Source organism: Polypterus senegalus, chromosome 3, assembly GCF_016835505.1.
Source record: "Polypterus senegalus isolate Bchr_013 chromosome 3, ASM1683550v1, whole genome shotgun sequence".
Lineage (NCBI taxonomy): Eukaryota > Metazoa > Chordata > Cladistia > Polypteriformes > Polypteridae > Polypterus > Polypterus senegalus.
In genome coordinates, this window is record NC_053156.1 from 284,977,133 (window position 1) to 285,265,490 (window position 288,358).

At 40.4% G+C, this 288,358-nt stretch overlaps 2 protein-coding genes across 2 annotated transcripts; one reads left to right on the forward strand and one right to left on the reverse strand.

The window, feature by feature from the left end:
* Positions 1-17,470: 17,470 nt before the first annotated feature.
* tspan2a (tetraspanin 2a) lies at positions 17,471-210,981 on the forward strand. The gene is made up of 8 exons (XM_039749344.1): positions 17,471-17,734; positions 110,990-111,092; positions 179,074-179,171; positions 195,803-195,877; positions 198,155-198,250; positions 202,529-202,597; positions 208,565-208,660; positions 210,402-210,981. The coding sequence occupies exons 1-8, from the start codon at positions 17,666-17,668 to the stop codon at positions 210,465-210,467; spliced, it is 672 nt and encodes a 223-aa protein (XP_039605278.1). The 5' UTR covers positions 17,471-17,665; the 3' UTR covers positions 210,468-210,981.
* Positions 210,982-244,402: 33,421 nt separating this feature from the next.
* Positions 244,403-256,874, reverse strand: slc25a55a (solute carrier family 25 member 55a). Its single transcript, XM_039749346.1, has 10 exons — positions 256,767-256,874; positions 254,190-254,395; positions 252,542-252,667; positions 251,747-251,802; positions 249,463-249,553; positions 249,206-249,324; positions 248,804-248,999; positions 248,504-248,658; positions 247,647-247,722; positions 244,403-247,143 (listed from the first exon to the last, which is right to left on the reverse strand). Exons 2-10 carry the CDS (start codon positions 254,207-254,209, stop codon positions 246,984-246,986), a joined length of 999 nt encoding a protein of 332 aa, XP_039605280.1. The 5' UTR covers positions 254,210-254,395; positions 256,767-256,874; the 3' UTR covers positions 244,403-246,983.
* Positions 256,875-288,358: the final 31,484 nt, after the last annotated feature.

Consider the following 288,358-nt stretch of genomic DNA (forward strand, 5'->3'; position numbering starts at 1 on the left):
TATAGATATTCTTCTGGATATTGTAAGTTGATATTTTTATCTTCCGCACCATCACCACCAACTTTTTCAGCATAGTCTATTATTACGCATTTAACTAATTTGTCCTGTAACCAATCAACAATTTTCACGTTAATTCATTTGACTTCATCCTTTCTCTATGCTAATATTGCCCATGAACCGATTTCTTCTGTTGATAACCCTTCTGGATAAAATTCTTTAATAAGATTTGAACATAATAAGTTTTCTTTTATTGGGAACTTAAAGATAGATAGATAGATAGATAGATAGATAGATAGATAGATAGATAGATAGATAGATAGATAGATAGATAGATAGATAGATAGATAGATAGATAGATAGATAGATACTTTATTAATCCCAAGTGGAAATTGTGAGGAAAACGTACAAATTTATTAGAGCTGAGAGCGCAGGAACTGTGTCTGACAAAAGAATTGACAGGAATGAGACGTGAGAGGACCATGGTTGTGGGCCGTTATTCTAAAATGGTTGAGAGGAGGGCAGGACCCCCTCTACCAACTTGGAAAAATCTCTTGGCAATAGTCTTGTCTTGTTTCAAGATTTTCTTTTATAATAGAGAGATATAGAGATGCCCAAGGATCTTTTATGACCACAGAGAGTCAGGACCTCTGATTTACATCTCATTTAAAGGTGTCTTCATCACTGCAGTGGGGCATTGGGATCCACACACAGACCACAGGGTAAGCGCCCCCTGCTGGCCTCACCAGTACCTCTACAGCAGCAGCCCAAGCTTTTTCCTAGTTGGCCTTCCATCCAAGCACTGGCTGGGCCCAAACATGCTTAGTTAGCATCAGGTGGATGATCTTTTTTGAAGTGCATTTGATATGGCTGCTGGTAGTATGATGTGTACACATGTGTTGTGATTGTCTGAAGAATTACAGGTCAATACAATTCACAGCTCTTTGAGGTGTCAAGCAGGGTTTGCCCATTTACTTGTCAAAATAAGACAACGCTCAATGGCATTTAATACTTGTATAAACAAAATAAGGTTGTCCCACAATGATTGGGTAATTAAGGCTTCTCTCAAGGCTCTTATCAGTCAGCTGCTGAAGCTCCTTTCCTTGGTTGCTTACTCCATAAGTGACACCTCTCTCAGGATGTTCTTGAATTTATAGTCCATGGGGCAGTTGGGACACAGTTAGTTGCCTTCACTGAGTAGTCTTTCCGTGCTGAGGAATAAAAAGAAAACAAGGTAATTAATGGAAGTAGCACCCCCACTCGGCTTGAGGAGATATAACCTACCTGCAAGAAACTTGGAAGTCGACCTTCTGATGTGCATACATAACAGTATACAAAAACACAAAGACATGATCAATGTAGTGCCAAAGCTACTAAACTGATTTTGCACCAAATTAACAGGCATCTAGCATTTTAAAATTCTAATAACTGTGCCAAGTTTCATTTGGATTGAGACATTTGTTTGTTTCCCTTAGTCTCACATCTTGCCATACAGACAGACAGACCATGTGGGGGAGACCGCCCTGGTTCCTTTGGGGGCCACGGGTACAGAGCTTTGAAGCTGTACCCTGTAGGGGCCCGTGGTCACTGCCAGGGGGCATCCCTGTGCCTTTGGAGCCCTGGACCTCAGCACTTCTGCCACACCCGGAAGTGCTGTGGGGAAGAGGAGCAAGGACACCCGGAGTGCTTCCGGGGCTGCAGTCAGCACTTCCGCCACACTGGGGCATGTTGGTGGGAGATTGCTAGAAAACACCTGGAGCACATCCGGGTACATATAAAAGGGGCCGCCTCCCTTCATGTGATGGCTGGAGTCAGGAGTGTAGAGGACAAGGTCTTAGGAGGAGGAAATGAGGCGACCTGAAGAAAGGAAGGCAGTGTGTTGTGGCCAGGACTTTGGGGGACTTTTGGGGTTGCTGCACTGTAAATAATGGACTTAAATAAACGTGTGTCGGGTGACATTGACGTGTTCGCCTGTCTGTGTCCGGGCCGGCTACCACAATATATATATATATATATATATATATATATCCATCCATTGTCTAACCCGCTGAATCCGAATACAGGGTCACGGGGGTCTGCTGGAGCCAATCCCAGCCAACACAGGGCACAAGGCAGGAACCAATCCTGGGCAGGGTGCCAACTATATATATATATATATATATATATATATATATATATATATATATATATATATATATATATAAACTGCTCAAAAAAATTAAAGGAACACTTTGATATGGCGTTATTTCAGTGCCACTATTCCGGAAACAGTCCGAAATGTAGCTAAATCCAGCTAAACTTAATTAAACCCCAATTTGCGGATAATATCTTTAATTATTTTATTTTAAAATATATTATTTGTTAAGACTATCGTTGGTGTAGTATAATGTAGTTGCATTATACAACCATGCCAACTGACTGTTTCCGAATGCAGCAGCTAGCGAGCTGATTGGAGACCGTAAGAGCCCATCAGAATTTTTGAAACCAAGTCTGTGATTGGTTGGTTTTGTGGCACACTTATAACGGTGTACAGAGAGTTGAGCGCAGCAGCAGAGAATGTTGTGCGCTAGCAACACATTGCGAGCAAGCGCAAATGAAAAACTGAGCGAGAGGGTGCTATTGTGTGTGTGTATATGGATAAGCGCAAACACTGAAATACATTTTTTGCACGCAGCAATGAATTTTGTTCACTCAAATTCAGCTTTTGTACGCTCAAAATAAATTTCTCTTCAAAATGCAACACTTGCACTTGCAATCTTTTTACGTGCGCTCAATATTTTTTTACGTGTGCTCAGAATAGTGGCACTGAAATAACGCCATACTTTGAAAACACATCAGATCTCAATGGGAAAAAGAAATCCTCCTGGATATCTATACTGATATACTGTAGACTGGGTAATGTGTTAGGAACGAAAGGATGCCACATCGTTTGATGGAAATTAAAATGATCAACCTACAGAGCCCTGAATTCAAAGACGCCCCAAAAATCAGAGTGAAAAATGATGTGGCAGGCTAGTCCATTTTGCCAAAATTTAATTGCAGCAACTCAAAATTGTACGCAGCACTTTGTATGGCCCCTGTGTTCTTGTATACATGCCTGACAACATCAGTGCATGCTTCTAATGAGATGACAGATGGTGTTGTGGGGATCTCCTCCCAGATCTCGACCAGGGCATCACTGAGCTCCTGGACAGTCTGAGGTGCAACCTGGTGGCATTGGATGGACCAAAACATAATGTCCCAGAGGTGTTCTATTGGATTTAGGTCAGGAAAGTGTGGTGGCCAGTCAATGGTATCAATTCCTTCATCCTCCAGGAACTGCCTGCATACTCTCACCACATGAGGCCAGGAATTGTCGTGCACCAGGAGCCACTGTACCAGCATAGGGTCTGACAATGGGTCCAAGGATTTCATCCTGATACCTAATGGCAGCCAAGGTGCCTTTGTCAAGCCTGTAGCGGTCTGTGTGACCCTCCATGGATATGCCTCCCCAGACAATCATTAACCCACCACCAAACTGCTCATGCTGAATGATGTTACAGGCAGCATAATGTTCTCCATGGCTTCTCCAGACCCTTTCACTTCTGTCACGTGCTCAGGGTGAACCTGCTCTCATCTGTAAAAGCACAGGGCACCAGTGGTGCATCTGCCAATTCTGGTATTCTATGGCGAATGCCAATCGAGCTGCATGCTGCTGGGCAGTGAGCTCAGGGCCCATTAGAGGACATGGGGCCCTTGGGTCACCCTCATGAAGTCTTTCTGGTTGTTTGGTCAGAGACATTCACACCAGTGGCCTGCTGGAGGTCATTTTGTAGGGCTCTGGCAGTGCTCATCCTGTTCCTCCTTGCCCAAAGGAGCAGATACTGGTCCTGCTGATGGGTTATGGACCTTCTATGGCCCTCTCCAGCTCTCCTAGAGTAACTGCTTGTCTCCTAGAATCTCCTCCATGCCCTTGAGACTGTGCAGGAGACACAGCAAACCTTCTGGCAATGACACGTATTGATGTGCCATCCTGGAGAAGTTGGACTACCTGTGCAACCTCTGTAGGGTCCAGGTATCGCCTCATGCTACCAGTAGTGACACTGACTGTAGCCAAATGCAAAACTAGTGAAGAAACAGTCAGAAAAGATGAGGAGGGAAAAATGTCAGTGGCCTCCACCTGTTAAACCATTCCTGTTTTGGGGGTCATCTCATTGTTGCCCCTCTAGTGCATCTGTTGTTAATTTCATTAACACCACAGCAGCTGAAACTGATTAACAACCCCTCTGCTACTTAACTGACCAGATTAATATCCCATAAGTTTCATTGACTTTATGCTATACTCTGATTAAAAGTGTTCCTTTAATTCTTTTGAGCAGTATATATATATATATATATATATATATATATATATATATATATATATATATATATATATATATATATATATATATATATATATATATATATATATATATATATATTTTTATGTGCTATAAAAAGCCCGGGCTCCTAGAAACTATTGAAAACAAAAAATTGAAATGCAGAGTCAGTGGTTTCGTTTTGCAGACGTGCTCACCCCTCTTGTCTATCAGTGGCTAAGCAAGTTTCACTTTGCTTTCTTTCATCTTCATGCTGTAGCCTCAAACTTCATTCTTCTTCCTACTCGTTAACTTGGGGCTGCTTTGTCGGATCTTTGTGCTTCATGCTGTAGCCTCGCACTTCCAGGCCGGACAGACAAACACACACACTTCCACACATAGACGTTTATATGTCTACGTGTGGAAGTGTGTGTGTCTGTCTGTCTGGCTCGGAAGTGCGAGGCTACAGCATGAAGCACAAAGATCTGACAAAGCAGCCCCAAGTTAACAAGTCGGAAGAAAAAAGTAGTACGAGGCTAAAGCATGAAGATGAAAGAAAGCGACTCTGTCACCAAAGTGAAACTGCCGACGAAAGACAAACTCGCTTAGCTGGTAATACACAAGTGAGGCGAACACATTGGCAAAAGGAAACCTCCGAGGAGAGAGAAACTCGCTTAGCCGCTGATAGACAAGGGGGGCAAGCATGTCGGCAAAACGAAACCCACCGACTGCATTTCAATTTTTTTTTCTGACGTCTTCAATAGTTTCTAGGAGCCCGGGCTTTTTACAGCATGGGCTTACACAGCTAGTTTTATATATAAATACAGTATATATGCAGTACAGTATATTGCATCAGGGAAGCACCTTGGTGCTCAACATGTAAACATATGATGTGGAAGAAAATGGTGTGAAACTGAAGTTTATGTCATTTGAATTTGTACCCCTTGATCAGAAGAAGAAAGTTGGTAGGAACTGTGACATCACTTTTTCTACCTTGCCATAACTCCCCACTCCTTCACTCCAACTGATTTTTAGGATCATCATGGTCAAGATCAGGTCAGCATTAACAAACAAATCAACACCCAAGCACAACACTTCTGTTTCCTTCAAAGCACTTTTGCCACGATGAGAAACCCACCATTGCAACCAATCTTTCTTCAGCTATACTATTAAACTAGACTCCATCTTGGACAATGCCAGTAAAAACCCTTTTGGAGTCAGAGGCTTGGTTGATGGATGCCACCCCTCGTTGTCTATAATGGGTAGCCATTAGTATTAGACTTTAATGATCTGTTGGGGCAGGCCCCCCTCAGTGTTCGAAACATGCACCACTTCAATAGCACAAACTGTGCACATATAATGCAGACTTTGAGAAGCGTCTCTTGGTGAACAGAGCGTGCCCACGTTTACTTTCATTAACAGTGCCCAGTGGGTGACACCACCCATGCATTATCACCATAGTTTAGTGACCTCCCCCTTGGGAAACTGACACCATTTTATATTAAGATACCATTAAATTGATTTAAAACCACAGCCAAGATATAATTAGTGTTTCTAATGGCTGCTACTGCTTGAAATAGCTGATTTTCAATTTATTATTTACATATGACTGCAAAGCCACACTTTCAGCAGCCATTCCTTGAGTGTCCTACTATTCAACATCCTTAGTTTATCCTTAATTAGCCCTCTTTACATGCTAAATGGTTATTAGAGGAAACCTTTGTAAAAACATTATCACCCCTGACGCCTGTTATTCGGTTCACTTGGGTTCTGACTTTCCTAAAGTTAAATTCTGGATACAGAAATGGCTGAAATGAACCTGCTTTCTCAAGAAACACTTCATTGTATTGTTTTGCAGAATGAAGGCTTTTCCGTGCAACATCAAAAGAACCCGATCACTCCAAAGCAGGGATGACATCATTTTTGGATGCATTGGTAAAAGGGCTTTTTTTGGTGAATTATTTTTTTTCTTTACCATAAAGTATTGCATAAATCTGGGCAATAAAATTCAACAATTGACTGTATTTAAGTATTTTGGAAAGTCAATCCACTTTCAGTCTCTTTTTATCCAACTACAGAGGTCTCAGTTGTATTGGGTGTAAGTTAGAAATCATCTTTGGACAGATATAAACTTGTCCAGGGATGATTTATGAACTTTAATATGTTTTCTGCCTTGTCGCCCAAGGCTTATATTAATCAACTAACCTGAACTTCACCAGTCACATCTAGCAATTCTGTATTTGTTTAATTGTCCTGAGGAGATGAACCATGATGGCCAAGTTAGCATATTTTAACACAAGTACATTACGCCTTTTTCTTTTGTTTATTTCTTCTTCCAGCACCGGACTACTCCCTTTTCTTTATCAAATTATTTCCTCACATGCAGTGTCTACATACAAGTGTTCAGCCCCTTGAAAGTTTTCACATTTTATTGTTATACACCATTGAATCACAGTATAGCATATTTAATCTGGCTCTTTTGACAAGCGGATCAGAAGAAAAAGTCTTCTTAATGTCAAAGTAAAAATGAATCTATGCAAAGTGACTTAATTCCATTAAAAATATAAAGCACAAAATAATTGATTGCATAAGAATGACACACCTAAATCATCGCTGGTGCAGCCAGTTGGTTTAGAAGTCACAGAGCTTGTTCAGTGGAGATCACCTGCCTGTTATACGTACATCATCTATATGTATGAGTTAGTACGGTGGGCTAACCTACACAATAAAGAAAAAGGAACACACCAAACAACTCCTAGAAAAGGGGGAATGAAAGGTAAATTTCCAAGTCACAAAATGTGCCATGATTTCAGGTCAGGTCAGGTTGGGTTGCATGCACTGTGGTACAGCTTGTTGCTGCACCCACCACATGATGAAAGATCTCAGAATCCCAGTTGGCAACCCCCCAGGCTGACATGCGGTCCAGTGCCACCTTTCGGAAATGACCATCTACTGTATCTGCTGCAGTCAAGTGTGGCATGGGCGTCTTTGAAGCTGCATTACTACAAATGTCTATGAAGTGTCGTCTGTTGGAATAACAAATGCAATACAAATGTCTCTGCTATATGCCAATTGACACAATATAATCCAAATGTATTTTGTAATACATGAAGTTTTAAGATCCAATGCATTTATCATTTATCATTTCAACATCACAAATATTTGTAGTAATAAAATGCATTACTAAAATTGTTTGTGATGTGCCATCTGTTAGAATGTAAAATGCAATGCATATGTCCCTGCTATATGCCAAATGGCACAATATCATCCAGTTGCAGAGTCACAGCACCATACAACACCGCAGATCTATGCCAGCAGTTCCTGACCAGCAGTTCTGGGACCAAACTTAAGGTAAGAACCGACTATACTTTCTGAGAAGGTTGGCATCCTTCAACATCTGCAATAAGATGCTGCAGATGTTCTACCAGACGGTTGTGGCGAGTGCCCTCTTCTACGCGGTGGTGTGCTGGGATGGCAGCATAAAGATGAAAGACGCCTCACGCCTGGACAAACTTGTTAAGAAGGCAGGCTCTATTGTAGGAGTAAAGTTGGACAGTTTAACATCTGTGGCAGAGTGACGGGCATTAAGCAAACTCCTGTCAATCATGAAGAATCCACTGCATCCACTGAACAGTGTCATCTCCAGGCAGAGGAGTAGCTTCAGTGACAGACTGCGGTCACCATCCTGCTCCACTGACAGACTGAGGAGATCATTTCCCCACCACACCATGCGACTCTTCAATTCCACCTGCTTTCTTATTTTTATTTTTTTCATTTTTATTACTATTTAATTTAGTATTGTTTCTTTGTATCAGTATACTGCTGCTGGATTATGTAAATTTCCCCTTGGGATTAATAAAGTATCTATCTATCTACTATATCTGTTAGGGGTTAGAGTGGTTAGCATGTACTATAAATGGTTAAGATTAGGGGATACTTAATGTTAGGTATTAGTGGTGTTAAGGCTAAGGTTTGGCATTGTTAGCACATCAATCAATTTGATTTGTGCTGACTTATAAACTTCTATCAACACACTACTGGTCTAGACCTCTGGTCAAAACCACTTCCGTTGGTCTACAAATGCTGGTGTACACCTGTGGCAATGTACGGTGTTGTAGCTCTGCAGGTGGATGCATCGCATTTGATATGAGATTTGTAAAAGAACTGTAAATGTTCCCATTCGGTTGTGATATAATGAGAAATGCAATGTATTTTATTACTTCAAATGTTTGCAATTCGGTATCTGTTGGAATGACAAAAGCAATGCATTTTACTTCATATATATTTATATAGTACCCTTAATTTCTATCTATCTATCTATCTATCTATCTATCTAGAGAATGCAAACATTGAAATTGGAATAGTAAGATAGACAAGCGCAGACCAGTGAAGTTGTGGTTTGGCCGTAAACAATAGCCTGGGTATGGTGAATGTAGCAGTGCTACTTAATTGGACTGCAATCCCCAGCAGCCCTGCACCATTGGGCAGCTTTATATTTGCCATGGGAGGTTGTTTGGCGGAACAAGATAGGACGCTATCTTTAAAATGGAGCTGTAAGTTGCCGGGATGGGATCTGATCTTGTGTCCTTTTCATTCATTGCTTTCACTTCACAATTGGATTATAAGTACAGCCACCTGAGGATTACAACTAACTCTGGATTTTTTGTTTGTGTCCTATATAGTGCCTTTCATAATTGTCTCTCTATCTACCAATCTATTCAACAGGGACATCTATAAAACAGGGACAGAGTTGTTAGTTGTGATGTGCCATCTTTTGCAATGACAAATGAAATGCATTTTATTACTGAAATTGTTGGAATGACAAAAGCAATGCATTTTATTACATCAAATGTATATTATATAGTACCTTTCACTGCAGTGGACTGGCGCCCTGCCCGGGATTTGATCCTGCCTTACGCCCTGTGCGGGCTGGGTTTGGCACCAGCAGACCCCCGTGACCCTGTGTTAGGATATAGCAGGTTGGAAAATGGATGGATGGATAGTACCTTTCATATTTACCTATCTATTATATAGTGTCTTTAATAAAAATCTATCTATCTTCCTATCTATTCAATAAAACAGGGACAGTGTTATTGGTTGAGGTGTGCCATGTGTTGAAATGAAAAATGCAATGCATTTTATTACTAAAAATCCATCCATCCATTATCCAACCCGCTATATCCTAACTACAGGGTCATGGGGGTCTGGTGGAGCCAATCCCACCCAACACAGGGTGCAAGGCAGGAAACAAATCCCGGGCAGGGTGCTAGCCCACTGCATGGTACACACACAAACACACACACACCAAGCACACTCTAGGGACAATTTAGGATCGCCAATGCACCTAACCTGCATTTCTTTGGACTGTGAGAGGAAACCCACACAGACACGGGGAGAACATGCAAACTCCACGAAGAGAGGACCTGGGAAGCGAGCCCAGGTCTCCTTACTGCGAGGCAGCAGCGCTACCACCGTGCCACCCTCAATTGTAATTCAATGTCATATAATAATAAAACGTGAAAACTTCCAAGAGGGTAAATACTTTTAATAGGCACTGTAGCAGAACCATTTGACACCATGTGAAATGAACCAAAGTTATTAATTCTCAACTCTGTAAAATAATGAACCTTTCTCAATTTTCCATTTCAGGCAGGCACATGTCCAGTATATGTGTGTATACACGTTCAGTGAAGATTGCTTCCTACGCATGCCCAAAATAAACATAACATTCTCTTGACGTATACCGTGTTACTATAGTCTACAAAATGTGTAAGGTTCTTTCAGCATAGAATGCTTATCTGTGCCATGCAAAATGAATGTTTGGTTTTTGAAATAGCGAGCTTGGCAGTGTTTATTTACCGGAGATTTCTACATAAATAAACTAACAATATAAGAACCGCATGCATAAATGTAACACCGAAATATTAGTTCATTTTGAGAATAAACATGTTTACTTTAAAATTGTTTTCTTGTTTTTTGCTCTGATCCAAGGGTCACTTCACTCTTCTAGTAGACCCGAGAGAAGAAAAGAGCTAGAGATTTGTGGTAGGTCGCTACTAGTACTTTACTGCTCTTAGCACAAGTGCACCTTTGTTTATTAGCCCGACGAAAGGTCACTACTGGCAGGAGGGGGGCTTCTAAGGGGGACCAGCTTTACTGTAGTTAAGATTTTTTTTAGATTTGAAAAACAAGTAGTAATGATGACTGGGTGACGCAAATGAGAAAAATCTGCAACCATTCACTTCAAAGCTGGTTGATCCATTTTATTCATACCAGAATGAAGCAGTAGCAGGTGACGTCCCCTCCAATGGCCAACGATGTTGTTCTGCATGTTTTAGTTTCTGAGTATATTTTCAGTTCCGGCTACTGCTTTAATGAAAAGTTTATCAGCTGGTCAGCTCAGACAAATGACTTACATATCCTAATTACTTAAGTGGTCCTCAAAGGACCCAGCAGCACTTTTTCAAATGGAGACCTAATTAGCAACAGAAGTCCTGCACTACATGCGTGTCACTTTAAGAGTCATTTATGCATTTCTTTCATCATAAATGTTATCAGCATGCGTCCTCGGGATGCTGTGTGTTGTCTGGGGCAGAATTATGCAGTTTATTGCTATAAAAATGTAATCAAAAGAAATGCAAAATGAAAGATGAGTTTTACTATTAGCTTTGTACATGTGACTAAAATTAAAATGATTGTTTTATGCTATTTGATGTGTAATGGATTACATGGGAGGGTGTTGTTGTGACCCATAAAGGCCTAGAAATCCTGGCTGCCAGCTGAGGTGACTCATTCACTTCACACCAACTCTCCTGCCACCTACAGATTTAATGTTTGCCTCGCCTTGGAGTGACATTAACACCAACCCCTAGATCACCACCAGGGAGAAGTGTCGCCCTGATTATGCTGCGCTCACGTGCTACCAGACACATAGTAAATACGAGTTTCCGAGTCAGAAATTCCATGTGAATGCCCTACTGTTGTGATCCACGCACTCGAAATAGCCAAAGTGGTGTGTGGCCTTCAAAAATAACCAGGGAAAAGACTCTGTGCCTGTAATTGTCAAGCGTCTCACAATTATTCCTTGGAGCTGCAGTAAAAGTCTGATTGAGATGAGAATTTGTTCCTACTTAGATTAGGACATGAGCAAAGAGTAGGAGTTCCTGTTGGAGAGTGAATGATGGCACCATATTATAGCACCACGAGCTTCAAAATGGCACCAATGAAGGCATTATGTAGCTTTCTGACACTAATGCTAAGGCTTCACCACAAAGATAATAATAATAATAATAATAATTATAATAATAATAATTATAATTATAATAATAATAACAAAAACTACTGAATCAAAAACAAGTCCTGATATGATATGACATGACATAAGCACTTGTGTGGTTTAAAGTGCTAAAGGTTAATCAGTGTGTGTGTGTATGTGTGCCATTCATGGGGGACTGTTGTGGTTAGGGTCTATGTGTATGTGTATAGCTATGTATGCGTGTGTTCATCTTAAAATGCAACAGTAGACCAACCCGATAACGAATTTGACGAGAACACTTACCCTTGAGAAAACAGGTAAAGGGTAAGTAGAGGGAAATACTACGATAATACAGGAAGATATTTGCGGTTTCCGTTAACAACTATTAGTTTGGTTCTAAGGAAAAATCTGTGAACGACTGAGGCCGTGGGTCTACTGTACTAACAATGACGCATACTATTTAACAGAGAGAAACCTCCATCCATCCATTATCCAATCCGCTATATCCTACAGGGTCACGGAGGTCTGCTGGAGCCAATCCCAGCCAACACAGGGAGCAAGGCAGGAAACAAACCCCGGGCAGGGCGCGCACACACACAAACACACAAACACCCATACACTAGGGACAATTTAGAATCGCTCCAGCAGACCCCCGTGGCCAATGCACCTAACCTGCATGTCTTTGGACTGTGGGAGGAAACTGGAGTGCCCAGAGGAAACCCACACAGACACGGGGAGAACATGCAAACTCCACGCAGGGAGACCCAGGAAGCGAGCCTGGGTCTCCTAACTGTGAGGCAGCAGCGCTACCCACTGCGCCACCGTGCCGCCCACATAAGAGAACATGAGATCACAAAATACGACATGGCATAATATGAGGAGAGGTTGGGAACATGCACTGATATAACGTAAGATGATACATAAGATGATATAACGTGTTAACAGTCAGTCAGTCATTTTCCAGCTTGCTATATCCTAACACAGGGTCATGGGGGTCTGCTGGAGCCAATCCCAGCCAGCAAAGGGCACAAGGCAGAAACAAATCGCGGGCAGGGCACCAGCCCACCGCAGTGTGTTAACATATTATAACATAACATTTCATAGCATGTCATGACATTACATAATGCTAGATAACATATAGAATAACAAGTCAAGAAAGACGAAACAATTTATTTCTATAGCACATTTTCATCCAAAGAATATATCTCAAAGTGCTTTACAGGATACCATACCATACCATATCATATTTATTTGTTGAGTGCTTAAAAACACAGCATTACAACTGACTTAAAGAATTAAAACAGATATACTAAAAACAGGTCAGTGGACCAAATAAAATAGAGAAAATAGCAAAAGGCAAGTGGAAAATGAAACAGGTTAAGAATTAAAAGCCAATGTGAAGAAGAGCGTTTTTAGGCGAGATTTGAATGTGGCGACTGAGGCGGCTTGCCTAACCACTAAGGGCAGGGAGTTCCAGAACCTGGGTGCACAGACGGAGAAAGCCCTTTCACCACGAGCTTTAAAACGTGCCTTGGGAACGGTTAGGAGCAGCTGATCTGCGGATCTAAGAACACGAGGGGGATTGTGACGATGGAGCAAGACACTCAAATAGGCGGGGGCTAGACCATTTAATGCCTTATAGGTTAGGAGGAGAATCTTAAAATTGATTCTGAATCAAACCGGCAGCCAGTGTAGGGTTTTTAAAATCGGTGAAATGTGTTGGATTCTGCTACTTCCAGTTAGAAGCCTTGCAGCTGCATTTTGAGCCAGTTGGAGTCTAGAAAGCGTGGCTTTACTGATACCAAAAAGGCAGGAATTAGAGTAGTCAAGCCGGGACGTAATGAATGCATGGATTACTGATTCCAGGAGGTGGTTAGACAGAATAGGCTTGAGTTTGGCGATTCGCCTTAGATGGAAAAAGCAGGATTTTACTGTGCTGTTGACTTGAGCATCCATTTTCAGGATGTCAAAGAGAAAGTTATAGGAACAAAAATACAAATAAGATAAGGTAAGAATATTAATGAATAAGTAACAAAGAAAAAAACTCACTAAATCCATAAGATCTTAAAAAACATCGATATATAATAGTAGAAGAGCAGTGTTCTTATATAAAATATTATAATGTGAGTTTCTAATAAAAGAGTCTAGTGATAAGGTCAGATGACTAGTAGGAGAAAACAACAACAAAAACATTTGCAGGGAGTCAAGGGCAAAAGACCACCCAGCCACCCCCATGACCCCCCAAGTCATAATGCCTAACCTGAATGGGTGTAAATCCTTCCTCATTGTTTCCAGGTTCTGTCAGAGAGGATTTATCGCAGTCGGTCTCATGGACAGCTGGGCGTATGGGCATCACAGGCAACTGCCCAGTGTCTCGGTCAGGGGCTGGTGATGCAGATCACCTCCACAGAAGAACTAGAAAATCAAGCAGAGAGAAGTAGAGATGAGTAAAGATTGCAAATCCCTGAAGAATATGATAATTTGATGCCTATATGATCTATAAAGAGTACAACTAGGGTGGAGTGGTGGCTCCAAAGTTAGTGATCTGTGCTGGCAATCGGAAGGTTCCCGGTTCGAATCCCGTAAACACCAAAAGTGACTCTATTCCATTGGGCCCTTAACCTGTAATTGCTCCGTTCTGGTTATGACGTTAATCTGCATCCAGCCCTGGACGTAGGATCACCATCTTGCAGGGAAAACCTTGGGGGTTGGTGGCAGAAATGGCACTCCAGCCACCATAAAAAAAAAAAAAAACTTCACACTGTTCCATTCCATCTGAACTAGTGTGGTGCTGAGGTGTCACCTGTTGCATGGCTGCAATCAGGACCTAATCTGGGATCCTGAGTCAGTTTGTCATGAGGTGGGTGCGGCAATGCTCTGTATCAGTGTGTGCTCCTAACCTCTCTAAAATGTAGCTATGAAATGATTCAACTTTATTGTCATCGTACAGTTACAACGAAATGTAGTTATCACATACCCCTTGTGGTCAGAGCACAGGGTCAGCTATTGTACAGGGGGCCCTCCCTGGAGCAATTCCAGGTTAAGGGGTCAAGGGCCTGATGGAGTAGAGTCCCTTCTGGCAGTAACGGGGTTTAAACTGGCAACCTTCTGGACACCAGTGAAGATTGTTAACCTAAGAACCAGTGGGATTTTAGCCATTTTTTTTAAATGTTCCACAGTATTAGCCTGGCATATCTCTCTTAGTAAAGTATTCCAGATATTTGATGCATATCAGCAAAAGGCCACCACATCACTTTTAAGTCTATCTATCTATCTATCTATCTATCTATCTATCTATCTATCTATCTATCTATCTATCTATCTATCTATCTATCATATAGTGCCTTTCATATCTATCTATCTATTGTGGCGGACGGCCGGCTGCGCAACCCGGCCTAGACGCCTGAACAGAAGAAAGATGCAGCGTAGAGGTGCCCCAGATTCCTGCGGCCCATCATGGAATTCGTAGTTTGGCTTCACAGCCCTGCTGGGTGCCGTGGGTGCCGCCAGGGGATGCTGCCAGGAGACACGAGGCTTTATATTTTCCATATACCCCGGAAGTACTCCCAAGTAATGGGAATGGAAGGACAGAAGTACTTCCGGGCTGAAGAAAAATGTAATTCTCCATCTGACCTGGAAGTGTTGACAAACCTCGTGAACAGACCTTCTTAGTGATTTTATTCCATGGCTTGCGTACTGTCTATTGGGGAAAAGGTGAGCAACAGCGCCACCAAGCGTCCATTTTGTGACACTATCTATCTATCTATCTATCTATCTATCTATCTATCTATCTATCTATCTATCTTATAGTGCCTTTCATATCTATCTATCTATCTATCTATCTATCTATCTATCTATCTATCTATCTATCTATCTATTATATAGTGCCTTTCACATATCTATCTATCTATCTATCTATCTTTATTAAGGAGGATAAGAATAGTTGCACCAAATATTTGAAATATGTCCTAAATATTTAAATTCTTAATATTTTTGATTATAATTGAAATTTGTCATTTTTCACCCTCTGATAGAGTCACATTGAAGGCTAGGTTCTGAGTTAAAAATCAAAAATACATTACATTCATATTCATTGACCTTGGAACAGTCTATAATGATACCCTGCTTGATTATGTTGGACATTTGTCAGTTTTAATCTTCTGGGAGTGGCTCTTAGAGGCCTAGGACCACCGGTAAGGAATCGCATATAAAAATATTTTATTTGTGATTAGCAGCCTTGAAACAGAATAAAACAACACTCCACATACCTGTGCTACCAATCCCCATTTTTCCAAAGTTTTGTGAAAAGGAGTAACTTTGACCCCTTGTTTCCCATTAGTAGATGAACCCCTGAGGTCAGTTGCTGTGGTTTGTACAACTTCAAGTCTTCTTGATCATTTTTCCTGATCATTTTGGTTTACTTTTTAGCACAAAGGTATAATTTCCTGCGCAAAATATAGTTCAAAACAAATTAGTTTTTTGGGCCCAGAGAACCAAAATAGAGGTTAAATACAAAAAGCTTGATATCTTGCATAACTAGACATCAAGACGACTCGAATGGTATATCATATTATGGGATTTTTCTCATATCGGTGACTCAGGAGGTGCTGGACAAAACTAATTCTTATGAACACAATAATAAGCTACATATCTTAGGGGATGTGGGTGGAAAACTGGAGCACTTAGAGGTAAACCCACACATACACAGGGAGAACACGCAAACGTCAAATAAACATCACCAGGCATGGGATTCTTACAACTGTGAGATAGTAACACTTGAAATAATGAACTGGAAAAGTGTGTGTATGAATTCAATTTATTCTAAATGTTCTGGCATGCTGTCCAGGGATTGTTCATGCCTTTAGCCCTATGCATTATGGGATAGACTCTGGCTCTTCCATGACCCTGCTCAGGATAACACAGTTTTTGAAAATGGATGGATGGGCTGTCCTGGTTAGAAAATTGATGGGTGGCATGCTAGAGCTCAGAATTCACTCTTACAAATTGTGGTGGGGTAGCGTGGCTCCTTGAAGAACCTTTGCTTGACAAAGAACCTTGTGGGGTTCTTATCACACAAATTTGTTTCTTTGGGCTTTGAAAACGTTTCTAATATCTGGGCAAAAAAGACATTTTTAATGTCTAGTAGGCAACATGGCAGGGTACAACAGATCAAGAAAACCCGCACCTATCCATGCACCTCTCTCCTTTTAAAAACTTAGGGCACTTTTTAATTTTACAAATCTATTATCATCTAATTCATGATTATTTATAGTCTCCGTTATGGATTTGAAGGTTCTTTCTGGATCACTTAGGTGGATGATTCTTTTGGGAACCAAAAAGGGTGCCCCTATGGCATAGCTCTGAAGAACCACTCGGAAACTTTTAGTTTTTGGAGGTTTTTTTTTTCCAGTTCATTTTCGATGTAGCTGCCATTGTTATGAAAAAGTGTGTTATTGTGGTTACGGCTTTGGATCTCAAACCCTGAGGCTGTCAGTTCAAATTCCACTACTGTCACTGTGTGACCATGAGTAGGTCACCTAATCTGTATGTGCTTCAACTGGAAATGGAACCAACTGTATCTCTCAAGTGTTAGTTGCCTTCTGTGAAGGCGCCAACCAAGTAATAATAATACTAATAATAATCTGTCCTACCAAGTAATAATAATACTAATAATAATCTGTCCCCGACGCAAATCACTTGATCAATTGATCAGAGATTAGCCGCCCGCAGCCGATCGTCTTCCCAATGGATTCTGATTTGCGACCCCCACCGGCTAAAATGGGTTCATGCAGCCTGAGCGTTGGCCTGTCGGAAAGAACCTAGCGGGCCCCCTCCCTTTCCTTTACCCCGCCCTCAATATGATATTAAAAAATGGGCGGTCTGGAAACTATATGTGAAAATAAGAAACCTCAGGTCTTCACTCTGTGACAAAGGTTCACGGTGCTTACCTTTACGTTTTGTCTCGCAGTCACCTTTTTTTTTTGGAAAAAGTCGCTGAGAGCATTTGCCGGGAATCGCCCTTCTTTCCGAATTGTCCTCCTAAAATTACTGCGGATCTCTACCGAAATCAGACATGGGGAAAGTAAAAGGAGGAATGAAATGTGTGAAATACCTTCTGTTTTTCTTCAATTTCATGTTTTGGGTAAGTACGGGTTACCTTTCGGCTCGCACTTTGATAAATGAAAATAATAATAATAACACGTAGCGAAGGTGTTTACTTCTTGGATGTGAGCATTTTGGTGGAGAGCATCTTTGTATGAGGAAGCTGCGGGTTAGCAACAAGGCATTGCTTTATTTGCAGTTGTTTCTTTTTCTTTTTTAATGTAAAGGTGCAAAGTGAAAGCGAAATAAGAGACAGTAACGCCACTTGCATGGATTGCGTTTCGCCAACCTCGTTTGCTTGACATAGTCCGGGGTTACGTGCGTGTGTTTTAATCCTAGTGAGCCTGAATGCGGAGGCTGAGTTTGGCAAAGCGGACTTAAATCAAATTTTCCATAGAGGAAAAATTCATCCCCGGCTGCTGCTTGTGTTTGCTTAGTGTGTGTGCGCACTGCTCTGTTTTCTTTTGCGGCGACGTTCCGCTAAATCTAATAGAAAGCTGAAGTCCTAATCGCTCCTTTAAGGGGTATTTAAAATAAAAGAAGAACAAAATAAAAACAACAACACGTGAGCGGCGCTCTTTACAAGAGGGTGAAAGCAAGAAAAAAATTGTTACTTTATTGCCACCGGGAAGTCCACGTGATACTCCCTTTTTAACTTTGGATCTGTCGCCGAAATGTCTTAAACGCTTGTATAATGTGCTACTTGGTTACACGTGACTTTTTAAACCTCGATCTCAGAATTGTGCGAGCTCAAGGTGCGTGGGAAGACAATAATAAACATGCAAAAACAAAAAGAGGCAACTGACGAAAACGGATGAACAGGTTGGGCGTAGTGTGCTGCAGGTCGTTGGCTAGCGATTATGCAAATCAAATGAATACATGGAAATTTGATGTTTCAGAAACTCGATTAGGGCAAATTTACATAATGCACGTATGCATCCTGTATTTCAGCTCGCTGGTTTCCTGTCTTGCGCTTGGTTCCCTTAGTCGGAATAACCACAAAAACACACAAACATACCAACCGGGTGTTGCAGCATCATGTATGCATACTGCGCACAAAAGTTTGGAATCCCCCCAGAAAAGTTGCTGCTTTTTATAGAAATGAATGCTTTTTTTCATCAAGATACAATTAAACTGATATAAAAATGCAGCCTAGATATTACTGCTGTTGCTAGAGGCTCTTACTTCTTGAAATGACTGACCTAGTAGTATTAACATATGACTGCAATGCTCCATTTTCAGCAGCCATTCCTTCAGCTTAGGCTTAATTGGCCCAGTTTAAATGCTGATTGGTTATTAGAGAAACCTTTGGAATTGTGTTCGCACCCCCAATTATCATCTTCTGTTCAATAAAGCTAGTAAATTGTCTTGCAAGATACGGTCATTGCTCAGATTCACACATCTGGTTTCAAAAATGGCCAAAATGAAAGAGCTTTATGACAGTGCTTATAGAAATGATCACACCTATTTGAAGTAGTCGCTTGTTTTATCTTACAGCCTGACATCAAAATCCATTACAAATACTAATTCCAGCTTTATTAACACATTCAAGGGATGAAAAACAAGCAATAGGTCAAAAAAAAAAATAAATAGAATAATAGGGTTTGGAAAATTGATCAGTCCCCTGATTTAATACTTTGTAGATCCTCCGTTTGCTTTAATGACGGCCATCAGGATGTTTGGAATTTGTCTCTAGCAGCTTTAAGCACCTAGACTGGAAATTCTGAGGCCATTGTCCAAGTCAAGTCCAGCAGCTTTACTCTCACACCATCAATACACCATATTGCAGCACACAGTGGAACAAAATAACGTTCTCCAGGGCCACAGTGCAACACGTACATTAGCACAGGACAAGTGTAAGACAATTAAAGAACTACACCTTACTATAAATAGATGAATAAATAAAAAATATGTAAATGAGTAAATAGTAATACATTGAAAGTGATAGTAAAAAATAAATGAAAAGTGATAACGTTAGACAATGTATGCATGACGCAGCATTCAGATGCATTCAGTGACTAAGTTAACTGATATGAAAGTTGAAGCATTTTACATTTTTTATTTCAAGAGTTAGTTATTACACTTTTGTTTATTAAATAGTTTTGTAACAGTGAGTCATATTCAAAAGCAATAGAGATAATGGAATGCAATCGCATGTGTTTAGTTGACGACATTAAATGTGACACCTCACAATGGAGATAAGAAACGGAGCACAAAGAGGCTTGTGGGGGCTCAATAGCTTTCATACACAGCTATTAATATTCGTTTAAACACAGTCTTTTTTTGAAATTATATAAATAAGGGCTTGAAAAGTGAATATGAGTGGCACACAAATGAACAAGAAGGTCAGGGGCTGGGCACCAGAGATCAGGGGCTTGATCCACTGAAGCTCCCCACCTCCTAATGCCACTATCCATTTTGAAATCTGTCTTCTGTTTTTATCAGTTAGGGCAGCTGCACCTTTCCTGTGTTATTAATGAGTTCAAACACCATTTAGTTGCAGGTTGATAATGTCAGTTCTTCACAGTAATAATTTGCAGATAATATTGTTTAGTCTTAGACTTGCATAATTGCTTTCCTCTTCCATTTATGTCAAGAGAATTGACCTTTTTGTACTCTTAAGTCAGTAAGTCAATTGGCAAAAGAAATAATTAGCAGCAACTACTGGTTACTAATTAAGAATGGGGTTGGAATGAAAACTTGCAGGCATAGTAGGACCCCTGCACTAATCTATAGGAATTTTATTTATAACTGCTGGGTTTGAGTGTTACTCCTATCTGTCTGTCTATATATCTATCTATCTTATTTCAATGCATAAAGAACAGTATTATATATATTTACACACACACACACATAGAGGGGGACAAAAAATGTAAACACACTTTCATAATTGTTATCTCCGGACTTTTCTGAAGTTGTATTGAATTACGTCAACAACGTGTGGTGTGATGTTATTTCAGAAGATGTCATTACTCGCATGAATGAAACCTGCTACACTGGCTGTGCTTTGAGAAGAAACTGAATTTGCATGCACGTAAGTCTCATTGGACACTTTGGCCAACGTCATTCAAGGAGTAGTTTGCCGTAATCAGAAGTGTCTGGATGCTCATGGTAACCATTTTGAGCACCTGTTGTAAACGTAGAAGTCAAAAGTGACTTAAATTCATCCCTTGATATCTGTCTAAATTTAATATCGCAACTTTAATGTGGGTTTTTCTTTTGTTGAAGTGTGTATACATTTTTGGTCCCCTCTGTGTGTATGTATGTGTGTATAAATATACATACTGTAACAAGACCACTAGGGGGCGTGCCAGCCACCCATCCCGACACAGACAGATACTACAGCAGGGGTCCTCAACGTCGGTCCTGGGGACCCCCTGCAGCTGCGGGTTTTTGTTCCAACCAGCTTCTGTTTTAATTGGTATTTTGGGCTAATTAAGTAAACTGTTATTTCCCAGATTATGTGTGGAACACTATAAAAAAGAGAAAACTAAGTTTATACATACACACACACACACACACACACATACACATATATGTATATATATATGTATATGTGTGCATGTGTGTGTGTGTGTGTGTGTATATATATAATACATATATAATACATACACATACACACATACATACATACATACACACATATACATATATATATGTGTGTGTGTATGTATGTATGTATGTATGTGTGTGTGTATGTGTATGTATTATATAATTGTAAAAGAGAGATCAAAAACACACATAAAGGTTTGGGGTTTCCGGCCCTGTATACTGAAAAATTATCCTCAATAAACAAAATATTCCAGTCAAAAAAATACATGAACAAACAGTATATTGTTGACAGTCAAAGATGGCGTTGGAGGAGTATTTATGTAGGAGGGGCCGGAAGTGGAGGAATGCTGGGTAGGAGCCGTGGTGGATGATGGGATTGCTGACGTCATGGGTAATGGACAGAGGAAGGACGGAAGTAGTGCACTGCGGGAAGCTGTAGGAGGTAGAATCATGGCGGTGGTGCGTCTTTTTTTCTGTAAGAGACAAAGAGAAAGGTTAGTACCCGCCACTCCCTCCTGGCGTATGACTTCCCCGATCGTATTAAGGTCCGTCCGCGGCCCCCTACTCGCTCGTGTGTGACTATATATATATATATATATATATATATATATATATATATATATATATAATGTATATGCTAGACATTAAGCCCGTTACAATAACGGGCGCTAGAACAGTAGTGTATAATCATTAGTAGGGACAGTCTATATTAAATGGCAAGGGACCCTGTATGTGGCTGTAATATGCGTCACTGTATTGTGTGCCTTTAATTTTCTCTCTCAGTAATACTGGTTTGTATTTCCGTGAAATGCCTGTAATTTTGTCTGACAGTAATACAGTGGAACCTCGGTTCACGACCATAATTCGTTCCAAAACTCTGGTCGTAAACCGATTTGGTCGTGAACTGAAGTAATTTCCCCCATAGGATTGTATGTAAATACAATTAATCCGTTCCAGACCATACGAACTGTATGTAAATATATATTTTTTTAAGTTTTTAAGCACAAATATAGTTAACTATACCATTGAATGCACAGCGTAATAGAAAACTAAATGTAAAAACATTGAATAACACTAAGAAAACCTTGAACAACAGAGAAAACTAACACTGCAAGAGTTCACGCTATTGCCTTATGACCCGCTCCCTAAAAACACTTTTTTCTTAATGAGTTTTAAGTACAGGGAAAAAAATGAACATTTGAAAAATCCATAATTTAATAAACAACCAAGAAAGGTAACATTGCAACAATGCACGTGCACGCCTGTGTGCACTTTGAGCTACTTTTTGTATGAAAATGTGCTATATAAATAAATGTTGTTGTGGTGTTGTGTGTGTGGTTCACCAGAAGACACACACACACGGACACCTGGACGTACACAGGGGTTTTATTAAAGAGGATATATATAGATAGATATATAGATAGATAATTAAAATATACTAGTCAGTTACTGTATATAGGAATAATGTTGTTTTCTTTTCTTTTTAGCAATATATCCATCTTGATTTTCATTCTACTTTTCCAGGTGTTCTAATTGTTTAATTAATACATCATTTACTACCATATTTAGTTAGTCTGATGCTAAAGTAGTTGCAGCCTTTCATGATTCAGTGTCGTTTGCCTGGGTGTCTGCTCTGCTCATTTTTAATTGCCATTAATAAGATACACTGAAGGAAGCAAACTGCACAGAGAAAGGGTGAAATATAATGAAAGCAACAAAAGGAAGTTAAGCATTTAAATCTATAGCAAAAGCAGAAATAATTCTAAATGTAAAAATCACACCTCTGTGCTTTGTTAAATTAGAATATGAGAAGAGAAAATTTATACCAGTTAATTAATTTAAATCATTTGTCACTGATTATAAATCTGGTTGGAACAAAAACCTGAAGCCACAGTGGCTCCCCAGGACTGACTTTGAGAACCCCTGCACTAGAGGAACACTTATAAAAATGCATGTTTTTTTATTCTCTTTTCTTCGGGGGGAGGGCATTGCCCACAGGCACAACACAGTCCCAATAAGCACAATAGCACACACTACTTATAGTAAATCTCTTCTCCTCCACCCCTCTCTGGCAAGCACTGTCAGTGGTGGCTGTTAGCTCCATTTATATCCCACCCAGAAGTGCTCCAGGTGTTTGATACCCCATTTCCGTCTGTACATGGGCTCAGGAACCACTGTAGGGCCCAATCCCAACAGGGTTGTAGAGAACTCCACCTCCCATGGAGCCCTGCGGGAATCCAAGGCACTACTGCCACCCAGGGGGCTGCCATCCAGTGTCCTGGGTGAGGTATTGTTCAGTCCATGCTTGTTTCCCTGGACCATATAAAGTATATATATATATATATATATATATATATATATATATATATATATATATATATATATATATATATAATAAAATTTCAGAAAGCATCATTTTTCCCTACTTGTATCTACCTGAATGTCCATTTTGGAACATGTGCAGAAGCAAAGCACAACTGGCACATTAATAACCCTGATTTAAGAATAAAGCTTTTTAACATCAGTTACACAATACACGGTAATGTGCAATGAACTTGTTTTAAAAAAAAAAAACAAACAAAAAAAATGGGTGTCAAGGGGTGTTTGAAATTTGCACATAGTGTTTCTACAAATATATAATGGGTACTTAATTGATCCCATTGGAAACTGAGTTGAAACAACAGTAAAAAGAAATCAAAATGCACTCAACATGAAAGATTAGAATGATATAGAACATTGTCTTGCTAAAGGTTACACCGTTAAAGGATGTTTCATAATTAAGACCTCTAATGGTGCATCATGGAGCACTATGAAGAATACTGCATGCACTTTTCAGGCTGTGCGGAGGTGTCCTGCAGTGACGGTGAGGAATTTATTGGTCATGACCAGCAGATAATCCAACATCTTTCTCTCTGATTCTTCCGCCACAGTGTCCAGGGTAGTGCTCAGCTAAACAAGTGGTTCCTTTTAAATAGGGGTGGCACAGTGGTTAGTGCTGCGGCCGCCTCACACATCTTACCTGCTAGTCTGAATCCTACGTCCGGTCCCTGTCTGTATGGTGTTTGCAGGTTCAGTGGTTGATTGGTGACTTCAGACTGGCCCGGTTGAGTAGAACCTGTGATGGACTTGTGCTCTGTCTTAGGTTGGCTCCTGTCTGGTGCCCTGTGCTGCTGTGGTAGGCTCCAACTGCTTGTGACTCTTTAATTAAATTAACTGTGTTTGAGAAAACAGTTATTTTTTCTAATAATTCTATCAAGTTTTAGTTTGGAAAACAGATCTTTTATAATTAGCAATTCAATGTGACGGCTAAAATGAAATGAAGCAAGTGAGATTATTCTGTATTAGTCATATGCAGTTTGTACAGCATTAAAATAAACTCTCCTTGGAGAATAATTATACTGTTCAGCTTTATCGAGTGATAGAATTGTTTAATCTGTTTTGTAAGTATCATTAGTCAACACTGTCACAATATTATTTAAACAAAAGGCAGTGTGTTAACTTATTTAATCAGATATGCTCTACTGTCTTGTAAAGCTCATGTCACATTAGGGCCGGTTTATACTTCACGCTCAGAACGCGTACGCGCCCGCATCATGGCTGCCACGCGTTCTCAGCGTTCATTTCATGCATCCTCTGAGCAGGTCCTCAGAAATCCACGCGGCGCGTTCACGAGTTGCAGTACCACCAAAAAGTCGGGGGTGCAGTGTGATCAAGTCTTAATGTGACATCAGAGTCTCTGTTTACTATCTACATGTGACAGAAAGCCTCTTTGCGGATCCTACGAGACTGGTGTGCGCTCTTCAATGTTTGATGAATTGTTCGATGTGGTGAAGCAAAATGCCAACATACAGATGTATTTGTGGTGCTTTTATATTCAAGCATCGCCTATTCTTGATCGTAATGACACAATACATTTTAAAAGTCTCACATACCATCTTTTGTGCCGTCCTTTTTTTGTTTTGCAACTTCACAATAGCAACATAATGTACAGCGCTGTATTTGAGCCACTAAGAAAAAAAATTAAGGGCCTAGTGAAAACGTGTATTTTTTTGATTAAAGTGGAAATTTCAACTTTAATCTCAAAATGTCCACTTTAACCTCGTGGTTTACTTTATCATTAAAGCAGACCGTCGTAAACGTCATCCCAGTTTTTAATCGCTACAGCAAGCAGCAATAAATCACCACACAGAACACATTAAATGTATGATATTCCAACTCTCTGCAAATTTAGAATCTTTAGATTTATACTTGATATAACTTTCATCCATCCATCCATTATCCAACCCGCTACATCCTAACTACAAGGTCACGGGGGTCTTGATGAAATGCATTAAAGGGTGTGTGTTACATTTTACAGATACATTGTTAATTTCGTTTAAATAATGAATACTGTTAATGATCACACACATGGGGGTGACACGGTGGCAGAGCGGTAGCACTGCTGTCTCGCACGGAGTCACGTCACTGGTATTCCCTGCTTGGATTCCACACTGTGCTCCAGTTTCCTTCCAATGATTTGCAGATTTTGGGACTTGGTGCCGTTAAAATGACGCTAGTGTATGTGAGTGCTTGTATTCAACTTGCGATGAGCTGAGGCCTCGTCCAGGGACTGTTTCTCACTCGTGCGCAATGCTTGCTGGAATGGACACATCCCTGGATTGATGGATTTAATCACTAAACATTCTTTTCAGAGATATTGCGGTAAGGTGTCATCCGAATTTAATGGGTGTTCTAGGCAATTTACAATACAGAGAAGCTGAACCTGTTCTCACTGTGATAATATCTCCCACTGCTACCTGCTGGATTCCTCCAGATTTACGTACACGCAAGTACATACAGTAAAACGCTTGTGTAGCAGGAGCGTCCACTGCAGCACGTGTCACGTCGCGTGAAGTATAACCCTGGCCTTAGACCTTTTCCAGCGGTTTTCAGTCGTAGCCTTCATTTTACATAATTTTAGCCAGTTGGATGCAGCTTGCTGCGTGCTGCCGTGATGTGACATACCTAACGACTGACACCAACTAGTCTGCGACTGGCTAGGGCACATTCAGACCTCTGATTTTTCAGAGGGGCGGGCTTTATGTGGGAGAGCTGACAACCAAATGAACCAATGAATGCTCATCAGTAAGTACAGGGTTGCCATTTGATGCTCAATCTTTTCCCAAAGAATTGCTTTAGAAACGATCAAAGGCCTGGCATAACAGCACTGACACAGATATTTATACCATTTTTAAAATTCTGAAGGAAGAGCTGATAATGATCTAGTTTTTTATAAAGTTGGACTATGGAGGATAAATATACCTCCCAACAAATAGCAATTAAGATATGGAGAAAGTGTGGGTGTTTGTGTGTGCATGTGTATTCAGTAATTGCTTACATCTACCAGATAAGCTTCCCCTAAATCACTGTGGGAAGAATAAACATGTAGGTTGTTTAGATAGTAAAAATAAATGAAGAGAAAGCTGAATTATTACCAAGTGTCTCATGCTGCCACAGAGACTCATTACCTCTGTATCAATCAATCAATCTCTATATGGCGCTGCTGACTTAGAGGATCCCCACAAAGTGCACTAGAAAGCTATAAAGAACAGAAGCTCAAGATAAGAAGATGCAATACAGCAAAATCCAAATAAAATATCAGTCACAGAGTAATTTGTTATTCAGTACCCAGGTTAGAGCATTCAAAATGTTACAAAAGAATGAACTGAATGTACAAAGAAGCTGCCTTACAGTAAGAATTTAATGGCGGCGTTGTCATATTTATAGCAGTTTTAAATGTTTTCACAGAACAGGCAGGTACACAAGGATTCTAACATAGAAAGACAAAAAAAAAACCAAAAAAAACGGCAACTAATAGATAAACCCAAAACAAATATTGGAAATGGGCATCCCAAGCTTTATGTAAAGCATTCTGTATTTTGTGAGCCATGGAGATACACTTCTGTTACACACTTCTGTTATACTATTACTGTATAAGCTGCACTAAAGGAACACTTTGAAAATGCATCAGATCTCAATCCTGCTGGATATATCTGCTGATATGGACTGATATGGTAATGTGCTAGGAACAAAAGGATGCCACATCGCTTGATGGAAATGAAAATGATCAACCTACAGAGGGCTGAATTCAAAGACACCCTGAAAATCAAAGTGAAACAAATGATGCGGCAGGCAGGCAGGCAGGCGAGTCCATTTTGCTGAAATTTCTTTGCAGCAACTCTAAATCATACTCAGTATTTTGTATGGACCCCATGTGCTTGTATGCATGCCTGACAACGTCCTAATGAAATGACGGATGGTGTGCTGGGGGATCTTCTCCCAGATCTGGACCTGGGCATCACCAAGCTCCTGGTCAGTCTGAGGTGTTACCTGGTGGCGTAGTATGGACTGAAACATAATGTCCCACCTAGAGGTGTTCTATTGAATTGTGGTCAGGCGAGTGAGCATGGGGGCCAGTCAACGTTATCGATTCCTTCATCGTCTAGGAACTGCCTGCATACTCTCATCACATGAGGCCGGGAATTGCTGTGCAGCAGGAGGAGCCCAGGACCCACTGCACCAGCACAGGGTCTGACAATGAGTCCAAGGATTTCATCCCGATTTACTTAATGGCAGTCAAGGTGCCATTGTCCAGTCTGTGCATCCCTCCATGGATATGCCTCCCCAGACCATCACTGACCCACCACCAAACTGCTCATGCTGAACGATGTTACAGACAGCACAACGTTCTCCATGGCTTCTCCAGACCCTTTCAGGTCTGTCACAATTGCTCAGGGTGAACCTGCTCTCATCTGTGAAAAGCGCAGGGCACCAGTGGTGGACCTGTCAATTCTGATATTCTATGGTAATTGCCAATTGAGCTCACTAGAGAATGTCAGGCCCACAGGCCACCCTCATGGTCTGTTTCTGATTGTTTGGTCAGAGACATTCACACCAGTGGCCTGCCTGCTGGAGGTCATTTTGTAGGCTCTGCCAGTGCTCATCCTGTTCCTACTTGCCCAAAGGTGCAGATACCAGTGGGTCCTGCTGATGGGTTAAGGACCTTCTATGATGGACCCTGTCCAGCACTCCTAGAGTAACTCCCTGTCTCCTGGAATCTCCTCCATGCCCATGAGACTGTGCTGGGAGACATAGCAAACCTTCTGGCAATGGCATGTATTGATGTGCCATCCTGGAGAAGTTGGACTACCTGTGCCACCTCTGTAGGGTCCAGGTATTGCCTCATGCTACCAGTAGTGACACTGACTGTAGCCAAATGAAAAACGAATGAAAAAACAGATGAGGAGGGAAAAATGTCAGTGGCCTCCACCTGTTAAGCCATTCATTCCTGTTTTGGGGGTCATCTCATTGTTGCCCCTCTAGTGCACCTCTTGTTCATTTCATTAACACCAAAGCAGGTGAAACTGATTAACAAGCCCCTCTGCTACTTAACTGATCCAATCAACAGCCCACTAGTTTCATTGACTTGATGCTGTACTCTCATTAAAAAGTGCTCCTTTAATTTTTTTGAGCAGTATATTTTATTATCGTTTCTTCTCCATTGCCCTTAAAATATAAATCGGGGGTTCCCAACCTGTGAACCAGAGAGTGTGAGATGGCATTTCATGGGGTTCGACAAAGAGGAAGGCTGTGTTGCGAGTTGTTGAGTGAGATGCGTTGTTCGATTTTATTGTGGTACAGTTGTTGTCTTGAGGTGTGCCATCATTTGTAAGTCATTTATTAGTTGCTACTCCTGTTCAATGATATGAAAAGAATCGTCATTGTGCATAATTGTCACTTGTGAATGAGCCGTAGAAATGCATGTTCTCAGAGGTTTCTTTCTGCAGGAGTTGCGTTCTTGAAAGCACATAACATTTTTTTGAAAGAATGGAATTTGGACTTCATAATGATCTGTAGAGAAGGGCGCAATCTTGTATTTTCTGTGCAAGTGCTGATCATGAAACGTCACTGATTTCGAAGTTTGGTTGACATTTTTTGCCTTTTGGAGATAAAGGGGACTGAATTGGATGCGATGCCTGCTGCTTACACTCAACCCATCACTGCTACTGGCAGGTCCTGAAAGTAGCAAAGCAATTTTAACAGTGCAGCGCATCTGTTTTTGAACTGCATTGCAGGTGTTATGTGGGGGACAAAGCTTGTGTTTCATTGCTTAGCGGTGCGCTGATACCTGTTGCTTTATGGGAGGCTCCAATCCCCTAAACCGATCGATCGTTGATTATTTCTCATTTCCTTGCGGGAAACGCCAACCACTGGATTGTCAATCTAAACTTCACGGGGGGCACATTTGCAATGAGATTTATAAAGGTAAATTGCTCAATTTGTATTTAAATTTTATGCACAGAGTTAAAAGCTTATTGTTTTTCTTAGTTCAATTTATTCACCTGCAGTACTGTTTGTGTTTCAATTTGTAGTTCAAAAATTAGAAATTTGACTTCTTCATCTTCAAATGTGGTAATACCTTTGTAGGGTGTGTCAACATAAAATCAAACATTTTCTAGACGCATGGGGTATACAAAAGGTTGGGGAGGACTGATGTAAATCGATCAAAATGATTCGGATATTTGCCATCTTCCAGGGCAGTAAATTCAAGCAATTGACCGACCTCCAGAATTTGAGGGTTTGTCACACTTGAACATTTTCCTACATGTCTTTTCTTTTTCTCTTGGTGGTTCCATGTTATTTTACCATAGCCAGTGTTGCAGTTTATTACTGGGTTTGTAGAATTTGTGGTGTGAGTAGGTACAGTAATCATATTGTTACATCACGCCATTGCTGTGCACATTGGCGCCGAGTGCCAACAGACTGTTGTTTTTTTAAATTGCTGTTTTAGGTAGCTCACCATCCTTACAAGGACCACTCAAGTTGAATTTTTTATGTGATTTTGGCAGGCTGACCTTTTCTTATGGACTCCTCTGTGGCTGGCTCTGAAGCTTCTTGTTTGTATGATGAAATGCCAGATCATGTTGTTGTTGACTCATTCCCAGGCTGATACAAGTTGTCAGAGTCATTACGATATTTGTTTTTTCACAGCTTGTACAAATTAGTTGTGCTGACCTTTCTTTTAGGCCTCTACAGTAGATCCAGCCATACACGTTTCTTTATCTTCTATATTGTTCATCTTCTGAGTATGAGACTGCAGTTATAATCAATTACGTAGGTAGCTTGGAGTAGTCTGTATACGCTTTGTCAGCCGTGTGTCACGTGATCATAACTGAACCGATGGTTCTTCTCTCTATCTCAGTTCGGGATTGTGGGTAATCGTTTCCCATTCTCATTCTCAGTTGGCATGCCTCACTCATATAGTCAACATCCGTACGAGCGTATACTGTTTACTATAGCACAGTGACCAGGCGCGCGTGCGTTGTAACATGCGAGTCCCTGTCTTACACCCCAAAACACGAGGCTGAGTCTCAGTACTTTAGCACCACCAGCTTTATTCAGAGTGAAACAGGAACAGCACGGTTGTTTATTGTAGTGGGATCTGCCACTCTCCTATACACAGACACAGCTGTCCGACAGGGTAGTGACCAGGTTAGTGGCCTAGTAATACTGTGCCCTTGCATTTATAATGTTCCTTGCCTCAAACATCGATGGCGGGCACATTGATAAAGCGACCACGATCGTTTTGGATTCGCTTTTACAGCAAACTGCTACAGCGCTGGGAGCCTGTGGTTGCTTCGGGATGCTCTTCTGCGTGTCATCCTGTTGGGGGGAATCCCAAAAAAGTTTAGAAACCTTACAGTGCCTAAAGCATTTTTTTATTTTGTGTCCAAGTGAATAACTCTCCTCCTCCTCCTCCTCATCTCCATCACACCAGCCATGATTCTTTTCAAAGGTAAAGTGCAGGTTAACTTGTTTTATGTATTTTTACTTTATATTTTGTATTAATCCATTTTTATATGAATATTTTTGAGTTGTAGAATGAAACATCTGAGTTTCCATTTTTTCTTATGGAGAAATTCACTTTGATATATGAGCGCTTTGGATTACAAGCATGTTTACGGAACGAATTATGCTCGCAAACTGAGGCACCACTGTATATGAATGAATCTATGCAAAATTTATCTTAATTTTTCTGTATACGTCATTTTAACTTTCTATTTAAGTAGGTTAACAAATTCCGATATGTTGGAGGGCGGCAGACTGAAGCATGGTCCCGCCCAGAGTGGCACGAACTCTAGCTATGCTACTGTGTCCGTACTAGTTGGTGGACAGTATCAGGACAGTATCACAGTTGAAGTTTTATTTAAAGTTGACTACTTGTTGATAGCGATGAGAACTCATTACCATCTCATGGTGAGTTCAATAAATAGATGGATTGTTTTACAAAACACCATAACTTGCATGGAGACAAAGAGCAGGTTAAAGCATAAGCTTGGCATTTCCCAAGTCCAAGTTGTTAAAGTTAGGTGTTTTCTATACATTTAAAAAAAAACCTTTCCTGCACTACCTACGTTACCATGGAGGCTATGGGATACGGAGGAAAAACTTAAAAACTTACCAAATGCATCCATTTTTCATGCCCAGACAGTTGTCGAGTATTGATCCACATGTTGCAATTACACACACATTGTAAAGTAGGTTATAAATGTCTTTTTCGAACCAAAAAAACACAAATATGATGAGATTCTGTCATTTTGAAAGAGGACCAGCCGTGTGTGTTTGGTCAGCGTTTAGTCTACCTGTGCGACAGCCTTTCACCCCTCCCCAGGGGCCTGGTTTCCTCTCGAAAGACCAAATCACAGTAAACTTTTCCTGTCACGTGGTTGGTTTAGTTTCGATTCACTTTTCTAATTATGTGAGAACTCGTACATGCAAATAGATAACATACCCTGACCCCGAGAAAAACAATACTAGGAATATGCGATTTAAAATGATTATTTATAGATTCCTTTTGTTGTTACAAATGTGTCAGAAACACGGAAGGCTTTATTTTGAATTTTGAAACCTGTTAATTTTCCTGTGATGCATGTTAAGCTTACTGGCCTATAGTTGCTTGGATCTGCCCGGTCACCCTTTTCATATAATGCGATGATATTTGCTATTTTCCAGTCCTTCAGAATCTCTCTAGTATGCAGTGACTTCCTAAAAATATGTGTCAAGGGTTTATATCTGTACTCACTAGGCTCCTTAAGAACTCAAGGGTAAATATTATCAGGTCCTGGTGATTTGTTTGATTTCATCTTATTTAATCTGAGCAGCACTTCTCTACAATTTCCAAATTCCTCAGTACCTCCTTAGTTGTCGCGTTCAGACCAAAGTGTGTGTGTAAATTTATTTATTTGTTTTGTTTTGTTTGTCTACCTATATATGTATTTTATTTATTTAAAGAGCTTCTGTAAAAAGACAGATTTCCCTTGGGGAGGGTGGAATAAAGCTCTGTCAGGATCACCCAGAGGAATTGATGGTATGGCAGCACAGTAAAGACACACAGGCTGCTGTTATAGCCCTGCTGTTTATGTTGTGGGCTGGGTAGCACAGGAGGCACAACTACATTCCTCTCCCCATACATAACATTAAGAAAGGACTTGCTTCACTCTGTGCCAAAAAAGGGTCTAAAAGAGAAACAACACCTCTGATCCATGTACCCCTTCCACAGTTTAACTCTATAATCAGCAGAGATTATCCCGAGGTTTAGTGGTGACAGAGTGGCAGCTCAGATAGCCTAAGCTATGATTTGTAGGTAGAGATCAGCAGTCTTCTAGCTGGGATGAATGGTTTCAAAACAGATGAGAGGTTAAAAGTGAGAGGGAGTGGTAGGTGGCCTGAAATTAGTTGAATTAGACATCTCAATGCTGGATTTTGTTTTTTTTTTTTTTTGTTTTTTGAGTAGCTGCTATAACGTTTGACCCACGCAGGTCACATGGGGTTTTGATTTGTGTTATACAGAATTGATGCCTATATGAAACATTTTCCGTTTCTGTTTTTCTGTCTGAGCATGAGCTGTGTCGACAGGCTAAGAAACTGAAAGACAAGGAATAGAATTCCACATGATTTAAACCGTTTTTGGCTGTCTGCCCAAGTCAGATATCTCATTTTACTTCTATATTTGTGAAGCTGCAACATACTGTGCATGTACAGGAGATCCTCTATTACATAAGGGTGCCATTCTTGAAGGTGTCACAGAAGTGAATTTGGAATTACTTATTATAATTATTAATCACAAATTTCATGTCATTCTCAAATCAATATTAGAGATGGCCAGAGCCAAAGCTGACTGCACTGGGTGCAGCCCAGGACGGGGCAGTGGTCCAGCAGTGCAGGGTCTACAGACACATTGACTCTCACACAGGGGCCTGTCTAGAATCAGCAATCAACCTGACCTTAAGTTTGTTGTTGTAGTAGGAGAATGTTCAGAATCCAGTGCTTCTCCATTGTGAAAGGGCATATATATATATATATATATATATATATATATATATATATATATATATATATATATATATATATATATATATATATATATATATATATATATATATATATATATATATATATATATATATATATATATATATATATATATAGAGATATATATATATATATATATATATAGAGAGAGATATATATATATATATATATATATAGAGATATATATATATATATATATATATATATATATATATATATATATATAGAGATATATATATATATATATATATATATATATAGAGATATATATATATATATATATATAGAGATATATATATATATATAGATAGATACTGTATATATGTATGTGTATACAGTAATCCCTCCTCGATCGCGGGGGTTGCGTTCCAGACCCCCCCGCAATAGGTGAAAATCCGCGAAGTAGAAACCATATGTTTGTGTGTTTATTTTTATATACTCTTTTAGGGCTAATTTTTTTTTTTTTCTTATCTCCCAGGGCTGAATATTTTTCCAAAAACTAACATTTTTTAAAAAAGAACACAAAGCAATTGTTTAACATATCAAATCAACAAAAAATATTTACTTTTGACAAATATTACTGTCTTGCATGTTGTATGAGCCTGCATACTCTATGATTTCACATACATATCACATACATTTTACACAGCAAAGTCCTGCAAAGTCTGATCTCGTCCAAGCAGCCAATTTCAGTCATTGCCACATTGCACTGCTTACAATACGTGTTGCTTTGGTGCCTACTTTTCAATTGTCTACTGCTGCACTTTCTCACATATATTGTTAGTGTGTGCTGTAGAGAGACAAGTCACCCTTTTACCATTGTGCCATTCCACTGCCACCAAGTTTTCTGCCCGCATGAAAACGTATTGTCACCTCTTTTCATCTTCTGAAACTTTATGAACTTTATGCATTGCATTATAGCCCGGCTCACCCCATGGGATTTGCTTCTGTTTATTACAGAAGTGAATAAAACTTTGCAGCAGCACGTACCTATCACCATGCTACATAACCTGTCCAAAGCCACCAGGGGACAAAGCACGTTTGGACCAATGCTCCCTGAAGTTATATCACCAGTTCTGTCCCATCTCTATTTGTAATACCACAGCACGCTTCATCTCGTCTTTTGTTGTGTGTTTACACTTTGAAAAATGAGAATGCGATGCAAACGCAGCCCGCGATTGAAAAAATTTCTCTGCCTACCTGTTTATCTCGTCTGACGGTAGCTGAAAAGCAGCATCAGGAGAGAGCAGCCTGAAGTACAGCAGCTGGTGATCTGTCGTGTCCAATAGCAAGCCATGCCGTCTTGTGAAGTCCAGTAGCCAGCTCGGCTCTCAACTGATCAATGTCTGTGTATTTATCCCACGCGAACCTTGCTGTAGATGCATCGCTGCGCGGCGCCAGCTGGCAGCAGATCTGCTGGCGCGGCATCGGCTGGTGTTTGATCAGCTGATGCCGGCTTCTCACTCTCTTGCTCAATCTCCTGATCACTGTCAATAAAATCCGATTCTGAAAAATCAGAGTCCGACTCCGCGATAATGCGCAAAACATTGTCATTGTCTGCCGAGTGTTTTCTTTTCTGCACTCGCCTCGCTCCATTGTCACATGTCGATACCATCTTGCCATTGTTTACATTTCGCAACTCACGCACACGCTAGGATTAGTTGCCGAGTCAACGAGTCTATCATTCTTCCAAGCACAGAGGGAATGCCTGTGACGTGACAGTGAGATTTGTCGCCATTAACAGCTGATTATCGCCCTCTATCCCTGGATGTCGACTTTAGTCGACATTCGCCCTCAACCCCTCCTGTCGACAAAAGTCGACATCCGCCCTAAAAGAGTTAAGCCCTTATAAACTCTCCCACCCTGTTAACATTATTAGAGCCCTCTAGACATGAAATAACACCCTTTAGTCAAACGTTTAAACTGTGCTCCATGACAAGACAGAGATGACAGTTCTTTCTCACAATTAAAAGAAAGCAAACATATCTTATCTTCAAAGGAGCGCCATCATAAAGGAGCGCGTCAGGAGCAGAGAATGTCAGAGAGAGCGCTCGCAAAGAAAACCAAACAATCAAAAACTCAATACGTGCTTTTAAGTATACAGAAGCACCGCGATAAAGCGGCATTTTGTAGAGGAGCGTCCGTGTCGTCTGTGCAAACAGCCCCTCTGCTCACACCCCCTCCGTCAGGCAGAGAGAGCGAGAAAGATAGAGAGAAGCAAACAATCAAGCACCGTGCAGGAAGCATATCTTATAGCATTGAGGAGTTTTAGTTAATATGTAATACTTGCTCTGATTGGGTAGCTTCTAAGCCATCCGCCAATAGCGTCCCTTGTATGAAATCAACTGGGCAATCAAACTGAGGAAGCATGTAACCTAAATTAAAAGACCCATTGTCCACAGAAAGCGGCGAACCACCGAAAAATCTGTGATATATATTTAGATGTGCTTACATTTAAAATCCGCGATAGAGTGAAACCGCGAAAGTAAAAGCGCGATATAGCGAGGGATTACTGTATACACTCACCTAAAGGATTATTAGAAACACCTGTTCAATTTTTCATTAATGCAATTATCTAATCAACCAATTACATGGCAGTTGCTTCAATGCATTTAGGGGTGTGGTCCTGGTCAAGGCAATCTCCTGAACTCCAAACTGAATGTCAGAATGGGAAAGAAAGGTGATTTAAGCAATTCTGAGCGTGGCATGGTTGTTGGTGCCAGACGGGCCGGTTTGAGTATTTCACAATCTGCTCAGTTACTGGGATTTTCACGCACAACCATTTCTAGTATCCAGTATGCGGCAGTCCTGTGGGCGAAAATGCCTTGTTGATGCTAGAGGTCAGAGGAGAATGGGCCGACTGATTCAAGCTGATAGAAGAGGAACTTTGACTGAAATAACCACTCGTTACAACCGAGGTATGCAGCAAAGCATTTGTGAAACCACAACACGCACAACCTTGAGGCGGATGGGCTACAACAGCAGAAGACCCCACCAGGTACCACTCATCTCCACTACAAATAGGAAAAAGAGGCTACAATTTGCACGAGCTCACCAAAATTGGACAGATGAAGACTGGAAAAATGTTGCCTGGTCTGATGAGTCTCGATTTCTGTTGAGACATTCAAATGGTAGAGTCAGAATTTGGCGTAAACAGAATGAGAACATGGATCCATCATGCCTTGTTACCACTGTGCAGGCTGGTGGTGGTGGTGTAATGGTGTGGGGGATGTTTTCTTGGCACACTTTAGGCCCCTTAGTGCCAATTGGGCATCGTTTAAATGCCACGGGCTACCTGAGCATTGTTTCTGACCATGTCCATCCCTTCATGACCACCATGTACCCATCCTCTGATGGCTACTTCCAGCAGCATAATGCACCATGTCACAAAGCTCAAATCATTTCAAATTGGTTTCTTGAACATGACAATGAGTTCACTGTACTAAAATGGCCCCCACAGTCACCAGATCTCAACCCAATAGAGCATCTTTGGGATGTGGTGGAACGGGAGCTTCATGCCCTGGATGTGCATCCCACAAATATCCATCAACTGCAAGATGCTATCCTATCAATATGGGCCAACATTTCTAAAGAATGCTTTCAGCACCTTGTTGAATCAATGCCACGTAGAATTAAGGCAGTTCTGAAGGCGAAAGGGGGTCAAACACCGTATTAGTATGGTGTTCCTAATAATCCTTTAGGTGAGTGTGTGTGTGTGCATATATATATATTTTTTTTTTTTCCTCCAACGTCTGTCTGTCTGTCTGATAAGCCTTGGCTCCATCATGCCTGCTGTGCTGATGAGGGGACTCTTCGAGTTTCGGTGTGGGTGTACAGGCCAAAATAAAAGCTTCGTTTGCCACATTGTTTGCTTTTATTTCCTAATGTAATTGTGACAATTGACAGCACTCGTATTACATTAAGGGCACCTAACAAAAATGATGATGCTGCTTTTGTTTACCGTAAGCAGTCACAACTTACAATCGCCAATTAACCTTCGAAACATTGTCTTGCATGTTACATATGATAAGGAGCTACTTAGAATTACATTAATAGCCAAAAGCCAAACAATGGAAGAAAATGGTCCGAAGTTTTTGTTCAAAGCCAATGTCTACAAGTATAGTTGGAGGGGGAAAAAAATGGATAGTATAGTATGGCACCATTTTCTATTCTGATATTTTATCAGTTGATGTCCACCCTGGCCATCGGACCTTACTAATTTTATGTTAATTAATGTTGACTTATTTTTATTATTTATTGTGTCTTCTATTTTTCTATTCTTCATTTTTTAAAGCACTTTGAGCTACATTTTTTTTTTGTATGAAAATGTGCTATATAAATAAATTTTGTTGTTGTTGTTGATGGTTGGGCTCCCTGGTATCTGCTGGGTTGCCTGCCTCGCATGCTTCTGTGTGAGCTGTACCCCTTCTCCCACTTGTGTTGGTGCCACCTACCTATTGCACTTCCAGGTCGCCCAGCATGCATACAGAGTATACTGCCAGTAGGAGCTGCTACACTTCACTTCACTTCACTTGGACCCATTGCCAGACCCTATGCTGGTGCAGTGGCTCCTGGTTTCCTCCTGGTGCACGATAATGCCTAGCCTCATACGGCGAGAGTATGCAGGCAGTTCCTGGAGGATGACGGAACTGATACCATTGACTAGCCCCCATGCTCACTCACCTGACTTCAATCCAATAGACTCTGGGTGGGACATTATGTTTCAGTTCATCTGACGCCTCAGCTAGTCCAGGAGCTCAGTAATACCCTGGTCCAGATCTGGGAGGAGATCCCCCAGGACACCATCCGTTATCTCATTAGGACGTTGCCAGGCGTGCATACAAGCACATGGGGGCCACACAAACTACTGAGTACTATTTGAAGTTGCTGCAATGAAATTTCGGCAAAATGGACTCGCCTGTCTCATCATTTATATCACTTTGATTTAAGCTCTCTGTAGGTTGATCATCTTCATTTCCATGAAACGATGTGGCTGTTATCCTTTCGTTCCTAACACATTACCATATCAGCAGAGATAGCCAGCAGGATTTTCTTTTCCCATTGAGATGTGATGTGCTTTCAAAGTGCTCCTTGAATTTTTTTGAGCAGTTTATTTATACACGACACCTATGATAATGCCTATGTTACTATTTTTACCTGTTACTGTCAGAATTGACTTTTTCTTCATGTGATTCTGAATTAACAAAGTTTGACAAAATGGAAAAGTACATTTGTGTGTTCTTGTGTAAAATTTAAAAGAATATATATAACTTGGGGAAATCCATAGTTTCCAAAAGCACTGTCCAGTTTACATGTGTGTCTTGCTGCTTTGTTTTTGTCCGGTGAAAATGAACAATAAAGTGTTCAACTTTCCGCTTAGTGTACTTCCTAATTACTTTTTTCCAGCCTTTAATTACTTTGTTCCCAAACATTTGTGCTAAAGTGGCAGAGTAACCTACAATTTTCTTTCAACAGACTTGAAGGTAATCACACGACACCAGTTTCACATGAAAATAAAGAGCTGTTAGCATTTAACGTAACAATGGAATCTTTATTTCATTTTATCAGCTAACCTAAGAGATTTATTTTAAGTTTTACATCCTAATCTACAGATTGCATATAATGCCAGGCTGACTCACTCATCATTAAAACACTATTTCCTGTTGCGTTAAAAAGCTGAAATTTGTCAGGAGGGTATATCTAGACCAGTAGGTATCTGCTAAGAAAGAACATTTAAGATATATCAGTATTTAATGGTAAATCTCCTAACAATTGCAAAACTAAATACCCCAAATTGATTGAAATTATTGATTCTGTAATGGGTGGTATGCAGGGACTGGCATCCCAGCCAGGTAAGGAGGCCAGTAAAAATAGAGGGACAGGGGAAGACAATTTATTCGTTATTTTCTTCCCCAAAATGGTCAGTGGCAGCGTCCCTGGGATATGAGGAGTAGGCAGTGAGATAACCGCTGTGTGGCAGTTCACAAGTGCTGCGAGGAACCCAGGAAAGGGTACACAGCCAGAGCTTTAAAGGGAACATAATTGATTACCCGTTTCACTTCAAAAGAATATACAATATACACTTGAGCGCTGTGAGTCACGAATGATGGGGTGGCGCCATGAATCACCAACACATAAATGACATTGGTGTTGATGGGTATCGAGTGCTGCGAAGCACCAACATATAATTGACCACCTACTGTAGACCCGTGGAGTTCCATGAGTAGCGGGTGCATTATCAAATGATGAAAGGCGAGAAAACCTCTAAAAAAATGCTGCGAGGCAGGGGTAGAGAGCAATGCAATAACAGCTACACTGCAGTTGAAAAGTGCTATAAGGCACAGAGAAAAAAGGAGCATGCCTGCTGCTTATCTGATAATCCGAATCACTTTAAAACTATACACTTGAAGACCATGAAGCACTATCACATGAATGATGGAGCAGAGCATTGAATCATCAACAAATAAACAAGCCAAGGGGGTTTGTATGAATATCGAGTGCTACGAAGCACCAACCATAATCGACAAGATGGAGTTTCATGAATAAGGGGTGCATTACCAAAGGGTGAAAGGCAAGGTAACAACGGCATGGCTCTTCAGAAATGCAGCACGGGTTGGGGAGTGAGTGATGTGATAACCGCTGCACGGCAGTTCAAAAGTACTGCGAGGTACAGAGAGAAAAGCTGCACAGGAACATCACTGATTACCCATTTCTATTCAAAAATGACACTTTCCTATAAAATTGTGTTTTGAAGTGACCATCAATAAAAGCCAAGTCACGATGAAGAGGCAGGAATTGATCACTTATGGGGTAAGCACGTCCAGTGACCTAATGATATTATTACTTATTATTTAACTGATGTCTTTTATCCAAGGTGACTTACAACATTTGGGATAGAACTGGTTAAATTTCTTTTGTTTTTCCAGTTTGGAGTACAGGCAAGTGAAGTGAAGTGACTTCGTCATGGTCACACAGTGTCAGTAGTGGGATCTGAACCCACAATCTCAGTGTTGAGAGCCATTATCACTACAACACACAGCCTGACAATCTCTCTATTATATAAAAAAATTCTGGGACGAGACGTGACTTTTTCAGGGAGATACTTTCAAGTACTGTGAGATGAGACTTTGTGCCAAAAGATTTAACCATGCCCGGGGCCGGAAATAAAAGACAAAGTAGATGACAAAGTAGAACGTCATAAAGAATTCAAAAATGTTGGAGCAATACACATGTAGAGCAGGTTAGAGATAATGAAAGTAATAAAATTTGAAAGTCTCAAAAAAATGATAGTAAAGATCGCATTAGCACAAACAAACAGAAAATTATTTCTCGGTGAAATAACGGAATAACGAAAAGAGATTGACTATATTGTTCGGATTTAAACTTTAAGTCCTTGACTTGTAGATCGTCTCATTTGTGTAGCTATCAGGGAAAAGTAGTGTTGCCTCCCAATGAAGAGGTGTATCAGCGAGAATTAAAAGATTTGTTGGTTGGTGAAAGTGAAATCCACATATGCGAGCGGCAGAGACGAGAAGTGACTGTATTAGAAAGAAAAAAAAAATAAAAATATTGTACACAGAGAAAGCACACAGTACTTCTGATACACCCAATTAACTGACAGCGCTATACAGTAGCTGATGCCCATTGTCTTATGAAATGTCCAGATTGAAGCTGGGTATCACAGTTAGTATAGGGTGGTCCAGATCTAATTATGCAATTTTCATCACGCTATAACTTGTTAAGTTTATTACATAGAAGATCACCCGAAAAATCCCAGACCATCGAGAAGTGTGCGAACTGATGACATGAAGAATTGTCTTTGCGCCGAACTGGAATCGTCCCCGCATATATCAAAGTCATCCCGACGATCTGGATCTGCATAATTAGATCAGGACCACCCTGTAGATATTATCAGGTAATAATCAATTATTGTACATTGCTAAATTCTCTAACTGGGGATTCAAGTAAAGAACAATAAGGAACTAGGACGGTAATTAAACAGCAAATGGCAACTTGGAGCTCTGGTCTGGAGTGAAGGATTTTGTACATTTGTAACACTTTCCTGGCATCGTGTTTTTTTCCGTGGTACAAAGGGCTGCAGCCCACGCACGCCAACTTGATGATGTCAGTAGCTGTTAAACACTGTTTACGCACACTGAAGGCTTTGGGATGCACTGACACTCCATCCAGTACTTCATCATATAAACAGATTGTTACAGCATAGACAGGCTAGGGTTGACAAGACTTTTCTTGCTCTATAGACAAGATGGTCATGTTTGTGAACATCTGGGTTTAATACTTAAAAATCAGTGGTTTTGCTTTGTCTTTAAATAAAATATACAGTATCAATTTATGCCTCCTCAATAAATACCCCTAAATGCATAAATTAATATCTTCCAGCTGCCTTATGAAGAAGAGGTTTATTTTTTGGTACATTGCATAAACCCAATTAATGAATTTTAATCCATTTGTCTTTTACATAGCTTGTTACTATAGTGCACAGAGCCCTCTCCCCCTCCTTTTTCCCACGAATAACAGAGGTGCCAGCAAGTGAAGTGATTTCCACAGTTATTGAGCTGGCAATCATTTAATTTACAGCCCAACATCCCAGCCATTAGGCCACACAACCTGTCATGGCAAAGATATTTCTCCATGTCATGCTGGATAAAGGGCACTTTTTGCTTTGTGCCTCCCCTCCATCAGAAGTTATCGTCTATGGACGAGGAGCGAAAGCTTTAGGTGCATCAAAAAAATTCCATCTCCATTTTAAGGTCCCCTGCTACCAATACTGATATTTGGATGATGGTTGTGTGTGTGTGTGTGTGTGTGTGTGTCTGGGTGTTACGGTTTCTTGAGGACGGTCGGGAGCTAAAATGGCTGAAAGAAAAAATACCAAACTCGAAACATAAGCCTGTTATGAGATGACGGACGATGTGCTGATTAATTTTTGAGCCAAATCGTGCAAGACAAAAAGGCACCCTAGAGTAACCCTCAAATAACATAATATTGCAATTAATTATGAATTGATTTTGTCAATTGCTATCGTAATGACCCATTTTATGATCCGAAAGATCAGAATCAGAGCTGTAAATAACTATTGAAATGTAGAATAGTTTGAGTAACTTCCTACTGAAGAGCCTACTGAAGCTCACGACTGAATTTTTTTTTGGTTAAATAATGCTGAGCGGATGAAAATACAAATGTGTTATTTAGCTAAATTCATATTTACATTTGAACATAGACAGTTTAAATGATTGGCTCAAAGTAATACAGTGAGTTAAAGCCATGTCACATTATTATTCTTTTTTTGATATATCTTTTTTTTTAATCCCTAAAGGGAAATTGTATTTTCTCATGACCCATTTTTGGAGGTCAGAGCACAGGTTCAGCCATTGTACACCACCCTGGAGTAATTTTCAGGTTAAGGGCCTTGCTCAAGGGCCAAGGATCCCTTCTGGCAGTAATGGGATTTGTACCGGTGACCTTCTAGTTGCCAGTGCAGATCCTTCGCCTCAGAGCCACCACTCCACCTTTTATATTATGTGACTTTTCCAGTGATTTTCAGTTGTAGCCTTCATTTTAAATATTTTGGAGAGTCAGAAGCAGTCAGCGATGTGCTCCCGCGAAGTTAGCTATGTAATGGGATGTGCCCTGCTACACCATCTGATTAGTCCATGATCTTCCCTGTCATAATCAGAAAGATCTGATTGCTCTCTTTAGTCCTAATGGTGGGCCCTGTGTGTGCATCTGATGGCTGATAAGCAATAAATACTAATCTGGAAGTACAATGCAGAGATGAGGAACCGGTGCCGGTAGAAGCCCATTTTGAGCTCTAGGCGGGGTTGATGGAAATTTACCTCTTAGAGGGTAGTTGGCATTATTAGACTTCAATGATCTTTGGGGGTTGTCGGTGGTGGGGGTCCAGCTTGGTGTCTATGTGTCAGCGTGAATGGTTATTCTTTAATGGAATGGTGCCCAGTCCAGAGTAGTTTTCTGCTTTGGTCCTATGGATAGGCTCTAGCCCCTAGTGACTATCAGTTGGACTATGTAGTGTAGATTTAAGTATGAGAGATTTATTTTATTTGGACAAAATATAAGGCCTTTGAGCATGGGAAAAGTGCTATATAAATAAAATGTATTATTATTGCTGTAGGATACACATCACTTGCAACAGACACACTAAATAAATACTACTTCACCCTGCATTTTCAGAGTTAACAGTTTTCCTAAGAAAGCATGAAGTGTGAAAAAAGTAAATAATGTGAACATCTCTTCTGAAAAAGGTGCAAATAAATGCAGTTTTTCAAATATTTTCTATAATAAACCTGTAGTCATATCGAGAACTGGCATTCCCAGCTGCTGTCAGCTCTGCTCTAAACACAAATGATAGCGAGAGGGAGGGAGGCCCACCTACCACAAGTACTTGCTGTGCAATGTCTTCTGTTACTGTGTGGTCAGCGGTTTAGTTAATGGTGATATTTATTTTTTTCCAGCTCCATGCAGAAGGCAAATGAACATGGAAAATTAAATTATCAATTTCAGCCTTGCTGCCCTAGCAGGGGATCATTTTTCTCATTAGATGTTTAAATCTGATGACAAAAATAGATTTGTAAATTAGATCATTTTTTTTTCTTTTTAATTACATTATAGCTAAAATCCATTCATCGCTTTTTCTATGCCCTGAGAGAGTTGGGTTGGGGCGGGTGGGTAAATAAAAAGGGAGAACATAGGTTGGGTGCAGCCGTTTAATGCCAGTCTAACACGCAGTAAATTCACATGTATATTTGTCTTCTTTAGGATTCTTTATTGTGAAAGGTAAGCTGGAAAGGCAGAACACCGGGGTCTTCATGCAAGCAGATGGAAAATGTGCGGTGTATTCAGAAAATGTTCCGGTTCCTTCACTTTTTCACATTTTGTTATAGGGCAGCTTTGTGCTGAAACCATTTCTGTTTATTTTTTCCCTCATCAAGACACACTCACTATCCCAGAATGAAAAGATGAAAACAAGATTTTAGAAATTTTTGCAAATGTATTAAAAGTAAAAAACTGAAATTTCCATTGACACAAGTATTCAGACCCCCAATTCAGCACTTCGTTGAATCACCTTTGGCAGCGATGACAGCCTGAAATCTTCTTGGGTTTGACACAATAAGCTTCATACACTAGGATTTGGGAAAATTACATATGTTGTTTGTGTCAGAATTATAGTTTCTTCATGTACAATATACATATATCAAGATTAATTTACTTATTAGTTCTTACTAATACATATTCTTACTTATTAAGATTAATTTACTTATTTTAGTAGATTAAATACTTAATTAGTTTTACATTTCAGTGATTTTCCCCAGTGTTGGTTATCCTGACTGTAGTGCATGACCTAGTAGGTATGATAAAGCTGTCTGTTAATAACTATTACTGACGGCCCTCTAAATATGCGTGGGTTACGTCCCAAGAGCACCCGTGAATTGTGAAAAACTGCGAATTTTGGATGTGGTCAAAAAAATGCTTATAAATGCCTATTTTTATAGTTTAAACCCTAAATATGCCCCCAAAACACTTTCATTTAATTTCAAACTCGGCTTAATACATTACCCTAAAAACAAAAGAATGTAAAGGTAAACCCGTATACTGTAAGTATTGTACTGCTATGTCTTCCGCAGTGCTAGAATGTAAAATACCGATGTTACCCCTATATGTGCTGTAATTCATGCAAGTGCATTTTTGTTGGTATGCCCTGTCGTTTTCTTTGGTATAAGTAGGGTAAATACGTAATAATTTAATTTAATTGAATAAAAATACAGTAAAATGTACGGGTACTCAAAAATAATGAATGATATTGATTGAAGGTGATGGTGATATTGAATTAGCTGTGCAGTACGATGAAGGTATGTAATGAAGATAATGACTGCACAGCAAAGTAGAGGATTTACAACTCCTCGGGTGGCTACTGCGGCATAACTTTTTTAGTTGCCGGAGAAAATCCAGTAGTTCAACCTTCTCCTGTAGTTTCTTAAACTTCTTCTGGTGCTTTGGTTCATTGTCGGAAGCCTTAGAAGGTGCACGGCGTTTGGGCAGCATCTTAGGGCTTCAAGAAGAACAAAACGATAAACACAAGAACACTCAAGATAGCTACATGTGGTAAACTGTTATGATGCGGGAATGCTGGGCTGCATCTGCTGGAAATGCGTCACAGGGTAGCAGCCAATCGGCAGAAAGGAGAAATGAATAACGCTCTCGGATTGGCTACTTTCACCATCTCAAGCTGCGTTTTCCTTTACGGTTGCTTTGTGTTCTCTACAATACAGTACAGTATTGCCACGAAAAAAGCCATAAAAAATTGTGGAGGTGTTGTGGGGTAGTACAAAATCTGTACATTTTGGTTTAATTTTCCATTATATTTTGTTCAACACAAGACAACAGATGAACTACATTAAGGACAAATCAAAGCATTTCATATTCCCTTACACCTCACTTTTATAACAGTTGTTCACAGCATAGTGTTAAAATGGTATTACAGCTTGGGAAAGGAAGACTGAGCCATGCCTCAGGCTAATGATTACTTTATGGATGGACATCTGGGACAACAATTTGGTTTACAGCCTGGGAAAGGAGGACATGAGGCAATATCAAAAAACTTTATTATCTGGGAAAAGATAGGTTAAAGAGTTTGAGCAAAATTCATCCATCATATTGACAGCCAGCCAATCGGGTGCATGCAACATTCATGTGTTGTGAAACCATATCATGAAACTTTTTATAATAAATATGCCTCATTTTGAAAGCAATGTCAGAAGAGGAACGGACGAAGATGTCGCTGGTCGTCAGAAAAGCATCATGAACACCGATTGCTAAATCAAACACCCCCCTGGGACATTCATCCTTGTCATCTGTAACTTTTTCGTAAGCTTTTTCTAAAGACTATATATATTTAGACTTTGCTATCAGTACCTATTTTCTATTATTCTTTGTTCCAGTGCTATTATTATTATTCTTGTAATAAATACCATGCTGCTTTTAACTTTCTATGCTTTGTCTTAATGTCTATAGAGTGACTGAAGTAATAAGTTAGATTTCATTGAGCACCTGGTGCAGCAAGAGATTTGCCATTACCTCTGCGCTGCAAGGTTTATAAGGCTGCGAGTGAGAGCTCCACTCAATAGTAGGGAACAGTATGTAAAGAAGGTATTCCTGGCTAATAAATGGCCTATAGTCAAGAGTGCCGAGTCTTTGTATGTTTAAATTTATTCTTGTAGACCAAAAGTAATATTTAGGTCAGAGATAGCATTAGAACATCGTATGTTGTTAAGTAAGTCTCTTGAGTGACAGGCTGCGTTATTCCTAAAGCACTTGTGTGGTTTAAAGTGCTAAAGGTTAATCAGTGTGTGTGTGTATGTGTGTGCCATTCATGGGGGACTGTTGTGGTTAGGGTCTATGTGTATGTGTATAGCTATGTATGCGTGTGTTCATCTTAAAATGCAACAGTAGACCAACCCGATAACGAATTTGACGAGAACACTTACCCTTGAGAAAACAGGTAAAGAGTAAGTAGAGGGAAATACTACGATAATACAGGAGGATATTTGCGGTTTCCGCTAACAACTATTAGTTTGGTTCTAAGGAAAAATCTGTGAACGACTGAGGCCGTGGGTCTACTGTACTAACAATGACGCATACTATTTAACAGAGAGAAACCTCCATCCATCCATTATCCAACCTGCTATATCCTAACTACAGGGTCACGGGGTCTGCTGGAGCCAATCCCAGCCAACCCAGGGTGCAAGTGAGGAAACAAACACCGGGCAGGGTGCCAGCCCACTGCAGGACGCACACACCCATACACCCATACACTAGGGACAGTTTAGAATCGCCAGTGCACCTAACCTTTATGTCTTTGGACTAAGGGAGGAAACCGCAGTACCCGGAGGAAACCCACGCAGACACGGGGAAAACATGCAAACTTCACACAGGGAGAACCCGGGAAGCGAACCCCAGAGAGAAACAGTTATAACTAATTTATGTTTATTGCTTATTTTATACCCTACTTTCACATTTACAGTATGTAACTTTGTAAGGAATTACTAAACAGATTTTGGACATCTTCATCCATCTCTGGCCGGATGTTAATAGTGGTTGTAATTCAATTCCGAACTAAACTGCAACGTTCAAAGTGGAGGACTCTGATTGGCTTAGTTTCAATTTGCTACAGACCAATCACAATGACTTAATAAATTCAAGGTGTACTACTACTTGATTAAAGGAAAAAGAACACTTAAAAAAGTACTATATTGCATTTTCAACAGTTTTAATTCATCAATTCTGTTATTCACTCCTGGAAAAATTAAATGGAAAAAAAAATAGCTGTTCTACAGTATTTATTTATTGTTAAATAATTTATTTTCCATTTTGGACAATTTATGCTGATGCAGTGCTCAAATACTGACAATCCAATTGCATTGTGCTGCAGTAAATCTTGAGTTTTGTGCTTCAGTAATTGTCTTTTTAAATTTTTAAACATTTACTGTTTAATAGAACATGTAAATGTGGAGGTGTCATTACAGCCCTGAGAGCTTAACAGTTAAAGGGTGAGCTTCCATATGTGGCTTAGTGGGTGTCTGTATGAAGAGTTCAAGGTTTACAGGATCTTGAATGAATGAAGACCATCAATCCCAACTCCCAGTAATTCTCTGCATGATGCACAAACACAACAGACTTGGTACATAAATGGCACTGTCTGCTGTTTTTTCAGGTCATGGTAAGCTTCAGGTTCAGCAATAATGAGTATAACAAGGGGTTAACATAAGTAATAATAATAATGTTTACATTAAAGTCATATACCATATATACTCGCGGATAAGTTGGGACTTGATTTTACTGTATAATTTCTGGTATTTTGTAATGTTGCTCGTATACGAGTCTAATGCAGAAAACTCATGCCACTGGTCCAAGAGATTATGATATGCTAACATCCACCTGAGAGAGTAAACACGGAGCACACAGCCTTTTTTTTTTTTTTCTATGTTGGTGTGGCAGTTCACTGTATCCGCGCATACTCCTAACCTCTCCCTATCTCTCTATCTCTGTTGTGCCTACGTGATCACATGGTAATACCCGAACTATTCAGAAACAACATTTGCACTGATTTGTGTTTTTTGTATCTCACCGCCTCATACACCTTTATCGTAAGAGCATCCCTTATCTGTGATGAAGCGTTAGATCAGAAGAAAATATGAAACTGGTTTTAAAATAAATGTCGTTGAAGTAGCGAATGAAATTGGTAACTGCACTGCTGCAACAAAATTCGATGCGTCTGAGAAACTGATGTGAGATTGGAGGAGGCAAGAAAATGTTACGAAAATTAAGTGTCGTATTTTTGAACTGCTGCGGGTGGGCTGGCACCCTGCCTGGGGTTTGTTCCTGCCTTGTGCCCTGTGTTGGCTGGGATTGGCTCCACCAGACCCCCGTGACCCTGTATTAGAATATAGCGGTCTGGATAATGGATGGATGGATGTATGGATTTTTAAATGGGTGTATAAGTTGGGGTCTGATTTTATGATTGATTTGTTCGGGTTTCAAGACCTGACTTCTACATGAGTATATATGGTAATTAAAGTGGACAGATAGCTAAAAGTTTATTTGTCTTCAGTGGGAAGTTTTGACTTTTAACAGAAGCTCTAAAAATAAATAATTAGATAAATATATGTATGATATCATGATGAGGATATGTAATATCATCTACTATTGAATTCTGCTCTGTACTTGTAATATTTCTATTCCATTATTATATTGTATTGAGGATTACTGGTGTTCTGTTCAGTGTATTGTGTTATATTTACCCTCTTTTTTGACACTCGCTGCATGCCCAACCTACCTGGAAAGGTGTCTCTCCATTTGTTTTTCCCTAAAAGAGTGTTTTTTTGAGAGTTTTTCCTTCTTTTCTTAAAGAGTCAAGACTGGAGGGCTGACAGAAGCCTGTTAACGCCCATTGCCGCACTCCTTGTGTGATTTTTGGGCTATACAAAAATAAATTGTACTAGCCAACCCGCGGCGTACCATACGCTGCATAATCAGGCCGGTTTTTTAATGATTTTTAAGCACAGGGAGAAAATTAACATTTGAAAAATCGGTAATGTAATAAATCAGCAAGAAAAGCAACATTGTAACAATGCACGGAACGAACCAACACACAATCGTCTGTGATTAAAAACTGGCGGACCACCATCGCTCATGTGCCCACCTCCAACTCGTCACTTGAGTCGTTGTCGTCTTTGCACAGTCCAGATGCACCTGTGATTCACCTAGACTTTCCGTGTTCCTGCAGGAGCATCTAAGAAGACGCACGTTTTGTCGCAGATGCGAATTGCTGTATGTAGCGTGTAAAACTGTTTGCTATGGTGCACGCAGTTGTGCGTCGTAACCGAAAACTCGGTTTTTAAAGACTGTTCAAGTCTCAAGTTGACACAAAGAGGATACAATGAGCTACACCCCTGATTGACACTAGTGACACTGAAACTGTGAAGAAAAAGAGGACACTGGTTAGAGGTCGTGTTCCACCAGTTAGACTTGAGATTCCCGTTTAGTGTTTAGCTGAGCAGACCAGTTTTATGTTGTTTTTAAACCCTGAAATGCATGACGTGTCAGCTAACAAAAATTAAAAACACAGAAGTGAAAGGAACATACATCAGAGATAACATCTTGTCCCTTATTTTGTTCTGGGTGTTTGTACTGCTCAGAGTCTGCTCCTTGACCAAGTTGTTAAAAAAACAAAAAAGACGGAAAAATCTATTAAACCTGATCCAGAATTCTGAGGAAGGAAACAATGAGAGAAGAAATCTCCTGTAGTGAAAGAGAGATTCTTTCCCAGGCCAAACATAACAGTACAGAACATTTAGAATGTATTTTGGGGGTAATGTGTCACAGCAGACATGGAAAGGAAATTATCATTGGCCGTAAAGTATATGGCATGTTGACTGAAAATGATTTAATCAGGTTAATAATTCAAGAAGTCCAAGCGATGATTCAGACAGGAACATCAATTTTCAAGTAACCCAAGTTGGTACCTGTACAGATGACTTGGTGTATGAGGAATAATTAATGTATTTCTGCTTTGCTATCTTCCTTTTTTAGAGCTTAGCTACTGCAAAAATGCATCTGTTACTCATTTTATTATTGGTGAATTGGCGATCCTAAATTGGTTTGGGGGTGTGTGTGCTCTGTGATGGAGTGGTGTCCTGTCCAGGGTTTATTCCTGCCTCAAGATAGGCTCCAGCACAGTCTCCCACAACGCTGCTGTTATGTAACAAGACCGTGACATACACGTCTTTGGATCTTCATAACCCTTGCAAAGCCTCAGTGAAGTGTTTATTCATCTCTGCAATGTGACCTACTAACAAAACATCACTATGGAGGGTCTGAGGTGGCTTAACTGAAACGCATTTCTCTTGATATTACGTGTTTAGTATGTGACCTGTCAATCCTTGATATTAACAAATAAGTCTGCCATCATGTTGATATTCCTCACTGCACTGAGATGAATAACAAATCTACAGATGTTTTAGAAGTGAAGATCAGAAGAGGCCTCTGTTAAGGCCTTCTTATATAAGAGGACATGAGCAGTGTAGGTACTGCAAAAATCCATCTTTTAAAGTGTTACCCACCTCCTAGATCAGTTGGTCGTTTAATACGAGAGGCTGAGACACATTCACAGTATTATGAAAGTGAAACCATTATGATTTCTGGCTCATTGCCAAGTCTGGTAGCCTAAATAATTCAGACTGAAACTGCAAAGTCCAATTTCCTCTAATATGATAAGGGAGTGACAACATTTTGTATGGTGTTTTTAATTGTAAAACAGTATAGGAATTAATATATATAATTATACTAATATACAGTTAGGTCCATAAATATTTGGACAGAGACAACTTTTTTCTAATTTTGGTTCTGTACATCACCACAGTGAATTTTAAATGAAAAAACTCGGATGCAGTTGAAGTACAGACTTTCTGCTTTAATTCAGTGGGCTGAACAAAAAGATTGCATAAAAATGTGAGGGAACTAAAGTATTTTTTTAACACAATCTCTTTATTTCAGGGGCTCAAAAGTAATTGGACAAATTAAATAACTGGAAATAAAATGTTCATTTCTAATACTTGGTTGAAAACCCTTTGCTGGCAATGACAGCCTGAAGTCTTGACCTCATGGACATCACCAGATGCTGGGTTTCCTCCTTTTTAATGCTCTGCCAGGCCTTTACTTTCAGTTGCTGTTTGTTTGTGGGCCTTTCTGTCTGAAGTTTAGTCTTCAACAAGTGAAATGCCTGCTCAATTGGGTTAAGATCAGGTGACTGACTTGGCCATTCAAGAATTTTCCACTTCTTTGCTTTAATAAACTCCTGGGTTGCTTTGGCTGTATGTTTTGGGTCATTGTCCATCTGTATCATGAATCACCGCCCAATCAATTTGACATTATTTAGCTGGATTTGAGCAGACAGTATGTCTCTGAACACCTCAGAATTCATTCGGCTGCTTCTGTCCTGTGTCACATCATCAATAAACACTAGTGTCCCAGTGCCACTGGCAGCCATGCACGCCCAAGCCATCACACTGCCTGCCTCCACCGTGTTTTACAGATGATGTGTTATGCTTTGGATAATGAGCTGTTCCACGCCTTCTCCATACTTTTTCTTGCCATCATTCTAGTAGAGGTTCATCTTGGTTTCATCTGTCCAAAGAATGTTTTTCCAGAACTGTGCTGACTTTTTTTAGATGTTCTTTAGCAAAGTCCAATCTAGCCTTTCTATTCTTGAGACTTATGAGTGGCTTGCACCTTGCAGTGCACCCTCTGTATTTACCTTCATGCAGTCTTCTCTTTATGGTGGACTTGGATATCGATACGCCAACCCCCTGGAGAGTGTTGTTCACTTGGCTGGCTGTTGTGAAGGGGTTTCTCTTTACCATGGAAATGATTCTGCGATCATCCACCACTGTTGTGTTCCGTGGACGTCCATGTCCTTTTGTGTTGCTGAGTTCTCCAGTGCTTGCTTTCTTTCTCAGGATGTACCAAACTGCAGATTTTGCCACTCGTAATATTGTAGCAATTTCTTGGATGGTGTTTTTCTGTTTTCGCAGCTTAAGGATGGCTTCTTTCACCTGCATGGAGAGCTCCTTTGACCGCATGTTGTCTGTTCACAGCAAAATCTTCCACATGCAAGCACCACACCTCAAATCAACTCTATGCCTTTTATCTGATTAATTGATAATGACAGAACAACGGACTTACCCACACCTGCCCATGAAATAGCCTTTGAGTCAATTGTCCAATTACTTTTGAGTCCCTGAAATGAAGGGATTGTGTTCAAAAAATGATTTAGTTGTCTCACATTTTTATGCAATCAATTTGTTCAACCCACTGAATTAAAGCTGAAAGTCTGCACTTCAACTGCATCTGAGTTGTTTCATTTAAAATTCACTGTGGTGATGTACAGAACCAAAATTAGAAAAAAGTTGTATCTGTCCAAATATTTATGGACCTAACTGTATGTATAATATATCTAAGAATGCTGAATCGCCTGTGGCATATGTCAGTGCAAATGGCAAAGCAGTCACAGTTTTCTAAGTAGTTTAAGATCGCACACTTGTTGAATTCTTTATAGAAAACAAGGGAAACTGTTTGTCTTAATAGCCTGTAAACATTTTACTGTAATATACTATTTAAAGCATCTAAGTCATTCAGGGGTGTTCCTTCACTTAAATGGTGCTATATAAAGTAAACATCAATTAACTGCTTTCTGTAATAAAAATCTGCTGTGGAGATTTTAAAATCTTTAGATTTCAAAAGAGTGGGTGACCTTTTGGTATTGTGTGTTATTTTGTAAAATGTTGAGAGACAAAAGGAAATGCTTTGTATTGTCCTGAATCAGACAGTATCAAGATATTTAGCTCTGTTTCTTCCATGACTTGTTTCCCTTTTTTTTTCCCTACTCTGTACTTTGTGGCCTATAGATGACGTCACCAAGCCCTAAACACCAGACACAACTACACAACACATTCACGGGTTCAAATAAAATTGTTTATTGTTCAGAAACCCCTTTTATAGGCTTCTTTGCAAATATTCCCAACACAAGTTAAGAAAACTGACGTTCACTATTTCTTTAAAATCTTTCCACACCTCCCAGCAAGTGTTGTTCACCTCTACCCAACTCCAACTCCTGAGGTATGAAAACTGGACTCTTTTATGACGCAGACATGGGGGTACTTCTGGTGCCACATGTTGGAAGCACTTTAAGGTCAGGAGGAAGCCCCTCAAAGAAGAGGTAGTGCTCCCCTGCAGCTCTACCTCTGTTGGCACCCAAGGACCCTGACTGGGCTCTCCCAAGGGACTATGATTCCTATCCTATCATGTGGGTATCTTTTACGGAGGGTTCAACCAGTGTGCTGAGGGAGACATTGACCGCAGGAAGCAGCCACCATCTGTGCTTATGAACAGGTACAATCACCCATTCTGGCCAGTTCGCCCATCCACCTTTGTCCATCCATTCAGCATCAAGCATGGCATTCACAACACTCATAGGTCTTGATTTGTTAGATATATATGGGGTCCAACACACACACACAAAAAAATATATAATATTAGGCTAACCCTATAGCTTGGGAATCCAAGAGTGGGGGGAAGGGGGGGTTGGGGGCAAAGAGATGGTTGTAGAACACCTTGTCACAGTGAGAAAAGTCTCATCCTAATTGTTTCAGTCTGTATGAGTGATCGCGTGCTCAGATACGGATGTTTTCTCACCCTCATTCGGAAAATGTCAGAGTGCAAGAGTTGAACAGTGAGTTAACATCATGGTTCTTTCGTAGCTACATTTTGGTTGTATCCTTATTACACTATATAGGCATTGAAATATAATTTTCCTCTGGGTGCTGCAATTCTCTACTAATCTGTACTATTCTCTGCTGTCTTTTCCGGTTCTTCTGTGGTGCCGATCTGTGCCACCACCACCTGTTCAAGGTACCAAGCTGCCCCTTTTATTTATGGATTGAATGGTGGGTGTCCCAGATGTCCACATGACCATTGTCATCAAATTTGACAATGTGAAGCCTGTAAACCAGGAGGACTGATTTAGAATATTCATGTCAGGTAGAATGCCCAGTGGGGGCTAGGTGGTCTTTTGGCCTTGGAACCCCTGCAGATTTTGTATTTTTCTCCAGTCTAACTTTTTTTAGTTTTTTTTCTTTCCTTCTGGCCATTCAACCTTACCTTTTTCTTTGTTACATACTGTATAATATTATTGCCTAATCTTCTTTGTTTATGTTTTATATTAAATTCCTTTTATTCCATTTTGTAAAACTCTTTGAGCTGCATTGTTTGTATGAAAATGTGCTACATAAATAAACATTGGTGTTGTTGAGAAAGTGAAGAAACCTATGACGGAAACTTTTCAATTGTTGACCAAACCTTATAGTGGAAGAATGCATGTCTCCTGCATGCGTTTTTTGAATGACACAACTTGGTGCTCCATTTTTGGTCAGTAGAAAATGTAAAAGCAAAAGTGACAGGGATCCTCAACATCTTTTCAGAAAAAGATCTGCAGAATTGTTTTGAATGTTGGCAGCACCAGACGCAGTTGTGTGTCATCTCATAAGGGAACAATTTGAACATCATAGTTAATTTGTTAATTTGTTAAATATAAAGAGTTACAGGCACCATTTTTTTTTTTTTTTTTTTGTCGGAACCTTGTCTGTGTGTGTGTGTGTGTACATATATATTACTAGCCATCCCCTGTGGCTTTGCCCGAGTAGTAGTGAAACGGGAAAATGAGGAGGGCCCTACCCGGCTCCCTACTACTGACGTCACTCTTCCCCCTCCCCTTGGCCTGGAGCCTGTGTCTTGGATTAACGCGAATATATTGCTCCTGCAAGCAAACTATGAGGGAAGTCGAAAAATCAACCGGAAAGTTCAACAAAATTATAAAAAAAAGCCTGATCTAAATCCATTAAGTAGTTCTCTTGTTCACTAGCTAAGCTGAGGTAAGGAACGCCCTGAGGCTGGCGCGTGAGTGACGAGCGACCCGCCCCGCTCTCCTTGGCCCGCTGCGTGTCTCTTGGATTTGCGCAAATAAATCAGTACCACAAGAGACATATGGTACTTAGCGCGATGAAAGAAGTCGCAAAATCAACCTGAAACTTCAAGCAAATTAGAGGAAAAAACCCGATCTAAATCCATTAAGTAGTTCTTTCTTGAAAAGCGGACAGACAGACAGACAGACTGACTTTGGATTTTATTTATATATATATACACTCACCTAAAGGATAATTAGGAACACCTGTTCAATTTCTCATTAATGCAATTATCTAATCAACCAATCACATGGCAGTTACTTCAATGCATTTAGGGGTGTGGTCCTGGTCAAGGCAATCTCCTGAACTCCAAACTGAATGTCAGAATGGGAAAGAAAAGCGATTTAAGCAATTTTGAGCGTGGCATGGTTGTTGGTGCCAGACGGGCCAGTCTGAGTATTTCACAATCTGCTCAGTTACTGGGATTTTCACACACAACCATTTCTAGGGTTTACAAAAAATGGTGTGAAAAGGGAAAAACATCCAGTATGCGATGCAAAAAATGCCTTGTTGATGCTAGAGGTCAGAGGAGAATGGGCCAACTGATTCAAGCTGATAGAAGAGCAACTTTGACTGAAATAACCACTCGTTACAACCGAGGTATGCAGCAAAGCATTTGTGAAACCACAACACGCACAACCTTGAGGCGGATGGACTACAACAGCAGAAACCCCACCGGGTACCACTCATCTCCACTACAAATAGGAAAAAGAGGCTACAATTTGCACGAGCTCACCAAAATTGGACAGTTGAAGACTGGAAAAATGTTGCCTGGTCTGATGAGTCTTGATTTCTGTTGAGACATTCAAATGGTAGAGTCAGAATTTGGCGTAAACAGAATGAGAACATGGATTCATCATGCCTTGTTACCACTGTGCAGGCTGGTGGTGGTGGTGTAATGGTGTGGGGGATGTTTTCTTGGCACACTTTAGGCCCCTTAGTGCCAATTGGGCATCGTTTAAATGCCACGGGCTACCTGAGCATTGTTTCTGACCATGTCCATCCCTTCATGACCACCATGTACCCATCCTCTAATGGCTACTTCCAGCAGGATAATGCACCATGTCACAAAGCTCGAATCATTTCAAATTGGTTTCTTGAACATGACAATGAGTTCACTGTACTAAAATGGCCCCCACAGTCGCCAGATCTCAACCCAATAGAGCATCTTTGGGATGTGGTGGAACGGGAGCTTCGTGCCCTGGATGTGCATCCCACAAATCTCCATCAACTGCAAGATGCTATCCTATCAATATGGGCCAGCACCTTGTTGAATCAATGCCACGTAGAATTAAGGCAGTTCTGAAGGCGAAAGGGGGTCAAACACCGTATTAGTATGGCGTTCCTAATAATCCTTTAGGTGAGTGTGTGTGTGTATATATATATATATATATATATATATATATATATATATATATATATATATATATATATATATATATATATATATATATATATATATAAAATACATTCACAGCGCATCACTTTTTCCACATTTTGTTATGTTACAGCCTTATTCCAAAATGGATTAAATTCATTTTTTTTCCTCAGAATTCTACACACAACACCCCATAATGACAATATCAAAAAAAGTTTACTTGAGGTTTTTGCAAATTTATTAAAAATAAAAAAACTGAGAAAGCACATGTACATAAGTATTCACAGCATTTGCCATGAAGCTCCAAATTGAGCTCCTGCATCCTGTTTCCCCTGATCATCCTTGAGATGTTTCTGCAGCTTAATTGGAGTCCACCTGTGGTAAATTCAGTTGACTGGACATGATGTGTAAAGGCACACACCTTTCTATATAAGGTCCCACAGTTGACAGTTCATGTCAGAGCACAAACCAAGCATGAAGTCAAAGGAATTGTCTGTAGACCTCCGAGACAGGATTGTCTCGAGGCACAAATCTGGGGAAGGTTACAGAAAAATTTCTGCTGCTTTGAAGGTCCCAATGAGCACAGTGGCCTCCATCATCCGTAAGTGGAAGAAGTTCGAAACCACCAGGACTCTTCCTAGAGCTGGCTGGCCATCAAAACTGAGTGATCGGAGGAGAAGGGCCTTAGTCAAGGAGGTGACCAAGAACCCGATCGTCACTCTGTCAGAGCTCCAGAGGTCCTCTGTGGAGAGAGGAGAACCTTCAAGAAGGACGACTATCTCTGCAGCAATCCACCAATCAGGCGTGTATGGTAGAGTGGCCTGACGGAAGCCACTCCTTAGTAAAAGGCACATGGCAGCCCGCCTGGAGTTTGCCAAAAGGCACCTGAAGGACTCTCAGACCATGAGAAACAAAATTCTCTGGTCTGATGAGACAAAGATTGAACTCTTTGGTGTGAATGCCAGGTGTCATGTTTGGAGGAAACCAGGCACCGCTCATCACCAGGCCAATACCATCCCTACAGTGAAGCATGGTGGTGGCAGCATCATGCTGTGCAGATGTTTTTTCAGTGGAAGGAACTGAGAGACTAGTCAGGATAAAGGGAAAGAAGACTGCAGCAATGTACAGAGACATCCTGGATGAAAACCTGCTCCAGAGCACTCTTGACCTCAGACTGGGGCGAAGGTTCATCTTTCAGCAGGACAACGACCCTAAGCACACAGCCAAGATATCAAAGGAGTGGCTTCAGGACAACTCTGTGAATGTCCTTGAGTGGCCCAGCCAGAGCCCAGACTTAATCCGATTTAACATCTCTGGAGAGATCTTAAAATGGCTGTGCACCGACGCTTCCCATCCAACCTGATGGAGTTTGAGAGGTGCTGCAAAGAGGAATGGGCAAAACTGGCCAAGGATAGGTGTGCCAAGCTTGTGGCATCATATTCAAAAAGACTTGAGGCTGTAATTGCTGCCAAAGGTGCATCAACAAAGTATTGAGCAAAGGCTGTGAATACTTATGTACATGTGATTTCTCAGTTTTTTTATTTTTAATAAATTTGCTAAAACCTCAAACTTTTTTCACGTTGTCATTATGGGGTGCTGAATTCTGAGGAAAAAATGAATTTAATGCATTTTGGAATAAGGCTGTAACACAACAAAATGTGGAAAAATTGATGCGCTGTGAATACTTTCCAGATGCACTGTGTGTGTGTATGTGTATGTGTATGTATATGTGTATGTATATATAAATATAATATACTGTAGTGAGACTTTCAAAACAAAATCTAGTATAATATGGTATTTACACTGTTGGTTGCTAAATTTACCATCACAATATCCATAAGTGGTGTCTGTAATGATGTACATTCATAAACAGTCCTATCATTCAGCACTTAAACAGCAAAATCTAACACCATGAGCGAAAAAGCAGAAAGGCATACTATAGCTGTATTGAGTAAATTGTACACTTTTTTTTTTTTTTAACACAGTACACAAGAATAAGCTGCGTTACTTTAGAAATGTGTTACATTTAACACTACTACTTTTCACATAAAAATTTCTGACCGATGAGTGTTTCACTTCATTGCCTGCCCTTATGCCTTCAACAGCTGAATAGAAAGTGCAGGTCACAATACATTTAGTATTGCGTACAAACAACTGAACATACTTCATACATCATCATCCATACTTAAACAGTTCAAGTCACATCAGGCTATCATTTTTTGTTTGATCCAATGCCTAAAAACTTACATGCATGGACACCAACAGCTGCTGCAGGTAGAGAGGTGTGCATTCATTTTTACCATAGAATAAATTAGATGTATAATACATCTGTAGGTAGACTTCACTAACAGCTTTTGACTGTTAAATGACAGAATGTAAGGCATGTATTTGCAACAGCGTTACAGTAAATACTGAATTCCAAAGCAGCTAAGCACAACAACCTCTCTTCTATATTTACTGGAAACAGCCGGCATAATTGAAAAGGATGCATTCATTGATATTCATGGGCATAAATTCAGCAGTACACAGCAGATGATGTTCAAAAGTAGCAGCAGTGTATTTTTTAGATTATACAGTGTAAATCTTAACAAATGTGACTGACACGCAACAGTAATAAAACAAATGTGTCGGACTTAGCCTTGGTTTAAAAGAAAGAATAGCAATGTTGATGTCAGGACAAACACACACAAACTGAATGCCTCCATCCATTATTCAACCCACTTAATTCAGTTCAGGAGAAAGCAACTGGTCCATTGGATGGCACAATCAGTTGCGAACACACGCATGCACACTACTTCTTCACACAGGGTCAGTTTTAAAATGTTCTGTTAACCTAACATGTGACTTTTTGAGATGGTGGAAGAAGCCCACTAAAGACCCTGAGATAATGTGCTAACTTCACAAAGAGAGTGCCCAGGCACCAAGGTTTGAACCTGTGAGGTGGGAACACTCACCACTACAAGTCTGTAATTCATAACTAAAATTAAGACAAACGAGTGAGCTAAATAGGACAGATTAAAGAGCTACAGAAACCTTAGCTTGATTTCCACCTTGAGCATTTTGTCCTGCGTAGTTTTCACATGTCCAGGCTCCCTGCCCCTGTCTCCCCCTATTCTAGAGATGCTCATGGTGGGTCAAGTGGTGGTTCTAAATTAGTGGGACATATCTGCATAGGTGCCCTGTGAGTTTGGGCTTCCTGTTCACACTTGGTTTCTGGCACCTACCAGGAGAGGCTCTGAATACCTGTAATAGAACAAAAATGAATATGAAACGTAGAATTAAAAGAATTGTATATTAGAAATATTCAGTATTAATTTAAAATTTACCTACATTGCACCTAATAGATCTTACCAAGGTTGTAAAGTAAATGAAAGATGGTGTGAGGGAGAGAGCTTTATTTGTCCCCAGGGGGAAATTTGGATTTTTACTGAAGTTCTTTAAATAAATACAAACATAAATCGATGGATAGATAAATAAATATATATACACACAGACTGTTGTCAAAAAACAAGCCAGAATGACTAAAAAAGGAGAAAATTTTAAAAAGAAAGAAAAGAAAACTTCTAACTTTGCGCTTCCAGTCACAGTGAGGCATAATGCAGCCATTTTGCTGTTGGTATAAATGAGTGCCCGTACCATTTTCTGACACATTTCTGCTAAATAATTTGTTTTCTGGAAGTCCTCCGCGTCGAAGTGTCAGAGGACGTGCAGCATTGTTCATAATGGCACTCAGTTTTATCTTCATTCTCTCTTCTTCTGCCTCCTGGGCTGTCCCATAACTGAGCTTGCCCTTTTAATTAGCTTGTTGATTCAGTGGGCATCTCTTGAAGTGATGTTACCAGCCCAGCACACCACAGTGTAGAAAATCCCATTGAACATCACAGAGTTATAGAAGATGTGAATGATGGCACTACCCACATTAAAGGAGTACAGTCTCCTAAGGAAGAAGACCCTGCTGTGCTCTTTCTTCTATAAATCCTCTGTGTTCCGAGTCCTGTCCAACCTGTCATTGATGTGGACCCCAAGTACTTGTAGGAGTGGACCACTCCTACATCTACTCCTTGGAATAGTGACTGGACATAGAGACTCTTTTGATGTGGGGAAAGTCAATAAGCAGTTTGTTGGTTTTGCTGATGTTAAGGTGCCAACAATTCTATTTGCACTAAGAAAGAAAGTTCTCCAACTGTCTCCCCTCCTCTGTCTCATCTCTGTATCAATTATACCTCATAAGTGCAGAGTCATCTGAGAATTACTGCAAGAGACATGACCTGCTGTTATATTTGTATTTGGAGGTGTACACAGAGAGAGAGACAGGACTGTTCCTTGTGGTGCTCCAGTGTTGCTCACATCTGAATCACAGACACAGTCCTTGAGTCTCACAAGCCTGCAGTCTGCCAGGCAGAGGGTCCATTATCCTGGACACCACAGACCGATCCACCTGCATATCTTTAAGTTCACCCTTTAACAGGGATGACTGGATGGTATTGAAGGCACTGGAGAAATCAAAAAACATAAACCTCACAGTCAAGTCAAGTTGGGGAGCATGCACTTGCACGTTGCCGCACCCACTATAAGATGAAACAACTCGGGATCCTGGTTTGCAACCCCCTAGGCAGGCAAAGTGCTGCTCACAGTGCTGCCATCTTTGTCCAGGTGACAATAAGCCTTGTAGAGCAGATAGATAATTACATCCTCCACTACTGTCTTTGTCTGAGAGTCAAACTGCAGTGCATCCAGGTGGTCTACCTCATACAGTCCAGGACCAGCCTCTCAAAGGTCTTCATGATTTAAGACACAAGTGTCACTGGTCTGGAGTCATTAGGTGACTGATGATATCTAATTATTTTTATTTTTTTTTTTTAATTTTATAAATTTAAAATACACTACAAGTACCCTACTATTTAACCGATGTTTGTCATTCTATAATTTCACAACACAATACATCATGTTAAAGGCAAAACACTGCATGTACCTGTGCTTTTTATTGTTGTAGATTTTTTTTCCTTGAACATGAACTATTCAAGCTGGCATAACCCACAAGTATAGCACTTGGCTGAAGTGTTTTCTGTTTAATACCAAAAAAAAACTATTCTTTGAATACATTTTGATAAATGAAGGTGTTTATTATAAGGACGCATTAGATGAATGCCCTAATTCATTAAATTGTACCTTACAGTATGCAGTGCATTATGCAGAATAAAAACCACATAATAAATGTTGAAAACCTGCATAAAGCTTTATTGGGTTCCATTTGTGATCTAGTTTTTTTGAATGTCTTTTATGCCTTATAAATCATGGAATGACGCTAGGCCATGTATCAGAAGTGGATACGTGACCAGAAAGTTTGTGTTTTGCAGCTGCACCAACATGTTAGCCAAAATGCTACAATATTAAACTCAAGTTTAAATATATTGCTACGTGTGTGTAATTTTTACTTTTGCATCTCCCATTGGCCAGTGATAGTAGTACAGTACCATCAATGGAAAATAAATACAGAAAATATATGAGAATCTACTGTATATATTTATACACATTTAGCTTTTCCAGACCATTCTACATTATACTGCAGATATTATGTTGACAGCAAAATACTTAAAACTGAATGTTTCAGTAGAGCAAATACTCGCACAGTTGCTTGTGACTGATGATACAAAAGTGTGCTCAGTAGATACACATTCTTGTTATTGTAAACAGGAGTAGGAATACATATTTAATATAATTTGGATGATCAATTATGACCTACTTTACCTGTCTGTGCAGATACCTCAGACCTTAATTTTAATTTCTAGCTCCGTTGCGCAGCTCAGGACATTATGTGTATTTAGAAATATCACAACTCTAAAGCAGATTCTTTGTTTATTTATTTATTTTTTACAGGTGTCTAGGCGATTCAGACAGTACGCATTCAGTTTGTGCGCAGGTTGAACCAGTCGTGTACTCGAGACGTGACAGCTGGCTGAACGTCAGAGAGATAAGTGGAGAGATGGCAGGAGGGTAACGCTGACCTAAATAACAGTGACTGGAGCCGTAAAATCTCTACTACCCGCTACTTTCACACGGCTGCGTGCTGTACTTTTTTCTTTTTTCCCATCATGCTCATGCTCGGCCCAATTCCATATGCAAATTATATGGGGCACCGGACGACCAGACGCCCAAGGACAGTCGACTGCGCAGGCGCTTGTTAGCGACGCTCATTGATTTTTTTTTTTTTTCCAATTCTCTCAACACAAAGCTCGGAATGAACGAGAGCAACGAATAATACGCGGGACTAAACAAATAGTACATTTAAAAAAAAAACAGTTGATTGGTATGTTAATTATTTCCTCATTATAGTTTTGAAGTACGTTTCATTTTAAGTTCACAACAATATTATTATAATTAGTTTGCAAACTTATTGTAATAATACCGTAATACCACAATGGCTTCCAATTCTGGTATTTGTCTGCTGACCACTCGGAAAACCTTGGAGCCAGTAAATAGAAAATGGAGAAACGGATAATTATTTTCCAGTAGCTTAAATATAGTAGTTTCTTTGTATAAATTAACAAGAAGTACGTAAAAATGAAACATATCCTCAGTATTTTTAATTTGGAATCTGTGTATTTATCTAGTGTGTTTTATATAGTCTTTGTATACATTATATGTACTGTATGTATGTATAGGTGTGTGTATATATATATATATATATATATATATATGATATGTATGTGTGTGTGTGTGTGTATAGTATAATATACACATACATGCATGCAGTTTAATTCTGTTCATTTTTATAAAGAGAGGGTGAGAGAAAGAGTGCTTTGACATGCTTGATAGGAGGGGGTCAATTGGATCTGCCATTTTTTATTTGTTAGTATGAGATACTAACCCAGATGCACATTAGATTTTGGTTTGTAATTTATTTTCTGTACTTTGTGTTGTGCATCGTCTGTCGTACCCATGTGTGTCTCTTATTATTATGAAAAGAATGTTCCTTCTCTGGGATCTTGGATTCCCCTACTGTTATTCTGGGTGTGGAGCGATGCCAAGAGGGTGCTGTCTTGTTACTATATATGCATAATCCTTTTCAGCTCTGAGTGATGTAGTACATTAGCTTTTTTTAAACAAATAAAGGTCAGAAATCCTTAAAATAAAACAAAGGTTCTAACACCTCACTGTGGAATCCAAATGACTCCACCTTTGCTGCTAGTGCATATCCATAAGCAGCCCTAGAAGTGATAGCCTTTCATTACAAGGCACACTCACACGTGCATATTCCTAGGTTACATCAGAGGATACTTATTATTTGGATTATTAAAAATTGGGTGTGGTGCTGCTGAGGTGGTGCCTACATGGAGTTGGCATTTCTTTGCATGTTTGTGTTATTTCCTATAGAGTTGCAGATTCCCCTCATTTAAAAGACATGATTCTATGCCAGCTGGAAACTCTAATTTCATTATGAACTTACGTTTAATTTGAACGTCCGTGTAATTAATTGTATTACTGCTGAATTTCAGTAGAAAAAATATAATGCGCTTAAACTATAAAAAAAAAATATAAAATCATAAAAGCTTCCAATACCAATCTACCGGATTGGTATTGTAAAAGTAGGGAAAGAAACGTCATGATTGTCACTGCAGAGGCCACTGTGTGTAACCCCCCCACACCTAACATGATGCATGCATTAAATAGGCATAGGTTTTAGTTTTCTCTCAGTATGATTGTTTAAGGGGTCAATTAATTTCCTGTAGTTCTCACAGTTTTGTTTTTTCACATTGGTTTTTGTGAGTGCACTACTACATTTCTGACAACTACATAACCACTCTTATTCTTTTCTCCTACCTACCCGTCTAATGTCTGTTTTACTTGAGATGCAGAAACAACTGCGCAGTTTGAGGTACATGGCAGCAACTAACCTGAAACGGGGCACCAGTCCGTTCACACAGACACCATTATTTTCCTTTTTTCAAATCAGAATTAATTGCATTTTGAATGTTCTTCTAATGACCTGAATCCCTTTTATGAAGTTACTGTATCCCCTATATTTGTATTATTGGAGTGCTGCTTTTAGCAGGCAGCAGGCCATCCACCATACTTGATTAAGTACCCAGATAATACAAAATTATGTGCATCTTTTATGCAGATAAACACAAGAAAGAATTGAATACAGAGAATACAAAAGTTCAAAATGTAGAAAGAAAGACAAGCCAGTCACCTCATTGGGTTTTCCTTTACATGTGTTGACCACCTGTCCACTAATCCTCTTGCCTGCTGATGAATCACTTAAAATATTACTTTCTCTTATTTCCTGTCTCTTTTACAGTTTAACACAGCTGGACCTTCTACCTATGTCCCTTCCTGCCTTACGCCAACTTCCAGCCTCTTTCCAGAGTCAATTTCTGATAAGCACCTCACCCATCAGTTACCTTTAAAGGGTCAGGACTGTGTGGTAGCCTGCATGTTGCTCTCAAAAGCACATCTCTGTGTTGCTCCTTAGTGGATAGTTAGGAGAGCATTCGCTTCCTGCTAGAATTCTCTAGACATGTTCTTGAATAGGCAATGGGTCATAATACCCCGCACCTCCCCGCAAGCTCCCCTTAGTTTACCTAAAGGTCTTAAAATCGCTTTTTAGCCTTCCTTGGGTTTTCAGTCTTTTGGTAAATAGAGGTTCATCTCTTGGTTTATATTCACATAGTAGCTATGTGACAGGTAGAAAACCGGTAATAAAATACATTTAAAAATATTTGATGTCTCTCACTCTACGTGAACCATCAGCATCTTTCCTTAGTTTCCATGCGTCCCTGAAACTCTCTTGAACGGCACTTCTTCTGTTGAATGCTTTCCCATAAAACCCGTGTCTTAGACTCTGTTGTTATTTTCGAGGTGTCTTGCTCGTCTCGTGTCTGCTTTTATCCTTACCCACTTTTAAGGCAACTCTCAATGCGTCTGTCGTTATGCCATTTGTGCTACCTGGTAGTCACACGTGCCTCCTGTGCCTCGTGTGTTTCACAATTGCACTTACTCTTTCGATAGCATCACCACAGCAAAACTGACCAATCATACTAAAGCCAAACTGACCAATCTGGTTGCTTACAGGGACTGGGCACACACACCCACATAGACCTTATTGTTTTGTTGTATAGTAGATACTATCTGCGTGTGGTCTTTGGGACAAAAAACAACACAAGACACCCTGGCAGTTTTACCATGTTTGTAAATTTAGACAGGTGTCAGCTAACTCTCAAGAATTACCCAGTGCAGAGGACGTGGACCTATCTGTGCTTCCTGCCCCACTGGTGATATCTTATCTCAGCTGTGTTGCTGGCATATGAGTCCTATTAATCTTCATCTCAAGAAATACCTCCAGACTGGCAATGTTTTTAGTGAAAATTTCAAGCCTTGCCTTCTGTTGCTGAGGTGTTTCACTTGCACGTTGTTCAGCCGCGGCATTTGCTTCATTTTGACATTGTGTCACTTCATCTGTGTTATTAGCATGATGTCGTCATTGCACGGCGGCATTTGCTACACATCCATCCATCCATTTTCCAACCCGCTGAATCTAAACACAGGGTCACGGGGGGTCTGCTGGAGCCAATCCCAGCCAACACAGGAACCAATCCCGGGCAGGGTGCCAACCCACCGCAGGACACACACAAACACACCCACACCAAGCACACACTAGGGCATATTTAGAATCGCCAATGCACCTAACCTGCATGTCTTTGGGAGGAAACTGGAGCACCCGAAGGAAACCAATGCAGACACGGGGAGAACATGCAAACTGCACGCATGGAGGACTCGGGAAGCGAACCCGGGTCTCCTAACTGTGAGGCAGCAGCGCTACCACTGCGCCACCGTGCCGCCCATTTGCTACACAATGTCCTGAAATATGTCAAATAAGAAATAAGATGGGCTTCATATTAGAACATCTTGATGTTTGGTTTGCTTTATTTTGCAACTTACATGAGTATGCAATGGCGCAGTTGTAGCACTGCTTCCTCGCAGTAAGGAGGACCAGGGTTTGCATGGAGTTTGCATGTTCTCCCCGTGTCTGTGTGGGTTTTCGCTGGGTGCTCTGGTTCCTTCCCACAGTCCTAAGACATGTAAGTCAGGTGAACTAGCAATGCTAAGTCTCCCTAGTATGTGTGTGTTTGTGTTTGTGTATGGATGTTTGCCCGATGGTGGACTGGTGCCCTGGTTTGTCCATGCTTTGAGCCCTGTGCTAGCTGGGATGAGCTCCAACTCCACTCTGACCCTGGTCTGGGTTAACTGGATTAGAAAATGTCATGACAGTGAAGATCAAATATAGTTGATCAGTTCAGTTACTGATGCTGAAGGACGAGCCACCCCAATACCTAGCTTAGATTTCAGGTGTGAAATATTCCTGACCCTGAGCAATCAGCATGATATCGTTGAAATCAATTATTTGGTCTTAACTCGTCTTCAGTTTATTATGAACAGTGGGTTCTAAACATTCCTCAGCTTTTATTTTTTCCTGTCCAAACCCGTATGAGCAGTGGAGCTTAGGCATTTTAATAAAAACAGAGCTACCGCGTCTATGTTCTCTGTCTGTTTTTGGCAGATTAAAGATATAAGGCATTCACGTTTAAACTTGCCACCTAGTATTTAGTCAAAATTGATTGTCAAATAATTTTTGCAACTCTCCATCTTGACCTTTCTTTTCAAATCAGCTTTCCCATTGTTCCAAGTAGAGGTCACAAAATAGTCAGAGTATATCATACTATTTTGGTACACATAAAGGGCACAGCAGTTTTTTTTAGTTTTCTAGTCTTGTGACTTTGAATTAATTGTTACGTGCATACAAGTCACAGTCTCCTGACTTGAATATCATCGAAAATCTATGGGATGATTTGAAGCAGGCTGTCCATGCTCAGCAGCCATCAAATTTAACTGAACTGGAGAGATTTTGTATGGAAGAATGGTGAAAAATACCTCCATCCAGAATCCAGACACTCATCAAAGACTATGGGAGGACAGCGTCTAGAGGCTGTTAGATTTGCGAAAGGAGGCTCAACTAAGTATTGATGTCATATCTCGTCGGGGTGCCCAAATTTATGCACCCGTCTAATTTTGTTATGATACATATTGCATATTTTCAGTTAATCCAATAAACTTAATGTCACTGCTGAAATACTTCTGTTTCCATAAGGCATGTCAGATATTAAAAGGAAGTTGCTACTCTGAAAGCTCAGCCAATGAGAAACAAAAATCCAAAGAATTAAGATGGGTTCCCAAACTTTTTCATATAACTGTGAATAATGTCTTCGCAAGAGATTTGTATATAAATAATGTATTTGCATCCTATGAATAATTACACTCCAAATCTAGTCTCCCAACCAACACAATTTTTCCACTATCTCCAAATTAGAAACTTTGCTAAACGAAATCTGTCCAGTTTTCCTCACCTCCCACCTATTTGTATTCCAGAAGAGATATTGATCAGTCTTTGGGACTCAGATGGCATTTCTACAATGTATAAAACCATTTTAAATTCCCTTCCTTTTAAAGATCCCAGAGTACAGTGGGAAAAGGATCTCTCGCTCAACATTTCAGAAACAGAGTGGAAGGCAGCCATGCACAGAATTCACTCGAGCATCATATATGCAAAGCATTCAATTATTCAATTATCTATCTATCTCGCCTAAAATTGTCCAAAATGTTTCCAGGGCAAGATCCAACCTGTGAACGCTGCGATCGAGCTCCAGCTTCACTATGGCACACGTTTTGCGCATGTACCCAATTAACATCTTTCTGGATGAAAATTTTTAAATGCCTATCAAGACAGCCTTGGTGTCACAATCACTCCTAACTCATTAACAGCCGAGTTTGGTGGACTCCCAGAGGGGCTTAAAGTGGAGAAGGACAAACAAACTGTAAAGGCCTTTCTTTCACTATTGGCACGTAGACTTGTCTTGCTTAACTGGAAGAATCCTAGTCCACCTCTGTTAAGTCAGTGGGTAACTGATGTCCTGCACGATTTGAAACTGGAAAAAATGAAGTTCTCACTTAGAGCATGTGATTCAAAACTTTTGTCACGCCTGGCAGGACCTAATGGATAACATTTCAGAATAAGCAATTATATTGGGAGAAAAGGACTCCTTTGTCTCTTTACTACTCTCAATACTTTTACTCTGGCTGTGAGCCTTCCACTCTTTCTCATGGGTGGGGGATTTGTATTTAGTTTTGTTTAGTTTGATTTGATTGCATGGAATGTTATATGCTTTTAATAAATTCAATAAAAGATTAAGAAAAAGAAACACCATTTGAACTATCCATCCATTATCCAACCCACTATATCCTAACTACAAAGTCACGGGGGTTTACTGGAGCCAATTCCAGCCAGCACAGGGTGCAAGGCAGGAAACAAAACCCCGGGCAGGGCACCAGCCCACCGCAGACCAGTTGAACTAATCAAATATAAAGAGTTAAGTTCAGACTTTTCATAGACAGTCACAGGATCAGAATTTGAAGCCAGTCTTCTAGACCTCAGATGTAGTACCACTAACTACTATGCTACTGTTCCTTGTTAAACAAAAAAGATCTAAGCAGTCCTCGATTTGTATATAAGGGATAACTGCAATCTATTCATCCTGCTCATTTGAAGCCAGTTCATTCAAACTGTTAAATACATGGCTATATATTTATGAACCCAGGTCCCTGTAGCAGTGAGGCAGCAGCACTGACTACTAGCTGTTACTTAAACCTTGGCAATTAATTCTCTATATTGTTCATAAATACTGTCATATTTACTGTGTACTCTTGGAATGAAGGCTCGTATGCCAGACGTACTTCTCTTTTTAATATTTTGAGCAAAACCTGCCAGGGATAATGCAGTGACGCTCATTGAACAGACTGTAAAATAAGGAGTTACAATTATATTGCTTTTCAAGGAAATCATTTTTCTTCGTTAAGGACGGTCTTTTATTTTTAATGTTGCAGACTTGCATATTGTAAAACTAGTGGATTTTAGATTGTCTAATGTCTGTTATGGGAGAGATGTGTTTTTTTTAGCTGTGCTTAATCCATGGACAGGTGGAAGAGCTCAACACAAGATGCTAAGACATGAACAACAACTTATGGCTAACTCTCCCTATTCCATCTGAGAACTCGGTCTACCTGTTAAGATGAACAGTCACAGTGTATAAGTATACAAGGTGTAATCAAAAAATACGGTGAATGTTTTAAAAAAGAAACGTTTATTGCAGTAAAAGATTTACAGCTACTAGTCACCCTCAAAATACTCTCCTCCACTTTAAATGCACGTATCCCAACGCTCCTGCCACTTTGTGAAGCAGTCCTGGAAATTTTCCTTCAAGAGTGTCTTTAGTTGGGCTGTCGTGGCTGTCCTCAATGGATTGAAATTGTTTGCCTTTCATGGTCATTTTCAATTTATGGAATAAAAAAATTTAATTCTTTGCACTTATATAGCACTTTTCTCTCTACTCAAAGCGCTCAGCAATTGCAGGTTAAAGGCCTTGCTCAAGGGTTCAACAGAGTAGAGTCCCTATTGGCATTTACGGGATTCAAACCGGCAACCTTCCGATTGCCAGTGCGGATCCCTAGCCTGGATCACATGGTGCCAGATCCAGCGAGTAAGGTGGACGTGGACACATCGTAATGTTTTTGTTCGACAGAAATTGTCGTACTAGAAGGGATGTGTGACAAGGAGTGTTGTCATGATGAAGAACAAAACCGTTTCAACATTTGACATCTTGCCTGACAAATGGACCTCAGTTGCCTCAAAAGCTTGCATATTGTAATCTTTTTAGTTAGCCAATTAAAGGTGTCATTTTGCTTGGCTTTTCTCTACATTCATAATGACTAACACGGTACAACACCCTAGTACTACAGACATTTTCCTCGGATATTGATGTTGAAGGATGTCTTGATCTTTTCTTGTTTTCAACTGAGTCAGATCCATTACGAAATTGATCACAGCACTTGTAAACAGTCTTAATTGTTGGTGCAGTGTCACCACAAACCGATTTTAACATCTGATGGGTTTCCTGAGCTTTTTGCACTTTGAAACAAAATTTCATGTTAATGCATTGCTCGATATCCCATTATTAACGGCAAACTTGAACTCACCAGGGGCTCACAAACGACTGACCGTATCAAATAAGTTGAAACTTGTCACAAACTCGGCTCTAGGATGGACCTGTCAGAACCGGCTTTGAATTGTTTTGCGTTGCTCTTGGATGGAGCTCTGCATCAACGTTCACCAGAACGTTTTGATCAAACCTCGTACATATCTGGAATCATCTTTGATCCGAGACATCTGACTCCACACAGACCCTGCTAAATAAAATGCAGTTAACAATCACTGTTTCTTATATATTAAATTTAGGAATGGGCAAAACCTGAAAGTGGCACATATTAAAGAAATAATAATTATCATTTTATAGCAGCCTTAACTGTTTCAAGTGCTTTTAGGCCCATTTCATATGGCAAATAAGAATATTGTAATTTGTTTTATATACAGGGGTGGGCAAAAGTAGATTTACAGTTGCGAGTATGCGAAAGATTTTTTTCTTCTTCTATTATTCATTATTTATTAATAGTTGTATTATTTGTCTTTAGAGAACTCTGTGCCAAAGTGTGCTGGAGTGTAGCAAGTAGAGTTCAAGTGTGTGTAAATAATGAAGGCCAGCAATTTCAGCACTTGCAAGATTGTACCTAATGGCACTGTGCCATAGTGACATTCCTTAAGGTTAATAAAGTTAATAAAGCTATCGAGTTAATAAAGGTATTGTGATAATCATAACTTGCATGTCTTTTTCCATCAAGAATGTGTAAATAATGAAGGCTAGACATTTGAGCACTTGTGAGATTATACCTAAGGGCACTGTGCCATAGTGATACTCCTTAAGGCTAATAAAGTTAATAAAGCTATCAAGTAGTAAAGGTATTGTAATAATCATAACCTGCATGTATTTTTCCATACAACCAACTGTATGTTACAAGTAAAAGAAATAAGAGAAACAATTAGAAGGGTGCTTTCAGGGGCTTGCGTATGTCATTGGCGCCATTCGTTGTATATATCTGTTGAGTGCAGGGAGTCTCAATTACTATTTTTTTTTTGTGTTTTACATTTATTTATTGTTTGATGTTAATAGTTGTGGTTAATGAATGAGAAAATTACAACTGTAATTGCTTTGTTAGGTTCTTTATTGCTCTGTGTCACAAAGAATATCACTTTTTCAGTTGCCTCAGTGAAACAATTAAAAATATAATTCCTATTTTAGTTTCATATGGACAATCCAAAAACAAGTATAGTTTATGGGCTTTAATTAAAGATTTTGAAGGAAATGTGCGAGTGGCTTTATGATAATTACAAATTAGTCATGACGTTTAAGGGTGACAGTTGGGCACCTGAGATGTGTTGGCGTGAAAACCAGGGAATTATAATTGGATTTCCTTATTGTGTTTCAGAATACTTCACACAAAACTAGGATGCCTGGCCATCTTGATTGTAGGTTTGCTTCGGTTTGTGTGGTACTATCCTTGGCATAACATTTTACTCTTTTGTTACATAAGAAACTTGAAAAATTTAAAAGGAGACCATTCAATACGTCAAGCCCGTTTGTTTAGCAGGGGTTCTCAACGTCGGTCCTGGGGGCCCACTGTGGCGCCACATTTTTGTTCCAACTAGCTTTTATTTTTAATTGGAATCCTGGGCTAATTAAGTGAACTATTTTCCAGATTCTGTGTTTTGGGAAAAACATAGAAATTACAAAACTAAGTTTTGTAATAGAAAAAATATATATACATATATATTAAAATGTACCAAGCAGTTATATGGGAATGATGTATTTTTTTTTTCTTTTTAACAATATTTTCATTCTGTTTTTTGGCGGGTGTTCTAATCAATTATTTTGTAATTAGTGGGTCTAATGCTAAAGTAGTTGCAGCCATTGATTATATGATGTTGTTTGCCTGGCTATCTGCTTTGCTGGCTTGTCATTAGTAAGATACAATGAAGGGAGCAAACTGCCCAGAGAGAGGGCAAAATATAATAAAATCAACAAAAGGGAATTAAGTACTTAAATCTCTCGCAAAAATGGAAATATTCCTAAATGTCTTAAAAATTATGCGGCGCTGCTTTCTTAATGTAGAATAAGAGAAGAGAAAAAAATGCCAGCTAATTAATTGAGATCAGTGTTACCAGGTGTTGTCTCTGATTATGAATCTAGTTGGAACAAAAACCTGCAGCCATAGTGGGCCCCCAGGACCGACTTTGAGAATCCTCGGTTTAGCTAATAGCTAAGCTGTTCCAACATCCCATCCAGGCAACACAAAGGTTGTCAAGGATTCTGCTTCAACTCCATGTCTTTATAGTTTATTCCAGATTTCCACGACTCTTCCTGGCAACAGTCATAAATACACTTTCTCTTAACTTCCACTGGTGTCATTAAGGACATAATTCACCATTAAGATGAAGGGATTCTATTGGACCCACTTTATCAGTGCCTTTAAGGATTTTGAAGACCTGGATGAGGCCCCCCACAAAGTCGTCTCTGCTTGAGGCTAAACAGGTTTAATTCTCGGAGTCTGTCACAGTCGGATAAGTCCTTATGTCCCAGGTTGCACCTGCTTGCTCTCCTCTCCTCTGCTATATCTTTCTTCTTGCATGATGACCACAAGTGCAATCTCATTGTAGTTTGAGCATATTGTGCCTCAATTTATATTCAACACTTTTTACAATGTAACCTCATATTTTTATTTGCCTGTTTGATTTCTTCTGGACATTCCTAGATGATGAAAATGTTGTCCATATAAACCCCTAAATCCCCATCAGAGGTTGCTTCCTGTAGAACAGCGTCTTCCATGTTGTATTTATAATCAACGTTCCTATTGCCCACGTGTAGCACTTTTCTACATTAAACTGCAATGTACACGATCCAGTTCATGATCTAGACATTATTTCAAGAAGGCAGTGATTTTATTTTTTGTTTTTATCCAATGTTTCCAAATTATAATAGGAGTCAAACTACCTAATTAAATACCTGATTCAAACAGAATGGGCACACTTTATACATTATCCAGTATCCACCTCTAAATCTGAGGTTGGCAAGCAAAATGGGAACAAGTTGGATTGAAACTTTCTAAACTTTTTCCAGCGCTTTACTATTTTGTTTCTGATTTGCAGCCAACAAAGACCTAAATGTTCATTTAAAAACTTGAATCTCTCTTTTCTCAATGACCTTAAACAAAGGTACATGGTCTGGTTTGTACAGAAAATGATCAAGGCTAGAAGTAAACTTAAGTTCATTTCTATGTGATGACAAAAGGTGAGAGACACATTCCAAGTTAAAGAAAATATTTTGAAAGTAACCTTGCTATCACCTTTATCCCCCTGAGGGATCCTTAACGCCAAGTGCATCAGGAGGCAACATAAATTTACTGACGCATGCATGACCCACAGGGCTTTAGAGACCTGGTAACCACGGCCCTCCTCTCCATAACTGCTTAGTTAACTGATGGCTGCATGATGAATAAATCCAAACTCCTTCTCTTGTATATAAACTCAGCAGCTGTGCCCAGTGATGTGGAACTACATGTTAGGCACCAGCCTTCCTGGTTGGCTGATGTTTGGATAATCTGATATGCTGCTTTTAAATTGAACTTTTTTTTTTTCCATAAAAAGACATCGTTTAACACTTGCTGTTTCGGGTGTTAAATGTATATGACTATATTATTTTGCAGGGAAGTGAAAGGTGCCTGAAATGGGGGGACCCTGTAGAAAAAGAGTTGTGACTGAAATGTATGCAAATACACTTAAATGAAAGTCTGCAATGTGTGTTTTAATCTGGATGGTAAAATGAAAGAGGTAAATAAAGAAAAAAAATGTTTCTTTGTAACAAACATTATAGAGGGCAGTGTTTATTTTATTTATTATTATTTTTTTTTTTACTATAACTAGCTGATTCCATTATGTAATGCAGGAAACCACAGCACTTAACAACAGCAAGGAATACAAGGCAGGATTCCAGTTGTGTGTCGGGCACACTGGCAAACATGGGCAGGCTCCGATCTACTATGAAACTTCAGGGCTGTTAATCCCGGAGGAGCCCCATAAGCAACTTTAATTTTCATCTTCCCATAACTTGAAAACTATATGACATAAGAACTTTTTATTCATACCGGTGAATTTGACATGTGAGGTAATCTAGTACAGCAATTATAATCGAAATCTGAGATGTAGTGATTACATTTTTTTAAAAAATGTTTGGTGATCTGTCGTGGAACAACCCCACTGAAGAAGATAAGAGTGTTTACCCAGACCTCATTACTGGTTAAGAAAGGGTGCCCATAACAGTTTGATTTTGAGGCCCCCAAACATGTAGGTCTGCCACTGCACTAACAAAGCATTCTGTGCCTCTTCAAAATGTTGGAAGAAGCTATTGTAGAGCGCCTGAACACACAGAATAAAGAAAAAAAAACAAGACTTTTAAGTGGCCTCGGGTTAATGACACTGACCACCACCCCAATTACACTTCTCCTTATCTCAGAGAATGTTTTGTAGGTTCATAGATACTCGCACACTCTCTCTCTCTCTCACACACACACACACACACACACACACACACACACACACACACACACACACACACACACAGACTACAGACTAAAAAAGGATCAAAGCACTTGAACAACTGAGACAAATATCACTTTTTTATAATTTATTTTCAAAAACTAGAGCAATGCAATAACATTGTACAAATCAAACAAATCATAACACACAAATAAAATCATTAATTCAAATTACAGTAGATATAAATAAAGCAAAAGAAAACATAAAATCTACTCTATACATATAAAATCCTAAGCCTAAAATTACGATTTTATGTGACTTGTTTGTCATGCTTTAAATCAGGCTTATTTTAAAACCTACATATATATGTTTGGTATTATCCTTTTCAGAATTGATCGAACTTTAATGTGAAGTTGTTAGAATTAGGTTAGGGAATATTGGCCCAAAGGCCAATGCATGGGTACACTAGTTCCATTTATAAAAAAACTTATTTTAAAGAGATATGCACCTATTCTAAAAAATAATAATATGTATATTAAGCAGTCTAAAACCCGTTATAATTTGTCCAAACCTTGTCTACAAGATCAGTTTCAAATATATCTACATTACCCTAAATTTTTGCTTTAAAATTCTGATCTCAAGTAGTGATGTTGTTATGTATTTCAAATTCTTATTCCGTTTTTAAATTATAGACTAAACAAATATCAAGAACTCACATACTGCGAGACGAGACTATGTGCCAATAGATTTAACTGTGCCCGGGGCCGAATATAAAAGATAAAGAGTGAGACAGCTGCTGTACAGGCTTTTAAATGTTCAAAGTGCCACATGCAGATGCAGCGGATCGAGCAAAGAGGAGCTAAAATAAAAAATGTATTTGTTTTCCATTGCATCACCATTTAAGAGGGGGTTTCGGAGGAGCGACCACATCTCCTTGGGGTGCGTTCAGCTCCACTCTTCACAACGTGAGCGGCAGAGATGTGAAGGGGCTGGTGCGTAGCTCAGGCCAGGGGGTTGGCGAGCGATGTGAGCAGGGGGCGAACCCCCTAGTATAAAATATAAAAAACAAAAAGCAAAATGAAATTCAACCCCCTCCCAAAAGAAAGAGAAAAGAGATACAGAAAAAAGGGGGGAAAATTCTAATTCTAATCTTTTTTTTTTTTTGTTTTGTTTTTTTTGTTTAGAGAAATGATAAAATGAATAATAACATGAGAGAATCCATTGCAGCCTCAGCATGCTTATTTAAAACTAATATTAATGAATTCTTAATTTTTTTTTTAATACAGATTCCCTAAAAGAGAATCCGTTCTTTCAACCCGTGAATATGTTGCATATTATTGGGTCTGGGGTTGGGGCTCGGTGGTGCCCATACTGGTTACAGTGGGTTAGCTAAATCTGAGGTATGTTTAAATTATATTAATACAGCTAAACTCACACTCGTCTAAATACTCTGTAAAGGATAAATGCTCTACAAGTAAACCACTTTTAATCCACTAGAGTAACTGTGAAAATAATGTTGGCAGTGAAAAGGTATTTCCCTTCTCATTTATTTGGAACAAATGTGTTTTGTTTTTTTTCTTTTTATTAGCCACATGGCAAACATGATTAGGTGAGTTTGATTTGCGAAAGTAAATTGGCGTGGTATGAGTGATGAGTGCACTGTGGCAGACTGACATCCTGCCCAGCGTTGGGCTTTTGGCTTGCCCCCAGATGTTGCTTAGATGCACTCTGGCACCTAATAAACCTGAAATAGATTAAATCAGGTTTGATGATAGACAGATGAGTTCAGTACATAAATGCATAAATATGTGAATAATTGTGCCTCTTTTGCAAAAAATAAATACTGTACATAAATATAAAACCTCTTTTTTTTTTTGTTAAGACTTCAGTCTTTTTTTTTTTTTACTTGCATACAGAAAAGGTATGTGTCTGTGCATTTTTGAAAAGGAGGCTGTTTTTGAAGACAATACCTCCCAGAATAATTTCAAGTAGGTCAGTGTACACCAAGTGGTGTGCTTACTTAAAAAAAATACAAAACAGGAAAATTCTGAAGGGAGAACATGCATGCAAAGTAAAAAAAGCAAAACTCTTTAGCCAATTTAAAACTTATAGCAATGTTGAATCCCATTCTATGCCATTGAAATAACAAACAGGCAAACATTCCACCAACATTTGTCTTTCTCACTCCCTGTCTCTTTCTGCCACTGTCTTACTTGATACCAGTCTCTTACCAGGGATCCTTCAGTCTACCTTGATTCCAAACTGTAAACTTCAGGATGGTTTCAAGCTTTGCTTTTATTTCTTGTTTTAGGGGTCTTTTGGCATTTTGCCTGGCCCCACACTTTCTCTTGATAGATGGTGAAGCTTTGGTTAATCCAACTGCTATGTACGATCCAGAGCTGTAACAGGGATTTTATATGTATTTTTATTTATATTTGATACAGAGTTCAGCAACATAAACTAAAGAGCAGGTGACGCTTTATATGTTCTATGGGATATCACAATACCAGAATGTTTGTATATCTGCTTTTTAGTTTATATGGGACATTGCAATACCAGAATGTTTGTATTCAATGCCAATACCAGTGAAATTTCATGAAACTTGATGCCTGTTTGATTCCACGACCAAACAGAAATCTCTTTCGCTAGCTGTTTTAATTAAAAGTAATACAATTATTAAAGTCAAAGCAAACTTTTTTGACATCTCAACCATATGCAAGTATACATATAGAGGAAATTGTGAAGTTAAAGTTAGAGTGAGCGATATTGTGCCTTTTTTTCTTTTGTAATCTACAAGATAATAAAACACAAAGGTACAAAGGTCTATGGGTCCAGTCCGTCTGTGTAATGTGATTGGTCAGTTTGGCTCTAGTGATGTGATCAAAAAAGGAAGTGCAAGTGTGAGATGCACGAGGATAAGTAAAGGCCTTCAAAGACGGAAAATATAAAACTGGACAGGAGGCGAGAAAGGTGCTTTGAAAAATAATTAGAGTAAGAGAAGCCGACCGGTTAAGAGAGGGAGCGTTGGTGAAGAGATTTTCAAACACACTCGAATACAGAGGAGGTAGCAAATTTTTTTTTTAGTTGTTCTATTACGAGATACTGTGGCATTTTGAATTTAAAATATAAATACTCATTGTAACAGCAAATTTAAAATAGTTGTATATCACTGAAGTAATTTCCTCCTAGTTTCTCCCAGGTGTGAGATACCAACCTGTACTGAGAGGGGGTGCTGTGACAAACTGTCTTGTCTTCTTAATCCACAACACAGAGAAACTGCCCAATAAGGGCAACTGACTCCGCCTCTTCCAGTCCCTGGGCCATAAAGGCGTTATCACCTGGAAGGTGGCATCACTTCATTTTCCAAGCAACCAGAGCAAAGGAGCCCTACTCTCCACTAATGCCAGACAAAGCTTTTGATATTGCTTTAGCCATGTTATTTTGGTAGCAGAATTTTCTTCTTCCTTAGCAAGCCATTGTGCGTTATTTTTATTTAAAAACTTAAGTCAATGGGACAGTTGGGTTGGCACCCCAAAATATACTTGTGAAGCACCCTTTCATTCTCTTGGATGACCACACCAGCGATCATTTAAGTAAACTACTATAGTTGGCCCTCCATATCTGTGAATTCAGCCAACCCTGAATCAATATGTTGAAAAGAAGTTCCAAAATATTAAAAAATAAATACATAAATAGTATAAATCTTCCAAACCTGCTTATCTAGAGCAGGTTTGTTGAAAAGCTAGAGAATAATGTAGCAAGTATTGGGTGCAAGGCAGGAGCAATCCCTGGACAGGGCGCCAGTCTGTCATATGGTGAACAGAAACTCTCACACATATTAGAGGTCGGTTTGATTTTGTCAGTCTGCCTAACCTACATGTCTTTGAACTGTGGGAGAAAACTTGGAGGAATAAATATATGTGTGTATAAAATACATATACATAACGTATTGTACATACATACATACATACATACATACATACATACATACATACATACATATATCTATACTAATAAAAGGCAAAGCCCTGACTGACTGACTAACTGACTCACTTACTCACTGACTCATCACTAATTCTCCAACTTCCCGTGTAGGTAGAAGGCTGAAATTTGGCAGGCTCATTCCTTACAGCTTTCTTACAAAAGTTGGGCAGGTTTCATTTTGAAATTCTACGCATAACGGTCGACAATGTCCGCCATGTTGAACTTTCCTATTTGTGGCCCCATTTTCACTAAATTTGGTAGGCGGCTTCCCTGCGCTAACCGAAACCAATGTACGTACTTATTTTGGTGGTATGACGCCACTGTCGGCCACCATATTGAACTTTCCAACGGTCTTTGTTACTTATGGGCCCATCTTCAAGACATTTGGTATGCGGGTTCCCAACGCTAACTGAATCCTACTTACGTACATATATACCCCATAGCCTGCAGCTCGGTCACCGTGTGAGGCGGCATTGGGTCCCCCATCCCAACCCCTCCCACGTTGTTGGCTTCCTGCCTATATAAGGCCATCCGTCGCTCCGGTCTCTACATTCCCTTCCTTGCTTCGCCACGGGATTCAGTTCTCCCTGCTGATAACTACAGCCTTTTTATTTAATCCACGGCTTCTCTGCTGTTTTATTGTTCGTTTATTACGATTATAGTTATTGTGTAGGTATTTTAGACTTCCTTTACATTGTTCAGGTACCCATTTCCTTTATCGTTCCAACCGTACCCCTATTAACATGTCTATCGATGTGCTCACCATTGATCAAAGAACTGTCACTTACCGAGTTGTTTCCATGCCTGGAGATTGCACCTGTCTTTTCCATTCTCTTTGTTACATATTGCATGGCCATATCACGCTCACTCTTGATATCCGAAGGAACATTGTGTCTTATGTATTGAATGACTGGGACAGGTTCAAGGTGTGGACTGATGACGGTACAGGAGATAATTATACTACACAGGAGCACTATAAGAGTGAAATGCTTAAGCCCTTCACCTATGGTTCTGCATGTGAGTTGATGGCTGCTGCTGAATTGTTCGGTTGTCGCTTTCAAGTGCACCGAAACAGCCAAATATTTTACACCTTTGGACAACCGCCAATGCCTCTTAAACATCTTAGATTTACAGGTGACGATTTCAGTAGTGGACACTTTGATGTTTATGAATGTTTAAACTCTCAAAAGCTAGATGTGAAGTTATCGATGAAACCGGTTGTATGCTTACAACGCTTGACAGATGCCGAATGTCACTTCAACACAAGTCCTACAAATACTGTCGTAATTGAAACAAACCATGAAACTCAAACCGATTATGACAGCAGCAATCCAAGCTGTGAGATTTGAAACAAGATTACTGTTCACATGGCCAACTGTACGTTGCATGCTTAAGAGTAAGCTCAGTGCACAGTTTGGTCATATTACAACCGGAGGGCTGAAATGACAAAATGGTATACAAAGAAATCCTTAACAAATAATTATTGGTATATTTTCCCTCAGTTTAAAAATGTTTAATTTTCTTCTTAATAAAAATTTTAAGGCAGTACTTCGCCTTATATAGCATAATTTACTGTCGAATAATGCACAGAGTATGCAACACGTGTTTCGCCCTCATTTGGGCTCAACAGGTGTTAACACTCACTGTACCCCCTCTCGGGGATTGAACCTCGGACATCAGCGTCAGAGACGAAGCCCCTTTCCACTGTATGTATGTATGTATATATATGTGTATATATGTGTGTATGTGTATATGTATATGTATATATGTACACATATATATAAAATGTGTGTGTGTGTGTGTGTGTGTATATATTAGGGGTGTACAGCTATAGTACAATTGTTTCCATATATGTTTTACAGTTGATATACTAGTGGGAATAGTGGTTGCCTCTGGTTCAGAAACAGACGTTGAATTAACAACAATGTGGTTTTAAATACCATTAGGCCAGACTGCTTGCCTTGTATACTATAGATAGTTTTTAATATTCTTGGACTGAATTTCCAGACAGAAAAGTGACAAGAACTCAAAAAATAGAGAAAAAAAACTGGTCTTAGTGGACTTCTCCTAGGAAAGAGTGATCCAGTTTTGTTTGGACAAGGCCCCAGATCTATTTATATAAAAAAGGACATTGCATAGCTGAGGCAGAGCTTGCAGATCAAGATATTTCATCCAGATTTATACACAGAAGAAGAGAGTACCCAAATATGAACATCCTTCTTTTTATTTTACTTAGAAAAGAAAACATAGTCCAAGCATGCTTATGGTTCCATAGACCTTTTGAAGATGGCATGGGAACAGGAGTGCAAAGGGGATGACTAGAGGTTGTGATTGCCAGGTGGTCACAGGACTTTACAGAGCAGGTGTTAAACCCTGTTGTGACTAAGGTGGTGCCTCTGAGTAAACCCTATTAATTATACTGTAAATAACCACCCAGGAATTAGTGGCTGTAGTTTCTGGTGAGCGCAAGGCAACCAAGAAAAACAGAAGTTGGAAAGAGTATGGAGTAAACGGGGGGTGGTAAGTGGAGGTGAGAATTCTGGTATTATCTGTTCAAATGGGTCCAGAGCAAACATGGGCTAGCACAGCTACATAAAATCAAAGCAGTGGTTATGTAATGTGTGCCCTGTGAACAGTTGGAATCCTAACTTGTATCCTCTACTGTTTGAAAAATGCTGTGGATTCCTGCATCACATAATGGATTAAGCTTGTTATGAAAAGATATGAATATGCACATAAACATTTTTATTTTCCTGCAGGCAGGTTTTCAATTCAAAGTTTAATTAATATTCATATTAAAACTACTTACTGTATCTTAAAATATTAGCATATTTTTTTTTCCGCCGATCAACACAGACATTTCTATAATGTTCAAGTAGTCCTACTGTCAGTGTGTGTTTGTATACACCTTCATATTCTGTTGATGTTCATCAAAGCACCGCTTCAGGGTCAGGCAAATGTTGCCTTATGTGCATATTATTTTTTCTTTTTTTTTGGGTAGTGAATAGGCAAGTGCTACATTATGGCTATTTTAGATATTTATTTGAAACTGTTACCTTTTAATTAGCTGCCTGAAAAATGGAAAACCTTTTTCTTCTCACAGCACACCTTCTACTTTCATCTTCTTCATCTCTGACCTTTTTCCTTTGTGGCCGTTGCGGTAGAGGATCTGTCTGCTATAAGCAGATGAGCTCATCCCCTGACTTGTTTTGGTGTCTGCAGTTTCTCTCAGACCTCAGCTGTGTCTGCCAATCAGTGAATCCATTAAGAGACCTGCAGACAGAGCAGATGGCAAACGTCAAGAAGTTCCCTGTCGTGTGATAAGCATAGGCAGTTTGAGTCCCTTGAGATGGTCGAGGGACATGTTGACCAAGCATGATGACAGCTGTGTAGCGGTGGTTCCACCCTAATGGAAGACATGGGCTGGAATAGCAAATGCAGCTTCCCATGAAATTTTCTTTCCTTTTCTCTTTCTTTAATGTCTGTAGTACTAGGGTGTTGTATCGTTTTAGCCATTATGGATGTAGTGAGAAGTTAAGTAAGATGACACCTTTTATTGGCTAACTAAAAAGATTACAATATGCAAGTTTTCAAGGAGGCAACTCTGGACCCTTCTTCAGGCAAGATGTAATCACTCTTACATCTTACTATCTTAATTACTCTCTCTTTAATGTAAATTTTGGAGTGGCAAGCAATCTGTACAAAATAAGGGGGTAGTTTGCCAACCTATGTTATTGAAAAGCTAATATATTGGGTCATTAGCAGCCTTTGTTTCACATTATCCTTTATTGGGTATGACAGTGATGTAGATAGATAGATAGATACTTTATTAATCCCAAGGGGAAATTCACATAATCCAGCAGCAGCATACTGATACAAAAAACAATATTTAAATTAAAGAGTAATAAAAATGCGGGTAAAAACAGACAATAACTGTATAATGTTAATGTTTACCCCCCTGGGTGGAATTGAAGAGTCGCATAGTGTGGGGTCTCCTCAGTCTGTCAGTGGAGCAGGATGGTGACAGCAGTCTGTCGCTGAAGCTGCTCCTCTGTCTGGAGATGATCCTGTTCAGTGTTTGCAGTGGAGTCTTCATAACTGACAGGAGCCTGCTCAGTGCCCGTCGCTCTGCCACGGATGTCAAACTGTTCAGCTCCATGCCTACAATAGAGCCTGCCTTCCTCACCAGTTTGTCCAGGCGTGAGGCGTCCCTCTTCTTTATGCTGCCTCCCCAGCACACCACCGCGTAGAAGAGGGCACTCGCCACAACCGTCAGGTAGAACATCTGCAGCATGTATTATTTAGTGCTGCTTCCTCATAGCTGTAAGACACTCCTTTTAACACATTGACTGCTGGGACATCCATTACCAAGGTGCTGCATACGGTATATGATGAATAATAAACTGAATCAAAACTCGTAAAAAATGCAAAGAAATGTATTAGAAAGCAACAGTTTTATTATCAACAGTAACCCTGTCAAAAATGTGAAAAACTTTTACTTTATTTTCACTAGTAACTAGGCTAAAAGTAAAAAATCTTTTTGAATAAGGGTCCTAGAAACATGACACCTCACAAATCTAATCCACTTTTTTGTGCCTTGCACGCTTGTTGCAATAAACACATTGCTAGTTGGTGACTGTTTGCAGAATGTCCATGTAGTGCTCTCCTGACAGTTGTGATAAGTCAGACACCTTGTGATGAAGAAACACTTTTGGAGCAGCTACCTGCATCAGTGCCAGTGCCTACAGTTTCCCCATCATCCAGCTGATTGTCACTATTTCGATCACCATCATTATATTCAAAATGTTCATCAAGGCAACAAATCCAGCTGTTTCAAAGCATCAGCAGCTTTATACCCTTTTCGAGATAACATAACCATCCATCATCTAACCCTCTATATCCTAACACAGGGTCACGGGGGTCTGCTGGAGCCAATCCCTGCCAACACAGGGCGCAAGACAGGAACAAATCCCAGGCAAGGCCGCAAGCCCACCACAGGGCACACACACACGCACACACTAGGGACAATTTAGGATCGCCAATGCACCTAACCAGCATGTCTTTGGACTGTGGGAGGAAACCCGGAGCACCCGGAGGAAACCCACGCAGACATGGGGAGAACGTGCAAACTCCACGCGGGGAGAACCCGGGAAGTGAACCCGGGTCTCCTTGCTGCGAGGCAGCAGCACTGCCACTGTGTCGCCTAGCATAACCACAGATGGTCTATTTATAGCACTTTTTTTCTGCAAGCTGTTGCCACCCTCCAGAAAAAATCTGTGGCTATCCCCTGAATGGCAGCACAGTTGTAGGTATCTGAGAATTATTGTTGGCCAGTAAGCTGGCAGTGTCTGTAGTGGCTGTTAACTGAGATATGAGTTCTCTCATATGTCGACATTTTAAAGGCTCAATGAGATGCAACTTAATTTGTACCTCACATTCAAAGTGCTAATCCAGTCCCAGTTACTGTCTTTGTGGAGTTTACACATTTTCTTCATGACTTTCTGGCTCTTCTTGAGGCGCTTTGCTTTCCTTATACATCTTCGAAATTCATAGTGTACATTGATTGGTGACACTAAATTCGCCCAGCTTGAGTATGTGTGTGAATACGCCATGATGGATCAACAGCTTACAGTTAGGTCCATAAATATTTGGACAGAGACAACTTTTTTCTAATTTTGGTTCTGTACATTACCACAATGAATTTTAAATGAAACAACTCAGATGCAGTTGAAGTGCAGACTTTCAGCTTTAATTCAGTGGGTGAACATAAAGATTGCATAAAAATGTGAGGGAACTAAAGTATTTTTTTAACACAATCTCTTTATTTCAGGGGCTCAAAAGTAATTGGACAAATTAAATAACTGGAAATAAAATGTTCATTTCTAATACTTGGTTAAAAACCCTTTGCTGGCAATGACAGCCTGAAGCCTTGAACTCATGGATATCACCAGATGCTGGGTTTCCTCCTTTTTAATGCTCTGCCAGGCCTTTACTTCAGTGACTTTCAGTTGCTGTTTGTTTGTCGGCCTTCCTGTCTGAAGTTTAGTCTTGAACAAGAGAAATGCCTGCTCAATTGGGTTAAGATCAGGTGACTGACTTGGCCATTCAAGAATTTTCCACTTCTTTGCTTTAATAGACTCCTGGTTGCTGTGTCTGTATGTTTTGGGTCATTGTCCATCTGTATCATCTGCCGCCCAATCAATTTGACTGCATTTAGCTGGATTTGAGCAGACAGTACGTCTCTGAACACCTCAGAATTCATTCGGCTGCTTCTGTCCTGTGTCACATCATCAATAAACACTAGTGTCCCAGTGCCACTGGCAGCCATGCACGCCCAAGCCATCACACTGCCTCCCTCCACCGTGTTTTACAGATGATGTGCTATGCTTTGGATAATGAGCTGTTCCACGCCTTCTCCATACTTTGTTCTTGCCATCATTCTAGTAGAGGTTGATCTTGGTCTCTGTCCAAAGAATGTTTTTTCAGAACTCTGCTAGCTTTTTTAGATGTTCTTTAGCAAAGTCCATTCTAGCCTTTCTATTCTTGAGGCTTATGAGTGGCTTGCACCTTGCAGTGCACCCTCTGTATTTACTTTCATGCAGTCTTCTCTTTATGGTAGACTTGGATATCGATACGCCTACCCCCTGGAGAGTGTTGTTCATCACTTCACCATGGAAATGATTCTGAGATCATCCACCACTGTTGTCTTCCGTAGACGTCCAGATCTTTTGCGTTGCTGAGTTCACCAGTGCTTGCTTTCTTTCTCAGGATGTACCAAACTGTAGATTTTGCCACTCGTAATATTGTAGTAATTTCTCGGATGGGTTTTTTCTGTTTTTGCAGCTTAAGGATGGCTTCTTTCACCTGCATGGAGAGCTCCTTTGACCGCATGTTGTCTGTTCACAGCAAAGTCTTCCACCTGCAAGCACCACACCTCAAATCAACTCCAGGCCTTTTATCTGATTAATTGATAATGACAGAACGATGGACTTGCCCACACCTGCCCATGAAATAGCCTTTGAGTCGATTGTCCAATTACTTTTGAGCCCCTGAAATGAAGGGATTGGGTTAAAAAAAATACTTTAGTTGCCTCACATTTTTATGCAATTGTTTCGTTCAACCAACTGAATTAAAGCTGAAAGTCTGCACTTCAACTGCATCTGAGTTGTTTCATTTAAAATTCATTGTGGTGATGTACAGAACCAAAATGAGAAAATTTATAGACCTAACTGTATCTGGATTTGCCTGGCTTGTGCTTCATGTTCTAACTCCTTGCAACTCAAAAATGAAATCAAATGGGTTTTTTAAATATATGGATATAAACTTTTGGCTGAAATAAGTGGTTGAAACTGTGAAAGACCTTTGAACCGCATATAGCAGCTCAGACATAATGTTTCGGTCTTATATGGTATAGACACAGAAGTACTGGTGGATATTCCACAATTTGTTTTAAGTATAAGCTCAGCAAGAAAAAATGTTTTCCACTCCGACTCCTTTACATAGTTACAGCCATCCCACTTCAACAGGCTGAGGGAGGGGATTTTGATATTTTTTTATTAAATATGCAACTTGAAATCGCTTTCTAAGAAAGAATTTAATGTCATTATTTCAATGAATGTCAAGTAGTATGCATTCTTGTCATCTAACCATCAGCCACATTTGAATTTTCTCCAGATACGTTTTTTTTTTTTTTTTTTTTTAAATCTGTTTATTTAATTTACAGTGGAATAGTAGATAGAGGGAGAGAGCTTTATTTGTCCCCAGGGGGAATTTTGGCTTTTTACAGATGCTATTTAAATAAATAAATACAAAAATTGACATGAATAAATATATAAATATACACATACTTTGGTCTCAACACACACCAGAATGACTAGGAAATAAGAAATATTTTAAAAAGAGAGAACACTTCTGACATGGAAGTCACAATCCCAATGAGGCATTAAGTGCCTTGAAAACAGGAAAGGCGCTATATAAATAAAATGTAGTATTATTATTATTTATTATGCAGGTGTATTGCCGTTGGTATAAAGAAGCTCCCCCCGGTTGTGTTTCCTGACACACGTTGGTTGAATGTTTTGTTCCCTGAAAGTCCTCAGTCTTAGTGTGTTGGATAGAGGATTTGCAGCATTGTTCATAATGGCACTCAGCTTTGTTTTAATTCCCTCCTATGCTATGACCTCCTGGGGGTCCAGAGTGCGTCCTACAACTGAGCTTGCCCTTCAAACTTATCGGTTCAACAACGGAGGATGAGATTTTCCTCCTCCCCTGCTCTTATCTGGAATACCGGCTTTCCTCTACCATGCTCCAGGTCCACCTCGATGGAGGAAGTGTCACAGACGGTGAGGCAAACGTGGTGAAGCGAAAGGCCTGTTTGGCTCTATCTCACAAAGGTGTTTTGGCTCAACATAGATCGTCTCCTTTGCTTTTTTGTGTTGTGGCACTCCTGGGATCCTGTGGACTCCTGGCTGGTACCTGTGCTTGGCTTGGATCAGGCGATTCTACCCCCGCGCCTCTGCCCCCTTCACCTGTGCTGGTGAGGAGTGAATTTCCAGAGTTTGCGGCATCTGGTGTATGCTTCCTCGCTATTGTGGCTTCGGACCCAGCTCCCATCAGGATGGGTCTAGTGAATGTCAGATCTGTAATGACCAAAACTTTTATCTGAAAGGATTTCTTTGCCTCTCTCTGGACTGAATTTCCTTTGTATAGCTAAAACCTGGGTGTCTCCTGGCACGTCCAGCGCCTTCTCTGAATTGTTGCTGTGTGCTTGTATTTTAATTCCCCGGTGTTCTTAGGTTGTGGTGGAGGTTTAGTGACTGTCTTTAAATCCAACTTCAATTGTAAACAGCAGTCTTTAGCTGTTTCTTTCTCCAGGTTTGAACTGAGAAGGTATGAAGGCACTCGCATTAAAGGAATATAATCTTGTAAAAAAGAAGAGCCTGCTCTGTCCTTTTCTTCTAGTTCCTCTGTGTTACACAACCAGTCCAACCTGTTATTGATGTGGACCCTCAAGTAGTTATAGGAGTGGACCACCTTTATATCCATTCTCTGAATTGTGACCGGACATAGAAGCTGTTTGGCATGGTGAAAGTAAATAGCAGTTCTGTGGTTTTGCTGATGTTAAGATGCAGACAATTCTCTTTCCACTAAGAAACAAAGTTCTCCACCTGACTCCTCTCCTCTGTCTCACCACCTTTATCAATGCACCCCATAAGTGCGGAGTCATCTGAGAATTTCTGCACGAGACCTACAGAGGGAAGAGAAAAGGAGACACGCCTGTTCCTTGTGTTGCAGCAGTGTTGCTCACATCCGTATCAGAAACGCAGTCCTTGAGTCTCACAATCTGCGGTCTGCCTGACAGATAATCTGTTATCTGGACACTATAGGCTCCTCTACCTGCGTATCTGGGAGTTTACAACTTAAAAAGGATGGCTGGATGATACTCAAAAAACATAATCCTCACAATGCTGCTCGCTTTGTCCAGGTGAGAATAAGCCTTGTGGAGCAAATTGATGACTGCATCCTCCACTCTAATCTTTGTCCAATAGTCAAACTGCAGTGGGTCCAGACGGTCTACCACGAATGGACTCGCATAGTCCAGGACCAGCCTGTCAAAGATCTTTATGATGTGTCACTGGTCAGTAGTCATTAGGTAAAGAGATGCCTGCCTGCCTTTGGAGTAGGGACAATGCGGAAAGTTTCTCACTGCAGCGGCACTTCCCAGAGCCATTGAGACAGGCTGAACATTGTGAACGTTACCTGGGCACAGACTGGAAGACATGTTGTTTTCTACCACCACACGTTTATTTACAACTATTATTTACAATTCAAAGTGCACACAAACCCCTTCAAGTCCCCCAATGTCCTGGCCACGCAATGCCTTCTTCTTCGGGCCGCCTCCTACTCTCTCTTGTTCCTGACCTTGTCCTTCTTCCACCCGACTCCAGCCTCGAATGAAGGGAGGCGGCCCCTTTTATCGGCAATCACCCGCCGACACCCCCCTGTGTGGCGTAAGTACCGGCTGTACTCCCGGAAGCATTCCAGGTGTCTCTGCTACTCTTCCCCCCAGCACTTCCTAGTGTGGCGGAAGTACTGAGGTCCAGGGTTCCCTAGGCATTGGGGCACCCCTTGGCGGTGACCACGGGCCTCTACAGGGTTGGGCTTCCATGCCCTCAACCCATGGCCCCCAAAGCAACCAGGGTGGCGGCACCCACATGATCCAAGGCGGACACACGCCCTCTTCTGGTCCTTCATGGCGTCCTGGCCGGGTCGTCGCCCCTGGCACCTCTGACAACATATACAGGAATCCACAAAGCTGCATAATATTACAAACATTGCATAAATATACATTTTCAAAGAGTTTATTTTACGCCTGCTCATTTCAGTAAATGCCTAATTCCTGAGCAGACAATGCAAGTTTCATAATATTTATCACCCCTGCCAATAGACATGTAATGGGGGCAATGCTATTGAACACTTAAGCTTCAAGTGCACCAGCCTTGATGACATCCCACATCAGTCACCCAAATAAAGGAGTTAGCAGAAAGCTCCTTCTACGGTGTCTCCATGTATAATTGTGCTGTCTTAAATGCTGCCTGGCTGTTGGCACAGTCACAATCAGCCCAGTGCATTTACTTTAATTATGTTGCCACCCACTCCACCATTTGCATGTTTGCTCCCTCTGCACAATTATTGCCAGGGGAAGAGTTAAAAAAAAAAACATGACCTTTAACCATGCTGAGCTGTAGACATCCCATACCTTGTGGAGTGCTGTATTAGACACCTTAATTACACCGATCAAGGAGAATTTTATTCCCCCAAGTCCTTATTAGTACCAACGAGATGCCTTGTCACATCAAAAAAACAAAACTTGGTTTATCACCTGTAGTGTCTTAGACTCTGAACAGAATTAAACGTGTTTTAAAATGGATAGATTTAGTGTCAGAGAATAAGTCTACCAAGATGACTCAATGTATTAAAGAGACCTAATTGGTAACACATTTCTGCCATATTTCCCCATAAAGATATTATTCATGGAATGTTTGCATTTGTGAAAATGTAGTTCTTTAGAACATTAATTGAAGAATCTTTATCTCTATGTATGGCTCACAGATGACACTTTGTATTTCATAAATGAGAATCTGGTGTGTATATTCCCATGCAGCATTCAGCATAAAGCTACACAACACCCGGAAATGAATGCCATGTGCAGTATGCGGAAATGAATGCAGTGAATATATAGATAGTAACAAACACACACCAGAAACTCCAGTTTGGACAACCCACATAAAGAATAGATATATTAAGGCTGATACAGATGTGTGTGTGTTGATAAGTATTACAGCATTCATTATTATACTAAATTTCAATGTGTAAGCATGTGTGCAATTCACGGCATTTCCATTTCTTGGCATACTTTACGTATTGTTGGTATTTATGAATTATTGACAATTTTTAAACATGCCAAAGTGGTATGTTGCTTGCTGTAAAGCAGGGGTGTCCACAGCTGGTGCAGGTTTTCCTTCCTACTACTTTATTACAGGGACCAGTGCTGGGGGTGCTGTATTTTTTAATAAATATAAAAACTACAAAGTAGTCCCCTAACTACAAAGAGGACTACTGTACAGTAATCCCTCCTCGATCGCGGGGGTTGCTTCCAGAACCCCCCGCGATAGACGAAAATCCGCGAAGTAGAAACCATATGTTTGTGTAGTTATTTTTATATATTTTAAGCCCTTATAAACTCTCCCACACTGTTAACATTATTAGAGCCCTCTAGACATGAAATAACACCCTTTAGTCAAAAGTTTAAACTGTCCTCCATGACAAGACAGAGATGACAGTTCTTTCTCACAATTAAAAGAATGCAAATAGATCTTCTTCTCTTCAGGAGCAGAGAATTTCAGAGGGAGAGAGAGAGAGCGCTCGCAAAGAAAAGCAAACAATCAAAAAATCAATACGTGTGCTTTTAAGTTTGCCGCGGCATTTTTTAGAGGAGCGTCAGTATGTTCTAAGCAAACAGCCTCTGTGCAAACAGCACCTCTGCTCACATCTCCTCCGTCAAGCGCAGAGAACGTCAGAGAGAGAGAGCGAGATTAAAGCAACAATCAAAAAATCAATATGTGTGCTTTTAAATATGCCGAGCACCGCAATAAAACGGCATTTTTTAGAGGAGCGTCAGTATCTTTTAAGCAAACAGCCTCTGTGCAAATAGCTCCTCCATCAGGCGCAGAGAATGTCAAGAGAGGGTGAGAGAGAGGCAGAGACAAGCAAACAATCAAGCTCCGCGCGGGATGCATATCTTATAGCATTGAGGAGTTTTAGTTAATATGTAATATATGCTCTGATTGGGTAGCTTCTAAGCCATCCGCCAATAGCGTCCCTTGTATGAAATCAACAGGGCAAACAAACTGAGGAAGTGTGTAGCATAAATTAAAAGACCCACTGTCTGCAGAAATCCTTGAACCAGCGAAAAATCTGTGATATATATTTAGATGTGCTTACATTTAAAATCGCGATAGAGTGAAACCGCGAAAGTCGAAGCGCGATATAGCGAGGGATTACTGTATTTCATTTATGTTAGATAGAATGCCTAGAGGGGACTGGGCGGTCCCGTGGCCTGGAACCCCTGCAGATTTTATTTTTTTTTTCTCCAGCCATCTGGAGTTTTTTTCTGTTTTTTCTGTACACCCTGGCTATCGGACCTTACTCCTTTTCTATGTTAACTAATGTTGTCTTATTTTAATTTATTTTGTCTTTTATTTTTCTTTTCTTCAGTATGTAAAGCACTTTGAGCTACTTTTTGTATGAAAATGTGCTATATAAATAAATGTTGTTGCTGTAATACTTAAATGATTGGAAGTATTGTGTGACAGAAAAATGAAGGCAAAGGTTAAAGGTGAGGTTTTTATTAAGACGCTGGTAAGACCAGCAATGATGTATGGAGCTCAGACGTCACCAGTAAAGGCGGCACAGGAGAAGATGATTGTGGCAGAAATGAGAACGTTGAGATGGATGTGTGGAGTTACAAAATAGGACAGAATAAGAAATGAGGCAGTCAGAGGTACAACAAAAGTGGGAGAGACATGTAATGAGGAGAGACAAGGAATATGTAGGCACAAGAGGGATGGGAATGAAGAACACTGGAAGAGAAATTCGAGGAGTCCAAAGTGGAGATGGGCGGATAAAGTAAAAGAAGACCAGTGCTGGGGTTGCTGTATTTTTTAATAAATACTTAAAGGATTTGGATAGAAATATAATTAACGAGCTGGTTAATACCAAACTATGTGGATTGACAGTTGATCTTTAATATGTTGAATCATGCTGCTGCTGGAGTATGTGAATTTCCCTTTGGGATGAATCTATGTATCCATCCATCCATCGGATAGCATACAGGCAGGTAACAATGTGAGGTCTGAATACATAATGGGGGGTCTGAAAGTTCGAAGTCCACCTTATGAGAAGAATTTAGGAGTCTCCGCGGACTTGACACTCTCAACTGACAGGCAGTGTTCAGAAGCCAATAAGAAGGCTAACAGAATGTTAGGTAATATAGTGCCATGATGTGTAGCGTACATGTACATTTTAAGCTTTGTGCACCCTTCCGATATTAACTGTTTCCACAGACTTCAGGAGATGCTGCTATGGCTAGTTTAACAATCTTCTTATATATGCTACCATGACTGTCCGTTTGTCTGTCCAGGATTTTAAATCACCTGTAGCTTGCAAACCGTTTGAACTATCGATATGAAATTTGGTACACATATACTACGTGATGTCTACTATCTGCTTTTGGGGTGATGATGCACCTTCAAGGTTATTCCTCTTTTTATTTTTATTTTATTGTAGAATGAATTCTCAGCACCGGCCAGCAGGGTGACCGTGTGGATCATGCATACGGGCACCGTTCTCATCCCTACCACCTTCGCCGTCACTTCCCCTACCTCAACATATCTTAAATCTTCAATCTGCCTCAAGAATGATTTAAGTGCCAGCTTATGTGAAAAATTAAAGAAAATGTACTAAGCTATTGCAACACAAACACTGACTCAATCAGTTTTAATGCGAAAAGATGCCAACGAAAGAAGAGAAGAAGCAGGCTGCTAGGGTGGTGAAAAGAAGAGCTGCTCAGGAAGCAGCAAGCACATCAACCTCTGAGCAAATGAATGCTAAACGTACAGAGAAAGAGGATGAGAACAAGGAATTCTCAAGTCAAGTGTATTCACTGCACGTTATCATTTAGGGTGCTGTTACTGGTTAATTATAATAATATTGAGCTAGGTTAGGGCTACTGACTTACTGATTCGGCAACATTGGTTCAAATCTTGCTCCTGTTCATTATCTGTGTGGAGTTTGCATATTCTTCACTTGTGACTTGACAAAATTTAGATAGGGTTGTTGTCTGACTTTATCGCGATGCAGTTGGTGTCTTGAGGTCATTTATTAGTTAGTGCTCTTGCTCAAGGATTGCAAACACAATTATCACCTGTAACTGAGCCTCATAAATTTGCATTCTCGCAAGTTCCTTGATGCAGGCAGTGTTTGTAAAGGTGAATAACACTTGTTTTGAAGAGAACAGAATTTGGACCTAGCAATGATCCATAGAGATATTGATTTCTGGGCAAGCCGTGATCATGAAATATCACGGATTCTCAGGTTTGTTCGCATTTTTTGCCATGGTTTTGGGGGGGTTGGGGAGGAGCTTTGGGGGGGGGAAAGGGGACTGAATTGCATGCATCAGCATGTAAACTTTAGTTACAATAAAAATGTACAGCTAGGTTCTTGCAGAAGAACCAAAATTTAGGGGTGGAAGGTCCAGTTCCACCTCAGTGACTGCCAAGGATTCTGGGCCTCTACCATGGGCAGCGATACAGTATATGTAAGAGGTTGGTTCATGTGTGACTCCACTTGGCACAAACTGACTCCATTACTTGTATCTCATTTTTTCATGAAAACCACAGCTTCAGTCGTGTTGCATATTATGCACATTATGATTGGCAGAGCAGATTAGAGGAAAAGTAGAATGCAAAGTGTGTTGGATAAATCAGCATCACATTACAAAGAGATACTTGTTCACACACCCTTTACTCCACAAAATTAGCCAGCCAGTACCTGAGCAGTAGTTAGCTGAAAGCCGTCTCTTTTGGAACTCACTGAATATGGTGTACTGGGACTTTTGCTCCAATAACCTCTCATGCATATTTGCTGAATGACCGCTGTGCTTACATATTTGGTCTAAATGTGATTGAAATAGGTGGAATGTTCTATAATGTGAAACATTTTTGTCTCTTTGTCTTTTTCATGCATAGGAAATCAAATGTGGTTAAAGTGTCCAGTTTGAGCTTTGAGGGTTGTATCTCTGGTGTTGGTGCTTTCTTGGTTTCATCAGACTCTTAATTTTGAGCACACGTTGGAGCATTTCACAGCCAAATAGGATGCATTTCTGGAAAATAGTGAGCAATTGCCCTATGTAGTGGAGTTCAAGTACCTTAGCAGCTATGTCGGTTTGCTAGGCTTACAGTTTCAGATGAGGGTTTTGTCAGCATGGTAGGATCTCGGAGTATAACCATGGAGATCAAGTGGAGGCATTTAAAATGGGGCGAGTATGTGATCAGCATGTCCCTAGCCACATACCTAGAGCTTATACCAGGCATGGTCCACAGTGAGAAGACCTAGCTACATTTTCAGAATTAAGTATTCTTTTAACTGTGTGGCCTGCAGAGGGCGCACCACTGCCCAGACCCACACAGACAGATGCAGGACACAAGTTCAAGGCTCACATGGTTTTTATTTTTTATTTTTCCCTCGTGGGAAGCACAACAGGGTCACCAAGCACAGCACAAACTCTTCTTTCTTTTATCTTCCTCTTTTTCCTCCTCCACTCCTCCACTTTGTCTATTCCCACCCGACTCTGGCTCCCGGAGTAATGGCTGCTGGTTCCTTTTATAAGGCGCCTGCAAGTGCTCCAGGTGTGGTGGAAGAACTGCCCATAAGGGCTCAGCAGCTGCAGAACCCCCTGGTGGCACCTACAGATCCCAACAGGACTGTATGCAACTCCAACTCTCATGGAGCCCTGAGGAAGTCCAAGGCACCGCTGCAACCCAGGGGGTGCTGCCACCTAGAGTTCCAGGGGAGTTAATGCTCCCTCCCCTGTTTCTTCCAGCATAGAGGTGTTCTGGCCAGGAAAGGGCCCCAGCATGCACCACAACTGCTAGTTTTGCTTATTGCTTTTACAAAATGTCTATAATTGTAAATTACTGGCGTTCACAAACACATTTAATAATTGTAAGATTTTACATTATCTATCTATCTATCTGTCATATAGTGCCTTATCTATCTATCTATCTATCTATCTATCTATCTATCTATCTATCTATCTATCTATCTATCTATCTATCTATCTATCTATCTCCTGTCTGTTTTACAAAAACAACAACCACACTAATTTCTATTGCACGTTTTCACACACAAGATGCACTCAAAGCACTTTACATGGTGTCAAATAGTTATAAGAAAAATAAAAATAAACTGGATATGAATGTAAAGTTAGTCATGAGAGACCTTATGTTTTAATTGAACCATATGTATACCCTATTGTGGATTCTTTTTTAAAAACCTTTGACTTATCCCTTGATGCCATAGAGCCTTTCAGAGGTGGATTTTATGAAACCATTCTTGCAACACTTTAAGGAATAATAAAGATCAATTTATTTTGAAACATATTTGTTATATATTTTATTTGAATCACCTAGGAACACCACTTTTTAAAATAAAGGTGAATTGACTGGAATTACTTATTGCGAGTTGGCCAGACTGAAATGCTAAAACGCAGTGACCACATCATCCCATTTCTTCCCATCTAGGGATTAGTAATTTAAAAAAAAAAAAAAAAAGGCCAAATAAATTATTAAAACAACAAACGCCTTCTGTGGCATTTATTTTTTACAGTAATCTCACTATAGCATATTTATGCAATTAGATAAAAGTGGTTTAGTTGAGACGTAGCTGGAGTAGTAGCATTTATAAAAAGAAAATATGTGCTTAATGTTATAGTGAAAGTGGCCAGCTGACGTTCACTTAGGAAATGCGGTGATAAATGAGTCTCTCAGGAACTTTTCTGTGCTGGCCCTGCAGCTTATGGCTGTGTTTCTGTCGTCCCTTTCCCAAAGCTTCAGTAAATTCCAATGCAGTTCCTGCCTCTCACACGATTAAGTACTTTCTGCCTAATTGCATTCTTTATCGATTTCTGAGAGTTACAACATCAATACATCACCTTCCTCATCAGATAAGCACTTGCTACTTTAATGGAAAGGAAATGAGACACTTTTATTTATTTATTTATTTATTTTAAGATTTAATGCTAAATCTTCAGCGGTCTGAGCTGTTAGAAGTATTAGGACTGTTTCATTTTTTAAAACAGGAGCAAAGAAAATCTGGTGATTTTCAGTGATTTATTCGATTCCTAAAGCATAACACCATGTCGGACACTTTTGTTTCCCATCACTTGATAAAGATATCAAACATTTTAAAGTTAAAAAAGTATCTGTTCATGAAGAGACTTCTCTTGAATTACTACAGGGTCAAGCTGTTTCTTGAGTTATGATAACCTCTTTCTATGTTTTTAGTAAAGGCACTACATAAACAACAAGATGATAACAATAAATATCCATGACATCCATTTCATAACACATACAAGCATCATTCCACAGTGTTAAGTGTGTCTTGTGATGCATACATATTTTTTGTGTATGCATAAGCGTGTATATATTTTTTAATAAATGTGTATGTGTTTCTGTGTGTGTATTATCTATGTATCTATCATATATATAGTGGCGAGTCGCTGGGGCTGTGACCCGACCGGGACGCCTGGAAGGCCCGGGAGGTGGCATGTACGTCCACCGGGCCACAAGGGGGCAACCGCCCTGAATTAGAGGAGGACACAGGAGAAGAACAAGGAGGCTTACTCCTATTGGGACCTGTGGCCACCACCAGGGGGCGCCCTGAGTCTCAGAGGGCCCGGGACTGATGTACTTCCGCCACAGCCACGAAGATGAAGGAGGATCCCTCCAGGGACGCCCGGAGTGCTTCCGAGTGCTCTTCTGTCACACCAGGGACAGAGAACTAGAGAACATCCGGGTGAGAATAAAAGGGCCCGCCTTCCTACAGTCTGGGAGCTAGAGTCGGGAGTGGGAGCAAGACAAGGCTCCTGTGGAGAGAGGAAAGGCTGTCCAGGGATAGAGAGTGGAACGTAAAGGAAAGGTGATTGGGGCGAGGAGCCCAGTGTACTGTGCGGGACTGTGTGTTTGGGAAGAAAATAAAACAAGCTTTTTATAAAGATGCGGTGTCTGTCTGGTGGTGTCCGGGCATGTCTAACTATATATATATATATATATATATATATATATATATATATATATATATAGAATGCAGCTTGCTGTGTTTTAGTGAAACGTGGCTAACGTCTATCATCCCAGATGCTAACGTGAAGCTACCCGGGTTTAGCACAGTTAGAGCGGACAGAGACGCAAGTACCTGCGGAAAGAAGAAAGGAGGAGGACTCGCTCTCTATGTCAATACAAGGTGGTGCAACTCAGGACATGTAAACGTTAAAATCTCCACTTGCTGCAGGGACATCGAACTGTTGGCCGTAAGTCTGCGCCCCTATTACTTGCCCAGAGAGTTTGGACACGTGATTGCTGTTATTGTTTACATCCCCCCTCAAGCGAATGCGGAGATAGCGAGTGACATCATCCATTCCACAGTTGCTAAGTTACAAACGCAGCACCCTGAGGCACTTGTGCTAATCGCTGGAGACTTTAAGCTGGACAAAACATTACCTTCCTTCTCCCAGTATGTGGATTGTAACACTCGGGGAAACGGGACTATCGACCTACTGTATGCAAACGTTAAAGACGCTTACAGCGCCACCCCGCTGCCTGCGCTTGGGAAAGCAGATCATAACCTGGTTCTGCTTCAGCCTCAATACAAACCAAGAGTGAGGGCGCTACCTACAACCACACGCTCATTCAGGAAGTGGTCCCCTGAGGCAGAGCAGGCTCTGAGAGACTGCTTTGGAACTACAGACTGGGATATATTGCTTGGGTCACATAGTGAGAACATTGAAGAGGCTGTTGAATGTACAACTGATTACATCAACTTCTGTATGGACATTGTAGTTCCAGTTAGTACAGAAAGTTGCAGAACAACAGCATGAAGGAAGTGTGGGATGAAATGAAGATTATCACTGGCTGCAGCTCGAAGTGGGGTGCCGTCATCGAGACAGACGTGGAGGGAGCAAACCAAATGAACAACTTCTTTAATAGGTTTGATCACAGTAACCCACTCTCACCTCGGAGTACTGCATCCTCCAACCATCCTTCTGCTGATACCAGCATAGGTGAGACATCCCCACCCACAACTACAGCAGCGCAGGTGAGCAGAGAGCTGAAAAGACTTTGTGCCAGCAAAGCAGTGGGTCCAGATGGTGTATCGCCACGATTGCTGAAGTTCTGTGCGTTGGAACTGGGGAGTCCTCTACAGCGCATCTTCAACCTTGAGCCTGGAACAGGGGAGAGTCCCAAGGCTTTGGAAAACATCTTGTATCACTCCTGTCCCAAAGGTATCACGTCCTAGTGAGCTGAATGACTTCCGGCCTGTTGTTCTGACGTCACATCTGATGAAGACCATGGAGCGGCTGCTGCTTCACCACCTGAGGCCACAGGTCCGCCACGCCCTCGACCCTCTGCAGTTCGCATACCAGAAGAAGGTGGGAGCGGAGGATGCCATCATCTATATGCTTTACCGATCCCTCCCCTCTCTTACAGACAGACCTCAATATGTGCGTATTGGGAACTGCAGGTCTGACATTGTGTGCAGCAATACAGGGGCGCCGCAGAGGACTGTACTTTCTCCGGTCCTGTTCAATCTATATACATCAGACTTCCAATATGACTCGGAGTCCTGCCACGTGCAAAAGTTCGCTGATGACACTGCTATTGTGGGCTGCATCAGGAGTGGGCAGGAGGAGGAGGAGTACAGAAAGTTAATCAAAGACTTAGTTAAATGGTGCGACTCAAACCACTTACACCTTAACACCAGCAAGACCAAGGAGCTGGTGGTGGATTTTAGGAGGTCCAGGCCCCTCATGGACCCTGTGATCATCAGAGGTGACTGTGTGCAGAGGGTGCAGACCTGTAAATATGTGGGAGTGCAGCTGGATGACAAATTGGACTGGACTGCCAATACTGATGCTCTATGTAAGAAAGGTCAGAGCAGACTATACTTTCTGAGAAGGTTGGCATCCTTCAACATCTGCAGTAAGATGCTGCAGATGTTCTACCAGACGGTTGTGGCGAGTGCCCTCTTCTACGCGGTGGTGTGCTGGGGTGGCAGCATAAAGATGACGCCTCACGCCTGGACAAACTTGTTAAGAAGGCAGGCTCTATTGTAGGATTAAAGTTGGACAGTTTAACATCTGTGGCAGAGTGACGGGCACTAAGCAAACTCCTGTCAATCATGAAGAATCCACTGCATCCACTTAACAGTGTCATCTCCAGGCAGAGGAGTAGCTTCAGTGACAGACTTTTGTCACTGTCCTGCTCCACTGACAGACTGAGGAGATCGTTCCTCCCCCACACTATGCGACTGTTCAATTCCACCCGGGGGAGTATATGCTAACATTAATTTTATTTAATTTTTTTTCATTTTTATTACAATTTAATTTAATATTGTTTCTTTGTATCAGTATACTGCTGCTGGATTATGTGAATTTCCCCTTGGGATTAATAAAGTATCTATCTATCTATCTATCTCTCTCTCTCTCTCTCTCTCTCTCTCTCTCTCTCTCTCTCTCTCTCTCTCTCTCTCTCTCTATATATATATATATATATATATATATATATATATATATATATATATATATATATATATATATATATATATATATATATATATATATATATATATATATATATATATATATATATATATATATATATATATATATATACAGTGGTGTGAAAACTATTTGCCCCTTCCTGATTTTTATTCTTTTGCATGTTTGTCACACAAAATGTTTCTGATCATCAAACACATTTAACCATTAGTCAAATATAACACAAGTAAACACAAAATGCAGTTTTTAAATGATGGTTTTATTATTTAGGGAGAAAAAAAAATCCAAACCTACATGGCCCTGTGTGAAAAAGTAATTGCCCCCTGAACCTAATAACTGGTTGGGCCACCCTTATCAGCAATAACTGCAATCAAGCGTTTGCGATAACTTGCAATGAGTCTTTTACAGCACTCTGGAAGAATTTTGGCCCACTCATCTTTGCAGAATTGTTGTAATTCAGCTTTATTTGAGGGTTTTCTAGCATGAACCGCCTTTGTAAGGTCATGCCATAGCATCTCAATTGGATTCAAGTCAGGACTTTGACTAGGCCACTCCAAAGTCTTCATTTTGTTTTTCTTCTGCCATTCAGAGGTGGATTTGCTTGTGTGTTTTGGGTCATTGTCCTGTTGCAGCACACAAGATCGCTTCAGCTTGAGTTGACGAACAGATGGCCGGACATTCTCCTTCAGGATTTTTTGGTAGACGGTAGAATTCATGGTTCCATCTATCACAGCAAGCCTTCCAGGTCCTGAAGCAGCAAAACAACCCCAGACCATCACACTACCACCACCATATTTTACTGTTGGTATGATGTTCTTTTTCTGAAATGCTGTGTTCCTTTTACGCCAGATGTAACGGGACATTTGCCTTCCAAAAAGTTCAACTTTTGTCTCATCAGTCCACAAGGTATTTTCCCAAAAGTCTTGGCAATCATTGAGATGTTTCTTAGCAAAATTGAGACGAGCCCTAATGTTCTTGCTTAACAGTGGTTTGCGTCTTGGAAATCTGCCATGCAGGCCGTTTTTGCCCAGTCTCTTTCTTATAATGGAGTCGTGAACACTAACCTTAATTGAGGCAAGTGAGGCCTGCAGTTCTTTAGACATTGTCCTGGAGTCTTTTGTGACCTCTCGGATGAGTCGTCTCTGCGCTCTTGGGGTAATTTTGGTCGGCCGGCCACTCCTGGTAAGGTTCACCACTGTTCCATGCTTTTGCCATTTGTGGATAATGGCTCTCACTGTAGTTCGCTGGAGTCCCAAAGCTTTAGAAATGGCTTTATAACCTTTACCAGACTGATAGATCTCAATTACTTCTGTTCTCATTTGTTCCTGAATTTCTTTGGATCTTAGCATGATGTCTAGCTTTTGAGGTGCTTTTGGTCTACTTCTCTGTGTCAGGCAGCTCCTATTTAAGTGATTTCTTGATTGAAACAGGTGTGGCAGTAATCAGTCCTGGGGGTGGCTACGGAAATTGAACTCAGGTGTGATACACCACAGTTAGGTTATTTTTAACAAGGGGCAATTACTTTTTCACACAGGGCCATGTAGGTTTGGATTTTTTCTCCCTAAATAATAAAAACCATCATTTAAAAACTGCATTTTGTGTTTACTTGTGTTATATTTGACTAATGGTTAAATGTGTTTTATGATCAGAAACATTTTGTGTGACAAACATGCAAAAGAATAAGAAATCAGGAAGGGGGCAAATAGTTTTTCACACCACTGTATATATATATATATACAGTATATATTTCAGTAACGGCGCACTGCATGATAATGTGCAGTGAATACACTTGACTTGAGCATTCATAGTTTTCATCCTCTTTCTCTGTACGTTTAGCATTCGTTTGCTCAGAGTTTGATGTGCTTGCTGCTTTGTGAGCAGCTCTTCTTTCTCCACCCTAGTGGCCCGCTTCTTCTCTTTGGTCGTCGGCATCTTTTCACATTAAAACTAATCAAGTTAGGTTTTGTGTTGCAATTACTTAGTACGTTTTCCTTAATTTTTCACTTAAGTCTTCAATGTGCCTCAAGAATCATTTAAGATATGAAGAAGTAGGGGAAGTGACAGCGAAGGTAGTAGGGAACGAGAATGGTGCCCATACGCATGCGCCACACGTCCGCCCTGCTGGCCGCTGCTGAGAGTTGATTCTACTGTACAATAAATTAAAAATAAAAAGAGGAATAACCTTGGAGGTCAATCATGTATCAAATTTCAGGTCAATAGGTCAAACGGTTTGTGAGCTACAGGTGATTTAAAATCATGGACAGCCACGATAGCATATTCTATAAGAAGGAGATAATAAATATATAATATAATATAGTATATAGAGAGAGGTCTTCCGAGGTGTAGATGGGTCGAAAATCACAATAAATGTTGAGATGCCAACCCAGCTTTCCTTATTTACTTTTAATCTGAAAATAAAACGGCTCTCGATGGTGTGAATTCAAGAAAAAAATGAAACACTTGAGCAATATAACAAACAAATTGCTTCTTTAAAGGCTGTGTTTGAAGGAACTCCGCCTCTTTTTCTCTCCAGTCAACAAGTTGACACCTCCTTCCAGACAGCTGGGCTTTTATGATCAGAATCATAATTTTTTGGAATCAGTTGCCCGCATTGGGCAGTTTCCGTCGAAAACTGGAGAGCGACAATTTTGACGAATTTAAAGCTTTCACTCCTCCCCCATAAACGATAGCAAAAGGGCACAAAATTGTTCATTTCAATTAATGGAGATACTTTAATAAAAAGCCATTGAATGGGAATTTTGTTTTTGCTATGGTATTGAAAGGCATCAAGTATTGTAACATTTCACTGGTATTGGTATCAAATACAAAACTTCTGCTGCCATGATATCCATACGTGACATGATAAAGTGTTGGGCTCTCCCTGAGAAATATACACTAGAGGAAATATCGGGTGGCATTTCCTTGGTAAATTTGGATAATGCCTAGAAGCAACTCATAGTGAGACAAAAAGACATTCTGTTAGGCAAAAGTTTTAATGTAGTGAGGAAATTACATAGCTGTTCAAATTAGTTCAGAAGAAAACTCTCTACATGATGTCTTCTGTGGTCTTGTTTTGGCAGGTACAGAATCTTAGGTGCTCTGATAAAGATGGCCTTCCATGAGCCCCCAACATACTGCAGCTGCTTTATGGTAATTCTAGTCCTTGCGTAGGCACTGTTACTATCATCTGTCCTGCTTCAAAAAACTTTTAACTTGTACGTCACTGAACAGATAGAGAAATATTCTTCAATTACAGGTTGGTTCACTACTTGCTGTTTACTTTGAGAGAGGCTATTTCAGCTCAAATATGTTGTAATTCAATATTTCCTCTTTTACATGCCCAAGAGATTCTGTTGGCAAAACAGATTGTCGGTAGTCAGTAAAAGCAATTTAAAACAGTAATGCACATGGCTGCAGCCTTATGCCTGCTTGTACAAACAGCAGTGTGGCGCTCTGAGCAAACCTGTGTCACACGTCACACATACCCCTGTGACACAATATTTAAAAAACAAAAATGTGACATCTGCCTCTTTGATGAACCAAATAAAATAACAGAAAACACAGACTTCAAGCAGTCGGGGGATGAAAAGGGAAATGCAACAAAGTCCTAAATATGACGGCTTTAATAGAACTGACAGTGCTGCGTCCCAAACATTATGGTGCCCTGAAATGGGAGGACGGTGTAGAAATAGCGCTGTGTGACTGAAATACATGCAAATACCCAAAAATAAAAGTCAGCTATGTTCACTTTAATCACGTCTGAATTGATGGAAACATTATAGAGAGCTGTGTGGGGAATTGAGCTTTTTGCCTTGAAGTTTGGCAGTGAATGCAGTCAATAAGTTGCTTTTAAAAATATCTATTTGTGTGTGTTTGTGTGTTTTTCAACTTCATTTTTTTTTTTTAATGGCAGATAGTGCCCTCCGTGATGTTTGTGACAAAGACAGATTTTTTTTCCTTGATTCACAACTCCGCTCCACAGCTTAAAATGACAAATCAAACAATTCAGACGTGATTAAAGAGCACATTGAAGACTTTCATGTAAGGATATTCGTGCTTTTTTTTTTTCTTTACTTTAGTGCTTTTTTTTGGGGCAAGCACATGTTATTTGACTGTATGTAGTCGGCTGTTCCAGTTCGTGCCATGTTGTTCCCTTTGCATGATGCCAATCACTACAGTATTTGTGAATGTAAACATAGCATTGATAAACCTACAGTTTAGAGCCTTACTTGCTGAATTTACCAAATCTAAACAGAGCTCTTTCTAGTGGTTTTTGTTTGTTCTGTTCCATAAAAAGTATAAACATCATTTTCTTGAAGTGTATTTTTCTTGTAACAGTTTTGCCCACCATTTTCATTTTATTCACATTGATGACTGTCATCTTTAATTGAAAATCCCCTTATTAAACTTGCTACTTGACTTTGTTGTTTTTCTTGCAATCAAAGCAGCCATTTCTGTCACTGTCTTAATTGTTTGCCATTGAAAACTGCCAGCTTCTGGGGCAAACCTAAAAGCTGCAGGAACACCCAGGCTGAGGAAGGCTATTTTGTAAGGCATTGTTTTTTTCTTGGCCCTGTGGAATGAAAATGGCCATTGTATTTTGCAAAAAGCGAGATGTAGTTGTCATTTAAGAATTGGGGACACGGCAATTACCAGAAAAAGCAGCACATCCAGATTTAAATTGCAGAGTAGCGTGGAATGTAGTGGACAGTGCCAGCTGAATGCACGTGCAAGGAGACTGGTGGTGTTCATGTGGCATCATAGTAGTGTGAGTCTAGATATTCCAGTGGAGCTGATGTTGACATTATAGAAATTCATGATTCATTGTCCAATTAATCTCCTATTTCAATCCAGTGGAGTCCAGGGCTGCAGAGCACTAGCTCACATCTGCATGTCTTTTATATATTGGCAACGATTAAGGAACGAAGCCCATGAAGTGAGAGGCCATAACTATGTAGAATGGAAGGTATGGCCTGGAGCAGTGTTTCTTAAACTTTTTGGGATTGTGACGCCCAATGATTCGCAGAGCCCCTATGAAAATTAGAAAAATAAATAAATAAAATTTTGAGTATAACTAGTTACTAGGGGGCTTATCCCCCTGCTCGCTTCGCTCGCCAACCCTGCCGGCCTAGCCACTTTGCCTCTCTGACACTTGCATATGTGGATTTCACTTTCACCAAACAACAAATCTTTTAATTCTCACGGACACGGCTCTTCATTAGAAAGAAACACTGCTTTTCCCTGATGGCAACACGAATTAGACAATCTACAAGTCTCCGACTTAAAGTTTAAATCCAAGCAATATATTCAATCTCTTTTTGCTGTTCCGTTATTCCACCGAGTAATAATTTCCATTTGTTTGCGCTAATGCGATTTTTACTATAATTTTTTTGAGACTTTTGAATTTTAGTACTTTCATTATCACTAACCTGCCATCGTTTTTGAATTCTTTACAACGTTCTGCTTTGTCATCTTCTCTATGTCTTTAATTTCCATCCCCGGGCGTGGTTAAATACCTTGGCACGAAGTTTAGTCTCGCTGGACTTGAAAGTATCTCTCTGAAAAAGTAATGTCTCATCCCAGGCTAAAAAGTCTCATCTCATCCGAGGATTTTTTTATTTTAATAGAGAGATGTAAAAAATAATTTTAATCAAGACAATGTTTAGAAGTATATGCATATATAGTATATGTGAAGGAGAATCAAAAAGTAATGGCAACGTACAATTGAATACTGGTAACTGTGAGTAGATTTACATAACAGATCTATCACTTCTCCTTATAGTCGCCCTGCAGGTCGATGCACTTCTTGTGCCGTTCCACCATCTTCCTCAGTCGTTGAAAGAAGAAACTCTTCAGGTTCTTCTAAATTCAGGTCTGCATTGCTATCTTAGCCTCTTCATCAGAGGTGAATCTGCGACCACGAAGAGCACCGAAGTTGTGATCGTCGCCTGGTGCTATGCTATGTCAGGGCTATAAGGAGGATGTGGAAGATGTTCAAACCGCAGCTGTTGCATTGCCTGCACTGTTGCAAATGCTGCATGGGGATGTACATTGTCATGGAATAGCAAGAGTATTTTTGACAGAATTCCTCTTACATTACTGCAAACCGCAGGTTTTCATTTTTTCTCCAAGCATAGCACAGCTCGTTGCACAGGTCACTGATTTCCCTGTTCCTGAAAAGAGGCCAGAATAAGGGCTCATTTATACTTCACGCGACGCATGCTGCAGCGGACGCTCCTGCTACGCAAGCGTTGTAGTGTTTATACTTGCGCGTACTTTACGTAAATCTGGAGGAATCCACCAGGTGGCAGTGCGAGATATTATCACAGTGAGAACATGTTCGGCTTCTCTGTGTTGTGAATTGCCTAAAACACCTATTAAATTCCGATAACACCTTACCGCAATATCTGTGAAAAAGATGTTTATTGATCAAATCCATAAATCCAGGGATGTATGTGTCCATTCCAGGAAGCATTGGGCACGAGTGAGAAACAGTCCCTTGACGAGGCCTCAGCTCATCGCAAAGTGAATACAGGCACACACATACACTAGCGTCATTTTAGCGGCACCAACCAAATCCCCAAATCTGCTTATCTTTGGAAGGAAACCGGAGCACAGTGTGGAATACAAGCAGGAAGTACCAGCAACATAACTCCCTGCGAGACAGCAGTGCTATTGCTCCGCCACCGTGACACCCCCATGTGTAATTATTAACAGTATTCATTATTTAAATGAAATTATATGTAAAATGTAACATACACACTTTAATGCATTTCATCATGAAAGTGATATCAAGTATGAATCTAAAGATTCTAAATGTGCAGAGAGTTGGAATATCATACATTTAATTTGTTCTGTGTGGTGATCTTTTGCTGCTTGCCGCAGCTGTCAGGTCCAAGAAGCTCGTAGCGATTAAAAACTGGGATGACGTTTACGACCGTCTGCTTTAATGATAAAGTAAACTACGAGGTTAAAGTGGACATTTCGAGATTAAAGCCGAAATTTCCACTTTAATCACAAAATACACGTTTTCACCGTGTCCTTTATTTTTTTCTCAGTGGTTCAAATGTAACGCTATACATTATGTTGCTGTTGTTAAGTTGCAAAAATAAAAAAATTAAAAAAAACGACACAAAAGATGGTATGTGAGACTTTTAAAATGTATCGTGTCATTACATTCGGGAACTATCTACATGTGACAGAAAGCCTCTATGCCGATCCTACGGGATGGATGCTTCGATGTGGTGAAGCAAAATACCGACATACAAATGCATTCGTGGTGCTTTTATATTCAAGCGTCGCATATTCCCAATCGTAATGACACGATACATTTTAAAAGTCTCAGTGCCGTCTATTTTTTTTTTTTTTGCAATTTCACATCGGCAACATAATGTATAGCGCTGTATTTGAGCCACTGAGAAAAAAATAAAAGACACGGTGAAAACGTGTATTTTGTGATTAAAGTGGAAATTTCGGCTTTAATCTTGAAATGTTCACTTTAACCTCGTAGTTTAATTTATTATTAAAGCAGACCATCGTAAACGTCATCCCAGTTTTTAATCGCTACGAGCTTCTTGGACCTGACAGCAGGTAAAGTAAAAAAATAAAAAATACGACGGCACAAAAGATGGTATGTGAGACTTTTCAAATATATCGTGTCATTACGATCGGGAATATGCGACGCTTGCATATAAAAGCACCACGAATGCATCTGTATGTCGCCATTTTGCTTCACCACTTTGAACTATTCATCAAACAGCAAAGCACGCACATCTGTCCCCGAACGATCTCCATTGAGGCTTGCTGTCACATGTAGATAGTAAACAGAGACTCTGACGTCACGTTCCGACTTTTAGAACACTGCGCCCCCCGACTTTTTGCTGGTACTGCAACTCGCGCACGCGTCGTGTTAATTTCTGAAGACCTGCTCAGAGGACGCGTGAAATGAACACTGGGAACGCATGGCAGCCATGATGCGGACGCGTACGCGTTCTGAGCGTGAAGTATAAATGAGCCCTAAGACCCTTCATATTCCCAAAAGAAGGTCATCATGATTTTCTTAGTGGAGGGCTGTGTTTTCAATCTGTTCAGGTGTTTTCATTGCATGCTTTGTCTCTTACCTTTCAGCTCACAGTCATGGTCCTTTTCTAGGGACAATCCACTCCAGAACACTCTGATCTTCTTTATAACCGTTCAAGAACTGGGTCACAACCTCCATGCATTGTTGTTTGTGTAGATCAGTAAGCTGTTTGGGTATCCAAAGTTTACGGTACCCCAAGTCATCACGCACTATGGCATATGTAGATCCATACCTGATATCCAAATGCACAGTAACAGTTGACAACATAATCCATCGGTCTTTTCTGATAAAGGCATTTCCCACGTCAATGTGGGCTTGTTTGCATGATGTTGATGCTTGACCAGATCGAGGTTCATTTGTTACATTTGTTCTTCCCAGTTTAAACCTTTATACCCATTCATAAACTTTTCGTTGAGTCGTGCTGTTTTCATTTCCATACTGAGCCAACATCCTTTGGTGATATCCTTTTAGCAGGTTTCACGCACTCTGTCCAAAGAAATTTCTCTACAGCGTGTCGTTGAACAATGATGCAATACCGCAGAGCAGCGTGCATCTTCATCTGACCTTGTCTTCAACCAGACTAACGGCAGAGTGCTGCGCTGTGCATGTTTAAACTACCCATAAGTCATTGTGAACGGTACTGCATAATTTTAAAATATTATTTACTTTTTGATTTACCCATGAATTTATGCAAAAAGATGTAATAATAAAAACGTTCATACTTCAGGCATGATAAATGAAAATACGGAGGATGTGCTGCCATAGCATTACAAAAGTCATGAAAAAATTGGTGTACAAGTTTGTTAATGTAGGGGTCATACAGTGAGGGAAATATTTAGAAGTTTAATTTTTTTCTTTTGTTCTTCAATTTTATTATTTCATTATAGCTATGGGTTTCCTGAAGTGATAAGTTAAGCTTGTTCAAAAGTGGAAGTATGTCTGCAAAGTAACCTAACTTCATGTTGCAGTGGCACTGGCAGATGTCATGTAACTGAAGGAACAATGAATGGGCCATGTACTGAGAGATTCTAGAACCCACCAGGCGGACTGAAGATGAGACATACTGTATATGGACCTTCCAGCAGGACAACGATTCAAAACATACAGCAAAGGCAACTCTCAACTAGTTTCAAAGAAAGAAAATCGAGGTGTTAGAATAGCCCAGTCAATCGCCTGACTTAAATCCAATTGAACATTTGTGGAGGGAACTGAAGGGTTCACAAGAGGGCCCCCCTGGAATCTTCAAAAATTAAATATGATCACTTTAGAAGAATGGATAAAAATCATACCTGAGCACAGCAGGTGATTGACTTCTTCATACAGGAAGTGTCTTAGATAGATAGATAGATACCTTATTAATCCCCAAGGGGAAATCTTGAAGTTGTCGTTACAAACAAAAGGCTTCTCCACTAAGTATTAAATTAGCGTGTTCAATTCATTTTCCCTGTGCCAATCCCCTGTATTACACATACCTTTATTTATGGCCATTAATGTTATGAATTCTTTTTATTTTGTGGATTTCTTGAGGTAATACCAATGTGTGATGAGAATTTCGTGTGAATAACCTCATTGGAAATATGTATGTTGACAATGTCTCCATGCCTAAATGCAGTGAATTTCTGCCATGTGATTGGCTGATTAGATGTCTGTGTTAACAAGCAGTTGAACAGTTGTACCTAATAAAGTGGCCAGGGAGTGCTCCTGCTGACCGGCATTTTTGTTTTCCTCTCCTCTGTTGACAGCTGGCCAGAGCTCAGTTATAATATGAATTTACTTTACATTGTGGTGCTCTGTTTCACTTTGTGTGAAGTGTGGTTTGTGTGAATATTCTGTGTAGTTTATTAATTTTCTCTCAATGCAATGTAGAAGTGGATTTCTTAGTAGCTTGTACTTGGCAAAGAGCACTGTTCAGAAATTAATTCAGTTTAGATTCAAATAAAATTTTTGATTGTGTCTGCAAGCAGGAAAGTGATAAATCAAACAACTTATAAACAGCTATGCGTGGGCTAACGGAAAATGGGGTCAGTCAATATTTTGAGGTTTGGTGGATTGCGAGCATCAAAAGCAATGCCTAAAGGACAGTATGGGAACCCTTGAAAGAAAAGCATTTTAAAGGCAATATAAAGCTAATTTTTTGATTGCATCTCTAAATTAATTTATTGATGATTCCCTCTACGAAAACAGCTATATAAAACATTTATTGATTATGGCATACACAGTGCTGTCACTCTGGTTTAGTGTCTAATGAAAGTGTCCAGCTTCTGCAATTTTTGCTGCTTTCCCCCTACTTTGTGTTCTTTCAGGTATGAAATAAATGATCCTGAACATGTTTCCTTTTCGTGTTTTGCAGCTGGTGGGCTCACTGGTACTGGCTATTGGATTGTGGCTCCGGTTTGACCCGGTCACGACGGCGATCTTCCAGACGGACAACTCACCTCAGACCTACTTCTTAGGTATCGTAAACCTCTAAGCTGCATGAAATTAGATACAGTGCTCACTGATGGTTAAAAAAAAAAGAAAGAAATGTAATTCAAATCCAGTTCAGATATTCAAATTTCAATTTACGCTCTTTTGATTAATTTTAAAGTTTCCGACAAATTGTGCAAACATCTAAATGAGGCATGCATAGCTTTTTGGGTTACTTCTGTTGCTGCTGTTGTAGATAGGTGTGGCGCATAAAGGGAATGGCACCATCTTTTGGCTTTCACTATCATATAGTAAAACAGTGACACACCTGTTCAGTCAGTCTTATTAAGATTACTAAACTGCCCACCCATGTAGCCCACTGTCAGATCTGGAATCGAATACAAGTTTGTAAAAGAGTTTTTGGTTTGAGGATAACACTACATATAAAGGTTCTGATGTACACCAGAGGTTAGATGATTTGTGATCCTCTATTCAATAAATCAAAGAGAAGAAACAAAAAAAAAGCCTGGGCTGGGAAGAGGGTCACTGCCACCTTGGCCTTTACTTAAGTGTGGTACCCGATGACCATAAGTTTACCATGGGGTGCACAATTATTACAAAATTCGTAACTGACTGTTATTGCCCTTAATATTTATAATTGTCATTCGTTTTGATTAATAATACTATATTGAAATATATTTTCTGTTTCCAGCTGCATATGCTTTATTAACTAAGTGCAGTTTACATAGTATTTGTACATTATGAGGCAATTATCTGTTATCAATATGGTAATATGGCAACAGCATGGCCTCCATGGTATGCACAGTGTTTACTTTTGGCATAAATGCCATCGGATAATCGCAAAGTTTAACCTATGGCCAAAACACAGCAGACTGTTTGAGTCAATGATACTAGGAATGTTCCTACATTCGTCCCGTTATCTGTAATAATGTAATCCTATTGCTTCTCCTGCGAGATCCACGCAGCCAGGGCAGCAGTCGGACCTTGACCAGTTGTGTCTGTGTTCTTGAGGAAAGTATGCTGTTTTCAAGTGTCTGCTTTTCAGTATTAATTCCTCATCAGATCCTGGGTGGATTTGTGGCAGATGATACTTAATGTAAGTAAATGTAAAGTATGACACAACAGGTGTAAAAGTGTTAATTTGGAATGGACAAAGGGAGGTCTGAAAAATTCAAAATGCACCTTATGAGATAGATTTAGGAGTCCTAGTGGACTCTACACTGTCACCTTCCAGACAGAGTTCAGAAATCATTAAGAAGGCTAACAGAATGTCAGGTTATATAGCGCCCTGATGTGTGGAGTACAAGTCCAAAGAGGTTCTGCTCAAGCTTTTATAACACACTGGTGAGGCCTCATCTGGAGTACTGGGTGCAGGCTTGGTCTCCAAGCTACACAAAGGACAGAGTAACGCTAGAGAAGGTCCAGAGAAGAACGACTAGGCTGATTCCAGGGCTACAGGGGTTGAGTTATGAGGAAAGATTAAAAGAGCTGAGCCTTTACTGTTTAAGCAAAAGAAGATTAAGAGGTGATATGATTCCTATTATTATTTTTATGGCAAACAACAAACTCCCTCTCCAGTACACATCAGAATGATTCAAAAGAAAGAAAAACTTCTGACGTGGCTAAAGATAAAAAGAGCAGTCACAGTCACAGTGAGGCATTCTAAAGGTGTATTATGTAGTGCGACTGACTGCCTGATAGTCGATCAGCATTAAATAAAAACAGATAAGCTCTAAGATAAGGTGTACCCTCTTTTTTTTTTTGGTATTTATCTTTTTGTGTTTTTACAGGTTTTTATATTGTCTCTGATTATAAATAATGAAAATTTATATAGTTCATAAAGCAAAACTTAAATTATACAAATTCTCTGTAGTATGAAATAACTGTCTTGAGTACATGTCTCAGGCTTATTATTATAACTTTTTTGCTACAATTTAATTGTCACATCTTTGGTTATTTAACGAATGTACATAAAGTTACAAGTATATATTATGAACCTGTACTTCTATCCCAGGGATTGACACTTTTTATACATAATTAATGCCCTGTTCTACAGCATGTTATAGTCTAAAACAAGGCAATAAAAGGTCATTAAATTTTAATGGGGTGTGAAAATAATGCTCTTACTATTACAGGCATTGGCATTTTCTAATAATTGGATTACAAATAATAACCAGTAAAATTGATTTTTTTTTTTAACTCATTTGTCCTGTTGTTTTCTTTTAAGCTCTTTTTAATTAATGTGTGAGTGCTGGATAAGAGGCCAAAGTGGCTTGCGTCCTTTCTGTTGGGGTTTATTGTAAGGAGCCAAAAATGTATTTTGATACTAAATTTTAACAGAGGTTTATCAGTTTTGCCTGTATACAACGAATAACCTTTTTACATGTTGACTGAGCATGTTTTTGTTGGTAATGTTATGCTGTCAAAACATTAAATTGCACACTCAATGGAATGCATAGTCTGGTAGTCAGCAGTCGGTTGCAAGCCATTTCAGGATATCAATGTGAAAACAATTTTCAATTTGTTTATGAGGTTGCTCTATTATTTAAAAAAAACTATAATCATGGTTAGCTGTACTGTAAGCAGTGGTTGCACATAGTGAGATTACTGCAGAAATTCTTCTACACAATAAAATAATGCACTGCTTCTTGTTTTTTTTTTTTTTGCATTTCATTTTGTTCTTGTTATATAAATGTACTGTATATCCTTTGTGAGGTGGGTGTGTGTATGTGTCTGTGTGTTTTCATATATGTATATTTGTGTATATACATCGCCCTCCATAATGTTTGGGGCAAAGACACATTTTTCCTTGATTTCCCCCTCTGCTCCACAGTTTAAATTTACAAATCAAACAATTCAGGCATCGTGATTAAAGTGAACAACACTTTTTCTACTTTGTCCCGCCATTTCAGGGCACCATAATGTTTGGGACAGTTGACGTCACTGGAGTCTGTGATTCCTCAGGTGTGTTCCATGGCTTCATGAGATCCTCAGCTTGCTTCTACCCTTTGGAGTCTGTAGCTACCATTGTTCAACTTGAGGACAGAAGCTGTGCCAATGAAAGTCAAAGAAGCCATCATGTGGCTGACAAATAAGAAAAAAAAAAAAAATCAGTAGAATCTTAGGATGACCTAAATCAACTGTCTGGAATATTATTAATAAGAGAGAACACACTGGTGAGCTCAGTTATCACAAAGGAACTGGTAGTGATGTGTCGTTCACGGACGAGCCGGCTTTAAGAGCTGATTCTTTGTAGCGAACGACAAGAGCTGACTTCCCTCGGGGAGAGACAAATCTTCAGCCATTTCTGCTCAACTCTGCTGAGAATCCTTGCAGGCAGGGGCAGGAGTGTATTTTCAGTCTACCCACACATAGTTAAGGTAATGGTAGGAAGACTCTGCATCGTCGCAACATCGGGAGTCTTCTCAAACACAGGACAAATAATCACAGATAGGAAAAATCAGATCAGCCCATCCAAGCTGAGACCTCTGGTATTTCTGAAGGTAACCTGCACTAAAGACTTTTATCTAAAGTGTCATAATGCTAAGACTTTGGCCTTTGTTTATTTGATTTGTTTGCTGTGGTTCTGTGTTCAGTTGTTCATTTAAAAGTTTTCTTAAAATGTTAAACAATAGTAACTGTGAATTTTTATTTGTAACGAACAACATGCATGAAAATAAGGATTTTATGAAAACACTGAATAAAAAATTGCTAACCAACACACAAACCATTCGTAATTGCTAAATCAGGCTAAAATAGAAGGCTCTGAGTGATACTAAATGAAGAGCCATTTTGACAGATCAGAAGCTGTCTTCAGAAGGCAAATGTGGAAATGTCAGAGACAACTATATGCAGAAGACTTCATGAACAGAAATACTGAGGCCACACTGCAAGATGCAGACCACTAGTTAGCTACAAATACAGGGTGGCCAGCTTTTATAGTTTGTGAAAAAGGACTTAAAACAGCCTGCAGAATTTTAAAAAAATGGTCTTGTGGATAGATGAGACAAAGATAAACCTGAATCAGACTAATGATGAGAGCAAAGTAGGAAGACCAAAAGGAACTGCCCAAGGTCCAAAGCCGACCACCTCATCTAGTTAAACATGATAGTGGGGGTGTTATGGCTTGGCATGTATGGCTGCTACAGGTCCTGGCACACTTCTCTTCATTGATAATGGAACTGCTGTCTGCAGTGGAACAATGAATTCTGTGCTGTTTTGAAACATTACATCTGCTGAAGTTCCAGTAAATGTCTTATTATAATAAAGTAGTAATCCAAATATACTGCTCAGGCAACACAGGAGTTTTTCAAAGCTAACAAGTGGAAAATGGACAATCAAATGAACTCTGAGCTAATTTTACTCCAGACTTTTGCCTTGTTAATAAATATCAGTGCTCCCAGAGCTCATTCTTACATCGGTTTCAGCAATGTAGGGATTTAGACTACAACATCTAATAACAAATAATGGAAGTGCAGACTCCAAGAGGGGGAAATAAGCAAAAAGTTTAAATGAGAAAGATGACACATCTGGTTTTCAAAGCATGCCAGCCACGTTAATTGCAGAAATTATTGACGAGAGTTGGAACTGTCTTGATAGAGTCATGTTTTAATGGCATTGACCGCATTGACGACGCCCAGGAGATAAAATGACTAGCAGTACAAAAACCAAAGAAAACCATGTAAACATCAAAACTATACCTTTTGGACATCTCCTGTATGTAGGTGCTCTCATAAATCTAGCCAGGCATCCATTAATTTAAATTCAAGCAACCAGTAAAGCTAACCACCATTATCTGTTATGTTTATTTGCAGATTATTTAACAAAAGTTTTATTCTAGTTGCATGTTTTCTGCAACATAATATATTTATTATGTAGTTTCTAAGTGTGTGTCTTTGTTTTCCTATGTTCCTTTTGTTTTGTGGGTGGAAACCCAAGGCATCGGACCACCCTTGCATCGCTGCTAAGGGACCACCCAGAGCCTTTTAAGGCAGTTCTGGGAAATTAGTCCATTTGCGGTTAATTAAATCCTCACGGTGGTTTCTGTTGAGTTTTGTGTTCTTTCCCGCCGTTTTGATCTTCTAGCTTTTAATTATTTTTTGTTTCTGTTTTTGGATTTCTGTTTCTGGTTAATAATGCAACTTGTTTGTCTTCGGATTACCTTTCAGACAACTACTTTTTGCTTTTTTGAGTCTTATTTTGTATTTATTAATGTTTATAAAAAGCCCCCTCCCCAAAGATTCTTATATTACTTACCTACATACAATTCAGAGTTGATACGGTTCTGCCTGTTTTGAGACATTTTTTTTATACTGTCTTGTATTTTTCTTGAACCTTTAAAACCTATTCTCCATTTTTATTGCCTGAAGCCTTCTCATTGTCTAGCACAGTAGTTGTTAACTTTTTTTTTTTCCTTGCACACAGTTTTGCCTTTTTTGTGTCTTCGTGACCCACAATCACCACTGAGTATCATTGTATCCAGCAGGGGGCGCTAGCTCCTTTGTTGGAATAAATTATTTTGTAATTGCGGAATTTTACATAACTCGAAACTATATAGATATTAAAACTCCTCCGTTAGTGATAAGGCGGTAAGAAATCACATAGGAGAAATAACTTAGCTTCCTTTAATGACGGTTTACACGGCATAACAGACGAGGAAGCCATGACAAGACCTTATGGGTAGTGGGGGCCCGATGTGTAGAGCCTGCCATTTTTGTCACTGCAGTGAAAGGATTTTCAGGATCGGATGACATTATCTCCTATCCGTCCGTCGACTTCAAAGGCGTGCTGGGCAATGTTCCAAGGCTTTATACTGTTTCTCCATGTGCAGGCTCCGACTTAGTTAAATCATGCCATTCCAAACAAGGAAAAGAAGATCCAGTGTCATGCTGACTCTGACACTTCTCTGACAGAAATAGTACAATGCCCATTTCGCAGTTTTAATTTGTCTTGTCTTAAACTTCTTGCCTAGAAGTTCTAAATGCTGGGCCCCTGTACTAAATCCGGCTTTGTGTTAGCTGAACATGTGAGAAGAAAAGAAAATCAGATATAAAATATTTGCATAGAGCACAGTGACATATTAAACTTTTAACCTAACATATTATGATTACAGTCATCTGGGGGATCCATCCTCCATGTATAAATGGCGCTAATCTTCACGCCTTCCCCCATGGAGAATTGCTTTCAATCGTCATCCAGGGTCGTACTCCCAGATTCCCTCTTGGAGAATTGCCACTGATCATCATCATTTACGGTTTCCCCTTGGCTGCTGCAGTCCATAACAAGGTAGTCTGCATGACGATAGCGACTCTTTTTCATTAAGTGCTATTCACAACTTGGCGCAACCGAAGTTCACACACACACACGCGATTCTTGGGTTACAAAAAATAGTTTAAGAAATGCTGGTCTAGGTTTAGTCTTGCCTTGATGAGACCTGTTTTGAGGATTTGGGCCTGTTTTTGTGGGCCTGCTTTTTAAGGTCTTACCCGTTTCACTGTTTTCTTCTGTCGTAATCATATTTTCCATGCACTCTGAAGCACACAGATGTATGTCGATCTACCCCGCTGCCATTCAGGGTGTAACTCTATAGCAGGATTCACCTATGATTGAGCGACTTTAGAGTTAGACATATTAATTTTTCCAGTTCTAATATATATCTTCATATAATAATGAATTGTCCAGTTGTGTGAGCAGCAGTGGAATGTAGTCTACTTTATCTGTTTCTAATGTGTTTTGTGAAAATGTACATCAAGGAGTTGACATTTGTTGCATATGATTCAGAAGTGGAGCAATTCAAAGTTGGGTGAAGGAGGAGGACTTTTATACAGAGCATCATTTGTCCGCCCTCGTATCCACAAAAGACTTCTGTTGTGATCTTAACATCATGCTTACTGTTACTTTTAGGCACTTAAAACCAACTACAATCTACACCTAGTCTGTATAGCTTGACTACAGAAACCACCAAGCTATGTGGGTCATAGACGAAAAGCAGTCATTCATAGCTTCTTTAATACATACGAGAAGACAGCTCAGCTGCATTTTATAAATCCAATAGAATAAAGAACCAACATTGTCATGTGTCTTGGGCTAATTGTATACTTTGTACTGAGATGTTGGATATTGTGCTGAGCTGACAACAAACTTGAGCTTATTTGCCCAGAAATTTCAGTCTAGTAAAAAGAATGAATACTAATAGTACTATTTTCCAATGATATGGACTGTTAGAATTTTGTTTTTAATTTTCAAATCCACATAATGCACTCCTTTCGGAAGTGGTCACAGCAGCTGCACTTGGGTGGGGCTGTTTGTTGCAGCTATCCATTTAACCGAGTCAGTGCCAGCATCTTGCTGCATGCCACCTGGCTGGCAAGGCACAGCCACTCCCTGGGCTGAGGCTCTCCTCACATGTCCTCTCTGTCTGGAAGTCCTCCATTCTCATTCTTTAAAAAGCACAAGTGACTTGGTTTATATTAGTGAAGTCACTGTGTGCAGGGTAATAATTATTGATTGGGAAAGGCATATTCATGAATGATGTCAGTCATTTTTCAATAGACTCGAAATCAGTAAAAATATGTAAAATTCTACAAACATTTATAGAATATACAATATGAGAATAAAATAAAAATCAGAAGGAGAAATAAAAAAATAGGTGGATTTATATCCAGTGACAGAAGGAAAACAAATATTCTAAATATTGAATTGAAAATTACAAAATCTTATATATAAACGTCTACGCATGGAAGTGTGTGTCTGTCTGTTTGTCCGGCCCAAAAGTGAGAGGTGGAGTCAGGGTAAGGGCTCCACCTGTGAGGAAACAGACACTCGCTTAGCTTCTAATACACAAGTGAGTCAAGCACGCCGGCAAAATGAAACCTCCGAAGAAAGACAAAGACGCTTAGCCGCTAATGCACAAGTGATGCGATCACGTCTGCAAAACGAAACCTCCTAGTCCTAGACAGGGTGATGGTTCATCACAATATTGACTACCCTGGTGTTGCTTTATTGCACTATGTGAGTATGAAGGTGGGTAAGAACATACAAATGCAAGCAATCTGACAAACTTGAGGAGACCATTCAGGCCATCAGCCTCATCTGTTTAGCTACTAGCTAAGCTGCCCCAATATCACATCCAGATACACCTTAAAGGTTTTCGAACCGTCCTTGGGTGGGGCGCCAGCCCTGCAGAGAATTTATGCAGGCCCTGAAGTAAAATAAAAACTTCTGCATGGGCTATAAAGATTTTTTGTTAACTTTGCCGCCAGTTTTTAGTGAATTGCGATTTTCATTTTGCACATCATCCAAAACAAAAAAAATTCTAATTAATCAATAAAATTCATTTATCGCCCAGCTGTACAGGGAATGAGTTATGAGGAAAGATTTAAAGAGCTGAGCCTTTTCAGTTTAAGTAAAATGATGTTAAGAGAAGACATAATTTGAAGTATTTAAAATTATGAAGGGAATTAGTACAGTGGATCGAAACTGACTTTAAAATGAGTTCATCAAGAAAACAGAAACACAGTTGGAAATTTTTTAAGGGAAAATTTTGCACACAAACATTAAGAGGTTTTTCTTAACACAGTGAACCACAGACACATGGAATAAGTGACCAAATAATGTGGTAGACCTTGGGACTTGAGGGACTTTCAATGTCTGGTGAGACTGGTGCGCTTTGTTGGGCTGAATGGCCTATCCTAGTCCTGATTATTCTAATGTTCTAATTTGCAAACCCAATTCACTTGTTCCAATTCACGGTTGATGAGAAGTCAGAGCCCATCCCAGCAGCACTGGGTGAAAGGCAGGAAGAAGCGTGGCAGTCAACCAACCGCAGGGCACACAGACGCACCAACACTTGTAGTTCACACGTGGCCAATGTGGAATCGCCAGTCAATCTAACTAACATGTGTTTGAGGAGTATGTGCAAACTGTGCTTTATTTATTATAGTTTTTTTTTTTTGGATTTTTTAATTAATCAGTTTGTGATTTTGCCCTCTGTAGTGGACACTATAAAATAAAAATTTACAACAGTGCCCATGTACTGTAAAGTCCAGTATCTGGTTTCAGAATCACCAAGCCCATCTTAGATCCTCCTTACTATTTGTGTAGAACTATTCTATTAAATCTTGCGTGTCATAGGCAATTTATTTCTGCACTGCTGCTGTGTCTTGTGTCTGTCAGAAACTCAAAAGATAAATTTATCTTGGAAACTGTAAGCAGGGGAGGGAAACCCAAACTCTGCTTGCAAGAAGCTGTATTTTGTCATCAATGTGATTCATAATGGAATTACCTCGTCCATGTTGCCATGGTGATAGCAAAAATATTGGCAGCGCCTGAAAAGCCATGCTGATGAGAGTGGGGTGGTAGTGGAGGTCTTCCTTTTAGAAAGGAGGTTTAATGGAGACCCTGAGGTAGGACATCATGCTGAAAGCTGCCCATACAATGACATTTTGTCTTTTCATTTTGTTTTGTATACCACTTTTCATAGCAGAGGCTGGGAACAGTCACATTCTCGGCAGGAAGCATCTTTACTAGAATCTGAAACCACACGACAGCTGGCCACACTTGTTTCAGAGCAGCAGCTACTCTACTCCGATGTCCTTCTGGACTGTTAAGTTCTTTGCTCTGTCGCAGATAGTGAGCCCTTCAGTCCTATGGAGGAGCTGCATTTCCACTGCTTGTGTTCATGAGCTCAGTCTTTAGGTCAGTGTTTCCCAACCTTTTTCCTGTGGTGACACACTTTCTTTCTACAAGCAAAAAAATCCCAAGGCACACCACTGTTCTGCTAATCACAGAAACATTAAATCATTCACACAAGAAAATTGAAAATGAAAAAAAAAAATCTGTCCATTTTTAATTCAGTATAGTAAGCATGCTGGTGCATTACCAGAAACATTTCAGTAAATATAAAACATCTAAAAAAAACAAAGTACTCGACTATCATGTTTTTCAGTGGAAAAATAACACCACGATAGTAGGGACAAGAAAAAGATGTTTCAAGTTCATACACTTTCACTTCAGGCAAGGACTTTTGGTTAAGCTTAACCATTATTAAGAAGCCTGCGGTGGGTTGGCACCCTGCCCAGGATTGGTTCCTGCCTTGTGCCCTGTGTTGGCTGGGATTGGCTCCAGCAGACCCCCGTGACCCTGTCTTCGGATTCAGCGGTTTGGAAAATGGATGGATGGATTATTAAGAAGCTGATCGTGAAAGTGCTGTGCAACAACACATCTGTCAAATAACACAGTATGGCGTGGAGTAACGAGATACAGAAATGAACACACAAGCAACTGCTGTTTTACATTTGAATGCTAGCTTTTGTCTTCTATTTAGGCCTTTTTTTTTTTTTTATTTTTAATACACTTTGATTGTAGTTGCATAGTGGTGTTTCTCATTTTTTTTTTTTTATAATTACTGAAAGTCAAGCAAAATGAGCAACAAAAGAGTTGCCTCGAGAGCTTGCATATTGTAATCTTTTTAGTTAGCCAATAAAAGGTGTCATTTTGCTTGACTTTTCACTACATTCATAGTGGCTAGCACGGTACAACACCCTAGTACTACAGAAACTTTTCTGGTAATGTTACAATATTTAATTAAAATGTACAGATTTTTTTTCATTTTCTAAATTGGGAATATTGGATTCGGCACACATAGATGGAAGGTAATATACAGTATAACAGATAATAGATAGATGAAAGGCACTATATAATAGATAGATAGATATGAAAGGCACTATACGATAGATAGAAAGGCACTATGTTATACATAATATTATATATTGCTTCGCTCTCCCTCCCACTACCCCCCCGAGCCCCCAGGGGCGCGCTACGTGCCAGCCACTTTGCATCTCTGCCACTCTCGTTGTGAAGGGGGGTCGGGGGCCGAACACACGCTAAGGAGATGCGGTTAGATCAGCTGCTGGCTTGCTGCTGCCGAGCTGCGTGTTCTGCTTGTTGCACTGCACATCGATCATTTAAAAGCATGTACAGCAGCTGTCCTTTTGTCTAACTGTCTTGTCTTGCAGGACGTTTAAGTGTCTCCGAGAAAATCACGCATTGTCTCCTTCCAAGCCTTCCAAGATTTTTTTTATTATATATATATTTCATATATGTTTGAAAAGTGCTATATAATAGGTAGATAGATATGAAAAGCACTATATAATAGATAGGAAAGGCACTATACGATAGATAGACACGTGAAAGATATATAGATAGATGGACGAAAGGTGCTATATGGTTAGACAGATATGAAAAGCACTATATAATAGATAGACGTGTAAAAGTCAGAATGTAAAAGACGAAAGGCACTATATGATAAATCAATAGATAGGTAGATATGAAAAGCAGTACAGCATATGATAGATAGATAGACAGACACATGAAAAGCACTATGTAATAGATAGATAGATATGAAAAGCAGTATATGATTGATAGATAGATAGAAAGAAAGAACTTTATTTGTCCTCAGGGGGAAATTTGGTAAAAAGAAACTAGATTTTAAATTTGATGTGTAGACTGAAAAAAATGTATGGTCTAATATTTTTAATTATTTGTGTTGTACTTTATTAGTAGTGATTTTATTTTTTCTCCAGTGGATATTAAAATGTTTTGAACGAGTTCAGTGTGAATGGAGCATTCCTTATATAGCGACGTGAGAGAACCAAATCCATTTAACTTCTTGAAGCTTTCTGCATTGTGACAGGTATTAACAGGAGTCCTGTGCATGTTCCAAACTTAGACTGACATTACATATTCCAGGGGAATGAGTAAATCATTGAGTGTTAGCATAGTTTCCAATGAGTTTAAACAGAACTGTCAGGCAGTGATCTGGCCCCGTTTACATGGATATTCATGCATACATGGAATAAAAAACAGAAGAAAGTAAATCCCCTTCATTTTTTGTTCCTTGTTTCTTGTCATACAGTGTTTATCGAACATTCACCAGTTATCCAAAGTGACTTACTAATAACAGTGCTATTGTTTCCATGGAGCACTGGCAATTCAGATGAATGTAAAAAGACCCCATCATGATTATACAGTAAGACAGTGGTGACAGCTTTCACTTCATTTCATTTTATTTTTCTATAGTGCTCTTCATTGATTAAAGGGTCAAAGCACTGTGGCAAATTCACAAGTAGATACAAATACGAACTTTATCGATTACATAATGAGTACACATAAAGATATGGAATTGTTTAAACAGACAGGAAAATAGAGTCCATTAATTAATTGTTGAACTATGACACTTTCCCAAAAAAAGCTTTTATTAAGTGCCTTTTATTGAGGAACACCATGCCATATTTAAAATAATTGTATTAAAGTCAAATTAAATTATTTTGCAAGGCCACATGTTGACCTCAGTGATGAGCAGAAGATTAACCACCTTGTGTTTAAAGAATCATGTTTTTTATAGCCATTAATAATCACAATTTAGATAGATAACAAATAAAATTTTGTCTGTCTATCAGGACGTAATTTTGCTTTATAATAGAAGCTCTTCAAATAAATAAATACATAATTAGGTAGCTGCAGTGGGTTGGCGCCCTGCCCAGGATTGGTTCCTGCCTTGTGCCCTGTGTTGGCTGGGATTGGCTCCAGCAGACCCCCGTGACCCTGTGTTCGGATTCAGCGGGTTGGAAAATGGATGGATGGATGGATAATTAGGTAGATAAGCAAGTAAATAAATATACACACTTTGGTCTGAACAAAGAAGAAAATTAAAAAGAAAAAAAACTTCTGATTTGGATGTCACAGTCACAGTGAGGCATTATGCGGACATATCGCTGTCACTATTATTAGAATTTTTACTATTATTATGTGCAAAATTTATACAGGTGGATAACAATTGCTTCCATATGCTTCTATTTGAATGATTTCACCAGACCCCCTAAACTAAATGAATGCTGGGCAAAAAAACTGAAAACTTCAGATTTTTTTTATATAGTTTTGATCCATACGGAGCAACATTTATGGTACTTTACATATATCGTATTATTATAAGGGGCGGCATGGTGGTACAGTGGTAGCGCTGCTGCCTCGCAATAAGGAGACCTGGGTTCACTTCCTGGGCCCTCCCTGCATGGAGTTTGCATGTTCTCCCCATGTCTCTGTGTGTTTCCTCCGGGTGCTCCGGTTTCCTCCCACAGTCCAAAAACAAGCAGGTTAGGTGCATTTGCGATCCTAAATTGTCCCTAGTGTGTGCTTGGTGTGCGGGTGTGTTTGTGTCTGTCCTGCGGTGGGTTGGCACCCTGCCCAGGGTTTGTTCCTGCCTTGCACCCTGTGTTGACTGGGATTGGCTCCAGCAGTCCCCCGTGACCCTGTGTTAGGATATAGCGGGTTGGGTAATGACTGACTGACTGTATTATCATACCATCAACTATATAATAAAACATTAACCTCTGTGTTCCCAGTCTCCCTGAGCAGTCTGATTGGTCAGTTTGGCTTCGGTGACACAACGAAAGAGGAAGTGTGAGTGTGAGACACACAAGGAGGACAAATGGCATGGGGCTGCGCTGAGAGAGTCGCCTTTAAAGACAGCCAGCATAACAGCGGGCAGGAGGTGAAAAAGGCCCTCGGAAATAATGACAGCGTGTGAGAAACTGGCTTTATGGGGATATACTCAAGAAAGGAAGTGCCGGTATAGAGACGTTCAGACACACCTGAATACCAAGGAAGGTAGCTGAAAGTACACATGGGGAAAGAGATAGCAAATATATTCAATTATTCTATTATCTGTCAGATAGTGTGTCTAGTATATTATAATGTGTGGAGCCGACACAGACAGGCGGACATGTTGTTAAAATACCACCACACGTTTATTCACAAACAATATTTACAATAATTGGTCACTAAGACCCAGTCATGTGCACAATACCCCAAACACAGTCCTGGCCACACAATGCCTTGTCTTCGGGCCGCCTCCACACTCTCTTCTTGCCTCGTCCTTTTTCCACCCGACTCCAGCCTCGAATGAAGGGAGACGGCCCCTTTTTATATTTGACCCAGATGAGCCCCAGGTGTTCCCGGCATTCCTCCTCTAGCCACGCCCCAGCGTGGCGGAAGTGCCGGCTGTCCTCCCGGCAGCTCTCCGGGCGCCGTCCTAATTCTTCCCCCCAGCACTTCCTGGTGTGGCGGAAGTGCTGGGGTAACAGGTCCCCAAGGCATTGGGCGCCTCCTGCCGGTGACCACGGGCCCCTACAGGGTGGAGCTTCCATGCCTTGTACCCGTGGCCCCCAGAGCAACCAGGAAGGCGACCCCCACGTGATCCAGGGTGGGCGCAGACCCACATCCGGTCCCTCATGGCGTCCTGGCCGGGTCATGGCCCCTGGCATCCCTGACAAATGCTATTATAATATTACTAGCTTTGCTACCTCTCTAAAATGGGTTGAAATCTAAGTAGTCAACATAGACCTCAGTGTTAATGTTTGCTGTGCACCATGCAATGCATTTGTCTCTTTTATATGCCATTGGGTATGGGGTTCATAAAAGCAGTGTTAGTGTTTGTGATGCACCATCTGTTAGATTGACAAGTGCAATGCATTTTATCACTAAAAATGTTTTTGATGTGTCATCTTTCAGAATGACAGTGATATTACCAGCAGACAGACACATCTAGAAACCGTTTATTAAGGTGGATTATAATATACTGTATTCATATATTAAGCTAAATTCCGATTTCTACAATAGAAACACAGACAAGTTGAACAATTTCTTCATTTTGATAGACTGACTCAATGATGGGAACTAATCTGGCAACTTGCTGCTTTAGCAATTAAGTCTTTTTATGTAGTGCCTGCCTACAGTGACTAGCTCTAAATTTCCGGAGCTATTCTTCTTAAAGTGCTAACAAGGTAAAGTAAATTGTTTCCGTATTTCTGGAATTGTCACACTGGTAGGTAAAATGATTTCCCCAGGGTCTCGCAATTAATTGGTGAGGGAGAATGAAATGAGAGATGCACTCATTGACCACTTTACTAGCTCCATGTATCTACTACCAGATTACGAGCCGTTTTTGCCTCCAGAACAGCCTGAATTCTTCAACAAGCCCTGGAAAGGTTTGTTATGAATTTTGGTCCATGCTGACTTGATAGCATCTTACAGTTCCTGCAGGTTAATTTGACGTAAACTAAAGTCACTGTCCCGGTTCCCCGGCACTACCCAGAGATGATGCATATTCAGTGACATGGTGCATTGTCCTGCTTAGAAGCATCCATTTCAAAAAGGATACACTGTGGACATAAAAGGAAGCAAATATTAATGGCTTAACGGCTATGGTTAAGTATGCTGTGGTACTCACTTTAACGTCTTTGGGCATTAAGAGTCTTAATATGTGTCAAGAAAACATAACTCAAACCATAACACTGCTGCTTACAGTCTGTGCCAGTGACACACGGCAGGATGGATGCAAATTCTGACCTGCCATGTTCATTTCACAGTAGAAATTGAGATTTGTCAGACCAGGTGTCATTTTTCAGCGCTTCAGCCTTGGTTTTGATCATCAGTTGCCCACTAGCACCTCATCTTACTGTTATCTGACAGGAGTAAAACCGGTGCTCTCTTCTGCTGTCATAGCCCATCTTCTTCAAGGTTCAACTTCACATATTCAGAAAAACAAATCTGCTCACCACTGCAGTAAAGAGCTGTTAAAATGTGAGTATTTGTGGCCATTCTGTTGGCTTGAACATGTCTGTTTATTTCACCATTCTGTATAAACTCTAGATCAGGGGTCCCCAACTCGGGTCCTGGAGGACTCCAGTGGCTGCAGGTTTTCATTCTAACCCTTTTCTTACTTAGCGTGGAAGCTAAAATATATAATACAATGCTACAATATATGTATTATTAATGTACTGATATTGATATACTGATATAAGCAATTTACTAATATAAGTGTGTGTGTAAGCAAGAATGTTTAAAGCAGGGTGACAACAACTGTTAACAAAAGAATGTTTTGTAATTTCCTAAAAGCAACTGTTAGCAAAAGACTGTTCTATGTCTAGGAATAAAAATAAAAATGTGATGACCTAGAAAAAAGACAAGCAAAAAGAGGAAACACTGATGCACTAAAGCAAGTGTAAAAGTATTTTGGAAAAGGGGCACAGAGAGGTAAAAAAAAAATACTATATAAGCAGCCTGATGATGGGGAAGTTGGGGTTTTTCTGACTTGGAAGCTGAAAGCTCCATACTCGCTACTCTATTAATTTTTTAATAAACTAACATTGATTAATTGCACTCCTGTCTTCCTCTGTGTCTTTCTTCCACATTAGTGACCTGTTTTTGCTGCTAATTCACTTCTTTTGAACTAATTTTAATTGACTTGCTCTTAAATGCTCAGACCCCTTAATTGTTTCTTTTTCCTTAATTAGCAGCCAATCAATAATGAGATACAAAATGAGCCAAAACGGGACCATCAAACAGAGTCCAGCATACAGTATCTGAAAATAAAGAAAGGTGAAGATCTCAGGAGTGTTGATCAACTCAGGTTCCCTAAACATTTTACCAGAGCTCTTAGAAAAGAGAAAATCAGCAATTCCAGAAATATCTGCTATGGCACAATGAGAGCAGCAACAAGCCATGGAATTAAAGAACGGGTTTCATTAACAACAAGAATAGGCACCTCATTAAGCAGCTGGTTGGAGTGAAATTGGTTGGAGTTTATGTCCCTGACTTAGTTGGTCTTCTGTTGGCTCACTCTCTTCACATTTCATTTCTGTTTGGGGGCCATTTAAGGGAAAGAAATGAAGCAACTCAGAGGAACAAATCTTAAAAAAACAAGTCAATTAAAATTAATCCAAAAGAAGTTAATTAGTGCAATCATTAAGAAAAGGTTTAGAATGAAAACCTGCAGCAACTGGGGCCCTCCAGGACCGGAGTTGGGGATCCCTGCTCTAGAGACTGTACTGTGTGTGAAAATACTAGGAGGACAGCTGTTAATGAGATGGTACAGCCACTCCATCAGGAACCAAAACAAATATACTGTTGTGGAAGAAAAATACGCTACATTATTTAATTTGATAAAAGGAGGTCTTTATTAGTGTTATTGCTGATCTAGAATTTTAACATTAACCACCTTAAGCATTGCATGTTATTCCAAAAAAAAACATGTAAAAAACATTGCTTTTTTTATTGCCATGAAAAAGTTTAATTTCTATTAAATTTCAAAAGTATAATAATGATACAAATAATAATAGTAATGATGAATAAAAATAATAGTACGAAATGAACAATAATAACAAAAATAATAACAATAATACTAAATGATGCCAAAACAGTATATAATCTGAAAATGAGTCATTTGTGTGGTAAATCTTAAAGCACAGTGAAAGACACAATCCAATGTCACAGTCAAGACAATAGTAGCGTGTTTCTTTTCGGATTTTCTTTCCAGACTTATCAGTTTTTGAACAGCATACTGCACAGGTACAAGTTGGATTATGTTTTTTTTCTCTTTTGGAGATATATAATCAATAAAATGTCAACCAGTAAGACGTTCTGGATTGATCTGCGATGTGCTGGGTCGACCATGTAATTTTAACGGTAGTGTGGACGGTGAATGTGTGGCAATGACTTGTTCTTCAAAATGGCCTGTACAAGTTTCCATGAGATAGCGTTTTGTTTGTATAAGATGAATGCATTCCAAATGCACTGTTCCACCAGATCATAGAGGCATTATGAAGCCCTCGGTGAAGGGAGCCTCAAAGCTGAGATACAGACCTGGAACTTGGTTGGCAGCACCACTTCAGTAAATGAAAACAGCAAAGAAACCGGTACATCTACATCGCCACACCAGGAGGCTCGCCTGCTTGCTTACAGCTTGACCAGCATTAAACACACCCCCTGTACCGAACAACAGCACAGCACTTCACACCCCAGTTATGCCACCTGTCAGTGCAGCACTCCCAAGCCCTGCTGATGTGCCCTCAACAGCCTCTGCATGACCAAAGCGAGAGAGAAAACCACCCAGCCATTTCGACGAGTTTGTGCACTGTTGCAAGGATTTGGAAATGGCCGTTGTAGACAGTGACTTTAAACATCTTTTTATAGTATTCCTTTTGTTGCCTCAACATGATGGGATAGAAAGTCAATTATTGATCCGCACGCTCTACACTGCCCATCGTGCTATTGTAGTCCACCACAGCACAAGGCTTCGTAACCTTGTTGCCTTTTGCTGGTACTGTGACTGTAGCTCAGGCCCGCCACCAGAAATATTTGGGCCCCAGACAACTGGGTACATGTGGGCCCCTCTGCCTTCCCCCGGGTCCCCATATGCCAAAACCTTCAAATATGTATACAAAATGATCAAAATGTAGATTACCCGGCAGCGACAATGCTGCATTTATGAATACCATACTTGATGAGTTAAGCCTTCTCGCACATCAAAGTTTGACTGCGAGAAGGAAAGCCAGTGCTAACGGAAGCTCGTAGCGGAATTGAAACAATACATTAATGAGATAGGCCTATGTATTATCAAATGTGTAACGGTACAATTATACCAATGCAATGAATAGCAGTAACATCTGAACATTTTAATATATACTAACGGTTAGGGTTCTCTACATGGTGTACAATCAGTATGGTAACTTGCTGTATCAAACTTCAAAGTTTTCAAAAAATCCGGGACATCCAGAATCTTTAGTGATACACACACTCGTCACTGCTTTAAAAGCAACAATAAACACCCAAGCGAATAAATTATCAAACTACGGACTTCTGCTACACCATACACGTCAACATCCACGATAGTGCACAACAATATCGCTGTTGTCTGAGACAGAACAGTACCTGTGTGTTTGAAATGGAAGTATTCAATTACAGCGGCGAAGTCAATCCATTATCCACGTACCCTGTACAACAAACATACTACTCAACATCAAGCTCAAGGACGTTGGCTTCGGCTCTCCTTTATCTTTGAGATGTGTGCCGCTGCTGGCCCCCTTTGACAAGTGTGCTTCACATAACACGAGCACGATATCTACTTGCGTGGAGCGTGCGGCTATTAAAACACTCACTTGTATTATTGTAAGCTAAATGATTTAACTTTTCTATTACATGTAACTTGAATAATTGTCCAAAAATATATCTACGTGCACAACATCAGCATAAAAAAAGATAATCAAGCGTGAAGGGGCCCCCTTCTGTTAGGGCCCCGGACCAGAGTCCCGTTTGTCCCCCCCCCGACGGGCCTGTGTAGCTGCATTATGTACAGTGCTAAGATGACAAACGTCTTTCTTGTCTTTCCATTTCAGTGCAAGCACTTTACCCTTTTGCCAAGTCACTAGTGCACCCTGCTGTAATTTAACTCCGCCATAGTCTTCAGGCATGCCATGACGGTTGGGACACACAGTTCTATATGCCTCCGTCTTTCTTTGCAGCAAGATGTCAAATAGCTCTGGTCAAGTATAAAAATTGTCCATAGTTACACAGTAACTTTCATCCAGCAGAGCATCTCTCAAAATCAGCACCGATGACGTAGCAACGGCATACTGATTGTATTTCATATCAACCATTGTCCCTTTCTCTGTGTAAAGAACCAAATCCCAAATGTATCCTGTTTTAGATTCAGAAAGGTCGTAAAACTTTATGCTAAATCTTCCCCTTTGTAACGTGATGTACTGTATCCATGACAATCTGCCCTTATTTTACTACACTCGCCTGGTATATATCTCCAAACGTTTCTTCAGTTTGGGGGCTGGATGGGTAATCTCATCAAAGTCTTTCTTGTTGGTAAAGTGCAGATATTTCATAATTAGTGAAAACCTACACTCAGACTTAATTTCTCCAAAGAACGGCAGCACTGACAGCACTTTTACAGTCCGAGTGATACTCGGTTCTGAAGCTTAAGCAAGATGCATCTGTACAGTTGCCTGAGTGACACTCTTGGGACTAACACTTTTAGCATGATTTTCGCAACCCTAGTGACACACTGGTCTAACGCTAAGGAGGCCACAGTCCTGAATACTCCATTAACACAGTGTACACTCCATATAGCTAACCCCCAAATCCCCCACGAGCCATGTCATAAATCAATCCCAAGCTACGTAGTTAATACCAAACGGGTCATGTCTGGTGACTTTTTGGTGACCCTTACTTAGCCAATGTATTATTAGCTTTATTGCTTACAGCAGTGTTTTTGAATAAGTATGCCATAGCACAGTGATGTGCCATGAGAGCTACCCAGATGTGCTATGGAAATAATAGCGTAGTGCACCTGGGTCTGAACCGGAGAGGGACAAACTCCCCAGGTGACCAAGAGCTGTCAGAAGAGGACAGGACTACCTGCAGAAACTGGTATAAAAGCAGCTCCGCAATCTTTAAGTTGAAGACACAACACTTGGAGCATTTCAGATGCGTCTCCTGGCTTCTAGAGTCCATTGGTCTGGGGGTGTGGTTGCCAGCGAGTCTCACAGGGCTGTTGGACAGTGGAGCAGAGTGTGGGCAAGCAAGGGCAAAACAGCTGGAAGATGTGCCCAAAGTGCTCACCAAGTGCCGTGTCTGCGAATGCTGATCTCAGAGCTGATTTTTTACCGGCTTCTCCAGTTGTCCTGCCCTTTCGGACAGTTGAGGACTTGTATGAGATGTTTTTGTGGTTAGTTGAACAGTGGTGTGCCTTGGGATGTTTTCGGTTGCAAAAAGTGTGCCACCAAAGATAAAAAGTTTGGGAGACACAGACTTAAAGAGATCACTAATTGTCTTGTCAGTAACTCCAAGGTACTTCTTTAACATAAATAGTACATAAGTCACATCGTCTTCACATAACAGTAATGACTGGAAATATTTTATGGGTATGATGAACTTAATAAGTACCTATTGTAGGTGCCAGTAAGGAGAGATAGGAGTCTTGGCAGGGATAAAGGAAAGATTCATACCAGGAAAGTAGGCAAAAATGGAAGGACCAGGTGAACAGGCTTACTAGGAGCAGGTCATTCTCCCACATGACAGGTGGCAGCGTTCCTTAGGGTTCAACCCAATTAGAACACCTGCAGGGTGGCATAGGAGTTGGAGCCTGGAAAACACAGCTCTGTCTGGGTCTTTGGGGACTGTCATAGGGCACTGCCGGGAAAGAGCTGCCCTGCTTTCCACACGACCCGGAAGTGCTCTGGACGACTTGAACAGGTGACCAGAAACACTTCCCATGTCGACTTAAACAAAGAGCTGATCGCCTCACAGTTGGGAGGCAACGGGCAAAACTCTTGGAGCACGAAGGAGAGAATTATGTATGGTGTATTTTGTAGGTGTTCCTACAAAGAAGATGTTCTGTTGAATAAAAATCCTTTATTTGAACCTGGAATTATGTTGGGTATTACTGCATTTCTAGTTTGGGGCACAGTGGTGCCCCCTTGTGGTTATGCTAGAAAAATACAGCTTTGGTTAAAGCGGTAAGAAAATAACTAGTATGGAACTAGTTAACCAACATGAAACCCAGTTCCATTACCTATTTTTAAGCAACAAAATTAATTTTGCCAGTGATAGGATTTAAGGTTAAGAGAGCAGATAATAAACCCTGAAAAGAGATTACAGTAAATCCACATAAATAAAATACAAATTGAGTTTTGTGATGGAAACTGCTTAAATCAAGTATCTTGCCCATTCTAATGTTTGCTCAAACAGTAACAAAATATCTTGACCGTATCTGCAAACACAGCATTTTGGTATTTGTTAGAGCAGGCCATCTGTATTAACAAGAGAGAGTGCCTAATAATTTGGCCATTGACTATATCGAACAGCTTTCCATAAAGAAATTTTGCAAGTACAGCACGATTGTTTCTCTCTTTCTACAGTGCAGACAGGTGAGTGGACTTGCTGATGTTCTCATTATTAGACGGTACTGGCAATTGATCGCACATCTTTAAGATTTACAAAGGACCAACTTATCTTCAAAGATATCTGAACGGGTTTCTCATGTTTTCTATATTTTTAGGTGAGGCTTCACAATACACAAAAAAATGAAAATATCTGTTTTCTGGTTTGGGTGACATTTAGATTTGTAGGTGGTTAATTTCATGTTCCAGTAAACTGAGGAATAATACTTTTGAAATATGTGTTGAATTCTCATCTAAAATACACCTTGTGATCGAGAGCCAAAAGCAATTTTTTATATTTTATATTTTTTATGTTTTGTTTCATTGTGCCTTTTTTCCCATGGTACTTGGGCAGTTTGGCTGGACTTTCCAGTTTGGTTTGTAAAATACCAGGCAAAAGAAACCAGGTCATCCTGTCTCAGTGCGTGGGCTGTGCATGAAAATGATACTGACCTGCATCATATCCGTTTCAAAAATAGAAAGCAAAAACAGAACAGTGGTAGCACTAAGTTTTTAAAGGGTGTGGAAAACACCATGAAAGTTATGAAAGGAATAAGCTATATAATGTTGTTAATAGTTGGGATTGCATTTTGGCTGCTCTTTCTCCTTCTACACTCTAACAAAAGTTTTTCTTTTTTTATTGTATTTTGTTGTCCATTAAATTTCAAAAGGCAGACCATTTTCAATAGTCTTATAATTACATCTTGCCTGAAGAAGGGGCCTGAGTTGCCTGGAAAGCTTGCATATTGTAATCTTTTTGGTTAGCCAATAAAAGGTGTCAATTTTTCTTGACTTCTCACAGTAGTCTCATTTATAAACTGTTCTTTCTCACTATGGTGGGTGTCAGCCTGGCATTAATGTGGACCCCCAAGTACTTGAAGGGGTGTACCCACTCTAAACCCTCTCCTTAAATAGTAAGTGGACATTGAGGCCTCTGGGGCATTGAAAGTCAATAAGCAGCTCCTTGGTTTTTCTGATGTTAAGTTGCAGACAATTCTCTTTGCACCAAGACACTAAGTTCTCCACCTGACTCCTCTGTCTCATCCTCCTTATCAATACACCTCATAAGAGCAGATTCATCTGAGAAGTTCTGCAGGTGACATGACCTAACATTATATTTATACTCTGAGGTGTTCAGAGTGAAGAGACTAGGAGACAGGCCTGTTCCTAGTGGGGCTCCAGTGTTGCTCACGTTCGTATCAAAAACACAGTCCTTGACTCTCAGAAAATGCCCATTCAATGAGATTGACAAACAATGAGGTTTACTTAAATATGTGTAAGATATTTTCAGGCAGTTCAGTAATAATAATGATAATAATACATTTTATTTATACAAGGTGCCGTTCTAAGCACTCAATTACACCAAACAAACAATAAATAAAAAAGCACATTATAATCAAAACTTAAAACATCAGAAAATATAAAAATTAAAACCAAACAAAGCCACTGTAATCATAAAGAAAAAGCCATTTTAAACACATGGGTTTTAAGTTTACATTTGAAAATTGAAAATGATTCGATATTTCTAAGCTCACTAGGTAGAGAGTTCTAGAGTTTGGGAGCAGAACGGCTGAATGCTCGGCTTCCCATAGTGGTTAGGCTAATAAGAGGGACGGTCAGGTGGATGGAGGATATAAGGTTACGGGAGGGAATGCCAACATGAAGAAGGGTGAACAGATATGGAGGGGTGAGGTTATGAATGGCCTTAAATGTTAACAGCAGAATTTTAAAATTAATTTGAAACTTAATCAGGAGCCAACGAAGCTGATGCAAGACTGGAGTAATATGGTGAATAGACAGGGTTTGAATAATGATGCGAGCAGCACAATTCTGGACTAGCTGAAGCTTATGGAGAGATTTATTATAGAGACCAAAGAGGAGCGAATTGCAATAGTCCAGAGACGAGAAGTAACAAGACTTTGAACAAGAATGGCAGTGGAATGGGGAGTGAGGGAGGGGCGGATGTGATTCATATTACGTAAGCAAACCGGGTGATGTTATTAATGTGAAATTGGAAGGATAGAGTACTATCAAGGATGACACCAGACTCTTGACCTGAGGTGAAGGGGAAACAAAGGAGTTATCAATAGCAAGTGAAAGATTATCGGCTTTGGATAATGATGATTTTGTACCAACAAGGAGAACCTCAGAGTACCACCTTATGCTGTACAGTATATGTGACCTCTCACATATAATTATCAAGATATGCCCATATTGACTTTTGATCTCAATGCCGGAACATACAGTATATACGTGTGTGTGTGTGTGTGTGTGTATGTTTGTGTTTGTACGAGGTGAGACACATAAAAAATAAATGGACTGGGCTTCGGGCTTTTCTGAAAAACCGTCTGGAGGTCGGCCGAACGTGAATCATAGAACAATATCCCCTCCTACAAGCCCTCTCAAACCGCTGACCAGTTAGGTATATCCTGTGATTTGCACAATAATCGCTTCAACCGCAAATTTCTCGTGAAATTGAACAAAACGGTCACAGAAATTTATGAAATGATAAAAATAGTTTACGGTGATAACAGTTTGTTTCATAAACAAGTTTTTGAGTGGCACAAACGTTTCAAGGAAGGACTAAAAAATGTGGAAGACATTCAACTCCCAGGTCGATGGGGTGCTTCACCAAGACAATTCTTTTTCCGTAAAGCAGTTTTTGACTGACAAAAACATTCCTGTCCTCGATCATCCTCCCTATTTGCCCAATTTATCTCCCTGTGATTTTTACTTGTTCCCGAAAATCAAAAGTGACCTGAAGGGATCACATTTTTCTTCAGTGGATGAAATGAAGACAGAAATGGCAAGCCTGTTGAAGAGTCTCAAGCAAGAAGACTTCCAGCACTGTTTCAATCAATGGAAGATACGTATGGCGTGATGTGGAGATCGGGTGGGGCAGTATATAGAAGGTGACAATGTTTAGAATGCTGTCCTTCACCAATAAATATTTTATTTTACCATATTGATTATTTTTGTGTCTCACCTCGTATGTATGTTTGTATGTATACATATTGTGGACCACCGGGGAGTGTACAGCTGTCCTAACCAAATACAGACAGGCAGAGACACAAGTGCAGCACACAACACACTTTTATTTACCATGTGGAGACGCTTTTTCTTGCTCCTCACAGCACAGCACAGCACAATACAGTACAATGCACCACAGTAAAAGTCACAGTCCTTTTCTTCTCTTCTTTTCTCTCTCTTTCTCTTCTTCTCCATTCCTCTTCTGGCAAGATTCATCCACCCCCTCCTGTCTCCTGGTTTCCCGAATGGAATGAGTCGGCCCCTTTTACATTACTCCTGGGAGTGCTCCTGGTGGCTCATTAGCCTTACCTGAAATCACTCCCAGGTGTGATGGAAGTTCAAGGTAAGGCTCTGCAGCTCCCCCGGGGAGCCCCCATGGAACACAGCAGGTCTGCACCAAACTCCAACTCCCAGCGTGCCCTGCAGGAATCCGTGGTGCCACAGCTGCCCAGGAAGGCTGCCCTCTAGCGTACCAGGGGAGGTAGTGTCTCGCAGATGCTTTCTCCCCATGTCCATCCATCCAGCTGGCATGGCCACTCATCACAATATGTAATTTGCAGTACTTGTAGTTTGATTTTTTTAAAAAACATATATGATTAACTCTTTCAGGGCGGATGTCAACTTTTGTCAACAGAAGGGGTTGAGGTTGGTAATCAGCTGTAAACGGTGACCTGCCGTTATGCTTTAGTTTGACTCTCTTTGCTAGAAGGAAAGTTAGCTTGTTAGTTAGTTGGTTTGACTGAGATTCCCTGCACTCACATAAATAACAAATAGCAAACAAAAGGAAAAATTGCATCGACCTTTGGCAAGAGGTCAAAGTGAATGCACAAAGCAAAGTACTGCGTGGATGACGTTTTGCATAATATTGTCGTATTGAACTCTGACTTGTTAGACTTTGATATTGATGGAATTAATCAAAAACGAACATGAGGTACCAGCATCAGCTGATCATGGTGTTGGAACACTTTCATGTAGCAGATGCGCCTACAGCAAAGTTCGCCTGGGAGGACTGCCATTTACAATGACGAGAGTTACAAAGCGGATTGCATTGCACCGCGACTACTGCTGCCACCCCTGCTGTTGATTTAAGTGTGAAACAATTGCTTTGTGTGCTTTTCAGAAAACTGTGTTTTTTAGGAAAAAATATTCAGCCCTCAAAGAGTTAATTTGATTATACAAATACAATTAATTATAATAATTTCAATTAATACATGCAGATAAGTGACCATCAGACACATTGAGCTAGGCCTTTCACTAAATTAGTCGCAAGGTGGCTCAACTGCTTACCCACATTTCGAGTGGCACCGCTCAGCTCATTACTGGCATCTGTTTGAAAGATTTAGTCAGATTCTTCTACAAAATCACACCATCTTAATACAGTAGGGCCTTTCAAATTATAGGTTGTCTCTACTGCTTCTGCTTTGTAATTCCCTCTTTTTCCACTCATTTTCTCCAGAGTGCCGTGGTTACTAAAGTTGTTTTCTTTCTTTCTTTACTTGAGCACTTTTTAATGTTTTATGGAAAGATTAACAAGTTTTTTAATCTCCGTTCCAAATGTGCAGTGCAGACTGTCTAACAGAAAAGAAGCAATTTGCTGTGGAAATGAGATTTCTCTGTAGGGTTGTTGGTCTATAACATGGCACGATGGAAAGTATTTTATGTCCTTGGATTAGACTAAACGCTACTTCAAGAGCCATTTGAAATAATTCAGGAATCTTAAAAGCCTGCCCCACTAGGATTCTGTAGGAAAACCCAGGACATGGCAGGCAGCCTAAATCTCGCAGAGATCCTGCGCTGTCTATTGAAATCGGCTTCTGTTAAATGGAAACTCTTGGTCTGCTCTGCTCACCAGACCAGCCACAGTGGCTTTTAGCGTCCATAAAGATTAATAAATCCACACATTTAAAAGTCAAGTTTTCTTTTTTTTTTTCAGCTTGCTATTTCTGTAGTACTAGGGTGTTATACTGTGTTAGCCATAATGATGCAATGAGTCGTCAAGCAAAATGACACTTTTTATTGGCTAACTCAACAGATTAAAATATGCAAGCTTTTGAAACTGCTTAGGCCCTTTCTTCAGGCAACTTGTAATCAGCATGCTTGTAATTAGCATGCTATATCTAAAATTTGTGATTTATAACTACAGCATCCATCTATCCATTTTATAAACCTTTTTATTCTGAGCAGTGTTGCAGGAGAGCTGGAGCCTATACCGGCAAGCATCAAGTGCAAGGCAGAAACAATCATGGTGCCAGTCCATCATATGGTGAACACACACTCGCGCGCACACCCACACACACAGACACAAGAGCCAATTTAGCACTGCCAATTCTCTTAACTTGCATGTTTTTCTACGTGTTTTTCCTAACTTGCATGTTTCTCTGTGGAGAAAGATTTTCTAAGTTTTATGGGAAATCTGCCTTTAACCAGTTTTCGTCAGTGCCTTTGAGCTGAAGAACTCATTATAAAGTAACAGATGGCATCCACCACTCTAATTCTGCTTATTGTGTAATTCTACATACTTAAAACTTGTCTCACCGTAACCTCTGTTCATGTGAACTGAAAAGATTTGATTCCTTCAGCCTCGTAGCTAATACTCTGCAGTCTTGGAGTAGGCCTATTATGGACCTTGTCTTCTGAGTGGTTTTTCCCCTTGTTTGTGCCAGGATTCTTTGGGTTTGCCACTGTTTCTTTTCTCTTGAGGTATCCAACGGAGGACTATCCTTAAGAGAGAGGTTGGGTGGCATTTGGCAGATATGACTCAAGCCATCTCCATTGAAACAACTTTACAATCTCTGAGATGGTTCCCATTTCTGTCCTGCTCCTGTGGCCCTTGTTTGAGATAGTATTTGCCCAGAAGACCCTCAATATTTGATTTTGACACTCAGGAATACTTCACGTTTTCTCTCAGTGGAGGTGATAATTTTCTGGCATTTTGAGCAGTACAGCAGGACGGTGAGGATGTTGCTCTTAAATATCCTGATCTGAGTTTGACAGCTGGGTTGTTGAATCTCCAGATGTTCTTCAGCATGGCAACAGCTTGATTTGCTCTGTTAATTCTGTTGTTTAATTTCTGTTTCACTGTTCATATTTGTTGTAAACATTACTGCTTAGGAACATAAACTCACAAAAATGCAGTCTTCCACTCTGGTATTCTTCATCATTGCATGGGTTTTGCACATATTGACTCTAAGGCCTATAGTACTAGCTGCTTCAGTAAGATTTCCAGTGTTCTCATGAGTTTCTTGGTGCTTGCTGGATGGCAGACCAATGTCATCTGCAATATCCAAGTCTTTTAGCACTGTCGTCAGAGTCTTTTGTATACACTGTCTTCTTACCCTAGTCCATAACCCAGGAAAACTTCAGAGATGAGAGGGTGCAGACTGGCACACTCCGGATTTCACCATCAGTGCTTCAAATCAGATGGTTGTTATGAATGACCCTGCACTCGAAATTCTTGTGACTTTTGTACCTTTATGATGCTGATTAGTTTCTGGAGTATACCTCAATGTCCCAGCATTTTCCACAGACGTGGACAAATTAGTTGGTACCCCTCCACATAATAAAAGAACCCAAACTTTTCTCTGAAATAAGTTGAAACTGGCAAAAGGTAATTGGCACCCATCATTGTTTATTCTATATTTAACAAAAATAAGACTTTGTTTGGGGTTTTGTCTCAACAGAATATTTCAAATAATAACACAAATGAAAATGGCAGGGACAAGAATGATGGGACTCTTAACGTAATATTTTGTTGCACTGAACAACCTTTAGAGGCCATCACTGCAAACAAGCGATTCCTGGAGCTCTCCATGAGAAGTCTGCACCTGTCCACAGGTCGTTTGGCCCACTGGTCTTAAGCAAACTGCTCCAGCTGGGTCAGGTTTGAAGGGATCTTCTCAGGACTGCATGTTTCTGTTCTTTCCACAGATGTTCGATAAAATTCAAGTCAGTCTTATAGATGGCCATTTCAGAATTGTCCAAAGTTTTGTTCTTAGCCATTCTTGAGTGCTTTTTGCTGTGTGTTTTGGCTCCTTATCTTGTTGGAGGACTCATGACCTGTGATTGAGACAGAGCATTCTCACACCTGACAGTATGTTTGACTCAAGAATGTCTTGATAGTCTTGAGATTTCATTGTTCCCTGCACAGACTCGAGGCACCCCGTGCTAGACGCAGCCAGGCAGCCCCAAAACAGAATTAAAGTCTTCTGCATGTTTCATGTGTTCTTTTCTCTAAAAGTTTCATCTGTGGACACAGAGCTTATGTGACTTACCAAAAATTTTTAGTTTGGTCTCGTCTCCCTAAAGGACATTCTCCTAGAAGTGTTGTGGCTTGTCAAAAGGCATTTTAGCAAAATCTAGTCTGGCTTTTTTTTGGTTTCCTTTCAACACTGGAGTCCTCCTGGGTTTCCTTCAACTGGGCCCACCATCACTCCAGAAGTGATTTATGGTGTGTTCAGACACTGATGGACCTTGACCTTGGAGTTCAGCTTGTATCAATTTGAACGTTGTCCTTGGCTTTTTGTCTTCCATTCTCACTGTTCTTCTATCCATTTGGAGTCAATTTTCCTGTTGCAGCGGCGTCCAGGAAGGTTAGCTAAAGTCCCATGGACCGTAAACATCTTAATAATATTTGCAACTATTGTCACAGGAACACCAAGCTGCTTACAGATGGTCTTCTAGCCTTTGCCCTTCACATGCTTGTCTATCATTTTCTTTCTGATCTCCTCACACAACTCTCTCCTTCACTTTCTCTGGTCCCTTATCAGTGGTGGACACACGATGATACCAAACAGCAGGGAGATGACTTTTCTCCATTTAAATAGGCTGAAACGGTGATTGCACAATTGGAGACATGTGGGATACTAATTCAAGAAAACAGCTAGTTTGAAAAATCACACAAATCCAGTTATTGATGAGCTTTTCTAGGGTTACCAACAAATGTGTCCAGGGCATTTTTGGAATATCCTTGTAGAATAAGCAATTCTTGATGTCTTGTCACACTTGCTTTGCTTTACTCGATGATATATCAATGATATGCAGGTCTAAATGGGACAATTGCTTTTCATGTAATCATTTTTCAAAAGACATAGAGTATTTTTTCAATGAACTGTAAGGCTACTGATAAATTTGTCCATGTTTGTGTATATATATATATATATATATATATATGTGTGTATATATATATATATATATATATATATATATATATATATATATATATATATATATATATATATATATATATATATATATATATATATATATATATATATATATATATATATATATATATATATATAATGTATATAAAATATAATATGACCTAACCAGTATAGCACCTTTTGCTTTTGTTAGGCATCAGTACACAATTTAAATGAATTCCTCTTCTCTTGCAGTGTAAAGGCATTTTGCCCCCTAGTGGGTGTTTTTCCAGACTGCAAACCTCAGGCTTGCTGGTTCATTTCCAGCCACTTGTGAGGCCAAGTAAGCACTTCACTTGCCAGTGCTCAAGTGCTTGGGAATCTGAATCAATTGCCCAGTTGTTTATATGCTGCATCGGACACAAGTATCATCATTTGAATGTAGTCTTTGACTCAAACTTTTGCAAACTGCAGTTTCTGTGTAGTGTTTTTATTTTTACCACTACTGATTGTGGGTTTGATAAATGTTATTATTTGTGTCACATCAGCAGACAAAAATGTTGTGTTGTCTAATCCAGAGAAGTGGAATGCAGCCGAGATCTGTTTGAAGATCTGATTGAAGTAAATGAAGACATCACAAGGTTACATTTGTGAAGCAGTTGATGGGCTATGTGGACCGAGGTGCAAACATTTTTTTTCCTCATTGATGTTTGTATATGACACAGGCAAATTCTACAGTATCTTTGGCAGATGATTCTCCAGGGAAAGACAAAAGTGAAAGCATGGTGGCAGTGAAGGTATCAACTACCAGACATGTTGCCAAGAGGCTGAATTTGTGGGCAGATGTTGTAGTAACTTGTGTGATGGATTGCAGTAGCTTGTGGCTGTGTTTAATAAGTAGTCTGGCTGTGCAACTGACACATACAAAGTAAGGAAGTTTTATTGACCGAGCTGCCCGTCAGTTTCTCCTAATGATATAGTCAGTAGCAGTTCCATCTGTTGTAAACACAAATATGGGGAAAAAGAGTGTGAAGCCTCCAAAAGCATGCCAGGACCTTCACTGGCCTGCCTAGAAGAGGTCAAGTACCTGCAGGCTGTGGCCTACACAGGACTAACACTGGAGAGTTAGCTTTTAAAAGAGTAATTGTAAGGTTGGACATTTAACAGTTTAAGGTGGTTTGTCACCCTTTATATGTAGTAACAGTTAGTAATACAGTTTTCTGGGAAACAGCCAGACAATGGTGAGTTATGGAGTTTCCACTGCAGTTTTTATTAAATGAGAATTCCAGTCTGACACCCCTTAAAATATCTGTAGCCCTGCCTTCATATTGTGTAATTTAGGACTTGATAAGGTGGGCAAACGTCAAGTCTTTAAAAATATTTAGACACCCTTTTGGTGTTACAAAATTCCAGCTTTGTGTTTATTGACATTAATTAAATTAATATTAGTCATCCAGTGTATGTTTTATGAGGTGCCTTTCATTCTCACAAGCAGTTTGAATAACAGCAGTCGGGTCCTCTCCTGTACTTTTTGGGCTTCATATAGTCAGGTCCATAAGTATTTGAGCAGTGCCACAATTTTCATAATTTTGTCTCTGTACGCCACTGCAATGGATTTAATATCAAGCAATCATTATGTGATTTGAAGTGTACATTTTAGTTTTAATTTAAGGGGTTTACATGTTTGCATAGCTCACCATTTCCAGGGACACAAACGTATTTGGACATTTGACGGGCAAGCTGCTTTATAGCCAGGTGGGAGGAGGCCCGTCATTATTTCATTTCATTATTACGGTCTTAAGTTGATTCCAATAGAAGAATTTGCTTTTGGAAGCTGTCATTGTGAACTCTCAAAGTGAGGTCCAAAGAGCTGCCTATGCAAGTAAAAATAGACCATCATTAGTCTGGGAGAGGAGAAACACCAGGATTGGTCAAATCAACCATCTGGTACATTGTTAAAGAGAAGGAACACGCTGGTGAGCTCAGCAACACCAGAAGGTCTGGGAAACCACAAGAGAGCTGTGCTGGATGATTTCAGAATTCTGTCCTTTGTAAAGAAGAACCCCTTCACAACATTTAGCCAAACCAAGAACACTCTCCGCGAGGTAGGCCTGTCATTGTCAAAGTCTACAATCAAGAGAGGACTTCAGGAAAGTAAAGACAGAGGGTTTACCAAAAAGGTGCAAACCACTGGTAAGCCTTAAGCATAGGATGGACAGATTACAGTTTTCCAGAAAACATTTTAAGAATCCAGTCCAGTTTTGGAACAGTTTTCTTTGGACAAGTGAAACTTAAGATCGATATATGAGAGTGCTGGGAAGAGAAGAAATGGCTTGTGATCCACCGCATACCCCATCATCTGTGAAACATGGTGGAGGCAGTGTGCTATGGCATGGGCATGGGTGACTGCCAATGTAGGTCAGTCACTGGTGTTTATTGATGATATGACTGCTGACAGAAGTAGCAGGATGAATTTTGAAGTGTACAGCAAACCAAATGCTTTTTAACACAAAGGAGTGGAATATTCTTCAATGGCCACATCAATCAACTGACTTGAACACAAAGGGACATCCATTTCATGTACTGAAGACAAAACTGATGCCAGAAAGTCCAGCAAACAAGCAGCAGCTGAAGACAGCTACAGTTAAGGCCTAGCAAAGCACCACTAGGGTGGAAACCCAGCACTTGGAGATGACCATGGGTCCCAGACTTCAGGCAGTCATTGACTGTACAGGATTTTTAATCAAGTATTAAAAATTTTCTTAATATTTATGATTATGTTAGTTTGTCCAAATACTTTTGAGCCCCTGAATAGTATTATGTATAAAAATGGCTATCTTTTTCAAGCAGCTCTTACAACATTTTTGTTAAACCCCTTCAATTAAAGCAGAATGTCTACACTTCAATCACATCTTGATTGCTTTGTTTCCTATATGTTGGTGTACAGAGCAAAAATTATGAAAATTGTGTCCCTGCCCAAATACTTATGGACCTATGTGAAGCCCAAAAAGTACAGGAGAAGCGTGTCCAAAATGTTCACAGCAAGACAAACATTTTTAGGTTTGTGAAACAAATAAGGCAGCTGTGCATGTAAATACTGCACATAATGGATCCTAATGGGTTGCTGTCACTAGAAGCCAGGGGACGGCCAGCAGAATTTCCCCAGAGGCAGTTGCACAAATGCATTTGTCTAAATTCGCTTTTGTTGATTACAGTAATGGAGTCATTGGGTTTCTAGAGTCTTCGGTTTCTGGTGTCTAATGTTTCTTCAAAAGTTGTTTGCCTGAACTTGTTTTTCAACAAAATATCCACTTTGCTATAAAACACCCACAAATCCCAGCCCTTTACTTCACAATTGAACTGACGGGGCAACAAAAGCTTTGGCACCTAAAACCATTCTTAATAATTTAAAAAGGTACCAGGCTACAAAGAACTTTTTTTTTTTTTTTTTTTTTATTAAAAATTTTCACTTTACGGTGGTGCTTAATTTAAAATGGCATATCTATAAAACATTACATTTGGAAATTGTCTTAAAATTAAAGTGTGGCAAAAGGATAAAACGGGACCTTTTCTCTTTTGGGTGTGTATTCTGTGATTGGCACATCCTATTAATTACCTGCCATCCAACTGCTAGGGGCTTTTGTATTAAGTACCCGTGAAGCTGGCAGACTTTCAACTTCATTGTAGAGTGTTAGACAGTATGAATGAAAGTTGATCTGCAGGCTAGATGGAGGACGTTGCATAAATCCACTGGCCTGGCTTGAAGAGTTTCTTTTGGGAACTAAAGTTTCTACACTTGATACATTGGTCAGAGTAGTACTTGTCATTTGGTCCTGTTGGGTTATTCTATATTCTAAGGCAGTGCTTCTTAAACTATGAGTTGCATGATGGCTGAGCTGAGTTGTGAATCACAACAGTTTTTAATAGAAAAGGGTTGCAAACGGTTTGCTGAATGCTTTGAGATTGGTCACCAATCCTACCCCTGCATCTGCACGGCAATTGACGGCTATATTACAGGGGCAAAAGGAACAACAATTCCTGGCCATTCTCCAGTCCAAGGGGACAACGACATACACCAACAGTCTGTTAATTCTCAAAGGGGGTCCCCCAACTCCACCTCTCTACAGGACAACTTGCTGCAAAACTCCAAGGTGGACCAAGTATGATGATCGCTGTGATTGTGGGTTGCAGTGACACAACTGGGTTGCAAACAAAAAAAGATAAGAAACACTGTTCTAAAGTATCCATTGGGTTCTTTTGTTTTTAAAATATAGTTTACATTTTTTTTTTATTTGTGTTTTGGCTCGTTATATTTTTTCTGACAGTGCTATTGTAGATTCCTGCTGCTGGAACCATCCCAGAACAGGAGTGTCCTTAAAGGATGTGGCCTGTCAATCACAACGAGGTGGGATCAGAAGTCATCCAGGGGTATGCTTCTGTATTTGAATACACGGATTCCAAAATCCTTTAAACCTTTTTTGGGGGAAAAAATAAAATCTTTTTTTTTCTCTGGTTTTTGAAATCTCTGCACTCTTTCTGACTTCAATTTTGTCTCACGATTCTTGGCATATGTTACTGATAGCTGTCCTTCTGGTTCTGACCCTTGCTACAGATTTTTGATTACGTCTTTGTCTTCCAGATGCTGCCTGAACTCTCGTGCTTGCTGGGTATGAAAGTCCCTTAGTAAATGAGACTTGTGAATAAATAAGGACGATCCTCTCCTGGGTTTGCTAAATCTTACCAAAAATATTTCACAAGTTATGTTAGAGTTTAGTATTACTTTGTAAATTTATTTTATATATACAGTGATCTCTCGCAATATCACGCTTCGACTTTCGCGGCTTCACTGTATTGCGATTATTTTATCATACACGCTTACGTCACTACGCTTGCGCTTTCTGAGAACTTTTATCTAATTCCCACGGTGGCCCCTAAACGTGCTGCTTTTTCTAAGCCTTCTGACAATAAAACGAAGTGCCGGAGGAAGATGCTTACTATGCAGGAGAAGGTGAAACTCTTGGATATGATCAAAGATGGCAATACCCTACAAAAGCCTCCTCACGCGTATGAAAAGGCAGCGCCAGCAACTGCCTATCAAGATGTTCTTCAGCCGCGCACCCAGACACCCACTGCCAACTCCTAGTACTCCTTCAGCGGAAGAAGACAACGACGCACCTACTGAAGATACTGCACCACCTCTGAAGACTCTCCTACTGAGGTCGTGCCTTCATAGGTTAGTGGTTGTGTGTAAGAACTGTGTGTGTAATTAAATGTACAGTACAATAATTTACTATACAAAAGCGGTCGGGATTGTCCTTCCGTCCCATGAGTGCAAAGCGTAGCGGTATTCTGCTTATCACAGACTTACTACTTGCGGCTTTGGGTACGAAGCGACGCGATGTGAGCAGAGTTCTGGTGCTCCCATCGTTCTCTTGCTTTAGTTCGCGATGCGCTGGAAAAATAGACAAAATTATGTCTCTGGAAATAATTAATGTTGATGGAGTACAAATGTCTCACCGCATAGTAAATATCAGGGGAGATAGTGGTTGCTTATTCTCATCTATAGCTTATTTACTGCATGAAACTCTGTCTTTAGCGGTATAGATTCGGGCTGAGGTACGACTTTGGACAGACACTCGAGGGGATAAAAAAAAACGTAGGTTTTCGGGAGATGTTATGATGGGCACTTTGATGTTCTTATTCCCTACACTTACATGCCTGATGTACACATGGAGCGCACACAAATTGAGGATAAAAGGCGGGCGAGCCTAGTAATATTATATTTGTAACATCTAATATGTCTTATTTTCTCTTATTTTTTCTAATATATTGGGTAATACGAGTGTAATGGTGACTAAAGGGTGTTATTTCATGTCTAGAGGGCTCTAAATAATGTTAAAAAACGTATTTAGAAGGTCGTAAACAGGTTTTCTATACTCTTAACTGTGAAAATATTCGATTTATAAATAAAGAATCCTACTTTGCGATTTATCACGGTAGAGTCTGGAACGGATTAACTGTGATAAATGAGGGTTCACTGTATGAGATTTGTTTCTTATTTAATCCCGGCCCACCGTAATTCCCTTCGCACCTCTCCATCAGTGTCTTTTGTGTTGTAAATGCATTGATCAGCACCAGCAGCAAGCAGCCTGCTATCTTATCACCCACTTGACGGAGCTCAACTCTCCTAGCTCAAGCCAAGGCTCCTTATCCTTGAGGTGCCTGGAGTTATACTGGGTAAATAATATAGTACAGTATATCATTATTTGGAATACATGCATTTCATGTGTGTTCCGTGTCTACAAAGATCTGGTTGAGTGTAGGATGAAAGGATAATGCAAGAAATGCTTAACACATGCCTAAAGCAGAAATGTTTTCCGTTATGCTAATAATGACATAAAGTGTATTATATGTGAAGACTTTAGTCCAAATATCAGTTAAACGCGTGTGCTTATATTCAAGAATATAACCAAAGAAAAAAAAAATTCGGTTTACATGTGGCTGTCAATGAGTTAAAAACTCAAGCTCAAATGTCAATCGACAGAGGTAAGAACTGCTGCCTTATAACCCGGAGGTCCCCAGTTTGAGAACGGGCGTTCCGCGTTTTAAGTAGTAAGCAGCTATTATTATTATTTCTACAATATAATTGAAACATACATTTGACTTGAGTCTGTAACACCCGGTGTAAATTTTGGCTACTTGTAAAAGTTAGTGCTTGTTTTTTTATTATTCAGTTTTATTCTCTTCGTGACGTTCAAGTGGGTACAACGAACTTGACTCTCACTCTCTGAATTGAGGCATTTATCTCCATTCTTTTCACAAGAGTTGCGGGGTGGCTGATGCCTGCTCAGAACTGTTTGTTGTACTGGCAAACAAAGATATAATGTCCCTTGACTGGACAAAGGCAGGACTGTAATAATAGAAAGCTTCTTCACAGCACTTTCTCCGACTAATAGACCGCTGTAGCGTCTGCAACGCAACTCTGCTTGGCACCATAAAGTAAAATATGACTTCCAACTGCAGCTAAAGTCACTTCAGTACGCAAGCAATTCACCACATTAGTGTTTAGATCTGACCTCACCTTTAGTCCACTGCACAATGTGATATTTTTATGAAATTCTTTAATCCAAAAATTATCATTACTCTTAACCTTGCCTCTGGTAGGCCCTGCTCAAATTCTCTTTCGTTCTTTACACTCCCTTCTGTCTCTGAAATCTCTGATCTCATTAAAAAATCTAAATCTTCCACTCCTCAGCTATAGTTGCCACTCATTTGGTTAAAATTTTTCTGCCTTTTATTTTCTCATTAATAACTGATTTTGCAGAGTCATCGTTTTATTCTTGTTTTGCTCCTTCAGATCTTAACATGGATGTTATAATTCCTGTTTTAAAGAAACCAGATACTGACCCTGATAATCTGAAAAATGTTCAACCAATTTCAAATCTGCTCTTTTTTCTAAAATACTTAAAAAAACAGCAGTACATATACACGTGCATCTTACTGATAATGATCTATTTAAGCAGTTTTTGTCTCGTTTTCGTCCTTTCCATAGTACAGAGTCAGCTTTGGTTAAAATGACTAATAATTTGCTAATGACCTATAAATCCGGGCTGTGGAACCATCTGGTGTAGCTTGACCCAACTGCAGTGTTTGATACCGCCTCCCATTGTATTTTGTTAGATAGATTAGTCTCCACTGGAATCTGTGATATTTCTTACACTTGGTTTGCATCATATCTCTCCGAGCTTACACAGTTTGTCCAACTCAACAATGTTAGATTTCATTCTACCCCAGTCACTACTGGTGTTCCTCAAGGCTTTGTTTTGGGCCCTTTTGTATTTGTTCTACAGTATATCTTCTACCACTTATCTTTTAGGAGACTTGGTATTTAGTTTCATTGCTATGCTGATGACACTCCGCTGTTCTTATCTACCAAGCCCAATTCTGCTCCTCCTCCCCTCATCCTTTCTGACTGCCTTTCTGAAATAAAAACCTGGTTCTCTTCTAATTTTCTCAAATTTAATAATGATAAAATTGAGGTTCTCCTCATTGGCACTACATCTATTATTGCTAAACTTGACATCTTTTCTTTGAATATTGATGCTTCTATAATGTTTTATTCCCCTCATGTTAAGAGCTTTGGTGTCATCCTCGACAGCACTCTGTCTTTCAAAGCTCATATTAACAATATCACCCAGTCTGCAAATTTTCACCTTCACAATATAAGTCGTCTCCATCTATTCCTCACACCTAATAGTACTGCTATTCTTGTACATGCTCTGGTAATATCATGTATTGATTATTGTAATTCTGTATTGACTGGCCTCCCTCACAAGCTTCTACATAGGCTTCAGCTGGCCCAGAAATCTGCTGCTTGAGTTATTACTGGAACCATCTCTACAGAATACATTATCCCAGTTCTTTATGAATTCTCTTTCTCCCTGTTGCATACCGTATTGTCAAGATTCTGCTAGTAACATTCAAAGTTTTTCATAGCCTGGCACCTTGATATCTTTTGGATCTGCTACATATGTATAAGCCTGCTTGCTCGTCTTTAGATCTTCTTATTTGAATCTGTTGGCTACATGCTCTGCTCATTTATCTACCATGGAGTCGAGATATTTTAGCTTTGTTGTTCTTCGTCTTTGGAACTCATAGCATTGATTCCCTTCCCATCTTCAGATCCAGACTTCAAACTTATCTTTTGAAACTTGCCTACTCCCCTTGAATTTGACCCTTGATTGTATAGTTTAGTACTTTATGATCATATACAGTGGTGTGAAAAACTATTTGCCTCCTTCCTGATTTCTTATTCTTTTGCATGTTTGTCACACAAAATGTTTCTGATCATCAAACACATTTAACCATTAGTCAAATATAACACAAGTAAACACAAAATGCAGTTTTTAAATGATGGTTTTATTATTTAGGAGAAAAAATCCAAACCTACATGGCCCTGTGTGAAAAGTAATTGCCCCTTGTTAAAAATAACCTAACTGTGGTGTATCACACCTGAGTTCAATTTCCGTAGCCACCCCCAGGCCTAATTACTGCCACACCTGTTTCAATCAAGAAATCACTTAAATAGGAGCTGCCTGACACAGAGAAGTAGACCAAAAGCACCTCAAAAGCTAGACATCATGCCAAGATCCAAAGAAATTCAGGAACAAATGAGAACAGAAGTAATTGAGATCTATCAGTCTGGTAAAGGTTATAAAGCCATTTCTAAAGCTTTGGGACTCCAGCGAACCACAGTGAGAGCCATTATCCACAAATGGAAAAAACATGGAACAGTGGTGAACCTTCCCAGGAGTGGCCGGCCGACCAAAATTACCCCAAGAGCGCAGAGGCGACTCATCCGAGAGGTCACAAAGACCCCAGGACAACGTCTAAAGAACTGCAGGCCTCACTTGCCTCAATTAAGGTCAGTGTTCACGACTCCACCATAAGAAAGAGACTGGGCAAAACGGCCTGCATAGCAGATTTCCAAGACGCAAACCACTGTTAAGCTAAAAGAACATTAGGACTCGTCTCAATTTTGCTAAGAAACATCTCAATGATTGCCAAGACTTTTGGGAAAATACCTTGTGGACTGATGAGACAAAAGTTGAACTTTTGGAAGGCAAATGTCCCGTTACATCTGGCGTAAAAGGAACACTGCATTTCAGAAAAAGAACATCATACCAACAGTAAAATATGGTGGTGGTAGTGTGATGGTCTGGGGTTGTTTTGCTGCTTCAGGACCTGGAAGGCTTGCTGTGATAGATGGAACCATGAATTCTACTGTCTACCAAAAAATCCTGAAGGAGAATGTCCGCCATCTGTTCGTCAACTCAAGCTGAAGCGATCTTGGGTGCTGCAACAGGACAATGACCCAAAACACACCAGCAAATCCACCTCTGAATGGCTGAAGAAAAACAAAATGAAGACTTTGGAGTGGCCTAGTCAAAGTCCTGACCTGAATCCAATTGAGATGCTATGGCATGACCTTAAAAAGGCGGTTCATGCTAGAAAGCCCTCAAATAAAGCTGAATTACAACAATTCTGCAAAGATGAGTGGGCCAAAATTCCTCCAGAGCGCTGTAAAAGACTCATTGCAAGTTATCGCAAACGCTTGATTGCAGTTATTGCTGCTAAGGGTGGCCCAACCAGTTATTAGGTTCAGGGGGCAATTACTTTTTCACACAGGGCCATGTAGGTTTGGATTTTTTTCTCCCTAAATAATAAAAACCATCATTTAAAAACTGCATTTTGTGTTTACTTGTGTTATATTTGACTAATGGTTAAATGTGTTTGATGATCAAAAACATTTTGTGTGACAAAAATGCAAAAGAATAAGAAATCAGGAAGGGGGCAAATAGTTTTTCACACCACTGTATACATAATGTTATTTTAATTTTATATTGTTGTTTTTCATTTTGTTGTTTTATTTTTATTAACTGTTTATTTATTTTAGTGTTTAATAATTTAATTAATTCTTTGTTTTAGTATATGTCTTTTACTATTTTGTAAGGTGTCCTTGAGTGCCTTGAAAGACGCGTTTCAATAAAATAAATTATTATTATTTGTAAGACCCAATCTTAGAAAGTTAAAGCTTTAAGTTAAACTTTTATTAGTGTTTACTTGAGTAAAATAGAACATAATTTTCTTTCATAGCTCTAGATTATGGTATAGCCTCTAACCCCTTGTAGTTAGTATGAGATAGAACATTTCTTAGCTATATCTGTAATACAGGGTGTGCGTTTTTAAAAGAGGCTCATTGCTAGCTGGGATTGAAAGACCCGTTTGCAGTTTGTAAATGGGATAGGCATACAGTTTTCTGACTGTTTAGCAGCTTCATCTTTGTCTCCTCTATCCACAAGACCTTTTCTCAGAATTCTGCAGGCTCTTTGAAGTCTTTTTTTTTTTTGCAAACTGTAATCTGTCCGTCCTGTTTTTGTGGCTAACTAGTGGTTTGCATCTTGCAGCGTGGCCTCTGTGTTTCTGCTCATGCAGTCTTCAACAGACAGTTGTCTCTGAGACATCCTCATCTACTTCCTAAAGTCTGTTTCTGATTTGTCGCACAGGCCTTTGGAGTTTTTCCTTGACCATAGCAAGTATTCTTCTGCCATCAGCAGTGGAGGTCTTCCTTGGCCTACCAGTACCTTTACAATTACTGAGCTCACCAATGTGTTCTTTCTTCTTAATGGCATTTCAGACTGTTGATTTTGGTCATCCTAAGGTTTTACCGATGTCTCTAATGGTTTTATTCTTGTTTTTAAGCTTCATAATGCCTTCTTTGACATTTATTGGCACAGTTTTTGTCCTCATGCAATAGCTACAGCCTCTAAAGGGTAGAAGCAAGCCAAAGTATCTTATGAAGTCATGAAACACACCTGAGAATTCACAAACATCTGTGACGCCAATTGTCCCAAACATTATGGTACAGGACAAGACCTATGCGTTTTTTCCAGTTGATTCTGGGATTTGTTAGGGGTGTGTTCTGCTCCTTCTCTGTTCAATGCTTATATGGACTGGGTATTGGGCAAGGTCGTGGGGTCCAATGGCTAATGGCATCTGTTGGTGAAGAAAGATTCACAGATCTTGACTTTGCTGACGATGCTGTGATCTTCGCGGAGTCAATGGAGGCTCTGATCGGGGCGCTCGAGAGACTGAGTGAGGAGTCCGAGTGTCTGGGCTTGCGAGTGTCCTGATTAAAATCAAGAGACAGGCCTTTAACGACCTCTTGGGCACGGCCATCAGCAGTGTGTTTGTTTGCGGAGAGAGTATCAACCTTGTCGATAGGTTTACTTACCTTGTCAGTGACATTCATGTCTCTAGTGACTCTTCCTGTGAAGTCAGTAGATGGTTTTTGAGAGCATGGGGTGGTGGTGGGTGGGGGTTGACATGAGGTCGCTGGAAAGGGGTGTGTAGCATTCCAGATATCTATACAAAAGGACGAAGGTCCAAGTCTTTAGAGTCCTGGTGCTTCCTGTCTTGCTATATGGTTGCGAGACATGGACGCTATCCAGTGACCTCAGACACTTTGGTACTGTGTCTCTCCGTAAAATTCCTTGGGTACCTTTGGTTAAACTTTGTGTTGCTCATGGAGTCCTGAATGAGGCACATTACCTGCATTGTGAGGGGGCGTCAGTTACAGCACTAAGGCCATGTGGTGCGTTTCCCTGAGGGTGATCCGGCTCGTAAGATCATCATTGTTGGGGACCCGAGTGGCTGGACCAGGCCAAGGGGTCGCCCACGTAACACCTGGCTGCAGCAGATAGAGGGTCATTTCTGGAGGGTGGGACTGGACCACGTTGGGGGGTTGTAAACTGGGATCCTGAGTTGTTTTGCCGTGTAGTGGGTGCGGCAACGCATTGTAACAGTGCATGCTCCCCAACTTGACTTGATTATGGTGCCTTGAAATGGAGGACCATGTAGAAAAAGTGTGTTGTCATTTCTACCTGCAGTGACTGAAATGTATGCAAATATCTTTAAGTGAAAGTCTGTAATGTGCACTTTAGTCACATCTGAATTGTTTGATTTATAATTTTAAACTGTAGAACACAGGGATAAATCAAGGAATAATGTGTCTTTTTGCACAGATATTATGGAGGGCACAGTATATCTGCACCAGTTCTGTATTTAGCAATTAGTATAATCTAGCACTGTATTTCACGTAAGAATTGTTGACAATGCTCTAAACCTGCATTCAGTGAAGAGCACTGTACAAAAAATAAGTTGTATTGGATTGTAATTGCTGCTACAGGGAGCCAGTGCAGGAATCTGAAGCAAGGAGAGACGTGCGCTCGTCTTGGATAGTTGAATACAAGTCATGCTACTGCATTTTGAACCATTTGCAGTGGCTTGAGAGTGCGTGCCGATATCTCTGTCAGTACTGAGTTTCAGTAGTCCAGACCTGACAGAACCAATGCCAAAATGCATTTCACTCTGAACCCAACGGGCGGATGATTCAGTTCCTATTTCAGTGTGATTCAGTATGTGACCATGAGCTAATCATCAAACTTAAATGTGTTTCTACTGTAAGAAAGAAAAAAAAAGGTCTGTAAATAGTCACAGCATGTGCTGCTGTTCACCTTGGATAAAGTCATGAGCTGAATATGAAATAATCATGATTTTGCTTCAAAAAAAAATAATTTTTTTTTGTCAGTATAGGTGAATCTTGCAGTATTTTTCACGATGAGCTGAAATATCTAATCAAGAAATTTCTCTATCACACAAGGATTTCAAATGACACATGATTAAAATTTACAATAAATTTTATATTTATGCTATATATACGCCGGGAGCATCACACCTAAAAGGCAGACGTGTATAATTTTCCGCTGTACTTGGACCGAAAGTAGCCAGCAAGCATACTGGCAACCCCACTTGTCTTGGTATCACTTTTCCATTTCAGAAATGTCCAGATTAAACAATTCACTATTCTAATTGTGTAATATTAACCCGACCACAGACAGACCCAGAGTCACGCAAGTCCAAAAGCTGCACGCTTTTAATTCTTTGTTCTGAGTTTACACAATACTATTCTTCTGCCACCTCCACTCTTCTACTTGTAAGCTCTGTCCTCCACCTCCTGACTCCACCTCCCTGGAGTGAGGCAGCCTCTTTTATATTGCACCCGATATTGCTCCAGGTGCTAATCCATCCTGTTCCAGCAGCACTCCTGGATGCTGCATGAGCACCCGGAATTATTCCAGGTGCATCTGGATTCCCTTCCGGCAGCACGTCCTGGTGTGACGGAACTGTTGCAGTCCAGGGCTCCGGAATTGTCAGAGATATATATACTGGGGGACAAGCTCCCCTGGCGCCTTTGCCACCCAGCCCCCAATTACTCAAAAGAAAAATTATTATTTATAGGGGGTCGCTTGCCAATCCCCCCGGCCTACACTAGATGCTAGCCACTTCGCAGATTTTATATGTAAGCATAACTAAATATATAATGCGGATTCTTCTCTGCTTCGGTGGTTCTGTGGACAATGTGTGTTTTTACTTCCTGTACATGCTTCCTCAGTTGGTTTGCCCAGTTGATTTCATACAAGGGATGCTATTGGCGGATGACTGAGAAGCTAACCAATCAGAGCATGCAGTTAAGTTCTCCTGACTGAGAAGCTAACCAATCAGAGCACGCAGTTGAGTTCCTGTGTGCTGAATGCAGTGTTAACCAGAAGTCTTGTCTCGCTCATTCAGCATCAACGTGTTTCGCTGTGTAAAGAGTTAACTTTTGTGCTCTTTTGTGGTTATCTTTGTGCATAGTCAAGCCCTTCATTATGGCTCCAAAACGATCTGCTACTGCTACTGCTTCAGGGGCCGTGCCCAAGCGCCAGCGGAAGATGTTAACGATTGCCGAAAAGGTAAACGTTTTGGATATGCTGAAGTAAGGGAAAAGCTACACCACTGTAGGATGCCATTACGGCATCAATGAGGCTACGATTCTGCAGTAAAATTAAACTCATTGTTATCGGACAAGTCATCGTGTCATTGTTGGTGAGTAACCATAATTAATTTTCTACTTACAGTACTTAGTACATGTACGTATGTTTAGTGTCACTGTACACACATTTACTGTATCTATTTTTCTTGCATTGTACGTATTTATTGCTGGTGGCCTGTCTATCGTAATGGCTGTAACATATGTGATATCGGAGACACTCGATATCTTTAAAATAATAATTAGGTTTTACTGTATATAAACAGTGTGTTTATATACATAATTTCAATGAACCTTACCTAATATTTAAGAGAATACAAAGGGGATTATGCTGTATAACTGTGCCGGGAACGCAACCCCCGCGATCGAGGAGGGATTACTGTATATAAATAATATGAGAGAGAGAGATGAATCAGGCTGTGTTCCCACTTTTTACAGCATGATTCAGATACTCTTAACAAATGTGGGATGACCTGCAGCTTTGCACAAGTCTCAAAGTCTTATATATCATGGTAACATATATTCAGTATTATAAGCAATTGATTGACTAATACAAACAATTTACTACCTGGCTGAGTTTATTGTCTTGAGGTCCACACAATTTGGGGCCTTGTCCCTCTGCAGTTCGATAGTGCTGACGCAGACACCATTGAATTCTTATAATTTCCAGGAACGACTGGAGAGAAGTTGATCAAACTCCCTGTGTGCCTTCCGAAGACGCCAGTATTGTTCCTAGAAGTTCAGGAACAGTGCGTTCAAAATGTCTTTATTTGTGCACCTATAAACCCAATGCATGACAATAAAATATGTAAAGTGCACGTGTATGATTTTATATAAAATCAATCAAAAAGAAGTTGAATAATTAATGATGTGTAATGTTCAAACATGTGATTGATATTTTATGTTTTGTGCTGTAAAGCAATAATGGCTTACAGTTTGCACTCAGTGCCCCTTAATTAATACTCAGAAGAGAGAGCTGGTGAAACACATCAGAATCTAAGTTGCAGTTGTGACCTATTTTTTCTTTTTTTTTTCCTCAGCTCAGAGCTAGTAGAACTAAAGTCTTCAGAGACCGCCCAATCCCTACCCCCAATTCAAGTGTGACTGTGTAAACAGCGTGAAGCTGCCTCTCGTGGGATATAATTATAGGCATCTATCTCTGGCTGTACACGTCAGGCTTGAAAGAAAGTGCACACCAGGCGGTAAAAGGTGGGGTTCACATGTTCAGGGCTATTTTGAGAGTCTGACTGAGGAAGGTTTAAAGGGGTAGCTCACACCTTCTCTTTTAATAATGATCCCTGTATTGATTTGATTGCTATTCAGCATTTTAGTTTAGGGAAAGATGCTGATAATTAAGATTCTCAAATGAGGCAGTATTTGTGATCCTTCTGTTTTCAGAGTCTTAGTCCAGTATCTGGTCTCATGGAGCTGATACTTTTCTCACTAACATCAGTGTATGGCAGGAACCAACTCTATACAGGATGGCGGTGTGTCTTAGGAATCAGGACACAAACAATTTCACTAATAGTTGGCAGTTCATAGTGTCTGATCAACCTGACCGCATGTCTTTTAGTCTGTGGAAGAAAAAAAGGAATCTCAAAATAAAGTTCTTGGAAAAATACAGGGAATCTCTACAGATCCACACCCACTTGGAAACTAACCAAATTTTAATAATATTACAATCTGTACCACCATGCCATGGCAAAATCATATGATGTACTTACATTAGAGACCTCTATTACCTCTTTTTGGCAAACTTTCTTGAATCTATCAAAGAGTGTGAACAGGGGAAAGAGGAAAACATTAGGCATTAAGCCAAAGTCAAAGTTTGATTGATGCCTTGGGTTTTTGGAAGCACTAATGAAAACTATGGCTACAGAATCAATATTTGCAAAGGATACCATATGTTGAATAGCTGCACAAATGGAAGATTTCAAAATTTGGTTACTTGTAATTAACTAGGATCAAGCAGTCTCACTTGGGTGGCACAGTGCATAGCCTCCTGGACTCAAATTGCATGCCTAGTTGTACATGTATATTTTGCATGTTCTCCTTTTTTAATTTTTAATTTTGTTAAATGGCAATTAATGATGGGCATTTTGGTTCTTTACAAATTCCGTTCTTTGGAACTACATTTTAAGTGCATTGTTTAATTTGATTAAGTAATAGGATCTGGGGCCAGCTGTAGTTAGAAAGAACGAAATTAAGGGTGGGTCTCAGTGAATCACATCACAAAAGCATTTTTTAATCGGTATTTTAAACATGCAACTAATTCATATTGTATGGCATTTCACTGTTTGAAAGCATGAAGCCAGACAAATGAATTATTAAAATAAGATGATATGTTAGAGAATCATAAGTGAACAAGAATTATACAACTTGTTTACAGGCAGTGATTCAGTTCACAAATCAACTGAACGAGAATCGTGCACCTCGTTCTCAGGTAATGATTTAGAATGATTTAGTTCACGGATCAAATAAACAAGAATCATGCTCCTTGTTCTCAGGTATTGACTCAGTTTATGAATGACATTAACAAGAATCATGCGCCTTGTTCTCGAGTAGTGATTCAGTTTATGAATCAAATGAAAAAGAATCATTCACCTCATTTGCAGGTAATGATTTATTTTGCAAATCAATGAGCAACAATAATACATCACATTCTCAGGTAATGGTTTAGTTCACAGATCAAATTGTGCATCTCTTGTGCATCATGCACAAGAAACGTGATCCTTGTACTCCGGTATTGATTCAGTTCGTAAATCAACTGAACGAGAATCATGCACCTCGTTCTCAGGTAATGATTTAGAATGATTTAGTTCACAGATCAAATGAAAAAGAATCATGTTCCTTGTTCTCAGGTATTGATTCAATTTATGAATGACATTAACAAGAATTGTGCAACTTGTTTGCAGGTAATGATTTAGTTTGTAGTTCAGATAAACAACAATCGTACGTCTCGTTCTTGGGAAATGATTCAGTTTGCGAATCAACTGAACAAGAATTGTGCGCCTTGTTCTCAGGTAATGATTCATTTTGTGAATCATATGAATGACAGTTGTGCACCTTGTTCTCAGGTAATGATTCACTTTCAACTGTAAAGAATTAGTGAATAATATGTGCCTAGTGCACTCAAAAGCCATGTGGTAAAATAACATTAAAAGCAAAAAAAAATTTTAAATTAGATATAATAATTTTATATTGTTCAATTTTGTAGCTAATTTGTTGAATGTACAAAGTGGCCTAAACCTAATAATTTAAAATTTGGGTTGTGTATTCCCTTTTAAACAATTCAAGTACAAAATTGTACAAACCAAACGATACATTCTAGTATAAATGTGTTGTTACTGTGTTGTACTTGCATGATGTGCAAGAGAGTCATCCATGACAGAGTTCTCATTGGCTGGTATTGACTCAGTTAGATGTTGAAAGTGACGTAAATGAGTCATGAATCGAACCGGTGGTAGTTGCATATGCGCTTTAAACGTGTACCTGCAAAATGAAAGACACTGCAAAAATCGCAAATGCGTTACAGCACTCCTGTTGATGACTACTGAATGGATTCATTAGTGCTCATAAATTATTTCATATGACTCACTGAAAAGATTAATTAAAAATGAAAGAATTCTTCACATATTTCTCATATCTATTAGCAAATGACTCAATGTGAGTGCGGAGCTCTGATTGACTAGTGCACTCTCCAAAGCTGGCTCATACCTTGCTCCTGATGTTTCTAGGATAGGCTCCCAACTCGAATAACCCAGAATTAACTAACTTGAGCACGGTAAAGATGCTTTATAAATCAAACATATTATTATTTTATTATTAGAATTCGGTTAAATAGGTTTGAGACTGTAATGTATAATGAAGCAGTCACTGATGTTGTTTTCTCACAGTTTTTTGACCTCAGTTAATTTGTCAATGGGTTAGTCAGCATGACAGTTAAATATTCTGCCCCTAACATTCTTTCATCTAATTTTTTTTGTCAGGGGACTTCATTTCCTTCTACAGAATTCTATTTGAAAATGTCCCGATAGTGAGTGATTTCTGATGGGTTTGGTTAGGGGTAGGGTTAGGGGTTAGGCTTTGCCAACCAATGAAATGACCTATATGTTGAAAAAATACTGCATTAGTGTGCAACCAGGTTATATAAAAAAAAAATAAAAGAACAAATCTGATGAAATCCAATTAAAAGGCTCAGTCCTGCTCTGTCCCTTGTGTACCATTATTTTATATGTTTGTTTCCAACAATACTGTGTAACACCCTGCAATGTTTCCAGGCTGTCCCTAATATTTGAAGAATGTTTCCTGTTTTAAGAAATAATTCACACTTTTCTGCCAATGATTTTGTTTCCTTAATGTTGTTTTTATTCTACTTTACTTTTGCTAGTTACTTTACAGAGTGCCGGGATGGATTTCAATCCAAAACCAACATTTTTTTTTTTTTTTTGTCATACTGATAAGCCTGTGAATTATGCCCTCCGCATAGCTTCTAGCATTAGACATTCTGGCTGCATATGTACTGTCACTTCTATTTCATGGGGGGCACCATGTTGGTGTAGCTGTTTTACCCTATTTACATTTAAACAAGGCATTTAAGGGTGAGGCTCTGATGAGGCCCATAGGAAGGGTCTCTGGCACACTCGCTGTAGCTCCCACATCCCCTGGGTTACATAGTACAGTAGGCACAGTAGCCTGGCTTGCATCCAGGGGGTCTCCTTTAAAATATTGGATCACTTGTCGCACTGAATGCCATCTTTATGAACTTGAAAGCGTTGCTTTAAAAAAAGAAGTGTTCTATCAGCCTTTGCGCTAGATGACATTTAGAGTCATCAGTAGGGTTATGAAAAGTATATCAATCAGTACCAATTGTTACATCTTTATAAATCTTCAATATTCATTTATTATGGCATTGATTCCACTGCCTACACTATGAATGCACTTGCAGTTCACTCTGGTTTTTAACGACTGAGCATGGCAAGAATTGCAACTCCATTTTTGCCCACTCAACTTCAGTAGCATTGGAGCCTTCGCCAGCATACTTAACTGACTAAGAGGGCAGCCGGAGTGCCACCTGGAAATACTTGAGCTTTGTGCCAAATTGGAATGGAAGGCTGTATTTAAGATTTGCCACAGCATAATACCAAATAAAGGGGCTAACAAAACAATACATTACAAGGAGTGCCACAATGGGCTTTAACAGGCCTGGTTTTTTGACAGCCCCCCTAGCCTTGACTCTGTAAGAAAAAGCTCCAAAAAAAATCCTTTGTGGTGGATGGCTAGGGCTCCTGCCCAGCCGGAATGCCTGGAGGATGGAAGGACCAGGAGAGGGACAATACCTCCCCCAGGACACAAGAGGGCAGCCGTCCTGGTTTGTGTCGGGGCCACGGGAACAGCGCTTGGAAGCTCAACCCTGTTGGGGCCCGTGGCCACCACCAGGGGGCACCTGGACATTTTAAGCCCTGGACTGCAGCACTTCCGCCACACCAGGAAGTGCTGCAGGAAAATCATCAGGGACCGCCTGGAGCACAACTGGGTGAAGTATAAAAGGGGCCACCTCACTGCATTCAGGGAGCCGGAGTCAGGAGGGAGAGGAGAAGAGAGGAAAGGAAAGGAAAACAAAGGACTGTGAGATTTTCCAGCTGATTGGTGGACTGTGTGAGGTGCTGTAAAGGAAAGACAAAATAAATGTGTGCATTTGGACTTCCATCTGTCCTGGTGTCTGTCTGTGGGCTGATCTTGTAGGGAAAAACTGGAAGGTAATTCAGAGAGAGACCATTATCCAGGTAGGTTGTGCATGCAGTGGGTGTCAAAAAATGTGGTAAATACAATACACTAAAGAGAACACAAGTAATCCTCAATATGATACCCATCCATCCATCCTCTTCCGCTTATCCGAGGTCGGGTCGCGGGGGCAGCAGCTTAAGCAGAGAGGCCCAGACTTCCCTCTCCCCGGCCACTTCTTCCAGCTCTTCCGGGAGAATCCCAAGGCATTCCCAGGCCAGCCGGGAGACGTAGTCCCTCCAGCGTGTCCTGGGTCTTCCCCGGGGCTTCCTCCCGGTTGGACGTGCCCGGAACACCTCACCAGGGAGGCGTCCAGGAGGCATCCTGATCAGATGCCCGAGCCACCTCATCTGACTCCTCTCGATGCGGAGGAGCAGCGGCTCTACTCTGAGCCCCTCCCAGATGGCTGAGCTTCTCACCCTATCTTTAAGGGAAAGCCCAGACACCCTGCGGAGGAAACTCATTTCAGCCGCTTGTATTCGCGATCTCGCTCTTTCAGTCACTACCCATAGCTCATGACCATAGGTGAGGGTAGGAGCGTAGATCGACTGGTAAATTGAGAGCTTTGCCTTACGGCTCAGCTCCTTTTTCACCACGACAGACCGATGCAGAGCCCGCATCACTGCAGACGCTGCACCGATCCGCCTGTCGATCTCACGCTCCATTCTTCCCTCACTCGTGAACAAGACCCCGAGATACTTGAACTCCTCCACTTGGGACAGGATCTCTCCCCCAACCCTGAGAGGGCACTCCACCCTTTTCTAGCTGAGGACCATGGTCTCGGATTTGGAGGTGCTGATTCTCATCCCAGCCGCTTCACACTCAGCTGCGAACCGATCCAGAGAGAGCTGAAGATCACGGCCTGATGAAGCAAACAGGACAACATCATCTGCAAAAAGCAGTGACCCAATCCTGAGTCCACCAAACCGGACCCCTTCAACACCGTGGCTGCGCCTAGAAATTCTGTCCATAAAAGTTATGAACAGAATCGGTGACAAAGGGCAGCCCTGGCGGAGTCCAACTCTCACTGGAAACGGGTTCGACTTACTGCCGGCAATGCAGACCAAGCTCTGACACCGGTTGTACAGGGACCGAACAGCTTTTATCAGGGGGTCCGGTACCCCATACTCCCGGAGCACCTCCCACAGGATTCCCCGAGGGACACGGTCGAATGCCTTTTCCAAGTCCACAAAACACATGTAGACCGGTCGAGCAAACTCCCATGCACCCTCCAGGACTCTGCTAAGGGTGAAGAGCTGGTCCACTGTTCCGCGACCAGGACGAAAACCACACTGTTCCTCCTGAATCCGAGGTTCGACTATCCGACGGACCCTCCTCTCCAGCACCCCCGAATAGACTTTTCCAGGGAGGCTGAGGAGTGTGATCCCTCTATAGTTGGAACACACCCTCCGGTCCCCCTTTTAAAGAGGGGGACCACCACCCCGGTCTGCCAATCCAGAGGCACTGTCCCCGATGTCCATGCGATGTTGCAGAGACGTGTCAACCAAGACAGTCCTACAACATCCAGAGCCATATGATACAGTAGTACAATATTAATAGTTCAATTACAGAGCAAAATGCAATAATAGAATTCCCATTTGTTCAGAGTCCTGAAGATCCTGGCCATTGATGCTGAACTGAAGTCGTGATTTTTCAGCCAAGATTTGAAAGCTGAGACTGAAAGGGAATCTCTTATAGTAGCAGGCAGACCAGCCTTGTCAGCATTACCCTAATTTATAATTTCAAATAAAAAGTGTCACTGAGGGGCAAAAAATAAATCTTAATCTTTAAGATTGTCGTAAATATTATACGTGAAAAGCTTCAAAGCTTGTGCCAAACTGTAAATTGCTGTGTCTTCTTTAAGACCCCATTGAAAGGGCCCATCCCACCACATTAGTTGGTGGGGAGGTGTCACAACAGTGGCAAAGCGTGAGATAAATAAAACTCCTGTAATACGATGCCAGGTCTAAGAAGCCACAAACCTGATGGACAAGCTTTCTGTGAAAAAATACTAAATAATATGTAGATGATTGGTGAGGCTTCTGAATCACTCTAACGAGGAAAGTGCATTTTAAAAGCTAATTGAACGTAATGTTAAAAATACAGTAAATAGGAATTGTAGCCCTTCAGATTTGTTCTAATTCTTGGCATGCTGCAATTTTAACAACCTGTGCTGAAGCTGCACTTTATTTTCAAATCTGTCCTTGCTTGGCTCCAGTTCAGGGGCTTCCGTCAGCGCGATGTGCTCCTGGCGGAGACTATCTATGTGACATCTCCTCCCTGCATCCACCCACCCCTGGGAATTCCTGTGGGTGTTGCACATCAAGCTCTTCACTGTTTACCAAACAATGGATTTCTTCACTGTTTACCCACAGAAGAAGAAACCCTAAATTACTCAGCTGTTTGAGCCCAAGCTGAGCGTCCCAGCTTTGTAGCCATCTCTGTCTGGATGAAGTGGAAATTTTGTGCCTAGTTCAGCCACATAAATCCTTTCGGGCTTTTTAATTAGTGTGCAAAAAGGAAAAAAAAAACAAGTGAATGGAAATAACAGTGCTCCATATTCAGAGACTTTGCCAGAACAGGATAAATAGCTGCTTTTGAATAGCGGTCTGACACATGGCACAGCAGAGAGCGACTTTCACAACTGAAACGGGTTGAGCCGCGTAAAATGCATTGAGGGTATGCAATCTCTCCAGTTTTATTGGCTAATAACTTCCTGTTATCAAGCAACTACATCCAGATGTTCACTTGTCTTGCAGTATGCCATTCGTTTTCACACACGGTGTTCTAACTGACAAATCAAGAGCAGGAGGTCTATCTAGGGCCTTAGTGTGTGTCAGAATGTGCCCCACCGTGGGCTGGTGGTCTATCTAGGGCTTTGGTGTGTGCCAGAACCTGTCCAGCCATAAGATGGTGGGCTATCTATGGTTTAGTGTGTGCCAGAATGTTCTTATCATGGGCTGGTTGTCTTAATCTTGAACGTTTAGACCATCAGCCTATGGTGGGGCAAATGCTGAGTGGGTGTGTGCCAGAATATTCCCCTTCATGAGCTGGTGGTCTATCTAGGGCTTTAGTGTGTGCAAGAATGTGCCCCACCATGAGCTGGTGGTCTATCCAGTTCTTTGGTGTGTGCTAGAATGTGCTCACCATGACATGGTGGTCTATCTAGGGCTTTGGTGTCTGCCAGAATGTACCCCACCATGAGTTGGTGGCTTATCTAGGGCTTTAGTGTTTTCCAGAACCTGTCCCATTATAAGATGCTCCTACCATGGGCTGGTGGTCATAATATTGAACTTTCAGACCAATGGCCAATGACTGGAATGTGACAGCATGCCGCAGTGCTGCTTCAACAGGATCAATCTGCATGTTTCGATGTGGTGAAGCAAATCTTCAAACTTAAATGCTGACATGCGAATGCATTCATGGTGCTTTTTTCATTCATTTTTCACCTAGGCAATACAAGCTTTGCATATTTTCCATTGTAATGACACAATACATTTAAAGGTCTGAGTCACTTTTGCTGTTTTTTTTTTTGGTTTTGTTTTTTTTTTTGTAGATTTACTTTAATACACGTGCAAGTAGAGACTGTACATAGCATTAAATATATCCTTAATCTTGGACTTTTAGACCATCAGCCCATGTGGCAGGGCACATTCTGAAGGAGTGTTTGCCAGATTTTGCCCCATCATCTAGGGCTTTGGTGTGTGCCAGGACCTGTCCCACCATCAGTTGGTGGTCTATTCCTGGCTTTGATACCGTAGATCCCGGTATACAAGCCGACTCGGTATATTATCCGACCCCCTTTTCTACCTACTAAATTACATGTATTTGCCGATGACTGGTATTTAAGCCGACCCCTTTCTCCAAGCAAAATTTTCTAAATTTCCTTAAAAGTGTCTCTTCAGGTATATTTATCATGTTTATTAGCGAGAATTTGAGACTGCCGGCATTTTTGATGGTGATTGCGGAGAAGTTTGGTAAAATGAAACCTTTGTGTTGAAACTATATACGCAAATACGGTACATCGGCGGGTGGATTTCCGGAGACTCATTCTAAATTTGATTAACTTAAAATACGCAATACAGTGGACCCTTGACTTACGAACTTAATTCGTTCGTGAAGGCTAACCCATAATGTGTTCCGAACCTCCCACTGCAACACTTACTTAACCTTTTCATAATAAAAAAGGGTTGTATAATGTGCATAATTTACCAAAACACCAATAATTTTTCTAATGTGCTAACCAAAAAGTTATAAAAAGTGCCAAGCCTACCACAAGTAGGCTAGATTAAGCTAGGAGCAGGGCGGCGCGCATGATCGCAGCAGCTCAAGGCTCTCCTTTTCAGTGCACTTTTTTGTTGTTTTTGCACTTTTTTTACTTGTTTGTGCACGATCGGTTCGGCGAACATCCGCTACACCCACCAGAACCTTATAGACATCGGTGTCCAGAGCCAGACATCTGTTTCGAGTGTTTTTCATCACACGCACAACATCCCAGACAACATAGCGAGACCAGCGGGCTCTCCATGGATTGTTGTCGGGTCCAGGAGACGACACAGACGGAGGAGGGAAAGAAAGCAGAAGCGGGGCCGCAGATCCGGCATTATGCTAAGGCTAAAAAAACAACCATACAAGCCCCTATACAGAACTTTTTTTCTACACTGAAGGAGCTGCTTTTAATCTCATTGTAGATGTGTATAGTGACAATAAAAGGCATTCTATTCTAGAAACAACAATTTCATACTGTACTCACCATTTAATTTGACATCTTTGGGCTGCAGGAAGGCAGGAGGAGGAGAATGAAACAGAAGGTGGTTATTGTTTAGAAGGAGCCTCCTTATGCAAATCTTTTCTTTGTAAAATTGTCGAGATGGTGGATTTCGACATGCTGTACATATTAGCGAGATTGGTCACACGAACAGCACTCTCATATTTCCACACAATTTCCATCTTCGTTTCGATTATGATCGCTTTCTTTACCTTCTCTTCCTTCCTTCCTTAGCAATTATGTGTCTTGCTTGCATAGTCTTAATGAATTAAATATATAGGTAAATCACTGCAATGACCGAAATTACATCCACAAACACATGTATCTGGGCTCAGACTGACGCTACTAACGCTCTCGGTTGTTTGTTTACAATCACGCAAGCGGATACACGTGACCGCATCCGGGTTGTAACGCAAGATGTTGATCGTAAATCAAAACAAAAATTTTTATTTTAAACTTCCCGATAATTTATTATAAATTTTATTAATAAAATCAACAACTAAAACACTTTTTTGAATAAATTCTGTATTTAATTTAAAGTACCAGCATGCAAAGTTACTTCTTCATCTGAAAGATGGCTCTGTGGTGTCGTCATTATTTACTTCCGTATTCATCGGCAAAACCGGCATTGCGCTGGAAATCTTGAATCTGAAACGATACTCGTTGTATAAACCGACCCCCAAACTCCAAGCCAAAAATCTAGGACGAAATTCTCGGCTTATATAACGGGATCTACGGTATGTGCCCCGCCTTGGACTGATGGTTTATTTAGGGCTTTACTGTGTGACAGAATATGCCCCACAATGTGCTGATGGCTTGTCTTGGACTTTTAGACTATCAGCCCATGGCGGGACACACGCTAATTGAGTCTGTGCCAGACTGTGTCCCACCATGAGCTGGTGATCTGTCTAGGACTTTAGCGTGTGCCAGAATGTGCCTTACCAAGGGCTGGTGGTTTAGCAGCCCATCTTACAGTAGTGTGGTAGAGCAGTGATGAAAGCCTCACTGCTTAACTTGCCATCATACACAGCACAGGGGTATGAAAGTGATTGTTCAGTACCTGTAAAGTGTTTAGGGTTGATCCCGACTCTTGAAAGGCACTATATAAAATCAGAAGAATGTTGTTTCAGTTCCAGACACTTGACTCATTGGGAAACCCTGAATTATTTAACCTTCTAGTTAAATAGTGTTCACAGCCTGCAAATGTTCATGGAAAGAGACGTTAGTCACCAAGTAATAGTACTAGTCTATACATATAAAGGAGAGTTGGGATCCAAGAGACTGTGTTTGTGTGTTTGTGGAGGGAGGGTGAGGGAGTCACGTGATCATCTCCCCTCCCATTTACGTCATTTCATTTACTTCATTTCGCTCCGAGCTGAGCTCCACAGCTGACGCGGTCTTGCCGTTCTTTTTCTTTAGTGTTTAGTCCTTTCTTCCTTACTGATTTACTGTTTACTAGATGCAGTACTTACTGAATAGTATTTTTTCCTTTAATGTTTCTACTTAGTGTTTCTTTGTGTTTAGTACTCGCGGTGTGCCGGTGTTCCCGGCAGTGTTGCGGTTTACTGTTACTTTCTACTTCGTTTTTGTACTTTAGTGTTTAGTACACTTTTACTTTATCTCATTTACTGTTGTTTTTTACTGTTGTTCCCAAAAGTGTTGCCGTTTTTCCCGTTTCTGTTTTTTATGTAGCATGTTCACGAATTAGTCACAGAGAAAATGTATATATTTTGGCTCCAGGAGGACAAACCAAAAATGTTGTATATAAAAAAGCTCTATAAGTCGCATGTAGATATATAATTATTCCAAATACAGCGACTGCAGCGAAGCGCACGAGGTCTGCTAGTAATATATATATATAGGACCTACTGTACATAGGCCCTCTAAAAAATAGTAGGCAATGTGAACAGGTGGCTGAGGTGCTGGACTTCAAATCCACCATCTCAACCTTAAGCACTCAGTTGAAGTTCAGTTCAGGTTAGTTATTTTTTTTATAGTGCTCTTCAATGAGTTCAGGCTTAGCGTGTTGTAAGAGGTTCCTGGCTAAATGCAATTACAAGCTTTACAAAATACTAATTACGTAATGAACACACATAAAGACACAGATTAGTTTTGAATACACAGAGAGACAAAACAGTTCAAATCTAACATAAATATAGCATAACTATTTTTCCTTTACAAAAACTGTTGAACTGAGTCAGCTGATTACTGAATCTGCCTCCATTCACACTGTGCAATTTTTGAACCAACTGTTGTGAACTGCAGGGGGTGCTCTTGAGCAAGCTCTAAAAATGAACAGAACAAAAGCTGAAATCCAAAGTACCAAGCGTTTATTTATTGGGAACGGGTAAAGAAATGAATCACGTGTGTGGGATGCTGGATCTGTGGAGCTACCAACAGCATCACTGGCCACCCGCCATTTACTCTTGTTGGAACAACTCAGTTACCATTTAATCTGTCATGTCGTTATCAGAACATTAGAAAAATTATGGCAAGAACAAGCCATTCAGATCCAAAAGGCTCACTCATCCTTTTTATTTATATCAGGGGTTCTCAAACTCAGTCCTGGGGGACCCCTGTGGCTGCAGGTTTTTGTTCCAACCAGATTCCTAATCGGTGCCAACACCTGATAGCACTGATCTTATTTAATTAGCTGCTATTATTTATCTTTTATTCTACATTCAGAAAAACACAGCAGCCTGATTTTTACATTTCTAAAAAGCTGATATGGATTTAAATGCTTAACTCTCTTTTTATTACACTTCACACTTTCTCTGTTCAGTTTGCTCCCTTCATTGAATCTTAATAATGACAATTAAAAACAAGCAGAGCAGAAACCCAAGCAAACAACACTCAATCGTGAAAGGCTGTAACTACTTTAGCGTCAGCCCCGCAAAGTAATAAATAACGGATTAATTACACAATTAGAACACCTAGAAAAGTAGAATGACAATCAAGATGAAAATACAGTACTGAAAAAAATACATATAACTGCTTAGTACATTTTAATACTTTTTTTTTTAACCAAACTTAGTTTTCTGATTTGTATATTGTTCCCAAAACAGGGAATCTGGGAAACAACAGTTTGCTTAATTAGCCCAGGAGTCCAATTAAAACAGAGGCTGGTTGGAACAAAAACCTGCAGCCACAGTGGGCCCCCAGGACTGAGTTTGAGAACCCCTGATCTACATTAACATCAAGTCGAAATTTGAAAGTCCGTAAAGTCCTGCTGTTCACCACACTACTTGATCATTTATTCTGTGCATCTGTGGTTCTTTGTGTGAAAAAGAGCTTTCTGACGTCTGTGCAAAATCTGTGTCCAGAGTGTTCTTGATGCGGAGTTTGTTTGAAAGTAACAACTGATATCCACTGTCCTTCTTTTTATAATTTTGAACACTTCAGTCATGTCCCCTCTTAATCTCCTGCAGTCTTTCCTCATAAGTCATCTCCTGTAGCCCCGGAATCAGCCTAGTCATTCTCCTCAGGACTTTCTCTAGTGCTGATATGTCTTTTTTTGTAATATGGAGAGTAAACTGTACACGGTATGCCAGGTGATGCCTTGCCAGTGTGTCATAAACCTTCAGCATAAATTCCCTTGGCTTGTCCTCCACACCTCATGCTATATAATAATAATTATGATAAGTTTTATTTATGTAGCACCTTTCCTACACTCAAGGACACTTTAAAATTCAACAAACAAGTCAATAGAAATTACATAAAAGAAAATGAATAATACTCATTGAAGAGATGTGTTTTTAACAGGTCATCCTATTAACTTTCTTGATTACGTCTGTACACTGGATGCAGATAGTGACGAGTCCATTTGTCTCGAAGGCCCTTCTCATAAGGTGTACTTTCAAGTTTCAGACCTCCCATTGTGTGTTCAAATTTCACATTTTTACTTTTTACGTGTCAAGTTTTATCTGCCACAAATCTGCCAAAGCCTGTATGCTGTGCTGTGGTGTCCAGGTCCCTCTGTAACAATGTAGTTCATTCTACATTATCTGGTGTTCCACCAAGTTTGGTATCATTTATTGGTATTTATTTTTTTCTCCAGCCGTCTGGAGTTTTTTTTTTGTTTTTTCTGTCCCCCCTGGCCATTGAACCTTACTCTTATTCGATGTTAATGTTGATTTATTTTGTTTTATAATTGTGTCTTTCATTTTTCTATTCTTTAATATGTAAAGCACTTTGAGCTACTGTTTGTATGAAAATGTGCTATATAAATAAATGTTGTTGTTGTTGTTGTATCTGCAAAATGTAACCATTTTATTGATTATAATCTTGTCCCGATTGCTTTTTTTTATATATATATTGAAAAGAGCAACAGCTGAGGGACGCCACTTTTAACATACTAATTCTGAAAAAGTTCCCCTCATCATTACCCTTGAGCTAACAACACTGTAGGAGGAAGTTAGAGCAACCAAAAATGAACAAAAAAAAAATAATTGACTGTGAAAGGTGCTTGAATTGAACTTTGACCCTTAGATATGTCATTTATCAGCCCTAATTAATGAAAGTCTGTTGATTATTCTGTGTTCGTTTTCCGCATCCGACTTTTTAAACATAAGGTTACAGGGAGCCAGAGCCAATTTCTTAAGCATCAGGTACAAGCATATCTTACAAAGTCACCAATCGTTCACGGGGTATAATCACTCACACACACGTTAAAGGGGGCTACGTTAGAGTTACCACTCGATCTAATCTGTACCAGTCTGAAAATGTGGCAGGAATAGAGCAGCACCTGGCGAAAAACCTCACATGGACATTGGAAATATGTGTGAAATCCACACAGACAGACAGTGAAGCAGCATGGATTCAAACCCATTCTCCTGAATCTGACTGAGAGGCAACATTGTTAACTACAAGGCTACCCCGGAATTTTTATTTATTAGTTTATTTAAAAGAATCATTGCACTACCGAAGATGACTTTCCGTTTAATTCACCATGCACCACCACCTTCCACAAAGCCATTTCACCAGTTTGCGAAATCACACTGCTATCACGTTATTACAGGACATGGTGGCAGAGCTTTTTTGGAGCATAATCCTCTTGTGTCACAACAATGGCCGTTTACATGACAATAATAATAATAATAATAGCATAATAAATTTCATATACTGAACGTGAAATTAAAAATATATTTCTTAAATGTGCTAAACCAAAATGGAAGTGTGTTTTATGCTTTTCTCAGTGTCAAGCTGAACAATACAGTTGGTAAACATGTAGCCTGCGTTTCTTTCTCAAATATTCACACATACAGTATATAAACACTTTGTCCTGAACTGAAGCTGGCCTACTCTTCTACCACCTGATTTCACATTTCCCATAAAATTTGAAAGACCTCCCCCTGCACTGAGTCCCTCACATCTGAAAATGCAGTGTCTCTTATTGTAAAAATCTCAAAATCTATCAACCGCCAAAAACACCAGACCCCCATAAAACCTCTAGCTCCCCGCTCTGCATTCTGCAGCAAACACAAATGGTGTTCATTGCGGTGCTAGGCGACCAAAAGGAATTGCTGTCCTCCATTTCATTGTTTCCATGGTGGTGTGGAGTGAGCATCATAGCAATGTAGTGACAAGCATTGAGTGGAGTTCAGAGTGGGAGCCGCCACATATATTTAGGTAAAGGAGGCCACACATCCCTACGTGGGGGGAAAAAGTGGGTTAGTGGGTGGGGAAGGGAGTAAGGCCCGCCATGGAGAAATGGCTCCTCAGTGTGGCGCGTAGTAGGTTAATAATCAACAGCAAATTTGGCAAAGTCCTGGCAGCGTGGTCTATGACACTGCATGTCACAAGGACGCTGAATCAATCAGACTTTCTGCATTACTCTCAGCATGCACTTAGCCAAGAAATAATAATAATAATATACTGTACCTGTAGAGCATCTTAGAATGGGTTTACTATTAAAAAGGTATTACAGACAGATTGTTGTCAAAGAGGGATACATCACATACATTTGGGCTTCTATATATAGACTGGCAAGAAACTAGGAGGTGCAGACTATTTAGGCATTAACAAAGTAGATGACAATGAAGTAGATTTGATTCGATTAGGTTAGCTGTATTAATCTCAGTTAGGGAAATTTAGATGCATACAGCAGCAGCAACATAAAGATTAATACTCGCAGGACAAATAATATGGCCAATCAATCGATAAATAAATAAATATGCACTTAGCCTAGAAATAATAATATACCTGTGGAGTATCTTAGAATGTGTTTACTATTAAAAGTGTATTACAGACAGATTGTTGTCAAAGAGGGATACATCACATACATTTGGACTTCTATGTGCAGATTGGCAAGAAACTAGGAGGTGCAAACTATTCAGGCAGGAACAAAGTAGATGACAATGAATTACATTTGATTCGATTAGGTTAGCTGTATTAATCTCAGTTAGGGAAATTTAGATGCATACAGCAGCAGAAACATGTACAAATGTTCAGTAAATGGTTACAGGGAGCTGAAACATACTTGACCAGAATCTGGTGCATTGGGCATACTCGCCCAAAATTGAGTCAGCACACCATCTAGTTAACGTATCTCTGGAACTTTAGAGAAAGGTTCACCCAGAGAGAGAGAGAGAGGAAGGGAGGATGGGAGCATGCACTGATACAGCACACCCACCAAATGACGAACCACCTCAGGAACCCCCCAATTAGGACCCAAGTGCAGCAGCACAACACCAAACTAGTTTGAATCGAACAGTGTCAGGTTTTCACAGTGGCTGGAGTGCCAATCCTGCCACCAACCCCTACATTTTCCCTTGTAAGATGGAGGACCTGCTTGCAGGGCTGGATGCAGGTTAACGTCATACCCAGGATGGAGCAATTACAGATTAAGGGCCTTGCTCAAGGGCCCAACGGAGTGGAATCACTTCCGGCATTTTCGGGATTCGAATTGGCAACCTTTCGATTGCCAGCTCAGATCCCTAACCTCACAGCAACCACTCTGCCCGTTCATCTAGACCCAGGAAGGATTCAGTGAATATTCTGAGAACTGTCCCCAAGTCTGCCATCCAACAGTGAACCCAGAAGTGTCTTATTTTATACAAGTGGTCCGAATTTTTCTGTTTTTAACAGATGCTTTTATACACCTTACAAAATCTTTCGATACACGTTTTAAACCCCTGTACCCGTCAGCCCCATCACACATAAAACCATTCCAAGATTTCCCTTCTTTCAAAGCAAGGTTTTGGTCTCCTTTTCTATTTTAAATGCATACTTCTGTTGGAGCCGAGGTTAAGTAAACAAAATAAAAATCAAGTCGGCAGTGCACGATGAAACTGAAAGTAGTTGAGAAAGTGAGGGCTTATCGCTTCCATCGGGGAAGCTTTACTTTTAGCACTGTAATTGATCACTGTGGGATCAAAGTGCAGCTAAGCAGCCAAGCCAGTAACAACACAATGGACGTTAGACGCAGAATTTGTAAAAGGAAAGAACACCAAGTCAGGGCATAAGCATAATGATCATTATTAGTCAGCAGGGCATTACACGACTTCTAGTTGGAGGGCATGTCAAACCCGATGACTGCTGTTGCTGATCTTGTTGCCTGAGGATGTCAAATGATACGACTAGAAATCGCAGGGTGTGTCAAATTAGATGGCGGTGTAATTACTTTCTAGCACAGTTTCACATTTCTAAAGTATCGTGAGCATGCCTCTTTTTTCTGATGTGCTGCCTGACAGAGCCGGGGCTGTACAAATGCATTCTGGGAGCAGCAAGTTCAGCCGTATTTTTGGTCCTTTTTTTCTTTTATTCATTGTCTTGTGAGCAGCAGTTCTGAAGGCAAAAAGGGGGGGGGGGTGCCTGATCCAACCCGGTACTAGCAAGGTGGGCCTAATGAAGTGGCCGGTGAACGTAGGCAGCTTGAAATAGACAAGGATAGAGGACCTTTCTTCTGCTGAGATCACAATAATTTGTTCTGGTGTCTGAAAACATAAAGATAAGTCTTAACCAGAGAGCCTTTCCACTGCTGACACAGTCACATTCCAGCCGCAGGAATTTTTTTTCATGCTGTTGTCCACTTTTGTCTGCAGGCTCACGCCAAGCAGGTCCCCCAACCCTATAAGGTAAAGCGTTGCTGCACTTAAATGAGGCATGTAGGCAGCCTGCCTGGACGACAATCAAGAATCTGAGTGATCAGTGGAGTGCAGGATAGAAATGAGGGTTTGCTTAACAGTATTCAGAGGAGAAACTCCCAAACCCCAGTGTAAAGAGTGCAAGCAGCCATGAAGCCAAGGCAGATAATGATCATTAGGCTAAAGAGAAAGGAAGACAGCTGAAGATGTTACATACAGGATAAAGCTGTAGTTAAACTTGCAATTAATTATAAAAATAATTAAAATGTGGCCTAGTGAATAATCCGCATAGAGGAAGATCATTTCTCTTAGCTCTGCCTGTTATTATAAGTGTTTATAAATCCAGCTCATATCTGTCATGCGAGTTTCTAGTGAGAGTCAGTCGGACTTTTCAAATCGAGTAATAAAGAGGACTGGCCCAAAGTTAGCAAGTGACGGAGTGTGTCCCTCAATGACCCTCAATCAGGGTCCAACCCTTCTAGACAGGCTTTCGTGACCCACAATAAGATGAATGAAATGGATGTAAAACTTTTTTTCTGTAAAATGTAAGATCCTAAGTGGCTATGAAAATTGATAGTAGTGCATATCGGCCTTCCTACAGTGCTTTACATCTAGTCATCCATCCATTTTACAGACATGCTTTTTGAATTGAAAAGACGTGGGCAAAAAGGTGCTATGACCAGACCTGAAACTGTCATCAGTCAGCACCTTTAGCATAATGTTGCCATATATAATATGCTTAGGTTTATTCATTTAATATTGCTTGTGATTTGCCAAGTCTGTTCCCTAATTTAAATGACTTATTATTTTGAAGCATGCTGTGTGACTGGGTGGCCATTGAGTGTGGAACGTGACTGAGGGTGGCTGTGATAGTCTAAAAGGAATGAAAGGATTGTGTAGTGATATAATGTAAAGTCTATTAAGCACAAGGTTCACACCCCACCAGTGACGTACACTGTACTGTGAGAGATGAGAAATATGAAAGCAATTGTATTCTGTACTTGTGATTTGTAAACTGCTTTGGATTATAGCATCAGGTAAATAAGCACATATAACTCGGTAACTAATTGTAAAAGAATTTGTTATATTGTAGCTTGTAACGCCTATTCGGGTAATGAAAATATTGTAAGCATTCCATATTGTAGGCATGTTATACATTTATAAAAAAAAAAAAAAAGCTTATGACGTGATAAATTCTGGAAATTCAAAACATTGTAGATTTGGGGCAACTTCAGCTATGTGACCTGTGGTCTTGGGTTTATTGCAGTAAAATGTTAATTAAAGCAAGTGACGTGGCAGAAAGAAATAGAAGAGCATCAACATCTGCCAAGATTCAAGCAAATCGCAGAGGCTGATATACTTGACAAAGAGCAGCATTAAAGAAGGAAGAAACAGAGTGACATCTGCTGAGTGTCAAACAAATTGTAGAACACTACTACACAACAAAAACACCATAATAGGAAGAAGAAGAAAAGCAGTAACATCTGCTGAGTGTCAGACAAATCTCAGAGGCTCATCATGTGACAAAGAACAGCATAACAGGAAGAAGAAGAAGAAGAGAAGTGACATCTGCTAAGTGCCATATAAATTGCAGAGGTCTTTTACACAACAACACCATCATAGAAAAAGGAAGAAGAAGAGCAATGACATCTGCTGAGCGTCAAACAAATCGCAGAGGCTCATTATGTGATCAGGAACAACATAACAGGAAGAAGAATGGTGACATCGACTGAGTATCACAGATGCAGAATACAAGAACAATAAAGATGGAGAAATGAATGTCGACAATCAAGAATATCATCAAATATGTGTTCAGAACTCATAATTAAGTGTGAGTTTTTGTGTGTGTAAAGATACTGACCATAAAGGATGGCAAAGTGACCTGTAGTCCTGTGTTTACTGCAAAGTGAACAAGAAGCCCACCATAATAGCAAAAGGAAAATGAAGAGCAGTGACATGTGCTCAGCATTAAGCAAATTTCAGAAGCCAATTACGTGAGAAAGAACAAGAAGAAGCACAGCAACATTTGCTAAGTACCAAACAAATTGCAGAGGGTGATTAAATGATGTAAAACACCATAATAGGAAGAAGCAGAGGAGCAACATCAGCTGAGCATCAAGTGCAAGATACAGAAAATCAATAAAGATGGAGAAATGCATGGCAATAATCAAGAACATCGTCAAATACATGTTCAGTATTCATAATCAAGTGTGAGTTCTTACATGTTTACATAGCCGATCAGGATGTGATCAGGAATAACTGCAATAATGGCAGAAAGAAAGAACCATGACATCTTGACAAGTGTAAAAAAAAAATACAGAGACGTATTACATGACAAAAACGCCTTAATAGGAAGAAGAAGAGCAGCGACATCTGCTAAGCATCAAGAGTGGGGAATAAAATGCAAGATCAATAAAGTTGGAGAAAATTGTCAAATACGTGTAAGCAACTGGCCATACAGGATGGAAAAGGGACTTATGGTCATGTATTTACTGCAACATGATCAAGAAATCACGTGATAACCAACATATTTGGCAGAAAGAAACTGAAGAGCAGCGACGTGTGCTAAGCTTCAAGCAAATCATAGGAGCCGATCAAGTGACAAAGATAGATAACCAAGCAAGGAGCAATCCTGAATTTAGCCTGATATGTTCTAGAAATGCAAACAATTTTTGGTTGTAGCAACCAGGGGACCAGGAAAGTTTAGTGCAATTTAAGGCCATTCTGCGAAAGGCCATCTTTTGATAATCCTTCAGGACATAGTACACATACGTGTTCAGAGTTCATAGTCAAGTGTAAGTATTGTGTTTATTGATCATCAAGCATCGAACTTTAGTAGAATGCAAACATGAACAGCAAAGTGACCTGTGGTTTTGTGTTTTAATGGCAATGCAAAGTGACCTGTGGTTTTGTGTTTTAATGGCAATGTCATCACAAAACCAAGTGATCCACCACAAGTAATAAACTGCATGATGGCTTCAGGAGGATCTGAACAAAGTAACTGTTTGGAAAAGAAGTATCAGCAGCTGCTTATCTTTATCTTGTTTTTTATTTGCATTTTATTTAAAGACCATGGGTCCGCATGTTTCATTAGCTGAGAATAATATTACGTTTAAGTGGAGCACAAGAATTACAAAATGTACTTCATTTAATTTTTACTGTAATATTACAGTGTCAATTTACTTACAGATGATTGCTTAGAGTGTCCCTTGATTTAGTAGACTTGGTGTGAAGGGAAATAGCCATAACAAATTCTTGAAAATGGAGATGGATTATGTTATAATGTAATATTCTAAACTCCACCTAATCCCATTATGGTTGTTGGGAGGACTGAGCCTGTCTAAGTCAGGCTGGGGAGCTTGCACTGGTACAGCACGTTGCCTCACCCACCACATGACGAAACAGCTCGGGATCCTGGTTAACAACAAGCTAAAGACACCAACATTCACTCTTAGTCGCCAGTCCCCATACTACCCATGTCTATGTGACCGTGTCTAAAGTGGGAAAGTGGGCAAACTTCATTATGAAAACACCAGTCGAGTTTTGACTTGGGTACATTTTGATAATGCGAGTCAAGAGAAGTACATGCAATGTACAATTGATTGTACAGTTGAATTAGATCAGACTTCACACATATTGAAAACAAATTATTTTATCAGCTTCCCTGGAAGCGTGATCTGTGAGGCATTTAATATTAATAATGAATTACTAATAATGAAATATGATTCATTATTTTTTAACTGCATTATTTGGTTCCTGTTAAACTTCTTGTGAACAGAACCTTAAAGTCAATGGAAAATAAAGTTTGACTCAGCAGATGAGGGTTTGAAATAAGAACCAGCAGCTGAGATTTCCAACAGTACAAGATCACCATCTAGTGGAAGAATGGAGAAATAGACTTTTTTATTTTACTTGATTTTTTTTCTTGTATACTGCACAATTAAAGCTCACTACAGTCATCGTTGGAGAACTATACACATTAATAGATTTAGTGACAATAGAATTTAGCATAGAATTTTTATACTGCTTTTGCTAAAAACACCTGAATTGTTTACATGTAAATATGCTTCTGAATGTTAAAATAAGATTCTTGAGGCTCCTCAAATTGATGCTACTGGCAATATAAAACATGTCAAGTTAAAGCTAGGAATAATTCAGTTTGCTCTTCTTAGCACGAGATCTTCCAAAGGTTGGGATTTCAAGATGTTTCAAGTGGAATTTTTGGAAATGATTAGACAAAGATTAGTATAAACCAGTATGGAGTTCTTTTTATGAAAAAGGACATAGATTTACACGTAGTGCAGAGACGAAAGCAAGTAAGAGCATCTGTGGTCAATGAACGTGTCCAAATCCAACAGGCTAAGAAAATGAAAACTACCTGGACTGACTTGGACCTAAAATGATTATCCATCCATTATCCAACCCGCTATATCCTAACTACAGGGTCACGGGGGTCTGCTGGAGCCAATCCCAGCCAACAATTATTTGGGGGCCCAATCTGAAATTCTTAAAGGGAGCAGTAAATTGAGCCATTGGTATTATTTCAATTAAGGAGTATATTATGTACTTAAGGCCAACTCATGAAATTTAATGGGGTGTGCAATTAAGACTGAAGCCACAAAGCACTTCTTTACACAAAGAATTGTGGGAGCCTGGGACAAAATATTAAAATCTTATAGTTGAATTTTTATTTTATTATAAAATACAGTATCTGGATGAGGTATTGGAATAACATTCCTGTCAGCTATCCAAACAAGCGTGATTGACTGAATGTTCTTCTGCTGTTTGTGAAACTTTGTTTGTTCTTATGTTAGATCTAGAGAGAGGTGGCATATTGCACTTTGGTTGGACATGCAAGTAAGAAGTTTAGTGTAACCAATTCAAGTCGTCCACCAGTTGATGAACTACTTTTATGTTTCAGCAGGACAGCAGACTTGAAATCTGAACATGAAGGGGCTAACATTGCTTTTTTTTCTTTTTTAAGGAGTCTACATCCTGGTGGGAGCTGGAGGGCTGATGATGCTTGTGGGGTTCTTTGGCTGCTGCGGTGCTGTTCGAGAATCACAATGCTTGCTGGGATCGGTGAGTAGGCTTATGACATTTTTCACTGGCATACAGCTGATACACAACTAGTTTATTAATTTATAGTGTTTTCTGAAATAGTGTGAAGTAACACTACACCGTGGGGCTCTGTGCATACGGTTTGCGTTCTAACATACAGACCCTGCTGCCATTAAGCTTTCCTAAGTCTTTAGCTGTGTAACGGAAATTTAAGCCAATATCGCATTACATGACTTCTAGTCATTGGGTATGTTAGACTTGACAACGGCGGGTGCAAATCTTTTTACCAGACCGTGAAACTTTACATGACTCAAAATTGCTGCCAATAGTATATTGCCTGATGGAGCCGGTGTTGTATGAAGGGTCAACAGGTATGACAAGTTTAGCCACACCTTCTGCCAATTTTTTCTTTCTTTTTTCCATTCTGTTGTGGTGCGTAAAGCATGAGACATCAGACAGATGAGCTTCTCTTCTGTTTGTGTGGTCCAAAGCAACGATGTCCCTTATTCCTCTGCATTTATATGCATTGCACTTCTGGGTGAGCACTCATTGGTTGTCATCTGTCGTGCACACAGGGCCCGCCCCCTACGACTAAGGGTTAAATCAAATCTGTTGCTGGGGCGAGTCGTGGACTAGTTGGAGTCAGTCACTGGGTGTGTCATACAGCCAACCGTCTTTAATGGGAGCGTGTCTCCGACTCTATTAAGATTATGTAAAGGAAGGCTATGGCTGAAAACCAATGGAAAAATTTGACATGGCATTAGGAGATCTGAAAAGTTAGCTCTAGTGATGATCTAGATCAGGGATGTCAAACTCCAGGCCTGGAGGGCTGCAGTGGCTGCAGGTTTTCATTCTAACCATCTTCTTCATTAGTGAACTGCTAATTAACTCCTTTTCCCTTCATTTTAATAGCCCTAATTTTAAAGATTCAGTCCTCTGAATTGATTCCTTTCTTCATGGAATGGCAGCCAAACAGAAATGAGACGTGAAACGAGCCAACAGATGAGCAGCTAAACTGGGATTTCAAACTCCAACCAATTTTACTCCAACCAATCTACTAATGAGAAGCTGATTCTTGCCGTTAATTAAGCCCGTTATTTCATTCAGTGGCTTGTTGCTGCTCTCATTCTGCCACAGCAGACATTTCTAAAACTGTTGACTTTCTGTTCGTGAAAATGTTTTGGTGACCTAAGAGATCAACCTAACCGAGACCATCACTTTTCTTTATTTTCAGATATTCTGTAATGGGCACAGGGGAGCTTGTCATGTGGTGGCTCATTTTCTGTCTCATTATTGTTTGGCTGCTAATTAAAAAATGAGACAACTAAAGGGCTTGAGTCAAGTTAATTAAAACTAAAGCAAAATATGTTAATTAGCAGGATAAACTGGTCACTAATAAAGAAGATGGTTAGAATGAACACCTGCAGCCACTGCAGCCCTCCAGGCCTGGAGTTCGATACCCGTGATCTGGATCCCACACATTTGATCTGATATAAACTTTTTAGTAAAGCTTGACATAAAGTATAACAAATCCAAAACATACATATTATAGATTGTAATAGTAATTACACAATGAAAAGTCACATTGAAGTCTACTTGTTTTTTTCGATTTAGTAGGACTCTGTGCCAGCACGGGACAGTCCTGAACAATCAACAAGAACCCCAAGAAAGGAAAATTAATGACTCCCTGTGCACTCGGGAACAAATTCTCTTCTGTGAGATCCACCAACTTCAAGTAATCAAAAATTTGACTGTGTGGACCACCAGAGGGCATACCGCTCCCCTAATCCCAACACAGACAGGCTGAGACACTAGTCGCTCCCAATACACACCATTATTTAACTGGGGAAGTGTTTTTCTTTTGCTTCCTATTACACAGCACAGTACAAAGCACCAAAGATATAATACACAGTCCTTTCTTCTTTCTCTCTCTTCCTGTGTTGCCTTCACTCCTCCCCGCAAGCTTTGTCCTCCTCCGCCCGACTCTGGCTCGTCGCTGTGAGGCTGGCAAGTCCTTTTATAGTGGCCAATCCAGAAGTGCTTCACTTGTTCAGCCCACATGGTCTGTTAGCACTTCCGGTTAGGCGGAAACCCCATGTCATATGGCTCCTCAATTTTTACAGAACACACCACACCCATGGTACCCAATAGGGCTGAGATAAAGAACTCCAAGTTACATAGTAGCCTGTGGGAATCCAAGGCACCGTTGCAATCCAGGGGAGCTACCATCTAGCGTGCCCTAAAGAGGCTGCCTTCCCTCATCCTTGTACTTCTTTGGCATGCCGGCCATGTACTATAACTGATGTCAAGTGTTGTATATAGCGCTTCCAAACAGAGATGCTTGTTTCTCAGTGTCCAAAGCCTTTCCTTATTCCTTGCCTTTGATCCCAATGACCACTTTTAAAAATGGCTGAAAGCCCTTTGACTTCTAGGAATATTATGGGGGCCTCAAAAAGATAAACTTCTAGGATCCAGTTTTCCTATAAAGTGCCTGCACATTACTCACTTTAGGCTTATTAGAACATTAAAGTGCCTTGTATGTCTGTTTTAGTAGGGTTATGTACCGTGTTAGCCGCATGGTTCCACATTAAGCATGGCAATAGAGATGTTCCAAAAGGTGTTCACTTCAGCAGCAAAAGACAATGATAGATGAATTTTGAAATCACAACTTCACGACACAGCAGGAGAGAAAGGAATGGGAAGTTAAACTGATGCTAAAATTTAACACATTACAACATGGTTTAAATAGAGACAAGAGTTTTATGACCAGATATGTGGACTGTTTATATCTCTGACTGACCCAGTCGATCTGATTACATTGTAAGAAAAACTCCTCAAAATCTTCGAAAGACTGTAGTACAACTTACCTGAGAAGAAGCGGCCTGAGCTGCCTCACATGCTTGCATATGTTCTTGTAATTTTCTTGTTAGAATATTAAACTAATTTTGACAAGAGCAGACTATATAGCCAATCAAAACTCTCCAATCCTAGTCACATAATTTTTTCAAGTTTTTAAAGTCCTGAGTCTTTACCACACTGCTTGGTCAATTATTGCATGTGTATGTGGGTCGCTGTGTGAAGAAAACTTTCTAATGTTTCTACACAATTTATACCTAACAAGTTTTCAGCTGTGCCCCTGTGTTGTTGATGAACTAATTTTAAAGTTACAGTCTTGATCCACTGAACTAATTCCCTAAATACTTCAATCATGTCTGCTCTTTATCTCCTTTTGATTAAATTGTAAAAGCAAAGCTCTTTTTAATCTTTCTTCATAACCCATCCCTGGAATCAGCCTAGTTGCTCTTCTCTGGACCTTCTCTAGTGCTGTTATGTCCTTTTTGTAGCCTGGAGACCAAAACTGCACCCAATACACCAGATGAGGCCTCACCAGTGAGTTATAAAGCTTGAGCAGAACTTCCTTGAACTTGTGGTCCACACCTTGTAATATAATAAAAACAGCTGTTAGCTTTCTTGATCTCTACTGTACACTGTCTGGATATAGATAGTGATTAGTCCATTATGGCTCACAGGTCCTTCTCATAAGGTTTCAGACCACCCATTCAAACTTAACATTTTTACTTTTGATGTGTAATATCTTTAGTGCTAGGTATTTAATTACTAGTGTTGTGTGGTATACCAGTACTAACAAAGTACCAAAATACAGTAATCCCTTGCTACTTCGCGGTTCACTTTTCGCGGATTCACGACTTCGCGGGTTTATAAATATAGTAGTAGTATTTCCTAGTCTAAGAACAACAAAATAAGTTTGGTGACTAAGTGCGTTGTAACACGGGCTGTGATTGGTACATGGGAGGGAGACGACAAATCACAGCTTCCCGCTTTCTAATCGGGCCTGTGATTGGTGCTTTGACTGATGCCCAGATCCCACAGCATCTCCCCTTGTCTCTCTGTCGCGGCCATTTCTCTTCAAGCTTTCTCGCCGAGCGGTGACAATCGCTGAGAAGGTGAAACTTCTGGATATGTTGAAGGAAGGGAGAACATTCGCGGCTGTGGCTGCAGACTGGCTAAGGATCTTCAAGAGCGGTCACAGGAATGGGACGACGATATGGTTCGATCGGTCCAATTTTGCAACAAGGTCGTCGACGTCATGACCGCCTACAAGCTGCTCTTCGACCGGAAAAAGAAGCAGCGGCAGCAACTGCCAATCACAATGTTTTTGCAGCCTCGCAAAAAAGAGCCAGTTCCTACTACTACTGCGGATACCCTTCGGAAACCGTGGAAGAGGTGCCCCAGGAAATGGCACCGCCATCTGAAGAGATGTAAAATACAGTATTCGGCTGCACAGTAAAAGTCATCATCACCTTCATCGTCATCATTTTTACTGCACAGCATATTCATCACCATTATCATGTCATATATACAGTAGGTACGTGTACTTCGCTATACAGTAACTGTAAACTTATCTACCGATTACCTATTGTTTAACAGTTGTCCCTGTTATTAATAGAGTAAAGGGTGGGTTGTAAACAGTATAGGGAGGGTTTAAAAACATCCAAATACACGTTAAATAATTAAATAAATACGGTGTCCCTACTTCGTGGAAATTCAGTTATTGCGGCCGGCCTTGGAACCTATCTCCCGGGATAAACGAGGGATTACTGTACAGCATTTTGAAAAACCAATCCTGTATCAGCTTTAGGCAAAATTCATTAATCTTAATATTTAAAAATGTCACTTAAATTGCTTTATGCTCCCTGTATTAAAAGTTAAACTCTGTCCCTTAAAAAAGGCACAGAGAGCTCGGACCAAGCATGCAGTTTCCCTGCAAGTAGTGTATGGAGTTAGATGCTTACAATATGTGTGGTGTGTGAGTATGAAAGGGAACAGCATGGCGTGTGGCTGGTTGATTGAATGTCTGCGAATAGTTGGACAATACTAGTGACAGTCCAGTGGTGCATGAGGCAACACACCCGGACTCAACACTGATTGAAATCACCAGCATGTTAACCTGTGTTGGTCTTCCTTGCCTGGTTGTGATTAAAACAATATTGAAAAAAATTAAATGCATCATTATTCTGTTACTAGATAGATAGATAAATAGATATGAAAGGCACTATACAGTATAATAAATAGATAGATAGTAGTGCTGGGCAATGATTAAAATTTGTAATCACAAATAATCGCATGATTGTCTGGAGTTAATTGCAATTAATCACAGGCAATCACTTTATTATGCGCAAAATTCAATAATGAACTCAAAAGTAGTATATTGCGTGTACTGTATTTGATATGCAAACACTTTAAACAAATCAGGTGCTTTTTAACAGCAGTATTCCCTTTACAAAGTAGCAGTTAAAATATTTCTTGTAAATCTCATCTTAAACAATAATGTAATCAAATCAAATATAAAATCAAAGTTATTTGCCTCTGCCAGGGCATTAACGTTTTATCTAGTTTGTTATATAAAACAAGTTACCATTGGAGTCCAGAGCCACGATCACAACATTATAACAGGCACCTTCTGAGGAACAGCAACTTAACATTTCTAAATCTGCTTTCTTTTTTATCTGCACAGATACCAGCAGACTAAACAGTCGTACAATCATGGCCAAAATGATCGGCACCCCTGGAATTTTCCGAGAAAGTGCACCATCTCTCCCATAAAATTGTTGCAGTTACAAATGTTTTGGTATACACATGTTTATTTCCTTTATGTGCATTGGAACAACACAAAAAACAGAGAAAAAAAAGCCAAATCTGACATTTCACACAAAACTCAAAAACCAGGGTGGACAAAATTATTGGCACCCTCAACTTAATATTTGGTTGCACGCCCTTTGGAAAAAAATAACTGAAAACAAGCGCTTCCTATAACCACCAACAAGCTTGTTCCACCTCTCAACTGGAATTTCCGACCACTCTTCTTTTGCAAACTGCTCAAGACCTCTCAGATTTGAAGGGCGCCTTCTCCCAACAGCAATTTTGAGATCTCTCCATAAGTGTTCAATCGGATTTAAATCCGGGCTCATTGCCGGCCACTTCAGAACTCTCCAGCGCTTTGTCTTCAACCATTTCTGGGTGGTTTTAGAGGTATGTTTGGGGTCATTGTCCTGCTGGAACACCCATGACCTCTGACGCAGACCCAGCTTTCTGACACTGGGCCCTACATTGCGCCCCAATATCTTTTGATAGTGTTCAGATTTCATGATGCCTTGCACACAGTCAAGGCGTCCAGTGCCAGAGGCAGCAAAACATCCCCAAAACATCTTAGAACCTCCACCATGTTTGACTGTAGGTACTGTGTTGTTCTTTTCTTCGTAGGCCTCATTCCGTTTTCTGTAAACAATAGAATGATGAGCTTTACCAAAAAACTCTACCAGGGTCTCATCTGTCCACAAGATGTTCACCCAGAAGGATTTTGGCTTCCTCAAGTACATTTTGGCAAACTCTAGTCTGGCTTTTTTATGTTTCTGTGTCAGCAGTGGGGTTCTCCTGGCTCTCCTGCCATAGCGTTTCATTTTGTTCAGATGTCACCGGATAGTTCGAGCTGACACTTGTACCCTGAGTCTGCAGAACAGCTTGAAAATGTTTTGAAATTGATTGGGGCTGTTTGTCGTTGCAGTCTTTTATCAATTTTTCTCTTCCATCCACGTCCAGGGAGATTAGCTACAGTGCCATGTGTTGTGAACTTCTTGATTATGTTGCGCGTAGTGGACAGAGGAACATGAAGATCTCTGGAGATGAACTTGTAGCCTTGAGATTGTTGATATTTTTCCACAATTTTTGTTCTCAGGTCCTCAGACAATTCTCTGCTCTTCTTTCTGTTCTCCATGCTTGGTGTGGCACACTCGGACACACAACAGAAAGGTTGAGTCAACTTTTCTCCATTTTAACTGGCTTCAGGTGTGATTTCTATATTGTCAGCACCTGTTTCTTGCCACAGGTCAGTTCAAACGAGCCTCATATGCTTGAAATAAAACGATTTACCCACAATTTTGAAAAGGTGCCAATAATTTTTGTCTGGCCCATTTTTGGTGTTCTGTGTGACATGATGTCAGATTTGGCCCCTTTTCTCTGTTTGTTTGTGTTGTTCCAATGCACATAAAGGAAATAAACGTGTATACCAAAACATTTGTAATTGCAATAATTTTCTGGGAAAATTCCAGGGGTGCCGATAATTTCGGCCATGACTTTATGTTCAGTAGCAACCCTTTGAGGACTAATGTTTTTTCCAAAAAACTCAGTTTTCTGAAAAGCGCACAAAGCAATGGATTTACACATAAATCAACATAAAACTTTTGTTGCTGCCGCCTTTTGCTTGTTGTCGCCACCTGTTTGCAGCAGCAGCGGATCGATGGCCAGCAGATATGCACGGTGGGCTAGCTATCTTTATGAGACAAGTGCGCGGGGGTGGCAGTTGCAGTAAGACGCAATATGGTTTGTACCTCCTGTCATCCAGGTAAACGTTGCCATATGTGCATCAGCGACACGAACGTGTTCAGCACCACGATCAGCTGAGGACAGATCAGCTGATGCCGGTACCTCACTTTCGTTTTCAATCTTCATCTCCAGATCACTTGCATCAAAATTGGAGTTTGACAGATCAGTCCGATTCATCGATAATACAAAAAAGTCATCCATGGATTATTTTGCTTTGAGCATTCATTTTGGTATCTCTCCACATGCCAGTTTAGAAGCTGTTTTCTTTTTGCTACTCATACAAGTGCAGGGAACCGAGGTCAAATCAACAAAGCAAATTTTCCTTCTTGCAAAAGCATATCGAAAAGCACTGTAACAAGAAGATCACTGATCTCTATCGATCGCTAGCGAGACTGAGGCTTTCAAAATAATAATAATAACAAAAACTACGTTAATGGGCGATAAAATAATTGTCGCCGTTAATTAATTAATGCGTTAACGCGATAATAACGTGTTAACTTGCCCAGCCGTAATTGATAGATTGGTAGATTTGAAAGGCACTATATGATAGAAAGAACTTTATTTGTCCCCTGGGGGATATTTGGCTTTTTACAGAAGTTCTTTAAATAAATACATGACTCGATTTAATAAATTTACATGTACTTACTTGGTTGACGCCTTCATCCAAGGCATCTTACAGCATTTATGATACAAGTGGCTCCATTTCTTTTGGTTTTTCTAATTGGAGCACAAGCAGGTCAAGTGACTTGCTTAGGGTCACACATTGTCAGTAATGGGATTTGAACCCACAACCTTAGGGTTTGAAGTCCAAAGCCCTAACCACAACAACACACTCAAAACACAAATAAAAACAAAAGAATGATTAAAAATGAAAAAAATAAAAAAGAAACAAAGGAAAACTCCTGACTTGGCAGTCACAGTCACAGTGAATCATTATACAGACATATTACTGTTAGTATGAAGGAGCCCCCGTACTGTTTCTTCTGCTGAAAGTCCTCAGTGTTGGTGTGTCACAGATAGAGGAAGTGCTGTATTGTTCATAATGGCACTCCGTTTTGTTTGAATTCTCTCCTTGCTACGACCTCCGGGGGGTTGGGGGGGGTCCAGCATGCACCCTATAACTGTGCCTGCCCTTTGAATTAACATTAGATTTGGTGGGCCTCTGTTGAAGTGATGTTACTGGCCCAGTATGCCACAGCATAGAAAATCACACTGGTTATCGCAGAGTTTTGGAAGATGTGAAGGATTTCACTACTCACATTAAAGGAACACAGTCAGTTTTAACTATTGTACAGTTGCCCAGTCAGTGCATAGTTAGTTTTCTCAGTACTTTTTTCACATTAATTTTGCTTTATAAAAAATACAAACTTATCCATTATTTGCTTGAATATCATTTTGGTACCGGGACTGAGGTGTGAAAGCTGGTATCGGTACCAAAGTCAAAATTTTAGAATTAACCCAATACTATTACATTAAATTTCATCTGCCCAAGCCTGTGTCCTATTCATGTCCCACTGTAATTCTATATTATCTGCTCTTCCATCTAATTTAGGATCATCTACAATCTTAATCAGCTTGTTATTTATAATCCTATCCAGATCATTTATATACAGTATATCAAAAATAGCCATGCCCCAGCACTGACCCCTGTGGGATACCATTTATAACATCACCTAATTCCAAAAAAGTTCCCCTCATCATAACCCTTTGCCTCTTGTGTTTGAGCTAATGTTACACCCATCTGCACACTACACCCTGTACTCCTACTTCTTGTAATTTGAAAATGTTTAGGTTTGAACAGGAAACACAAACAAGTTAACATGAATTTAATCTTGATATGTAGTTCATCAAAATGTAAGCTCTAGAAATACAGTCATATGAAAAAGTTTGGGAACCCCTATTAATACTTTGGATTTTTGTTTCTCATTGGCTGAGCTTTCTAAGCAGCAACTTCCTTTTAATATATGACATGCCTTATGGATAGAGTAGTATTTCAGCAGTGACATGACGTTTATTGGATTAACAGAAAATATGCAATATGTATCATAACAAAATTAGACAGGTGCATAAATTTGGGCACCCCAACAGAGATATTACATCAATACTTAGTTGAGCCTCCTTTTGCAAATCTAACAGCCTCTAGACGCTGTTCTCCTATAGCCTTTGATGAGTGTCTGGATTCTGGATGGAGGTATTTTTGACCATTCTTCCATATAAAATCTCTCCAGTTTACTTAAATTTGATGGCTGCCGAGCATTGACATCCTGCTTCAAATCATCCCATAAATTTTCGATGGTATTCTAGTCAGGGGACTGTGACGGCCATCCCAGAACATTGTACTTCTCCCTCTGCATGAATGCCTTTGTAGATTTCAAACGGTGTTTTGGGTCATTGTCTTGTTGGAATATCCAACCCCTGCATGACTTAAACTTTGTGACTGATGCTTAAACATTATCCTGAAGAATGTGTTGCTATTGGGTTGAATTCATCTGACCCTTGACTTTAACAAGGGCCCCAGTCTCTGAACTAGTCACACAGCCCCACAGCATGATGGATCCTCCACCAAATTTGACAGTAGATAGTAGGTGTTTTTCTTGGAATGCGGTAGGTCTTCTTCCGCCATGCAAAGCACTTTTTGTTAGGACCAAATAACTCAAGTTTTGTCTCATTAGTCCAAAGCACTTTGTTCTAAAATAAAAATCTGGCTTGTCTAAATGAGCATTTGCATACAACAAGCGACTCTGTTTGTGGTGTGAGTGCAGAAAGGGCTTCTTTCTCATCACCCTGCCATACAATTGTTCTTTGTGCAAATTGCGCTGAATTGTAGAACGATATACAGATACACCATCTCCAGTGAGATGTTCTTGCAGGTGTTTGGAGGTGATCTGTGGGTTGTCTGTCACCATTCTCACAATCCTGTGCATATGCCGCTCCTGTATTTTTCTTGGCCTGCCAGACCTGCTGGGTTTAACAGCAACTGTGCCTGTGGCCTTCCATTTCCTGATTACAATCCTTACAGTTGAAACTGACAGTTTTAACCTCTGAGATCGCTTTTTGTAGCCTTCCCCTAAACCATGACACTGAACAATCTTTGTTTTCAGATCTTTTGAGAGTTGATTTGGGGATTCCATGCTGTCTGTCACTCTTCAGAGGAGAGTCAAAGGGAAGCACAACTTGTAATTGACCACCTTAAATACCTTTTACCACTCATGATTGGACACACCTGTCTATGAAGTTCAAGGCTTAACAAGCTAATCCAACCAATATGGTGTTCCAAGTAATCAGTATTGAGCAGTTACAGGCATTCAAATGAGTAAAATTACAAGGGGACCCACATTTTCACACAGCCAGTTTTGATTTAATTTCATACAACTAAATACTGCTTCACTAAAAATCTTTGTTCGGAAAACACCCCAGTACTCAGATATTCCTAGGAAATGAAAGACATACCACTGTTATCTTTTTTGTTGAAAGCAAATTATTATGCAGGCTGAGAGGGGTTCCCAAACTTTTTCATATGACTGTATGTCACACACACGATATGTCCCCATTGTCAAAGGTCACAGTATACCCCAAACCACAAGATTTGGACTAACCTTTCAACCAGTTTTGCACGTGATGAAAATTAATTTGATATGTTTGTGTTGCTACTTGGATGAACTGCAGATTCCTCCCTTCTTAGACTAAAAGTTATGATTGCATGCTTGGTCAGTGCTTTCATTAAAATTAACAAAATACCCTGCTGCTTCGCCTAACCCTGCGCATCTCCCAGGTCTGCTCAACTAGCGGCAAGCATTGTTAGACTCTGCGTAACCAAATTGGAGAGAGACAGAGGTTAAAGGAGTTATTCATGTATCCAAGTTGAATGATTTAGTGGCGCCCATGTCAGCTAGCAGCCTTGAATGTCACAAGTAAATGGTGTGAAAATGAAGAATCTTGACACGCAAAGAAAAGGTTTGGGACAGCCACCCGTATACTGTACTTCAAGCCTGGCTGCAAAAAGGCAAATACTGTAAGTTGCCCAGATGTGTACAGAGTTGAGTGCACAACAGGGAAGTTGTCTTGTATTAAAGGTAGGTAGGTGGAAGTGATGTCATTGAGGCCCGGAACCGGTAGTGATGTTCTTGGGGCCGGAACTGGAAGTGACGTCATCAGGGCTGAACCAGGCAGAATTTCCCATGTCAGGTCTGCAGAGATAAAAGAGGAAGGTTTAGTGCACCCTGCCACCCCCTGGCCTGGCGTGGAATTACCTTCATTTGGTCTATTTAGCTGCCTCCCATGCGAATGTGTGACAATGGTTAGGTACATAACAGACTAATACGTCCAAGTTATTTAAAAGCTGCTTTGTTCTGATGACTGTCAAGCTTACGGACCGCATGTTGATAACCACTGCTTTACACCCATGGTGCCAATTTGAAATTCTCAAAAAAGTTAGCACACCCATCTTGGGTGATATAGGAAGAAAACTGGAGTATCCTGAGAAAAGACATAAGAAGAACATGCAAACTCCATACAGATAATGTCCAACTCAAAATATTAGATCCGTGAGACAGGAACTAGCCAATGTGCCACAATCCTCTCTGTTTATATCAGTTTTGAATTTAAACAAAGCTATTTTTGATCACTCGACATATCTAAATACCTGCAGAAGGTGTCCTCTTTGTAGCACCTTCTTCTCTTCCTGTTCATAATCAGTCAAACCCCTTCATTTTAACCAAATTGCTTCTCCACATGTTGTCTAACATATTATAACATAGTGCGACCAAATTGCAGTTGTAGTTACCAATGTGCATGCTTATGTCATCAATCAAATGGCAAAATAAATCATGCAGAACACTTTTTCATACTCTTGTAGCTCATTTGTATTGTCATGACAATCTCCATCGAGGCTGATTTACTTATGACTGGATGGTCACTTGAGTACAAGAAAAGAATAAAATATTAAGCAGAATTTCTCACATTCGTATCTGTCCATCAATGATGCATGAATATACAGTACATACATGTACATCATTCTTTCACTGCATGCATTTTTGCATACATACTTAGGGAGACAGATAACTACCGTATATACAGTGATCCCTCGCTATATCGCGCTTCGACTTTCGCGGCTTCACTCTATCACGGATTTTAAATGTAAGCACATCTAAATATATATCACAGATTTTTCACTGGTTCACAGATTTCTGCGGACAATGGGTCTTTTAATTTGTGGTACATGTTTCCTCAGTTGGTTTGCCCAGTTGATTTCATACAAGAAACACTGTTGGCAGATGGCTGAGAAGCTACCCAATCAGAGCACATATTACATATTAAATAAAACTCCTCAATGATATAGGATATGCTTCCCGCACGGTGCTTTGCATACTTGAAAGCCCGAACAGCACGTATTGATTTTTGATTGTTTGCTTTTCTCTGTCTCTCTTACTCTATCTGACATTCTCTGCTCCTGATGGAGGGGATGTGAGCAGAGGGGCTGTTCGCACATTGGCCTAGAGGATATGGACGTGCCTCTAAAAAATGCTGAAAGACTACCTTCACATTGCTCCCTTTCTTGCAGCTGCTTTGTCCAGCAGTGCTTCGCATACTTAAAAGCCCGAACAGCCCTATTGATTTTTGATTGTTTGCTTTTCTCTCTCTCTGACAATCTCTGCTCCTGACGCACACTCGTTTGAAGAGGTAGATATGTTTGCATTCTTTTAATTGTGCGAAAGAACTGTCATCTCTGTCATGTCATGGAGCACAGTTTAAACTTTTGACTAAAGGGTGTTATTTCATGTCTAGAGGGCTCTGATAATGTTAAAAAAACGTATTTAGAAGGTTGTAAACAGGTTTTCTATGCTCTAACTGCGAAAATATTCGATTTATAAATAAAGAATCCCACTTTGCGGAAATTCATTTATCACGGTAGAGTCTGGAACGGATTAACCGCGATAGAGGGTTTACTGTACTCGTGTTTAGTTCTCCCATGGCTTAATTTTACCATATAATTTCCGGTATTTTATAATGTCGGTTGTATAAGTCGAATGCGGAAAACTCACGCTATTGGTCCAAGAGGTTATGATATGCTAACGCCCACCTGAGAGAGCAGCCACGGAGCACACAGCCTTTTTTTGTTTTGTGCCTACGTGACCACACGGTAATACTATTCCGAAGCGACGTTTGCACTGATTTGTGTTTTTTGTATCTCTCACACCCTCATACACCTTTATCGTAAGAGCATCCCTTATCTACAATGGAGCGTTCAATCAGAAGAAAATATGAAGCTGGTTTTTAATTAAAAGTTGTTGAAGTGGCGAAAGAAATTGGTAACTGCACTGCTGCAACAAAATTCGATGTATTTGAGAAACTGGTGTGAGATTGGAGGCAACAAGATGTAAAAAAAAAATGAAGTGTCGCATTTTTGAATGGGCGTATAGGTCTGATTTTATGATCGATTTTTCGGGTTTCAAGACCCGACTTATACGCGAGTATCTACTGTATACACAGTCTACGGTCGTCTGATACACTTCTGTCCCGTAAACTGCTGGTTCCTGTCTTGAATTTGCCACCGCTGCTGTAGGCTGCAGCTTCCTGTGCCCCTGAAATGGAAAATGAGCCTTCAATTATTGCATGGCAAGAAGGACATATAATTCCATTTTACTTTTTTTCTTGCTTTTATAGATTATGATAAATTGAATGAGTTATCGGCCAGTCATACATACAGCGTCTTCAGAAAAGATTCAGACCCCTTCACTTTTTTCACATTTTGTTACGTTGTAGGCTTATGCTAAAATCATTTTAATTTCATTTTTCAACACTGAGTACCCCAGAATTTCAAAGTGAAAACAAGAATTTAAAAGTTTTTGCAAATGTATTAAAAATAAAAAAAAAAACTGAAACGTCATATTAATACAGTTATTCATACCTTTTGCTATGACACTTTCTTACTTTTATGGACAGAATTGAACTTTAGTTTTCCATTTTTTTGTTGCCTCCCTCAGGTGATGAAGGCAGGGGCCTCTGTAAAATCACCTAATTCAAAGCATAAAGCCGAGTGGAGAGGTCGAAGTCAGATGAGTGGAGATGAGAGAGTGGTGAATTCCAGTGTTGTGTCATTTATTCAAAACACAACAATTTACAAAAATAAAGTAGCACACTGGAGGTAAACAAGATGGCTGAATGCAAAGTCGCTTAGGAATTGGAAACCCCAACTGGCCGGGGGTGTGACTTTACTAAACTTTCGGACACTTTGTATAATGCAGCATCTTACTAAAATCAAATCGAACACTTCCTTCTTACACATTTAAAGCAGAAGAAATCGGAGGATTCAAAATTAACACATCACTCAGTGATACCCAGGCAGCCTGTAGGTTAGCGGATGCTCCAGTTGCCACTTGTATTGTTATAAATTTCTCATGTCACTCAGGTGTTGCATTGTCCCTCCTGTATAATGAAAACAAATTCATAATTACAGTAATTGGTTTTCATTTCTTTCATTTAATGGATAGACTTGAACTTTCAGTTATGGATAAAAGTGCCCATTGGATCACTGAAATGTAGTCCAGTGCACAGTAAGGAGCCGTGTCCTGGTTTTAACAGTTCTAAACCAAAGCCAGCAAAGCTACCGGGAATTCCCCATGCACATTTTGTTTTGTGTTATTTTTGCACATGGTGGAGAGAAGGCCACCACTGGAATGGCATATTTCATTTGTGCAGCTGTATGTTCATCTGGGCTCCACCAACTGAGGAATTCACTGAGTGATACCCCGCTGTGTCTGCTCCTGCAAAATGCATATTTCAACAACTGGTGAATGTGGCATACTGCCGATTCTATTAGCATCTTGCCAAAACCAGGAAATCCTTCTGTCTGCACACCATACTTTGTCACCAACATTGCAGCTCATAAGGACAGAAGTCCTCATAAGTCTAAAACAGATCAACAGACCTAACAGTGACAAAATTTAAAAGGGATAAGCTGGAAAAGCTTTTATTTTGGAGAGAGTCGAGGAGCAATGGACCAGGCTTAAAAACTTTCACCTATAATGCAGGAAAGGTACATCCCAAAATGTGGACCTAGTAGGAAATTAAATTAAATTGGCAGTGGTCTCCCCTAGACTTTCTCGTATACTCAGATATGGGGATGGATATTTAAGGAGTAAACCGGAAGACAATGATTGTATTTTTATATTACTAAGGGGCTCTGGCCCCAGCTCCCTTCGCTCGCCAACACTTCATGGATCTATCTATCTCACATATGGGGAAGCAGATGCACAATTTAAACAGATTGTTATTTTCATGGGAATTGTTACATATGCATAATAGAACTATTTTACAGCGAGTAATTAACCAAAGTAAAAAATTGTAAAACATAATAAATTGAAATAAAATTATGTTTCATGTTGCATTATACATTTTTGTTCTGTTTGGGTTTGAAATGAACATGCAAATACTTTTTAAACTTACACTTTTACTGTAAAACTTCAGTAAAAACAATTTTTTGAATTAACTTTTTGTCAATATTGCATTGAATTTTGATTCCGTGTTTGGACTTGTATCGTGACAACGTAACGTATAACTGCCCGTGAGTGAATGTCGTTTCGTTCTCTCTAATGAACCAACTTTTTTTAAATGTTTGTCCCTGTGATTTGTTCATTGTCATAGCAGAAGCTATTCTAACGGGAAACTGTAAACGTTTTAATACGGATGGTATATCAGGATCTTCTTTGGTGTCTAATGTTATCCGCGGAAGATGTACTACATTACCTTTCTTGTGGCCTTTTAAAATTTTACATGTTCGACCAATTTTGAATAAAACTAATTTAATCTTGTCCTATTGAATAGCCCATCACTCAGATATAAATTACGCAATAACATTACGATACATCCTTCTTTCAACAGTAATTCGGCCGGTGGAAGACCGGATGGTGTTAATGGTAGTAGATATTCTACGGGATATTGTAAGTTGATGTTTTTGATCTTCCGCACCATCACTACCAACTGTTCCAGCATAGTCTATTGATACACATTTAACCAATTTGTCATGTAACTGATTGACAATTTTTGCGTTAATTCGTTTGACTTCATCGTTTTTCAGTGCTAGGATTGCACGTGTACTCATTTCTTCTGTTGATAACCCTTCGGGATGAAATTCTTCAAAAAGATTTGGACATATTATATATACTGTGTATATGTGTGTGTGTAAAATATACAATGTTGACTTGTTTTTCTTATTTCTTATCCTTAACATGTAATGGTCTTCTTTATTTCAGTTCTTTGCCTGCCTGCTTGTCATATTTGCAGCTGAGATTGCAGCAAGTGTGTTTGGATTCCTGAACAAAGACAAGGTAATGTGTTTGAGTATTTGTAATTTGAAGCTAAGACGTCTAACTGCTATATTACAGTATCAACAATACTACATCTTGTAATATTGTGTAATATTATAATATGTGTTGTGGCCAGTAGGGGGTGTAGCAGTACCCCTGACACAATTACACAACACCAAGTCGCAGGTGCAAATAATAGTTAATTAATAAGGAAATGCCTCTCAACAGGTTTCTCTTCACAATATACAGTAGAACAGTCCACAGTTTCTCTTCGCTGTGTATTTCCCTTCTCCTTAAACTCTTTCAACAATCCTTGTCCACCTTCTCCTGGCTACAACTCTCTGGGCAAAATGGAGGACCTTCTTTTAAGTCCGGACCCGGAAGTACTTCTAAGATGAATCTATTGCTTCCAGGAAGCACTTCCAGGCCAGACAGGACCCCAACGTTCCTTGTGCCATCAGTATCCGAAAGTTCCCCCTAGTGGACCCCACAGAACATGGCAGGGCATGTCCTGGGGACCACAGATTCCATGCTGCCCTACAGGTGTCCATACTAGGGCTTGCCAGACAGGATGCTGCCACATAGTGTATGGTGGGATGCTCTGCTCATTGCAGTCAGTTGCCCACTGTCCCATTGTTTTAGGTACCGAAGCCCAACCAGAGTGTATTTCCATGTTTGCTGGGACACCAACCCTGGCGTAGCTGCTGATATAGTGTCTTTCTGGGTCCATGTCCTGACACTACAGGGGAATATCCCCAGCTGACCTTGCTTTTCCAAGGCCTCCTGGCCAGCCAGGCAAGGGAGCAGGATCCATCCCAGCCGGCATGCTGGTTGGTCCTTCACAGTGTAATATTTAGTAAGTTGTTAAGATGTAGTCTTAGTGTTGCACAGGCCACTGCAAAAATTAATATGATGAGCTCTGCATCAAAAGATATCAAAAAGCAACAGACGGTGACCAGGCAGCCCTTCTTTAAACAAAGGGCTGTGGTAATCTAAATAAATAAATTAACCACACTAAATAAATGAATACACCACACTGCCTGGTAGGCTTTGGACTTCAAATTCTGAGGTGATGTGTGACGCTGAGCAAGTCACTTGACCTACCTGGGCTCCAATTGGAAAACAAAAAGAAATAGAACCAACTGTATCATAAATGTTGTTAACTCACATTTAATAAAGGCATCAGCCAAATAAATAAATGTCATGTAAATGTAATCTGAAAGAAATGATGTATTTTTATTTTTTAAACGTACAGTGTGACTTTAGACTGCAGAGCTTTAAACTAATGAGACAAGATCGGTAAACCATATGGTCTCTTGTCATTTCTTTTTTATTGATTTTATTACAATCAAATATTCCATACAAAGAACTCAAGTTTTACAAAAGAAAGGTTCGAAACAAATCAACCCCCACCCCTGAGAAATAATGCTAATCCAGCAGAGGAAAACTTTAAGCTAGTAAAGACAAACGAATAGATAAAATAATAAATGAATAAAGATAAATGGAGTAAAAGAGCGGAGGGAACCTGCTTTCTCAATTTAAATGCTTATTCTAAAATGTTATTGAGTAGATCCTGCCAGGTTTTGAAACAGTTTTGTACGGATCCTCTGAGTGCAAATTTTATTTTTTTCCAGTTTCAACTAGTATATAACATTAGTTACCCACTGATGTAAAAGATATGTCTATGTGCCAATAGTATAGTAAAGGCAATTACGGTTTGTTTGCCTTTCTCCAGTTTAAGCCCATTTGGAAGTCCACCAAGCACAGCTGTTAGTGGGTTAGTAGGGATTGTGACACCAAGGCTGTCTAGTCTCTTGTCATTTCTAAAGTTTCAGATGTTCTCATCAGAATTAAAGTGGCAGTACCATATTCTACCAATTTTCATACTGCATTACACATATGAAAAAAAGTAAATTAGTTTACACAAAATAAAATACTTCCAGTTAAATAAGACAGAATTTTTTTGCAATATAAATGACAAATTTACAAAAGCATATTCCCATAACTCAAAAAAAAAATTATTATTTGGCAAAGATTATGCCTGCTCTGGTCGTGTAGTGACAGCTATTGAGGGGAAGGATAACTACATGCATGGCGGGCATTCAAGTGATATACTGCTGTGCTGTTCTGAATGCAGACTAAAAGAAGGGGAAAAATACTGAGTGAGATCAGTTCAAGGAACAACGACTCACTTATTGAGGAAGTAGTGCAAAGTCCCAGAACTGAGTTTGATAATATTCTCAGTAAATTAAGTGGGTTCAGTTTACTGACTGCCATATTGTTTCCTCTGATTTTCAGATTATTGACGAGATTCAAAAGTCCTATGATGAAGCTTTTGACGCATATCAGAAAAATGAGAATCAAAATGAGACTCTGATCATCTACCAGACATCTGTAAGTATGCACAGTGATAATGTTTTCTTAAAAAGTGCTGGTACACATGTTCTTTAGGATGTGTTATGTAGTGTTATGTGTTCATCTTGATTTGTAAATGTCAAGGAGGGTATCCTTTTTTTATATGGTAAAGACCATGGTTTGTGTGCGATTGTGTAATATAAATAAAGGGGAGTTTAAAGCAAACAGTGTGTATGGAATGAGCGATAGAGAGACACACGTGTGTGAGAAAGATATAAGCGCTTGCGGTTGTTTCAGTTTCGTTAAATAAAACGTACCTGTGGGATTGGTTGTATTTAGACATATACAGAAGATAAAAAATATAACAGGGTGCATTTAAGTTAGCAAAGAGTTTTTGCATCAGTGTTATTTTTTTAGGTTAGTAATTTGCTACTTCTGAGTTTGATCGAATTTAACTTTCTGGAGGATGGTTTTGCATTTTTTGCTTTTTACAAATCTGTAGTCCACTGTCCTGTGAAGATTCAGTAGCATTTTTGGCATGAAAATTCTTGGGCAGACAGACCTAAAGATAGCTCCTGTCAAAAGGGGCTCAGACATTTTGCAAAGCCAATTATATTCTTAGTTCGGCCAACCAACCACAAGTGTTACCTGGCAGGTAACCACCTAAATTATCAGATTGTGATTCAGAACTAGTAATGTAATATTGTCCTCAATCTTCACCCTGTCAAATATGTGCACCAGCTGCCGTAGCATAACGTCAGAGGCTTCGCATCAGGCACCAATGTCTGAAGTTCAATCCTCATAAGGGGATGCAAAGAGTGTATATACCTACGAGCCCCAAAAAGGTCAAAACAGATGTCGTGTACACTTTGTATTGTTTGACAGATACTGCATCACGTATCTATGATCTGTTTTTCACAACTTAGAGGATGTGACAGATGTTTTTGCTGACTGGCTGACCAACCACAAGCGGTTAACTGGTAGGTAACCACCTAAATGATCAGATTGAGATTCAGAACTAGGAACGTAATACTGTACTCCGATCTTCACCCTGTCAAATAAGCGAAGCAGCCACCATGGCGCAACATCAGAGGCTTTGCCTCAAGTGCTGATGTCCGAGGTTCAGTCCCCATAAGGGGATACAAAGAGTAATAATAAAGGCGAAACATGTGTTGTGTTTACTCTTTGTATTATTTGGTACATACAACATTACACATATATAATGTTACAAAGTGCCTCTGGAGATCTTTTCTACTCGCCGCTATCAGGCAATTCAGTGCTTCCTCCCGACGTACTTTTTAAGTTAATTTTGAAATTTCTGCACAATAGTTATTTATTTATTTGTCGATTGATTGGCTGTATTATCTGTCCTGTGAATCTGTATCCTTGTTTTTTATGTTTCTTCTGTTGTATGCATGTGAAGTTCCCTTTAGGATTAATAAAGTTTAGCTAATCTAATCTAATCTAATCTAAAATGAGCCAATGCAGAGGGTGTGTGGGTGAGAGGGAAACAGAGAGATATATAGAGATGATCAAGCATTTAAATAGCGGAACCTATGAAACTCACTCATCTGCTTTAATCCGTTGGCCTGAGCACATGGCCGCTGTCAAGTCTTCTGAAGGGTCCTGTCTTGGAAATCGGATCATGGAGTTGAGGAAAATCAGTGTAGATGGTGGTTTCACTCGAATTTCAAGTGAGCAGTGTGAGACAAAGGCAGCACAAACAGTTGATAGAGGATAGAAAAAGGTCATTGGAGGCCCATGGAAGGACTCATGGAAGATCGGAGTAGCGATTGAGGAAGGAGATGGTCTCCAGTAAACCTTGTGTGAGGGAGTAAGGGAGAGACACTGCATTACAAAGTATTAGACTATTTTAGAGAAAATCCTCTGTAAATAAAAAGTAGTCGTGAGTCGCCATTAACAACAAATTCAAGATGGTCATCCTTTGTTACATCAAGCCTACCACGTGCATTGCTCAGTTTGCTGTGACAAGATTGCTTAATCTTAACAAAGCAATGTCTAAGTAAATTGAGTTCATTTGCATTACAGAGTCAAAAAGCATTTCCATTTACACCAATCAATATATAGATAAATGGGACATTCTTCTAACACACCTATATCTTATTGTTATCTGAAGTCCCCAAAATAATAGAATGGATTAAAATATGTGGCAAATATCTCTTTCATTGAATAGGATATGTTATGTATAAATTCTTATAGAGAACAAAATGAAACATTAAAATATAATATAATCTCATCTCTATAGTGATGTGCTAGTACAAGTGATACAGAATGTCAATGTTAATATAAGGTCATAGTTAGTGGCACATTACAAATTCATACAGTAAGTTTTTTCCTTATAGGCTATAAGCACCAGTGAGGATAAAATGTCATTGGAATAATGCCATATAAAAAATGAATATCAAACAACCAAAGTAATTGACATGATTTATAATAATGGTGAAGAGTGAGATGTGATCATATAAATTGTGTCACAAATTATCAGTCAAAGAGTCGCATAAAAGGGCTTCAGCCCTCAAGCCCCCAAGCAGAACTGAAAAGTTCAGGCTGCACAGGTGCACTCACAAAAACAGGGGTATGCCGGGAACATGGTGGGGTCAATGGGCCTGTCCAACCAACCTGGGAACAGTCTAGTGGTGCCAAGTACAAAGAACATTTTACATACCGTATATACTCACATATAAGTCGGGTCTTGAAACCCGAAAAATCGATCATAAAATCAGACCCCAACTTATACGCCCGTTCAAAAATGTGGCACAATTTTTTTTTTTTTACATCTTCTTGCCTACTCCAACTGCATCAGTTTCTCAGACACATCGAATTTTGTTGCAGCAGCACAGTTACCAATTTCTTTTGCTACTTCTACGACGTTTAATTTTTAACCAGTTTCATATTTTCTTCGGATTGAACGCTCCATCGTAGATAAGGGATGCTCTTATGATTAAGGTGTACAAGGGTGTGAGATACAAAAAACACAAATTGGTGCAAATGTTGCTTCTGAATAGTTTGGGTATTACCGTGTGGTCACGTAGGCACAATAAATAGGAAAAAAAAAGGCCATTTGCTCCGTAGTTACTGTCTCAGGTGGGCATTAGCATATCATAATTTCTTGAACCAATAGCGTGAGTTTTCTGCATTCAACTTATTGACCGACATTATAAAATACCAGAAATGATACAGTAACATCAGGTCTTGACTTATCCGCGGGTATATATGGTAATCTAAATGTTCTTCCAGATAAGAAATACCTTCAGCATAGCATGGGCAATTGGAGAAACTTGTTTATAATGACTAAGTTGAGTTTGCTATAACCATTTGAAAAATACAGGTAAAAGATGCAACACTTTGGCTGTCTAGTCTTCATCAGGTGTGCAGCTGAAAAGAAAATATCAGGTAATATACTGTACTATATATAGAAGAGGAACAAAGCCAAGGCAAGAGGAAGGAGAAGATGGAAAAAAAAAAGATCACATTAGCGCAAACAAACAGAAATTATTACTCTTTGAAATAACGGAACAGCGAAAGCGACTGAATACATTGTTTGGATTTAAACTTTAAATCAGAGATTTGTAGATCGTCTGATTTGTGTTGCCATAAGGGAAAAGTAGTGTTTTTTTCCCCCAATGAAGAGGCATATCTGCGAGAATTAAAATATTTGTTGTTTGGTGAAAGTGAAATACACATACGCTAGCGACAGAGACGTGAAGTGGCTGGCACGTAGCTCAGGCCAGGGGGTTGGCAAGCGAAGCCCCCTAGTTTGATTTTAATAAAATCAGTAAAATGCAAACAAAAAAAAACCATAATCCATGGTTTCATCCTGCATTCTGTCAACTATATTGCTTGGTAGATGTATTGTGATAGAATGGTAAGGAGCCAGTGCAGAGGGTATGTGTGCCATTTGGGTATCATTTAAATGCCACAGTGAACTTAAGCAGTGTTACTATCCTATGTGTATCGCTTTATGACCACCGTATACCATTTTTAAACAGAGTGTGCCATGTCACAAAGTAACCATCATTTCAAGTTGATTCCATTAAAATGACAGTGACCCACACAGCCCCCCAGATCTCATTACGATTCAACACCTTTTGGATCAGCTGAAGCAGGAAAGTTCATGGCATGAAAAACCAGCAGAAAGTGTGTGGTGACGTCAGGTCAGCATGGCCCCAAGCACCTGAAGAATGTTGGCAGCATCTTGTGGAGTTCATGTCTCTAAAATTCCGGTGTCTTAAGTAGTGCATGTGCGTTATCTCTTGCTTGTATTTATTTATTTGTTTGTTTTTTTCTTTGTTTCAGCTCAGTTGCTGCGGGAAAACGGACATGAAGTCTGATGAAAAATTTCAGAAAACATGTCCTGAGAACACAGTGAGTAATTGAACTCCTTTAATAATGAAGACATGTCTCATTTGCCCTAATCTTCTCGGCCAGTGTTCCAGTTCTTAGATTCATGAAACTCTCTCTACACTGGGCACGTCTGGGATTCCACAAAATTTAGCAAAATTTGAAATTGATCAAAATATTGATAACTGTCACACTTACCAAAATGCACCAGTGCACTTCTGCCCTCCTGTCTACTTATTCAGACATTTCTGAAGGAAACGGAGGATGTGTTTTTAGTAACCAACGAAACTTATGACTGGTATTGAATCATTTGATTTTGTGCAGGAAAACAGCAGAACTGATTCCCGTTTTCAGAAGTTTTTTAGATCAATTTAAAAAATGTGAAGCAAAACAAGTTTTATGTCAGTTACGGTACTGTAGGATGAAGAACCAAATGAGGCGCTTCTAAAAGCTTTTGACTTCTTCTGGAAAATACAGACATAAGCAAGGTCTGAAAAAGAAGCTGAAATCTAATATTGGTCCTCTATACCAGTAGCATGAGAGCAAATTAGCAGTTTAGTTATGTTTTAAATTTGATTGTCAATAATCCCTAAGAGTTTCGTTCAAATTTCGCAGTTAAAGAAATTCTTGCGGCCGTTCATTAAACTATGTCTCTAAACTTATCAAGCACAAGGGTTGCATATACATTTTTCTTTTATTTATTTGTGCATATACTGTTCTTGTGTTCATGATTTACATTCTATGCTTGCTGGGATTTTCTCCGGCTTCTCCACAACCCTGCTCAGGATGGTAGTGGCTTTGGAAAATGGATGGAAATTCCCTGCCACTTTTGTTTGAAACAAGTTAGACAATGTCAGCATGGCATAACATTCAGGCACCTTTGGCGACCAAGTTAACTGATCAGAAAGTTGCAGCGTTTCATATGTTCATTTACTTCATCCAAGAGTCACTTGTTGCATTTTTGTTTATTAAATAGTTTTAAAATAATGATTCATATTTAAAAGTATAGGGATAATAGAGTGCAGTTTCATGTGCTTGTACAGCCGTGGCCAAAAGTTTTGAGAGTGACACAAGTATTGGTTTTCACAAAGTCTGCTGCTTCAATGTTTTTAGATCTTTTTGTCAGATGTTTCTATGGTATGCTGAAGTAGAATTACAAGCATCTCCTAAGTTTCAAAGGCCTTTATTGCCAATTACATGAAGTTTATGCAAAGAGTCGATATTTGCAGTGTTGGCCCTTCTTTCTTTTTCAAGACCTCTGCAATTCGCCCAGGCAGGCTGTCAATCAACTTCTGGGCCAAATCCTGACTGATGGCAGCAGCCCATTCTTGCATAACCAATGCCTGGAGTTTGTCAGAATTGGTGGGTTTTTGTTTGTTCACCTGCCTCTTGAGGACTGACCACAAGTTCTCAATGGGGAGTTTCCTGGCCGTGGACCCACAATTTGGATGTTTTGTTCCCCAAGTCACTCAGTTCTCACTTTTGCCTTATGGCCCGCTGCTCCATCATGCTGGAAAAGGCATTGTTGGTCACCAAACTTTTCTTGGATGGTTGGGAGAAGTTGCTCTCAGAGGATGTTTTGGTCCCATTCTTTATTCATGGCTGTGTCCTTAGGCAGATAAGCAACCCCACACATGAATGGCCTCAGGATGCTTTACTGTTGGCATGACACAGGTCTGATGGTAGCGTCACTCACCTTTTATTTTTTACAGATGCCTCAGGCAATCAGAAAGGGGACTCATCAGAGAAAATTATTTTCCCCTATCAGTCCAATCCCTGCACCTTTTGCAGAATATCAGTCTGTCCCTGCCCTTCCCTGCCCTGTCTTTGCTGCCCTTCTTGACACCCACCAGGCCATCTTCTAAAAGTCTTCGCCTCCCTCACTGCGTGCAGACGCATTCCCCCTTGCCTGCTGCCATTCGTGAGCAAGCTCTGCACTGGTGGTGCCCCCCAATCCCAAGATGAACCAACTTTACGAAATGGTTCTTTCACTTGCTGGACTTTCTTGGGCACCCTGAAGCCTTCTTCACAACCCAGCAAATGGGTTTTTTGGGATTAAGTTCATTTACATGGCAAAGAGGGACTTTTCAATTAATTGCTATTCATCTGCTCACTCTTTTTTTTTTTATTCATTTTATTGCATTCCATACAAATCAATCAAGTTTTACATAAAGAAAAATTGAGTTAAGAGGCTCACTCTTCATAACATTCTGGAGTAGATGTAAATTGCCATCATAAAAACTGAGACAGCAAACTTTGTGAAAATGAATATTTGTGTCACTCTCAAAACCTTTGGCCACGACTTTAGACTAAATTACATTTGTGCTTCTTAACAGCAACAGAGTTAAAAATGGACCACAAAGTGGTGGCTCAGTGGCTTTCATGCATGGCAGATTCCAATTAAAGTGATGAGAAAATGATGCGTGTTAGTGGTCTGTGACTAATTGTTTTTCATTTTTCTTATACATAACATTTTTGAAAGTATACCCAATAGAGCAATAACTAGCAATTGAAAAATAACTATTAATACAAATTCACCCATAATAGCATAACATCAGTATCAATATTACCCTATGACAGGAGAAAAGGAACTGAAATAAGTTAGCCATCTAGCTATTAGTATTCATTTAAATATAGTCATTTGTTAAATTTATATAAAATTAAGTATGAACTTGGAAAGGAAGTCATTTTTAGTATAAAGGGAATATGAATCATACTAGCAGATCAGGACTTGCCAAACCTGTTTGTGTATATGTGATTCCAAGAGATCAGGGACTTAAACCACTGAAGCCCCCCACCTCCATTTTTAAATCTGTCCTCTATTTATATCAGTTAGGGCAACTGCACCTTTACTGTGTTATTAATCAGTTCAAACACTATTTAGCTGCAGGTTAATAATTTCAGGTGTTTATAATAATAATCTGCAGATAATCTTGTTCAGTTAATTCAGTCTTGTACACTACCGGTCAAAGGTTTTAGAACACCTCAGTTTTTCAGTTCTTATGGAAGTGCATGCAGTTTAATGTCTTTAATGAAATCAAGGCATAGAACAAATAGACAATGGCAAATAAAAATCTAATTTTTGATTCATCAGAGTTGTCCGCTTTTGCTGATATATCAGCCAAACACACACGTGGCATTCTGTCTTGTCAGGAAGATCTTCCTAATACTGTTGCAGAAGTTCCCACAAATGTGCTTCACTTTCAGGTTGTTTTCCTTTCACCCTTCTGTCCAGTTCATCCCAAACTTACTCAATGGCTTTGAAGTCTGCAGACTGTGCTCCATGTTCTCAAGTGTATATTCTTGTTCTTTTCTGTTAACGGATTTCTGACGTGGCCTGGAGGTATGTTTTGGGCCCTTGTCTTGTGGTCTGTGGTAAGCCTTTTGATTCAGAATGCCAGTCACTCTGTGCAAGTCACCATCTCTGTCTCAAGTCAAATAACCCCAGACCATCACATTTACTCATCCATGTTTGACAGTTGGTGTTGCATGCTGATGAACCCTCCTTTCACCAACTCGATAGCATACAAACACCCAGCGTGATGAACCAAAGCATGGGTGGGCAGATTCAGTCCTGGAGGGCTGCAGTGGTTGCAGGTTTTTGTTCCAACCCAGTTGCTTAATTAAAAAACAATTCTTGTCAATTATTTAATTTCATGGCTTGTTAGCTCTTTAACTCTGCCATGTCAAGTCATTCCCATATCCTTGATTTTTTTTTTTCCTTTCTAAGAATATCATTCAAATGATTTGAAGTCTAAAACAAACGAGTGATTCTCAGTGCTTCACTTTTTTCTCTTCATTTTCCTTTCAAGTATTTAATTAAACCCAAAAGTGCATCATAAATACACAGAGGTGTAAATGGAAACAAGCTAAATGGAGAAATGCTGGTTTCTTTTGCATCTTATTGCCAATAGGAAGCGATTAAAAACCAAGACTTGCAGCTGTTTAAGACTAAAATAAGCAACAAGGGTTCAAAATCTTAACAAGTGAGACACCTAAAGTGAAGCAGAAGTGTTACTTGAGCAATAAGCACTTCTCATTAAGCAAGTGGGTTGGAACAAAAACCTGCAACCACTGCAGCCCTCCAGGACTGAATCTGCCCACCCCTGATTTAAAGGGTTCAAATTTGAATTCATTGGTCCATAAGACTTTCTTCCAATCTGCAGTAGTCTAGAGCTGGGATTTCAAGGCTCGATTTTGTCCTTTAAGGAATGGCTTTCTTCCTGACACTCGCCCTGTCAGACCTGCAGCACCAAGTCTTTTCCTCCTAATAGAAACTGACACTTTGATTTTTTTCGACCTGCACTGTTAAGCTGTTCTTGAAGCTGTTGTTTTTTGACATGCCTGTGACCACACAAGCAGGTGACCCTCAGAAACTTGTCTTCTGATTGGCTTGTGACTTTGGCTCTGCCATCAGAGTTTCTTCCAGTTTCCAAATGTCTTTGGATTGTGACACCACTTTTTGTTTTTGCAGGTTCTCTAAATGAAAAGCCAACACTTCGAAGCGTAATAATGCTTGGTCTCATTTCATTGTTAATTGCCGTCTTCTTGCCATTATCAGTGGAATGTTGTCCAAGTAGTACTTCAGAGGGTGTAGTAACACAGTAGTCTCCTCCAGCTCTGCTTTAAAACACACAGAGGGTTTTTTAAGTAATCAACAGAAGTTGGGACACTTGTGCAAATTGTTTGCTGAAACTTGCAAGGCTTCATTTACTTTAATTGCTGAAGAACATCTGTATTTTGCAACCTATTAGTTGTTTCCTGAAGAAGGTCCATTTGAAATATTCTGAAATTTCCATTTTTTTTCAGTTTTTGCTATGCTACAATTTAAATTTAAACCTCCAGCACTTTACTACTTCACCATTTTAGGTTATTCAATGCATTTCAACTGACTAAACTTGAAGAAAAACTGTAAAAACTGAGGTGTTCTAAAAGTTTTGTCTAGTAGTGTATATACTTACATAATTGCTTCCCCCCTTCCATTAATTTACAGAGAAGTGACTTTTTGGGGAGGGGGCTGGGGGGGGGTTTCTATTAGCTAAACCAGCAGAAGGGTGGCACTGCTGTTGGCCGAACGCCTGGCCTCCCTTCTCCACTTCGCCATCCAAGTGGCTGTCAGGTGAGTAAAAGGGGAAAATACACAACATATACAAGATAAAGCAACTGCTCTCAAAGTAAAACTGAACACAGAAACAGAAAACTCATTCCTAGTTGAAGTCGCACAAAACGTTTCTCCATTTTACGATGGACAAGTTAGCAAATTTGACAATGCTTTTTAAAGGGAATTTTTAAAACTTCGAAGAGTGTGACCTGTTTGAGATATCTATATGAATATTGAAATTCCTTGACAAATTTCTCTAAAGATTAAGTGTGCCGCAACTCAAAAGAATTGGTCCACGTGGGAGGCGAGTTTTTTTTTTTAATGTGGACAGATAAACAGAGAAGACACACAGGCTTTCGCAATAAGCATTGTATGTGAACACATCTTTTTTTAAAAAAAAAAAAAGTACGATTGATGGAAGAACTGTGGCAGAATTGAAATTTGTAAGGCCGTAGTGTAGTGTGAGGACCATAACAAAAGTGCTATTGGTCGATTTGCTAGTAAGTTATGTATGGCACAGACACCCAAATGCAGACAGGCGTCATGACAGAAATGCTCAGGTTGTGTTCAGGCCTAAAATGGCATCATCAAAAATTTGACCCAATTACAATGAATTCTTCAGTATTACGCATGGATAAATTAAAATGTGGCTGCTCATTAGCTGTAGCCCAAGTTCAGATGCAGGCAAGAAGAAAAATCTTAAGTAGATAAGACATGAGACAACCAAAGCAAGAATCTGGTCTTACTTGGAATGGACATCTACAGTGATAAGGACTGACTGGAGTTTACAATCTCTGATCAAAGGGATCAAGGATGTGGGGCCTGCATTTGAGGCGAGCAATGTTGCTCTTTTTAGCACAAGTCAGCTTGGCTTTTCAATTATTTTTCAGGAGAATATGAAGACCTGTGACGAAGCTATTAAGAATTATTTCAAGGACCAGTTTTACATCATCGGCTACGTGGGAATTGGAATTGCAGGAGTGATGGTGAGTGCTGACTTGTGGAAACAAAATGGCTAATTCCAGACTCACTTAGAGTATCCTTTTATTGGTGTTCTTTTCTTCTCTGCTGAACTCTGTTCTTTTGTGTCCCCTAGCATGACACACCTGTTTATGTGTATAGACCACACGGCGCCGTTTTCCACAAGCTAACTCGGTTTTGCTTTATTCAAACTGTCAACAGGACTCACTGTCTGTTTATATAGTATCTTCCACTAGGTGGCAGCATAACCCCTTAACATCCCCCTTCTTCCAATTTTGTAGTCCAACACATTTACTCAAGAAGCATTAGGTATTTACCCACATTTTTTAACTAGAACATTTCAATAAAGTGAACAAACATATCCACATCAAGTAAATACTCAGAGGTCGAGTCTTTTTGGCGGCTGAATCCGTCTGCGTGTGTAGTGCGAGATGTCAGATCCATTCTTAGTTTGCATCTTCTTCTTCTTCCCAGTCTGTGAGATGGGCACACTGTCGGTTGCAGATGGATGCTCCGGTTGGTCCTCCGTTGTGGCCTCCCTGGGCTCTGTGTTAGCCAGAAACTTTTCTGTGAGCGTGGTCAGAGTAGACTTGGCAGGCCTGAGATCCACTTGATTGCTTCAATACAGGACTCCTTCCACTTCTACTTGATAGAAGTGTGGGGCTACCTCTTGGAGGCAAGTTCCCTGTCTCCATATGCCAGTTCTGCCACCCGGAAGAGGATTCATTCTTATGCTTTGTCTCACATTCAGCTCGGGAAGTTCTCTGGCCATTTTATCATATGATTGTGATAAACAATTAACAACACCTGTCGATAGATTACAAGAAGTCTCTTGTTTTATGGTTTCTATAGCAGGTGTAATTGCCTCCAAGATGGTGTGGTGTGCAAAAGTAGAACAGAAGGCTGATAGTTGTATCCTGCCTTGTAATTTAAGGACATGTCACATTACATAACCTTTCCAGCGATTTTAAGTCATGGACTGAGAGTTAGAGAGCCAGAGGCAGGTTGATCTTTTCCTTAAGTCATAGAGGAAGGCTCTGTGTTCATGAGAACCCTGTTTCTCATAGTCTGAGAGTACTTTAGGTGCCTTTTTTACTAACTCCGAGTGAGCTTCCACGTGTCTTTTATGAAGGAGAGGCTTCTGTTTGGCCAGTCTAACATTAAGCCCAGAGATTGTGACGGACTGAAGGTTGTCCATCTGGAAGTTCCTCCCATCCTTTCCCTCGATTGCTCAGTTTGGTCAGGTGGCCAGTTCTAGAAAGAGTCGTGGTTGCTCCAAACGTCTTCCATTTAAGAATTATGAAAGCCACTGCACTCTTAGGAGCCTTCAATTCTGTTTTGTAGCCTTCCCCAGATCAGTCTCAAAACTGTGCAGGCAATTCCTTCGACCTGATGGCTTGGTTTTTGCTTTGATAAAACAATGTCGACTGTAGGACCTTCTGTAGACCGGCACTAGAGCACTAGCGACAAACGGAAATTTGGAAAAAAAAAATCTAAAATCTTGTTTTTGCGTTGTCATTCTGAAGAACTGAGTGTTGTTTGAGGAGAGGAAAAAATAATTGAAACGATTTTAGCGCAAGGCTGCAACAGGTCAAAATGTGAAAAAAGTGAAGTGGTCTGAATACTTTCTGAATTCAATATACGTGCCATGCAGTTTTTAAAATTAAAAAAAATGATTGAAGTGGCTGTTTGTTATTTAACATTTAAGGTTTTTTGCTAACATATTTGTTTTCTTTGTCTCCACAGATCATCGGGATGATCTTCAGTATGGTCCTGTGTTGTGCAATTCGAAATTCTCGAGATGTCATATAGTTCCCCCTCCAAACTTCTTTCCAAGGTCCCCATCCATAAACTCCTTAAATCACAATGACAACCACCCGGCTCCTTCCTTTCTTCTGCTATTGCCTGCACCGGATCTTGCAAACCTCTGAAACTTGTTGCCTTCACAAACACTTCCTACTGCCAATGCAGGCAAAAGCCTGCTGACCAGAGTATCCAACACATGCGTGCGGAAGACTGCTCAACCTGAAAAGACCCCCGCCAGAAAGGGAGTGTATAGATATGTCTCTCATATCAGCTGTAAATGTTTTAGGTGAAGGTGAAGAGAAGGGCTAAACAAGAATCAGTGCAGCTGTCATTCAGTAGAGACCCTAGAGTGGGACAAGACCTCCATTTAGAGTTCAGCTGCTTTAAAAGTACAAGCAGAAGGATTAAGAACCCCGGTTTACCAGCGACTTTTTATTAGTAGTTTAATTCAGTTATGATATGATAAAACAAGAGTGAAATCTGAAACATCGTTCAACTAAATTTGACAGGTTTACTTTGCCATCTTTCCTTTACTATTCTCTTTCATTTCATTTAAGTGAGTTTGTGCCGGAAGAAGCAATTAGTGTGTTTATTGTATGATGAAAAGTATGATGAAGGCAACATTGACTTGTCTTGGCACCCATCTGAAAAGCCTTCACTCTGAAATCCTGCGTATGTAAAGCCAAAGAAGGCTCAGGCTGGAGAACTTTGTGGTTTGACTCACCTGCTTAATGACGTCCATGTATAGTGCTTTCTGTGCCGTGGGAAACGGGAATGGTTTAGGGGTCTGTGCTTTATACCTCTATACAAGTATAAAGATACGTACTGTACACTGCATACTATGTGTATATATATATATATATATATATATATATATATATATATATATATATATATATATACTATATATATTTGTGTGTGAGTGTATATATATGTATACACACTCACATATATATATATATATATATATAATTATATTTATTTTATATACTGTAATTTTATATATGTACATATATATGTATACATGCACACAGACATTAATATAAAAGTATATATGTGTGTGTGTGTATGTATGTGTATATGTATATATATATACTGTATATATACTGTATATAATTGTATGTGTGTGTATATATATATATATACTGTATATATATATATATATATAAATAAAATGTGTGTGTGTGAGTAAGTATATATATATGTATACACACACATTCACACACACACACACATATATATGCATATAAGGGAAGTTCCAAAATTCCGTTTACTTTAACAGAAATTAAAGACACAACCTCATTATTTTATAATAATCATATATATATATATATAAATGCACAGACACACACACACACACACACATATATATACATATATATGTATAAGAAACATTTTCTCAGCCACATACTATACAATAAATATACACATATACCTAAGAATGCATTTATACATGTACACATACCTACATACTGTATATACTGTGTGAATGTACTATGTATTTGTATAATACTATTACATGGAGTCACGTGTACACACACTATATATCTGTTCTGGTTTACAAACATAATCTATAATCATACATAGACATGTAAACGCATTGTGCGCTGGTTAGCAACACTCCGTTTTGTTTGGTTTTCAAGGAGAATAACAATTACATAATCCAGCTGTTATATGCAGAACAGTGATTAAGGCTTTGGACTTCAAACCCTGAGGCTGTGGGTTCAAATCCTGCTACTGACATGGTGTGACCCTGAGCAGGCCACTTCACCTGTCTGGGCTTCAATTGGGAGCACAGAAGCAGTACAACCAATTGGACCTCACATTTTGTAAGTCGCCTTGGATAAAGGCATCCACCAAATAGTAATAAGTTTATTATAGTATCAGAAGTAAAGTGTATTTTGTGAAAAGTCACAGATTTTTGACAGAGTGAACACTGTTCACACCCATGCTGTATAAGAGAATTGTACACGTCTGCCAAGGTGTCGGCTACACTTGTTGCATGCATCTCTTCAGTTGTTTGCCTTAACTCACTTAGCATTGTAGCTTTTGATATTATACATTATAGTTTTTTAGATGCTGTATGTTTGTTTGAATAATAACATGAGTAATATATATATATATATATATAGATATATATATATATATATATACACCTGTAGATATAGATATATATACAGTATATATATATAGATATATATACAGTATATATAAACACACTCAGTATATATAGTATATATATGTTACCAGCAATGTGTGAAAAGCAGGTATCGTATAGAATGCCTAGGAAATCTATCTTTTCATTATTTCACACATTGCTGGTGACGTATATAATGCATATGTACATACTGAGGATATTATGTACCTGTGTGGATAAAGGCAGCTTTTTCATATTTTTCCTATCCTGACTCCAGACTATACTGTAACATAAGTCCACCTCTCGGGAGTTTTCGTATTCCATATTCTTGTGCCTTTTTCTTCTAATAATTCTACGTTCTACAGCCGTGGGGTCTTTTTCGCTTGGTTGAGTAGATACCAGGCCAGTTGTGCAGAAGTAAAAGCCAACCCTAGAACATGAATTAGAGCTGACAAACACATTTTTCCTCTCCTGATCTTACTAAATCTTTAAAGGGGTCGGTCGCAAGTGTTTATGAGGGACGGCCAGAGGTCCCGAGGCCACTTTACGAGTTTGTAGGGGTAATCTTGTGGACACTCAAAAGGAATGCTTGGCGATGAGGGAGGCCATCAGAAGTTTGTAACATAACAAGTTTTTCTGTTCTACGACATTGGTAGAAGCCTCAGTAATACTTTTATATTGTCAATTCAGAATCTTTTATCTGTAATTATTTTTTTATAACTTAACCTGCAATACTCTAATTTAAAAATGTGTTTCGTCCACTTTAAATTGAAGCCATGCTGTGGGCATTTCTGTGAAGTTACTTTGTAATGTGATGTGATGATAAAGGTGAGAATGCACGGTATTTGATTGTCTGTCTGTCATTTCTTAAATGAAGTTTTAAGGGTTGTCACAGGAGGCTTGGGGACAGACCCAGCCGGGGACGCCTGGAAGGACCGGTTGGTGGCTTATACATCCCCCGGGCAACAAGGGGGCTACCGCCCTGGATCTTGAGGGGACCTCGGGAGAACAGCAAGGAGGCTCAAGCCCATTAGGGCTGGTGACCACTGCCAGGGGGCGCACCGAGCCTCAGAGAGCCCAGGAAACGTTCACTTCCAGCACACCCGGGAAGATGGAGGAAGATCCTTCCAGGGATGCCCGAAGTGTTTCCAGATGCAAGAGCAGAGCTTCCGCCACACCAGGAAGTGCTGCCAGAAGGACGTCATCAGGCACCTGGAGCACATCCGAGTGAAAATAAAAGGGGCTGCCTCCCTACAGTCGAGAGTTGGGAGTGGGAGCAGGACGAATCTCCCGTGGAGAGAGGAAAGGCAGCCCACAGACAGTGAGAGAGAGGCCCATATTAAGGGTAATTGGTGCTGGGAGCACTGTGTGCTGTGCGGGACAGTGTTTTGTTGGAAATAAACGTGTGCTTTTTGATAAAGATGTGGCCTCAGTCTGATGGTGTCCTGGCGTATCTCACAATGCCGCCCGAACAGGGACCCTCCGCCTGGTCCAAGGCGGGGACCCGTTATAGAAATAATTTTGTGAGGCGTCCGGTACCTCAGACTGCCACACGCATGCGCCGCAAGGAAGCGGCCCGAACACGCACCCAGGGGCCGCCGGCGGTTAACCAAAGCAACGTCTCCCACCCGACGGGGGAGAGGAACGCCAGGCGAGGAAGGGGAGCATTTGGTGTCGCCGTCAAGACCGAGGCCGGCACATCGACCGAAGCGGCCGGTAGGAGGCAAGGAGCTCGGAGAGACGGGATCCAGGAGGTGAGTCCCAGGCCCTGCGGCAGGCAGTCCACAGGGGTTGACCGTGCAGGGCCCTGTGTTGGTTTTGCAGGAGGGGACTGCCTGGATTCGCGTCGCCAGGCTGGGGTGTGCCAATCTGGGTTACAAACTATGCATTTGATATAAGTACCTTTCATATCTATCTACAGGAGTCCCCAACTCTGGGCCTGGAGAACTACTTTGTCTGCTGGGTTTCATTCTAACCATTTTCTTAATTAGTGCCCTGCTTTTGCTGCTAATTAACTCTCATGTCTTCATTTTAATTGACTTACTATTTAAGATGTAATTGCTCGTTTTTAACTTAATTAGCAGCCAAACAATACTAAAATACAAAATGGAGCCGACGCATGACAAGCTAACCGGCGTCTGTCACACAATATCTGAGAATAAAGAAAGGTGAAGGTCTCCGTAACGCTGATCTGCTCAGGTCCATAAAACATTTTCTTAAAAGAAGAAAAGTAACAGCTTTGGAAATGTCAGCTGTGGCAGAACAAGGGCGCCAACAAGCCATGGAATTGAATAACGGGTTTAATGAGCAAAAGGAATTGACTTCTAGGAAGTGGTGGGAGTTTGAGACCCTAACTTAGCTGATCATCTGTTGGCTCACATCGCATCTCATTACTGTTTGGGTGCCATTTGAGGAAAATTTTATTAGTTTAGAGAACTGAATCTTAAAAAAACAAGTCAATCAAAATGAAGGGAAAAGAATTTAATTAATAGCAAAACCTGGTCAATAATTAAGAGACTTGTTAGGATGAAAACCTGCAGCCACTGTAGCCCTCCAGGACCAGAGCTGGAGACCCCTGATCTGCAGTATCAGTCACTTAAGGTTACTGAAGTGTAACCCTGACTTCTGCCACTAGGTGGTGGTGTTCTTTTTAAGTTGGGCCAATGTGTTGTGTACTGAGCTTAAAGAAGACTGGATGGCAGATACCCGATTTATTTGTTAGCCTAACATAGCATTCTCATACCTGCTTAATGCAATTCAGGGTTGCAGGGGGCAACAGCCTGTTCTCTGAGTATGGGGTCATGGGCACCTTTACCAGGTGCCAGTCCATCGTAGTGCCCATACATAGTACACATACTCACACTTAGACTGGGCCTAAATCTTGTGTCTTTGGGGACGTGGTAGAAATTTAAAAAAGGGTCACATGTAGAGACCCCCGGCTCAAACCCTACCTGTGCTACTTGCCTGTGTGGATGTCCCTGTTTTCCTGTTGTCCATCGTTTGATTCCATTTTTCTTTCCATGTCCCAAAGAGGTGTGTGATGGTTGATGGTGGAGCTCTGTGGTCCCCCGGCGTGTCAATGCTGCAGCCCCTCAGCTCTGAGTGGGATCAAGCAGGTTCAGCAATGGACAGATGGATTAAAACACTAAGGATGCTGATATTATTTATTATATTTTAGTGCATTATTTTATACCATGCTTGATTTTATTTTTAAACAAGTCTTGTACTGTTATCTCGGTATTCATTTTATCAATATATGGAAAGCTGATTGAGCTGCATTTTTACTAATGAAGGTGCTATACACTCACCTAAAGGATTATTAGGACCACCATACTAATACGGTGTTTGACCCCCTTTCGCCTTCAGAACTGCCTTAATTCTACGTGGCATTGATTCAACAAGGTGCTGAAAGCATTCTTTAGAAATGTTGGCCCATGTTGATAGGATAGCATCTTGCAGTTGATGGAGATTTGTGGGATGCACATCCAAGGCACGAAGCTCCCGTTCCACCACATCCTAAAGATGCTCTATTGGGTTGAGATCTGGTGACTGTGGGGGCCATTTTAGTACAGTGAACTCATTGTCATGTTCAAGAAACCACTTTGAAATGATTCGAGCTTTGTGACATGGTGCATTATCCTGCTGGAAGTAGCCATCAGAGGATCATGAAGGGATGGACATGGTCAGAAACAATGCTCAGGTAGCCCGTGGCATTTAAACGATGCCCAATTGGCACTAAGGGGCCTAAAGTGTGCCAAGAAAACATCCCCCACACCATTGCACCACCACCATCAGCCTGCACAGTGGTAACAAGGCATGATGGATCCATGTTCTCATTCTGTTTACGCCAAATTCTGACTCCATTTGAATGTCTCAACAGAAATCGAGACTCATCAGACCGGGCAACATTTTTCCAGTCTTCAACTGTCCAATTTTGGTGAGATCATGCAAATTGTAGCCTCTTTTTCCTATTTGTAGTGGAGATGAGTGGTACCCAGTGGGGTCTTCTGCTGTTGTAGCCCATCCGCCTCAAGGTTGTGCGTGTTGTGGCTTCACAAATGCTTTGCTGCATACCTCGGTTGTAACGAGTGGTTATTTCAGTCAAAGTTGCTCTTCTATCAGCTTGAATCAGTCGGCCCATTCTCCTCTGACTTCTAGCATCAACAAGGCATTTTCGCCCACAGGACTGCCGCATACTGGATGTTTTTCCCTTTTCACACCATTCTTTGTAAACCCTAGAAATGGTTGTGCGTGAAAATCCCAGTAACTGAGCAGATTGTGAAATACTCAGACCGGCCCGTCTGGCACCAACAACCATGCCATGCTCAAAATTGCTTAACTCACCTTTCTTTCCCATTCTGACATTCAGTTTGGAGTTCAGGAGATTGTCTTGACCAGGACCACACCCCTAAATGCATTGAAGCAACTGCCATGTGATTGGTTGATTAGATAATTGCATTAATGAGAAATTGAACAGGTGTTCCTAATAATCCTTTAGGTGAGTGTCTTATAATAATAATTGTTGTTATTATCCTTCTATATAAAAGCGGTCAGGATTGTCCTTCCGTCCCGTGAGTGGAAAGCGTAGCGGTATTCCGCTTATCACAGACTTACTACTTGCAGCTTGCGGTACGAAGCGACATGATGTGAGCAGAGTTCTGGTGCTCCCATCGTTTCCTTGCTTTTGTGCGCGGTGCGCTGGAAAAATAGACAAAATGATGTCTCTGGAAATAATTAATGTTGATGGAGTACAAATGCTTCACCGCGTAGTAAATATCAGGGGGGTTCAAAAGGGCGACCTCAATATAGAAAAAAAGTCACAAAAATAACAGAAACTACGAGTATTAAAGTAATACCGCTCAAATGCAATATAACCAAATTAATGAGTTTGTATAAAATATCAAATTGATTTTCATATTGAATTGCCTTAAGAAGTGGTCAACTTAAAAGGCGGGTCAGCCTAGTTATTAATACAAAAGGGAAGGACCGAGTAGAGTAGAGTCAGCTGCTCTGGTCCTCAACATATTGTAGATTTGAAAACCAAAATGTACAAAACCAAGAAATGTCTGACTAGACAGGACTAGAGAACTAAGTGGCCTTCATCTATGGAGGATTATGTCAAACAAAATTAAAGAAATTAACAAATAAATAAATGTAATTTGCAAAGTGAAGGTACATAATAACAGAACGATACGTGAGTATCCTGCTTCATGAAATGTTTATATACAGGGAGATTCACTTGAAAGAGGCCCTAAATATTCTGTAATAACTCTTGCTTGGAAAAAGCAATCTGAACGAAGCAACGTGCAATGTGCGTCTCAGTATCTGGAGCTTCGAACAAAGCGATGAAGTAGGTGCGGGACAGCCATCGAAAATTCTGGGTGCATACCACCCGTACCCCTTCACTCAGTCACTCGACTTCTCATCAGGGCGTCTTCATAGTGCGAACCTATTGGGTCACCAATTCGTTTAAGCGATGTCAGAATCAACTAGATGATCGTGCATTAACGGAAAGTTACTTCGAGCAAGATGGAGTAACGTGTCACACTTCGGCAAGGAGCATGACAGAAATTGAGTCCTCCTTTGGCAACAGAGTAATTTCAAAGGGGCGGTCGCCATTTCCGACACCGCCAGACTTCATCCTTTTGGGTCTGCTCAAAGGAAAAGTCTATCAGAACAAGCCTTGCACTGTGGAAGATTTGAAGGACTCCCCCCGGGGGACGCTTGCCGATGCGTTCAGAAACATGGAGCGATGCATCGAAATGTGTCTGGCAGAAAACGGAAACCACTTCCAGCATCGCATGGAGTGCAATTGATTACACCATACGTCAAAGTATAGAGCGGATTGTTTTTGGTTCAGATTGCTTCAACCTAACGGGAGTTACAACAGAATATTCGGGACATCTTTTGAGTGAATCTATACATATATATATATATATTATGGAAACCAGGGGTGCTCCAGCTGCCCCATCCCATGACACAGACAGGCAGAGACCCGATTTCCCACACAACACACATTTCTTTATGAAGGGAAAGCACGTCTCCTGCGCTCCACACATCCGCACGGTACTTAAAGCACCACATATACAGTCCCTTCTTCATTTCTTCTTCTCTGTCTCTCCTTTCCGCCTCCACTCCTCCTGGCAAACTTCCTCCCGACTCGGGCTCCCTGAATGGAGTGAGGCGGCTCCTTGTCTGTTGGCACTGGGTGTGTTCCAGGTGGCTCATTATTCAGGCCTGAAATCACTCCCAGGTGTGGTGAAAGCCCCAAGTAGGGCTCTGCAGCTTCCCCCGGCGGCCTCCATGGAACCCAACAGCGATGTGCCAAACTCCAAATCCCGGCGGGCCCTGTGGGAATCCACGGTGCCACAGCTGCAAAGAAGGGCTGCCCTCTAGCGTCCCAGGGAAGACAGTGCCCTGCCAATGCCCTCTCCTGGTCGGGTAATAGCCATGGCTGGCTGTCAATATATATGTTTTTTTTATTTTGCTAATTCTTCACTTATGTATTTCAGTGAGGCCACATGTAATACAGCTGGAAATGTAAACTGTCATTTACCCATCAGACTTGAGTGGGCGGGCTCTAGCGACTACTGGGTTTTGATTGGTCAGCCATCGGTTGCGTGTGTATAAATCTTTGGCCATCATGCGCTCCCTTTTTAGGTAGACACTTCAGATGTGGGGTCTCGAGAGGATTAAAGTAGCCAATTCCTTCGGTAATTCAACTTTTTCTTGCACCAGCATCCATCATGGACGTGCACAATCACAACTCTGAGCTGAGTAATCACCTCAGGAATTCTGAGGTTTATAGGCACAGGGTGTGCGTCTCCCCTACCGACGATTCACCAATCAAAACACAGTACTCCCTAGAGCCCACCCTCTCAAATTTAACGGGTGAACAACAACAACAACCATATATATTCTTGCCGCACATTTTCATATTAAGTGTGTAGCTCACAGTGCTTTACAAGACATCAAAGGAGTTGTGGTAGAACATTGTGGTAGAAATGAAATTGGAAATTCCTCAGTTAGGACCTCTTTGAGTCCAGAACCAGGCAGGAGGAGACTTGTTCATTACGCCCTTAACCTCCTTAGCATTAGACCCAAGCATCACTCGGGCTGTAAAAACAGTGTGATAAGCGTTAGTCCTAAGTGTCACTCGGTCAGCTGTATAGACGCATCTCACGTAAGACCTGAGGATCACTCGGGCTGTAAAACTGTCAAGAATGTTAGCACCAAGCGTTACCCAGGCAACAGTACAGGCATGTCTTGTGTAAGCGTCCGGCCCGAGCGTTACCCAGGCAACAGTACAGGCGGGTCTTGTGTAAGCGTCAAGCTCGAGCGTCACCCGGGCAACAGTACAGGCTGGTCTTGTGTAAGCATCAGGCTCGAGCGTTACCCGGGCAACAGTACAGGCGGGTCTTCGGCGTTACCCGGGCAACAGTACAGGCGGGTCTTGTGTAAGTGTCAGTCTCGAGCGTTACCCGGGCAACAGTACAGGTGGGTCTTGTATAAGCGTCAGGCCCGAGTGTTACCCGGGCAACAGTACAGGCGGGTCTTGTGTAAGCGTCTTGCCCGAGCGTTACCCGGGCAACAGTACAGGCGGGTCTTGTGTAAGCGTCTTGCCTGAGCGTTACCCGGGCAACAGTAAAAGTCTTATTTCACTCCATTCTTGTCTTTCCCAATACTTTCCAATACTTCTGAATTATTCTTTAATGTATGTGATATTACCAAGTCTTACTGGGTACACAACAGTCAGCCACTTTGGAAACCAATATCCAAAACCTTCTTGTTCTTTGTTGCCCACTTGACCGTCATCTGGTTTCCTGATACTCTCGAATGAGTTTATGACATTTATCAGCCCTTTCATACTAAGATGTAGAACACATTCTTATAGTTATTGTGTATCACCCCTAGGGTCTTGTCCAGAAAGCGGACGCCACTTGAGACGGCCTTCCCCTCACCCAAACACTGTCCTTAAGGTCAATAAAAAATAGGTCCCTGATGTTAAGTCACTATTTTAGGGCTAAAATGAGGCTAAGGATCTGCGCTGGTATCCCGAAGGCTGCCCTGTCACTGTCAAAAGAGATCCTACTCTGCTGGGCCCTTGAGGAAAGCCCATAACCTTCAGTTGCTCCAGGGGTGCTGTACAATGGCTGACCCTGCGCTCTGACCCCAAGTGGTATGCGAAAACTAACAAATTCCTAATACGAGAAATTGTATAAGGCGAAATAAAGAACAAAAAAAAGAAAGAAATGTGACACCTACTTTTATACCTAATCTTAATTATTGTGAAACAGCCAAGTGGCATCCGCTTTCTGAACAAGAGCCCACCCCTAAATGACTATGTGACCCCCCCTAAGTCTCATTTTTCTTTCACAACATTCAAAAGAAATAAATAAATAAAAGTACATCAGAATAATAATGCATAAGACAGATATATAATTAAGAGAAATAAAGTCCTTTAATATAGAATTGTTTTTTAAGTCTCTAAGTGGCAATCTGATGATAAAGTCAATTGGCCAGGGTGGACAGATAAAATACAAAAGACCACCCAGCCACCACTCAGCCTTCTGCCCAACATAAATGTTCTTTCTTTCTTTCTTTCTTTCTTTCTTTCTTTCTTTCTTTCTTTCTTTCTTATTTGTGTTACAGCAGTGGTGTCCAACTCCAGTCGCAGTGAGCTGCAGGTTTTCATTCTAACCCTTTTCCTAATCAGAGACCAGTTTTTACTGCTAATTAACTTCTTTTCCCTTCATTTTAATAGCCCTGTTTTTAAGAACTCATTCCTCTGAATTGATTCTTTTCTTCTTTAAATGACAGCCAAACAGAAATGAGACGTGAAACGAGCCAACAGATGACCAGCTAAACTGGAATGTCAAACTCCCACCAACTTCACTCCAACCAGTTTCTTAATGAGGAGCCAATTCTTGCTGTTAATCAAACCCGTTATTTAATTCCATGGTCTGTTGCTGCTCTCATTTAGCTTTGCACTTTATGGTCCACAGTAAATCCAGTTATGGAAAATATCTGTGATGCCCCCGTTTCCCTTGACGCCCTAAGCACCTGCTTATTTTGCTTAATGGCTAATCCAGGCCCGCTCAAAGTGGCTACCGACGTCTAATTAAAAAGGTGATTAAAGTGAAAATTGGCAGCCACATGACCCTCCAAGGCCAAGGCTGAGCCCCCCCACCCCTGATTTAACAGCTGCTTGTGTGGATGGGAGTGAGAACAGAAATGAGAGGACACTGAATAAGCCCACACAATATTCACTCTGTTCTAGAAGTGCATCTCAATGGAGTACTCAAGTGAAAGAATTAATGAATTACGGGATTAGGAGTATAAAAAGCCTCGCAGTTAGGAGACCCGGGTTCGCTTCCCGGGTCCTCCCTGCGTGGAGTTTGCATGTTCTCCCCGTGTCTGCGTGGGTTTCCTCCGGGCACTCCGGTTTCCTCCCACAATCCAAAGACATGCAGGTTAGGTGCATTGGCGATTCTACATTGGCCCTAGTGTGTGCTTGGTGTGTGGGTGTGTTTGTGTGTGTCCTGCGGTGGGTTGGCACCCTGCCCAGGATTGGTTCCTGCCTTGTGCCCTGTGTTGGCTGGGATTGGCTCCAGCAGACCCCTGTGACCCTGTGTTCGGATTCAGCGGGTTAGAAAATGGATGGATGGATAATAAAAATGGCAGCAGTTCAAGACAAGGAGGTGCTGGGAGCTTTATGGAGGTTTGAGTCTGAGGTCTCAACAAAACAAATGGAATTGGCCTCTCGAATTGCGAGGGTCACACTAGGGTACGGAAGTCAAACTCCGGTCCTGCAGGTTTTCATTCTAACCATCTTCTTCATTAGTGAGCTGTTTTTGCTGCTAATTAACTTCTTTTGCTTTATTTTTATTAGACGTGACTCGGACCTCTTAGTTATTTCATTTTCCTTAATTAGCAGCCAAACAATAATGAGACACAAAACGACCCGCCATGTGACCAGCTCACCTGTGCCCGTCGCACAATATCTGAAAATAAAGAAAGGTGAAGGTGTCAGTAAGGTTCATCTCTCAGGTCACATTTTGACGGAGTTCTTAGGTCGACGGTTCTCAAACTTTCGTATTTCCCACCTTTTCTAACCTCGAATAATTCTGCGCCCCCTAAATAATATAAGCTAGATGAGAATAACCCAGGATACAACTGACAACTTTGTGTGCGGTGTCGCGGTATCCTATCATTTTTACGTGTTCGGCTAACTTCGATGAAATATTTGCAATTTATTTTTTTTAAAGTGCTTTAATAACTGTTAAACTGCCTTGTGTGGTTTTTAGTAGTAATTCTAATCCTAAAAACAAAGAATAAATTATTTATTTTTTTAATGTAAAGAAACGATTAAATATGTTTTCATTTTTAAAAATCTCATAAACAAGGAAACCGATGAAGTCAATCAGCGTGAGACGAACGTCTATTCGTCCGACAGATATTATACCGCTGTTAGTTGTATCATGCAAATCACCCGATACGCAGTAAATTATTTAACTCAAGTTGGCAGTCGTGCCACATTATCACCCGATCTGATGTTCCTGACAGATACCGATACGTCACGAACTTTCTGGATTGAAAATACGCGACTATAAAAGAGGCAGCAGCGGCGGCGCTCGTCATAGAAACAAACTTCAAATAGAAAAGGAGCTCAGAGTGTCGTATCTCGAAGATCAAACCAAACCTGGACAGGCAGGCACATATTAGTCATTAGATATGCCTTAAAAATGTTTTATTTTAATTTTAGTTATAATGCATTCATTGTGATTATATGCTTGCAAATTTAAATTTGAAATAAAAATGTAAAAAATTCATTTTGATGTCTTGTTCATTTATTCGCCGGCCCCCTTGTACAGCTTTGGGGGGGGCAGTTTGAGAAGCGCTGTCTTAGATAAACCAGAAACACCGACAGTTTTGGAAAATGTCTGCTGTAGGAGAATGAGAGCAGCAGCAAGCCGTGGAATTAAATAACAGCAAGAATCGTCTTCTCATTAAGAAACTGGTTGGAGTTTGAAATCCCAGTTTAGCTGGTCATCTGTTGGCTCGTTTCTGTTTGGCTGTCATTTAAAGAAGAAAAGAATCAATTCAGAGGACTGGATCCTTAAAAACAGGGCTATTAAAATGATGGGACAAGGAGTAACTTAGCAGTAAAAATTGGTCACTGATTAGGAAAAGGGTTAGAATGAAAACCTGCAGCCACTGCGGCCCGCCAGGCCTGGAGTTGGACACTCCTGCACTTAGGAGTCAGGCCTCATTATGCTGACCAGTAGGTTTGCTACTCCTCCATAATGGCCAGCGTTCACACAATTTGGTCAGTTTCTGCAGTCAGCCTGTGTTCAGAGTAGGAAAAGCAGTCCCAACTGGCTCAAACAACTCGCAAATGTGGTCCGACTCTTGCATCCATCCATTATCCAACTAAAAGTTGAAGTCACATGTCACTAAACATGTCCCATCATAATCAAGCATTTGCCTAACACATAAAGCAATATTGCTGAATGACTCGCTGGGTACCATTCGGAGCTCCAGATGTTTAGGTGTGAACAGAAACCTATTCAACTTATGAACCTGAAATCCATCCATCTATCCATTATCTAACCCGCTATATACAATACAATACAATACAGTTTATTTTTGTATAGCCCAAAATCACACAGGAAGTGCCGCAATGGGCTTTAACAGGCCCTGCCTTTTGACAGCCCCCCAGCCTTGACTCTCTGAGAAGACAAGGAAAAACTCCCAATAAAAACCTTGTAGGGAAAAATGGAAGAAACCTCGGGAAAGGCAGTTCAAAGAGACCCCTTTCCAGGTAGGTTGGGCGTGCAGTAGGTGTCAAAAGTAGGGGGTCAATACAATACAATATACACAACAGAACAATTCCTTAAGACAGCATAATAAAAATTTTAGAATTACGGTTTAACAGTAGATGATATGACATAATTAGGTTTGGATATTTTTAGAGTCCTGGAGACCTCATCCATCTAGCTGCCTCCCCATTTGGCCATGCCATGGCTGAAACATTGCTCCGATGAAAGGACCCCTCTTTCCCATGATTCCTGTGATCCTCCATCAGGGATGACTTTACCATAGGCAGGCAAACAACTTGGCAGGTGGGCCGTGGCACCAATGGCCACATTTGGGTACCGAGAAAAGAAACAGAATAGGTGAAGGTTAGTATTCAAATATAATTATCATGTTACTTATGTTATAGTGCTAATGACTAACAACAGAGATGCAGTCTGTACAGTTAATCAGCAGCTCTAGTCAGGATATGCTAAACTGAAGTAGTGAGTCTTCAGCCGGGATTTAAAGGCTGAGACCGAGGGGGCATCTCTTATAGAAGCAGGAAGACCATTCCACAGTTTAGGGCCCTGTAACTAAAAGCTCGACCTCCCACTGTTATTTTATTAATCCTTGGAATCCTAAGCAGACCGGCATCTTGAGATCTTAATGTGCTCAGGTTTGTAAGTCATGATAAGTTCAGACAAGTAAGCGGACCTTGGCCGTTTAATGCTTTATATGTTAAAAGGAGGATTTTGAAATCTGCCCTAAATTTAACTGGGAGCCAGTGTAAAGATTTAAGAACTGGGGTTATGTGTTCATATTTTCTTGTTCTTGTAATAATTCTTGCAGCGGCATTTTGGATTAACTGGAGGCTGTATAGAGAACAGTTTGAACAGCCAGTGAACACCGCATTGCAGTAGTCAATCCTACTAGAGATAAATGCATGAATTAATTTCTCACAATCCTGTTTATTTAGAAAGCGCCTTAATTTCCTAATATTTTTAAGATGGAAAAAACAGGTTTTGGACGACTTTGTAATATGCGCTTTAAATGACATGCTAGAGTCAAAGATAACTCCTAGATTGCGGGCTGATTCAGTAAAATTAATTGGGATTCCAACTGAGTTAAATGACGACAAAATATTGCTGTGATCAGCGTCATTCCCTCCAACAATTAACATCTCTGTTTTATCTGTATTTAAAGACAAGTAGTTCTCATTCATCCATTCCTTTAATTCACTAACACAACTAATTAAAGACAACATCGGAGAAACTTCATTTGATTTAAATGAAAGGTATAACTGGGTGTCATCTGCATACGAGTGAAAATTAACATTATGTTTCCTAATGAGAGATCCCAGTGGAAGCATGTAAAGTGAAAACAGTAAAGGTCCCAGTACTGAGCCCTGCGGGACACCATATTCAACTTCTGTGTATAATGATGGAGTACTGTCAGCACATTTCTGTACATACTGGAATCGATTTGATAAATAAGAACTGAACCAAGCGAGCACGGGGCCTGTAAGCCCAACATCGTTTTCTAGCCTGTGCAGTAAAATCGAATGGTCAATGGTGTCCTAACTACAGGGTCATGGGGGTCTACTGGAGCCAATCCCAGCCAACACAGGGTGCAAGGCAGGAAACAAACCCCGAGCAGTGCACCAGCCCACCGCAGGACACACACACACACACACACACCAAGCACAATTTAGGATCGCCAATGCACCTAACCTTCATGTCTTTGGACTGCAGGGAGGACCTGGGAAGCAAACCCAGGTCTCCTTAGTGCGAGGCAGCAGCGCTACCCACTGCGCCACCGTGCCGCCCCCAACTCTTACAGTAAGAGTAAAAACATTTGATTAGCTTTCCTAATTTAAACCCCTTTCCACCTTCCCCAGCATTTACAAGAGTTTGTGATTCATCCTGACTTGCTAGGAGCCACTTGTTGGCTGAATGTTTTTGGAAAACACTGCAAAAAGATATCGACTTAATAGAGACAGAATAATATTAACGGCAAATCCTGTATGCTACGTGATCGCTCTGTCTACGCGGAGAAGCCATGTGCTGTCAGACAAAATGAAAGTGTTGGTAACGTTACATTTGCTGACAATGGGGAAAATGGAGATTGGTACTCGCGATGATTTGGGTACAGTATGTCGCAACCGACCATTTCTTGAATTTTGCACATAACCTTCAATGCTCTTAGAGCGTGTGATGTAATATGCAGAGTGATTACGTTAAAGTCAGCAGCATTCATGCAAATCAATCAATCAATCAACATTTATTTATATTGCACATATTCATACAAAAAAAATGTAGCTCAAAAGTGCTTTACAAAATGAAGAATAGAAAAATAGAAGACACAATAAAAAATAAACATAAGTCAACATTAATTAACATAGAATAAGTAAGGTCCGATGGCCAGGGTGGACAGAAAAAACAAAAAAAGACAGCTGGAGAAAAAAAATAAAATCTGTAGGGGTTCCAGACCACGAGACCACCCAGTCCCCTCTGGACAATCTACCTAACATAAATCAAATTGTCCTCTTTGTATTTAGGGTTTTCATGGAAGGACCTGATGATGATGGTCACGTAGACTTCTGGCTTTCAGTCCATCAATGTTGGAGCATCATGATGCTTTGAGTAGGTGGTGGTGGCGCAGGCCGCCACCACAAAGTAACCGGAAAAAGAAACAGAAGAGAGAGTTGGGGTCAGTACGGATTTTAGAGCCACCATGAATAGTTATTATGAATAATTGAACATACAGAGTATCAGGATTAAGTTAAAGTGAGGTTATGAGAAGGCCATGTTAAAGTAATGTGTTTTCAGCAGTGTTTTAAAGTGCTCTACTGTATCAGCCTGGTGAATTCCTATTGGCAGGCTATTCCAGATTTTAGGTGCATAACAGCAGAAGGCCAAACGCCTCACCACTTCTTTTAAGTTTAGCTTTTGGAATTCTAAGGAGACACTCATTTGAAGATCTGAGGTTACGATTTGGAATATAACGTGTCAGACATTCCGATATATAAGATGGAGCAGATTATTTAAGGCTTTATAAACCATAAGCAGTATTTTAAAGTCAATCCTGAATGACACAGATAACCACTGGTTTTCCTGGAGTTGTTGGCATGATTGATGGCACACATACAGATCAAGTGTGGGTGAGCAGGCACAAGTGAATACCACAGTATCAGCACACAGGTAGTCATTAACGCCAACTGTATTGTAGTAGCCGGTGACTGACAACAAAATGTCACGCAGGTCCCGTGAACCCCTGCAACATTCTCGTTACACTCTGCAAGTCTGGGGAGGTTTCTGAAGGCAGGTGGAGACTCCTGGGATATTAGATTGAAACTTGTAAACATAAGGTGGGATCACGGCACATGACTCTGGAAAACAACTGGGAATGAAGCGAGAGTGAAAGCAGTGCAGGAATAGCTGTGGCTAGTTTCAGCAACTGTTACTTTACGAGGTGTTTCACATGTGCCATAAGTGCAGGAAGGTGTTTCTTTTGGACGTATGGATGGAGTGATGGTCGATTCACAATTGATTTATACTTTCTAAATGTGACTGTTTCTCTTTTCAGGGAATCATGTGAGCTGATTCGTGAACACGAACAAATCAAATCAGTGGAGCTCCACTGGAGTGCTGAAGTGCATGCATGTCCTTCCTGCGTATTATCGCAGCCATCTTTCCTTTCGCCGAGATCTTTAAAGTGCATGTGCAACAACTGCCTAAATCATGACTCTTATCTCCTCTGATTCATGAAGGAGTCACTACCAGAGAATCATCCATCCATCCGTTATCCAACCCGCTATATCCTAACTACAGGGTCACGGGGGTCTGCTGGAGCCAATCCCAGCCAACACAAGACAAGAAGTAATGCCGGGCAGGACGCCAGCCCACCACAGGGCACGCACATTAGGGAAATTTAGGATCGCCAATGCACCTAACCGGCATGTCTTTGGACTGTGGGAGGAAACCCACGCAGACACGGGGAGAACATGCAAACTCCACACATGGAGGACCCGGGAAGCAAACCCAGGTCTCCTAACTGCGAGGCAGCAGCGCTACCCACTGTGCCATCGTGCCGCCCTACCAGACAATCAATCTTAACAATTCTCATTCATCTGATTTGTGAAAAAGTGGCCTCCTTGAGAACGAGTGTTTCGATTCCCGTTCATTTGTGGACGAGTCACTACCTAAGAACCAATTTAATGATTGTTGTTCGTTTTGATTCGTGAACAAGTCACTTCCCGAGAACTAATCTAACGATTTTCATTCATTTGACTCGCGAATGTGTTACTACCAGATCATCAGTCTTACTGTTCTTATTCATTTGATTCGTGAATGAGTCACTACATAAGAATCAGTTTTACGGTTCTCGTTCATTTGATTCACAAGTGATTCATTGGGAGTTGCACAATTTTTATTCACTTGTGATTGTCTAGTGAAACATCTTATTTAAATTATGTATCTTAAAAGTGTTATCATGCCTTGTGAATGGAGCAGGACATTGGCATATGAGTTATCATGTTAAATATGTAATTATTATATATAAATAATTATGTATGTAAAACAAGTTGTACTGTATATACCAGCCAACCCCCGCAGCTCCACCGGTGTAGTATTGCAATAGGACAGGGATGTCACACTTCCCATTCCCCTTGGCCCACAGCCTTGGATTAGCATGAATAAATCGCTCCTGCAAGCAAACTATGATTCTTAATGCAATGAGAGAAGTCGCAAAATCAGCCGGAACGTTCAAGCAAATTATAGAAAAAAATCTGATCTAAATCCGTTAAGTAGTTTCTGTCGTTCGCTAGCTAAACGGAGGTAAGATACACCCTGAGGCTGGTGCGTGAGTGAGGAGGGCCCCGACCTCCTCCCCTTCGCGCGCTGTGTGTCTCTTAGATCCGCGCAAATAAATCGGTACCGCAAGTGAACTATGATACTTAGCGCAATGAGAGAAGTCATAAAATCAACTGGAAAGTTCAAGCAAATTCTAGAATAAAACCCGATTGAAATCCGTTAAGTAGTTCTCTCGTGAAAAGCGGACAGACAGGATTTTATATATACTGTATAGGGAGATATAATATATATATATATATATATATATATATATATATTGTAACAGATTCAGAAGGAGACAGCAAAAAGGTTTGGGGTTTTCCGGCCCCGTATATTGCAGACGATCCACAATAAAGAAAAAAACAGGTCAAAACACAAACAGTTCATATGCGCAACGCCGTATCATGGCACATCCGGTCCGCGGCCATCTTGCCTCCCTTCTTTCGACGCCGACATGCCTGCCGGCAGCCTTGTTGTTGCCAGCGTTCGAGATGCAGCATCTCCTTCTCCGCAGCCCTCGCGGCTGCCGCCGTCTTACTAGCGCCCCGCAGACCAGCATGCGCCCGCCACCGACGTGAATCCAGGAAGTCCCTGCCTGAGAAAGAAAAAAAACATGCCCGGCCCTTCCGGGCTGGCTGCCGCTAGGCAGGGAACTCACCTTCCCGGACCCGTCCAACCGGGGCCTCTTCCGACGCCATGCCGTCCCGGCCTGCAGCAACGGCACGCTCTCTGGAGACCGCTGCTCTCCTGCCAGGCATACCGCCGGCCCGCATCAGGGAAGTATGGCCATCAATCGAACCCTTGGCGGTCCGTGGGGTTTCTTCTCTCCGCAGGGCTGTGTGCACGCAGCCCCCGCGGAACGTGGGTGGTGTCCCTGCTGCGCCCGGCCGTCCACAACAAATGTAATTGTTGCAGGTCCCCACCTTGCAACAGGCGGAGCATCCTGCCAGCTACGCCAGATGTCAACGGCACCCGGGCACAGACAGGCAGACATCTTGTTTTGCACAAACCACCACACGTTTATTTACACTATATACAATTGTTTGGTCACAAAGACCCCAGTCCTTTGGTCACACAGACCCACACAAGTGCACAAACCCCTTCCCAAAGTCCTGGCCTCACGATGCCTTGCTTCGGGCCGCCTTCATCCTCTCTGCTCCTGCCTTGTCCTACTTCCACCCGACTCCAGCCTCGAATGTATGAAGGACGGCCCCTTTATAGAGTGCCCGGATGAGCAGCAGGTGTTCCCGGCATTCCTCCGTTGGCCACGCCCCAGCGTGGCGGAAGTGCCGGCTGTCCTCCTGACAGCCCTCCGGGTAACACCCAAGGTCTTCCCCCAAGCACTTCCTGGTGTGGCAGAAGTGCTGGGGCAACAAGTCTCCAAGACATCGGGGCGCCTCCTGGCGGTGACCATGGGCCCCTACAGGGAAGGGCTTCCATGCCCTTGACCCGTGGCCCCCAAAGCAACCCAGAAGGCAAACCCCACGTGATCCAGGCAGGGCTCTGACCCTCTTCCGGTCCCTCCTGGCGTCCCGGCCGGGTCATGGCCCCTGGCATCCCTGACAATATATATATATATATATATATATATATATATATATATATATATATATATATATATATATATATATATATATATATATATATTTTTTTTTTTTTCATGGCATTCGTAGTCTGAATCACAATCTGATATGTATGGGTGGTTACCTACCTGGTAACGCTTGTGGTTGGTCTGTGAGCCTGCAAACATCTGCCACAGTGCCCTCTTTCACTTATGAGAAGCAGATCATAGAATGGTTGAATAGTTTTTTACTGTCAAATAATGCAAAGAGTATGCGACACGTGTTTCGCCCTAATTCTGGGCTCATCAGGCGTACACATAATTATTGAATTATTTATTTGTGATGCGATCAGAGGGAACAACTGGGACTTCCCATTAAACGCCAAACTGGGGTTGAAAGAAACAAATCAAAAGAATCAGTTCACTTAAATGGGCAGTTTGAAAGGATCAGATCAGTAAAGTGAATCGAAATGCCCATCACTACTGTGTATGAATGTGATTGTTAAACAAATGTGCCAGTTATCAGGCTTTACTCTCGTGCGGTGTGTTCACGTTTGTGTGTCTCAGTCTGTCCATCTTGGTGCTCGTTACTGTATTATTCTCAGCCCGATTATGTAGCGGCCTGGTTCAATGCATTATTCTTAGGTTGTTCAGGAGAGTGGCATAAACCTTTTATTTGAACAGAATCGCATCTCTTTAAAAGATTCTTACCCTAATGAGTCTTTTACTGTAATTCCTAGGAGTAATTCAGTGACCGCTCTCTCCATTCAATTCCTTCATCCATTTCCAGGCTGTGTCAGGACTCGGTGCAGGGCAGGGCCCAGAAGATGACGGGAGGACAGCCCGACCCAGGACACGCTCAGTCATACGAGTTGAAATGGGGGCTCACGGTCATCTTCACATGCATTTGTCTTTGAGATATGTGCTTAAAACTGGGGTAGCCGCACAGATGATAGTCTCGTATACAAAAAAACAAAAAGAAAACAGGAAAAGTAGCCAATGACTAACACAGAGCCACAGAGTCTGGCCTGAGGTCTAAATATAAAGTTGTGTGTGTCTTCCATTAATTTCCCATGCCAGCCTCGTGCCCGGATCCATCATCAGTGGACATAAGGACGGATTACTCATTGACCTTAGTGGCAGTACATCTCATTTTACACCCACGATTCGGGCATACCAAACGAGTGTGGTCTATGGATATGTTCATAGCTTGTGGCTTGGATACATCCCAGAGCACAACTATCCATTGGAATATATAAGATCTGAAAATGTGCTAAATGGACTCACAGTTTGAAAAAGGGTTTGAGCACCAAAACATCAAGTCAGCCTATAGTGCCATTTCCATCATAAATTCAAGCAGTCCAGGGCAATAAACTAGAAGATGCCAGCTGAGTGCCTAAAACTGACAAATGTGCCGCCAATAGCTGTGTAACGGCATGAATTTGGGCTGACACCTTCTTCTTCTTCTTCTTCTTTCTCTTCATCTTTTACCACTTCTCTCTGTGAGGGTGATGTGTTTGTCCAACATTCTCCATACAGCTTGGTTCTGCAGACCCTTTTCCTTCAGATCTTCTTTTACTTATCACTCCATCTCTGCTTTGGACTCCTGGCTTTCTTTTTCCCTGCACTAACATTCCTATCACTCTTTTGCCCACATGTTCCTTATCTCTCCTCATCACATCTCCATACGTCTTCATCCTCCTTTCCTGCACTTTCTTAGATTTCTCTCTCACTTTTTGTTGTACCTCTGATTGTCTCATTTCTTATTCTGTCCTTTTTAGCAGCTCCACACATCCATCTCACCATTCTCATTTCTTCCACATCTAACGTCTTCTCCTGCGCTCCTTTTACTGCCCATGGCTCATACTCAAACATCACTGCTGGCCCTACCACTGCCTTAAAAACCTCACCTTTAACCTTCGCCTTCATTCTTCTATCACACAATACTCCTGATTTCTTCTTCTATTTGTTCCATCCACACTTTTAGTGACAACTTCAAGCCTTGTCCTCCTTCGCCGAAGTGTTTCACTTGCACGTTGTTGAGCTGCGGAGTTTGCTTCCTTTGAACGTTGTGTCTCTTCATTTGTGTTATCTGCACGACGTTGTTGTTTCACGGCGGAGTTTTCTGCACACGAGTCCTTCGTAGCGAGAAGTGAGGTGCATGCCTGCGCCATCTAGTGGCTGTGGTTGAGCGCGAGCAGAGCGGACTGCTCCTGACACACACACCGGTCTAACAGTACTACATTACAAACAATGAAATCTAAGCCAAGTGAACAGTATTTAAATCATGAAACTAAATCTAGCTTTCCTTATTGTAAGAATTATTGACTAATCCAAAAATTTGTACGTATGATTATTTAGCTTATTTTAACAAGTCTTGTCAAGTAAATTTTTCCACCGTTTTGGCCGATTTTTTTGCTCAATACAAGCAAAACATTATTTTTTTTGTCTATCTTTTGCATGGGCATTTCTTTTTTTGCAGTGTAGCTGTGCTACTCGTCTAAGACGGCTGGAAATCCCACCAAACCCAAACTGACCAATCACATTGCTCTTCGGGACCGGGCGCACAACAGCAACGACAACATTTATTTCTATAGCGCGTTTTCATATAAATGATGTAGCTCAAGGTGCTTTACAGGATGACATTCTGGAGAAGGCAGTCATTATGCAGTTAAATGACCATCTCAATAAACCTGCTATTCTTGATAAATTTCAGTCGGGTTTCAGAACAAATCACAGCACAGAAACTTCACTCGTTAAAGTAGTAAATGACTTGCGGGTAAATGCAGACAGAGGCCATTTATCTGTTCTCATCCTCTTAGATCTGAGTGCTGCATTTGACACCATTGATCACAACATTCTTAGAAATCGCCTTAGTCAATGGGTGGGCCTCTCTGGCAGGGTCTTAAATTGGTTTGAATCCTACCTGGCAGGGAGAAAATTCTTTGTGAGTTGTGGGAATTAAAACTCAAAGACACATGATATCCGATATGGTGTTCCACAAGGCTCTACAACAACAACAACATTTATTTATATCGCACATTTTCCTACAAAAATGTAGCTCAAAGGGCTTTACATGATGAAGAAAAGAGAAAAAAAGACAAAGTAAGAAAATAAATTAAGTCAACATTAATTAACATAGAATAAGAGTAAGGTCCGATGGCCGGGGTGGACAGAAAAATAACAAAAAAAACTGGAGAAACCAAATAAAATCTGCAGGGATTCCAAACCACGAGACCAGCCAGTCCCCTCTGGGCAATCTACCTAACAGTCCTCTTTGTATTTAGGGTTCTCATTGAAGGACCTGATGATGATGGTCACGTAGACTTCTAGCTTTCAGTCCATCAATGTTGGTGCATCATGATGCTTTGAGTAGGTGGTGGTGGCGCAGGCCACCGGAAAAAGAAACAGAAGAGAGAGTTGGGGTCAGTACGAATCTGAGAGCCACCATGAATAGTTATTATGATGAATTGAACATACAGAGTATCAGGATTAAGTTAAAGTGAAGTTAGGAGAAGGCCAATCCTGGGTCCTCTTCTCTTTTCTCAATCTATATGCTTCTGTTAGGTCAGATTATCTCAGGTTACAACGTGAGCTACCACAGCTATGCTGATGACACACAGCTGTACTTATCAATAGCACCTGATGACTCCGACTCTCTCGATTCACTAACACAATGTCTTACTGGTATTTCTGAATGGATGAATAGTAATTTTCTCAAACTAAATAAAGAGAAAACTGAAATTTTAGTAATTGGCAATAATGGATACAATGAGGTTATCAGAAATATACTTGATGCATTAGGATTAAAAGTTAAGACGGAAGTAAAAAACTTAGGGGTAACCGTCGACTGTAATCTTAATTTTAAATCTCATATTCATCAGACCACTAGGACAGCATTTTTTCACTTAAGAAACATAGCAAAAGTTAGACCTCTTATATCATTGAAAGATGCTGAGAAATTAATTCACGCTTTTGTTTTCAGTCGACTAGATTACTGTAACACACTCCTCTCAGGACTACCCAAAAAAGACATCAATCACTTGCAACGAGTGCAGAATGCAGCTGCTAGAATCCTAACTAGGAAAAGAAAATCCGAACACATTTCTCCAGTTTTGATGTCACTACAGTGGTTACCTGTGTCATTCAGGATTGACTTTAAAATTCTGCTTATGATTTATAAAGCCTTAAATAATCTGCTCCATCTTGTATATCGGAATGTCTGACACGTTATATTCCAAATCGTAACCTCAGATCCTCAAATGAGTGTCTCCTTAGAATTCCAAGAACAAAACTTAAAAGAAGTGGTGAGGCGTTTGGCCTTCTGCTGTTATGCACCTAAAATCTGGAATAGCCTGCCAATAGGAATTCGCCAGGCTGATACAGTAGAGCACTTTAAAACACTGCTGAAAACACGTTACTTTAACATGGCTTTCTCCTAATTTCACTTTAACTTAATCCTGATACTCTGTATGTTCAATTCATTATCATAACTATTCATGGTGGCTCTAAAATCTGTGCTGACCCCAACTCTCTCTTCTGTTTCTTTTCCCGGTTTTCTGTGGTGGCGACCTGCACCATCACCACCTAATCAAAGCACCGTGATGTCCTACATTGATGGATTAAAAGCCAGAAGTCTGCATGGCCATCATCATCAAGTCCTTCCAAGATAACCCTAAATACAAAGAGGACTGATCATTGATGTTAGCTAGAATGCCCAGAGGGGACTGGGTGGTCTCATGGTCTGGTACCCCTGCAGATTTTATTTTTTCTCTCCAGCCGTCTTTTTTTCTGTCCTCCCTGGCCATCGGACCTTACTCTTATTCTATGTTAATTAGTGTCTTAGTCTTAGTTTAATTCTTACTTTGTCTTTTATTTCTCTTTTCTTCATTATGTAAAGCACTTTGAGCTACTTTTTGTATTAAAATGTGCTATACAAATAAACGTTGTTGTTGTTGAAGAAAGAGAAAAAAGACAAATTAAATAACATAAAATTAGGGAACACTAATTAACATAGAATAAAAGGAAGGTCCGATGGCCCGGGAGAACAGAAAAAACCAAAAAAAACTCGAGACAGCTGGAGAAAAAAAAAAATCTGCAGGGGTTCCAAGGCCACGAGACCACCCAGCCCCCTGTGGGCATTCCACCTAACATCAATGAGCTCAAGCAGTCCTCATTGTATTTAGGATTTACATGGAAGAACTTGATGATGACGCTCATGTGAACTTCTGGCCTTTAATGTAGGGACGTTGGTTTACCGGATATTCAATTTAAAGAGATTGTTATTTTTGTCTGTCCTACCGTGTATATCCGGTAAACCAAACCCGGGGTGGGCGAGCGAAGCCCCCTAGTACATATAAAAAGACAAGATTCCCGAGCATAATGTCTGCTGCTGTCCACAAGAGGGCTGCAGCGTCTGATGAACAAAGGCAACAAAAACCTTCAAAGAAATCCGAATGAAAGGGAACAAAGGCAATAAGAGGGACGTGAAGGCCGGCATATCAGGTATGTAAATGCACGACGTGCATCGGGCCTTCCGATCGCTTTAATGAATATGTTAGTGCACTGCAAAAAAATGAAATGTAAGCATGTGAAAAGTATTTATATCATGACATGAAATCCAGCCATCCATCCATTTTCTAATCCGCTGAATCCGAACACAGCGTCACGGGGGTCTGCTGGAGCCAACACAGGGCACAAGGCAGGAACCAATCCTGGGCAGGGTGCCAACCCACTGCAGGACACACACAAACACACCCACGGGCCAATTTAGAATCGCCAATCCACCTAACCTGCATGTCTTTGGACTGTGGGAGGAAACCGGAGCGCCCGGAGGAAACCCACGAGACACGGGAGAACATGCAAACTCCACGCAGGGAGGACCCGGGAAGCGAACCTGGGTCTCCTAACTGCGAGGCAGCAGCACTACCACTGCGCCACTGTGCCGCCCGACATGAAATCTTGTTTTCCTTATTGTAAGAATTATCGACTTGTATTTACGATTATTTAGCTTACTTTGAGAAATCTTGTCAAGTAAATTTTGTTTACCGCATTGGTATTGTTTTTTTTTTTTTTGTCTAGTTTTTGCAGATGTATTATTGCAGTGTGCTTTTATAACTCCCATAACCAAATGGCAAGCAGTAAAATAAAACCCACATGCATCCCAGGGTGCACTGCAAATGTTAACAATGAGGTCTACGTTTCAAACCATCTTAGACTAGTAGCACAGCACCTTCTTCTTATAATCCTACTTTTGCTTCTGCAATGTTCTGCTTTGTCCTGTAACGGCAGACAGACGCACACTCACATCATAGGAGCATTTTTACCCAACGTATCCCACCTTACAGTCTGTGCTGTTATTTTACGTAGCCTACAGAGTGAGATTCATCCATGGTGGCAGCGCAGTGAAAAGAGCACACGAGAGTTTCATCTGAACTGCGTATACTTCATTGTATCTTTAATAAAAAGCCATAAGATTTTTGAAAGAGCTAAGCCACCGGCATGTCGTTGCAATTTCTGTGCGTTGTGTGATGATATGTGGGAAGAAAAAAAAACAACTCCGAAACTGAAAAAAGGCAGAGTGTGCGATCGAGCGGATTGAAGTGCCGCAAGCCAATTAGCAGCATTTTGAAGGCATGGCGAGTCGTTCTTGCTGAGGACAACGTGACTGCTTTGCGCTCTCCTCCGCCATATCTATGTTTAGCCTACCTGGAAAGGGGTCTCTCTTTGAACTGCCTTTCCCAAGGTTTCTTCCATTTTTTTAGGGGGGTTCTTGTCTTCTTAGGTAGTGAAGGCTGGGGGCTGTCAAAAAAAGCCCATGGCGGCACTCCTTGTGGGATTTATGGTTATAAATATATAAATAAATATAGAGCCGACTATAATTCCATAGAAGACTGGCGTCCTTCAACATCTGAAATAAGATGCTGCAGATGTTTTATCAGACAGTTATGGCAAGCGCCCTGCTCTACGCGGTGGTGTGCTGGGGAGGCAGCATAAAGAAGAGGGACACCTCACGCCTGGACAAACTGGTGAGGATGGCAGGCTCCATTGTAGGCACGGAGCTGGACAGTTTGACATCCATGGCAGAGAGATGGGCACTGAACAGACAACTGTCAATCATAGAGAATCCACTGAACAGGATCATCTCCAGACAGAGGAGCAGCTTCAGACTGCTGTCACCGTCCTGCTCCACTGACAGACTGAGGAGACCCCACACTATGCGACTCTTCAATTCCACCCGGGGGGATAAACGTTTATCTATCTATTATTATTATATAGTGCCTTTCATATCTATCTATCTATCTATCTATCTATCTATCTATCTATCTATCTATCTATCTATTATATAGTGCCTTTCATTATCTATCTATCTATCTATCTATCTATCTATCTATCTATTATATAGTGCCTTTCATATCTATCTATCTATCTATCTATCTATCTATCTATCTATCTATCTATCTATCTATCTATCTATCTATCTATCTATCTATCTATTGTGAGGGACGGCCAGCGGTTCAGTCCGGCCGGGACATCCCTGAAAGAAAAGAATGGAAGATGGCAGCCTTTTCAGGACACTGTATCACCCAGGACGCTAGGTGGCACCTCCCCTGGACAGCAACGGTTCCCCAGATTCACGAGGACGGAAGCCCGCAGTACTTCTGGGCTACTTGAGGAAGGATGATGTGGCGTTTGACCCAGAAGAAGAGAAGGAACACTTCCGGGTTATGGACTATTTAAAGGACTGGTGAAAACCCAGCAAAGAGAGCCGGAGTTGGGTGGTAGAGTGACGGAGCTGCTGGGAGGATTGGAGGATTGTTCTTGATTATTTGTATTAATTATTGAGTATTGGAGAATTATGGCGAGTGTGGTGCTTTGTGCATTGTATCTGAAGAAAAATATTAAAATTCTTCTTGGTGCTTTTTACAAGTGTGTCTTGGATGTCTGTCTGGTGGGTTTCACGGGGCAACAGTGACCCCTAGCGTCCACTCTATCTATCTATCTATCTATCTACAAAAATAAATTGTATTTTCTCCTATTGTCTGTGGGGGAGGATCAAAAGCTTTACATTCGGCAAAAATTACGATCCCCGGTTTTCGGCAGATCTTGATGTTTTTAGGGTCCTCTGGTACTGAAAACATCAATATCTCGATGATGGATGTGTGTGTGTGTGTCTGTGTCACGGCCTCTTGAGGACGACTGAGAGCTAAAATGGTCTGACAGAAAAATACCAAACTCAAAACTTAAGCCTGTTATGAGATTTTGAGCCAAATCGTGCAAGAGAAAAGAGAAGCGCTCTAGAGGAACCCTCAAATACCGTAATTCTGCAATTAATTATGATTTCTTCTCGTCAATTGCTATCGTGATGATCTATTTTATGATCAGAAAGATCAGCATCAGAGTGGTAAATAATTACGGAAATGTCAGGGAATGGTTTGGGTAACTTGGTTCCTAGGGAGGAAGCCGACTGATGCTCACGTCCAAGTTTTTTTTTATTAACTAAAGGTCTCGCCTCGCTGGGTCACATGTTGGAAATGATTCAGTGATCATGTGTGTCATGCTGTTGCTTTTGTAACTTGTAAATTCACACTCACTGGTATTGCTTATTTCCTTAATAAGTTACACAAAGTTTCATGCAAGCGTCACCCACGTATTTTCCAGTCCGTACAAATCGGCAGTGATTTTAGAGAGTAACGGAAAAGTGAAGTAATTAGTATGTGATTTCATTTCCAAGGAATAATCAAAGTTAATTCTGTTACAACCTGAGAGAAGTCACTTGTAATGGAAGCAAATACCCCAACTCTGGTTATAAATTCAGTTAGAACAGGGGTGTCCGACTCCGACCATGGAGGGCCGCAGTGGCTGCAGGATTTTATCCCTGGCACTTTCTACATCAGTAGCCAACTTGTGCTGTTAATTGACTTCTTTTCTCTTCATTGTAATTGTCTTTGTTATTTAACAATCCTCTGAATTGTGTCTTTTTATTAAATGGCAGCCAAATAAAAATGAGATGTGAAGTGAGCCAACAGATGGCCAACTAAGTTGTGGGCCTCAAACTCCAGCCAATTCCACTCCAACCAGTTTCTTAATCAGAAGCTGACTTTTGTTGTTCATTGATTTCGTTATTTAATTCCATGGCTTGTTGGTGCTCTCATTCGACCACAGCAGGAAGCGCCATCAACCTGTTCTGTGGGCCTGAGCAGATCAACGTTACCGAGCCCTTCACTGGCTTTTGTTTTCACAAATTTTATTACCGTATTTACGCGTGTACCACGCGCACATTCTTTCCTGAAAATTAGCATTGGAAAATCAGGTGCGCATCATACACGAGGAAATGTAATTCTATAATGTTTACTTCTTCTGCTTGGGCTCACTCGCTCGCACACTCGCACTCTCTCTCTCGCACACTCGCGCTCTCTCTCACTCACACTCTCTCTTTCTCTCGCTCGCTCGCACACTCTCGCTCTCTCTTTCTCTCGCTCGCACACTCGCGCTCTCTCTCGCTCGCACACTCACACTCTCGCTCTCTCTCTCACACACTCTTGCTCTCTCGCTCGCACACTCTCGCTCTCTCTCTCGCCAGACACTTTCGCTCTCTCTCTCTTCGACACGCGCACTCTCTCTCTCTCTCTCTCGCTCGCTCACACACTCTCGCTCTCTCTCTCTCGCTCACACACTCGTTCTCTCTCTCTCGCTCGCACACTCTCGCTCTCTCTCTCGCTCGCACACTCGCGCTCTCTCTCTCGCTCGCACACTCGCGCACTCTCTCTCTCTCTCTCTCTCACTTGCACAGCTCTCTCTCTCTCTAGCTCGCACACTCTCTCTCTCTCTCTCACTTGCACACTCTCGCTCTCTCTCTCTAAACGCTTCCTATACAATAACAACGCGCGTTGTACATGGGGCAAAACGATTTTCGCGATTTTCTTTGTAAAAATTAGGGTGCGCGTCTTACACAAAGGGTGCGTGGTACACGTGTAAATACGCTATTATTATGCCACCTGCTCGCTTTGCTCAACCAAACCTTGTGCTACTTGTCAACCTCTTTGCGTCTGTTCGCATTGTGAAGAGGGGGGCTGAACGCACCCCAAGGAGATGCAGTCACTCCTCCGACACCCCCTCTTAAACGGTGATACAATGTGAAAGTTTTTTTTTTTTAACCTCCTCTTTGCTCGATCAGCTGCTGGATTGCTGCTGCTGCCGTGCTGCGCTATCTGCATCTCACGCATCGCACTTTTGTCATATCACCCATGTCCATCTATTTGATCTCTTTTCCCTTTTCACCGACATCTCATTGAATTTTGATTCCGTGTTTGGAATAAAATCATGACAATACAACGTGTAACTACCCGTGAGTGAATATCGTTTCTTTCTTTCTACAAGAAATGTGTCTGACATAACCACACAGTACTTTTTCAGATCTCTTTGCATAAGCTCTTGTCTCGCGGGGCTTCCGGCCCCCAAGTGAGGTTACATCGCTTGGCATGAAGACTCGTCTCGCGGGATGTGAAAGCGTCTATGAGACAATCACGTCTCGTCTCCTTCCAAGATTTTATTTTTTTTATAATAGAGCAGTGTTTCTCAACCTTCAAGTATTTACAACCCGAGTTTTCATAACCGTTTTAATCGCGCCCCCCCAACATTTTTTTGAAATGTAGATGCATATTTTATTATACCAACTTAACTTTTATCAACATTTATCTAACTCTAGATTTATTGTTCTAGTATCAGAATGTAGTTTAAGTTCATTTGTTTTGGTTTCAACAGATGTTTTTTTTTTTCATATTTTTGATTCTTGTTTTTTCTTTTTCGCGCCCCCCTTTTTGTTAATTGGCGCCCCCCTAGGGTGGCCCGCCCCACAGGTTGAGAACCACTGTAATAGATTTACATTTATATAACGCTTTCTTTCCTCACTACTCAAAATGCTTCAGTGAGTATGGAGCCACTCAAACCACCACCAATGTGTGCCATTCATCTGGATAATGTGATGGCAGCCATTTTTGCTCCAGTTCGCTCACCATACATAAGCCATTTGGTAGTGAAGTGGTGAGATAGATGGCCAATTGGAGACAGAGGATGATTAGGGCACAATAATGAATAGGCTGTGGGGGGCAATTTATCCTGGACTTCAGGATACACTCTGCTCTTCACAAAGGATGCCCAGGGATCCTTAATGACCACAGAGAGTCAAGACTTTGGTTTCAGATCTCATCTGAAGGACGCCATTTTTACAGCACAGTGTCCCAGTCACTGCACGGAGGCAGACCACAGCATAAGTACCCCCTACTGGACTCACTAACACCTCTTCCAGCAGCAACCCAAGCCGGACCTGAATATGATTAGGTGGGTAACCTCAAATGCTGGTGTTATGGCTGCTGGCCTTCCATTAATTTACCTGCGATTCACGTTACGCTTACAGGCCTACAGCAGCTTGGATCTGCCTAATGTGGGGTTAATACAATTTAAAAGGAGATGTGGTCAGGGTGTTTGCATTTGTAATTTTAAATAATGTGTCTATATTTATCCCCATCCTGAGAGTTTGCATGATCCCCCCAAAGTTGCTGGATATCATGGCCGGCCTGTACACTGGTACTGTGAGTGTTGTGCAGAGCGTTTCTACAACTTGATTCTGCTGTTCGTCAGCGGTGTGTTTTTGCTCCTAATCTGTTCAATTCTTGTATGGACTGGGTGTTGGGAAAGGTTGTGGGGTCCAGTGGCTGTGGGGCATCTGTTGGTGAAGAAAGGTTCACGGACCTTGACTTTGCTGACGATGCTGTGGTTTTCACCGAGTCAATGGAGGCTCTGATCGGGGCGCTTGAGAAACTAAGCGAGGAGTCGGCCGAGTGTCTGGGCTTGCGAGTGTCCTGATAAAAACTAAGATCCAGACCTTTAATGACCTCTTGGACACGGCCATCAGCAGTGTGTCTGTCTGCAGAGAGAGTGTCGACCTCATCGAGAGGTTTACATACCTTGGCAGTGACATTCAAGTCTCTGGTGACTCTTCCTATGAAGTCAGTAGACAGATTGGGAGAGCATGGGGGGTTGGGGGGTCATGAGGTCTCTGGAAAGGGGTGTGTGGCGCTCCCGCTATCTGAGCAAAAAGATGAAGGTCCAAGTCTTTAGAGTCCTGGTGCTTCCTGTCTTGCTATATGGTTGTGAGACATGGACGCTATCCAGTGACCTGAGATGAAGACTGGACTCCTTTAATACCGTGTCTCTTTGGAGAATCCTTGGGTACCGTTGGTTTGATTTTGTGTTGAATGAGCGGTTGCTCATGGAGTCCAGAATGAGGCACATTACCTGCATTGTGAGGGAGCGTCAGTTACGGCACTACGGCCATGTGGCGCGATTCCTCGAAGGCGATTATAACAAAAATATTAGACTTGGTCATTTATTAAGGAAAATGATCGAATATTACATATTTGTGAGTGTCAAAAGTATGTGAACCTCTAGGATGATCAGTTAGTTTGAAGGTGAAATTCAAGTCGGGTGTTTTCAATCAATGGGATGCCAATCAGGTGTGAGTGGGCACCCTGCGTTATTTAAAGAACAGGATCTCTCAAAGTCTGCTCTTCACAACACGTTTGTGGAAGTGTATCATGGCACGAACAAAGGAGATTTCTGAGGACCTCACAAAAAGAGTTGTTGATGCTCATCAGGCTGGAAAAGGTTACAAAACCATCTCTGAAGAGTTTGGACTCCACCAATCCACAGTCAGACAGATTGTGTACAAATGGAGGAAATTCAAGACCATTGTTACCCTCCCCAGGAGTGGTCGACCAACAAAGATCACTCCAAGAGCAAGGCGTGTAATAGTCGGCGAGGTCACAAAGGACCCCAGGGTAACTTCTAAGCAACTGAAGGCCTCTCTCACATTGGCTAATGTTCATGTTCATGACTCCACCATCAGGAGAACACTGAACAACAATGGTGTGCATGGCAGGTTGCAAGAAGAAAGCCACTGCTCTCCAAAAAAACATAGCTGCTCGTCTGCAGTTTGCTAAAGATCACGTGGACAAACCAGAAGGCTATTGGAAGAATGTTTGGTGGACGGATGAGACCAAAATAGAACTTTTTGGTTTAAATGAAAAGCGTTACGGTTAGAGAAAGGAAAACACTGCATTCCAGCATAAGTACCTTATCCCATCTGTAAAACATGGTGGTGGTAGTATCATGGTTTGGGCCTGGTTTGCTGTATCTGGGCCAGGACGGCTTGCCTTCATTGATGGAACAATGAATTCTGAATTATATCAGAGAATTCTAAATAAGTAAATGAGTGCTGTCTGATGATGTTTTAGGTCATATTTATGCAGAAATACAGAAAATTCTAAAGGGGTCACAAACTTTCAAGCACAACTGTATATGATTATGAAAAAAAGGGAATATGCATCCAGACAAATGAAAAACCTACACGGAACAAATACATGAACGACTTCCCGAGGTATTTTATAAGTGGAGCACTGGTGGTCTATAACAGGGTTACAAAGTGAATAAGCACAAGGACTAACTAAAGGACCAATCCCAAGGTTCAAGGGCTCGATGACTTAACTACTACACATTAAAAAAAAATAAATAAACCCCACACACAGACACAATCTTGTATAAAATAAAGCATTTATTAGTTTCAGCACTGAGAAGCACCATTTAACTTGCTTTAAAGTTAAATTAGAAATTCCATACAGTCAACAGATGAAACCTGACCATTTAAGCACAGATGGTACTTGAAATGAAAGTGTGCCATTGAGTACACGTGGTACGTGGGCAGTGCTTGGTGCAAACAGGACAAAGAAATAATAAAGACAAATTAGACAATAAAATAGTAAACAGATGTAACAAAAGACATTGAGAGTACATGATCACAATACAAATAAAAAGGAAAAATGATTTAAAACACAGAAAACAGGGTATGTATCACATTACAAGAAACAAGAGAATAAAAGAGTAACATTTGTAATGTTAAATGCTGAACATACACTATCCTTTACAGAAAAGAAAACTTCAAGAAAATTAATTTAGCTTAAAGCAAACTCGTGCTTTGTTTCCAAGGGAAAGACAGAGGTCAGTGTTCAATCACATCAAGCATTTTCCTCCAATACTGAATGTGGGACCCAAAGTAAAAAAAAACTTCAAACGTGTGCTTTTCACTTTTTGTGCATCAAAAGGGGGTGCCAACGTAAACTACAACGAACTCCCCTTTAGAGACTTCCTCTGCATTCTACACTAATATACTAATAGTTGTGTACTACAGGCAAACATGACGCTGTCTGTACCAAACTACCTTTAGTTCACTTGGGATTACAACTCATTTTTCTAAAATTAGACTTCCTCTAGTGACTTGTGGGAAAAATAAAATGAATTCTACACTGGAACACTGACACTGTCCTTTAATCAATATAAAATGCTCTATATTTCATACAGAAAAAAAAAAAAAATTTACAATAGTGTAACCCACAAAATCATTTTGGAAAGCACCAATGTTTTGTCAAATGCAAATTACCCAAACCTGCAAAGACCAAATGAATCGAAAAATTGGTATAACCACGACTTCCATTTTCACTCTTTGGATATTGGCGTTTCCCCCATTTTAATGAAGTGGGACTCTCTAAAAAGACCAATCACAACTCAAACTAGTACAACACCCACTTACTCTGCCTATTAAATCCAAATATATTATGAATTTGTACAAAGTGCATACCAAAAAAAAAAAAAAAAATTACACAGAAGTTTGGCCCAAAACAGAAAACCAGCTACATTTCAAAGGCAACTCTTCAACAAAAACCTTCCACTTTTTTTTTTTTACCCTTTGGCTAAATCCAGTTACTGACGTGTAAACAAATCTGCTCAACGAGAGGTCCTTTCTTCTGGCTAAATTAGTTTCAGCCCTTATACTAAAATAAACTCGGCTCATCATTTAGCGTGCTTGAACACAGAAACTCAAGTGTTTTATTAATGGACCGATGCCAAAGGTGGCTGGAGGAATAAAAATCAGCAGAACACCTTCATTGACGTGGGCCATCTTGTAATGTACCTAGTTACAGTGATGTCAAGTGAATGCTGTAAAAACAACATCAGGTGTCGTGATAAATAATTCCAATCCAGCTGTAGGAATGTGGCCAACATCAGAAAACTTAACACAAGTAAACATTCTAGCAACCTCCCTCCCTTTCTAAACATAAAAAGTTACACACTTTAGGTCACTTGTTTAGCTCTCCTCTGGACATTACCAACGGGCATAGTTTAACTGTACATTTGTGAAATCTTTGCTTTATCCTATCAACCAAATACAGGACAAGTTATATGCTTCTTTAAATCCAAACAATAAAAATTAAAGGTGAAGAGAAAGGGTGCTTCTGTATTTACAATCAGGAGAGTTAAACAAGCGTTTATAATCTGCAAGAAAAAAAAAAAAAGGACAGACAAGTGACATGGCTCTTGCAGTACTGCCAATGAACGGTCCTCAACATGCCTTTCTTGATAGTTCCAATCTAGGAGTTAACGAAAGCAGGAAGGGTAGACCAGGAGTGATCCATTCTCATTTTAAGAGAAAAATGTTTAAGCTGCTGACTAGCAGTCCAACCTTTGAACAAGGAAAGGCCATTACAAAAAAAATCCTCATTGAGGTATAAAAAGGCCTGCATTCCCGAATGACGGGAACAGGCCTCAGTGATCTACTGAATGACAGTATTTAAAGGTTTTCTCCCAAATTTGAGTGTGGTGAAGGATCACCAACACGCAAAGTGCCCTGTTGCTACTTTATCAACGTACCGTCTGCTTATTCACAGAACTCTGCCAGCCAAAATTTGATGACATTGTTTCCCTACCCTTTAGTTGTAAATTAAAGAGACAAAGATCTTGGCATGGGCCAGACCATGCCAGGCAGATGACAAGCATGGACAAGAGATTAGGGATTACTTCAGAAATGTCCCAGACAAAATGCCATAAAAAATGACATGAGAATAATGCCAACATTACTCTCCCAGCACTCTTTGCCCTGGTCATTCCAAAAGTATCACATGTTACGATTCTGAAACCAGCAAGAACTTAACCATTAAAAGGTGGATGACTAATAGCTGCCAAAAACTTTTGGTTCCTTGCAAAAGGTTCCATCATTTTCCATACTAATTTCATGACTTGACTTCTTGTTATTTCTAAGATGTAAACTGCTGGAATGATGCCATCTACGATGAGTAAAGGTTAAACGGTGTGTATCCCAGTACAAACTCTCCAACTCCAACAAAGTAAACAACTTGTGCAATACCAAACAGTGGAGCAATGACTAGGGCTCGGCAGCTTGCTCCCTTCAAAAATGCAGAAGGACCTTCTTTATGCCAGATTTTCCTAAAATGAAATAAAAAAGGAGAACATTACACACACAGCCTAATAGGTGGACCAATTTACTATATATATAAAAATCTAAAGCTTAAGATTCATCCACCCAGTGGAGGACAGTGTCTACATTTGCTGTACTGGGGTATAAGTTGGGAATCAATCCAGAAGGGGCACCAATAAAACTGGGCACATTCCTTAATACAGATTCAGTGTAGAGCTCAGAGTTAACTAACATAAATCTTGATTGCAGAAGAAAAACTAGAAAACACTCAGGGAAGGAAAAAAAAAAAAAACGCCACACCACACAACACTAGATTCTTCAGAGGGCGAGGGTGGGTCTGAAGCAAACACGCATTTCCACCTGGTGCTCTGGAGCTAGCAGATCTAACCATTGATAAGGCTATGCAAATTAACCCTACTCTTCTAAACCTACATATACTTTACATTGTTACATTCAAAAACACAGCAACTTGCTTTACAAACACTAAAAAAAAAAAAAGAAAAACAGTTACCTGACACAATCAATTATTCCATTGTAGGTTTCTTCATTGGCTCCTTTCTGAAGGGACTGCAATCTGGTCTTGATCACTGTAATAAACAGTATTATTCATTTATGAAATTTTGCTAAAAAAAATGAAAGCCAGTCAAAGTGCTTTACATTGATAGCTGAAGAGAGCAAAAAAAAAAAATCAAGAGGGCAGTTATTTATAAATGATTAAGACAGTAGAAATAAGAATAACCATTTTAAAAATTAGGCAAAAAAAAACCATTAAAATGCTTGGTTTACATTCACCTCTCTCAAATTTAACTTTCTGCACAAAAAAATATTCCTCTAATTCTGCTTGCATATGTCATCAAAAGTTAAGCTTCATTTTTTTTTTTTTTTTTTTAAATAAAAACTGGCCCACTACATAAATATTTAGTCAACATGACGCAAAAATAAGTACAATATTAAAGACAGCTCAATTGACTATCCACACCTTTATATTAAAATTTAATTTCTAAACAGCAGCATTGTATCATGTACATTGGTCCCTGCTGCAGTTTTAGTAGGGCTTGTCAGAATGAACTCCACTAGGGGCAACCATATATCACTGACAGACAGGCAGCCACCACTAAATGCATATATGGGAATCCTTCAGTAGCTTAAATTCTATTGGCTAAGCTTTCGTTCTGGCACACAAACATTACTGCAGTTTTAAGAGTTGTAATTTGAGTTCTGATAAACTGAAATATTGAAGATTACACAGAGTTCCAACTATCAGGTCAAGAAAATATGTAGAAATATGTAAAACTAAAATAAAAATAAAAAAAGCTTTACTATATTGAAAATAGGTCAAGTAAAATGGCTCTGTTCCTATATACTTACCATCACAAGGGTTGACTGCAACAGCAGCTGTAGACCCAGCAATACAGCCTGCAAGGAATGAATGGTAAAATGGAGCATTCTCTTCAGGTGACGGCTGCCCCAGTCGGTTAATATGTGCAAAGAGTGGGAAGTAAACCACAGAGAATGGCACATCTCTGCAGAGAGAAATGGCAACAGTGAAACCAACAAATAATTCAAATGGGAGTGTACTTGAGGTTATAACCCCTCTTTCAAGAAGGGATCACAGAGTCCATTTAAAGATTTTTTTTTAATGTTCTATTAAAATAAAGCTAAACTGACCTTAGAAGTGTGGCTCCTAGGCCTTTATAAAGGCCACGAACCCCTTGAGTGCGCAGCAACTCTTGAGCTATTTCTGTGGCAGATAATTTCCTAGTGATGGTAACTGGACTTACATTGTATGATCTACAATGTACTGCAGTGGCAGCTGCTAGTTTTGTGCAGGGAATCATTGTTGCTTTCACTCTCTGCTGGGCAGCTGAAAAACAGAGAAAGGAGGAAAAAAAAAGTAGATGAAAAGAACAGCCCTTGCATTTCCAATATTTGACAAATCTTGCAGAATGATTAGTACAGATGGTTCAGTGAAATACAATTAACTACTGAAAAGGTATTTTAAAATGCACACTCTCAACTAACAAAAATCCCTGGAAGGGAAGACAGACCCAGTTAACACTGCACACTTACCAAGTCGCCCAGCATCCTGAAGCTGAATCTTCAGCATTTCCATTGGAGTAGTTATAATCACTTGACATGTCCCTGCACCACAGCCTGCCAACATCTCTTTAAAGACATTAAGTCCCTTCCTGTAATACAATTAAGAAAAATTGTTATATTATACTTGTACATTAATGGATGCCATTACCATTGTCTAATAAAGTATTACAAGATTATGATTAGTCACTACATTTGCATTCATATTCACTAGTTGTGCAGACACTCACCCATCCTTGCTGAGATGGAAACGAAAGAAGTCATTAGCAGCAAGTTTTATAGCCTTCTCAGGAGTGACAAGGGTCAAGTTAACTGCAGCACCTAAAATGCAAAAACAAGGCATTCAGACACAGACAATCTATGGTGTGAAAAATAAGACTATTCATAAGTTACCATAATAATGAAAAAGCCAGAATCCCCACAGCTGGTATCTATTAGGTAATACTTAGTCAACTTAATGTGTGTAAAAACAAACATGAGTTTACTATAACAAAAGAAAAAAGAAAATCATGTTTTCAAGTAATTTTTTTTTCTTTCTTAGGAAATATATGAAATATGTTTAAATAGTAAAATTACTGAAACAAAAAACCTACCCTCATTGAAAATTTAAGCAGTTGCTTGCAACAGAACTGCTACAGGTCTAAGTTCAATTACAACTGGGGGATTCTGTTCAGTAACTATTTTTTAAAAAATCCAAAATAAATTACAAGTGAACAATTCTATACAATGAAAGAAGAAATGGAGACATAGATTCAAAAGAGACAAAGCTGAAAGGAACAGGAATGTGTCAGACAGTAAAGGGTTAGTCTTTTGTGATTCATTTGTCCAGTTAAATGCATAAGACAGCTGGCCTTAAATAAGGCAAGCTTTTGTTTTTATTTCAATACCTTAAATAGCTACAATTTCAAAATGTACTGTCAATTCAGTTAAGATGGACTTTAAACTTTACTGTGGCATTTTAAGGTTTTAGTCACCAAAGGTATTCCAAGGTATTACTTAATTATGCATTCTGATTTGACAGAGCATAAAAAGAGTCAGAAGATCATGCTTGACATCAGCAATATATCAGAATTTAATACTTCAGTATAGTCTATTAATTCAGAAACTGAATTTTCATATACTCCCAAAAAAAAAAAAAAAATGCCAATAAAGTCCAAGAATAATTTAGGAGGAGGAGGTAGTTAGGAGCACACGCTGATACAGCGCATCGCCGCACCCACCACATGACAAATCAACTCAGGATCTCAGATTAGAACCAGAGTGCAGCGGGTGACACCTCAGCACCACACTAGTTCAGATATAACAGGTGTCAAATTGTAGAGAGGGAGAGAGACAGAGAGGGTTGGGGGATGGGGTTAAGACAGAAACACACAAACAGTGGCAGAATTAAGGCATTTAAAAAAAAATTAAAGAAAAAAAAAAGATCCAACAACAAGCAATATATAGTGAGAATGAAGTGACAAATGAAAGACACTTATTGTGAGTGAGATCAAGAAAGAAAAATGAATGACCCTGGCTAAAAAAAGAGTAGTAAGGAATTTAAAGCAAATTATACAAGTTAAGAAAATTGAGCCTAGTTACAATGGTGAGAGGTACTGTAAGAACCATTTAATGATTTGCCTCCAGCGTGGCTGGGCCACATCGGCTAGCCCTCAAAATCCACGGGGAACGTCTGCAATATGAAAAACACAGATGCAGCAAAAAACAGCATTCCTGTAGTTACAGCACTGGACACGGATATAGACACTGGACTTTCTTGCATCAATCTAAAAGCGCTCTAACACATAAATTAAAATTACAGGTCAGAACATATGTAAAGTTTGCATTCCAAGGAGATCAGCAGCAAAGTGTGCTGCTTAAAGACAAAATGGAAGGCAGTTATTTCACTCAAAATTCGGCATACAAGGATCTCCTCAGAAAACACACTTTACCATCTTTTTGCAATAATGTCCAGTTTTTATTTTCCATCTTAAATATACCCTTACTAACATCTGACAGGAACAACTTTAATAAATGATCACCTCTCCTTCTCTCATTTGTTTTAATATGTTAAAAAAAAAATCATGCACAAAAGATATTAAGGAAAAATGTATCTGTGGTTGTTTTACATTTACAAAACTTTCCACATTTGGCTTAGTTTATTATTATATTACTTACAGCTAATACTAAAAATATGGCCTTGGTATCAGTATTAAGAAAAAGTGATTTTCAGAATGAGAATGTCCGACATTATTCCTACTTGTACTAGCTAGTAATATTATGCAAAAAGTTTAGTCAATGTTTGAAGCAATTATTTCAAATAATGTAATCACTACAGTGAATGGTTTGTTAGCAAATGAAGCCATAGCAAGCAATCACTGATCACAATATTATGGAGAGAAGCCAATTTAACTTGAGCCTCTGCATTATACAACTGTCTCTAGTCTCCTTCATATTGTATACAACAGCTACTCTTGGCTCAAAAATCTTTGTCTACTTGGTTCAAGTGCTTAAATAAGCATCTTTTTTCCTTACCTCTATACATTCCAAAATAACCATCAGATCGCACCGTCTTGACTAAGCAGTCCATCCTGAAAGACAAATTTAAAACTGTCAGCACGTTCAATGAATTTAAAACTCTCCAAACTTAAAATGCCTTATTTTGCTTTGAGAAGGCAGACACCAACACAGTCCTCCACCCACCACCCCCCAAAACTGAAAATCAAGTGTTCATACAATTGTTGAAAACACACATGGCCAATTATCAAAAGGCTGCATACACATTTTAAAAGTGCTGCATTACACATCAACAAAGGGCAACACCATCACAATCCTAAGTAACATTGTTAATAGAAATTCCACACAGCTTAGTCACAACAGCATGTGACAGAGGGATCATCATTCTGATTCACAAACCAAAAAAAACAGAGGCAGGGACCTGAACAGAACTCAAAATAAACAAGCCAAATTTATCACACTGTTTTGGTAACAACTCCTTCCACAACATTACATAAGCAAACAGCAGCTATTCTACAAATTAAGTGAAAGAAGTAGCACACCTTTATGAGAAGGTGATGTAAAATGTGAGAATAGGCAGCAGAATATAAAAACGCCAAATTTGGAATTTGATACTTAAATACTATGGATTTTGGTTATATTTAAAAAAGCTTTTGTCCCAATTTAATAATAACAGAACCTCTAGTGAAGCAATGTTAATAATGCACAATAGTCTCTAGCTGCTGCAATTTAAAAATGTAATTCTTGAAAGTGCCAAGATATAAAATGTTTTGAAATGCTAATGTCAGATACAATATACTCAAGTTCACATACATGCTCTTGTAGAGCTGCTGGCCCGCCCTCTGGTTCTGCAGTCTGGTTTTTGCCAAATCAATAGGGAACACGCAAGTTACTCCCACAATTCCAGCAAAACCTCCATTGATAAGCTTAGCTGGAAGGCTGCAAAAAAGAAAAATTTTTTACACAAAGGCAAATCACATAAGAAATTGCATTAATTCAAACCTCTCTGCATGAAAAACTCAGTTTGCATGTACTGCTTTTCCCATGAAGGTGAAGAACAGCATGGGAAGGTTACATTCATGGTTTTAAGGGGAGCAATGGGATTTCAGCCAGAGACCCTGTAATTTCAACCCTAATTCTTATTAGTGTACAATTACTTACCACCTCCATAAAACTAATTTTAAAATCTCCAATTGTTGCTCATGAAAAGGATCAACTTTTAAAGTAGAAAATGTATTTTAAATTCAAATTACTTTTTAAAAACTTCATGATTTTAACTTACGTTTCTAGTTTAATGAAGTAAAAAAAAATATTTTGGTTGAATTTAAACTGCCAGCAATGCAACAATGTCACTCTAAGTAGCTAGAAGTCCCCATGTATTCAATATCCTAAAAACCAGGATATACTTTTAAAGGTTAAAATGCTATTTTTTAAGGGCAAAAACCCATTGCCACAATGATTCGTAAAAAAGAAAAAGTCTCCCTATATTCTCGTCACATTCACTTGCTCCCTTTAGAAGTAGTTCTACCATGCTGACATGGTAGGTAAAATAAAGGGTTACACATACTTTTATTTAATGCCACATGTTGCTTATCATCAGTTCAAATTTCCAACCTGATTAATGCAATAATACAATCTCTTGAATGGAGAAGTTTGGCAAGGTGATGCATACTGCATCGCCAGGAATACACACCTGCATTCACTGAAAATAGGCCATTTTTTTCTCTTTACACAAAAAACTATTAATCTTATCAATGTTAATAAGAGTAAAATGCTGCAAACTCTAAATTTGGCAAAAAAAAGTGCAGGCAATTTTTGAGATTCTGGTACAAATTCTCCCCCCCTGAGAGAATACTCTCTGGCTGAAGTAGAGAAAGACTGCTGATTCCAACTGTAATTAGAGCTCCAGGGTCTACCATGATCAGCTGCTAAGGGAAGATTTGATCCCTCTGGTGGGGGAGCAGAAAATGTAGACATGATGGAAATTAATTAGCTGTGCAGACTAGATAAAGACAGGCATCTGTTTCAAAAATAAAAATATGAAAAACACCCTATGCCAAGTTCATAGCAATTCGATTATTGCTATGCACTCAACAGAGTGTGCGCTGTGTATTGAACAGTTCTCTTTAAACTTTACATACTTAAAAATTATGCCAAGCCCTTCTGAATACTGCTCACATTAAATGCATAACATGAAAATATTGCCAAGATGTTTTGCTAATAATTTATGTAAAACAAAAATCAAAAGATGGGAAAAGAATTAAAATGCAATATTATTAAACGGCCTTTTTAAAATATGCTTTATTACGATTTCAATGAGTTTCAAAGTTTTTATGTTTAGAATTACAGACCTAAAAAGCAAAATATTATGAAGTCGCATATATTACCTGGATCCTTCAAACAAATACAAGCAGTAAAAGTAAATGTTTCAATTGGGTAAAGAGGAGCTTAAAACACTAACCTGATTTGCTGATTTGCCATCTTTTCTTTTTTTTTTCTTAATTTCTTTTCAAGTTTCACAAAAAGCAATGGATCCGATTTTTTTAAATAAATATTTTAAAAAGACAATAATAATAATAAAAAATCTTCTGAAATGCTTTGGTCACTGGTGTTGGAGAGTTGCCTGTGGAGTGCAGCCGTTGGGCGATGTTGAGTCCCAAGAAGTCTCTGTGGAAATGACAGAAGGGGAGGAGAGACACATGAATTTATCAACAGGTCAGCTCCGCCCACCTCCTAGGATAAATTTAGTTGCATCAATACAAACCCCACCCCCATTTAGCCAAGTTATGGGTGCATAATTTAAACTGAGCACAATTTCATCAGATTTGGTACACATGAAAATATTCAATAAACCAGCAATAAGATTTTCTGTAAATCAAATGCAATGTTTCAAGCAAAATAAATTACAGGGGATCTTTAAAAACAGAAAAGGGGATTCAAAAACTTGAGAACCAAAGGGTGTATTGTTAATTTCAAGAATCATGCTCGTTAAGGACTAAAGAATGTGTGAGCTGAGCAACACTAACACAACTCATGTGACTTGAACCTCGTAGCCCTAGAGATATGTTGCTATTTGATAACATTCACAGGTTATTTTAAGCTCTCAAGTTATAACTGGATTACATAGTTGCTGATTTTAGCTAACCCAGTCACTCCAAACCCCGTTTTTAGGATGCAATTTAAAAGGTTTTGGCACGATTCACTCGGGTCTGTAATTTTTAGTACAAACCATCAAATGGGTAAAGGGAAGTTATTGCCAGGCAGATGATTAAAAAAAAATAAAATGAAAACTTCTTGAATAACACACATTAATCAATCGTGTTCATTTAGTAACAAAGGCTGCCTTTAAACCTCTTTAGTAAGTTAATATGTACCTAGTGGAAACATTGGCAGTAACTTGTGATGGAACTGTTTGCCTGTAAGCTTTAGGCTATTCAAATTTCTGAAAGAATTTGTTAGAACAATATTACTGATGCCTTTATTGATACTTTGTAATATTCTAAATGTTAAATTACAAAGACTACAAAAGGTATTCAAATAGGAGAGAGTCAAACAATGCTGAACATGATTAAAAAAAAAAAAAAACTCCCTCTTTTTTTGTGATGTGGCACTACAAAAGATTCTAAACGTTTCCAGAGAACTCTAGAACTCATCCTCCCACTCTCATCCACCAATCAGCGTCTAGCTTTTAGGGCGAGGATTACATCAGCCTTTCAAGAAGCTTTTACCCCAAAAAACTCCTTTCTGACTTTAAAATCTTCACGGGTTTTGTAACAGTTCTAATGTCAAGAATACATTCTATATAAAACGTATTTTACAATGCTGTTTCTTTTCTTTAAAGCTGATACTGGCAATTTGTTTATTTTTCTGCACAGACATAAAAACTTAGTAGAGGTTTACTTTCTTAAAGTGGATGTTTACAAACAAGGATGTAAAAAAATAACTATTGTACTTTGAAAACTTGATTCTTTAGATTTTATCCTTCCAAACATAAAAAACAGGCGCATCCAGAAAAAGTGTCTACATTATTTCTCCGCTGGTATTCTACAAAATTCAAAGTACACAGCTAATGTTTTTCGCCCAAAATGTACATATATACCAATCCGATCGTTTTTCTGCGTTCCGTCATTTAAGGAAAATGTTTTCATTTACGTTTTCTTGCTGGGCTGAAAGCTTTATTCAAGGCGTTCTACAACAGCTGAAATACAATTAAATATTTTTGTTTTTCCCACCCAATTAGCGCCCAGGCAGGTAAGGTGACCTGCTCATGGCCTCGCAGTTGTCAGTAGCGGCGTTTGAACCCACAGCCTTAGGGTTTAAAGTCCAAAACCATAACAACTACGCCACCCTGGCGACTCCCGTATTACACCGCTACTGGGCTGCATACACGAACCAAATTCTGCTTCAATATCCACTCGATGAGATTTCGCCTACTGCAATAAACAGGCGTAATCAATGTGAATACAGTTGCAATAAAATGACATGAAAAGACCGATTGTTCCAGGAAGCAAAAAAGCGCCATTTTCAAGTCAATATCCGTTAATATTGAAAAGCGGTACAAGTTCAGTTACTTCCTTTATAAGATGACATTCTCTTCCATTTTACAACTACACGGATATGTACACACATGTAAAACCAGGCAATAAATATACACAAAGATAACAGAGGTAAAGGAGTCTACTTTTTTAAAGATACAAATTCCATTTATAAACCTAATCAACAAACGTATTAGACGCACGGAACCTACAATCAAAAGGGCCCCAGACTAATAGACGGTTATTTCACAATTCGGCAAATCAACTATTTCGCTTCAATCCTTAGTTCGGCTAATTTTTTTTAATTATGTTTATAAACTAGCAGCCATTTTTGAGAATACATCATTTAATGGTGCATATTTTTTGCAAAAAAAAATTCAAGTTTATAGAAGCTATTTGACATGATTTTAGTTTGTGAAAATTAACTGAAAAAGAAAAAAAAAACAGCCTCGTGTTACAAGTATTTTCAGCAACACGTCAATTACCACTACGATTAAACTTACCTTTATATAAATATGAAAATATATAGATAGATAGATGATTTCAACTTGGGGCTTGCTGCTCTTCACCGACACCTCCGAGTAACAGAGTTCAATTGACCAGATTCTGGAATTTTCCACTCAACTTGCTTAACAGTGGGTGGAGTATAGCAGAAAGCACCACCCATTTTCTGTAGGTTGAATCTCATTGATCGCGTTAGAGCTTCTCAATTTCTATTGGCTAAGAACTTGTGATAGGCAGTCCTACCCTCCCCTGTACTAGACACTAAGGAGCGAGACTGAGTGACGCGCCCATCGCCCTTTGCAGGACTCGACTGGCCCTTGCGGAAGGTCTGAGACCGACTTGAACTTTCCGAAGTCCATTGCCTTGACCAGCTTTTTAAAATTTTCCCAAATCAATAAATTTTATATGTATTCATTTTAATTCAAATGCATGTTTGCAGTTTTTTTAAACGTATCATTTAAAAGCGCAGTAAATGTTTATAGCTGTTTTATATCGAGTTTCTTTTCCTTAGAACTTATGAAATTTGTTAATAGAAAATTAGATAATAGTAATTATAAGGTTTATAGGGTGACATGATCAGTGTACCCTGAAATTCTTTCATCACAGAATGGTAAAAATGAATATGTGTGTCCACTTCAGTGGTGTCTTTGAATGGACTTTTATCTATATGGGCCAAAATATGGGTGGCATATAATGAACCCAGCACCGGAACTCAAATGGCTTAGTATTCTGTTACTGATTGCACAAAATTGTATACCAAAGTCACTTAGGCTGAAGTGCGGATATATCCTGCACAGGAAAAAATATTTTGACATTCGTTTAATACATTATTGGTTTTAAGTGTGACATTTTCTTTAAAGTCTGGTCTTCAAATCCTGCTACTGACACTATGTGACCATGAACAAGTCACTTCACCTTCCTGTGCTCCAGTTGGAAAAGAAATGTAACCAATTGCATCTCAATGTAAATTGATTTGCATCAGAGTGTTAGCCAAATAAGTAAATGAATAATTCTGTCATGCGTGGCACAGTGGTAGCGCTGCTGCCTTGCAGTAAGGAGACCTGAGTTGACTTCCCGGGTCCTCCTGGCGTGGACCTTGCATGTTCTCTGCGTGGGTTTCCTCCGGGTGCTCCAGTTTTCTCCCACAGTCCAAAGACATGCAGGTTAGGTGCATTGGTGATTCTAAATTGTCCCTCGTGTGTGTATGTTTGTGTTTGTGCCCTGTGGTGGGCTGGTTCCCTGCCGTGGATTTGTTCCTGCCTTGCGTGCTGGGATTGGCTCCAGCAGACCCCCGTGACACTGTGTTAGGATATAGCAGGTTGGATAATGGACGGGTAGATGGATAATTCTGTCATTATTTAAATTTTTGCTTTGAGGCTTAGATAAATGTTATCTAGTTTTTTGCTCACTCCAAGCACACTTGCCAATGTGTACCCACAGTGTACTAACCCATATGGGCCTCATATGATCCTTGGTTGCAGAATTTCATGGGTCTCATATCAGCCACCCATATTTTAGACCCATATAAAACACATTTGGTGTCCATATGGGCTTTTTTTTTTTTGAGACGTGGGTGTAGAAAGATAAAACATATGCAGATAATTATCAAATGATCAGTTTTGATTTGACTAGCAAATTTATTTTCAGGCATTCACATTTAGGTAGCTTCTGTACATATACAGATGAACACAGTTCACAGATGAAATACATTGTATTTTGTCAGAATCAGAGCACAAGGTAATTCATTTGCTTAGTGACTCATACTCAAGTGTGACCTTGTAGCAACAATGCCTGCTTCCGACATGCAGGCCACACTTCCTGTTTTATTTAAAATTTCTTTTTCTTTGCCCCTCAGCTGACTAACACGGAAGTGTTTACAAAGAGATACGTAAGCATTCAGGAATCTGTTTTACACTTCGTAATTTTTTTTTTCATTAAAGCAGTTTAACCATTTTAATATTATTCAGCAGAAACTGATGAATAAACTAAATTGGTCAATTTAGGGAATATATGTGGTGCAATGAACACAATGCTATTACGAATGTGATTGTTATATTAAAGACACCAAAGATTTTTTCAACTTGATTTTACTATAAAAATAAATGGTCTTTAGTGGTAGTAGCTGAGTCCCAAATCCCAGACAACTAAACTAGAGACAATCCCAAGTTCAGATAAACTATTTTTGAATTAATCAGATACCTCCTTACAGGTTTCTTCATTGATTAGGAAACAAGCATAAATCTTTTCCTTTTCTGTCCTCCACTACTTACCAGGCGAGTGTTATCCTTCTCATCCCCTGACCCCAACTGCCTGCGTAAGGTGGAGGTCTCCCTTTTAAAGCTAACGTAGGAGTACTTCCATTGCCAAAACATTATTTCCTGAAAGCATTTCCAGGTCAGGCAGAACCACCATGGAATAAGGTATTCACCTCTTACCTCTCAACCCCCAGAGCCCAACAGGGCGACCCTATGGAACCACAATCCCCATGCTGCCCTGTGAGCTTCCACGCAGAAGCTCGTCAAAAGGGATGCTGCCACCCAGTGTACTGGGAGTCAACTTGAGCATGGGAGCCAGTCTCCCATTGTCCCAACCAGGAAATTGAACTACTAACCATTCTAGTCAGGATGCCTCTCCATTCGGGTAATTCATCCACTATGCTGGCCTCTCATCTGGGTAAGCAAAATTTCCCTCCATGGCTGCTGGGACGCTAGTCCCAGTCTACCACCTACCACCACGCTACTCCATGCCAGCTTCCTGGCTGAGACAGAGAGTGACACCCCCCCATTTTATCAGGGTCCATCCCAGCTGGGATGGCAGTCCATCCATGACACCATAAAATGTTCCTTTCTGTATTATCGTTGGAGTACTGTTGCTTGTTACATAATTTAAATCACTCTGTTGAACATTATTTTCATCTAATTTTCATATACTTTTTTAGTTTAAAGACACCTGTGGAAATGCAAACTTGATGATCTGCTTAAAGTTGGCAAGATATAACTTTATTGGAATCATTTTCTTTTACCAAAATCATATGTCCCTAATTCCTGGAAGAACTGCTTTAATAAATTTGCTATAAGATTCTCATATTATATTAATCTGCTGCACTTTTTAAAAAGAAACGTTTGTAAGGGTAAGTCAATCAATATTTACACTTTTCTGATAATTTTTCTAGGGCTGGCGGTACAGTTTTCTCCGTGAACATGTGGCAACATAGTGGGTCTATGGTCATAGTGGTGAAGTTTCATCAGACCTCCAATTCTGGCAGACAATTTTTTTCACTAATTTTTAGTCTCTGGCTTTATTTTTATAGTTTAGTGAGTTGGGGCAGTCGCAGCATCAGTCATGTATTTTGACATCCCTAGTAATTCAGTCCAGCCAGTTTGTCAAAACAGTTTTGATTTTATCTTAAGTCGTAGGGGTGGACTCTGTGTGCATGAGAGATTACAACCAATGAGTTCTCATCCAGAAGTACAATGCATATGATAAATAGATAGATAGATACTTTATTAATCCCAAGGGAAAATTTACATACTCCAGCAGCATACTGACACAAAAACAATATTAAATTAAAGAGTGATAACAATGCAGGTAAAACAGACAATAACTTTGTATAATGTTAATGCCTATTCATCAATGAGGAATTAAGAACACAGGTATTTTAACTTGTCTTACTCATGTTTTATGTGTCATGATTGGTTGAAAAAAAGAAACAAAAGGGCAGAGATTGCGGCTGAATTCAACCTTCTTGTTAACCTCTCACACACGTAGCGGCATATCACAGACTGTCAGGAAGGAAATGCGAAACTATGTTGGGATGTCATCTGTTCATCATTCCCTGTGATTTTTAGTCATGTAATCTGATGTCCTCAGGTGACTATATCATTAACTATAGTCATCAAGTTTGCCATACCCTCTGGCTCTATCATTGTCGGGCAACGGCACACTGGTGCGCCGTAGAATTTTCTAGGAGCGCCGCGAAAACTTTTATAAAATATATAAAATTGCTGGTGTTTTTGAACTTTTGGTTGATTAAAAAGAAAATGTTTTAAAAAATATAGTTTATGTTGGAAAAACAGATAACGGTTAATCAAATCTATACTAATAAAAGGCAAAGCCCTCGCTGACTCACTCATCGCTAATTCTCTAACTTCCCATGTAGATAGAAGGCTGAAATTTGGCAGGCTCATTCCTTACAGGTTACTTACAAAAGTTAAGCAGGTTTCATTTTGAAATTCTACGCGTAATGGTCATAATTAAATCCTACTTACGTACATATATACGTCCATAGCCTGCAGCTCAGTCGCCGCGTGAGGTGGCGTTACGTCCCCCATCCCCACGTCTCCCACATAGTTGGCTGCCTGCCTATATTGCGTCCCCCATCCCCACGCCTCCCACGTATTTGGCCTGCCCATATAATGCCGTCCGTCGCTCCGGTCTCTTCATTCCCTTCCTTACTTCACCACGGTATTCATGTCTCCCTGCTGATAATTGCAGCCTTTTTATTTAATCCACGGCTTCTCCGCTGTTTTATTGTTCATTTATTATGATTATAGTTATTGTGTAGGTATTTTAGACTTAGTTTACTGTTCAGGTACCCATTTCCTTTACCGTTCCAACTGTACCCCCATTAACATGTCTATCGAGATGATCACCATTGATCAAAGAACTGTCTCTTACCAAAACTCAAACCGATTATGACAGCAGCAATCCAAGCTGTGAGAAAACAGTAAAAGGGAGGCGTGTCCGACGTCGTGGTACATTGTCTGATGCAGCTAGACGGAAACAACTTTGTGATGCTGCCGGCAAATACTTGCAGAAAAATCCACAAGTTAATAGACACGCTGTCGCTAAATACTCGCAGGCAAATCCACAAGTTCATAGACACGCTGTCGCTAAATACTCGCAAGCAAATCCACAAGTTCATAGACACGCTGTCGCTAAATACTCGCAGGCAAATCCACAAGTTCATATCGGGAATGCCTGTTAAACATCTTAGTTTCACGAGTACTGATTTGGGTAGTGAACACTTCGATGAATGAAACCTGTTATCTTTACAATGGTTGACAAACACGGAATGTAACTTGAACACAGCACGTCCTCCAAATACGAACCTAATTGTAAGAAATAATGATAATCAAATCCTTGATGACAGCAACACTCATGACAATGACAAAACAATTACATTGACAATCATGTTACGTTATTTTTAAAATGTTTCCTTTTCTTTTTCATAACTTCTTTAACACACTATTTCTCCGCTGCAAAGGGCGGGTATTTTGCTAGTTGTTGAATAAATAAATGTATTTATTTTGAATGCAAGTTAAAATTTTCACTGTTCACCATTCATCATAATATCAAAACCTGCGGTGTCAAAAACACATCTCGTGAGACTTAAAAAGTCTTGTTGTTAGAAGATCTCGCTCACTGTACGGATACAGAAATGAAGTCTAAGATACACGAGAGACTTCAAATGATCGACAAGGAAATGCGCGTCTGTCTTTCGAAAATTGATCCTCGCATCAATCTCATATGTGCTGAAAAACAATCTCAACGTTCACATTAATTAAATTAAAGATTTATCCTTTGATTCCTTTTTTAATAAAATGTCCTTCAAACTTGTAAAATTTACTGTTTTTATTAGCGATTGTCCATAGAGTGTGTCGTCACGACTTTATTTATGGGCAGTCCTTTAGGTGCGCCGCGAAAGAAAATTTTTGGACTTACTGCGCCGCAACTCGAAATAAATTTCATTTTACTGCTTTAGATGAGCTGTTGGTTTGTTGTTTAGGTTTGACCTTTTGGTAGTTTACTGGTTACACCATCTACTGATCCTGCTTTCCATCAGCCTGCTTCAAAAGCTATCACCTGAGGCAGCACAAAATGTAACTCTGTTCCTTAAAAAGTGTGATTGAATGCAACTTTATACTAGTAGACCACCTCCTGCCCATGTGGAGCAAATTATTATTTTCACAAATAAACTTCATTCTTATTTGGGCTGGCTGTACAGCTTTCTCCGTGAACAAGTGGAAATATGATGAGTCCATCGTCACAGTGGTGAAGTTTCATCAGTCAGTTTCTGTTGTTGTTTTCTAGAAGTAAACATGGCCGAAATAAGAGCAGTAAGCAACGATTGGCTTTCTATGGGCTAAAGGTGCACCAGGGGCCAGAATTCTCACCAGAATCATGTAAAGCACTTGCTCAATGCTATTGACGGGCATCACATTCCTTCTTCATACTTAATACTTGTCCAGCCATGTTTGAACTTCTTATTCCATTGATGAATACTCCTCTGTGGAAGATGCATTGTTTTAGTTTTTACAAATCATAGGTGTTTGCCGGTGGGACGTCTTTGGAATATCTGGCGCCCTGGGTGAGTCAGATCAGCAATGATCTTTTGCGCATGCTTTCTTACCCTGGATTCATATAGTACTTAAATATATTGTAAGTTAAAGCCTTTGATCTTATCACAAACTCTAATGATGTGGTGCAGGTTGGCCTTAGCTTGAGCTGAAGCAGCCCCATACCAGACGAGGTCAGAATGCACTCGATCATGGCCACATTGAACTGCACCAGTATTGATTGGGGCAGCTTGAATTTCCTCTGCTAGTGCAAAAAGAACATTCTCTGATGGGCTTTCTTGATAATACTCATGATGTTTTCATCCCACTTACGTTTTTGTGACAAAGAACTACTAACTTGGTTTTGTCCTGGATGGTAGATAGTAAGAGAGCATGAAACACAGGTAGCTGTGGAAGAAAGAGAACTTCACAGAGAGAGATCATTATGATTAGGCTGCTAAGCACAAATGCCTGATTGCACCTATAAAACACTTTGAGGTTAAAGTGTTGCACAAAACACAAACAAATGTCTACTGAGGAGTGGAAAAATAGTCATCTAATAAGATGAGCCATCATCATCATACACAGATGAAATCTATAAGAATTCAATAGGTCTAAATGCTCCTATCCCACAGTGAAGCATTCAGGCAGCTTGGGTATGATGTGCGGTTGACTGTTTGCCTTACAGGGTTAAGGTACAGTAAATGGAATTTAAAATAAAGCTTTCCTGAGTAATCATGTTTATCCTATTCTGAAGCATCTTCACATCGGTCACAATTCATTCTTCCATGACAAAAATGTCCCCTCAACATGGCATGAGTAGTCAGTGAAAGTTTGTGGAGGATGACAGTGTAATTCATATAACATGACCATCCCATACCTCAGATCTCAGCCAAATGAACATTTTAGTAGATTCCAGAGTGATACCGGATTGTAAAATTACTTAAAGAAGAATTAGGGAGTTGTGTACCATGACAGCCATTATGAATGTAGTGAGACGTCAAGCAAAATGACACCTTTCATTGGCTAACTAAAAAGATTACAATATGCAAGCTTTCGAGGCAACTCAGGCCCCTTCTTCAGCCAAGATGAAGAAGGGGCTTGAGTTGCCTCGAAAGCTTGAATATTGTAATCTTTTTAGTTAGACAATAAAATTTGTCATTTTGCTTGACTTCACACTACATTCATGGAAGAATGCAACTGCATTCCTCCAATTTAGGCCCATGAACTTGGAGAATCTTTACTAAAGTTCACTGAAACTATTCTGGTTGCTGATGTTAGACCAGCAGAGTCTTCTTCTTTTTCTTTTGGCTGCTCCCGTTAAGGTTTGCCACAGCAGATCATCTTCTTTCATATCTTTCTGTCCTCTGTATCTTGTTCTGTTACACCCATCACCTGTATGTCCTCTCTCACCACATCCATAAACTTTCTCTTAGGCCTTCCTCTTCTCATCTTGCCTGGCAGCTCTATCCTTAGCATCCTTCTCCCAGTATACTCAGCATCTCTCCTCTGCACATGTCCAAACCAACACAATCTCTACTCTCTGACTTTGTCTCCCAACCATCCAACTTGAGCAGACCCTCTAATGTCCTCATTTCTAATCCTGTCCATCCTCGTCACACCCAATGCAAATCTTAGCAACTTTAACTCTGCCACCTCCAGCTCTGTCTCCTGCTTTCTGGTCAGTGCCACCGTCTCCAACCCATATAACATAGCTGGTCTCACTACCGTCCTGTAGACCTTCCCTTTCACTCTTGCTGATACTCGTCTGTCACAGATCACTCCTGACACTCTTCTCCACCCATTCCACCCTGCCTACACTCACTTTTTCACCTTCTCTTCCACAATTCCCATTACTCTGTACTGTTGATCCCAAGCATTTAAACTCATCCACCTTCACCAACTCTACTTCCTGCATCCTCACCATTCCACTGACCTCTCTCTCATTCATACACGTGTATGCTGTCTTGTTCCTATTGACCTTTATTCCTCTCTTCTCTAGAGCAGATCTCCACCTATCCAGGGCCTCCTCAACCTGATCCCTACTATCGCTACAGATCACAATGTCATCAGCAAACATCACAGTCCACGGGGACTCCTGTCTAATCTCATCTGTCAACCTGTCCATCACCATTGTAAATAAGAAAGGGCTCAGAGCCGATCCCTGATGTAATCCCATTTCCACACTGAATGTATCCGTCACTCCTACCGCAGACCTCACCACGGTCACAATTCCCTCGTACATATCCTGTATAACTCTTACATACTTCTCTGCCATGCCAGACATCCTCATACAATACCACAGCTCCTCTCGTCACCCTGTCATATCCTTTCTCCAGCTCCACAAAGACTTGATGTAACTTCTTCTGGCCTTCTCTATACTTCTCCATCAACACCTTCAGAGCAAACATTGCATCGTTAGACCAGCATAGTATTAAGAAACATTACATTAACCTGCATATACATACAATGTGTATGTTGCTTTGGATCATAAAAACAGATTTATTAAAAAGTAACATAAAATTGTAATTCAAGAATGTATTGGTCATCTCACAAACACGTTGGAAGACTTAATAATACTGATACCATTTACAGATTCTAAAAATGAAACTTTCCCATCTGCCTTGTGTGATATGGTTGCAGTTCTCTGTACTTCTTACCATTGTGCTGTCCTTGTTGATACGCCTTTTGTGGTGACTCATGATAACTGATTTTTTTATACTTTCATCTATGACTTTTATCTGTTTTTTTAAAGCACCTCTTTCAGATTATTCAGTTTGTTTACTTTAAGTACATCCACATTTTTTTCAATTCAGTTTTAGTCAGCAAGGCTGTTAGACAGAAGAAGTGAACTGAAATATTTTGAATACCTTTATATGTAGTGTAATCGCAAAATGGAGAGAATGAGGTATGTGCACATTGGAATTCTTTTTTTTTTGTTGTTCAACTAATTCCTGTTATTCAGTTGCATCAAATAGAACGCCTTTGTGGAGCAGCTTTCTAGTAAATGTGTCTATTGTGTTGAGTTCTGTATGGAGTGTTCATCATTTTAGGATTACATTTTCTAATGGGAAAATGATGTAATGAATAGAACAATGCCCTTTGATTTGATGAACTGTAATGGAGTGGGCGATCGTCTTTCAATTTTTAACATTAATGCTGTTCTTCGTTAGTAGTTAAAGGTGTTAACATGCGCAGTTACAAGTTTATGCTAGAGACTTGATTGTCTGAATAGATTATTATTTCTAAATCTCTAGACACATCAAATTCTTGAGTTAAAGATATTCTCATAATATGCAGTAATAGATCACAGTTTATGGCTTTTGCAGTACTGGTGCAGTGTAGCCTAATCAGAAAACTGTTAGACAGAGCATAACAATGCAAAATCACCCTAAAAACGTTAATGTGCCCGTTGTAGAGAGAGAGAGAGGTTGGGAGCATGCATTGATACAGCACATTGCCGCACCCACCACACGACAGACCACCTCAGGATCCCAAATTAGGACCCGAGTGCAGTTGTGCTACAGGTGACACCTCAGCATCACACTTGTTTTGAAAGTAATTAAACAGTGTGAGGTCTTTCACAGTGATTGGAGTGCCAATCCTGCCACCAACCCCCAAGTTTACTCTGCAAGTTGGAGGACCAGTTGCAGGGCAGAATGCAGTTTAACATCATACCCAGGACACTTAAAGTCTTGAATGAGGCACATTTACCTGCATTGTGAGGGAACATCAGTTATGGCACTACGGTCATGTGGCGTGATTCCCAGAGGGTGATCCAGCTTACAGGGTCCTCATTGTTGGCCAGGCCAAGGGGACGCCCATGTAACACCTGGCTGCGTCAGATAATCATTTCTGGAGGGTAGGTCTGGACCACGTGTCTGCTTGAGGGGTTGGCAGCTGGGATCCTGAGCTTTTTCATTGTGTGGTGGGTGCAGCAACACGCTGTACCAGTGCATTTTTCTCAACTTGACCTGACCTGGTAAGACATTTCAAATTGGGAGCCAGAGTTTGGATATAACCAGTGAACTTGGGTTATAAAGCATTAGTCACAATACAGTCTATAGTATATCTGTTTTTAAAATTTCCAAAAAAACATAAATTCCAAAAAGATTTTTCCAAAAAAGTGCAAATTCCTCCTTATTCTCTTTTTATGGTTTTTACACAATTGTCTTTTGCTAAAGATAACTTTTTGGCAGACATAGTTTGCAACATGCGTCACTGAAATACCTAATAAAAAGGCTAAGCCTCTATTTGGATGAACCTGTGAGGAGGGTGAAGGCCATGCAGTGGTGCAATGCTTAGACTTTAAGCCACGTCATTTCTAGGAAACGGAGTGAGTCCTGTACTGTGTAGAGTCTGCATGGTTTTCCTTTTTCTGGATGGGGTTTTCTCTAAAAGTTTTCACACGTCCCTTACACAGTACATGTTGTGGAATGGTGGCTACAGGGCAATGACTCCTGGGAGGCACATCATGTAACATCATTGTTGCATCAATGTATAAACTGCATGTAGACCATTGTCCAAGACTTTGGATATTCTCAAAACCTTTCTCTCAAGTGCTGAGTTTGCTTTTCTGCAACAAAAGTAATCTTATTGTTTTTTAACATCATAATTTCTTTGACAGTTCTGGCAGACACATTTTGTCTATTAAACTTTAGTCTCAAACTTTATTTTAATAGTTTTAGCGAGATGGGGCAGTCGCGGCATTCTTCTGTGACAACCAGTCATGTAGTTTGACATCCCCAGTAATTCAGTCCTACCGGTCTGTCAAAACTGTTTTGATTCTGTCTTAAGTCGTAGGAGTGGGCCCTGTGTGCATGAGAGCTGACGACCAATGAGTTCTCATCCGGAAGTTCAATGCATATAATGCAACAATGAGGAATTAAGAACACGGGTATTTTAACTTGAAAAACTGAAGAGAGGCTCATCTTTCTCATGTTTTATGTGTCATGACAGATTGGAAAAAAGAAACAAAAAGGCAGCGACTGCGGCTGAATTTGCCATTCCTGTTAACCTGTCACATGGGAAGCAGCATGGACTGTCAGGAAGAAAAATGTGAAACTGTGTTGGAACGTCATCTGTTCATCATCCCCTGTGAATTCTTGTCATGTAATCTGATGTCCTCAGGTGACTAAATCCTTAACCGTAGTCGTCGGGTGTGCCATACCCTCCATGTAGAAGTCGTGTAATTTGGCACTGGCTAAATTCGCCATTCCTGTTAACCTGTCACATGGGAAGCGGCATGGACTGTCAGGAAGAAAAATGTGAAACTGTGTTGGAACGTCATCTGTTCATCATCTCCTGTGATTTCTAGTTATGTAATCTGATGTATTCAGGTGACTAAATCCTTAACCGTAGTCATCAGGTGTGCCATACCCTCCATGTAGAAGTCGTGTATTTTGGCACTGGCTAAATTCGCCATTCCTGTTAACCTCTCACACGCATAGCGGCATATTACAGGCTGTCAGGAAGGAAATGTGAAACTGTGTTGGAACGTCATCTGTTCATCATCCCCTGTGAATTCTAGTCATGTAATCTGATGTCCTCAGGTGACTAAATCATTAACCGTAGTCGTCAAATGTGCCATACCCTCCAGTTAGAAGTCGTTTAATTTGCCACTGGCTTTAGATGAACTATTGGTTTGTTGTTTAGTTTTGACTTTTTGCTAATTTACTGGTTATGCCATCTCCTGATCAGCCTGCTTCAAAAACTACTACTTAAAAAGTGAGATTGAATGCATCTTTATACTAGTAGACCACCTCCTGCCCATGTGGAGCAAATTATTATTTTCAAAAATAAACTTCATTCTTATTAGGAAGAACACTCATTTTTAGAATTGTTAACAATTATTACGTTTGGGCTGATTGTGAAAATTTAAGGATGAAAATCCAAATCGGGGGCGCATGATTTGAAAGTAGCCAACATAGAGATAAAGACCTTAGTCTGGTTTGGTTTTTGGCATAAGGTCAGTAGAACTTTCCACCGAAGAAACACTTTAAAGGGGTGTGTGTGTGTTTTCTATGATGGATCCTTTCTTTTGCTAGACTTTGTCTTTCTCTGTTTTCCACTGCTGAATAACGTGAGTTCAGAAAAAGAGTGAACTGATTTGGTTCTCTGCGACTCATCCATTCACCCATCCATTTTCCAAACCCACATTCCCCAGTACTGGTTTATAGGAATCCAAAATTTTATTTCAACAGGTGAAATACTGGCTTCTCTACTAGCATATTGCTTCATCGTATACAGACATTATTGCGTCTTGTTTTGAAACACCTGTTCTAGTTTAACACAGCAGATTAAAATATCAATAAAAAGCATCCATAACTGAAACTCTGTTTAAATACAACAATTTCTTATGGCTGTTTATGTTCCATTCAGTAACCCTTTTTTAATAGGACGTTTGAGAAAAGTAGATGTTTTAATGTTCCTTTCGACACTTTACCTTGACAACCTGTGCTTAGCACCCGCAAATTATGTAAAATACAGCAACAAACCCTTAACATGAAAATTAATGGTAGCAAATCCTTGTAAAGATTTGTTTTGAAGCTGAATGGACATTTTGAAGTGTAAGAGTGTCCATTAGATGTATTTAAATCATCGCACAAGTCTAAACTTGCCTCGTGACGCAGGCCTTTTAGGTGCTTGTGAAATATTTAAGTCAGGTTGTACGTAATGTCAACAAAAGCTCTGTGACAACCGCCTGGAGGAAAAAAGATTACCTATGTGTAAATAGTAAGGCTTTTATTGTGTTCTCCCGGAAAAAGAGGCTTGCGATAAATACCCAGTAAAAACACAAAGCTGTAAAAAGGAGGACCACACAAGTTCATATCCCAAACCAAAAATGCTGGGACTCACAGATAATATTTTTTTCTTTTTTTATGTTGGTTACTGCTGTAGAACTGGTTAACCTACTGGGCAAATTAATAGGAAAACCTGTACACCTACGTATCCAAGTGATTATCTAATCAGCCAATGGGATAGCAGTGCAGTGCATCCAAACCTGCTGATACAGGTCAAGAGTGCCAGTTTCACATCAAACACCAGACTTGGGAATAAATGAAATCTTAGTGATTTTGGCTGTGGTATGTACTGTATGATTGATGCTGGCAGATATGCTGATTTGGGTATTTCTGTAACTGCTAATCTCCTGAGATTTTCAAGCACAATACTGTCTAGAGCAGTCCTGGAGAGCTACTGTGGCTGCAAGTTTTCATTCTAACTCTTTTCTTAATTAGTGATTAGGTTTTTGTGCTATTTAACTATTTCCCATAACTAAGTTGGGGCCCCAAACTCCAGCCAACTTCACTTCATTCAGTTTCTTAATTTGAACCCAATTCCCGTTGCTAATTAAACCTGTTATTTAATTCCATGGCACTCAATCTTGCCATGGCAGACATTTCTAAAACTCTTGATTTTCTTTTTTAAGAGCTCTGTCAAAATGTTTTGTGGACCTGAGCAGATCAACATTACTGAGGCCTTCACCTTTATTTATTTTCAGTTATTGTGTGATGGACGCAGGTTGTTGTTTATGTGTTGGTACATTTTGTGTCTTAATATTGTTTGGTTGCTAATTAAGGAAAAAAGAAATAATTAAGGGGAGTCTTAAGTCGTACGTCAATTAAAATTAGGGCTAAGTTAGGGTAAATAGTTCTTCTTCTTCTTCTTTCTGCTGCTCCTGTTAGGGGTTGCCACAGCCGATCATCTTGTTCCATATCTTTCTGTTCTCTGTATCTTGTTCTGTTACACCCATTACTTGCATGTCCACGTCCATAAATCTTCTCTTACGCCTCCCTCTTTTTCTCTTGCCTGGCAGATCTATCCTTAACAATATACCCAGCATCTCTCCTCTGCACATGTCCAAACCACACAATCTCACCTTTCTGACTTTGTCTCCCTACCGTCCAACCTGAGCTGACCCTCTAATGTCCACATTTCTAATCCTGTTCATCCTCGTCACACCCAATGCAAATCTTAGCATCTTTAACTCTACCACCTCTAGCTCTGTCTCCTGCTTTCTGGTCAGTGCCACCGTCTCCAACCCATATAACATAACTGGTCTCACTACCATCCTGTAGACCTTCCCTTTCACTCTTGCTGATACTCCTCTGTCACAAATCACTCCTGACACTCTTCTCCACCCATTACACTCTGCCTGCACTCTCTTTTTCACCTTCTCTTCCACAATCCCCATTACTCTGTACTGTTGATCCCAAGTATTTAAACTCATCCACCTTCACCAACTCTACTTCCTGCATCCTCACCATTCCACTGACCTCCCTCTCATTCACACACATGTATTCTGTCTTGTTCCTATTGACCTTTATTTCTCTCTTCTCTAGAGCAGATCTCCACCTCTCCAGGGCCTCCTCAACCTGATCCCCACTATCGCTACAGATCACAATGTCATCAGCAAACATCACAGTCCACGGGGACTCCTGTCTAATCTCATCTGTCAACCTGTCCATCACCATTGTAAATCAGAAAGGGCTCAGAGCCGATCCCTGATGTAATCCCATTTCCACACTGAATGTATCTGTCACTCCTACTGCAGACCCCACCACGGTCACACTTCCCTCGTACATATCCTGTACAACTCTTATGTACTCCTCTGCCACTCCCAACTTCCTCATACCATACCACAACTCCTCTCGGGGCACCCTGTCATATGCTTTCTCCAGGTCCACAAAGACACAATGCAACTCCTCCTGGCCTTCACTAAACTTCTCCATCAACATCCTCATAGCAAACATCGCATCTGTGGTGTTCTTTCCTGTCATGACACCATACTGTTGCTCATTAGTCATCACCTCACTTCTTAACCTAGCTTCCACTACTCTTTCCCATAACTTCATGCTGTGGGTCATCAATTTTATCCCCCTGTAGTTACTACAGTCCAGCACATCCCCCTTTTTCTTAAATATCCGTACCAGTACACTTCTTCTCCACTCCTCAGGCATCCTCTCACTTTCCAAGATTCCATTAAACAATCTGGTTAAAAACTCCACTGCCATCTCTCCTAAACACCTCCATGCTTCCATAGGTATGTCATCTGGACCAACAGCCTTTGCATTTTTCATCCTCTTCAAAGTTGTCCTTACTTCCTCCTTGCTAATCCGTTGCACTTCCTGATTCACTATCTCCACATCATCCAACCTCTTCTCTCTCTCGTTCTCTTCATTCATCAGCCTCTCAAAGTACTCTTTCCATCTGCACAACACACTCTCCTTGCTTGTGAGTACGTGTCCATCTTTATCCTTTATCACCCTAACCTGTTGCACATCTTTCCCAGCTCAATCCCTCTGTCTAGCCCACCGGTCCTTTTCTCCCTCTTTAGTGTCCAGCCTCTCATACAACTCATCATACACCTTTTCTTTAGCCTTCGCCACCTCTCTGTTCACCTTGCGCCTTATCTCCTTGTACTCTTGTCTAGTTTCTGCATCTCTCTGACTATCCCACTTCTTCTTTGCCATCCTCTTCCTCTGGTTACGCTCCTGGATTTCTTAATTCCACCAACAGGTTTCCTTTTCCTCCTTCCTCTTTCCAGATGTCACACCAAGCGCCCTTCTTGCTGACACCCTTACTACATCTGCTGTAGTTTCCCAGCTGTCTGGTAACTCTTCACTGCCACCCAGTGCCTGTCTCACCTTCTCCCTAAACTCAACCTTGCAGTCTTCCTTTTCCCTTTTTTGGTAAAATCCACAATCCTCTGACCTTCTTCATTCCTCTCCTTGACACCATGCCTACCCATCACCTCCTCGTCTCCACTGTTCCCTTCACCAACATGCCCATTGAAATCTGCTCCAATCACCACTTTCTTTCCCTTGGGTACACTGTTCATCACTTCATCCAACTCACTCCAAAAATCTTCATTCTCACCCATTGCACACCCAACTTGCGGGGCATATGCACTAACAACATTCATCATCACACCTCCAATTTCCAGCTTCATAATCATCACTCTGCCTGACACTCTTTTCACCTCCAAAACACTCTTGACATACTGTTCCATCAGAATAAACACTATCCCATTTCTCCTTCCAGCCACACCATGATAGAACAATTTGAATCCACCTTCAATCCACCTGGCCTTACTCCCCTTCCATTTAGTCTCTTGCATGCACAATATATCAGCCTTCCTTCTCTCCATCATATCTGCTAACTCTCTCCCCTTACCAGTCATACTGCCAACATTCAACAACAACAACAACATTTATTTATATAGCACATTTTCGTACAAACAAAAGCTCAAAGTGCTTTACATAATAAATAATAGAAAAATAAAAGACACAATAAGAAAACAAAATAAATCAACATTAATTAACATAGAATAAGAGTAAGGTCCAATGGCCAGGGGGGACAGAAAAAACAAAAAAAAAAACAACTCCAGACGGCTGGAGAAAAAAATAAAATCTGTAGGGATTCCAGACCATGAGACCGCCCAGTCCCACAAAGTTCCTACCCTCAGTTCCACTCTCTTTACTTTCCTCCTCTCCTCCTGCCTCCGGACACGTCTCCTCCCTTTTCTTCTCCTTCTTCTAAATAGCAGTACATTCTGGTCACTAATTAAGAAAATTGTTAGAATGAAAATCTGCAGCCACAGTAGCTCTCCAGGACTGGAGTTGGAGACCCCAGGTCTAGAGTTTATTAAGAATAGCGTAAAAAAACAGACTAAGATCCAGTGAACAGCAGTTCTGCAGATGGAAATACTTGGTTGATGAGAGTGCTCAGAGAAGAATGGCTAGACTGGTTTGAAGCTGACAGAAAGGCTATGGTTAACCACTATGTGGTCAGCAGGAAAGCATCTCAGAATGCACATGTCAGGCCTTGAAGCGGGTGGGCTACAACAATATATGCTGGTCACTGCAAAAGGGACAGTGGAGCAGTATTTAAAGCTACGGCTAGAAAACAGCTTGAAAGTTACTATGGCAACCAAGCGTTCGTAATAGATACATACGTAAGCATAGCTTTGAAATGGTTCAGAAATGTTAAGTAAATAGTAACGATTTGAGATATAACAAGATTAAACTTAGAATTGAACTTTTCTTAACATTAATTTTCCTTTTTTTTGCTATTCTAATTTTCTTTTTTTTGTGTGAACTGTTTTACTTTAAAACTTAACTAAACTTTTAAAAACGAAGATATTTTGTCTGTGGAATCATTTCTGCACGTCAGGCTTTTGTTGAATCCCATTTTTTGAGTTGAAGCTGCTGAACTTTAGTAGTTTTTGGGACAACGCAGCTACATTTCGTCAGAAAACTGTATGCCTAACCCTATTCTATGCTGAAAATTGGTCTTTTAAGTCCCCGCTTACTAGGACCTACCTATTCTAAAACAACAACTGAGCTTATTATCACGCTGTTTCTCAGTTACAGTAAGAAGGTTCTATCTCTTGCTAACTTATAGGGGGAAAAGACTATACCATAAGTCTACACCTTGTCGAGTTCCACTGTTGTCAGCCAAAAACAGAGATCTAAGGCTGCAGTGGTCACAGGCTCACCAAAACTGGACAGTTGAAGTCTAGAACAAATGTAGCCTGGTACAATGAATCTCAATGTCTGCTGAGGCACATACATAGTAGGGTCAGAATTTGGTGTCAACAGCATGAATCCATGAACTAAACTTACCCTGAGTCAACAGTCCAGGCTGGTGGTGGCAGTTTAATGGTGTGGGATATGTTTTCTTGGCTCACTTTCAATTATTACTTGAATGCCACAACCTATTTGAGCATTGTTGCTGACTATGTACAGTACATGTACTATTTAATGCATGGGTGGCACAGTGGCACAGTGGTGGTGTTGCTGCCTCGCAGTAAGGAGATCTGGGTTCGCTTCTCTGGTCCTACCTGCATGGAGTTTGCATGTTCTCCCCACGTCTGCGTGGGTTTCCTCCGGGTCCTCCGGTTTCCTCTGACAGTCCAAAGACATGCATGTTAGGTGGATTGGCTATCCTAAATTGTCCCTAGTGTGTGCTTGGTGTTTGGGTGTGTGTGTGCCCTGCTTGGGATTTGTTCTTGCCTTGTGCCCTGTGTTGGCTGGGATTGGCTCCAGCAGACCCCCGTGACCCTGTGTTAGGATATAGTAGGTTGGATAATGGATGGATGGATGATAATGCACTGTATTGCAAAGCAAAAGGTGTCTCAAACTGGTTTTATAAACATAGCAAATAAATTCAATTTTCTTCAGTGGTCTCTTCCCAGTCACCAGATCTGATGACAGATCACATTTAGAACGTGTTACATTATGAGATTTGCATCATGGATGTGCAGTTGACAAATCAGCAGAAATTTCATGAGGCAATCATGTCAACATGGATCAGAATTTCAGTTTCCAGCATCCAGTGGAATCCTTTGATGAGAGAGGTTTGTGACACTTCACATTTTTAAAAATAATTGGAAGTACCAGATTTTAGGCAGATGCAGGTGCAATTGGAAATGTGTATTCAATACTCCGAGGTCGATTGGGGTACTTGGCTGATTGTGCATTCACGTCTAAATGTGAGCGGATCAGACAAGTGCTTCATTCATGCCTCAGAGCAAGCGATGGCATCACCTGCACCTAACTGATGCATTAAAGGGAGCCTGCATGGCAAAATCACGAAGACACAAGAAAAAAGAGATCCTTAGTGAAAACACAGTATCTGGCGCCTGAGCCAGTGTGAGGGAGAAGAAGCAGAGAGGCTTGGTAGCCCCATGGGAGCTGTGAGTGGTCATTCCCCACTAAATTTGTGGAGGAGCAGGAACGATGAAGGTGATGCCCTCCTAGGGATTCCTATGACATTATGACAGCATAGTGTTAGACGGAGGGACAGCTGTTTCAGAGCATCGTGATAGATGCCAATGGAGGAAGCTGTGGTAACAGCCAGAGGTTGTGACCATGGCTTCTGGAATTTCTGCCAGCTCCAAGACCTGAGCAGGGTGAAACAGAGAGACGGAGAATGGAAGATGCGCTAGGCTCCAGAACCCAATGATTGCATAGTTTTATCCATCCATCCATCCATTTTCCAACCCGCCGAATCCGAACACAGGGTCTGCTGGAGCCAATCCCAGCCAACACAGGGCACAAGGCAGGAACCAATCCTGGGCAGGGTGCCAACCCACTTGCATAGTTTTATTCTATTTTTTATCATTTGGATTATTTATTGAACTTTAACTCACTTGTGGTGGGCTGGCGCCCTGCCTGGCATTTGTTCCTGTCTTGCGCCCTGTGTTGGCTGGGATTGGCTCCAGCAGACCCCCTTGACCTTGTGTTAGGATATAGTGGGTTGGAAAATGACTGACTGACTGACTTTAACTCACAGACAGACACTGGCTTTTATTGATGATTTATTTATTGATTTTATTTGGAGCACTGCACTTTGGGCACTATTGTTTGCTTTTAATACAAGAACTAAGCACTTACACCTGCTCTTCCCGACTGTGTCTGTATGTCCTTCTTTGCCTGGCTCATCCTTGGTTTTGTTATCGACGGTCTCGGGTTCAAGCTGCCAAAGACCGTGGAGCTAACCCGGACTGTCACAAATCCATAAATTGATGGCACTGAGGCTAAGGATCTGTGCTGGCATCTGGAAGGTCGCTGGTTCACATCTCATTACTGTCACAAGGAATCCTATTCCGTTGAGCCCTTGAGCAGGGCCTTTAACCTCAAAATTGCTCCAGGGGTGGTGTACAATTGCTGACCCTGTGCTCTGACTCCCAAAGAGAGCAGAGAAGTTGGGAGCATGCGCTGAATACAGCATGTTGCCGCAACCACCACATGGCAAACCATCCGGTTTGAGATCCAAGTGCAGTCGTGCAATGGGTGACACTTCAGCACCACACTGAATAGTGTGAGGTTTTTTACAGTGGCTGGAGTGCCAATCCTGTCACCAACCCCTGGATTGTCCCTGCAAGTTGGAGGACCTGCTTGCAGGGCTGGATGCATATTAGTGCCATACACAGGACGGAGCAATTGCAGGTTAAGGGCCTTGTTCAGGGGCCCAACGGAGTAGAGTCCCTTCTGGTGTTTATGTGATTAGGACTGGCATCCTTCCGATTGCTGGCACAGATCCCTATCCTCCGAGCCTCCACTCCTCCCCTTCCCAAAGGTCATGTGAAAAGACAATTTCTCCTCGGGGATTAATGCAGTGTACTAAATACCGTGAACAACTGAGGCTGTTTTGAAACAAACTGGAGGCCCTGTCCCAGTACTAGCAACATGTACCTATTAATTTGTTCAGTGAATTTATCTTCTGTAAAGTGTGTTATATTATATACTGTCTGAGAGACGGGAGTGTTGTGACGCTGCCAGGCCATGACAATGAGAGACTTAATTCAAAGTAGTTGTATTTGCTGTAGGGCGTGAAATGTTGCAGAGAGGAACAGAATGAACTTTCACTTCTGGCCAATAAGAGCAGTTAATGAACAAGAGCTTATCTCGAGGTGGGCGTGGGGTGGTCCCAACTCTTGACACCTGACTGCCTCCTGCTATCATCAAGGCTAAGCCGTGAACTTTTTTTTTAATTCACTTCAAAGCCCTTGAAAAACTTCAGAAATGAGGCCACACTGCAGCCATCAGATCAGATTCAGTCAGTAAAAGTACACAATTAAAATCTAAAACAACCTATTGTGTCTCTGTTACTGTAATCTAATCTTCCTTTCGACCCGTACTGTTCTTGATTGAAAAAGAGACTTTTCTTTGTACAGTAAAACTTGTGTAATCACGTCTCTTGCTTTGGCTTCATGCCGATGGGAGTCAAATAGAGAACTGAGCGAAGGGTAGAGCTGGGGAGCCATTAGGGTTTGTGTTTCAGCTAGAATCACACAGGCTTACTCACTTTAAATATAATTCGGATTTTTCTTCAATCATTTTTTATTCCTCTTTTTAAACTTTTAAACATATGTTGTGAAGCCCTTATGTTTGTAGTCGGTGGTGGAATTTCCCCTCCATATAACAGAAGTTGGAGGGGATTTTACAGGACTTGGGGGGGATTTCAGCAAGGGTTTTGTAAAGAATCCTATATGATTATTATGGATTACTTGATTTGTTTTACCTGATAAATTAAAAACCTTAAACTCCAAATGGCACCAACTACAGATGCTTTCATTTTCCTTTTTAGATTTGCTCCCACTTCATGACTGAATTTGTGAAATCACTGTCCTTCACAGGTGTCTCTCAAGGATCAATCTTGGGTCCACTTCTCTTTTCCATCTACATTCACCCCTTAGGCAATGCTATTTCATACCCTGGCTTCCCCTACCACCTTTGTACTGATGATGTGCAGCTCTTCCTCTCATTTCCCTCTTGCAGCCCACAGGTTTCAGCCCTGATCTTCAGCTGTCTCTCTACCATCTCATCATTGAGCTTAAACTTTCAAAGTCAGATATCCAGTAGGTGTCCTTTGTTTCTCCATAGATTTGTCTCTAAGGATTGCTCATGAAGAAGTCACCCATTCAGCATCAGTCATGGTCAGGTATCTTGGTCAGGTATCTTATCTTCATTGGTACACGGTCCACCTGTTCATCTGCTTGTTAACTTAAATATATAATCAGCCAATCTCATGGCAACAACTCAATGCATTTAGACATGTAGACATTGTCAAGATGACCTGCTGAATTTCAAACCCAGCATCAGAATGAATGAAGAATAAAGGAGATTGAAGTGACTTTGAACGTGACATGGTTGTTGTTGCCAGACGGGCTGGTCTGAGTATTTTAAAAACTGCTGATCTGGTCCGACAAAGGGAAAAATATTCAGTGAGCGTCAGTTCTTTGGGCAAAAATGCCTTATTGGTGCCAGTGGTCAAAGGAGAATGGCCAGAGTGATAGAAAGGCAACAGTAACTCAGATAACTACGTGTTATAACCGAGGTAAGCTGAAGAGCATCTCTGAATGCACAATATGTCAAACCTTGAAGCTGATGGGCTACAACATCTGGAGACCACACCGTGTGCCACTCCTGTCAGTTAAGAACAGGCAACTGAGGCTACAATTCGCATGGGCTCACCAAAATTGGACAGTAGCAGATTGTAAAAATGTTAGTAGGTTCAGGATTTGGTGTCAACAACATGACATCATGGATCCATCCTGCCTTGTATCAACATTTCAGACTGGTAGTGCTGGTGTATGGCATATTTTCTTGGCACCCTTTGGGCTTCAAAAGACCTGTTTTGATACTACATATAACAAAATTGGTAGAATTATGTTAGCACGCAGTATAACACTGTAACATAGGTTTGGCACGACACAGCTAAAAGGTTGCCAACCCCTGGACTCCACAATGTTTCTTTGTTCTTCCTCCAAAGCTTTGGAGTGATCTCCTTTTGGCTGTCCAGGCTTCACTGTTTCACTGTTTCGGCATCTTTTGAAAATGCACATTTTCATTAAACGTTTTGGAACTGCCTAGTCTTTCTTCTATACTAACAAAGAGGTTAGGATACTAATATTTGTGTCTTAGCCTAGCTGCAGGTTTAATTATATAATAGTAGTGCTATTCCCTCTTCCTCGTTTTTTTATCTGGTTCTCTGTTGCTTTTGATGCTTGCATCTTGTAATCATTCTTGTGCTGTATGTGCAGTATTATAACTTGATTGTAAGTGTCTTTGGATAAAGGTGTCTGCTAAATAAATAAATAGTAATTCATTATTATAGAATTCTCATAAAGCATGCTTTGTTGCATTATTTACAAAGTGCCTCACAAATATAATCAGACATTTACTGCTGCTAATGCTTGTAAACTCATTTGTAATTAACTGTGTGAATTGGATGCTTTATAGCGCCCGACCCGGCACAGACTCAGACAGAGGTACGTGTAAAAACACAAGAAGACTTTATTTTTCTTCAGCTGGAGGGCACGTCTTCCCTGTGAAGTCCCCCGCCACAACACAGTCCCAAAAGCACTTCAAATGAATCACAACACTCCCTTCTCGAACCACCACTCCTCCCTGGCAACCTCGTCCTCTTCCTCCCGATTCTGGCCCTCTTTATATCCCACCCGGCAGTGTTCCAGGTGCTTGATCTCCTGTTTCTGATTGCACTTCTGGGCAGGGCTGTAGAGTTGTCCAGGCCGGCTCAGGGACCCATGCAGCACCCCCTGGTGGCCACCCCAGATCCCAACAGGGCTGTGGAGAACTCCATCTCCCATGGAGGCACCATCGTCAGCCAGGAAGGCTACCACCAAGCATCCCGGGGAAGTTGCTGAGGAGCCCATGGTTGCTCCCTAGGAACATATGTAGAAGGGGCATCCTGGCCAGGCATGGGACCCGGCCGCCCGCCACAACTGCTATACTAGTTAGACCTTGACTGCAGTAATTTATTCATAACTGGACAATGCATCCCAATCAAATCGCTTTTGTACTAAACCCTGGATTCAGAAAATATTCAGACCCCTTCACTTTTTGTACATTTTATTGTGCTGTAGATTTAATTATTAATGGATTCATTTGCCATTTTTGACCATCAGTCTACATTCAATAACCCATAATGACAAAGTGAAAATATGTTTTCAGAAATGTTTGCAAATTTATTAAAAAATAAAAATGGAACTATCTCTTTAATACAGTATATGTATTCAGACTCTTAATTCAGTATTTTGTAGAAGCCCCTTTGGCAGCAATTCTACTTTCAAGTCATCCTGGTTAAGTTTCTATAAGCTTCGTACCCCTGGATTTGTTCATTTTATCTCATTCTTCCTGGCAGATCCGCTGAAGCTCAATTAGATTGGATGGTAAGAATCTGTAAAGTGCCATCTTGAGGTCTCTCTACAGATGTTCTGTGGAGTTTATGTCTGGGCTTTGGATGGGCCACTCAGGGACACTCAGAGACTTGTCCCAAAGTCACTCCAGAGTTTCTATTGGCTGTATGCATTGGGTCATTGACATGTTGAAAGGTGAATCTTTGTCCCATTCTGAGGTTGTATCCACTCTGTATCTGGTTTTCTTCGAGGACCTCTTTGCATTTGACTGAATTAATCTGTTCCTCAGTTCTGACCTATCGTTGAGAAGCATACCGATAGCATGATGCTGTCACCACGTTTTACCGTAGGGATGGTATTATGCAAGTGATGAGTCGTGCCAGTTTCTTGCCACACAGAATTCTTGGTGTTCTGCCCAAAAAGTTCAATTTTGTCTTATCAGACCTGAAAAACTTTTTCCTTATGCTCTCAGGGTGCAAGTAGGCACTCATACTGTAAACCTTTTACTTAAGAGGGCCATCTATCCAGCCACTCTTCCATAAATGCCTGATTGATGGAGTGCTGTTGAGATAGTCATCCTTCCTGCAGGTTCTCTCATCTCAGCAGAGGACTTCTGAAGCTCTGTTACAGTGACCATTAGGTTCTTGGTTACCGCCCTGACCAAGGCCCTTAATCTAGGAAGAGTCCTGGTGATACCAAACTATTACTGTTTCACAATATTTGAGGCCACTGTGCTCCTGGAAACACACTCAAAACTTTAGAAATGTTTTTTTCCCCTTCCCTAACCTACACCTCACCACAATTTGATCGCAGAGATCAACAAAGAGTTTCTCAGACTTGATACCCTTTTTGTCCTGACATGCAGTGTGAATTATGGGACATTACATGTACAACTGTGTGCTTTTCTAAGTGGTGACCAATCAGTTCAATTTACCTCATTTCAGTTCACATATCAAGAAGAATTAAAGCCAAGAGGATGCAACTGACTGCAATTTGGAGAGCCACGGCCAAAGCTGTGAGGATTTTTTTATTCAGTTTTTTTGATTTGTAATAAGTTTGCAACCCTTTCAGAAAACATGTTTTCATTTTCTCGTAATGGGCTATTGAGTGTAGATTGTTGGACAAAAATGGCAAATTATATCCATTTAAAATGAAATCTACCACTCAACAAAGTGTACAGAAAGTGAAGGGATCTGAATAGTTTCTGAATCCACTGCATCTGGTTTATTAAAGTATTTGGAATGAAACTACTGTAGAGGCAGAAAAAGGAACGAGTAAGAATCATTAATCTGGCAGGCAACAAATCATTTGCATCACATTCTTGTAAAGGAAGAAGTCTGCATTATGAGAATAACCTGACATGGCAGAATGAAAACACTAAGACACCAATATCATTGGCAAGGATTGGTTTTTAATTAAGCCATTGGGTTGGAGCAAAAGCTTGCATCCACTACGGCTCTTGGGACTGACTTTGTAGACTCCTGCTCTAGGGGTTTGACTGGCATCATCACAGCCCTACTGCCATTTTTCTTAACTCTGCACCCCTCTAAAAGTACTCTGACTGCTAGAGACTTTCTCTTTAATAAGCCTCTGTGAGGTCTTCCACTCTTTCTTGTTTCTTTCGAATACATTCACCAGCTGGACAGCTGGTCATTCCATACAGACTAATAAATGAGTGACAAAAGCCATAGCTTCTAGATTCTGACTATTAAACTAAAGCATTTCTGACAGTGCCATCAGAAGGCATCGCTCTGAGCAGAATGAAGCAGAATCAGCTGGCAGCATGCATGGCCCCACATCTAATCTCACTCTGCACAGACAGTGTACTAAAGATCAGATTTAGGCCTCGACTTCCTCTGAAATGACGGCCTTTATCTGTGGTTTACAGCACACTAAAGGAAGAATCCGGCATTACAGAAGTGTACTGTAATTTGGGTACTGAGAACTGTGATAATGGTCTACAGTAACAGCTACAAGTTCACATAATGTAAGCCGTCTGGTGAAAGCTTACTGAAGTGCAATGTAAAATCTTAGGGTGTATCATCGATTTAATAAAAGTGGCATTAAAGTCATGCAAAATAAAACACATTAACCTAGAAATAATGACTGATAATGTTAATAGTCTCTTTAATACAATAGAGATGAACTGTTTTGCTCATCAAGGTGATCTGCAGATGTTAAAGTGTATGATATTTTTGCATGCAGATATATAAATGTGCACAAAATTAAAACAAATCAATTGTAATATTATTTAGTGCAGTAGTAGATATTTCTAATATTGGTAAAAGGGGTTTTTATTTTAGAAAAAGTCAGTCAGTCATTGTTCAACACATGGTCATGGAGGTCCGCTGGAGCCAGTCCCAGCCAGCAAAGGGTGCAAAGCAGAAACAAATCCTTGGCAGGTGCCAGCCCACCAGAGGGCACACGCAAAGGAGACAATTTAGGATGGGCATTGCACCCAACCTGCATGTCTGTGGGAGGAAACCCACACAGACACGGGGAGAACATGCAAACTCCACGGAGGGAGGACCCGGGAAGTGAACCTGGGTCTCCTTACTGCGAGGCAGCAATGCTACCCACTACCCCACCGTGCCACCCCATCGGTAAAGTGCTTTCAGAAAACTAATGTCAGGGTTACTGTATATATAGGGTAGTGGTTAAGGCTTTGGATTTCAAACCCTGAGGTTGTGGGTTCAAATCTCACCACTGACCCTGGGTTAGCATGAGCAAGTCACTTCATTGGCCTGTGCATCAACTGGAAAAAGAAAAGAAATGTAACCAATTGTATCACAAAAGTGGTAAGGTGTAAAGGCATTAGTCAAATAAATAAATGTATATAGGCAGCACTTCAAAGTACATTGAGAAAATGTTCTGCGTCATTAGAACAACCTAGAAGAGAACAGGCCATTCACTCCAACCAAGCTCACCAGGCTTTTCTACTTAATTCTTCTAAAAAAGTATCAAGTCAAATTTTGAAAGTCCCTAAAGTCCTATTGCCCACCATTCCACTTGGTAGCTTATCCCATGTGTCTGTGGTTTTCTGTAAAGAAAAACTCCCTAAAGTTTTACCAATTTACCATTAACAAGTTTCCAACTGTGTCTCTGTGTTCTTGATGAACTCATTTATAAATCTCGATTCGCTGTTCTAATTCCCTGCTGTCCACGTACTAATTCCCTTATTTCCACACTAAAAAGGAAATAAGGTTAAAGGAACAATCAGGTGTACAAATGAAAAGGTAAAAGCAGGTAACACATTTAGGAGGGAACAGAGCCAGAGCAGATGAAAGGACAAAAGGTGAGAGGAGGTGTGAAAAAGCAGCCATCAGAGAAGATGAAGGGAGAGATTAAAAAGTCAGTCGGTCATTAAAACCTGAAGAAATGTGCGATCTCAAGATGAAAACAAGCTTAGCTTCTTTTCTTTAAACTGCAGAAAGTATCTTTGGAGCCCTGTGAAAGAACACAGAGAGTGGCTATGATCAAAGGGTGTGAAGTGTTCTTCAGCGGACTTTGTAAGGCCTTTGATCTTATTAAAGGCTCAGACGTGCTCCCTGAAACTGTCTGCTAGCCGTCTCTCTCTGTCACCCAGGTACATGGCCGTACACTTCCTACCAGAAATGCGGTAAATAACATTTTTGGACTGGCAAGAGGTGTGTTGTTTATTATTGAATTTACCAGAGGGACCAGATACCTGGATATTGTTGGTGACATATTTGCAAATGACACAGCAGCCCCTGTTACGGATCTTAGTGCCTGGTGAGAAATGTGGCTCTCCTCTGTGAAGTGAGCCGCAGACGAGAAGTTTACGTAGGTTAGGTGGCTAATGGAAGGAGATCAAGGGATTGTTAGGGGAAAATGGCTCCTGTGGGATGATCATTGTGTTTGATAAATAATAATAATACTGTATCTAACTTCTTCTTCTTCAGTCAGTCATCGTCCAACCCGCTATATGCTAACACAAGGTCATGGGGGTCTGCTGGAGCCAATCCCAGCCAGCACAGGGGACAAGGCAGGAACAAATTCTGGGCAGGGCGCCAACCCACCACAGGACACACACACCCCAAGGACAATGCAGGATCGCCAATACACCTAACCTGCATGTCTTTGGACTGTGGGAGGAAACCCATGTAGACACGGGGAGAACATGCAAACTCCACGCAGGGAGGACCCAAGAAGCAGACCCTGGTCTCCTAACTGCGAGGCAGCAGCGCCACCACTGCCCCACCCCTAATAATAATACGTTTTATTTATATAGTGCCTTTCCCATGATACAAATAGTTTCTGCATAGAACAATAAACAAATAAATACAGGATATACAAAAGAATTAAACAGAATTAAATAAAGAATAAACCAGAGTATAATACTAAATTCAATACTAAAAGAAATGCCTGAACAAATAACATAATTTATGATATAACACACACACACACAAATTATCCTGAGCATCTGGACAGAGATGTAAACTGAAAGAGGTAGCAGAGTGTCAGGTGAAGTTAGACGCCTTCCTGAACAGATGAGTGTTAAGTTGTTTTTTAAAAGCATGAATGGAGTCAGCTGATTAATTTCGGGAGGTCACTCCAAAGTCAGGGCGCTATACAGCTAAAGGCCCCGTCACCCATAGGGTGCAGGTTAGCATGGGGCACAACAAGATGGCCAGAATCAGAGGACCTTATTGGGCAGACAGGAGCAGAGTGATGGAGAGGGTGACTGAGGTAGTGCAGTGCGAGGCCATTTAAAGCTTTGTAGGTTAATAACAGAATTTTATATTCAATCCTGTAAGACACAGGGAGCTAATGGAGGTGACACAGAATGGGTGTGATGTGGTCGCTGTTGCTGGTTTGTGTAAGGCCTCTTGTAGCAGAGTATTGAATTAACTGGAGATGTGATATAAGGTTTGAAGGGACACGTGCCAGCAGGGGTTGTAAAAGGCGCTATATACAGTAGGCACCTGATCCGACACAGACTTACACCGGAGACACTTGTAAAAACCAAAGAACTTTTCATTTTTCTTCACCTGTGTGGCACGTCTTCCTCCCACAGGCACAACACAGTCCCTAGTACACCGAAACACACTCTTCTTTGGCTCCACCACTCCTTCTCTAAGCTTCGTCCTCCTCCTCCCGACTCTGGCCATTGAGTGGTGGCTGCTGGCCCCTTTACTAGTCCACCCAGAAGTGCTCAAGGTGGTTGATTGCCGAGTTCCGGCTGCATTTCCAGGTGTGGTGAATATGCTGCCTATACGGGCATCTACGGGACCCAACAGGGCAAAACCCAACTCCATTTCCCATGGAGCCCTGCGGGAAAACGAGGCACCGCTCCAACCCAGGCGGGAGGCCATCTAGCATCCAGGGGGAGGTATTGCACAGTTCATAGCTGCTTCCCCGAACAAAAAACAAAGGGGCATCCCGGCCAGGCATACATCCCGACCGTCCACCATAGGAGTTACAATAATTGATGCAGGATGTGATAAAAAAAAAAGTGGGAGAGTATTAGGGTGGAATTGGAGGACCAGAGGGATGCGGGTTTCATCATTGGGTTCCTCTTATTGGGAATGTTAGAGATCTGCTCCTGGCTTGATTCATTACCTCTTTTATTGTTGGCATGGAAATAATCTTTAAACTTTATTTTCTTTGCAGATTTACACTGACACAGCCCTTCATTTTTAATATTGTACTTTCTTCATTATAACACTACAGGATTAGTAGAAAATGACAACATCATATCACAAGTGTTGTGTTTCCTAATTAATGTAAAGCCAACATGACATTCACTCTTCCCAAGAGGATTCCCATCTTTCACTCAATGCTGCCAGGACAGGGATGAGCGCCACACAACTTCAAACTGTTGAAAGAGGCTAGAAAATGGATGGATGGATAATATACTGCTCAAAAGAATTAAAGGAACACTTTTTAATCAGAGTATAGCATAAAGTCAATGAAACTTATGGGATATTAATCTGGTCAGTTAAGTAGCAGAGGGTGTTGTTAATCAGTTTCAGCTGCTGTGGTGTTAATGAAATTAACAACAGATGCACTAGAGGGGCAACAATGAGATGACCCCCAAAACAGGAATCGTTTAACAGGTGGAGGCCACTGACATTTTTCCCTCCTCATCTTTTCTGACTGTTTCTTCACTAGTTTTGCATTTGGCTACAGTCAGTGTCACTACTGGTAGCATGAGGCGATACCTGGACCCTACAGAGGTTGCACAGGTAGTCCAACTTCTCCAGGATGGCACATCAATAGGTGTCATTGCCAGAAGGTTTGCTGTGTCTCCCTGCACAGTCTCAAGGGCATGGAGGAGATTCTAGGAGACAAGCAGTTACTCTAGAAGAGCTGGAGAGGGCCATAGAAGGTCCATAACCCATCAGCAGGACCAGTATCTGCTCCTTTGGGCAAGGAGGAACAGGATGAGCACTGCCAGAGCCCTACAAAATGACCTCCAGCAGGCCACTGGTGTGAATATCTCTGACCAAACAACCAGAAAGACTTCATGAGGGTGACCCAAGGGCCCCATGTCCTCTAATGGGCCCTGAGCTCACTGCCCAGCAGCATGCAGCTCGATTGGCATTGGCCATAGAATACCAGAATTGGCAGATGCACCACTGGTGCCCTGTGCTTTTTACAGATGAGAGCAGGTTCACCCTGAGCACGTGACAGAAGTGAAAGGGTCTGGAGAAGCCATGGAGAACATTATGCTGCCTGTAACATCATTCAGCATGAGCAGTTTGGTGGTGGGTTAATGATTGTCTGGGGAGGCATATCCATGGAGGGTCACACAGACCGCTACAGGCTTGACAAAGGCACCTTGGCTGCCATTAGGTATCAGGATGAAATTCTTGGACCCATTGTCAGACCCTATGCTGGTACAGTGGCTCCTGGTGCACGACAATTCCTGGCCTCATGTGGTAAGAGTATGCAGGCAGTTCCTGGAGGATGAAGGAATTGATACCATTGACAGGCCACCGCACTTTCCTGACCTAAATCCAATAGAACACCTCTGGGACATTATGTTTTGGTCCATCCAATGCCACCAGGTTGCACCTCAGACTGTCCAGATCTGGGAGGAGATCCCCCACAACACCATCTGTCATCTCATTAGAAGCATGCACCGATGTTGTCAGGCATGTATACAAGAACACAGGGGCCATACAAAGTGCTGCGTACAATTTTGAGTTGCTGCAATTAAATTTTGGCAAAATGGACTAGCCTGCCACATCATTTTTTCACTCTGATTTTTGGGGCGTCTTTGAATTCAGGGCTCTGTAGGTTGATCATTTTCATTTCCATCAAACGATGTGGCATCCTTTCGTTCCTAACACATTACCCAGTCTATATCAGTATAGATATCCAGGAGGATTTCTTTTTCCCATTGAGATCTGATGTGTTTTCAAAGTGTTCCTTGAATTTTTTTGAGCAGTTTAGATGGGGATGGTGTGCTCATCAAGGTGGACAGCAGATGTGTAAGTGTATGTTACTTTGTCGTGGCAATACATAATAATTACAAAATGAATGAACTTTTATTTAGAGCAGTAACATATTTTCAATAGTGAACCTTTTCATTATGACACCTTTGAAATAATACAAG

Coding starts and splice junctions, on each gene's coding strand:
- tspan2a (XM_039749344.1), top strand. CDS start 17,666: ATGGGGAAAGTAAAAGGAGGAATGAAATGTGTGAAATACCTTCTGTTT. Junction 179,172..195,802: donor CACAATGCTTGCTGGGATCG/GTGAGTAGGCTT, acceptor TCTTTATTTCAG/TTCTTTGCCTGCCTGCTTGT. Junction 195,878..198,154: donor GATTCCTGAACAAAGACAAG/GTAATGTGTTTG, acceptor TCTGATTTTCAG/ATTATTGACGAGATTCAAAA.
- slc25a55a (XM_039749346.1), bottom strand. CDS start 254,209: ATGGCAAATCAGCAAATCAG. Junction 249,554..251,746: donor TTATTTTGGAATGTATAGAG/GTAAGGAAAAAA, acceptor TTTGCATTTTAG/GTGCTGCAGTTAACTTGACC. Junction 249,325..249,462: donor TTCCATCTCAGCAAGGATGG/GTGAGTGTCTGC, acceptor ATTGTATTACAG/GAAGGGACTTAATGTCTTTA.